The sequence below is a fragment of the Chaetodon trifascialis genome, chromosome 9, assembly GCF_039877785.1.
Source record: "Chaetodon trifascialis isolate fChaTrf1 chromosome 9, fChaTrf1.hap1, whole genome shotgun sequence".
In the NCBI taxonomy this organism is placed as follows: Eukaryota; Metazoa; Chordata; class Actinopteri; order Chaetodontiformes; family Chaetodontidae; genus Chaetodon; species Chaetodon trifascialis.
The window spans coordinates 23414508-23658300 of NC_092064.1; the positions used below are offsets into that span (position 1 = coordinate 23414508).

The 243793-nt window shown below is 44.3% G+C and overlaps 1 protein-coding gene across 3 annotated transcripts; it reads left to right on the forward strand.

Annotated features, from left to right (window-relative positions):
• Positions 1–17175: 17175 nt before the first annotated feature.
• robo1 (roundabout, axon guidance receptor, homolog 1 (Drosophila)) lies at positions 17176–235558 on the forward strand. 3 transcript variants are annotated; one of them, XM_070971046.1, is made up of 31 exons: positions 17176–17409; positions 39357–39481; positions 94514–94603; positions 126713–127039; positions 193581–193738; positions 198097–198217; positions 199397–199535; positions 199708–199835; positions 205032–205156; positions 205366–205537; positions 207189–207394; positions 209250–209331; positions 209507–209675; positions 209772–209938; positions 210051–210172; positions 211886–212117; positions 212998–213119; positions 214694–214865; positions 216859–217059; positions 219822–219848; positions 221311–221353; positions 223123–223277; positions 225209–225595; positions 226267–226383; positions 227535–227679; positions 227967–228197; positions 228883–229385; positions 229482–229643; positions 232884–233159; positions 233261–233454; positions 234324–235558. In XM_070971046.1, the coding sequence occupies exons 2-31, from the start codon at positions 39361–39363 to the stop codon at positions 234336–234338; spliced, it is 5109 nt and encodes a 1702-aa protein (XP_070827147.1). In that variant the 5' UTR covers positions 17176–17409; positions 39357–39360; the 3' UTR covers positions 234339–235558. The 3 variants fall into 3 exon arrangements, with proteins under 3 accessions (XP_070827147.1, XP_070827148.1, XP_070827149.1); XM_070971047.1 differs by lacking the exons at positions 17176–17409; positions 39357–39481; positions 94514–94603 and adding an exon at positions 75052–75207; XM_070971048.1 differs by lacking the exons at positions 17176–17409; positions 39357–39481; positions 94514–94603 and adding an exon at positions 108651–109488.
• The last annotated feature ends 8235 nt before the right edge of the window (positions 235559–243793 follow it).

Consider the following 243793-nt stretch of genomic DNA (forward strand, 5'->3'; position numbering starts at 1 on the left):
GACCTCAGGCTTGAACTGCGTGTTTTTCCTCCCAGTATGCAACGAGGTAGAGCGAACCTATCATCCCCTCAACAACAATGCCCTTCCCCACAGCCACTAACAAACACCCTCTCTCAAATTCTAAAAAGATCAAGATGAGAGGAGATGAAGGTCTTGAGCAAATGTCGGTCTGCTGCAGTCCTGCCTGTGTCTTTTCTCTCTCATGGTAAGCTCATGATCCTCCGTCCAGAGGAGATATTGGAAAAATACAAATGCAAATCCTCCTCCTCCCAACGATTCCACCTGGGAGAGTCTCGAGCTGTCAGTTAATGAATGGTGGAGAGAAAGCGGGAGTGTGTGTGTGTGTATGTGAGAGAGAGAAAACAAAGAAACAGTGAGACAGAGAAAATGTATGTGTGTGCAGGGGCTTTTAGTTGGTATGTGTGAGCCATGAGGACATGGGGTTTGATTGACCATAACCTTTGTGAGGTTTGTGTGTGTGTTCCCAGCACAAGATCCTGCCTGGCTGCCATCGTGAGCTCAGGTGTTCTATGCATGTGATTTATTTCCAAACGGGGAGATCCAAATGAAGATGAGGCAGGGAGCACTGCGACTGTCTGGAGAGATGGAGACAGAGAGAGAGAGAGGGAGGGAAAACGTAGTAAATAGTAAAGGAAGCCGATCTGTGTTTGCTTGAGTGGAAAACAAACTCATTGTGCTTCTTGGTAGCAAGCGCTCAGCAAATGATGCAGATCTATGTGTGTGAAATGAGCAGAAGATTTTTGCTTCCCCTGATGGCATAAACGAAGATAAATGGCAGCATTTTTAAAGAGAACATTTCTGAATTCTTAAAATGTTTGCTTTCCAGGCTTGATTCTCTACTTTCTATCATATCCTATTACGTATAATATGTATCATAATATATAGCATGCAGTGTATACATGTATATTCCTGAGGGGAAGATACCAGTACCAAGTACCAAGACCTCCCCCATACATGTCAGTTTCAGCAGCACTGTGAGCTCAGTGCGCAATATCAGAATTTGCAAATAACTCCCCAAACCAACATATTGGACCACTGGAGGGTACCAACAGCAGGCGTACCGGACAAACATGTGAAATTGGCTAGGTTTAGGAAAATCTAATGGTTTGGGTTGACATGAGTATGCTACTTGTTACTAATCTTTTGTTACTAATAGAGAGTGAGTTACAGACTCTCTCTCTCTCTCGCTCTCTCTCCTTTCCAACACCAATAACCTCCAGTTTCCACAGGGAATCAGGCTGGGTTGAGTTGGAGAATGAGAAAGATAAGAGCAGGGATACAGCGGCGTGTGAGACACAGGCGTGTGTGTGTGTGTGTGTGTGTGTGTGTGTGTGTGTGTGTGTGTGTGTGTGTGTGTGTGTGTGTGTGTGTGTGTGTGTGTGTGTGTGTGTGTGTGTGTGTGTGTGTGTGTGTGTGTGTGTGTGCGTGTTTGTGTGTGTGTGGCTGGAATGTGAATGAGCGTGACAGCGGGTGTGAGAAATGAGAACGCTTCACACAATGATTACAGCTGTGCCCATTCATGATTGCTCCACGTCTTCCTTTGCTAAATGAGCGCTGTTCGTGCCGACCTGTTGCCCTGATGCCCTCTCAGGTTTCACATCTGTGGGCTTCTCGGCACAGATGTGTCTGCAGTGCGATCAATGGGCTCCTCAGTCTGCACAACCTGACCTGTCAAACATGCTGACGTTAAGGTGGCGTGAGTGCATGTTCAAGTGGCCAGGCAGCGCGGACTGTACGCCACATTTTATCTGTGAAAGCTGCTGTTTAGTTGCAAAACCTAGCAGTAGCTCCCTGCAGGCACTGGGTTTACACCTGACCTTTAAACATAAACACCTCCAAGCTGCTGAATTTACACTTCACTCGCCTCTGTCACATGTAATTATATTGCTGTAATAAGGTGATTAATGGTTTATTGCTCAACAACAGTAATGGAAAATAAAGTATGTGAGAGTTTTATGATTAATTTGAATATACATAGCAAGTTCATATGCACTAGATGGCCATTTAATTAAATGCCAGACTGTGTATATTCAGGCTCGGGTGAAAAGTCAAAAGTGTGAAATAGGCATTGGCCTGGTTTGAATCAGGATGAAAATTAATTCTGTCTGTTACTGTAAATGAGATGTACTCTATCACAGATATGGCAGAGGAATTATGGGGAATGAATTCCATGTCATCCTGATGATCCTCCTTTCATACAGTATAATGTGATCCAGGATGAAGAAGTTGAACTGTGTGAAATTCAGCCCTTCTCGCTCGCTCCCTCTCTGTCCTCTTCCCCCTCCTGTGCAGAACTATTGACCTTGGGACTGGCTGTGAAAGAGCTGACGGCAGGCACGACTTTTTCCCTCTCATTCATTCCTGTCAGACACTCAAGAGCATTTTTTTCTTGCTCCTAGAGTCCAGTGTTGTCAACCAAAACAAGAATTAGCTAAAGAAATGTGGCACCATGCAGCTCAGGTGGGGAGAAGAGTTTGACAGCTTTAATGGCAGTCTTCAAACTGCATCTATTTGAATATGTAAGGCTTAAAGTGGAGTGTTGCATTTGAAATAAGGTTTCTAAAAAGTTAAGTTTCCAAGTTTTAGTTCAGGTCAGTCTCTTTGAGTTATATAAAGCAAATGGAAATTGAATCAAGATATCTCAACTAAACAACTTGTGTTTACTGCTTTATTCAGCAAATTTGTTCTTGTTTTAGAAATGTAGATATTACAAATCATCACGGGGACGGCTGTGTATATATATTTATTTCACATATTAAAGTAAATATAATAACTTTACCTTTCAGGTCAGAATGCAAATACACAGATAAAAACAAAAAGTAAGATAAAATGGATAAAATGGGATTTTATTCAGGGGTAATTGGGAAGGTGTTTTCCTCTGTGTAGGCAAAGATAGCCCCCCGCATCTTTTTTAGATTTCTTGGAAGAGATTATCTCAGTTCTTTTCTGAGAAAATCAGAAAAGGTGTGAGAAGGTGGTGTTGGTGATTTTCATCTCATTAGTATCAGACATCCAGCCAATAATGCTACAGAAGCGACCAGATTCCCTCGAGGCCAAAGGCAACCGAGGGGTGCCAAACAGAGCAGAGCAGTGAAGGAATTTTTTTTTTTTAGGCAACACATTTGCCTAAAAGGAAGAAAGAGCAATTCTAAGAGCTGCTGAAAAGATGCAAACGTGAACTGTAACATAATAGTACTTCGTATCTGAGCTTTCTGAGACATTTATGAGTCTGATTGAAATATGTTGGATCAGTCCTTTGGCATTTTGTAACATGCTGCTGACGGATATAAAGCAATTTCTGCGGGTGGTTAAAAACATCAGGTCCCTATTAGGTTGGTTCACAGTAATGAAGTGCTGGGTGGGCAGGTCTGTGTCTCGCTGAGTTTAGATAAAGAGGCTGTGGAGCAGAGGATGTAATTAGCTATATTTACCGCCGCCAGCACAAGGCCTGAAGCACGGAAAGAGTGACTTTGTCACAACTCAGTAATTACACCTGCCCCCTCATTACGTTCATCTGACCACGAGCGAAGGTAAGAGTGAACACAGAACGCAGAAATGTGCAGAGCGTTCACTGCTGAAATTATTCCAGTCAATAGACTCAAGGTGCTGGAATCTCCTGCTGCCATTGTCGTGCTGCTTTATAGAACGGATTAGTGGGAGTAATGCAACACCTAAAAATTGCCTTTGGAGATTGAAAGGTGGATGAAGGATATGGTCAGTTTCATGGCTTTTCATCTTTCTGTCTCCTTGAAATCCTGGTTATATACTATAGTACTTATTTGTTTACCAAATTTGATAATACATGTAATTGCTGCCTTGATTATGTTCACCAGCAGCATTTTATTCCAATGAAGGACAAGCCGTACAGAAGTAGAATTAAACATCAAAACGTTAGTTTGTCCATGCCCTCCAGAAGTTTTCACATTTAAACAAATTACTATTAATGAAAACCTCCATGATAATGTGATAAATAATGCTTTAGCTGCTCTGTGCAGGTATTGTATTGCAAGCACAGATATTTCAGGGAAAACAAATGAAAGACGAACAATGTAAGTTCCAGATAAAGTTTAATTCAGGTGGCGTTATGTTTGCCTCATATGTATTTGCTGTTGCAAAGTATATAAACGTATTATCTTGGGGACGGGTTTGGATCTTGACTGGTTATGCGAGAATTGAGACAGAAGCAATGCATTTAGCCAAGAAATTTAGCAAAAACGGGACAGTTTGGAACATACTGAGCACGCAGATGGACAGCAGAGAAGTGGATTATGCTGCAGGAGTTGAAGTGTCTAATGATATTTTGATAGTTTATTTCACTGTGGACTCTAACGCTAACTGACGACAGCCTTTGTTTTCCGTGAAGAAGCAAACCGTAAACTTTTTTTTTTCTTCCTTTTTACAGCCACCTTTCAAGTCTACCCTCACAAATCTCTTTATGGTGAGGCGCTTATAGCTCCCTTTGGACTTTGTTTGTGGTGTGCTGCAGATTTATTCATCTGTACAAAAAAGGGGAGATGCTGGAAGGTGATCAGAGATGGGAGAAAGCATCCAGTGAATTTTCGAGCTGTGACTCCACTGCAGTATGTCAGCACATTACATGGCAAACGCCTCATTCTGGACTTCAGTATAAACGAGATTGAGGATTGTGCCAAAGTCAAAAAGTCCCCTCATTATGTGGCCCTGTGTTTAAGTGCTTCTCTAAATGTACCCAGCGATGGTATTCCTTCTGACATTTTAACTTGTCTGACAGATAATATCCATCTATCTATCTTTCTGCCTCTAAATAAGGGATTGCTTGGTAAAGATATGCTAATTATCCACCCAAGACAAAGGACTTACAGCGCTACAATGATGAATGGCTTTGTTGGAGCAGGTGGGCTTGCTCTTTTAAAGATAACCCTTTGTACTGTATGTAGAGGAGAATGTGTTATCCATTCAAATAGCCTTATCGAGATACACAGGAGGTGTTCACAGCTCTGTACTGTTGTAATGAGGAGACAGAGAAAGATGAAATAATAAAATGAGACATGCAGCCCTTCATTACCATATAGATAACCAATACAGTACAAGTGAGTTTGCGATCAATACGTGGGTGTGTTTACTCGCATTTGAGAATAAGTGAGAAAATGCAGAGAGAGAGAGTTGTTTGGCTTGTTTGGGGGAAAACAGAAAAGTGTAAGGCGACAAAGGAATAACGCTCGGGAATATTTTCAGGCAGAAGCTCCCTCAGCTGTCCTCCATGGATGCGTTTTGCATTGCCACAGTATGACCGCGCTGCATCGGCCGAAGCATTCGCTCACATTGAGAGATGCTTTCAAAAAAGGTGATTGGATAACCTTTCCAATGCACGCCTTGGGCTAAATTGTAGTGCATGTTTATAGGAGCAAATCAGCTGCTCGGACCAGGCCCCATAAAACACATAATCCTTTATACTGAAGCATCCGGTTGCAGAGAGCTTGTCAAACGCTTCTCCAATCCATAAAATGTGCTCAGAGGGGTTTTTTTATGCCGGAGTCAGCATGGTTGTATGACTACTATTTACAGTATTCTGACCTCCCAGAGAAACAGCACAAAAGCATTGTTGTAAAGCAACATCCTGTGATACAGATACTTCTTTTTCTGCCTTAAAATGATCCTTCATAATGAGCATTAGTGGAGAAAAATGCAACAGCAAAGAGATTGTGTTTATCCCAGTATGTAAGAAATATGATGTCGGGGCTCCACAGTATTTCTGCCATGCTGCCTTTGTTCAAATGGCACATGTACTATTAATTCACTGGAAAGGTCATGTGGTCCTTTTTACTTTACATCCTTTTCATACATATTCCAATTATCTGTGACGGGAGGCACCTCCTGCCAAGTGAAAAAGCTTTGTTGCTTTATTGGGGGTGATACTGTGATTGATTTGACTTCTTCGTTTCTCGCTCTTAGATGAAGTCACAATTGGCAATCACCTAGTTACACAAGGGGAGATGATTTTCAGGGACAAGGTGATAACATAATCTGGACCACTGCCTTTTCTTTTCCTTTTTGTTTTTGCTCAATCATTCTGCGGCGGCTGAGAAGTATCGAATCATTCGAGGTTAACTGCATTCAGGCTTTACACAGAGTGTTAACGATTTATCATGATGAATCTATTTTGTAGATACATGAAATATATCAAAGAAATTATTATTTATTTCTAAACAGATGGAGAGTGATTTAAAGTACGCCATTAAAGTTTTATGGTCACAGGATGCAGCATGATTATTTGGTGACTAGCAAATTGCTCAACCCAGAGCTCAATAAAGCACTGCTGAAACAGAAGCTGCCCAACCTGAGTCAGACAAAACAAATAGACTTCTCTTGAAATGTAAACATTTTAAAACACAGAGACCTTCCAAGTGAGCTTCTTGCTCCACTCAATCCACTGTGTTGATTAGTAGACAATGGGATGCAGCTCAATTTACTTCTAATTAGGTTTCTAATGTGTGTTATTAAATACATCGCCATGTCCCAATTAGAAAACACTGGGGCCATACATCATTTTAATTGATATCCACCTCGAGCCACATGGGCTCACCATATTCCATCAGCGTTCCCAAAATGATCTTTGCTTGTAGAGAGGGGAAGTGAGAGCGGAGTCTTTTTATTGGCGTGCACTCATTGACTTTATGGTGTGTGTGTGTGTGTGTGTGTGTACACTCTGCTTGATTGTATATATCTGGATTTGTGCATTTTGTGTGCTATGGGATGTTTGAGAACAGCATTGTGGCTGCTCATTATAAACCACACATCTCCCATGATACCAGTGCTTTCTGTTTATTGAATGGTAATGTGTTAGAGGATGCAAATGCAATCCGCCTCATGCATTTTGTTCAAGCAATCACACTTAATAAGCTATAGTTGAGTGCAGTCAGGCAGTATGGATGTTTTTGATTCAGGTTTGATCAGTGAAGCTAAAGTAAAGTAAATTCCTGCAACAGAAAATGTGTTTGAGTGCGCCGGATTCCACAAGACGTTCAGGCTGCCGCAATAAAAGAGCAACCATGGAAAGTGGTTCATGTAAAATATTAAAGTGGCTATAATCAATATTTTTGTAGGAATAATGGATTTTACTGTATCACTGCTTCTATCTGAGAGGTGTTTCTCATAGTGATGAGTCCACAGACGGTGATCACCTCACTTCCCTTTTACTGTTTTGGTTCACTCTCATCACTCATCTTCAGCAAAAAGGCTTTAAAAACCCACTGTTCACTACCTGCTCAGCATCAAACAGCACACAGAGAAAGCTAGAGACTAGCTGGTGAACATAGTGGAGCTTTTAGCAGCTAAAAAGACACCACTAATTGACATAAAACTGTCACGTTTTAGCTGTAAAGGCAAAACAATGAATCGAAATGTGCTAACTACAAGCCACCCCTTATGCATTTTTTCTATTAATATAAAAATATTGACAAGGGGAGCATTTCAGCAACGTCTTGCAATAAACGTTTTTTAATTTTCAAGTGAACTGCAAGACAAGAAGAGGCATGAGGCGGAATGCCTCTGATGCAAGATAACAAAATTGAGATCATTTAAACTGTACAAATGAGAATAAAGCACTCTGAAAACCCATCAGCACCTTTGCACCTTTCTGGACCAAGTTAGATTGCATTGTCTGGTCATCGGGGTTGAAGCAGATAAAGCGACCACCGATCAATAACCATTTCTTATCCGTACCCTTCATCTTCTCTCTATCAAAGGGCAAAAGCTCCTTTCACAAGTGATTCTGCCACAGATAACCACCTGTTCAAGCCTCGACTGGTTCAATCTTCTCCTCCCCTCAGTATTACTGCTAACCTCCTCTCACTGTACATTATGTCTGCTGGCCTACCACTCGAGCAGGAGGAGGGCGCAGGGTTTATGTTCATTATGTACTCTCTGCTTCAGTCTTCTCTTCCTGCCTCGGCTTCTCGCTTGCAACTGTACATATCTTTATGAAGCTCAAAGTCTGTGCAGGGTTCTTGGATCATATTAGAGCGATGTGAGAATGCAAATGTGGTTGGGCTTAGCTGGCAACGTTATTTACATGGAAGATCACAGTGAGGCAGAGCAAACATGTCACTTTTGTTTAAAGAAGAGGGGACGAGCGCCGAGAAATGCCAAATAAATCATGTTTAGAATAACAAGAGAGTTAAATTTCACCTCCTCCTCGCGTGGCTGAGGACTGCTGATGAATTTGTCTGAAAACTTTTACCAAACAGACTAATTAGGCTGACAAAAATATTTAACCTCTCCAAGGGCAGAGAAGGAGTCGGATCAAGCCTCCGTGGCCATGAGGAAATCTCCTGTTTCCACGTTCATTATGTTGTATTTACTTAACAAGCTGTGCTTTGTTCATCATAATAAAAAGGCCTACATTGACCTTTCCCCCGCCCCTTCAAAGTGCTGTTCCAATGAGAGCCTCTTTCAGCATTCATGTGGCTCTCCATACCTGCCCTTTTGCTTTTTAGTGAAAAATACAGATAGTGGGGTGGTGGTGGTGGGGGGGGCTCACTAACCTGCACAACACTAACCTGCAGTTGCTGCGCGACAAGGAAGTCATGGTTGGATTTTTCCTCATGAAATCACTCATAAAAAGAGTATTTGGGGATACTTCTCTGCAAAGGAAAACTCAGCTATCAAGATAATGTAAGACTTCAAATGGTGGCTCAGACCACATGCAGGAGAAACAGGGATGTATTTAACCCTGTGTTTTGTTGATACTGGCAAAGTCAACCAATTGCTTTTCTTTCTTTTTTCTTCTGAAAATACCCAGTATGAAGTTTACAGTATTTCCTTGACACCAAATAAGGGAATATTTCATGTTTTAAATGCTCCGCGGGCTATGCATGAACAAACACATAATTAGCAGATGAAGAAATGAACTGTATGTTCTCCTACATGGTGAACTTACTTGTATTTAAGCTAATTTTGGCCCCAGATGAACAAACTGTTCTATAGCTCCAATAACATAAACAAACTTACCCCATTCAACATCATGTTTACTGTACATACTGTTCTCATTACATTGTTTTATCAGCTTAACACAGACTTTTCCTCATTTTAAATTGTTTTGAGCTGTTGCACAGACTGCAGGCAGGCTCTCCAGACACAGCATTAGAGTTAAATATCTGGGTTATTTGTCAACTGTTGTCAAAATATTGGGTACATAATCAATATAATGAGGCAGCAGTCAGCAGCCAGAGTGAGCAACACATGCATATTTTATTAATTGCACAAAATGAGGAGCCTGTAAACACGTGTGTAAACTATCACATTCAAGTGACTTGGTTATGAGACCCCGGGACTCTTCGTCCATTGACTATCAGTTAAACACTTATTCCCCCAATTTCAACCTGCTAGATCAATAGCTGGTGTCTGAGGAGTGTGTTCTCCCAGAGGAGCAGACAGGGAATAGTGTCTCCCACTGAACTATGGCGTAAAGCCCTGCTATCAATCTATCATTTGTCATGTCGCTCCGTCACATGAGCTTTAACTCAATACTGGAAGATTGGAAAAAGCACACAGAACATTTTCACTCGTATCAGGATTATTTGCTTAGCAATATCAAACTGGGTATCAGGCTCAATTTATCTCTATATCCCATGGCAACATCATACATGGTAATTTTCCTCTCTTGGTGATGAGAAACCAAATTGTAATTGAAAGTGAGAATAAATGTTTTAACAGGTAAATCCCCAGTGAGATGTGTTTGATAATATTTCTGCTCCGGCTTGTGGGACAGGGATGAGAGCTGCTCTCTATAGATCCACATTCAGGTGGCACATTAATCTATCCCTCTGCAGTGTTGTACCTCTCTCCCCCATGTGCCTCCACAGCAGCGGCCTCTGAAATGGGAATTGGAGTTGCGGGGGCAGTGGGCGTATTACTTGGGAGCTGGGGCCCCCCGAGCTAAGAGGAGAGAGGGCTCATGCGTTAGATAGCTAATGCTCTCAACCTGTCAAAAAAACATGAAAAAAGTGCACCTGCTTGCAGCTTGACGTTAATTTGTTTGGACATGGTTCATAATTTAATTCCATGGCAGAATTAACTTCCAATACAAGAAGCTATTTGCTGGGGAGATGGCGATTGGTAGGATATCCCTCTGTGATGCTGTGGCCGTTCCCAGCTGAATGGTAAAACTTTGATGCTCGCCTATGAAATACCCAATGCCTATGGATTTTGTGCACTGCGGAAACCATAATAAAAATCCAATCTAGAGTTTTGAGGGGAAACTATCGCAATAGCATTGACTACAATCCCCTCCTGCATTGTGCTTTATTGCGTTTGCAGCTAATGGTATGAAGACTGCAAACAGCTTTATGGTGAGAATCGACTGAGTTGCTTTGGCTAAAAACAATGCTGTCTATGAACCAAATAAATCATTTCCGCAGCAGACATTGTGACTTGTCGTAGAGGAAGCACAGGTGTAACGTTAATGATGGCTCACTTCCAGTGCGATGGCGCATGGACAATACCAGGGCCCTGGCGCTGGCACAACTAAATGGAATGCAGCCATTATTAATGTTCTTTGCTGCACCTGTGTTTGCCAAGACAAGATATCTGCCAGGAAAAAGGTCTGTGGTCAGAAATTATTGAGGCAAGCAGTCTCTTTTAGTGTAACATCCAAGGTAGTTTTCTCAACAAGTTTATCAAAGCCTTTCTGTGTATGTGTGTATTTGTACCTTATAGTATTACGAACTACAGCAACACTATTCTATAAAGAATTACTTTATGGTCAGTTTTTCCCTTGTCTTTCCGCAATGGAGGCGCTGTCCCTGAAATCCATACTCTGCTTCTATAGTATTTGTGCACGTGTCCTCTGAGTATGTTTCATCTTGAATGCATGCGTGAAGAGGCCCGTCATGTAATTCCAGGGATCAGGAATACAAACAATCCTCCCAGAATTTAAATTCCAGCAGTCATAGCAGAAGTACACTGGAGCAAATATCTACAAAACGAATGCATTCCTACCAACCTCGGCTTTCATGCCACTCAGCAAATGTTAGATATTGTACAGTCAATATTATACCTGCTAAACACCAGCATGTTAGTATTTTCATTATGAGCATGTTGGCATGATAGCATTTAGCTCAAAGCACTCCCACTGTCTCTGCGGCTAATTTCTAAGGAGCTTGTTTATTAGATTATCTTGAATTTACAGTGAGGGAGAAACTCTCCTGCTTTGCCTGTTTATTACATATATGCTAATGCAATATTTTTATTTTTTTGGACTTTATAAAGTTGGATGTTTGTTAACTGTGGCCTACAGCATACATTTCATAAAACCACAAAACTAACAAGGCAGCTTCTACTTCAGGGCTGTAGACTTCCACAGGCGGGAGGAAGTGGGAATAACACATAAACACAATGCTGTCAACTCTGTGATCAATTCGTGACAACTGTTTTTGCTCTTTTGTGAATGTGGCACTTGGATAGACGACCGGGGTCTTTTATTTGGAGTAGGGGGGAAAAGAAACAGTTTTGCCATGCTGTGTCAGACGCCGGCTCGCTGGGAGCTGTCGTGAGGTGAGATGACAGCGTCGCAGTCATAAGTGGGCCAAGCAATTAGGACCGCAGGAAGAAGCAAGGGAGTCTGAAATCAGCTCAGAGGCCTCTTTGTGACGGAAGATCATGCGGGACTTTAGACGAGGCCAGAGCAAGACTTTCTCTTCTCCATCCACCCCAGTCAGATAGGAGAGACCACCCCGGGACAGAATTCAAAACACAGCTACACAGCATTCAAAAAAAGAGAGGATGACAGATGAAAACCTCTGACACATACTGCATTTCATGTCTTTTTCCCACTGAGCACCAAGCCAGCAGGCCTTCAAACAGCTCTGCTTTTATCTGAGCTGTGTCCTTTTTACAGCTCAGGGACGCAGTGAAGAGCAGAGAGAAATTTGGTGTAGTGATCGCTCTTCCTGCAATGCGTGTGTCATAGAAAGAATGAGCAAACCAAGAGTCTTTAACAAAGGTGCCATAGAATAATGTTACCGCCAACCAGACGATGCTTGTCTCGCTTTCATGTTAAAGCACACGGACAAGGATCCACTCAGCCCTTCAAATGCAGCACAATGACTGTAGTTTTGTTGCTTAAATTTGCAAACAATAATAAACTTCCATCATTTTGATACTTACAACATATTAATGGCGGGCAAATTGAAACTGTATTTTGTCGTATTATATGAAAGTACATAAGCAGTACCGATAAAATCAATGAAAGTTTGCAGGGACGTTGGTATAAATGCACATAGTTTCTACATGGAAGCACTGGGAAATACAGTCATTTTTGACACTCACTCAGTCGCTCTGTTACAAGAGTGCGTTTCTCTTTTATACGGCACAGTCATTAGATTTGGCTTCATCCAGCACTCCACCCACTGTCGCCATGTAGGCTGGGTATTGCAATGTGTTACTGGCACAAGTATCTCGATACGTTGTGATGCGTTATTGAGGCTGAAGCATTTCTTTCCTTTTCCTGCAGAATTTAGAATTCTCTTCTGTTTTTCGCTTTATTGCAGTTCAGCTTTTTTGCCAGATCGTGGCTGTTTGACTCTGAAATGACTCCAGCACGTTGGTACTCACTGTTAAATCTGAGCTGTCCACAAAACTCTGGAACTGAAGCTCTTCATAATGCAGTGAATAAAGTTAGATGGATGGATGTACTTTATCGATCCCAAATTGGGAAATCCCTGTATATACACTGTAGGGTTAAATCCTGCTTTTTCCAGGGGTACTTCTTCATTAGTTACAAAAATATAATGCACTACACTGAAGAAAATCCTCTTACAATATATTCTGTATTGTGCAATCGTTTGTATTGCAATGACAGCATCGTCATAGGTAAAAAGTTGTAATAATATCATGTTGTTGCGAGTTACCTGGTGACTTCTTTTTCTACAACTGCCATTTGGCCCATGCGCACAGTTTTTCTCACCACAACTGGAAAAAAAAAACTTTTAAGTACTGCCAGATTTGTCCAGAACATCACACCTTGGACATGTCCTAACAAGGAGTGGGGTCACCCCCCTGTTGTTAGCTGAGGCGGTGAACAAAAGTGAGTCCAACTATATCTAATTGGTACTTTTCGACTGAGTGCGCCAGCTTTGGCCCCTTACTCCTCAGGGAGGTTACATTTCACATATTTAGAGTCTGTTTCCGCCTCCAAAGTCTGCCCCGTCTGACAACCCTCTCTCACTGACCTTTGACCAGCTGGTAGAGCAATTGTTACTGTTCACTTGCAGTTGTGCTTTTTTCTGGCTAACCCATCTTATACGATAAATCACTATGCATGCTGTAAAAGCAGATATTGAAGCACTGTTTCTCAGACTTGCCCACAGTGTAATGATGAGGCACCTCTGGCCAGTGCTCTCATTATTCACCGTGTGTGTGTGTGTGTGTGTGTGTGTGTGTGTGTGTGTGTGTGTGTGTGTGTGTGTGTGTGTGTGTGTGTGTGTGTGTGTGTGTGTGTGTGTGTGTGTGTGTGTGTGTGTGTGTGTGTGTGTGTGTGTGTGCGCGGATGGTGTTTTTGCATCAGAATAGCAGCATGATATTTCTGGCTGGTTAGGCTGAACATGTGGCAGTCTTCCTGGAAAGCTGACCTGTGTCGGTCTGTCTACAAGTTAATGTTCAAGTCAAGCAATGCCCATCTGCAACTGCTTCTGCTTCTTTTCTCTCCATCTGTCATCCTGCCACACACACACACACATGCACACACTCATACACACACTCATTTCTTCAGAAGTATTGCTGCAAGGTAGCTGAACTGAAAAGCATAAAATTCTTCATTCATCATTTCATCAAGTACCTGTGAAATTTAGACCTTAGTGTGCTGGCGGCAGTTATGGTTGATGGTGCATCATCTTCAAAGAACATAAAAGAATAGATGCCACGATCAGATCTCTGCTAAAAGTCCCGTTAGAATCAGTGAAAAGTTTAATCTCACGCTCTCCCACCTACCACCTGCCACACCATCAGCTCAACACCGTGTACGAGACAGTGGTTTGCATACGTTATCGCACTAACTATCAGCAGCTCTCCTCAATCCCATCAACAGATATTTCAAACACAGTATAGCATTTCATATCTATACATGAGATACCTGCATCGTGCATAGCTTTTCTCCGCAGCAGCACCTGTGTGCTTGAACAAAAAATGAATAAAAGATGGAGTATTATTCCCCTATTTAAGATTTATGCTTGACCTCATTGTGTGTCATTGCTTTATGGTTTTATATGATTAACAAGTTGCAGATGTAGGCGCTTGTCCTGCATATCAAGCACAGTTTCAGCAGCTGACTCCTCAGTTTTTCTTCTCCATGCAGGCACACACAGTGAATTTAAATGGATTTGAACTTTAGCTGCCTCTCGAAATCACATTCTGACATGTAGCAGGACCTACGCTGGCATGTCAGTGACAAAAGGATTGTTGCATGGGTCCAAAATTTTTATTATTATTTTTATAAAACAACAACGACATGGCAGAAAATCTTAAGAGATGCAATTATAACCTATAATCTTTCCTCCCACTTACTTCATTACTGAACAAACTTAGAGTTATCACCTGAGTCTGTTTTATCTTCTTTTAGTTAATTGTTTTGGTTTTCCTCATCAACCATGTCTCCAGATGCAGCAGGCAGTAGTTGTTTTAGTGAGAAGTTTTGATAATGCTGCTAAACCCCAACAACTAGCTGGTGAATATAATGGAGCATTTAGCAGCAAAAGATATTTCCCTCAGGAGTTCGTGCAGACCGAAAACACAGCCGAACTGAGAGCGAATACTGGATTCATCAGGTCTATAATTACATGATGAGGTGATAACGTCGTATCAGGCTGTGTTTTTCTTCAGGAATGGCTGAGTGGATTAATTAGTCACTAATGTTTCTCAATTAGTTGGCCAAGTTACGCCTGTAAACTACCACCACCACACCATTTTTTAACATGAGTGTTCACTGATCCAGGATCTGGTGAAAACTCCAGTATTTGCAGGATTTCAGCTCAGGTTTACAGGACATTTTGTGGAGCTGGGATGTGTATTAAGTTGTCTTTTTTGAACAAATGAATATAAGAAAAAGCCTAAATGACTTTGCAGAAAAGCTACATTTTGTTTATCATAAACGAATATGACTCAGGTGATCCACTGCAGTGTTCACACCTGTGCTGCTCATCGGTGAGATGCTGGAAAAAACCCACTTTATTCCAGCAGTGCGCAGTTGTCCAGTTCAATATTGACAGCCATTTGTCATGTTCACCTCCGTACAAGGACCTTGAAACTAATTACCCTAAAATATAATGAAGCATAATTGTTATTAAACAAGTGAACAGACACCGCTTCTTATCGCTTTGATGCATTTAAATCAATTTAGACATGAAAGACTAACCCAGTTGGCACTCTTGCTGAACAGACACCATATGCAACTCGCAGATGATGAGGTTACTAAAGGTCTGTGTGTGGGATTATGAGTTCGTGGTTAGAATTAGGACTGATTGGCGTCCACCATTCCCTCTGGGCATGACCTCTCTCCGTTTTCAGCCACACCAGACAGGCCTGTTAAGATGCAGGGAGAGACGAGGAGCAACCTGAATGTCTGCTCAATCCATTTCAAAAAGCCAGCCCCAGCAGTGATTGACAGGGGGAGAGGTTACATCCGTATTTACCCTCATAGAAATACATGAGATTGTAAAAAAAGAAAAAAAAAAAAAAGAATACTGGAGTGCAAAATGGCTTGGCATTGAATAGGCAAACAGGGAGAAAGAGAAATGAAAAGTATAATGCATGAATTGATGGACTGATCCAAGAGGATGATGGAATACATAAATGCATCAATACTGAAATTCAATTTTGGAGCCAAATAGAATCTTTTGTCCTATCAAGATTTTCCTTAGACAGAGGCAAAAAAAGAAACTTCCTCTTAGATTGTGAGAGATAACCAGCAGATATGCATTAAGTGTGGAGCTTTCTGGATGCCATTAATGTGTCGTCTGTGCTGTATTTCTAAAGCAGTTGCATCTTCTGAGTGATGAAAACACCTTAAGCCAAACAGACACTCAGAAATGAACTTTCTGCATCACATCGGGCGTCTATTTCCATCAGCCAAATGAGACACACATTGACAGCTTAATGGGTTACTGCATCAATTTCTGCATATTTTACATTATGTATCTGAACTAATCAAAATGTATGAATAGGTCACTCTTCTTCTTCAGACAACAATGATGAAGAATCTGGGCTCAGCTTTCAATTTGGTGAGGGGAGGAGACATCAATTAATCGCCACGCCTTCCCATTTAAATTCTACTTTATCTGAAGGTCTTAGGGTTGGGGTTAGGGGTTAGGGTTAGGGGCGCATATGAGGGAAGCATGGTCACAATCAAATGTCCTGTTTAAGGGATGCGATTCTTCTGCTGATTTGAAAAAATGTTTCACAAAAACAAGGCTTACGTGTTTGAAGTTTCACACATCTGGCAGGAAGGGAGGCTGGTATTTTATTTTCAGGTGGAAAAACTCATCAGTTGCTCTGCTGGTGGGTGAGATTGATCCAAATCCTGAGACAAAGCATCAAGGTGAGGCTGCGCCGACTGCCAGGCCTCCAAACTGACCTGCAGCCACACAGTAGCTGTTGAGAAGGTGGTTGATGGCCCGCCTGATTATTGAAGCGGGCAGCTTCTCCAGAGCTTAGCTTGTTTTCCTGCACTTCATGATGAATTAGTTATTGATCCGGAAGTTTGTTCTGAAAGCGTCAAATAAATTCACTGCAAAAGATTCACCTTAGCCAGTCAAAGGTTCGTACAGCAGCAGGTCTAAAAATGGCTCAAATAGATCATTCTGTGAGAAAACAACACTGTTGAAAAATGTCTTGAATTACATTTTGAATGAGTATTTGGGACACAGTAAAGAACTGAACGCATCTCTCACTGCTGTCATTTGAGAACCAGTGATTTTCAGAGGCTGGCAGGCTCCAGTCTGACAGGAACTGACGGCGATGCCGTTGTCATTAGTTTAGCGCAGCTTTAGGACCCAGGGAGGCTGACGCGGATGCTCCCTGCAGGAGAAGCATGGACAGATTTGTATGCGCTGGCTCTCCACCGCTGCACTAACTGCACTGTACATAACGGCACGGGATTTTCTTTTTCCACCCTGAAGGATTAGCTTTATCAGAGGACACTGCTTTGGTTCGAGTTTCCGATGCTTTGTTCCTAAAAAAGAGAAGGATAACCAGCGTCCGCACAAGTCGCCCGGTTCGGAGTTGTAGGCTGCACATTTCCACGGTTTTCCTTCTCTACAACGAGCGCAGCGAATAAAAGTTTCACGGACTTGCCGGTATGGATCACTTCTGCTGTTAAGGGACAACCACGTGCGGCAGCCCTTGCATCGTTTTGGAGAGGTAAGTTGGATTTCACGTGTGTCTGGAAAGAATGCTGCAAGTGCTCCGACGAGCGCAGCAGTTTGGTTAAAAAATGTTGCGTGTTGGTCTTTCTTCCAGTGTGGAGGCTGGCTGTGCGGTGTTTTCTGCATGATTCATACAGGCTCGGCTGCAGTTGTACTGCTTATAGATACAGCGTAGACGCACCAGCTCGCATTAGGCTATGCGTAAAGGTGCCTTTACGCAAATCCGGAGCAGACAGACTTCTGTCCCCACAGTGCGCAAGACAAAATACTCAAACAGCAAATCTTGTATGTGATCTGATCTATCTTAGGGCATATCATGGTGTCCCGCGAAAAAAACAGTCGCTCTTTCCACAGCTTGTGTCGTGTCTTGTTGTGATTTGACAGGTGTGTCTGTTACCTGTCAAGGCAGCCTGTTGACAGACTGACTGACAGGACGCTCGTGCTGCTCTGGCGGAGCTGTCCCCTGTCTGCGGTGCTGAAAGTTTCCCAACTGGCGAAGGTCGACAGGAATAAAGCGCACGCAGATATGTTTCTGAGAAGAATTCTGATTTAACGCTACCAGGCTATTTATCTATCAGCCTGCAGGGAATGAATGATCCACGGTTTGGGGGGGAGGGAGGGGGGTGCACGTAACTCAGCCTTGCCGCACTGAAAGCAGCATCTCAGCAAGGATTGCACCGGACAGTGAGGGACAATGAATCAAACAGAAGCAGTTCTAAAAGCTCGCGTCCCTTCAGTGAAAGCCAGTGAGAAGCTGTATCTCTCTTTAATTTACTCCAGCAGTCACATTTTGGGTATCAGGAGGCTACTTATTCTAGAATTAGATATTATGTTCGAATGTATGTAACAGTGTGATGCTGAAGCCAGTTTTTTCATGGACCCCTGCTTTGCTGTAGTGTTCCACTTATCATGAACTTGTAGCGCATACTTTGCACACAATAGTGAAACATTCTGCACCTCAGTGTATTTTATATTGTCCATAACTTTCTCTTTACCAGCCAAAGTAAAGAGGAAGACGAGTGTATTTTTCATGTGTTGTCAGAAGAAGCTCAGGTGTAAAGGGTCCCTGTCACCCACCGTGAGGAGCCTCCTCTCTGTGACTGCTACTGTCACTAATCCAACGCTCTGCACTTCTCTGAGATTTACAACATGGCTGTGAAGATTCCTGTGGACAGATGTGGAGTGCCGTCCACGCTGCTGCTGCTGCTGCTGCTGCTGCTGCTGCTGCTGCTGCTGCTGCTGCTGCTGCTGCTGCTGCTGCTGCTGCTGCTGCTGTGGCACTGCTTCATATTTTCCTCCTCCTGTTCATGCTTCAGGCTGTGTTGTAGTCATCCCTGTGTGGTATTGTGTGCTTCTTACCGGTCTCTGGCAGCGTTTGCCACTGTGGTTCGGATTGATTCACTTTCCCAGAGAAGCGAAGAGCCTTTCTTTTAATCTTTTTGCTATCTTCGTCAGTTGCAGTGATGGGAGAGATGGCTTTTAACACATCCCCAATTTCTGCCTATTTTGCAGAAAAAACATCAAGCTTCACTTGAGACTTTTTCTTTTTCATGTCAACCATACATTATTATTGACAATAAGAATATTCCTGATGCAAGGCCTCTCGGTTTTAAGGTGATTTTATCTGGCTGAGACTCTCTCTGCAGTATTATCATGATTCCATTAAGTTATCAATTATTCTTTTGTGATTGTTTTCCATTTATTACATGACAATGAAAAAATGCTTTTCAATAACATTTTTGCTTCTTTGGTGCAGTGTTATCTTTTTCCTTTTCACTGCACATCTGGTCTGCACATCAGTACGTTGTAATTTTCTTTGTCGTGGCCTCATCCTGAATATGACATATCACGCGGGATCGAGATGGCACTAATTAAGTCCAAAAACCGAGATCAGATACATAATAGAAATGAATGAGAAATTAGGCACATATTCAAGGAGAATAATAGCAGAAATGGAAATTGCTTTATTTGCAGCGTATTCTTGCTTTTGTTTGTGGGACGGGTGACTTTGCCCAATGTGAACTGCTGGTCACACATGTCTGGCTGCCTGGGTAAATCTCTCTAATCCAGAGAGGCGGACCAGATATGCCTTCATGGCAAATTTGGGGCTTATGGGCAGACTTGGAATTTTGTGTGTGGCAGCCAAAGCAGAACATTAATAGATTTCATCTAACAGGATTAGTGATATTTGGAAATAAGACAGGAGGCAGAAAATGAATAAGACATTAATACCCAGTGAGCAAAACCAGCAACACTAACTAATGTGTGAATAAAGATTCTTTGAAAGGCACACAGACGTTTCTTTCATAAATCCCCCAGAAGTGTGCTGCAGAATTATGACAGTGTTTGCGGTCACATTTCATGTTTGTAGAAAGACTCTTTCTCATTTATTCACTGGTATACAAGACTGAAATATATCTAAAGAATGCTACAAACCTGCACTCAAAAGCAGAAATATTTATAACCCACAAAACATGTCTGTTACAGAAAGAACACAATAATAACCATTTGTTTGGTGAAAATGAAAGAGGAAGTTTACCATCACTCTCCTTCATCTTCCCTCCACCCTCAAGATGTTTGAGCGCCCTGAGGCTGCTGACGATTGAGTTCTGTTTTATTGTTTTTATTTTTCATTTCAATGCCGTTCCGAATGAAGTCACTGTCCTGCAAGGTTGCTTGATTGAAAAGCTCCAGTTCCCCGTCGTCTGTGGCTCATCCCCGCAGACCCCCGAGGCTGTGGGTCCAACAACAGGGAGATCCTGTTCCCTCTGACACCCGACCTCACATGCAAAAGGTCGAGCGCTGCTAGCTGTCGGCAGGTCTCATCATTCCCTCATGACACGGCCATTATGGTGCCCTCCGGATGGCATGTCATTCACCCATGGTGGCAAGTCAATTAGTCATGTCTAGAGGGAGTTGGGGCATGTTTGCTGGTCGGATTTTGACATTCATCAGCAGGTGGGGACATACTGGAAGCGGATTACAATTTCTAATTACTTTTTCTATACTTACTGTATGCCATGAGGCAATGGTGTATAATAACCAGCTCTGAATTTTTATTTAATTCAACAATTATTCCTCATGCAAATAATTTAATTATTTTTTACAGCCTAATTATGGGAACGGTTTCCTCTTTCAATCGTGATTTCCTTTTTTTTATGTTGATTTGTCATGCTGCAAAAAGAATCCTCGAATGCACCGAGGACATCAGTAGAATAATATGCTGTGAATAAAGAATAACTGAGCAGCAACAACAACAGGGCAAGAAGAGGAGGGTGGATGCAGTGGAGTCGAAGAGAGGGGGAGATGGGATGGAGGAGACGGTGATCAAAGGCGTGGATTAAGATATCTTCTGTTGGCTCTCAAGGAGATTCAGTGTTGTGTAAATCAAACAGACAATCTGCAGCACATGGAGATTAATACTGTTAAGTACCTGCAAGATTGCTCTACAAAAACTCATAAGTTACTCTGCCTGTATGTGCACAGCTAGTTAGCCGATAGCTCATGCATCAGTAATTTTCAAGCACTTACTCAGACTTTTGCCAGTTCCAGTTAGGGCAGAACACATCTCAAGCTATGGGGATGCTGATATGGCTGTGGTTTTATGCATGAGGGCTATCACTGATTTTCTGCTGTCAGTTATCCCTGTTTGCTGAGCCAGTTTGGCCTCTATTTACCGTGTATGAACATACAGTCATGGAAGAGGAATTTGCTCCATTCCCACATCTGTAATGTCATACCGATGTACAACTCCATAAAGTGTGAAATAAAAAAGATAGAAAATGTGGCTGATGCTGTACTCTATGATTTCTCAGGATAACTGTGCATTTACTGCTCCACAAGTCACAGTAATGCAACCCATGTAAAGTATGATCTTCATCAGTAGTAGTCGGCACTAAGACGCTCAGTCCCGCGCCTCACTGTAACAAATATTTCTAAAAAATGGCTGCCAGTCCTGAGCTGCTTGCCACTTAGCATTAAAGGAAATATATTGGGAGTAAGCCTTTGTGATAGATTGCTGTCCTATCCAGGGGCTTGTGTTGTACACCTGCTGTAAGCTGCTTCATGCCCCTGCACTGGGCGATAAGCTCCTGGCCTGTGAGCCACCTCAGCATGAACAAGGCTTACGTATATTGAAAAGCTTACAGATACATGTAAATGTTCAGAAAAGCATTTTGTGGATTCAAAAAGCTTTTGTTGTTCGCTGTCAACCTCGAGATGCTGGGCACCACAGAGGAGATTTTTAGTTTGGGTTATGCCGAAGGTTAAAGTCAAGATTTAAGTTAAATGAATATTTGGATTTGGTTAAAATTGTAATCACCAAAACGATCTAATCTTTGGTCAGTCCTTTGGCATCTGATTGTAACAAGACAAACCCCTCCTTTCTGTAGCATGGAGGAACTGCAGACTCTGCAGGTGTTGAAATAATGTCCATGAAAAGTAAGTGGCTTCCTATGCAGACGTTAGTAAGGAAGCCGAGAACGGCGTCGCTTGGAAATATTTTTTGAATGCCGTTATCTTGAGATCACTAGTTAATTATTTTGTTATCTCAAGATAACAAAGCCTGTTTCACACTGTAACGGGTTCATCTATCTTGCTATCTCGAGAAAACAAAAGGCAGATTTCTGGAGGTCATGGGATAATTATGGAGACCTTAAAAATGTGCGTTTGGTTTAGAGTTAGATCACTGGAGCAGATAATCTCATTTCATAGGAGCCATCGATGAGGGGTTGACCAACACATTCTGCTTCAGCCAGCAACTGCTCAAATACAGCCTATTAAGATGTTATTAAGGGCATCTCCCCAAGCCTACAACACCTGTTGACTGAGACCCTGGACTTTTATTAACTTTATTTGTAGCCACATAAACATTTTCAGCTTAGACACGATCAAGACACGATCTGTGCATGCCGGCATGGCACCGCTGATCTCTGCTAAACATAAGCAATGGGAGGAAAGACGTTTTGTTTTCTCGTGATAACTGCTCGATTATCTCAATTAGATAACAAAGCTCACCTGCTCGAGATGACGACACAGAATTGAAAAAGACAATAACTGCAAGCACGGCTGTTCTCGGCTTCTGTTCGTTAGCAAGCTAAGCTATGTAGTCTCCACTCATTTCTTTATTTCTTCAGCCTAATTAGCCTAGCTCACCAGCTTTTCTGAGTGGAATAGAACCCTAAGAGTCCAAACCTCGACTTTAATATGAATAGTTGTAGTATCAAAAAAGAGTGAATTTCAGTGGCCGCTTCATCCCATGTATTTAATATGATGTTTTCTACCATGCTGTGATGATAACTCTATATTACAGTCTGTGCATCCCCTACATCTGTAGGTAGGGACCCACACTACCCAGAGTTTGGTGGGATATCTCTGGTCTATTATTTTGTGTTTCTTCCTGCTGTAAGGTGCTGCATTATTTAGCAGGTTTTAAAGTCATAAAACAGCTTGGATCTCAGTGGGAGGCGCTGAGCTGTACTTGGGGTGTTTTTCATTCCTGAGGTTTTTAAAGTGTCTTTTGATTTGGGACCGTCCTGTACTCGGACACAGTCTGAAATATGGAATGAGGCAGCAAATGTCTAATGAGGAACGAGTTTAGCAGAGTAGTGTCCTCCCCTTTATTCTTTTTCTGCCTCTGCCTCCTCCTCCAGCTCTACTTTATGCCTTTCCAGTTCTTCTGATATCACTGATCACCAGCTAACCACTGTAGTTATTTTGCTTTGGATGAGAGTCCCTCAACTGCCAGTCTTGACGTGTGCTATGTGTTACCTGTAACATACATAATATTACAAATAATGTGCCTTTTATGCCGCACCGCAATGACAAGACTGGATAAGTAATCCATCAAGAGCACAAAAACACAAGGTCATTGCCGCAGTGTGTCCATGTGTGTGGATTCAGGATGCAGGCTATTATTTGCATGCTCTTGTTTGTCTTATGCAGTATCTTTAAACATGGTGGCAAAGATTGTGCATGCTCAGCAGCGGCACAGTGTTTGATGTCAATACCCAATTCCAAATGGGATGAGGAAGAGTACACAGTTGGCTGGTGAGTGTTGTCTGCCTGTGTCTCAGATGTCTGCTCTGCTCTAATTTTGTAACAAATTCATATGTACGGTGTTTGCGTGTGCCTGCGCATTCATTTGTATGATGTAAAAACCCACCCGCATACATGAACGTGAATAATCTGAGCGGTGAGAATGCATGAACATCTGCTTTTGTGTGTTTCTGCGAGTCTCTCTAGTGTGTGTGCAGAATCAGTGGTAACCCACAGCAGAGGCCAAGTTATCAGGAAGGAGCACAGCGTCTTGTCCAGGCTCCCGGCACAGACAAAGGCAGCAGACGCCCCATTTAAGGCAGCTGAGAACAAAGCAGAAAATGTGCAGCGTTGCATTGAGCCAGGTAGATAAAAAGATACATGGGTTAATCTGTGTAATAGATATAGTGAAATGTACTCTCTCCCTCTGTCCTCTCCTTCTCTCTCCTCAAAATCAATGGCCATTATTTTCCCTGGACTGATGTGTGAAGAGCCTATTTCTCCTCATGTGTATACACATGCCCGGTGCAATAGTTGCTTTGCTTAATGATGGGCTGGCGTGGCCCCATGAACATCGTTTGTCCCCTTTAATTACCTGGAGGTAGAGATTGTTATTCATGGTAAGGGACAGGGGAATAGCCCTCTGTGTGCCCCCCTTCCCTGAGGCCTACTGCTCTTAGCATTGATGTGGGAGGATGTGCAGAAAACAGATGCTACCCCATGATTTCTGAGTGTTTGTACTAATGATGAGCTCCACTAGGCCATCTTTCAACCCTTTTAATGGAGGTTCAGCCTGATTTAAAGTCAGATTTTATGGATGGAGTAGTGGTTTCCAATCCCGCTCATCACCGAGGGCCAGACTGAAGCTCTTCTATACAGCGAGACTGTATTTCTCTACGCTGCAGTCTTTATGTGAAGTCTGCCTCACTGTCTTAGGTCAGGTCTGGCACTATTTTGCTTTAGAAGCAAATCAGGAGTTTAACCCCATTCACTACGAATTGTGTATACTTCACACAAGATCATCTTCCAACACACATTTTCAACACAGATTGATCTCCTTCATGCCAGGCAGCCATTGATCATCAATAATTAACTTGCGCTTGGAAATGTTTCGAGATCATTCAATCACATTTTTTGCCTGTATGGATTTCCTTATTCTTAAGTTGGATTTAGAGCACTGTGAACACTCCTTGTCAATGCATTCAAGCATGCTTGGAAATTGGAGATTTTAGAGTTGACTGACATTGTACTGGCGAGCCATGCTGTCCTAAAATCACACGCAGGGGACAATGAGCGAATATCCAATTATTGAGAGGGCTCATGAGTATTTTGTTTTTTTCCTGGAAGCTGCTTCTTCAAGTTTATGTTTTGAAAATGCACTGAAAGTGTTTACCAAGAAAGTCCTTTGTCACCAGCAACACTGTCACTAAGGTCATTTTCCAGAAAAGGAAAATAAAAGCTGCATCATCCTTTAAGACCTCCTAAAACTATCTTAACCTGTTTATTTAATTTACAAGTGCAATGACTTCTTGAAACTTGGTCGCCTTCACTTCCAGCTTCTCAGCAATATCGCCAAGGACGTCACGCATATTGAGGGTTCTTTGCATGGATATTGATATCACTGATGAGACTGGTATGTTATTGCTCCCCCTTGTCCTGTGTGTGTGTCTATCCTGCCAGTATTTAAGTGGAGGACGGGATGTGTCCCGGAGGCTGGCTCCAATTCCCAGTGGTGTCCATCAGACCCCTGTCCCTCGAAGCTCTGACAGAAGGAGCTATTATTTTCTCATCGCCCTGGTGGCCCGGGTCCCCTGGGCGAGGCCTCACCACGTGACTGACAGCTCCGTAAACACAGCCAGCCCCGGGGTGACTGAGTGAGAGCTCACTGCAGCGACGCCCTTGTCCCGCCTTTTCTCCCCCCTTCCTCCCCAGACTCTCTCATCACTGTATGTCTCTCTGTCGTGACCTGGTCCACCCTCAACCTCCCCATATTACGTTCACCTGCCGCCCAGGGTCAGAAGTCACCTGTGTTGAAGCGAGGTTATTTCTAACCTTGCTGCACCCTTGCCAGCAGCTGACCAAGAAACAACAACCCCCAACACCCTAATGCTTTTGTCATCCATTATATTCAGCCAAACCTCTTTTTCTCCTTGTGATATTTTCAATATTTTTAGATGCACTCTATTAGTTCCTTTAATGCAGTATCATAACAACATAGCAGCGATTGCAGGGGCTGGCCCGCTTCCTCTGTCTGTGTGTCAGTAGGTCTAACTCCTGTGTAACTAAGACAGATGACTGTGTCAAGGTTGTTTCCCCACAGGGCTGGGAGAGTAGTTCTCCTCCCAAGCTGCTCTGTTCCCTCCTCTTTGCGGGCTTCGTTGGGCCACGCTGCTTATCGTAATGACCTAATGTAGATTCAGGATCAGCAGCCAGGGGCATCCATCTACATCAGGGTGGAGGAGACAGGAATACCCTCTGAGTCTGTCTGCGAGGTTGTGTGTCTGTGTTTGTCTGTGTGCACATGTGCTCCTTCATTTCGGTGAGTGTACAGGAACATGTGTACGTATCATTGGATTATTTTGTGTTTTTTTCTCGTTTTTTAAGGTATTCAGTCTTGTAAATGTATTTTTTCATTGATCCAGTTTTTCAATAGTTTCCTTTTGCTTCAACTGTTGATTTAAAGAAGAAGTCTTCACATCTATTGAAGCCATAGAAACTAAGCAGAACAAAGAAAATCTTTAAAGCAATAAATCCAACTTGACAATAGTATGACAGTGTCTGAGAAGCAAACATGGATACCTTACACATGCAAGGTAAAATCTAATTCATGCAAACCACTGTCCACCAACACGACAGTATATCATGCAGGAGCTTGACACTAACTTCAATCAGTGTGTTAATTGAGTGTATTATTAGTAGCATGCTATCTTTAGTTGTTGTCTGATTGAAAATCATCATCATGGGTGTCTTTTCCATTGTTCCATCCCTGATGATGATGAATATGGCTCAACGTGCTGTCATCTTCGGAAAATAGTCACTTTGTCTCTCCAAGTCTTGCAGAGTTGTCACTGTCAGTTAAGTTGATATCTTTGTGCCTTAGAGGAGTGCCGTTTTGCTTCAGTGCAAGTATGGCAAAGCCCCAGGTTTTACTGAGTCGCTGATATAATGCATAATTGCCTCTTAAATTTAGCAAAGAGTAACTTTGTTTAGGAAGTGCACCTGTTTTCACACAGCTTTTGCATCTTTTAGCATGCAAGGGCTTTAGCAAGTCTTTTGAGCCGTTTGCCTGCTGTAACTCTGTTTATCATAAAACTTACACTGAGTTCTGTCTTTACTGTCTCACTCACATCATCTTGCCTTTTCCTTAACGTCCAACAAAGTGATCCTGAATGAATTAATGCTTCACCTAACTCAAATCATCTTTTGATCTCTTAATTTTTCTTCAATGCAAGATGAGATTGACTGAATTTACTGGCAATTTACTGACAACCTAGCAAGCTAACTCTGTGCTAATAATGATGCTTTTTATGCCAACAAAGCGACAACATGACAAAAAATACTTTAGTTATTTATGTACATTTGGATATAATTATATACTATGACAGATATTGTGTATGTTTTCCCCTTTTACCCGTTGGATCATGCTAGCCTTCCATAGACATATGAATTTTGTACCTTTAATGCTACGCTATCAATAGAAACACCTGCAGTCCTCAGCTTGTCTTATTGCCATGGATGGCTCTTTCTCATCTACACTGTTTAATCGACTTAAGTGATGATATTTATATATTTTTTATTATCTTTCGTGTCCTTGAAGTTCGAAAACAAATCAGCAAACGTTTAATAGAAGAGCATCTCTGACTCGAGCATTGCCATGGTGTTATGAGCATTTAACGGCATTAAAAGATAAAGACCTTGTGACAGTAAATGACGATTCACTGCAGTATATTTCAGGTTTGTCAAACACCAGGTGCTTTAAGTGTATTTTAAGAAGTCATTTAAGAGGATTTAATCAATATCCATAACTGTTGGCAGCATTATTCTGTAATATAAGCTTTTACAGCATTACACACTTTTTTTTTCAGCTTGGGAAATTAGAGGCTAGGCTTAAAAAAGATATGGCAACATGACAAACATGCCCGCCTGCCCTGATTGTTCCATATATTTCCTACTGTGCATAACTCTGGTTTAGCTTTTCATCTTTTATGTAGCTGCTATGTGTTTTTCTGTCACGATTTTGCATGTTTGTTTTGTTATTATGATGGACAATTTAACATCTAGCTGAGGGACAGCGTTTAAGAATTATCCACTTGGCTAACAATGGCACGTTTACACAGTGCTGATCAATGTGCATTGTTCCTGTAGAAGAAAAAAAAAGCACAAAATCAGTAGTCAAGCCATAAAATTGAAAGATTGGACCTCTCTAGCCCCTTGTCTCTATTTCTTCAACTCGGCGCATATTCAAAACTGGTTGGCCTCCTTCCTGAGACACTCTCTAGGCCAGAGAAATATGAAATGATACATACACTTGTCCTGATGTTATAAATACACAGTCATTGCCTCTTAAAGGATTAGTATATTGTTAGTATAGTCTATAGAGTTCATATAATGTTTGAATTTTTTGGGAAATATGTTTATCTGCTTTCTTGGTGAGAGTTGGATGAGATGATTGGCACCACTCTCACATCTGTCCATTTAATCTAAAGCTACAGCTGGCAGACAGTTAGCTTAGCTTAGCATAAAGACTGGAGGCAGGGGGAAACAGCTAGCCTGGCTCTGTCTGAAGGTAACAGATTCTTCCGACCTACTGTTTCTTGGCAGGGAGTTTCCTAAAGTCTTGTTGTCTCTGTGAGGTTACCCCTTAACGTGTTAATTAGCTTTAGAGAAGCTATGAGGTAGATTTTGTTAGAACAGAACCAGGTTAGCCGTTTCCCTCTTGTTTCCAGCCTGTATGCTAAGCTAACCAGCTGCTGCAGATATATATTATATGGATGTGAGAGTGGTCTCAATCTTCTCATCTAACTCTCAACAAGAAAGAGAATAAGGGCATTTCCCAAAATGTCAAACTGTTGTTTCAGGTGTGCAAATTTTGCAATCAAATGTTTTGTCTGCACCGTACTCCTCTCCGGATATCTTATTAATGGATGTGGAGATACAGTGTGATTTTATTCCTTTGATCCCTCTGTCCTCATATGCTCTGAAATTATAAAACAGTGGAGATTTCAGTGTGTGTGCAGGCATGTGTGTCTCCGTTTTAGTGCAGTGTGGGCGTTACCCGTTCTTGAGAGGAAGAGATTCACAGTAATAAGGGCAACATCTCAGGAGGCAGTATTCTGCTCTTTCTGATTTATACCCAGATCCTGACAACAAATTAACGTGGGCGCTTTCTTTTCAGATGCACGCCCCCCCTCCCCCATTAATAACGAAGCTGGCCCGGTAGCCACGCAATACTGTAATGATCCACTTTATGTTAATGCAGCCTCGCAGAGCATGTGAGTGCAAAGTTAATTCCACGAAGTGTGAAAGTCCTCTGCCGTACAATGAATATTCAGTTCAGTGTTCTCCGTGTTCGCCTGCCACAGTCAAGATAAATACAGAGGGAGGAATCTGAAAATGCCCTTTTTGTAAGCTTTTTGTAAACAAACACTAAGGCGGAGCTGTGCGGATGACAGGCTCTGTAATTGCCAATTTGACTTGGCTGGTAGTATCATTTCAAGCAACAAAGACGGGAAGGACTGAAGGATGTTCTGGCAGAAGAACAAGTGTTCAGGAGTAGGAAGAATGTTACCTTGAGCGCATTCATGTATGAAGATGCTTGTAGAAAAATCTCAGAAAAACGCAGAGGAAAGAAAGTTTTCGCCCACTTTGACCCTCACTTTTAATTGGCTGAGGGAGAGGGAGGCTGGGATCCCTGCCTGTCAATGTGTGAATGCTCTAATTAACTAGAACCTTGGAGCATTGTAATCTCTGGATTTTGGGGTATCATAATGTATTAACTTTAATTAAGCTTGTGAGCTATGCGAGCTAATTAGATGAATGTGCTTATTTGTAATCTGGATAATATGAATACATTTTACACAAGCTCAAATCAGTCAGTCTTGCTAATTACAGTGTGTGTGATGGCTCTAATTGGTGATTGTGTGTCTGCCTGTGGTTGATACACTATAGCTGCTGCCGCGCCTATCTGTGCGCCTGGCTTAGGCTAATGTGATGAAATCCTCATGGAGAGATGATGTGCTCTGCTGAAGGCTGACAGTCCCGAGGAGAAGGGCTCACCATGTCAGAGGCTTGTTGAACCACGTACATGTTCAGGACCAGTGCTCCTGTCTGTCAGCGCAGAGGCAGTTCAAACCCACTGTGTTCTCATTATCTACCTGATTTTTTTTCCTTTCTTTCCTGCTCTGTGGCGATCTTTGCAGCTGCAGATGTTTATCCCTGTATAGTTTTCATGTCTCATATCACACATTTGATCTTTGTCTACTGCTTGCTGGAGCGTAAAAGTCTTTCCGCTACGGGTTGGCAAGGCCACTAGTCTGAATGTTGCAAGGGAAAGGAGGAACTGTACCAATTTCACAGCTTTGATTTAAACTAGTTCATCTCCTGAGATATACAGTATGACTTGAAGGGTTTTTTGACACCAGGGGCCAGTTTTTGGCTGAAAGTTCTGGACTTGTAGTGAAAGATAAAAGTAAAAATCCTTCACTTCTACACTTACACGTCATTATATAAGATATAGGAAATCTATCAAGTTCCATTTGACTTCAACTTCACAATTACAGAGCTTCACAGATCTCTTAAGTAGGTTAAAGGTGCTTTCCAGCAGATTAGTGTTGCACTACATTTCATTTCATTATCACACATGCACAAACTTGGCCTACTCACGAGACAGACTGGTCAAACTCAAAGCAGCAAAGGCAGAGACATCATGACTTACCCATAATGTAACAAAACAGCAACTTTATTTAACAAGTCTTCCAAATTATTAAACATGCCCTCTCAAACGACTCACAGGAGCGCTCTCTGATCTTGCATCCCTATTAGCAAGATCTGTCGGTGCTTTCTCAAACTGTTGATGCTCCAACTTCGCTAGTTTTAGGGTAAGATTATGGTTGAGGCTGAAAAAAGTACTTTCAAGGACCTTCATCATCATGGAAATGGTAATAAACACCTGTTTAATGTTAGAGAACCGGTTGTGGTCATGCTTTAAAAATAAATTAAATCGACTTGAAGCAACTCTCCAGTGTTAACGCCCACTGCTTTGTGGACCTTCTTCCTACACAGACTACGTCTTGTCACCTGACTGCAAACATTTATCATTTACGGCCACTTCCTGACAAGACTGATGCTGCTGATCTTTCATTAGATCCTCCACCCCCAATGTTTGGAACTCTAAGTCTCCAAGCCCAGATCTACATAACCCAAAAAATACGGCATGAAAAAGCCTGATGATGTCATCAGAGCTGCCAACAATAAGAATTCATGATGGCATTGATTTAGCTTCTATCCATCTTTGTTGCTCGGTGTGAAATTCTCTTTATCATGAAATAAGTTCTTACCCGTTTCATTTCCACCTAGATTCTGTTTCAGCCTTTTTTCCATCCCTTCTGATATATTTAGAGAAAATAAATGTATTAGGTTTGTATGTTAACTGCTACTGGAGATATTAAAATTTCACACAAATCAAACACCTCTAAGTGTAATCACACATTTTTCAGAAGATATGACTGAGTAAAATGTAGGGATGTTTTTTTTTAAGCATGAACCAACAACCTCTGATTGGCCGTTCCTGCTCTCAGCACACATGTGATCAATAATGTCTGATGGGTGCTGTAAGTCGGAATAAATCACTTAATAAATGTGTTTTATTCTTCACTTTTAGCTGTTTCTTGAGAGTACTGTTAAATAAATACAGACTCAGAGTACTGATGCCATAATAGCTGATAGCCTGTGTTTTATAGTATAACAGTGAGTGAGGCATCTGTATTGTCTGTCTCTCTTTGCAGAATTAGCTGTCTTACACTATAATGCCCTGATGACAATCAGGTTTACTTTACCTGCAAAGATAAACGATGCAATAGAACTCACTCCACAGGCAATAAGAGGTATGTCAGATTATTAACGAGCAGCAGAACGTGTACTTTGGAAGAAACGTTTGGAGGAAAATGTGCCTGTGGCCCAATTTGAAACAGACGCCTGCAGTCATGTTGTCATCACTCTGTCTGTGTGTTTCTGTATTCTGTTTATTCTGCTTGAGGCCCTCTGTGACAGCTGTGCTGAAATGAGCTCCTCAAAGTAAGAAATGGGCTCATGTGAAATAAACAGCCTTACACAACCATCATTGTGACGCGTCTTACAATGCACAACACGAGGGAACTGCCAGCTGCAATCAGACATCGCATTGAATAGATGAATAAGCAAAACAAGCTGTTACTATGATCTGTACAGAGACTGTAAATGCAGTGGATGCTCCAACGTTACAGTCTGTCACAAAGGCCCCTGTGGAAGCCTTACCTATTTATAAGTTATTACAGAGAGCAGGTTGAAATTCATAAGGGCATATGGGAGGCAGAGGGAGATTGCCAGCCACTGTCACTTACAGTGAATGAAACCTCTGCTACTCCTGTCCTCCAGAAAGTGCATCTGAAACACACTATTAACTTTCCCATTGCTGATGTCACTTTTTATTGCTCTGTGGTTTCAGATCTTTTCGAGTTGGCAGGCCCTGCTGCACTGCTTTCCAAAGCCAGATAGATGCTTGTGTCAGAGCACAGAAATACAGCAATGATGGAGATATTATTCTGACGATTTAATTTGCCAGAGTGGGGCTGGTAAAGTGCACCTTTATGGTGATTAATGCAAAAAAGGCTGCCGTTGCTGTGCTTGGGGAAAATCATCCCGTGTCTAGCTTCTGTTTAGAGAATCTTTGAGTGAACTCACATCTTTCAGCTCTGTATTGCGACAAAATGCAAATGTCAACGCCTTTGCTGCTTTTGCGTGTTGAAAAATTCAGCACTGAAAGTGGGTTACAATCTATGCTCATTAGCCTTGAAGTAAAATGTGAGGTTAGTACAATGGTTGGCCTGCCTAAGTCAAGTTTTGATCAGTTTTAATTGTAGATTTTTAAAATCATATCCCCACAATGTGTTTCTGGTTCCTTTTACGGTGGCTGTGACCAGGTCAGTGAAGTATCTATATACAGGAACAAGGCAAGTGTTTTTGTCTAAAGTCCCGAACATGCTGTACCTACAAGGTCAGCCTCCTACAGCTGATAATATAGATGAGATTGAGTAATGAGATACACCAGTTTATGGGATGAGGTTCATCAATTAGAGCTATGAGCACAGACATATTGGATCATGTCAGATAATCAAGTAAAGTGTGATTCATTACAACTATTATCAATGAAATATCATTAACGACAAGAAGGTATGTAACTGTACCGTGAGGGTTTAAACCAGCCATCAAAGGATGTAGCGTTGCTTTACATATGGCAGAGGGTAAAACCCGCGCTGCTTTTGTGCAGGGCACAATGGTGACTGGCATTTGAACATGTGCCTGCTGCATTGTGCACGAGCAATTAACATTGCATAATCCACCTGCTTACAAAGCAACTTTTGTAATTAGAGTTATGATTGCGGCAGGATAATGACAGCCATTCAACAGCAGATAATGATTGCTGTGCTCTCAGCAGTTGCTGCATTGTTTGTGCTGCAGACTTCTGACATATGAGGCACAAAAAGACACAACAGCCAGACTGACCGCCTTTGTTCCCACTCGGGCAGAGCCAATCACTGCAGACAAATTGCACTGTAGGCCGTCCAAATGATGCCGACCCAGGCAAAGTGGTGAGGACACATGAGAGTGGGACAATAATGTAAAAACCTCAGCTTCGTGGAAGCTCATGGACTGTGCACCTGAGCTCGGCCACAGAACCTACAGCTGCCTGCTGCTCCCTGACTGCAGTAATACCCTTTTATAGGGGGGCATGTCAGCCTGTCTGTTGCACCCGTCATGCTGCTCTTGGTGCATATCATGTTACAGCTAAGAAATTCAACACAAAACATGAGAAACATTCTGCTTTCAATCATGAAGTTTACCGTCCATAAGCTCTTGTTGCTCAAGTGGAATACAGTTGGGTTGGTATTTAATAAATCCCAGTTTTCTTGACAGCAGAAAATCTATCATTGTTTGTGGGAATAGTTAACTCTTGTCCAGCTTTTGAAAATATGTCTATATAGTGTATTGGTGCTAAATAGGGTTGGATGCTTGTATGGTAATATTACTTTAGAAAAAAATCAAAGAACCATCCATCTGTCTCATGAACAAATGGAAGTGTCCTTTAAAGAGATGCCGGAGCATTTATTCAAATAAATTAAGAGTTGTCATATATGGCATCTTGGTGGGAGGCACTTAGGCCTGTGGCGTCCACGGCTGTGCAGTCAGTGGGGACAGGTCCGTAGTGCAGACTGTGGACTAATCCATCACCGCCAGCGAGGGGGCTGGGGGCCAAGCGCTTGGCTTCTCCCTCCAAGAAATAATCAGCTTTTAATTTATCACAGATCACATTCATGAGACGACGGATCGCTGTGGGGAGGCCTCGTGTGACCGGGCCCATCTCCTCAGTCACGCTGGAGTGCTTTCGGCACTTTCTAATTTATTCTAATTTGACTTTTTTCTCATATCTCCATCATTTCGCCAGTTTTGGATAAAGAGACCCTTTCCCCCTATTAAATTATAGAAATTTTAACTTCGATCCCAGAATATAAAACTTCCATCTAGGCCACACCAAAATAATTTCCAGCATTAAAAACAATTCTAGTGACGAGGCTACACCACATGACAGATAGAAGTGTTGAAGAGAAAGTGGGACAGTGAAGCAGGTCTTTCCCTGTGGAATGGATGGAGCATATGCTATTATGTAAGTCAACTGCAGGGCGTCCTAATGGCTTCAGATTTGTCTCTGGTCCCTGTGTGCTGCCACAGTCTGTACCATGGCCCCCACAGGAGCGCCCATGATTAGCAGCTCAACTTGGAGGAGCACAAGAGATGCGAGCCACGTTAAAGGGGAAGGACAGTTCAGCCACATCTCGTCTACCTTCCCCACCCATCACTTTGCAGATCCCAGGCAGGTTAATCCTTTTATTGTAATGAAGTGAGGGGCCATAATGTACTGTGAATGTGAGATGCTTAATCCAGCGTTGGCATTTTTATGAGGAAGGAGTAGCCATGCTGACATAGAGAACACAGTGCTTGAGAGGCACAGGAACTATCCATCAAAACATGACGCTGACATAGCACAACAACGCACACTTAAGGAGATTCGCATGTGGGACTGTGCTTCAAGAAAAACTCCCCTCATTTCTACTGCTCTCTCATCCATGTTATTGTGTGACTTTGGACAAGCGCTCTAGATTGGTTGCACCAGTTTGTTGATTTAAATCTGGAATCATTAGAAAGTTAAAAGTGGAGATTTGATCATCTCTGATTAAAAATAGGTAGCACCACACAAATGACATCTTTCATAAGGATTAGTTGTTTTTAGACCAGTCATCTGGACCAACTGGACTCGCAGCAGACTGTTACAATATAAGAGTTAAAGGCTGTTTACATCATCATTATTTCTAGTCACATTTTGACTACACAGGCTTTGAATGGTAACGAAACTGGAAAGATTTAGTTAAGCACCATGGAATTATCTTCCATGAGATAATGCAATATGCCTGAAATTACTAGTAAGCAAGTAAGGTTAAATGAAACAACCAGATCAGGATATGAGATGTCTCTCTTGCTCTTAGCTGCATGAAGAAATACATATTTACATCTCTCCATGTGCAGTATGCATATAATAAAGCAAAGTCATACATAGACATGTAAAGGGTGTGAAGGGTTGTTGTCTTAATGGTGCAACCCAATTTAGTAATTGTTTGTTCAGTAAAATAGAGAGGACTACACAAAAACCTAGAAATAGATTTATAAATAGCACAACCCAGTCCTAGTCCCATAGAAATAATAATGCATCCAGGTCCTCAAAAGAGTTGTTTAAATGAGTATGTTTTTGCTCCCACAGTGAACTGCAGCCAATGATTCATCAGACGGTGTGCAGTCCCTGTGCCCTCTCTTTTTTCAGCCCTCCGGTGCTGTACCTGCAACTGCGTTTTACAAGACTCTTATAGAGCTATAGAGGCATACGTTAATGCTGAACTCTGGGGTCTAAAACTTCGAAGTTAATACTGAACTTGAATTTCACAAAACTTGTCTTGTGAGTGGGTGAGTACTAGCAGTGCAGGAAAATGCAACATTGGTTGTAAAGAACCTGTAAAGACGTGACTTTCGTTCTTGTTCGGCAAAGCAAAGTACTGCACAAATGCTCAACAAATCCCACTTTATAATAGTGATGCAGGCAATCCAATTCCAGGTGTCCCCAGCTATGTTGAATAAAGGCAGAATAGCAGTACAGATGCAGAACGCAGACCTGTTCTGCTTATACTTCTGGATTGTAACTGTCATTAAGTGATTCCTTTTTAACGCGACAAGATTTAATTTTAATTAATTTAAGGACAATGTCTGCAGCCCGCGTTCCGTGCAAACATGCATTCCCAGTTGTTTCAGCAAAGCTAGTACCCAACAGCATGAGTCGACAAAATCAAGTGGGCATCTTTGTCCTGCTGGTCGTGTGTAGGTTTATTGCTGGTGTGTCCTGAATACAAATCTGCATTTGACTAACAGGATGTATCCCTGCACTGCAGAAGAAAGAAACACCAGTGGGACTTTTGTACTAAAAATACAGAATTTTGGACAGTACCCAGTTGATTTGGCCATGTGACACTGCTGAAGTGTTATGTAATTTTTGACTAATATATTTACATAAATTGAAACTATTTTTCAGATGGTTGTTTTTGCAAAACAATATACAATCCAACAACAGCTCTGTCAAATATTCTACCTTCACAAAGTTGATATTGTTGGAAATGTATTAATTTGATTGTATAATTATTTTATTGAGGTAATAGTTAACCGAGAGTTACATTATGAATGTAATCATATAGTGTACAACACCATCACTATCACCTCAATGCTAAAAACGTACAATTTTTTTAACAACTGTTGCAGAGCAGTATGATTGGATTGCATTAGACTTCACAGGTGTGCCTAATATAATGGCCACTTTGTAGAATGCTCTTCAGTATGTTTGTACTTGCAATATTTGCGCTCCTGCCCTCTTTGTTTCATCTCCATACTTTTGCTTCCTACTCTGCCGTGCTTCTGGTTTGACAGTGTAAGAATGTGCAGTGTGCTTCAGAAGCACAAAGGCAGAAGATGAAAGGGAAACAGATTAAGCAGAGAGGAGTAGAGGTCCCAGTCAGAGGTAACATGAAGCTCAATCATATTCTCAGAGGCCTCCAACTAGCTTGCCCTTAAGTTGCCTGCAAATCCTCCTTTTAAACATTTCATCTGAGCTTTGTCGGGGTTCAAGGATGCTGCATATGAGCACCACATCTCAGTAAGGAACTTCAGGCGTTTGGAAGATAAATGGGAAAAGTTGTGTGTGTGTTCATCCGCGGTAACAATGATACCTTGTCCACACTTGTCTCTTGTCTCATCTCTGTTGAGTTCAGCTGCTTGGGTCGTGTGGAGGAGTCACAATGAGAAACCGCAGGTTTTGAATGACATCGCCTTGGTTTAGTAGGCATCTGAAAATCAATTTGTGGGCAATGACTGTTCTGCTGTTGGTTCCTGTCTTTTGTGGGAGTTGGTCACTGAGCCAGCAGTAATGCTTCTTGTCACTGCCAGATTAATTGGCTTCAATCCATTCAGCAGTCATTGAGTCAGATAAAGGGAGACAATAAGGGCCTTTCATTCCTCTCGTACTGAATTTGTAGTGAAGGCAGAGGAGGCCACTGAAACAAGTCTTGTAAAACATGCTCATTTCTTTGATGGAGGTGGGCTTGATAATGAGTACAGGGGAATAAGCATTGATTGGACTGTGATGCATCTTCACATACATGTTTGTGGTTTCTAGAGGGGAGGGCTCAAATAAATCTTTCTTTATCTCTAATCTGCCAATTCATTAATCAATTGGAACAGGGTGATGAGTTGCATCAGAAACCCAGCTCTGCACCACTTGCTTCTGGGTCAAGGAGGCCATCTCAACGTATCCCACATTCCCAACCCAAAGACCCTTGGTGGCCACTTGTCACAGCCATCCGCTGACTGGTAATTGCGTATTTATCAGATTGCCTGCGAGAGGATGATGCAGTGAGTTTATCTGACACAATTATCGCGAAAAATGGAGGAACCTAGCCTGCTGCTCCTCCAGGATATCGGCGTGCTGCTGGTTCAGGTGGCCAGGCAAAGTGAAAGCACGGGAATCTTTCAGTCTAACCGCAGGAACCTCTTTATCGCACATTTAGCTGGGAATACGCTTGTCATCATCACATGCAAATGGAGCAATTGTGCAAATAGAACATATAATTCTTTGGCTCTGCAGTGACACAGGAGGAATGAGAGGTGATGATAACACCCCCTGCAACAATGAGCTCCCCATGGTTGAGATCTGACAGACAGCCCTTTCAGGCTCTTCTAATTCAGAGAACAAGAAATGCATACAAAGGAGTGCAAGAGTGTCCACTGAGTAACCGAAGATAAGAGAAAAAAAGAGCTATAAGAGCAAATTGGTATGCTTGTGCCTTCTTTCTCCTGCAGAGGAGAGCAAGAGAGACAGAAAGAAAAAGGATGGCATGAAGAGAAGAAGCTGCTAGTAATATGCTGTAAATAGTGGTTTCATTTGGTGTTACGTGCATTAAAACACATGGACATTTTTAAAGAATTAAAGGCACATTTAACACATGATTGCGAGGAGAACAAAAATGTGGTGTAGTGTCCATTGCAAAGTGAGCATTTTCCCCACTTTCATTATCGCATGCATTCACCTTTTTACCGTGGAGAGTCGATGTTAACGCTCTTCATCGTCTCAAAAGATGCAAGGCTTGACAAGACTCAGTCACTGCTGTAGAGCCTTGGAATTTACGATAAAGCCAGGTCCATCATATTTTAGCTGAAGCATATCCAATTCAAGGGGTATGTCATGCCTGGGAAAAGGGGCTGCGAAGAGAAAATCATAGTGCATAACAGTGCAGAGGGGGAAGCATGAAAGAGAGGGAGAGGGATACGGTGAAAGACCAGGAGACGGAGCAGCCGAGGCTGCCCGGCCTGCTGGATGTAATCAAACAAGGGTGAACAGGTTGTTCCACAGATGGCTGATCCAGAGAATCCTCAGATTTATTTCCATGCTACAGACGGTTCCTGTCACTGTGTGCAGGTGATGTCAGCAAGGCGGCATCGTCTCACACACACCACTAAACTCTGACGCTTTTGTCTCACCTGTCTGAAATCTATTTGACACAGAGGCATTTGTTTGTGTGTGTGTGTGTGTGTGTGTGTGTGTGTGTGTGTGTGTGTGTGTGTGTGTGTGTGTGTGTGTGTGTGTGTGTGTGTGTGTGTGTGTGTGTGTGTGTGTGTGTGTGTGAGAGAGAGAGAGAGAATAAACAAAAGGAGATAGTTGGTAAGAGAAACAGCAGAGATTGAGACTGAACTCTCATAGGATTATGAATTATGGATTCAACTAGCATACCATTACAACGTAAAGGGACTCCACAGAGAATTGTTAGTCATTTCTCATGAAAGCTGCTTTGTATTCACTAATTCTAAATGCCATTAGAAATTAGATGTTTTATGTATTGTGGTCATGCTGTTGCAGTAATTGTTTTCTCCTGCACTCTGGCATTTCATTGTAATTTGCACAATAAATTGAATATCCATTTTCCTTTGTTCTTCTTGCCATCCAGTGAACAGAGGGGTATCCAACACACAACCGCTCTTTAAATGTTTTATGTTTTTCTCCCACAGATTGATGCCAAGTGATGCCAGGACAGTGAGCATCGTAATGCATGGCATGTGGTCAGGGGCCACGCCCCTCCTCATAATGGTTCTGCTCAGACTGGCCCAAGGCCAAGAGGTTCCTTTAGTCCCAGGTAAGACGTGTCATATTTCTCTGCACTGGCATGTCTTCTCATCAGTGCCAAAGACTTCATGGTCTGGCTCCATCATCATAGTTTGTCATTGTGTGTCTGTCCGTCTGTGAGATTGTCTGACTATTACGTCTTGACACCTTTTCACTATGATCTATTTTTCTTATGTACCTGCAAGAGTTTGGCACCAGAATGGCAGCGCTGATCTTAGAACATATCAGCATTTATTCTCATGTAGTCTACAGTTTTACAGGCTTCAACAAAAGATTTTCTTGGAGAGCTCACTTGTCTCAGGAAACATGTAAGCATTTGTGTAGCTGTACCATTATACACTACACCGAGTTGCACAGCTTGCAACTGTGAAAGTCACAAATTTTACAACTGTTTTTGATTGGCTAGAAGATACAGCACTTATCCAGGGTGTACACTGCCTGCAGAGAAAGACCGCAGGGTGCCCTGCTAAGCATGTATACAAATTGAATGGATGGAGGATGTTTGGGACATTTGTTACTTATTAAAAATCCAATTTCAGTTCAATTCAGTTTTATTTATATAGAGCCAAATCACAAAAGAAAATGTCTCAGGACACTTTCAATACAGAGCTGGTTCAAATCGTACTCTTTATTGACAGAGACCCAACAATTCCCTCGTGAGCAAGCACTTGGCGACAGTGGCGAGGAAAAACTTCCTTTTAACAGGCAGAAACCTCAGGCAGAACCAGGCGTCTGGGTGGGCGGCCATCTGCCTCGACCGGTTGGGTTAGAGACAGAGACAGAGACAGAAATGCAATCACAATAACAGTGACAGCCTTAACAATAGACTCTTAACTATATGTAGTATATATGCTACCTTTGGGTAGCACGGTGGCACAAGTGGTAACACTGTCGCCTCACAGCTAGTGCAGTGGATGTCAGGTACGGCCATGGCAGAAGACGCAGCTATAATCCACAATCCAGATTCAAACACTATCCATGAGAACCTGCAAGATCACAAAGCAGAAAGACTCCGGGGAAGAAGCTAAGTCAGTAGCATGCCTTGGTAGAGCATGAAATCGTACAGGTGGAAAGAGAAAAAAGAACAGAGGAGCTCGGTGTATCATTGGAAGTCCCTTGACAGTCCAATCCTATAGCATCATAAGTCAGGACTCGTCCAAGGCAAGCTTGAGCCAGCTCTAACTATAAGCTTTATCCAAAAGCAAAGTTTTAAGCCTACTGGTAAATGTAGTGTCTGCCTCCCGCACAAAGACTGGGAAAAGACAAGTGGTGCTATGAAGCTCTGACTGAACATCTACTCTGCTTCTTAATTATGTACTCTTAATAAATTGGAAGAGGCCAAAATTATCCTTCATGCTGGTCAGTTGTATTGAGTGCTCTGCGTTTGCAGTGCTGCATGCGTTGGATTAAACTGAGCAGTGTTGAATGAATGTGGTACCGGGTGGTGAACTGTTTTGGGCCTTGTTTGCATTTAGCCTGAAATGTATTTTTGAGGCACTCTGCCTCCTCTGTCAAAAAGTTACAAGTTCACAAGGTGAACAATGAGTTTCAGATCTTCCCAACATGTCAAGTTAGGAAATAGGAAACCTTGTTAGAGAGTTAGACGTAAAATGAAAAAAAGTAATTCCTGACTCCACTTTTGCAAAGCAATATGTCATTGTGTTCTGCCACTGAGGTGGAAGAGATGTGTACTTTTTCTTTCATAAAAGTTTTTACCAGCCAAAGATGCTTTTCCTCGAAATATCGCTCAGCTTTTCCTTGATTAGTCTACACTTTCTAGGCCATGTTCTCAGATTTTTTTTCAAGTTTCACATATGCATGTTTTTGCATGGCTCTGTTAGACCTTTGAAAAACTTTGTTTCCAGATGTTTTATTTAAGGCTCGTGTTATTGAAAAGTCTCCCTGCTGCGGATAAGAGAATCACCTATGGGTCGCTGTCACCATGACTGACAGTCTCAGTCACACCATGTTGACTTCTCTGCTCTCCCACCCAGCTCTCAGCAGACAGAACAACAGGTCCACGCAGCCCTTCACAGCCGAGCATTTCACACTCGCTGCTTCCAGCTTTCACCTTACGTTGACTGATTTGCGTCATTCTCTTGCCTTCTCATTCAGTTTCTTTAACCGTGTTCATGCCACCACCTTCTTTCTCTCCATATTGTCTTTTGTTAACACGATCTAGGAAGCAATTTACTTGTCAAGCAGAGAGCACCTAGTGGCTCCCTGTACTCTGACTTAATGGTGTATGTGTGAGCATGTGTGTGCACGGGTGAGGGATCACTACCTTGGCAAAAATGCTTTCAATCACAGCCTTGGAGCAGGATCTCTGACTGGCAGCAGTTAGAGCTATAGTAGGATTGAATTCAGCTCGTGGTGAATTGACAGTTGCTTTACACTCCGATGGCATCAGAGTGTAATAACCAAGGGCTTTTCTTATCTCTATCGCGTGCGACTCATATTCTGCTCTAGTTACAGCTAAAAAGATTCAAGGTGATACCCACAAGAATTGTAAGCACGGAATGACGTATCTGTGAGTGTTTTGGAGTTGGGAACAAAGATTTGAAAATAGATATTCTTTCTTATGTAAGGCACTTGATGCCTCAAGCAAGGTGTTCAGCTTCTGTGACAATTCACCCAAACCAGAGAGGGATGTCAGATTTAAGTCATGAATTGTACTTTTCTGCAAATGTGTCAGCATAGTAAAGAAACTGTCACAAATATCGAGATGCAGAAAAGTCAAATTCCGCCAGGGCCGCGTGTCTTCCTTCCACTGTGTCTCAGTCAGAGAGAAATGTCAAAGCATCACTTTGATTTTATTCCTTTGCATACTTGCCGACTGACAGCTCTTTTAATTTCCTTGCCTTAAAGTAAATGCTGGCAGCTCCCAAATGCAATGACTCCCTGTTCCCTTTTTATAAAAGGTGTTTTCATCCTCTGGGTTGCCTGAGCGACTTTATTAACTTTCTCTGGTTCGTGAGTAATGAGCCACTATCCTGTGCACACTGACTGTCTAAAATTTAGATAATGGGAGGATATATGCTGAGAATTTTATTTCTATTATGCACTTTATAATTTACATCCAGTGCTAACTTTCAGTGCTAATACAGGAAGTGGTGTGCCCTGTCTGTAGCTATGTAGGGAAGTCAGGGTGATGGACAGGTGTGTAGTATATCTGATTTTTGGGCAGGAGACCAAGTAACTTAGACCTTAACCAACTGATCTGGTTGCATTGCCCTAACTCCACCTTAACCATAGCCGCAGTTGCCATGTGCATATTGTGAAAAGCAAGAATCTGAAAAACACTCTCATTAAACATAATCATGGGTTATGCAGAATCATCCTACAGTGACGCTATACTTTTGTCTGCAACCTTTCTGTATATGATTGCCCAATCAGAGGGAGACATACAGGTGAAGCGGCTGCTGTTAATTTCTACACACGAGCACATTCATTCATCTTTTCTCTTCACTTGGCGCCGCGTTCCCGACCTGTTTCATCCGCTCAGCTAAGCATGCCATATGTGCAGTACACTGAGCCACATGCATGAGTCTTCTATTTAAAGATAATAAAGTGGCTCCCTGCACACTGTAATTTACCTGGCGATTGGTTTTCTTGGGAGAAGTATCATTCATTTCCCATAATGCTCTGCCAGCCTCAGTGTAACAGGTGCCTCATATTTTTCAAGTTGGGGGGGTGGGTGGATAGAGCCGTATAAAATGTGTTTTATAGTTCAGCTTCAAATATCTGCTTTGCTTCAAGGATTTCATGTTATTTCTCATGAATTGGGGGATTAATGGAATTATTTATCTCAATCATGCAGACGTTTGTCTTTTATGGGTAATTATAGTGTAGGAAAGGTGCAATATCTATGGCTCTGTGTGTGTCACGATGGGGAGACCGACAGTTTTTCATTGGTGAAGTTGTCCCAAACTCCATAACACAAGATATTTCATCCAGTGCTGTAACTGCTAAACTGAATCTACTCATCTTGCTTTATTTGTGCATACAAATTAAAATAAACTCCTTTCCACCGAACAGCCAGTTTTGTTTTAAACCATGCCGAAGATGAATTTCTTCCTGAAGACATTCAGTTTACCAGATTTTTTAAACTAACGTGGAAACACAGTCACGGCTAAACTGCTCCGCCTCCCACATACAGTGAGTCACATGTATCAGGTGAGAGCTGTGCTGCGGGTTCTGCCTCTTCCCTTTACATTCAGTATTCAGCTGGCACACCACCTCGAGGGTGATTAAATATGTGGTTAATACAGCACCATGAGAGTATTGAATTACACAAGAGCCATGCTGACCTTTTTAAATTACAGAACCAATTGTGCAAGACGGCAGAGAAAGTTTATAACAGGTACTGCCAAGACGGAGCCTGGAGGAGAATGGATCTGCTGCCGCTGTCCTGCTGACGTTTCCCTTATTAGTGTTCTGCACTATAAGCACCCTATTTGACACCCACACTTTGCCTCCATTCTCTCACTTTGGGTGCTATTTGACTGCAAATTCTTTGTCTCTTTGTCTCTCGATCTTGTGTACAAGCAGCCATTAGAGCATTCTTGCAGCCAAGCTGAAACGCACACGCCCTCACGCAAACTAATTTGACATTTCATTTCACCGTTGATGAGACACGTATCACTCTTGACACACAGCGTAGCCTCACTCCATAAATCTTGATCACTGGCCTTTTTCTCGGATGCATCCTAGTCAGCATATTGGCTACGCTGATATCTGAAGGTCGTTTCTGGTGTCTGATCTAATTTGAAGCTGAAGCCAGAAAAATGAAGCAGTCTACTTTGGCATCAGTCGCGTGACTCCATGGAGTCCCAGACATTTTTCAGGGATGACTGTACTCATCTTCATTCCCCATTGAGAGAATTCGAAACCCTGCTGGCAGCGATACAACAATCTCTGCTTTGGCAAAGGGCAGACGAAAGCTTTTTACCAATGAAAAAGTCAAAATAAAATATCCAGACTTTAAAAACTTGCCAACTTTCAAGAGTGATTCCTGATTGCTTTAAACAGCACTTTGCAAAATGCCCCGTGATTGTATTTAGGTGGAAAAATCCTCATTTCACTGCTGTGCTTTATTCTTCTTTCTCAAGGGAGTTTGTGTCATTACTGAAGAAGGAAAAGGATTGAAAGCTTGGCATTTCATATAATGAAATTCTTCTGACGGACTGTTTTTTTTGGAGAATGATACAATTTACTGACACCATTCGTTCCATTAAGACATATTAAAAAGCTCTGTCAAGAAAAAAAAGCCTGAGACAAGAACCTTTCTCTGAACACTGTACGCACCAATTTCTCCTAGCAAACCAATCTTAGCCTTGTCAGTTGAAATTGTACATGTGCTTTTCCCAGTTGCCACTCGTGCATTATTTTCCTTTTCACTTTCTTTCCCGACACTATAGTTTCTTCAGTCATGCATTCAAGATTGTGTTGTTTCTTGGTGGTGGTTTAATCTCTTGCAACACCACTAAGTGTGATATATGGTAGTATTTGTGTTCAGGGAGCAACGTGTTTGCACTTGTGTCTAATGGAGTCAAAACAAGGCGCATGGATGCAGTTGTTTGCACTGGAACGAAACCCATTATTGTGGACATGACGTGAATCACATGTCTTGTGCTCCTGGTGACTGAATGTGGACTATGGCTGCACGGTAAACTGGTATGCACACTCAAGGCCTTAATTTCCGATAGAACTTGATTTCCATTTTCTCTCACTAAGATGGGAGTTACTTGGCTGTGGAACGGTCTGTCAGAGGAATTTTTGTGATTTCAAGCATGGCTCTGTGACGCTAAGGTTGTATTTTTTAAGTGAAACATCTGAACAGCTATTTGAATGGATTGACATTCATGTCCCGCTGAATGAATCGTGGTAACCTTGGTGATCCCTTAACTTCTCATCTAGTGTTGTCATTTGGTAAATTATTAAAATTCAAGACCAAATAGCTGCAAAACTTATGACATTCCCATCAGCTGGACTTCTTGTTGTGTGCCAATTGTACTGGAAATGTTAGCATATTAATAGAGTAAGATGGTGAACATGGTAACTATTAGAAAGGCTTAACAAGCATGTTAACACTCTCACTGAGGGTTGTTAGCATGTTAGCATTAGCATTTCACTCAAAGCACTGCTGTGCCAAAGTACAACCTCACAGATCTGCCAGCATGGCTGTAGACTATTACCTACCTGCAGTCATATGTGTGCCATGGCTGTGGCCACTGCTAAATATATTTGTGTTTTGATGTCACATTTCCACATGATTGTATTTATTGAACCTATAAATGCTTAAAAGATTAGAAAGTGGATCTTGGTTAGACCCTCCACTTATCATTGAAGGTATATAAAGTGGAGAAGCTCCAATCTAGGAAGCTCAGTTACCAGATACCAGTGTAATGGTATCCACGTTTGTCTGTTTCTAATGTGAAAAAGACAAATTTCCTGACATATCCTTCATCTTTTAAAGCACTCAGGCCAATGCACAGTTGTACGCTTCCTTACAGATTTTCATTTTTATGTTAACCACTTTAAATCTGCTTTATCTTGTGCGCCAATTTATCTGCAAAATGGCTTGTTTTATGGAGCATATTTCAAATAAACATTGCTTCTTTTTATTTGTGATGTTTTTCTCTGTGATGTGCTCTTATATGTGGATTTTGTTAATGTAAATATGCATCCTTTACGTTATAGGCTTTTCTTTCTTAGAGAGAGGCCGCAGTGATTCCATTAGAGAATGGTTGCAATCTGTCTTCCATCTTTGTTTTTGCAAAGCGACTTTTCTCACAGATAACAGTATTGTTTAAAGCATCTGACAATATTCCTCTGTCCTGGGGCACAGAGCCCAGTGCTTATCATCTCCCTGCCTCGTACTCCATCCGGCCACCATTTAATTACAGAGCAGGGCACAAGCCAGTGTTTCCTCATCATACTCCCTCTGCCCTCAGGCCATCATTTAATGATGAAAAATCTGCTCCGGGAGGTTTGGACATTTGTTTTTTTTTACTATTCTCCTCCTTTTATTTTCTGGGCATTTGTCTTTTTGTCATGGAGGTTTGTGTTTGTGTGTGTCACGGGGTGTCTTTGTACACAGCCAGCTTTTGGATTTTTTTTTCTTTCATATTTTGCTCGCAGGCTTGAAATTTGATGTCCCGAGCTTGAGTGCGCTGTTTCTTTATTCCACTCCTTCGGCTCCAGCTTCACACGTATCCACTGTGACTTTACCTTGAACCCCATCGCTACTGTTAAAGCTGGATCTACAAAGTTTGTCCAAGGGGAAGGTGAGATTTAGGGCAGGTCGCACTTCCTGTGAGGGACCGAAAGATGAATCGCCACTCCTAAAAAAGAAAAATAATAAAATAAAGAGACATCAAGGTTAACTCTAATTAGACACTTTAATAACAGCAGATGCTTTGAGCCCACAAGTGTGTGCAAGCCATTTCCAGCAGTTTAAGCAAGATCAACAGAAACAGCTGAAGTTGTAATGTCATCATAAAAAATGCTGACTAATTTAGTAGTCATTACCACCTACACATGCATCAACGACCTCTTACGCATTCTAACGAACAGTTTGGAAACCTTGTTTGAGGCGTTTCCTCATCTAAATCAGAAAATCCTTCAAGCAGCAGTATAAAGTTTTTATTGAATATTCATACTATATGACACAGTGAGTGGTTTTAATAAGGATTTTATTGATAAAAATGTGTTTGGACGCATTTGAATGTGACAAACAGAATGAAATCACTTCCCATCTTATATCATTGCTTTTAGATTGAATACAAGGCAATGTGGGAAGAGATAATAGTCAAAGAATCGCACATTTTTTCTGCATGCAGCTCTTTTATACCTCACCCTGTGCTTGTGTGTGTGTGTGTGTGTGTGTGTGTGTGTGTGTGTGTGTGTGTGTGTGTGTGTGTGTGTGTGTGTGTGTGTGTGTGTGTGTGTGTGTGTGTGTGTGTGTGTGTGTGTGTACTTGTATGCATGCGTGAAACGGTGTGCTGTGCATGCAGCACAGCAGAGTTTATTGATTTCCATAGAGACATGACACAGGCACCTCTGCATCTTTTCACCCCATTCCTCAATCTGCCCCTCCACCCCCCTTCCTACACACACATACCCCACCACACACACACATCAACCCCTCCCCGCCACCGCTCCCCATCCTCTGAGCCACAACATCCCTCTCACGAGGTTTGTGCTGTGGGGCTGCAGGAGAGCGTCATCTCGCAAATGAATTTCTCCTCACATCCCTCTCTCCATTAAAGAACCTGTTTGTGCTCCTACAGCAGCACACAGCACTCCCCTGCAGCTGTTTGTGCTCGCAGACACAAGTACTTGTTATTTATACCTGTGTTGTGTCTCTGGCTACCAGCATCTCATGCACTCAACAGTACGACTGATTCTTCCTTGCCATATTGACTGTTTTGGTGTACTTTTGTTCATGCATGTTAATGGATGATAAGTTTTGCTTTTTGCCCTGAGGACTTCTGCAAAATCACTGTGGATGCTGTCTCGCCTCCAGATTGCAGGTGCTGCTCTTCAGGCTACACAACCTGAGGGCCAAAGTATATTCAGTGGGCAAACCCAAACAGCAACAATAACTTTAAATCATAGTCTTCATTTCCTAGTTCTTTTACGCCGCTAATTGAACAGTAATAGTACCATGCACTCCACTACATCTTTGCCTTCAAGAAACATTCATGCAACTAAAACACTCCTCTACATATCTTTGTTTTTTTGTTTTTTTTCCGATGGGCAACACCCTTATTCAGGCACATCAGAACTGGAAATTCAAGATTGAAAGGAGAGTAGACTTTTAGACGTTAGACTAAGCACTACACATTTAGTCTCAGCAAGAAAACATTGTCAGTTCTCACACACATGGGAGCCATGACATTCTGGTTTCACGTGTGATGAGGCGCTCAACAGGCATCCGCCTCCACAAACTGTTGATTTGGATTCTGTACTCTGTACGCTGTGTAGATTGGGAATACTGAGGGACTAGCAGACAAATTGAGCAACATCCATGATTGGAAATCTATCGGTCTACGTGCTTGGCAGGACAATGAACATCTCTGCTTATCTCCCGCAGAAACCGCATGCAGAGATTTCCAGACATATTTGTTGATTTTTGTTTTATGAACGCGGCAATTTTGGCTAATCAGTGTATGTTTGTGTGCATCTCTCATTTATGTCCATCTGTGTATATACAGGGGAGTAGATTAGTTAGCACAGTAGGAAAAGTTTTTAAATTGAGGGGAAGGAACAGTTGGATGCAGATCCTCCCCAGAAAGTCGCTGCTTTATCTTAATGTTCCATTGAATTTGAGCTTTAAAGCCTCTGCATTACCGCTGGGTATTCTGTGCATGCAGCCTAAATGGCCTTTGTAAAAAACTGAATTGTGAGCTCAATTTCTCATGCACGCTCATCTTTTCCGTTTCCCATTTCAGACAAGATATTGGAGATGATCCCCCTATTCTGGCAAGTGGCTGTTTTTAATGGAAGCTATTTCAGCCCTTTTCATTTGTCAATCAGTCTGAAGTGTGAGTCTCCAATGGTGGCTCAATGCAAGGCTGTAATTGTCAGCGTCCCCTTCTGCCCAACGCACAGCCCGCCGTTTTGCATGTGAAAGGACCCTAAAAGAGGATGTGAGCGCTGAATTAATACCCAAACCGCCTTTTGTCTCCATCACTTTGGCTTTTGCTGCCATGAGACACTGAGGCACAGACATGCAGACAATCGATGAGGAAGAGGAGAAGAGGAAGGAGGGGTCTGCTCTTTTTTTTTTCTTTTTTTTTTTTTTTAAGCTGCCGTCTAAGTGAAAATGGCAACATCCAGCTCAGGGGGTTGGATCCACCTGTGGCTGCCTTGTTCACTATCCATCTATGGTTTAGGTAAAATTACTCCAATATGTAAAGATTACACCTCACCCAATAACAGCCTTTTGGAGGTGCTTGAGCTCAGATTCAATGTATACTGATACAAGAAGTAGTTAAAAATAAATTTCCATCCAAATACAGCAGCTGGCTCTGACAAATAAATCCATGTGATTGCTTGTTTCAGTACACTGCTGCTACCATTATTTCTATCACACATACACATACTTTAACACTTGAGATGCAACAGGATCAAAAGTCAGTTTAACAGCATGGTGATGCAGCCCACTGTTACTATTTAAAGACACGAAAGATGAAAGAGTTCAACTTCATGCAAATGTCCTCTGCACACAAGTGACAACCCAGCACCAACCAGTTAGGTTTGATTCCCTCGTGAAACAGAAGTACATAGTTTTCTATTCTGCTACGTCAAAGTACTTCCGAAAAAATGGAAGAACAGCTGACTCTCGCTGCAGCGGCCGGCCAGATCTTTATATAACTTTATATAACTTTAATGAGCCATTGGGAAATGAGCTACTTCCTTCCACGCTGTACAGTAGCAATGTGAGAAAATGACTGCCCAATCGGGACTGAGCATGTGAGTAACGGGCTCAAAGCTTGTGAAAGACAACAGACTGCTTGCGTCTTTATATAGTGTCTTTAAAAGTAGTGGAGGTTTGTTTTATTGCTCATGTAGCTAATTATGTGAAAAGGGGGTGAACACAGTACTTTTGAAAACTAGTATTTTTATTTTATATAATTCATTGAGCTTATTTTGTAGAGATCTCAATCTTTTGCATTGCTTAATGTAAAAAAAAGACACATTAAATCCCCTTTTGATTCAAATCGTAAAACATGAAAACTTTCAGGGAGCATAAATGCGCCTTAAAGACGCTGTTTTCTGTTTGTGTGAATGCACTGTAAAACACTGAGGAGGAAGCCATGCTGTATGCTGTGCTGTAGAGACTTCCCAACACTGAAGTGTGTTTGTGTATCTGTGTTGGTGACATGAAATATTAATGTGCATTGTGCTTCCAAAGCAGAAGGTCAGGTGCATGGAGAGAATATGGATGCAGTCTGAAAGAAGCTTAAAAGTGAAGAACAGAATGTGGTAACTTCACTTCCATATACCGTGCTCATCCCACATTCGAGGCTTGATTGGACTGAATTGCTCGCTAATTCAGTGACAGCGACATTTTAGCTCTCACTGGAAAAGTTCGCCTGCATATCAGCATCAACATTCCTGCCACAGCTGCCTTTTGTCCCTGTCTACCTTTCCATTTACAGAAACGATAACCAGGCTATGATTCTACAGTCCCGCTGATAGTAGTCTGTCAGGCAGCCCTGGCATCCCTTGTGTTTTTAGGAAATGAAGCGTTGCTATTTTATGAGTTTCCCTTATCTCCTCTTAATGTTGTTGTCCCACCTGCACCCTCATAATCTCCACAGGCACTCGTAGCCCAGTCCCAACGTACCGCTGTCTACTGCACACGTAACGATTTGGATAAGAAATGTTAGGGGATGCTGGGAGATAGCGGTACTGTCTAGACTTAAGGCATTTTCCTGTTTTGATATAATGGTCGGTAAGCAGATAGATTAAAAAAGAAAACAGGTCTGTCTCAGCTCCAACGTGAGCTGTGGCCAGACGCTGCCAAAATTTTTCACTCAGTGTATGACTGCTATCTCTCCCTGAACTCTCATGTGGACATGGACGACGTGCTCTAAGCAGCAGCAAAGCCTCGGTTTGATGGCCAGTAAGAGATTTCCCTGGACAAAGTCCCTGTACTGATGATCATGTCCAGGTATTAAGCCTGATGTACAGCCCCATTTCCCTAATGTTTACGGCAGCCACATGCAGCTTTAATTAACGAAAGAGGTGCTCCTGTTGCTCCAGAACAACCGCACCTGATCAATTATTTCCATTTAGAAACACACATATACACACACCTGACAATAAAATGGGAAATGACTTTAAAGCAGCAAATTTTGCTAATGAAGGTTGAAATCAGGAAGGCAACATGAGATTAGCTCGCTGTCAGCACTAAATGCCACCCAGGAAATGGTGTACACAAAGACTGCGGGAAATTAATTTGGAACAAAAAGCCAGTGGCAGCTTTTCTACCCTTATCTCTCCATGTGAACTTCACAAGGAGCAGAATGACATTGGTTTTATTACCGCGGAGCACTGATGACGAGCTGGATGAGCGAAAGTGCTGACGAGTGGGAACGAGCGAGTGATCAGTCACTGGCGGGGTGCCCATCACCGCCGTTCAAGGATGCTGAGAGGACGTTGGCCTCTGTCATGTGATTGCCTGGATGAGGAGACCTATGGCAGAGCCAAGTATGGGGGTTAAACACACACAGCTGGGCCACAACGTTCAAGAAAAAGGGAAAACCCCACACGCTCAGCCTGACACAGGCTGTGTAAACCCTCTCACACCTACACACACACCTTGTGCATTCAGCACACATTTGTTTGTATAGACAGCTGGATGGTGATGGCGATGATGATGACGCTGATGTCGGTAGAGCCCCAACTGCATTCGGGTGACTTATGTCAAGTGTCAGCCGCTCTCTCTGCTCCTTTTCTCCCTCCTCATATGATGCACTTCCCCCCCGCTCTCTCCCTCTCGCCCTCATATTAATGTCATGTCTCTGACAGTAAGGGCGAGGAAGAGAACGGAGCTGCCTCTGCCTTCTTGCCATTCTTTGCTGAGTTTTATTGCCTGTGTCTGTCACACCTTCAGGCTTTGGTGCACAAGTGCAGCTGTGTACTCAGCATTCACTTTTATCAGCTCTGTGGAGTTGACTGCACGAGGCGTAGCTTGAAGGTTACAGTGCCCCGTGAGCAGCAGCTATTCAAACTGATGTATTGATATATCCTTCACTCCCATTTTACTGGTATAACATTGATATTAGTCGCTGATTTTTATGCCTGAGTGGACTTGATGGATAGTTAATTGCCACAGTTTGAGAATTTCTGTTTATTAGGTCTAACAGTTGCAGCTGGTGGTTGTTAAAAAGTCAGCTTTCAGGCAATTAGCGGTCCTGTGCAGACACAGATACAAGCTTCATTAGGCTCATGTGTTTAAATGTTGAATTGTCATCCCCAGATTTTTACAAACCTCTTAGAAGCTCTGAGATCTCTTCTAAAATGTAAAACTCATCAAGAGCTATCTCCAGATCTTAATTCAATAAAGTTTAAATTGATGTTAGACACCAAAGTTAGAATCTTTGTAGTGCAAAATTCCCTCTTTATGTTTTTTAGGACTGTGCACTTGTTGAGCTGCAGTGGAGAGACACAAAGAGGGAATACCATAACTTTTGAAGATAACCACTTTGAAGCAATTACAGCCACTGATAACTTTGTCAATGTACATATGGGCATGTGAGAATTGTTTTAAGGTTTAAAAACATGAGCCTACTCTTTAGAAACAAGCTTCATCTAAACAGGCTTTACAGCATGCATGCATTTACCTCAGAAGTGAGCTGAGGTGAGGGTGAAATGTACCAGTGTGGCAAAGAGATGGATTATATGAAAAGGGAATTTGAACTATTCATTTGGTTTACGGCGTCTAGACTTCGTCCCTTTTGCTTAAAGATTTATTTTCCTGAACCGCATCTAAAGAGGTTTAGATGTCGTCAGTGAAATCACTGTAATTTATGAAATAATAACACACATCGGGTTATAAATTTGGCCTGCTTGTGTGTTATCAATCAATAGGCTGTTGTGGCTCACAACATGCTGGTGCATAATAGCTGCGTGTAACGGCACAGAGGCTGCTGTGGCGGCCTTAAAGGGCGTCGCTGTGCCGGATGAACGACGAAACGAGTCTGTTTTGTGCGCAAACACGGTTAAAATGTGGGTGTGTCAGCATCCATCTGTGGCTGACTGTGGGAGTGGGCCTCCTGCACATGTGCATAATTTCACAATGATTGAGCTGCATGATGAGTGAGATATACCCTATAATGAGATGTATAACAATATGTATGCAGAGGATTACACACTTGGTGCAAACACTGCTTATGCATATGCTGCCTTTGTGCATAAACAGACTTTTACTGGCTTCTTCAACAGAGTTTTTTGCATCTGGCCCCAGAGATTTAGCAAGGCTGTGATACCCATACTTTCCTCTTTCATTTGCATACGTCCATGGGAAAACGGACAGTATGGGCGCTTATTAATGGTATATGACTTCTGTACTGTGACAGATTTGTGAGGATATAAAACTTGACAATGGCACCACGCAGCCTCTTCAGTGTCCGTGGCATCATTTCCATGCCATTCTGTATTCAGTATTTGGACTGAAATTAATTACCTCCAGTGCCCTTTATCACTATGACAATGCCGAGAGATGTGAAGTTGACAGTGTTGACTTCATTACTTCTCATTTCCATATGAACAACAGCGCTGAAGAGGCCTTCAACCTGCCCACTTACCTCTGCTCTGCTCATAAATTGCCCAACGCCAACGTACGCACACACATGCAGAGTTACTCACACGTTCCACTTCACCCGCCCATCCTAAAACCAGCACATTACCATAGATAACTGCCCTTCACAATCTCTGACAGGTCTTTTTTCTTCTTTCCGCCTCTGATACAGTATCAGATTATCTAGATGAAGTGCCAGCGGGGACGGGAGGGTGCGAGCGACACTGTCATTTGCCAGGGCCGCTCATTAATTGGCCACTGGAATCTACAAAACTTCGATTTATATGGATTGCGGCCAGGTGGCGGAGGGGGTCCAGAGTGTCTTATCAAAAGGCTGCGCTGCTCCAGGCCTTTGTGTGTTGGGTCATTAATCTTGCTGTCAGTGAACTGTCATTCGAAGTATCTTTTGCCTTGTTCTCACCCCTCTCTCTCTTCATCCTGACCTCCCGGGGTTATGAGCTCAGAGGAAAGGGTGGCCGGGCTCTCCGAGGCTTCCACCCATACACCACTCACCTAATCACTTGTGTTTGATGAGTGTGCTGAGTGGAGGTGGGCCTGAGAGACCCACGGGGTGGCTCATCTTTACCTGTTACTGATTGGAAATAGAACTACCAGAGAACCAAACTACAGAGCTCTGGTTTGTGTCTGACAAGATTTATCTTCTTACCAGGCAGTTTTTATGTTTGGAACTTCATTTGTTTCAAGCTTTGTAAGATATTATAACTTCTTACTGGGATTTTATTACTGGTTGCTAAGTTGCTAAAGTAACTTGATGCTTTAAACTAGAACTTCCATAATTTCCTTGTATCCAGACAAATGTACTTTTTAGTCTGCACTTTGGCTGCACTTCTTTTAGGATAATTGCAGGCTCTTTGAGACTAGATATTTTTTCCCTTGTACATGAAATGTTCTTGTTTTGAATGCAGATAATTTTGCTTATTTTTAGTAATATTTCCCCCATTTTATTGCTTTTCACATTCTTGAGAGCAGAGATTTAGCTGGGCTTTAATACTCTTGCACAGTGGACTTGTCGTCTCTCTAAAGGCTCTTTGTGCTTTGCAAAGTATAGTGTGAAATGATGTTCACTTTCTGCACAGCCACAGTGAAGCATGGTAAACATTTTTGCATGCTGAACAAGTGGACCATGGTGGAAACTGTCCTCAGAGTGTGCTGACATGGCTGTTCTGTGCATGTCTGAGGGAGAGGCCAGGGTGCTGAGCTCATGTTTCCTGACCCAGCAAGCAGCAACAGCAGTAAGCAAAGCATAGTGATGGGAAGCCGATCAGTCAACGGTGCTGAACTCCATCTAACGATGAAGTCACAGTTTGGGCAATGCCCTTTAATCTTCCATTCATGTTTTTTGCTAACTTGGCTGCTTCGAGGAAAGAGTCTTGTGTTTATCTTTCCAGAGAGATGAGTTAGTGAATTGGAAGAGAAAGTTGTTCATGAGCTGTGATGAAATGTGATTTACCTTCAGAGGGAAATTAATTAAAGTGGTTTTCTTGCCTTTTTGCTCAAGCTGCTGGGATCTCCTTAAAGGGCACATTGGCACCTGTGGAATGAATAAGTCCAAAATTTCAATCTTTCATCCATCTTCTTTTGTCACTTTCAGTTAAACAACTGAAGAAACTTCACGGGTCCAGATTTTTGTCCCGCATCACGCGTTTTCTCAGAGCTCAAACGAGGTTTGTTTAAAGAAGCTTGTAGATGTCACAGTGCTCCTCTCAGATACCCTGTGACAGTAACAATAATGAATGGCAGGACGCTCTCTTTTTAACAGCACCAAATGTATCCAGCTTAGCAATTACAGACTTTAATGAGGCCTTTAATGACAGATTTAACACTTGTCTTATAATTTTATAGTAGCAATATAAATCGATGGAGAAATTTCCCTGCCATTTTGAAAAAAAGCTTCCAACTGAAGCCAGTGAAAGACACTGGCACTCTGTCTATTTAAAAGCACATGGATAGTCATTAGGGACGTGAGTGTGTCAGTGTGAAAGAGCTTTACAGCACTGGCCGCCGCTGATTGCTCTGGGAGGGAGCTGCAGGGTTATGTCAAGGTGACTATGTCATTGTGTCATTCCTGGGCGCCCTCATGCAGAACATTGCTTATTTATACATCTGATTTCTCCATTCGATTAGTTTTGCTGCTCCCGCAACAACGAATCCAGCCTAATTCCCCAAAGAAGCCTGACAATCAATAGTGAGGAAGCTGACGCAGCGCTCTGGGACGGGGTTTGGAGCTGACAGGGCTCACATCACTCCAGCATGACATGTCCTCAGCACATCTGACATGTGCCGTCAAACACCCTCACTGCTATTCCACATCAGCGCTCCAGACGTCTGCAGTAAAGATTTACACTGGTTTCAATCTATTTCATTACTTTCTTTGTTGGGCTTGTGGCATGTTAGCCGAGTCAGCTCTTTACAATCAACGACACCTTTTTTTTCTGTGTGCTGTATTTGTACCTGTCAATTGGCTGGTGTATGCTTTCAGAAGTCTTGACATTTCCAGATGTTTCTGCTCTCCTGCCATATGTTCAATGAGAACTGGGCTGCTTAGCATTGATTTGCCATCAGTCATGTGGTTATGCTGGGTCGAGCGCTGAGGAATTCTCCCCATGTCTGGAAACAGAAAGTGTAATGATGAGGAAACAGACTGTGCTGTCCTAATGTGTGTCAAAATAGCATCAAAATTATGTTTATCTGTGCAATTCGCATTTTCCAAAGCTGGTCTCTGCTGTTTATCTCTTAGCTTTATATATCTGAACAGCTCTCCTCTCTTTGTGTTTTTTTACCCATGCATCATCATGGCTCAAGGGATGGTAATGTCATCCTGTCGGTCAGTCCAGACTGAAATAACTCAACAACTGTTTGACGGATTGTCAGGAAATTATGCACAGGCGTTCATGTCCCTGTTAGGGTGAATTGCACAAGTACAGAGCTGCTGGCATGGCTGGGGCTCTTAGTTTTGTTACCAAATTCATTGAGTTGATCCTTGTTTACATGATTCATGACCCGTTCTTGTTCATATTCGGCGTTTACATGGAAAATAACAAACCTGTTCATGTCCCTGTTTACGTGATTTGCAGGTTTCTGATTGTGGATGCTTGTCTTTTGGGTTTTGTGTCTGTAATTTATTATTTAAATTCAGAAACAGTGAAATTAGTCTCTGGTGCACAGGTGTCCACATAACAGTTTCGCACATTTCATAGCCAGGTGCATTCTTGATTTCTCAGTATCTGAAAGCCAGTCTTCCTTTCCTTTGTACATTTGCAGATGAACTGAGTTTATTTAATTTACCACAACATTTATTGCTCTGCTTGATTTATTCTCTTCAGCTGATCAGCAGTAATGGAAGTCAGGAGCAACATTTCAATTTGTTCTCCACATTACAGCTGTAAAACTTTCCCTTTTATTCAGTATGGAGTTTAGATAGTTTATTCTTTTGCTTTCCTGACTATTAAAATAGCGTGAAATGAGGAAGCATCTGCCCACATGATGCAATGATCAGAAACCTTGATAAGCCGTTTACATGTCACAGTAGAGTACAGCTCATCCAGGTTCTCAAAACTGAGATAAGGGCTTATCCAGGTTCCTGGAGCCAGGATAAGATATATATCCCAAAAACTGCTCCAACCGCTCTACTGATGGACACCGAAGGCTCTGGCAGTAATGCTTCACTTGTGCTTCAGTGTAACCGTATGTTCTGGAGAGTGTATCATTCCCATGTATCTATGAGTCTGTGTGCTTTTTGGCTGGGCTCAGTTTTTATCACACACCTAAAGCTAACTTCTCCAGCTGTATTTACCTGCCATGGCTGACAGCTCCTCCCTGACCTACAGTGCGGCACTAGAGCTGTCAAACACACTAATTTAGTAGTGACAATCCATCACCTAGAAAAGGCCCCATGGCTTTTAGTGTATTAACGCACATTAACACTTTCCTCCATGCTGTGCCATCCCCCCACCGCATTCCACCTGGCGGCCCCTCTCTGACCACTGATGAGGCGATGGTGAAAAAGACGTTTATTGTTCAATAGTATTGACCTGCAGATTCAGAGTGATTTATCCACCTTTTTATTGGGATTGTTTTTTTCTGTGTGTGTGTGTGTGTGTGTGTGTGTGGAGGCTTTATGTTCAGTAGTACCCCTGGAAATGCCCCAGTGCTGTTACACATCCAGTGGCTTCTGACTTGATTTATCTGTTTAAAGAAGGAATTGTGGAAAGCGGGAGAGTGGTGACATTCTAGTCCATCCATCAATGTAAAGGCCAGTTTCCCCTTGAAACAGGGGTAATTCCAACAGACCCCTAAGTGCACCACCGTGGTCATCAGGAAAAACTGAAAACGGCTCATCTAAGAGTAATGTCCTGTACACTTCAAGAATACAAAGACTCAGGCGCCGTCCTTCCCTTCCAGGCAAAGCAAGCCTTAACCCACACGCCAAATCTAAAGCCTTTACTTAAACATATCATACCCTAAGGTGGAGAGCACAGGGAGGGCTACATCTCTTTATACCCAATTAAGCTTGCCACAGGAGGTAGATAGTCCCGGCTGAAACCTCTTCTCCCTCTGTGCCCCATTAGAGCACTGAGAAGCCTGCAGAAGTCCGTGTCCCTGGTGGACAAAACCCCTGACCTAGAGCCAAGGAGAAGCACTCCAGCTCCGCTCACCTATAAATACAGACGTGCCTACAGAATAAGAAGTTGCCTGCGGTTCAGCAGCGATAGAGGAGGCTGTATTATATGTGTGTGCTAGCATGGTTTTGTGTGTGTGCCAAGACAGGTGAGAGGCCATTCTTTGTTTATTTTTAGAGAATGCCGAATGTCTGACACAGACCTGGAAAACAAGGAAAAGACTAAGACATAACAAGCACACCTGGAGATTGAAAAAGCTTAAACACAGTTTGAAATGCTCTCTCAGTAGACTTCCTTTGTCCTCCACACTTGATGTGCGCATCTCCATGAGCATGTAGGGAAATCAAGCTTGGAGTCACGGTGGATATGTATTTATTTGTTTATTTTTCTATCACTTTGTCAGTGCCGCCATGCACTGAAAAGCTATTCCCAAAGCCGCACACCTACTCAAATCATGACAAATGCTCCAGCATGCTTACCCAGTGGCTTTGCATCACTCATAATTCAATGTCCCCTGTCCTCCCACCCATCTGGGATCAGCTGGCCCCAGAAGCAGAGGCAGAGTTGGAGCTGCCGGTGTGCTCCAGCAGCACCGACCCATCTGTCCCTGCCTGCAGGCTATTGTGCCGATCCTCAACTGTCTCGCGATCAATGACCGTGCAGACGAAAAGGGGAGAAATGCCCCTCCGACAGGCACTTCTATCCACCTCCAACTCTGACAAGTCTGCAGGTGTGGGGCTCTTTCTGTCTAGCAGGCTGTCTTTGTATCCTTCTGTTTGTTGTCTGTTGCTCCAGCAGCCCACACCCACCACCACCACCACTAAACCCCCATCCCCCATCACACACACCTTGTGGCAGACAAGCAGCAGTCAGACTATCTGTCTTGTGTTTGCACTTGTGATTTTTATCACAACAGCAAACAGTACGGGTTCATCATGAACATTACCAGCTGCACCCTTTACCCCAGCTACAAACTTTTGCTACAGTTTAATTTCATATCTGTGATCCCTGATAGTATTTGCTTCCTCTTGGTCTCACCTGAGCAGCCCCATCTCCAAAACAACTGTTTTAGTATCAACCATGCAGCAAAGGGCAGAGTTTTAGAAACTTTTAATTTCTTCGAGTGACATTTTCAAGCAGAAAATGAAGTGCTGGGTGCTAAATGTCAACCAGGAAGACATATCACAAGTCATACTTTGCATTCTTGTCTCAATTCATTTTGCTCCCTGGGTGAACTTGTGAGTGATGGACGATAGGGAAGGAGGCTTAGTTATCAAAATAGGTGTGTGATCTTTTTAATTTCATCAGGAGCTGGTAATTTATTGCGGCTCACACACTTAACCGTGCTAGCACGCACTGAAACGGTTGTTAGGGGACATTTATCTAATTACAGAGGATTGGATTTCATCACGTGGGATACCATTAAGACGTTAAATGTGCCCACCAATGGTTTACCACACAGTGGCAGGAGAGGTGGAGGGATATGCTCTTGCTAAGCCAGTCCAAGTTGTCAAAATGAGGCTGACATAACTGTACTCAGAACCCCTGCCCGCTGGTTTTAACTCAACCTACTTTCTGTCAAGTATACAGTGAATCAAAGGATAAATGGGGAGGGGGAGAAATCTTTCCATGTATAGATCCAAACCTCCGCATGCAGATCACCCATGATGAATGGATATTCTCTGCATAGCCTTCCAGGGTTGGAGGCTCTCACACATGACGACAGGAGCTTCTCAAGGCCAGAGACGTTCTCACAGCCTGAAGAATTAGGCGTAATTGGAAATCAGGCCTGCTGTTTGTGAGGCTGCTCAGTTAACTACCTAAATAAATAGCATGGCCAGAGACTGGCGCTACTGACTGCAAATAGGCCTGTTAGGAGGGGGAGACAAACAGAGAGATAAATGGAGGGAATGAGCATCAGAAAGACGGGACAGAAGAAGGGACTTTGGACACCTGTAATGCTTTTATGGCAATTAAGATGTAGCTCATTCAAGAAAATCTTATTAAACCAAGGTGTTGTGTTATTCTCCACTTTATTGCCTATCTTGATGTGTGTGCGAGAGCGAGAGAGAGCGCGAGAGAGAGGCAAAACAAAGAGGGCAGGCTGCGTGGATGAGAGTGAATTTGAAGCTTTATTACCAGCCTATATTGCAGCCTAAATTACAAATTTTGGAGCAGTTATTCCTGCCTCGAGATGTTACTTCAACCCCACATTTGAGGCAAATCATCCTGTAATGATATTGCTTATTGCAAATGAGGGAAGTGATGGAAGGTAATGAATGAGGCGGGGGTACAATCCGATAAGGTGGCACCTAACTAAGTGGGTCTCTCCTTCTCAACCTTCAGCCAGCCGACCCCGCTGCATAGACCATTATTCAAACCGTAACAAGCCGATTCATTTAGGCTGTCGGCAAGCAGAATTAGATTCCCGCTTGAGCGACCATTGAGCAAAACATAAAGATGTTTTCTGCACCAAACATGCCGCATTTACATAATTCCAGCTCAGGTTTGGGCAGTAATAATAAGTTATGATAAAACTGTCATTAGGGGCTGGGATGTGGAGGGAAAAGGAGACGCACAGTTCAAGATTAATATGGGAGCTCTCCGCGGTGCTGAAATGTCAGGGGACACAGAATAATGAGACTGCTTTTGTAGGGATAACATACCTGTATGGGCATATACTTTCCCATGTGAGTGTGTGTGTGTGTGTGTGTGTGTGTGTGTGTGTGTGTGTGTGTGTGTGTGTGTGTGTGTGTGTGTGTGTGTGTGTGTGTGTGTGTGTCTGCATATTTCAATACTGATACATCTGTGAGCCTATGTGTACTAATCTGAAGGTCAAAATGTGTGGCCTTTAATGTGCACCTAGCATGTTGCCCTAGCACATTGCTTACTGCTTTTACAAGAAGATTACAAGCCATGACAGCTGCAGCTGCAGTCAATATTAATTCATACTTTATTTTACAAACACAAGAGATGTAAACAACACTTTCAGAGTGCTTAGCTTTAGTCTGAGGACCTGTCAATCAGTGTGGGATGGACACACAACTATGTGAAAACACAAACATTGCACAAATATGTGATAATTGAAAATCTCATGTTCACTGTGTCTGCATATCCACATTTTTTGAATGTGATTCATTACTTTTTACTTTCTAATGTTGACCATTTTGCTATTTTATTAAATATCCATTGCTAGCTTGGCAATAATCAAAGTATATGTTTGAAAAAAAAAAATGAAATGCTCTGAAAAGCTCTTTGATTAATCAAACAAACGTGTCTAATAGGTGCCACGATGCCGGAACAGCTTCACAAGGACATGGCATCCAGGATAATGTACAATTTGTCACAAGCAATGGCTTTAAACGGTGCATTAGATGGAGATCAGCCTGGATTTATTCATCTCCAGACAAAGACAGGACCGGCAGTGAATGGGATGTTTTGCAATTATGGATGCTTCAGAGAGCGTTTGTTGTGCGGCCACTGTCACAACTCATGGACGTGCTCTTCCTTTAAGAGGAATCAGTAAAAGATGTTCTAACCCCAGGATATAGTTTTTAAATGAAGGTGCTTATTTAACAGCCGCTCCATTGGTTTATGGGTTATTGGCTTTTGTTCTAACACGGAAGGAATATAGTGTTTTGACGTATACTGTTATTTTGCCAGAGGGCCTGTTTCATTTATGTCCATAAAATGTTATTTATTTTAAAATATATACATTATGCTTTGAGAAACTCTGTGGATGTTTCCCTTTAATAATCCAACTGTTCCTACTCTCCTGCCTCAGCAGTTAACCAGGTTTTTCCTGATTATGCTTTTTTTTTTGTTCTTCCTTTTTCTTTTGTGGAGAACTTTGTGATGTCTGTTCTTGAAAGGTTCTCTATAAATAAACTTATTATTAGTATTATTATGCTGAAGGCCTGTAGTTGAGCTGCAGTAACTGAGGAGTGTGTGGGAAACAGAGACATCGTGTCACCATCACTGGGGATTGGGGTAGTGCCATAGCACAATTTAACAAAGATTAATCTCCTCCACTTACTGGGCCTTGTATGTTTATTTTTGGAGCAAGTCTTTAGAGGGGGGGGTCACTTACCATGACTATTAATATCATAACCTTTTTGTCATTAATCGCATGCACACATGGACATATGGGCAGAGGGTATTAATAATCTCAATAAAAACGTCCTTTTTAAGACAACATTCCCCTCCTCCTCCTCGCTGGTTTTCTGTCATCCATGCGCTCTCTCTTGCTGCTGGTCTTGACATGCTTTAACCTGAGCGCTGCTCTGGCATTGATGTGCTGCCTCTGAAGCAAATCAAACGTGCAGACTCTGGCTGTGTCAGGCCGATCTCTCTCTTGACACAGGGCTTTATTGAAAAAGCTATAGCCCTTTATAGAGAGAGTGTCAATTTCAAGACAAAGTCAAGATGGCAGTCGCACAGAATCCATATTTAATAGTGGCAAACGGAGCAAACACAATTGAGGAAAATCAATACTGCTTTCACGTTTGATCATACATCACCTTCCTCTGAACTACTGCTTACCTGTGTCCTTTTGTCTCCCTGAAAGAGGCTGCGAATGTCCAACAATGAATCATAAACAAACAGATAATAGTTCCTCTTCTCTTTATGGTTTGTGTGCAAAGAGCTACCTACAGTTACCAACAAACGCAAGAAATGGTTGGAAAAACACGGCGTTAAATCTGTCAATGGTAACGACAGAAGGAGACTTTCAATGTCACACTCTCATCTTACATTTTGTTACCACAACAAAGTTAGTGATGTCCCCATGCATATGTGCAGATTTAGTCCAGAAGTAAATTAAATAAACCTCCAAAGGTAGTTTATCAAACTGCTGCATAAGAAAATATATGTATACTTGCTTTGAATCAAGATTCGTCCATTTAAGAGCCCGTACAAGAGGGAGGCTGAAGAAACGTGCAACCGCTGCAAATGCAGTATTAAACATTTGAAACGGCACATTTTTGACAACATTGGCCTTGTTAAGCTTAGGCGTGAGGTTAGAAATGATTACATGCATGCAAATGATGCAGTAATCTCAATTATATCCTCCACCAGTATTGAGTAGCATTGCATTTGGAGCAGTTGAGGTCAGGCTCTATAGTCTGGGTGCCTTCAACCCTGTTCATCAGCAGGCAGCTTGTTCACCAGATGGGCCTTGGGCGCTGACAGAGCAAGGGTGAAGGATGGCTGGGAAAGGACGGTGGGAGGGCACACACATGATGACCTGTCAAGTTCTGTCACCTGTCTTTGTGTCCCTTTCTTTTCTCCATGACCCACCCCCTCCCCTGCTCCCGCTCTGCTTCAGAGCACCACAGGTTGCATGCAGTGTTTGGTGATGAAAGGCCTCAGTAATGGATCCTTTCTATATCCAAACCCAACTAAACTGGTGTGACAGCTCTTCCCTCTCCACAGACCAGCCTTTATATTGTCTCTGTCTGGGAGTGAATACATTTTGAGTGAATGAATTTCATTACAGACCCTGTTTTTTTGTCTGTGTGTGTGTGTGTGCGCTCTCCCCACAAGACATGGATTAGGTTACATGTTCGGCCAGTTCCCAGGTGGGCTGCAGAATATGTGCATGCAGTATATCTGTCAACACTGACCCCAAAAGAGTCGTACGTGGTGATAGCAAACCCATGTTGAACAAAACAGAAGAGGCAAAGCTGTGTCAGAATTTACTTCACAGACAATGCACCGTAACAACCTCTGCACTGCTTTTCTTCAAGTATTTGCTGATAGAAGCGACTTGTCCTGACGGCATTTGTGTCTATTTTCTTGGACCGTATGTTGAGATTCAAGCAGGAGAAAGCCATTCCAGTGCCAGCAGGGAGATGATTGACATGGGAGCCTTCCAAGTAATGTATAAAAATGTGCCTCTGATCGCTGCTCACTCATGCAGTGGAGCATGCTGGAAAATACCAAGCCCGCCGCGAGCTCCAGGTCCCCCGTCGCCGGGCAATGTGTCCCCCCACCAACCCCAACGCTCAATCTGGTGTACAAGTGCCCATCCCTCCCTCCCCCATCTATCTTCTACCCCCTCCTCCTACTCCTGCTCTCGCCTTGGCACACACACACTCTGGTATGCACTGAAATTCAATCAGATGCTTAATTACATCTTAACATGGGTTCCTACCAGCTGGCTTTATTCCCCTGTTTCTGATTAAAGGGATTAGAAAAATGAAATTTAACAGTGGATTTGCATACGGCTCTAAAAGGGACACTGGCATGTCTCTGTGGCTGTCTGGCCAGTGTTTGCCGCTCTTGAGCCCTGCAGTCCATCAAACAAGGAAGGAAATATACAAGCATGTTCCTGCCTCCAATTCTGCACAGCAGGTAGAACCAATTATGAGAGATAGGAGCTTGGCCATGTCTCCTCTTCCCGTCTCAGTCTGAATACTGGAGACATGATAGCCTCTGATACCGGCATTCAGATGCATAGATCATATCAAAAAGCATCATAAAAGGGAAATAGGAATGTGTTTCTGTATATTCCATAGTGCATATTTCATGGATGTGTGAGAATAAACCTTTTCTGTTGCTCGTATCTGCCTGATGAATGGCATACAGAGAAACCGGGTGGCTTTAGGCTTTTTCCTAATGGGGCCAAGTAGGCCCACTATCCAAGCTGTGCAAAGAAAATGGGCCCATTAATCACAGAGCCGCCACCATCATCTCCATATGATTATTCTCCTCATGTGTTGGCTAACTCCTATCTGCACAGGAATTACTGTGACATCCTGTGCTTTTCGCCGCTCTCTTCCATCCTTTTTTCCCTCAAAATAACTTGCAGGCTTACTTTTCAACTTAATCCGCTGTCGGTAACCGAGCTAAATCTATCCTGAGAGGAGATCTGGTTACGCATTCACTGTTTATTTTATGCAATTAAAAAGCGATTCTGTTGGAAGTTTGTATTAAAGGGATTAAAGGCTTATTGGTCTGTCAATTCAGAGAGAGAGAAAGAGGAAATAGTGTAAAAGAGTGGGAAAATCAAGCAGATAGGGGGTCTGGAGGGACAGGAGGAGACAGAGACTTGAGTATTTAATGTGAACGTTATGTCAGCAGGTATGCATGTGTGTTTACTTTGACCAATTTGCAAACTCTTGCCCAATGCAGCCATTTTGGCATCAATTTGGGAACAAACTAGATCAATCATTAACATTTTCCTGTTCATGAAGGACACTGTAATTAGTCCCAATGAAACAGCAGAAGGGGGACAGACTAGCATGAGCAGTCAGAGCTGAGAGGAAGCTGAGGCGGTCTCACAACATGAGACTCTACTGCCCTCTTTTGGAAGTGAAAGCAACGCCACTTTTTAACAATGTACGCTGGAACTGAAGCGCTTCAGATTTTTCATGGAATAATGAACATATACAGAATTAAACCTCAAAATTATTAATGATAAGTGAGGTAATATGCATCCTGTAGCCTGACATCCATACCAAGACAGGGGCTTTAGTTAAAGATACATGAATAAAATACTCTGTGACCATTTTGAATAAGGAATTAATCCAACTGTGACATCTTCTTTTCTCCTTATCTTCTCTTTCATCACTGCTGTCCACGTAAAAAGTGGTGAGCTGACTGGCTTCTCCTGCTCCTCTCTTATAAACTGAAAGGTTTAAATAATTCAGTTTGAACTTCAGTGAACAATAGGCACTGAATGAGGCCGGAAACATGCGCACCAGGTGAATCAGCGAGTACCAGATCTCAGTTAAAGATATGGAGTCATTTGCTGGCAGAGAGTGCCACCTCCTGGCCAAAAGGTGTATTTCATATATCCTTCCCATTATCTTCTGCCTCACACAGCAGCAGGTATTACAGCAGGGTTTGATTTACAAATAAATTTAGCTTCAATATTTTTATGTGTGAGTGGATTCCCATACAATTTTATGATGTAAATGTTTTATGTGGATAACTTTTGCAGCCCTTTGGAGATTATTTTGTAGCGTGTGCAATATTGTAGCTGCGGCACAAAAGACAATGAGATGCAGTTTTGTTGGAAGTGTCCCTCTGTGCAGCACAAAATTTAATAGGAGACACACACACACACACACACTCATGAGAAGTGCGTGTATACATGTTTGTATACATATACACACACGAGGACATCTGCTGAGGTTTTCAAAGTCGAGATGGACATAGTCCTAAAAGTGAAGCCACTGTCCTCGTCTCTCTCTGCCTGCATGTCCACAGCTCTCCAGAAGCAATAGAGTTTAAGTTTTACTCAATTTCTGGAGCTGACTCATGTTTCATACTTCATGTTTTTCAGTGTAACGGAAGAAAAACCAGAGAAATATATTGTTGTTCTCTGCTTTGTGCATTGTGACCTTCCTACAACCAATCAGATGGCCGCCCTGTCCATGACAGCACCATCCAGTGTAACTGTGTGTCTCACGTGCTCCTCTCCTCTGACTGATCGACTCAAGAAAGTGCTCGTCCTTGAAGCTCTTAGAGGACAGATGGTTGTGTACGTTCACGATCTGTGAATAATTTATTCCAATCAATCCGTGGTGTAAGTGATCTTGTAGATAGAGAGCGGCTGATTTACAGTCTAATCTGAAAGCGTCTAAATCCGGATCCAGCTGCCAGGTGTCACTTCAGCACCTGAACCCTGATCTCCTGGAGTGCCCCTTGTCTCCCTGAGGTGGAACGAGTGGCTGAGGTGGCACGTATTAATATTGACTGAACCCAACACTGCCTCCTGCTGGGTGATAGTCATATTACAGCAGTTGACCTCAACAAGCACCCTCCTTACATCTGCTGTTTGGCAGCTCTCTTGAAACTTGTACGGCTGAGCTCTTAATGCTCTAACACCTTTTTATATGACACCAGATGTTTCACCTGGTTCTCATCACACACTCCAGTGAGCACAAACTGCAGCAGGAGGCTCTTTAGAGACACATTGAATCAGAGGTACAGAGCATTAAAAGATGCAGATCCACAGTTATGACACTCTCATAATCATGAATGAGGGACATTTACACTGAGGGTTTTGTGATTATCACCTGTGCACTTGGGGGAAAGCCAGCACCCATGTGTCTGCGTTCAGATGGTGTGTTCCCATGGATTTTGTGTGGACTCTGCGAAAGACTGCGCAGGTGTCTAGTGCAACCTCACTCAAGGGACCCCTGCGGTGATAACAGTGTGGACTTTTTTAAGTTCATTCAAACATGATTTGCAACTGAACTGCCCCTGGCAGCTCTTTTTGTGTGAAGTTTTTAAAGGAGATGAACATATTTGCCCTTGCTGTGAGCGTTAACTCACCCTTCTGTGTGAGTATGTTTTTACTAGAGAGGGACAGAAAGAGAGAGCTTAAATTGTCCAAGACATTACACAAACTTAGTATTCTTTAACATATTTTTATTCAATATTTGAAGCATGTATAGCTGTTACAGTACAAATGAGTGAAGGTGAAATTTTGTTTTAAGTGTACAGAGCAAGTACTGAGAGTAAAAGAGAGTAAGAGAGGAATGGAGAGTCTAATGCTGAGTGTTCAGGAGTGGTTATGGTCCAGATGGCCCTGCAGCAGCAGCAGCTGTAAATCACAGTGTGTTGTGCGATCTGGCCGATAGTGCTGCAGGGTAGAATCTCGCTGCAAGGTGAGACCGCTGACGACAGCCATTACAGGGAATGAAACCAGGACTTTGGGGGTGGAGGGTGTAGAGGCGAATGGCATTAGCCCTGTTTGTCTCTATAAAAGAGCAGATGCTAGTGCAAGTGCAGCAGTTTGTTGTCATAAATTCTTATGATACAAACACCAGCCTGCTGTATTCAGTCATTCTCCTGAATGTCAATGTTAGGATAAATCTTAACACCTCAGAACCTGCAGACTGTAGATTTCATGAAAGATTGGTATTTTATCAGACCAATATAGTGAATACTTGTTCCCATCAGCATGCTTCAGTTTGCTCTTTGACTTGCAATTCGAGAAACCGACGCATTTTTTTCCAAAGCTGCTGCAATAACAGCTAACCTCCATACAACCTCATACCAAACTACAGCCACACAAATGGAGCAACCCCTTCCGGTGCACATTTACTGTATTATTTCTCAGGGAACATGGGAAGTGTGCGAGTGTACGTGAAGAAATAACACATTTCAGGCTGCTTTCTTAGAAAAGACTCAAAATGTGTAGCTGCAGTGAATGTGTGCGAGTTTTTTTATCCGTCCATGTCTCTGCAGGCGATCACGTGTGTTTTCCCTCCACACATTAACCTTCAGCCAGGTTCCTCCTGTGACCTCTCATTGATTGGTGAGTGGCGGGGTGTGTGTGTGTGTGTGTGTGTGTGTGTGTGTGTGTGTGTGTGTGTGTGTGTGTGTGTGTGTGTGTGTGTGTGTGTGTGTGTGTGTGTGTGTGTGTGTGTGTGTGTGTGTGTGTGTGTGTGTGTGTTGGAAAAGACAGATAGGGGGCGGGGGGTGTGGGCGGTACAGTGGTGTTGATTGAGCGGGGAAACGTAACCTGGCCGTGCAAGGAATCCTGGGTGTGGTCCTGTTCATCATCCACCGTACATGCTGAACATAAGTCACTCAGAAACAGCAGGGCCTCTGCAGCAGATGCATTAATACGCATTTCCAAGCACAGCACAGTGTTACTGCTCGCACACACAGAAGCACCAGCGCAGATCCTCTGCTGAACTGTATTTACAACCTGTAGATTAGATGTCACAGAGCTGCGTGTCATGCAGTAATTCTTAGCCCAGGTTGACACCCCGGCTCTATAAATGTGGATGGATCCTGATTTCTCTCTGCATTCTTGAGGCTGAGACAGCAATGAAATATGAGCCGCTCGGGTCTGTGGTATGTAGGTTGGAAAAAAAATCTGTCATCACACAGTGTCACTGTTCAACCAGAGTCCTGATGGCTAATTTATGCTCCATCTGCCTTCCCCCAGAGCACTATAATTAAAATTCTAATCAAATGCACTGAAAAAGACATCTTGTGCGCTATTGTGTTCTAAAGTTACAAAAGCACATATTTAGACTGGCACCGCTGTGGGTGCTTCTAACTTAAAGAACTAGTCAGACGTGTTGGGAAAGACTTTTTTCTTGCAGAGAGTTGGATGAGAAGACAGATAGTCTCAGACACTCTCACATCTTTCTGTTAAATATGAAGCGACAGACAGCAGCTGCTTATCTTATCTCAGTCACTGGAAACCAGGGGAAGCAGCGCTCCTGGCTCTGCCTAAATGTAACAAAATCCTCTACCAGCACTTCTAAGGCTCACTAATTAACACATTATATCTTGATTGTTTAAATTATATGAAAAGGAGGTGACTTCTCTGCCTGTTTTATGTCTTTGTGCTCAGCTAAGATAAGTGACTGCTGGCTGTAGCTTCATACTTTCTGTACAGATATGAGAGTGGTATCAGTTTTATCTAACTTTCAGACAGCAAATAAGTGTATTTTCCAAAATGTCAAATGTTTCTTTTAACTACCAGAGTTGGACCATGCACTCTTGGTGGCATGATAAAGAAATAATATATATGTATGTAATGATATTAGAGATCAGATTAATTTCACATCAAGGATAAGATGTCGCCTCCTGTGGGTGCCACCGACTTGAGTATCTGTGCCGCATGCTCATTGTTCACCATTCTGCCTTTGTGTCAAGTCCAGCAACAGAAAGTTAAGTGCTGATATTGAAATTTCTGACTCAACTGTAGCTTGTCTTCCCATGGGCCAGCTCTGATTTTTCCTGCATGTGTGAGTGTCACCAATTGGGTGCCAGTCCCCCCCCCGAATGTCTTGCTGTGCTCCAAGCTGTGTGCTAATGTCCAGTCGTCCGCCTGTTCATCCCTGCTGGGTGTCTCTGCGCCGCCCATCAACCCTGCTGTCACATCACAGAAGTACGAGGGGCCAGAATGCGAGCTTCGCAAACACCATACTGACACGAGAGAGAGAGGAAGAGAATACAAAGGGGATCTCATTTTCAAGGCTGTGTGGCGCCTGAGCTGCGAGAGATGCATGCTCTGAAACACGGCCATGCAATAATCTTCAATTACGTTTTCTCTGTGTCAGCTTTCTGCTTGACAGAAATTACATATTAACCTCGAGAGAGTAATATTGTTAAATATGAAGCTTACAAAGAAAATAAGATAATTACAAGTAAGATAAGGAAAATATAATAATTCCTCCACCACTTTGACGGGGCATGTTACACTTGGAACTGGGTGTCATCATTTTCAGCCATAATGCCACAGATAAAATCTCATGGCTTCTAGAAGTGATATGTGTGTGTGCTATTCAGCACCATCAGGCAGCAACTTCCAGCCAGAGCACGTGCGTTGCTGTTGCTCCACTTCAGCATGAGCACAGGGATATAATACTAATACTAAGCATTTTAATACTTTTTTAAGCATAAGCATTTTATCATGCTTAGTGCTGGAGGTAGTCATTTGATGGGAGGTTTGGAGGATTTCATGAGTGAGCAGTTTCAAGGAGGGTGCAGCAAGTCTGTAGCTGCACTGAACAGTCAGCTGAAGGAGACGGGGAGCCAGCTGGGACAAAAAGGGTTTGATAGTGTTTTCACTATCTGTTTAGCAGCATTGTGCTGAATATAACTCCTGATGAGGCCCCTCTGCAGCTGAGATCAAGGTGGAATTGAGCCTGGAGATCTCAAGGAGGAAGGTCTTGGAAGGTTTTTGAAGCTGTTCTCAAGGTTTAATTGAGCATCAAACCTTACACCAAGACTTGGAGAAGCAATGTTCTTTTCGAAAAAGGAGAAGTATTCTTGGCCAGTGTTGGACCAGCTGAGGAAAACTATGCCTCACCCATGCTTTCATCCCTTCAAGGCAGTCTTTGAGATACAATTTGGTTGAGGGTCAGTGCGGGGCTGAAAGATAAGGCGTGCCTTATTGTTGACACAAACACCTGGGAGCGTGTAGAGGATGACAAGATAAGGCAGAGGTTTGACCCTGTAGGGCACTGCAGCTGCCAGGATGTGTGCAGGACCTGTGATCTCCAAAGAGACAAAGAGGATTCTGACAGATGCAGCACATAAATGGAGATAAACAAGTCCAAGGATGTGCCAGAGATCAGCCAACAGTGTTAATGGAGTTATGGAGGCTGTTCTGTTCACTATTTAGTTCAAGATCAGGAGGAGCAGTGTCACCCGAATCAGAGTCCAAATGACAACATCTTTCTTAGGTTTATTGCACTCACTGTACCCTTTGGACCGGGTGGTTACACTGACCTCAAGATGAGTTTAGAAAACACAAGTGAAAGCTACATGTAGCCCGGCAGCACTTTCATGGTAGCCAGCTGTGACATTACCCATAATTTTAATGTTAATTAGAAAAACTGCTGGAGTTAGTCACCATGTGTGATTATGTGAGTGACTTTATACAGTATGTATGTGACTTATTTGTGCAGTGTTTTTAATTTTTCAGTGAAGTGCCCACACAGCTGTGCAGCTTTTCTGCCAGCTGAACACACACACATGTACACATACATAATACAGCAGTCATGTCAGGCCATTAAATTCAATTTGGAATAATATATTGTTCGGTGCATGTTAGAATGACATGTATAACCCTCTGATTAATATACAGTGACCTATCTGAATAGATAAATAACACAGTAGATACGGCATTTGCTGAGAAAGGATTAAATGGGAGCAATTTGAATTGTAAAGCAGTAAGAAATGGAAAATGCACGACCGCAAGTGTCTCACATGTGTGCAGCTCAGCTGGGATCCAATAAAATATGAGTTTCACATGTTGATGCTTGCCTCTCTTTGACGCACAAAACCAAAGAACCCAGCTTAAGTCTATAATAACGGCTGAGAGCTGATGTAATCATCTTTTATCAATGTATCTATTCTCTGAAACCTGACAAAGAAAGTTGTTGGTGTTTTTTCGCCATCCGCCTTTTGGCTCTGAGTAAACACGAGGCAAATCTCTCTCTCTCAGGCTGCATATTACAAGATACAAGAGATACGCTGCACCTTAAAAACATACACATTCGGCTACATGTGGACAGTTTGTAAATGCTGCCTCTGCTCTAGCTTGCCACGCCATTTATTCTCCCTGCATAGAATTTGCATTGCATCGTCCGACTCTCAAAGCAATTGGCATTAGTGGTGACATTTAGCAGGTAGTAGGAGAGTTAGATTGGCGTCCTGAGGGGTTGAAGTGCCCCGTCCTCACTGCAGTGGTAATTATTCCAGAGACCTAATCATTAGAGAGCTGTTTCAATCAGACTTCCATCAGTGGCTAATGTAACGCAATTAATTACATCTCCAGGAGCATGGTCCTTAAGGGCCACTACATCAGGATTACATGACTGACGAACAGGGACACTTTTGTAGGGCACTGTCCACATTATTCAACAAACTAAGAACATCAGGAGATAAGGCTTAATGTGAGAACAGTATTAGTAAGTAAAGGGACACTCACACACTGTTTTTTCTAGCTGCTTGTGACAAAAGTCACCTCACAGATTTGTGTTTTCGTCTTAATGACTGAAAAATTCCCATTTACTCAGATTATATCATGTTTGTTTAGGAGCAGTTTACGCTCCGTGATGGCATTTTGCACCAATGAGTAATGAAGGGCAAATGAGAGAGACACGGTGGAGGGCAGAGGTGGGGGGTTGCTGCTGACACCTCCAGTTTCCCACGTTAACCTGCTCTCACCTGCCTCCTGACAGCCCGGACAGGCGGAGGAAATGAGCGGTGTAACTCTAAACCCAGACCTGCTGAGCTGGGTTTTTTTGTTGTTTTTTTTTTAGTTTCTTTTTTTTTTTTGTACAAAAATAGATTTGTGGTGTGTGTGCTTGCATACACGGTGTGTTTCTGTATCTATATACTGTATATATCAATGCATTGTACCCATTTTAAACACAGGGTTTTGCAATTGTAAGACACACTTTCTACCACAAAATTACGTCTTTCTCACATCATTCACTTTCTTCCTTTTGTTCATGAATGAAGTCTTGCAGGTGCAAATGACTGTGTGAATACACTTCCTGTCTTGTTTTACAGATTAAGCTACAATGTGATTCATTTATTTCATATAGAGCTTTAACACATTCCCTTTAAGTCTACCTAAATCAGCCTAAAGCTGTTTAAACTTACTGTTTTAGTCTAAGTTACTGGCATATTGTCACTAAAAAGAAGCCGGTGCAAGATATCACACTCATCACATACCCACAGTACAGTGCCTGCAAAGTAAATACTCAGGTTTCACTCTTCAGATTTTGACTTCATGATGGGAAATTTTTCCTGTTGATGAGCAGATGAAACCGTCTCAGCTCTACATTTTTAATAAGCTATTTTAGCTCACGTATGCACATTGAATCATAGTGTAACTGTTTTGTAAAGCCAATAAGTCTTTTCTAAACTGTGGTGCAGGTATCAATTTGCCGCAATTACAGATTAACTGTCACACACACATTATCTCCCAGTCAAACTGGTCTGCGTACTTGTCTATACAGGTGCATGCTGGGCAGGTCTGTGGGTTGGGAATGCAGGTACAACAGTGTTTTTTTTTTTCTTTGTTATTGTTTTGTTTTAAAGCTGGGAACGTGTTCGATGACTGCTTCAGTAGCACACACACACACACACACACACACACACACACACACACACACACACACGCACACGCACACACACACACACACACAGACATTCGTGCGCAGGTTCCAACCGTCGCGCTCAGTCATGCTGTGAGGGTTTCCACGATCAAAACACTCATGAGCGAGCATCATGAGCGTGCAAAAGCGCAAGAGCCATTGCACTTGAGAAATTGTTATTCACACCCCCCACGCTTGTCTCACTCAGTCTCTCTCCTCTGTATCTCCCTCCCTCCCTCCCTCCCTCCCTCCCTCCCTCCCTCCCTCCTTTGCTGGATGTACTCTCTCTCTCTCTCAGACGCTCTGTTGACAAAGTCAAGGCTGCTCTGTACTGAACTGATCTCTGTGATTTATTCCTTATTTTCATATCAACACTGCCTCATGTGATCTGAGACGAGTGGTAGGTGGATGAAGAGAGCGGGGGAGGACACACATGCATTTACACACACTCCTGGACACACTCACTCATTCAGGCACTGCCTGGTGCAGGTGACAAGGGTTGGCTGCTGCTGGATCAGTGTGTGTCACCGTCGGTGTCAGCGGTTCACACTGTGACCTGAACAACTCCTGCTCTGCAAGAGGGGGAAACCGTTTGTTTCCTCCTGTGCAGTCTCTGCTCATGGGAGGTGTTACTACTGAACTCAGTTTGAGGCTTTGACCAGGACTCCCTGTCTCACTGAAAAAGAGGAAGAGGACGAGTGCGGGGAGAGAAAAAAAGACCAGATCAATATTTCCGAGTGGAGATCCAGAAATTCAGGCTTGCTTTGCCTGTATACCAATGCTGGAATTACAGTCGGTCTGTGAAGTTATTGCCCTCAGAAGGATCATTGCACAGCATCAGGAGGAGGAGGAGGGTGTCTGCAGTGGGTGTGTGACCCCTTTGAGGCTTCAGTGTCTTGGGCCAGGGCTGACGCTCCAGGGGAAGCCGAGCGGGAGGAGGAGGTGGTGTTGTTTTGGATCTCTCCACAGAGCTGTGTGAGATATGACCGAGTGTGGGACAGTACTCCCCATGGCCCTCGTCTCTCTGCTGTAGCCCCGATACGAGCTTCGGAGGCAGGCATGTCCAGCGGGCGGATGCCCCTGCTGCTGCTGCTGGTGCTGGTGGGGGTGCTGAGTGGAGTCTGTGTGCCAGGAGACGGCTCGGGGAAGCACAAGGGAAGCTGGAGGTGGAAAGGTGACAGGAGCCGTGAGTAACTCCTCCTCCCTCTGCTACACTTTCCTTCTCCTTTGCGTTCTTTCCTTCTCTTCTTCTTGAATTTTTTTTTTTTTTTTTTTTTAGTTTTCGAAAAGACAAACAGGGTCAACACCTTTTCCGCCTTTTGCTTTGTTTTACTGTTCCTCTTCATTCCCTGAACTCTTGAAATAAGATCCAGGAAGCACTAAACATTGTGTGCCACTTTGATTACTCTGGTTGCTGCTTGAGTCTCAGCTCATTTCTCTGTGGCACCTGGATATGAGAGAGAAATAAATCGTCTATATGAGGCCAGCGACCTTGGCCCGTGTTGCCAGCTTTAAGAGGTATCAATATGGACGTGATTGCGAAAGTGCCTCTCTGCTGTTGGATTTGCTGTGAGTTGCAATTCATAGTTTATTATCCTTCTCCCCACGCTCCTCTTCTCTCAGCATCACTCTAATATTCCTGTATGAATATCTCTCAGGGTCTCATTCGTAGTCATTAATTGATCAGTGTTGAGTTGTAAAAAGCTACTCAGAGTGATGTGGCTGCCTATTTCCTCCGAGTAAAAGCTGGGTGCAGCTCTGAGTGTGTTCATTATACATGCTGACACATGAGTGCATGGATGTTGGGAGGAGAGAGGTTGTTCAAATGAGCAGAGAGCTGCGGTTGATTCAGGACATACGTGGCTGCTGTCCCTGAGCTTTTGGCTTTGGGCTAATGGGATTGTTTGGCATGCCACCATTGCCTGACGCTGAGTGATGAAGTGGCCAGTGTGTCCCTTTGTGTCCGTCCCCTCTGTGGAGGTTAAAGGGAGATCGCTATCTTGATACTGTTCCAAGATTAAATGACTGGAATGGGATGGAAGAGGCACTAAGTCAACGTAGAGCAGGTCACTTGCCTTCCCAAGGAGACATGAGCTGGTGTGAGGGTGGCATGAAAAGCAATATCTTTTACAGGTTTAGATGGCAATGACACTGTGAGTCTTGAGTTTGCTGTTATATTTAGCTACTTGAAGATATACTTGCTAACTCTGCAAAAGTACAATAGTGGTCTCAAATCCCACAGTTCTTCTCAGCTTACTGTGAATAATGTTTAACTCAACACAGCTGAAAGATGAGTTTCAGATGACAGTGAACTGTGAGGAAAAGTCGGTATCTTCAATTGCTATGACTCGTTTTCATATTTGAAAATAGTCTCTCTGGATTTCTATACAGCAGCGAATAAGGTGGAATTGATATGTGAGCTATATACTTTTACAAAAACCTGCACCATTTCTAAACTCTGTGCAGCAGGATGTAATGTGCAACGTAAAGCTTTGATTTGTAGCTGCTGATGAAATAAAAAGGGAAGGACTATTTTTCGACTTACAGCTTGAGTTGTTTTGTACCCTAACCTCTTCTCTTGCACCACAGACGCTGCTCATGCAGTGCTTAACACACACGCTGGTATACACTGTCCCTGTCAGTCAATTTCATTGATCACACGCGCCTTTTTACAGCAGGAGTAGTAAATTCAAGGCGTTGTTAAAAGTCTGTGCTGTCGTTTACCAGAACCTCTCGGTGAACCTGGAGAGTCACTCTAATGAACTCTAAAATGCAGGTACAAGTTACACTGAGTCAACATTGGCTGGAAATGCAGGTGTGCAGTGCTGCTTTGGATTCTAGGTCTGAATCCAGGATCACATTTCAAACATAAGACGGTTTTCTGACAAATGCAACTTTAGCTACTCTGTTTTCGGCTTTGTTAGTGGATCAGAGGACTACGGATGTGGATGAAGGAGTTTAGTTTTACAGCCGTCATCCTCACCGTTCTGGTTTTCTCCCACCACTCTCATCAGCGTCGTTTCCAGATGCAGCAGACAGCAGTAAAGACAGTGAAGCATTTAGCTGCTAAAAAGCCAGATATTTCCCTCAAGAGTTGTTGGAGTGCAAACCAATACAACGCCGGATGAAGTCAGAGGCATTCTAACATCGTTAAAATGTTTCTTATTAATGTTTGTTTTTGTTTTTTTTACCGTCACATCCCAGCCGACGTCATGATATAATCACCGTAACCTTTTTCTTGAGTGTCATGTTAGTGTTTTCTAATCGTTTCACCATCCAGCCAATAGAAAAACTGCTTTATCTTTAACGGCCACTAAAATGTGAAAATGTTGCCTATAAAAATGTGCATGGGTTTATCTCACTCATCTCCTGGATACTGGATGTGGCAGGCTGCAGTCTGCACACAACAGTTCCATTTGGCAGCCCACAAAGGAGACGGTGATATGCATGAGGACAGCCTGCTGATATAAATGATAATGTCACCTGCTGTTATTTGCTACCTGAGACTAAATCTCTTCTAAGGCAGTGCTTCTCCCTCTCACAGAGCAAGATTTTGCACTTTTGTAGGCACACAGTCTCCATCTCCTTGACATCTCTCACACACACACCGGCCAGTGCATGAACCCACAGTAGGACTAATACATTAAGCAGGATTTGAATGTGTGTATGCGTGAGCGTGTGTTTCTGCGTGAGTGTGCGTACATGCTAAATAAAATATCCCGTTTTCTATTTTTAGTGACAAGTTGTCTCCTCGAGTCCACAAAGCTTAGATATGTCCCTCTGTGCAATCCTTTTCCTCAACGGCTGAAACTTTACTCTCTGCTTTTCACATCCTCTCCCTCCGAGTTCTCACAGCAATTTGCTGGACAAGACAAACGATGACTCAGGAGTGGGCTAGCTGTCTTGCTGCAAGTAGATGGACCGACCCTCTTTCAAAATGTCATAATCATCCATAATTGATACAGAATATTTACAGTATTCGTGCATGACTACGAGCTTTGGTCAAGTTTGTACTTGTAAGTGTGCAGAGCAGACCACCAGCTGAGGTTTTGGTTCTGCTCCCTGACATGGCCTCATCCTTATGATGGATGAGGAAGATTATAGGATTCATGGCTGATTTACTCTGCTCGGGAATGCTAATAGAAGCCACAGAAATATGACTGGCTGCCTCTCAGAATTCAATCAGTGTGCAACACACTTATTTATTTCAGATATACCAGTGTTTTTTCATGGAAACAATTTAAAATTTGGATAGCATTGCTGCTTATTACTGCAAGAAAAGTAAAGAAAGATGTAGACAGATTGTCTTTTATTACATTTGTGGTTTGTGTGACAAAAATAGTCTGGAAGGCTGTCATGACAAATGAGCCATGTGTCGTTGAAAGTACGGTTTGTCTGCATATAGTAGGTTTCAGCCTAGATAAGTCTGTGGTTTCATATGCGTGAACTGATGAGACCTCCTTGTGAGCAAGTTTCTGCTTTGTATTTGCATCTGCACCAACACTGACATTATAAAGAACAGTTTTAACTGCAGCTCACATGAATTACTTTCCATGGGAGCTGCATATGTAGTGATATGAACTCTTGTATCCGATAGATGGCAACAGTGACATGCAGCCCGGTGGAGCTGTAGGGAATGAACGACTGCTAATGGGCTGTGGACTGAATCCTGTGGTTTGGGTCAGAGGCCAGATGGAGTCCAGACAGTCGTAACCACAGACATGCTGTCATCAGAAACACAGTTCAAACCAGTAGACCTTCACAGTCGTGTAAAACATTAATTGCGCATGCATGTATAAGGAATTTGTGATACCTCGGGTGGATCCCTTTAGCAAAGTCCAAATCTTTCTTTCTTTTTTCCTCCTTGTCTGTCTCCAAGGTTGTTCCATATATGATATTTGAGAACATCCAATCTTATCTAATTTTAAAAGCTCCTTCTCATCATTCATACTCGCCCTCTAATTCACTATTAGAGGTGTTAACGAGCACCAGAGCCAGATGTTTTCTTTTCTTTTTTGTTTTTTTCAGTCTGTTCTTTCCCTCTTTCACCTTTCCCCTTTTGCTCTCTCCAAGACTCCAGGAGGTTCAGGCATTTTTTAATTAAGTGAGTTGAGAATATGTTAGTGTGTGTGTCTCACACTCACAGTCACAAACGAGGCTGTGGAAGGTCAGTTGGTGGTGTGGTGGGCTGGTTAATGGGAGAAGGAAGGTGGAGATGGAATCAGGTAAAGCCGTGGGTCAGCATCTGAGCGTTCATCAGCTGTGCATGAAATGACTGATTATCTCAGCATATGTAAAAACTGAGCTACAGGAAATCTCTGTGTTTCACTTCCACAGAGGGCAGCATCTAAAAATGCATCTAAGCCTGTTTTGTGGTTCCTTAATGATGCACAGGAAGTCACTGTATGAAATTTTTATGGGTATTGTGCTAAGACTGCAGGTCCTTGGATGTTTTCTGATGTCACTAAAAGAAAGAGAACCTTGGATTTTGTGAATTTTAGGAGGAATTTTAACTTTTTAGCAGAGAGAAGTGAAACAGCAGGTGGACACTGATCGGACATGGTCCATAAATATGGAGCTCTGTCAGGCGTGGGCCGGAGTGAAAGCGCAGGGATCTGCGATTCTGAGGATATGTCGGGTCAAGGGTCATTAAGAGCTGAGGCAGGTCTTTAAAGGTTAAAAATCAAATGCTGCCACTCCTTGATGTTTTATTTCTCCTTTTTCACGCCACTTTCACTTCGAGATTTTTACAGGCAAATGTTTGCACATACGGACGCCCTGGTTTCCACATCTGGATGTGAGACATATAAAATGACAAATAAAAGGGGCAGAAAAAGCACATGCTTTTACTTCTCATTTGTATACTCTTTCAGACCCGACAACCGTTGCTTTGATGCTTTTTATTTTGTAAACCTTCAACCATTCTGGGCCCTCCTGTCAGCTTTCCTGCTGACAAGCTGTATTGCATTTACAATCACATTTGCATAACAGTGTGAGTCCACATTCACTCACAACTAAAAGTATGGATAGTGGAGATTATATAAAGTGGATGGTATTTTATTTATGTATTTATTTGTCCAGATTGCTTGTGGCATGGCAGACCAAACATAATCCATCCATCCATTATCTATACCGCTTATCCCTTTCGGGGTTGCGGGGGGCTGGAGCCTATCCCAGCTACAATGGGCGAGAGGCGGGGTACACCCTGAACCGGTCGCCAGCCGATTGCAGGGCCACATACAAGGACAAACAAACATTCACACTCACACTCACACCTACGGACAATTTAGAGTCATCAATTAACCTAATGAGCATGTTTTTGGTCTGTGGGAGGAAGCCGGAGTACCCGGAGAGAACCCACGCATGCACGGGAAGAACATGCAAACTTCACACAGAAAGGCCCCGTCTGACCCGGGGATCGAACCAGCAACCTTCTTGCTGTGAGGCACGCACACTACCTGCTGCGCCACCGTGCAGCCCACCAAACATAATGACTTCCACAAATTGGTTGGTTGTAAAGAATAATGCATTATGGTAACGTATGGTAACAGTACTGGGTAGGTCTATAATTTTATATATATCAAAAATTAGCAGCAGATGCAGCCACATTTGATGGACAAATGCACTGAATACTGAAGCAACAGAAACAAAGGCATCATCCAGTGTTCACATACACCGGGTTATCCACTACCTGCAGTTTGGTGATGTAATCCATGTGAAACAGTTGGCACTGTTTGTGAAAAGGAAGCCAGTGTGGGATCATGGCTTGGTCAAAGAGGTGTATCTGGACAGGATGATGTGAACCTTTGGACATGTTATGCCTTCATGGTGAAGCTTCTGTTGTAAAGTGATGAAAAACTGCCAATACCGTGTGCATCAGGAGAAAAACATGGTCGCCTGCACCCTCACCAGGCCAACGGTGCCGTGAGCAGTGACAAGAAGTGCAGTACAAGAGAACTGGCCATACCAAAGTGAGTGCAAAAAATATAAAATAAACAGTAAATGCAAAGAATGATGAGCGTACATGTTAAAAACTGTGGATGATAAATGGCCATTCATGGATGTTTTGGTGTCAGAGGGTTAGTCACACTGTATGACTGCTAACTGTTCATCAGGGTGACGGCTTGTGGGAAGAAACTGTTTTTGTGTCTGGTTGGTTTGGCGTTCAGTGATCTGTAGCACCTACCAGAGGGGAGAGGCTGGAACAGGTTGTGTCCAGGATGAGAGGGGTCTGCAGTGTTGCTCCCTGCCTAATTCCTCAGTCTGGAAGTGTGTCGGTCCTGAATGGAGGGCAGGTTGGCACCAGTGATTTTCTCAGCTGTCCTGTTTTTACTTATATATACTGTATATATGTGTATATTTAGGTTTCTTTAGCTTTATGCTTCTTGCCAAATAAAGAGATTCTGCACATTTACATTCAAATTTTCATGTTTGACAGAACGACTGCAGCTGTATCAGTCTGCCAGCTCTTTCATTACCATTTTAACTGATGAGATAGCCTCTCTTTTGGGTTCCAGAAATACATACAGTTTAAACATAAATGCATATAGGGCAGGCAGTCTGTCTGGTTGACAGCAGTGAAGTCTACCATCCAACCACAGCAAAGACAGGCCAAGCTGTTTACCATCCCAGACAAAAATGTTCTGGGGCCTCTGTTTTCCTTTTACTTCACTGATGAAGTGGTAATTACAGGAGAGGACTCGCACCTCCAGAGAGCAGAACATCTTTAAGCCCAAGGCACTCTGTTGTTATGTCTGTCTCCGGCGCATTTGGTCACGCCATTGACCAGAGGCATCATGGCTGAGAGTTGCGCAAGTGGAGGTTTATGAGCTGTGCAAGCAGAAATGGCCAGATTGGAGATGAGGGATTACTGTTTTGTAACTGTTGAGTTTTGGCCAACGTGATGTGATCCCAGATGGCAGTTCTTTACAATTTTAATGGAAGACCTCATCTCACTGTGAAGACAAATCTTGAGAGTAACTGCAACTTTCATTTAGTTTGAAGGTGTTTATGGTTGCTTTTCCTTTACATCTTTACAACCCTTGAGCTTGTAGAACCTTTCCATGCAACACTGAATAAACAAAAGCATATTTTCTCCCACTCAATGTTTTTGGAACGCAGCTTAATAACTTTTCAAATTCTGCCTGTCTGCACAGCTGCCTGCTGCGGCAAATCCACGTCAGTGTAAGCGCAATCCAGCTGTGTCAGTGGTTGGTCTCCCATGGTGGGAAGCGAGACGGTCTTCGCATCAGCATCCCTCCGTCGCTGACGCAGCATTTGCACACATCATTTCCTCACAACAATCCCCGGCTCTGTCTACCGGCATCAGCACGGTCATGATGGAAATACATTGCTCACAAAACACTGGTGGGCTTGTGTTTTGCATCTGCGAGGAGATATTCGAGCCATCTGTTTCCACAACACAGACAGAAGGGAGATTTTCTTTGGGTTTGAAGTCGACGTCAATTGGCATCATCGGAGGAGATGCGCAATCCAAGGTTGAGTGTAGATTACATTTGTAATGCTAAATTGAGCTTCATTGTCACCATATGTGGCAGTCTCACATTTAACTGCAGAAAATTACACCTCAAGGTATTCACTCTCAAACAGGCCCATGTGAATTTTTTGCCTCACCATTTCTAAAGTAGCAGGAAATACAATTAGATGGTATTATCTCTCTCGCTGAAACATCACTCACCTCTGTAATGCCAAGATAGCAATACATTGCTGGCTTTTATGAGTGCAGCGTTAATAGAACAATAGAGGAATCACCCACAGCTTATGACTCAGTGAGAGGCCAGTCATGGCGGTGGCACTAATCAGAACTAATGAAGACTGGCAGAGGAGCCTCACACCATAAAACCTAAAATGAACCCCTCTAATTAATTTGCTGATTGGAAATCTGGAAGACAAGGTCAGTGTTATTATACCGAGCCGTCTCCTCGTGTCTTCATTTTGAAATTACTGTGGGTAAAACAACGACCGGTGATTATCCAGAGTGGCATACATTTGATCATTTGGAGAACTGTGTCACCACATTGTTGTATGCGCGTACTTAATTTTGCAAACATTTTGGAAACAGTCTATTCAGCATTGAGACTTCTGCACTGTTGCAGGAGAAAAGAGAAGCAGCACAGAAATAGTCCCACACCACATGAAGGCAGTATTGGACATATTACCACCAGATGTCTGACACCGTGGCATTCGTTTCCCCCTCTGCAGCCCTCTTGAATACATGAATGTAACAAAATGTTGTTAGTGTCTTGTATGATTTACAATGCTGTGGATTTGCTGCAATAAAGCAGGAACAGTTCTATTCTGCTTTGTACTCCACTGCAACCACGTATTACATTCTCAGCTTTCAAGGACAGAATGACGAGTTTCTTTGGAATATAAGTGCGCTTGATTTTTTTTTTTTTTTTTTTATGTGTCCAAGCTTAACGCAAACAGATGGTAATGTAATACCCTGCACTGTAGCACATCAGTCCATAACCTAGCTGCAATCCAGAAAGTCACCTGCCACTAATAAATCTGGCTGATTTTGTGTGGGTGAAGGGGTGACAGAAGGGAGGGCTGTATGAGGCCTTGACAGGAGGTGTGGAGAGTTGCACTTTGTCTTTTGTTGCATTTCTTGCCTTTTCGGGATTTACGATCCGCCTCTCACGGCCCCTGGCTTCGGCATTCCGGTGTGTCATGTGACACCACTGCTTTGTTGCGAGCAAAAATCATCATGTCCACGAAGCCTGTTGCAAGGTTTGTTGGACAGTCATAGCTCTCCAAAAAATAAATAATATTCTATTATTTTTTTGCTAATATGAGCAGCTGCATCTATATTTCAGGGCTTACTGATTTAAGAGGAAACATCAAAGGAAATGTTTAATTTCCCATGAAGATGATCAAGACAGCTGTGTGACACAGTGAGAGAATAATAGAAACGGCAGCTGATGCAACTGCATTTTGAATAATTGTGGCAGTCGGGAGCATGCTAAGATAACAAACAAGACATTATATGGTCCCATATGAGGCTCCTCTAGATGTCATTTCCATATGAATTATGGGCATGGAGATCACAGCTGGTATGCAGCCATTTCCATATACAAGTGCATATGACTCATTCTGCAGTCTATGTGGGGTACACAGAATACTCTTCATAAAAGTAGACTCATTTATCTTACATTGATAATTATCATAATATAAGATATATACAGTGGAAGGTCAATAGATATGTTGAAATGTATATGACAAGATTTTGTACTGACATGAATTAGAGCAAATGCGTAATGAAATATTCAGAATTGTTTTATAACCCATAATTATGTCGTCACCTGAACGCCCCCGGCAGGATATTAGGTGGAAACAAGCTTTGATTTAGTGAAGTGACAGTTGGAAGGATTGCATGGAAAGACTTTGTTTGAGAGGTGTATTTGAGGTCACGTTGTCTGCAGCCGTGCCCAGTGTTGTTCATAAAAGACTTTTCTTACCTTTGAGAGGTGGTTGGATTGATATCTTTTTCTAAAATCCGCTGGACATTTAAAAAAAAAAAAAGACACTTGACTGCTTTACAAGTGTTTCTATGAATACCACAGGGGAAAAAAATGTAATGCTGAAGCTGTCAGAGAAAGCAGACGGTGAGTTCTCACATTGTAAATCTTGATCCAGCCTTCATCCTGAAGAATTTTGAATCAGATCTTGCCTTAGGTGATGCAGCCTACATGTCCTTCATCCTGAGCCTCCTTTTCACTCGCCAGCCTAATGAATTTCTTTTCTGTATATGTTAACACATCATTTATCTTTCTTTTAACACAACTATCTTGCCAATGCCAAAGGCGTTCTTTTAACAACAGACAAGACCATGAATGGGTCTAATCTCAGCTGGCTTCCCAACAACTTCTCTTACATTCCTCTGCAGTGACTCAGTGGATATTTGAAACACTGATCTCTGAGTTTTCTGGACTAAAAATGCTATCACAAATTGTGCATGACTGTTTGGCACATTTGAGAAGTGTCAGAGTGTACCAAATGTCACATAGACCTCAATCAAAGGCATGCCACCGGCTTGCTGACATTTCATCCTTGTTCCCAGCTGTAAACTAATGTAACTCAGAGCAACAGAAGAGGAGGGACGTTTGTCATGTTAGCCTGCAGATTTGGACTGTCTTCATGGTCCCCGTGCGGTCTCACAAACTACTTTGCACATCTGTGGACATGTAGCAAAGAGCACTGAGATCCTGGCTCTGTCTCTGCTACCTAAGCCGCCAGTATTGATCTGGCTGTCTGCTGAGATTGTTAGCTTTCTCTTCAGGAGTGCGCAGAAACTGGCTGCATGCCTGCAATGTTCTCACCACACATCTTCTCAGGGCCTCATTTCCATCTCCTCTAATCAGAACTAGACATATTGAGAGCATAAGTTGGTTTATCTGCACTCTCTCATTGGACTGTGAATAGTTGGTGTGCACTCCAGTAAATTAGCATACACATGTTCCTCCCTGACAAGCACCAGTCCGTGGTGGAATGAGAGTGTGTGTGTCTGTGTGTCTGTGTGTGTGTCGGCACAGGGAGAGAGAGGCTGGGAAAGGGAGATAGCGCCTGCTGTTTGTTCAATTTGCTTGACTTCAGATCAGATGGTGACTGAACTGTGACACAGGCAATCACAGAAAAATGAACATAATCATTCCCTTGAAGTCGTGACTGAACTGCTGTGTGCAGAGTGCCCGGTGTGCATGTTTCTAAACAACAACCAGAGAAGAGCTGTGGAGCAAGTATGTATTAGTTTTCACAGTTTGATCCCTAGTTTCAGGCTCCTCCAACAGAAGTACTCTATGAATCTGACAAGAAACCTGTCATATGTTAGCTCTATATTTTTGGCTCTTTGGATGGCAATGTCTATTAGAAACAACTCTGAAACTCTGTAGGATCACAGAGAATAAATCCTTCTGACTTTGATGAACACCCGACTTTTCATCTAGCACCACCGCGAGTGAAGAACATCTATAACGACTGGATGTCATGAAATTTGGTACAGGCATTGACGTTGCTCTCAGGATGAATTGTAGTAACTTTGGTGGCTTTTCAACTGTCATTTTGTTTAATATTTTGATTTATGACTATATAACTGCAGCACTAATGACTTTCCCATGAGCCTCTGCTTTGCTTTGTGTTTAAATGCCAGCCTGCTAACACAGTAAAAACAGTATACCTGTTAGCATTTTCATTTTGAGCATGTTAGTAAGTGCAGCCTCACACAGCAGCCGGCATGCTGTAGATTTGTTGTCTTTTCTGAATGTCATGTTGATTCATGATTAAAGATGCATTTTGTGAGACTGGAGGACAAGAAGAATGAAGTGACATCTAATGTGTGCTGAATTTAGAGCTGAGTCCATGTGATTTAAAGCCTTCAATGTCCAGAAATTGCTTTTGTCATCCACATTACTTTTAGACACTTTTTCTTCTATCAAAGTTCTATTATTGGTATTTTTAGATTTTTAAAGTTTTTGTAGTATTTCTGTGGCTGTGTTTTATGTAAAAAAAATGGACAAGGCATAATGAATATATTTTCTAATATAAATAGTGTATGTTTTGCACATTTAATATTAGAACCATATAGAGAGATGGTCTCCCTTAAAAAATAAGAGCCTAGAAATAAAGAAAATGTGCAAATAAATATATGGACCTTCTCAGCAGAAGCTTCATTGTCTACTGTGTGTGTGTGTTTTTAAAGAACAGGTTAGGAAGAAGCCATAATATGCAGCAGTAATTGCTTGCTTGTGTGAGGCAATAATTTCCAAACCAAGGTGCATTTAGTGTTCGCTCATTTGTTTTGACCATAACACAGCTAGAGAGAAGAAAGAGATTAATAGGTGTGCTTTGTGTGAACTGAAAGCTGGGTGTCATCACATCAAAGGCTGAAGGCTATGCATCACTGGTGGATCTTCTCCCTCTCTGGATGTCTAATTAAAAACTTGCAGAATTCCCCTTGGCTCACGTTAATGGCACAAACAGCCTCGAGGCATCTGCCAGGCATTTTGTCAGTCACTGAGGGCACAGGTGAACAAAATATGTTTTCCTAGGATGGCGAAGTCAAGTCACGTTTTCATCCAATCATAGCGGACAAACGTTTTTGATGTCGAACCCTTTAACGACCGTCATAACCCTAACCTCCCTTGGGTTTGATGTCAAGAGCGTTTGCTCGCTTTGATTGGATGGGCAACGTTTTACACTTTATGGCTTGACTTCAAAATCCTGGAAAAAAAAAAAAAAACCCAGGCAAGCTGAGGATGATAAACAACTATATTTACGTCTTAACCAGGACAGTTAGATTTTTAAAAACATCAAAACAATGTCACAAACAAGTCTCAGAGTCACGAGTCAAGCGGTTATGGTGACATTTTGTGGCTGAAAACAGTTACCACTACTTTGGAATACATCTCATTTAAATATAAAAGCTCAAGTGAAGTTCGCCTTGTGCATGGAAAGTCAGACTTTGTCAATGGAGCAGCTCCAGAAAATGTCGCTGGGAGGGATGGCAGATTAGAGGCTCGGGTTTGGTCTCTAGGTTTGGGAAAGAATTGTTCACATTAACATATTGATGGAATTTTCAAAGATTATACAAAAAACATATGTGAATTCAGTTTGAGGGCTGTTTCCCTTTCCTTTGAATTTATGTGCGTGCGTGCGTGCGTGCGTGCGTGCGTGCGTGCGTGCGTGCGTGCGTGCGTGCGTGCGTGCGTGCGTGTCTGTGTGTGTGTGTTTAGGGCACATGTGCCTTATTAAGCGAATCAAAGAGCAGGGAAAGGTAGCATCATTGTAGTTTGTCACTGATGTGCCACAGCCTTGAAATGAGGTCTGAATTATCTGCTCCACAGCCCTTTAAACTCATTTGCCATAGTCATAATCTTCCCGTTTCTCTTATGTCTCATACATAGCTTTTTTCCCTCCTTTTATCTCTTGTCTTCTTTCTAATTGGGGTACAGAAGAATGATGGTGATATTTATTCAAATGAAGGACAAGATAAATGTTGAGAAAACAAGTATAAACTGTCATTACTCAGTCAAATCAGCCCCAAATGTAAAGAAGATTATTTGAGTGGAGTGCCGGGTGCAGTACTTTCAAAAAGCAGGTTTCACAGTGAGAGGTCGTAGAAGGTCACTTGTCTGTCGGCTGTGGTGGTGTGACTCATGAGCTGCAGACGCCAGATCAGACTGATCCACAACAAGCATTCAGAAGTTGTTCACCTTGGCTATAGCACTTTCAATCCTCGAGAGACCTAATTTTTCTCACCTAAGAGAAGCCTCTTGTGCTCTCTCTCCGTTCCTCTTCCTTGAATCCGTCTCTCTCTCTGGCCAGAAAAAAGTATCCCACCATCATAAAGATGGACATCTGGGCTTTTGGCAGCTTGGAGGATGCTTGCCTCAGCTCCACCAGGATGTCAGAGCAAGTTCAGACTCCTTGCAGGCTTTGAACTTATTTGACATCAGTGTTGTCAAACAAAGCCGAGAAGGAAAGTTTCAAGAAGGAATAAGAATTCATGTTACGTAATGTTGAGGTGTGGGAACGAGATATCCGTGGAAGGCGATCCACAAAAGCCCTTCTTTGAATTAAACACACTCACTCACCAGGGATTAAACAATCCTAACAGCAGCTGTGGCCCTTTCAGTGTGAGCTGCTAACTCACTGAACCTCTGTTTAATTGTTCAGTTCCAAGCAGTGACCATGCAATATTTAGCACCTCTCAATTCAATCAGCACTATTTATCCTGGAACTGATCTCTCTGTTTTCCTTTTTGTGGTTGGTAGCTGATGCCCTCCAAGCAAATCTATCAGTCGGTGAATTAGCACATATTTCTTCCTCGACTTTTGCACTTTTATTTCACCACAATCAACCAATCGTGCGTGCAGAGATGAGTCACATTCCAGCTTTGAGGATTGGCATGCGTGCATTTACCGCGGGGTTTGTAACCAGCGAAACCGTGTTTGGGAAGAGACACAGTGCACACAGTGTCGTGTGACTGTCAGCAGCACAATCCTGCGTGCAGGCATTCATTCATAAACTGGCTCCAGAATGGTTATCTGCTTGTCACTGCACTGATGCTTCCTCCAGCTGGTGCAATGAGCAGGGAAACTACGGCTGTCGGGACATCAGAGGGTTTTGTAGAAAATATCTGCAAAATCACTTAACCTTTGCTAAAATTTACACTGCAGTTCACACAAGGGAACTCATATACAGTAGTCCTCATTATTGCAGTTTGGCGCTATCATGGCTAGAATCTGAAATAGCTGTTGAAAACATTATGACAGCGTGTAAAGTTAATGTAAAGTTAAACTGGCGCTGGGACATAATCACATCTCTCCCCCTCTCGCTTTCTTTTCCATTCGCTCTTTCAGTAACACGTAAAAAAAAAACATAAAATGTGTCTAGAATTTTCCAGCATGAAAACCACACTCTCTCTTACAACATACCAATAATCAATCTTCATGTTTTAAATGGTTGATAAATTGTATATTAATCCTTTACAGCCAAGTATAACGAGCACATGAAAAGAGCTAATGTAAGAGAGTCGGGCTTGGCAGTGTAACCTAAATACAGTAATGATACATATCATGGTATATAAAGTTTTCCCTCTGAAGTGATCTAGAATATGGTACACAACTTTGCCACAGTAATTATTTCTTGCCTGCAGTTAAAGGTATCAATTAACTATTAATATTCTTAACAGTGGCTGTGGAGGCAGAGTTTCATACATATTGAAAGTTAACAGTCAATCTGTATGTAGTGCTGAAGTGTGTGAGAGTGTGTGTCATTTGCTCCACGACAGCTGCAGCACAACTTAGTGATTTTTTATTCTTGCCTTCAATGAAAAGTTTGGGAACTACTTCACTCTCTTGCCAGATGAGAAGATCTATACAACTCTCATGCCTATATAGTAAAAGTGAAGTTATGCTGGATAGCTTAGCTTAGCATAAAGACTGGAATCAGGGGGAAACAGTTAGCCTGGTTCTCTCTAAAGGTGACAAAATCAGCACCTGTAAAGCTCACCAGTCAACATGTTTTATCTCATTTGTTGAATATTTATAAAAGCCAAAGTGTGAAAAAAAGACTATGGTCAACAAAGGGGGGGTTATGTGCCAGCAGCACTAACTTCCTGGGGTCTTATTGTTGCTGTGAGCTGAGATTCCAGCTGCTAATAATCCTTAAGTAAGCGAATATGTGTATTTCCCATCTGTCTCAACAGTCTGGTTGGACACCACGTCTTCACTTAGATGTGGTGTGTGTATTGTCTAGGGAGGTAATGTATATATTATAGTTTCTTTTTAAAGCGATGCAGAGATTGTAAGTTGATGTTTGAGTTGTTCTTTGCTTGCTGGTAGACCATCTCCTTATTCACACAGCATGTTATTCATCTCTGGAGTTGAATCTCAAGGGCCTTGCGGTTAAATGTTTCCTGTAAAGTTTTTTTTTTGTTTGAGAGAGAGCCTTAGTTTTTTTAAGAGTTATAGACAAAAAAAAAAAAAAACGCTCCTCCGCTTTGACTTTGTCCTTTTCGTCCTCTCTGCAGCGGTGTGCGCTCACTGTGTGTATGTATTATCTCAAGGCCAGATTAAAACTCCATTAGTCATGCAGAAAACAAAGGAAGTGTAATCAAAATGGAAATTAGTGTAATGGTGCTGTGGAAACAGATGAAGCGGGCAGAATAGCTTCTGCTGAAAAACACTTCTTTTGAAAGACTTTTGTCCATTTGTCTTCTTTTGTCTGTCTTCGGTAAAGGTGAAGACGATTGCATCCAGGTCCAAAATGATGAAGACACGATGGTGCAATGGGTCATATGTTCAGGAGCAGGGACCTCGTTTAAATGTTCAACTTGCACAATGAAGGCTACAAATAAAAGACAGGAAATCTGCGCCGCAATGAGCATTCTTGTTGGCTGTTCATATGTTCGCTCTGTCATCAGACAAAAAGTAAACAGATGTTAGGGGAGAGCGTTTTCCAAGAAACCAATTTAATCACTGAAATTGCTTGAGGTCATGTTGCAGAAACATGCCACCTCTCTAAACGGGGCGTGTGAAGGAACTTACAACTACAGCAAACAATCAGTCAGTCCTGTTAACAAGCCCCAGAGTCAGACACCCCACACTCATCATTTTAAGCCCATCCATCATTTATATAGGCTGCCAGGGCTGGAGTGCCGCTGCCAATACATGACAAGATAACAATGAGACAACAGCTAGCTTCTCCAGCTTCTACATTCACATCTATTAAGAGCTCCCAGCATTTGTCAAACTAAACAGCCTCGGCTACGGGGGCAATAAGTTAGACATCAGGTTTATTGTCATGTCAGGTTGTGCAGGGCCTCAAGTGCTGATTGGGTCCACATCACCCCAGTGTTGCAGCAGCTCAAGTCAAATCTAGTTCCAATAGACCTCGTAATTTATGACCACAGTACAGAAACAGAGCCAAAAGCCTGCATGGCACCCTGTGGATTCATCCATGAAGAAAAGCCTGCGACCCAGAAAAGAGGACATGTTTGAGGAGGGCTCGGGGCCAGGACCTAAATAGTCCTTTTCCATACACATGTGCTGGCTTGGCTTGACTTGGTTTGACTCGGTGTGTCAGCCCAGCCTGGCAGCTTGCATCTCTGTTACAACAGAGCCACCCACCTCCAGGTGCATCTGTAACTGATGCGCTTGTCCTGAGTCGATGATGTTTAAAAGCAACGCTCTCTTTAGCGCTCGTAACTATTGCACTGCACAGCGGTTGTTGGCAGCCAGCAACTCATCAACATGGATTTTCAGGCTGTTGTTACGATTACTTGGCATCAACTGCTGATTGCTTGAAAAACGGAGATGGGATGATTTAAACTGATGAAGAATCTGTTATGTCTGGCAACAGCAGCAAGGCTATTGAAGCATGTCACTGGATCGTTCCTGCCTGATGATGAAGCCCATCTGACGTCACTGCAACCCACATGGAGGCCGTTGGGAGTGCTTTGACCCAACTCGGCTCGCTTTTAAACTGTTAATGGAAACGCAAATCCAAGTGGCATGGTTTGGCCAAAAGTGCCAATGGAAAAGCCCCAATAGTCTGGGACCCAGGAGGAATGACTGAAGGGGTGGGGGGCCTTTGTCAATTATCTGCACATGTGCCCCATTAATTAGTCGACTGGGGAGCGAGGGCTGGATGCATTATTGAGGGTAAAAGAGACGCAGTGAGGTCTTGACTTTCTGTCCTGATCCCCCAGGGGTAGCTGGGTACACCACCTGTTAATGACCTCTGAAGTGGCCTCTAATTAGACCTCTGACTGTGGACCACCCAGGGATCAGACAGAGGTCCACATGAAGACATGAAGAGAATATACAATACACAAAGCTTGAGGGCAAATACATCAAATACACTTTGTCTGGAATTGTATCTTCATAGTTATATAAACTAAATTGTTCTATTAGTTTGAGGGAATGATCTTAACTCAAAGTCCACTTCCTGGCTCTGTCAGGAACATCTTGTTGATGTAGACAATGAAGACTGTCTCTATGTCAACTGATGAAAACAGCTCAGAAGATGTGGAGAACACGCCAGTAAGCTGTCCAGTGGAAACCATGCATTTCAAAATTTGGCAATTTTGAATTTTTCAGATGAACTGAAGGATTAAGTGTAAATCTTGGGCTAAATTACCATTTAAATACTCAGTTTGGGTGGCTCAAAATTTAATGACACAAAGCTGCAAACAAGGCTGTTTTTCTTACCTCATGAAAAGCTAATTATCAGAAGAAGAACTTTCCTTCTCCATTCATAAGCTTAATATTTATTTAGTGTTTCTATGAGACTATTATGTCCAGTCGATCGGTGTGTCCAACTATTGTTTAAACACTGGACAACATCAGCCAGCTTTTGTGTTTGAGTTGGATTGTACATGCTTGTCAGTGGTAGCATATAAAAGACTCCTTGTTTTTGAACGTGTGTATTTTGATCCTTGCTCCAGCCTTTAATTGTTGTCAGTGCCAAACTGTTTTTTGCAGATGTTGCATTTGGGTTTAATTTGTCTGCTTTAAACAGACTGAAAACACATATCTGACCGGTGCATCAGACTGCTTGACATCTGTGTTTCTTCATGTCCGGCATGTTCTCATCTCCTGTGTTACGTGTTTCATCGCATTCGTTCATGTGCATGAGTAACCTGTGTGGGTGCTTGCTACTTGCGTGACTCAGAGACTCTGCTTTCCTGTAGTGTTGTCAGTCAGATGCTGCTGTTTGGATAAACAGACAAGCACAGTAGTGCCAGATAATAGACTGTGCCCAGCATGAGGCCGTTTAACTGTCACATTAAGTGCAACACTACAGGAGCAGTAGGGGGGCGTGATCACTGAATTTTGAATGTCTTTTTTATGTTTTTCTTATAAATAAGCCTTAAAACTGTTGTAAAGTGGGGCTTTGGGGTTTGAAAAGTCTCCGTAGATGTGCGCTGTCAGTTCTCTAATGGTGGGAGGTGCAAATGAAATGACCGGTCACCCTCGTCTTCACACTCTGGTGATCTAAAGTACTCTCCAGTGAACGATTCTGTCTGCCCGTCTGCTATTTATCAGAAGTGATGCCAGATCTCATTGAGGAAGCAGATACTTCCGACAGACTGCCACTCAGTTAGCTAAAGGGGTTGGATGCTCTTTGATTAAGATTCCTCTCACCCCTCACCCCGACCACCCGGCCCAAATTAACCCCTTGTCAGTGGGCCACAAAGAGAATGGGCATGGCTGAGTCTGATTTATTTCACACAGAGCCATCATAAGGGCACAGTTGGGCTCCCGTCTCCCCCGTAAGCCATATACACCCCGGCCCTCTTGGCCTCTCTTTTACTCGCCTCCCCCCACTGTCCCGCCCACACACCTCCTGTCGCACACGCTCAACCTGTCACTCCAAAGAAGGCACAGGCACAAAGACAGGCCCGAATCAAAAGGAGCTGATTAGCAATTAATGGTGCATCATTGTATTTGCATCAGGAGTGTGTGCACGGTGTGTGTGCATGCAGAGTGGCGTTGTCAATCATGCAGAGTGTGCCCTGGCCCTCCCTCCTCTGTCCTGCCCATGTGCTCCCTTAGGGGTGCAGCCACTTATGGCTATTGATACGGGAGATGACTCTGTTTTACACCCACAGACTTACACTCAAGCCCAGCACAGGACAACAGAGCAACCTCCCGCTGAGCCTGCATCAACACATCGCTCTGATGGATCTATAACAAACAGCTGATTGACTATCATTTTGTTTCCCTTAGACACACTTGGATTACTCACAACTGTTGTGATTGTGGATGTTTGATCGTTTACTGCAATGTGGGTGTTTGGATTCTGCAGACGGAGGCAGAGTTTACAAGGATGGAGGGCGACACTTCTTTGTGTGTTCGCTCTCTGCTTGTGTCAAGGATGTAGCGGGCTGGAGGTTTGGACCGTGGGTGGGGAAAGTTGGCAGAATGCGTCTGGGTTCTCAGTCCCTGTGGTGTTATTGTTGACAGAGACGGGAGTCGCTCAGGAAGGGGCCAGCGAAGGGGCAACACCAGCTCCCACCACCGAACAGGAGGATGACAACTCTTTGGGCTACACAGGTACTGCTGCTGCTTTCCCATCATTCTTAATGTGTCCTTGCATACGTACATGCATACATACATAACACCTGGGAAATGTCAAGTTGCTCCTAGAGGAAGAAATGATTTTGGGTTACATTAAAGCAAACTTCTTGCACTGAAACAAGACATGGATAAACTTTGTTAACTGATCATGAGAAACTTAATTTCACATGTAATCAGGAAGCATGTGTTTTCCATCACACTAGATATACAAACCTGTTACTGGGTATACACACTATATATATGTCTATATGTAGATTATATACTTTATCAAGAATCGTAATCAAAAGGATTACAGAAAGCACTTGGGGGAGCCCTTTTTCAAACAGAAATTCTCCCGCAGTTGAAAAGTCTCTGGACAGAGTAAATAAGCTTTCCACATGTTTCCATGGCAAATACATTCAAACATGTTCTTCATGTTGTGGCTGCTGCGAAGAGTCTCTTAGTTTTGAGTGCTGAAAGAGGAGAAAGAGGAGAAAGGAGGCACACAGCATCACCTCATGTGCACCAGTTCATGTAGTTGGCATCACCCCAGACCACAGGGCTCTGTAGAGAAATGAAGACCCATAAACGGGGTCTTCACCTGAGGGACAGACTTGCGCACACAAAGGATTCAAGTCTGGAGAAAATTAGTGATGACGCACGTGTTTTGGTTGGGTTTTCTGAGGGGCTCGTCCCCCAGAGTGAAGGTAAAAGTGTTCTCAGTGTGCTGTCCCAGCGAGGACCTCCCTCGCTGATTTACTGGACCTCACACAGCTTCAGGAAGAAGGACGTCCAAATGAACTGTCACGACTGTATTGTTGTTCATCACTGTGTGCAGTAGCTCGCCAGCTCTAGATTTTATTTTGCTTGAAATTCAGACAACAACCAATAAAACCAGGCAATTATCATCAGTGGCACGCTGTGCCTTTTATCAGTGATGCCAAGACCTTTCAAAAGTTTGAGCCCAAACAACATTAGTACAGGAATCTTTTCATTTAGAGTTTAGCATGCGGTCCAAGTTCCCAGTTTTCAACAGACTCGTCCTGCTTTTGAGGGTTTAAGGAGGAAAATCATGTCATACCTGCCTCGCTGCATTTGGGTTCATCTTTAGAATGATAAATCCGTCCGGTGGACACTGCCAGGAGTTCATCTTTAATCTGGCCATTTAATCCCATCTGTGCATGAAAATGAAGGAAATTGATCTGGCCCAGCCAGTGAATTGGAAATGAGACTAATGTGCCCTAATACCTCAGTCTGCCGCTGATAGAACAAAGTGGGCGACTGCCAAAGACTCCATTTTCAGGGAGCGTGACCGGATGGAACGTGAGGATAATCTTGACAGCTGCCAGTTTGGAGTGCACTCTGAAGCGTTACAGTGAAGAATCTTTCAGGTGTTTAATGGCCCTGTGATCTCAGTGAACAGAAACTGCTTCATTGATTTATACGTAAACTTGTTCAACCCGTCTCACTCCTTCACGTGACCTTGAGGAAGAAGGGCAGCATGTCCTTGTCATTTGTCCACCATGACCTCTTGTTGTGCTTATTTTACTCTGGAATAATGAGTGCATCAGTGCATGCATCAGTGTGACGAATACTGTAACCTGACCCATTTTTTCCCTCATATAAAACTAAAAACAGCTGGCACAGTGCTAGGCAATGACACGGTAATGTCTTGTATGGTAGCCACCTGGGATTAATACAGCCTACTGTGAATTTTATAAGGAACCACATGCTGATCTGAAGTTCGCAATACATTAAAAGTGTTTTTTATTGGTCCCCCAAGACATTGACTCTCAGCCAGCTCTAAATTGTTTCCCGATATCAAAGAGCTTTGCACAGAACTTCACATTCATAATAAATGAGGCTGACCTGTGTGAAGGCAGTGGATTAGAGAGGCATACTAAAACTCTCACATTTACACTTTGCTAGCCGCCGCTTGGCAGGCCGACACACACGGAGGAGACAGGTCTTTGGTTCTTCTGCCTCGACATGAAAGGCTGAGCGTGACTTCAGAGAGCACATCAGCGCTCATATCCTCCCCCTCTGCTGACAGCTACCCCTGCGTTTGTCACAGATCACAAAGGATGGCAACTTCAGAGAGCTGCTCTATTTGTCAGGTTATGGAAATAAAGATAGGAAGGAAGTGAGGGATTCGAAGGTTGCCACACTGTCAACACCTGATTGACTGCAGAATAGAGGGGTCCAGGATACTGTAATACCCTATTGTCATCTTATCTCAAAGCGCTATCCCTGAATGTGGACAAAAACTGTTCACTGTATCGATGGAGGAGCAGATGGGTCACGTTAGGGCAAAGTCAATTATAAGTGAGAGCTGTGAAGTCAAGGTTAATATTGCAGAACAATCACAGAGGTGGCTCAGTAGCTTAGGAATATCCATCAACACACAGTAAGATGCAAGCTGTTATTCCACATTTCTTTCCTGAAAAAGTGAACGCTGATAACGATGAAGACAGTTTATGTATGATTTTGGTAAGCTGCGCACACGGGACTCAGAGCACTTGAAGCTAATTTATACTTCAGCGAAAAAGTGCTTGTCAACATGTTGCAGGACATAAATGATGCAACACTGTATCTCAAAGGCAGTTTTGATGTTGTTCACTTTTTTGTAATATCACATACTGCTTTTTTGGAAAGCCCTGTGAAAGTACTGAGCATAACAGCAAGTACCAAAAACATCCACCAGACTAGTGCAAGTACCAACAGTCAGCATGCTCCTTGGGGTTTATACCCATATCGCAACAGTTCTGTTAAAGATGGGGATCCTTCTTCATCCACTTTTCAAAATATCCAACATTTAAGCATGCTGGCAGTTCTCAAACGATATAAACAATCCTCAGTTGAGCTTGACCTCTGGCTGCCATAGTAAGAACACATGTCCTCACTGAGCTATGAATTCAAAGTGTTGTGTGACACGGCTCTGTCAGCTGACACTTTGTCACATGACACATTTTCACTCAAGTATACAGCCTTATTTATGCTTCAGTAAGAATGTGTCATCCAATATGCCACAAAATTCAATATACAAAACCAGTTGTGAGTGTTACTTTTTGTAAGGTCGCGGCTGCGGTTAAATGTGGCATTCTTTATGGAGAAAAGCTTGGCGAGAATAGAGGGATGGCGCCAAAGCATCCTGCAGAAAAGAACAAATACTGAAGCGGTATGTAAACAGATGGATTTGCAGACACTTTTTCATGAACTCTGTGAGTAATTAAAAATGCTTCTAGATTTACTCAACATGTTTTGCATTGGAAATATTGCAGAAGCACTGTGGTAGTGGGTGGAGACCAGGTGCCTGTTTTCCTCTTATTGATGCAGAGGTGGAGCGGTCTGTGTCTGAATACATGCCACTGACAGCTTTACCATGAGAGAGATCGAGAGCTCTACTCTGTATTCGTCCTTTGCTCTCATTACTGGGCTGTAGCACCGGCCTTGAGTCCACACCCTGAAAACCAATTTCCTTGACAGTGTCACCCTCACATATATTACCCCAGAGTCACCACAGCATCAGCGTGTCACGTCTATGACATTCACCTGCGTTCATCAGCCTTAGTGCCATGGTAATCATGATACAGGAAGCAAAGAGAGCGCTACACACTCAGCTAGCTGTACTCTCGTACATTATTCCCAGTACAGCAGCAGTACTCATTTCCTACCAATGCAACAATAGAGAAAGATCCCTGGCCACGCATGGAAGAGCAATTCACTTGAGGTATAATTGGTTATAACCATGCACTAATGTCCTACACGCAGCTTCCCAACAGCCTCTGTGCTGCTGAGGCCAGTAAAGGTTTTTTGTTCCCCATCCAATATCTTTTCATCTCCCTCATCCGCACTGCTTAGTGTAGCAATGTCCCTGGAAATGAGTCTATTAGCCGTTCTTCTCAGGATAGAAAGAGGAGTAATGTGGTCAAGAGGCACTGGAGTGGGGGTAAGATTTGAGATGGGAGTTAGCACAAGTGCGCAGGGGTCGAAAGCACAAAGACTATGAGGTGAGAATCAAATTAGAATATTCAGATTCACGTTTCTAGTGTCCTCATGATAATTGCGAAGAAGATTGGATAGGGTTTTGCTAAGCGCTAATAATCAGCGGCTCCTGCCCCGTCAAACACACTTAATTTCTCAGTGAAAGGATAATAAGTGTTTTCTTAGGATATAAATGGGTCACATTCTTCACCATCTCAAAGGGGAGGAGGAAATGCTGTGGCTCCTCTGACTTGACAGGAGTTGGTGGTTCAAAAGGTACTATAACACTGACAAGTCCAAGGATAGGAAACACCTACAGTATGCTGTTGGTAGCACATTTAAGAAATAATGATTTGGAGTTGCATAGATCGCTTGTTTTCAAAAATAGATTATGATGATCTGCTCGCATTTCAAAGCACTTTGTTGTACCTGTCATGAAGTGCTCAAGAGTAACTACATTCCATAAAGCAACAACAGAGTCAATACCAGGCCCTCGGGAACAGTGTGTCCAGTTCTTCTTACACGTCTATGGTCACAAACTAGTGTGTTCCATATCGTCTTAGCTTAACAGCATTATTTTCCAAGAGAAGTCACAACTGCTCTGTGATATACAGCGAGGGGGAACAGTAAAACACCAGCTGAGACCGATATAATGTTAGCCGTATGTAGCAGCTGTGGCTTCATGCTGGGGGATGAAGGGAGCTTGTACAAGGCGTGCTTCATGAAGTCCAAATCACTGTCAGATTTTAGCCACAACATCATCAGAGTCATTTTTGCGGAGGAGAGTCAGGAGTGTTAAGTGCATGATCGAATCACTTCAAGTGTGAAGTGCTCCAAATTCTCGCTCTGTTTCCCAGTCCTGTATTTTCAAAGTATGCGTGGACACAGGGCTGCACTCCACCGGTCTTAGAGGTAAATCCATCGCAGATTGTATTTGACGGATTTGAGTGTATACTGTTGATACAGTCCTGATCATTTACATGTTGCATTGTTTACAGTACTTTTAAACACACATCCATGGATATAATTGTGCTGGTAATATACAGTACTTTGACAGCTACTGTACATCCCTCGTAAAGCTTTTTCAAACGACCCGCCCTAAGCAGCATCTCAGCCTTGTTGTTCAGCCATCTTTATGAGCAAACACATAAGGAGTGCTTCTCCACCTCACTAACAGCTCCGTGAAGTCCTCCCTGCAGAAATGACTCCAATAACTGTCTGCCGTGACTGGCAGCTTGATGGTCTGTTAAATCATTGCTGGTTTTATTAGTGGAGATATGATTCATGCATAGTCATGTTGCACATGAAGTATTAAGCTTGTGTCTTGGAGGCTCTGCGGAGACTCAGCAGTGTGACTGCGTCTCAGCAGGGCTCAGCGTCTGTGTGAGGGAGCAGAATATCACGAGATGGGGGGTGCAGCAGGCTGTAAATCTGAGCAGCACCTGCTCCCTGGACTCTGGCGCGTGGTGTGAGGTCAGCAGCGCCAAATATCCCATCGATCATATTTATTACATTCATCACAGTGCTAGTTTGTTTTGGCAGCTGATAGCACCAGAGGAGAGTGAAAGAAAGAATAGGCTTTTTATTTGAGGGACGGGGAATTCTTGGAGCATGAGCAGTGTCTTTGCATTTTTCTCTGCTCGGGGTCTTCAGAGAGAGATCAGTCACTGCTGTTGGCTCTAAGTCCCCATTGAACCACAACTTCTGCAGAATGATATTTTAAGTACAGTTCTGGAAAGTTTCTGAGAGAAATAACTTTGAGAAAAAAAATATTAATGTCCCATCAGTTCTCAGCTCTGTGGGACTTTGGGTTTGCAGTTGAGGTTTGTTAGAATATTGAAAGAACAACTTGTGTTTTTATTATTTGATTCATTTCTTTTCAGGAATATGAAATAAAACATGTAGGAAACCAAATCATTTGAATTTGAAATGTTTATCTAACCCATAAAACCTTCAGAAAGTATTTCAAATTGGACGCTAACTGACTTCTTAGCCACAGAGGCAGTGTGGCTCCTGAGATGGCAATATCGGTCAGTCGGTCCACCAGTTTGGCCCACACTGAAATATCTCAACAGCTACTGGAAGGATTGCCATGAAATAGTGTGTAGACATTCATGGATCCCAGAGAATGAAGCCTACTGACTTCTGTGGTCTTCTGACTTTTCCTCCACAATGAATGGAATGAACTGCTTTTCTAAAGCGCTTTTCTAGTCTTACTGACCACTCAAAGCGCTTTACAACACGAGCCAGCATTCACCCATTCACACACACATTCATACAGTGGTGGCAAGCTGCCACCTGCTCATCACGAATAAAATAACCATTCACAGATGTGGATGACCGCTCCACCTCCTGAGCCACAGCAGGTTGCAGGTAGACTTTCAGATTTTGAGCGAAATGTCCCAACAACTGCATGTGTCAAGAAATTGGTGAACACATGAATTCCCCCCAGGATGAATTTTAAATTGGTCAGTGATCCTTTAACTTTTAATCTTTTGCCATTTTGCCAGGTCAAATTTTGAATTTATGCCCTTTGGTTTATGACCGAATACCTTGAAAACTAATGACATCTCAATCAGCCTCAGCTGTTAGCGTTGTCTTTGTGAGCATGTTAGCATGATGATGCTAGCATTTAGCTCAAAGCACCATAAACGGAGCCTCGTAGAGGTGCTGGTGTGGCAGTAGACTCTGAGCCTTATTAATAATGTGCTGTGGTCTTAATGTGCAAAACGTGTTTTCTGTGAAAGGCGAATCGGCTTTGGACAAACTGATCTGAACACACACAAACATGACAATTTAACTCTTCCTCCTTTAGTCTGGAGTCTGAGAACTTGACATTTTTACTAGTTTGCCACATTAAAGAGTCAATTGTATAGTTTCACACTGGTGACAGTGTCCTGAATGTGTAAGTGGTTCTCCTTAATGGGACACTAAAATGGCCGTTTCGTCTGTCACTGAACGAGGAGCCTTTTCAAATCTTATATGCATACAGCATATAATGCAGCTGCTATGTATGAAATAATTAAGAGATTTGAGCAGGAACTGATGGTGTTTTCAGTTAAATAATGGTCAGCACGTTGCTGTGCTCTTGGTCAGGATCTTGTCTTGTATCCTGCTGCCGTGTGATTGGCTGAGGTCCAGCAGTGATAAGAACAAAGGAATCTCTTGGCTCAGTTACCCCGAGCCCCACTGTCGCTTATTAAAGCTCTCCTGTCTCTAAACCAATTAAGTCAATTAAGCATGAAACACAATGCGGCTTGTTTCTGCCTTTATGCATTTCTATGAGGGAAGGAGTGAGACGCAGGTCACCCAACAAATGAGGGGAACAGCAATTCAAGGACAGCCAAAGATGCTTTAATATTGTCTAATTGTGATTAAATCTTCTTGTTATGCTTGCGCAGCCACACATGGAAATGCACAAGTTGAATACTTTTGCGCTGAAGTGCTGCAAAGTAATCTTAGTGTTGAATACTTGTTACGAGCATAATAAACTTTAGATCCATCCTTTCCATATGGACCATCATCTCACAGGAGGAGAGTCTGAGCACAGGCAACTCATAAACGTTTTTTCTGACAACTGAAGTGTAGAATATTCAACTTCCTGAACGTCTGCTGCTGCAAATATCCCAGCGTCTGACTGTATTTTGATGTTGCTGCCAGTATGTTATGTGATAGCTGGGTTATTTTAATCAGCCTCCACAGGCCATGTCGAGGCTGACGCTAAACAGATGCTAATGTGAGGCCCATTAAAAGACACAGGGAAAGAGGGATTCAGTGTGCGCAGGCAAGCGGAAAAGCAACAGCCTGTTTATCGCCTCATTCTGCTTTGTGCTGCAAACCTCGTCGCGGCATCCTGTGAAGCTTCCCCCTCTTTCTTTCTCCTCGGTGTCTGCCCCCCCTCCTCGCCTCACATTTCTTGCAGCAGCGTCATGCATGGGGGCATTCCTTGAACAGAAACAGATTTGTTTAGTTCTCCGTCATTTTCTTTCACTGGACCCCTGTCTTTTTTTATCAGGTCTGAAAGCTGAACAGAGAGGCTATAGTGAGAAGAAGAATGTTCTCACTCTTCTGTTTATGTTTTGTTTCTTCTTCTTTGCATCCTACTTGCTGTGTGTCGCCTATCCCTTTCTCCACTCCCTGGCAAACTCTCAATATAATGGTGACAAGAGACATTTTTAGTGTTGTCCAGATTTTGAAAGACTTTTTGGCTTGTTTCTGAGGTTCATCTCAGTGGGCTAATTGTATTTATTCTGGGATTGAGCCCAGAATTATACATTCTTGGCCTTTTGTGGAGAGCTGAAGGGCCAGAATATTGTCCACAGTGGACAGGCAGGGGAAATGGCCTGACAATCACTGAGATTTCTGTCGTAGATGTTCCAGAAATATGACAAGGCTGCACTTAGTGCTTCACTTTCAGTCTGTGCTGATATGTGTCAAGGCCTATGGTTGGTTTTATTCTGACAGGCCAGCTGTGATTCGAATTTAACTCCTCTGCCTTTTAACTAGATTGAAGACAAGTGTCAAATACTGATGGCATGTTCATTACCCTTAAACTCATATTCATTAACCTCAACTATGTTCTTCATACTTTTCAAGTCAAACATAGATTTCTTATGATGGCAGGAGCTCATGCAGTTAGCGGTGGCACGGTTTGTGCTTCTGAAGCCTCGCCACTCGCTCTGCAGCCAATCAGGAATGATTTGTTGCCTCTTTTAGCAGTGACACAGTAACACCAATATGATCTAACTTCCTCAGGAGTTCAGGTCATCTCTCCTCTCCTCCTTCACATCACATCTCGTCTCTCACCCCTTCCTTTCGGACGTTGTTGGTCCCATGCTACCCATCTGTCATGCCACCTGAAAATCATCTCATTCTCAAGAGCACCATGACAGAGCAGGAGGACTTCTCCTCCTCGCATGCCCACTGCATGACAAAGCAGCCTCCATTTAACATGATATATCCTGCAGATTCCCGCGACCACACATATCCATCATGCAACAATTACTTCTTGCAGGAAGTTTTGAAAATAAGAGATTTCCATATGTTGCGAGAGGCTGGATAAATGTTGGCTCTGTGTTGTAAATGCAATTCCATGTGTCTACACTCCACTATTTTAAGCCTTTGGTCCTCCATCGAGGTTCGTGAGGAGAAGAGGACTCGGCTTTAAAATGAAAAAGCCAGAGTTTTGTACAGATTTCTATTCCACACAGCTTCAGATCTGGTCATGAGCATAAAACAGCCCTGAGAGTCTTGCCCTTTCTTGTCAGAGGACATCGCTCTCCTGACTGGTTCACTCATCCTAGATACTGCTTCTGATTTGTGATGGGCTACTTGTTTAACTGGATCACAGCCCAAAACCTGAAACAGGACAGAGTTACCCTGCAGCGGTTTACTGATTGTCTTGGAAAACGTTAAAGGAGCTCAATCAAAGGCAGTCCTTTTACTTCATGTTATTTGTGTTTATCTTTTCAAAACACCTTGGAGACGTGCTGCCCACTGCCAACTCACAGAGACTACAAATATGAATTGCTGTCTTATAAAAAGAAAAGCAGCACAATGAATAAATAAAAGGATGGCTCCTCAAGGACAAGACACGAATGATAAAAGGCTGAAGTGAATGTGAGGCAAGTGAAGTATGGTAACCATCCAGCTAAAGTGCCTGTGAAGGGAGCTCAAACATACTGTACCTGACTGCCACATTCTGTCCAAGGTGACTCTGCTGCAACTTTGACAAGTTTCTGTTTACTTCCTAACATATTCAGGAGGTAGAACTTAAGCCTGTGGAGTGTGAAATTCCAAAATGCGTCATTTTTTTCTGAGGATAGAGAAGTGTTCTTACTTTTCTGTCTATTGGGAAAGAGTGTTTTGTTTGCCTCTCAACAGGGAGCATCTTTTCAAAGAGGAAAGGTTTTGTTTTATGCCATCTTGTTTGGTACGCTGGTGAGATGGGAATGAAAGCCATTAAATAGTCTTAGTTAGGGAAAAGGGAATGCGGGCTCCTTCACTTTACCCCGCCCGTGTGTCACCCCGTCACCTCTGTGCTGAGGGGGCCTAGGTTTTGTGAGGAGTCCAGCACAGCTGAAAGGGGACACAGCATGCAGCCTACAGGGACCCCCGTCCTGCTGCATGCATAGAAACATCATAAGAAAAGACGGAACGTCCACAAACTCCTTTTGAATATTAAAAGGAGAATTATCAGAGATCAAAACGCCGGGAAGATGAGAGACAGTCTCGCCATTGAGCGATTAGATGGCGAGATGGAGAGGGGAGTGAACTTCACCATGCACATTGTATACAGAGCTGCCCTCATTAAGATCCCATCGTACTCTGGGGGGAAACATTGTCACTGGATTTAGGAGACTGGCCAAGACTGCAGGGGTTTATGTATTTGGCAGATCTCAAGAGAAGCAGCATGAAGGGCTCATGGTGGGAAGTGCAGCGATGTTTGCAGTTTGTTTCTGTTTTTGAACATTTTTACGAGGATCTTTGGACTGATATTTTATTATTTAGCACTTTTCAAGGAATACAAATCTGCAGCCACTGAACTAGAAAGCTTGTATGTTAGTTATATGCACATCTGCTGGCCCTGGGTCGTCCACACACGTCACCATGCAGATTGCGTGTTTGCTGGTGCTGCTGTTTGCCATGCTGGTCATGCTGGGAGTTCCTAAAGACCATAAGGGTCCTCACAGGACCCATCGCCTCTCTGGGTTACCGAAGTCTCACTGGTGCAAACGGCTGCCGAATAATTTTGGACCTCACCAAAACCATCAGACTTTGAGGCACTCCCACAGCAAACCACACAAATGTAACCACGTCTCACACAGTAAGTACAAAAAGTGCTATATTGCGTAAGTGTCATCCAAAAAATAATGACTCATCAAGTCTTTGACATGCAATGTTGTTTTGGTTCTCTTGAGTGGTTATTAAAGCGTATTAAAGCCTTGGAGCACTTTGCAGTCCAGGGAGGTTTTTTCCATCCTTTTGTACCTTGTGTATTCTTGGCTGTGGTGTTAAAAGCTCACGCCATCTCCGATGCCATCACGGCTCTGACAATATGTCATTTTTCCTGCCTCTGCTGGTCTGATCAAGGTTGCAAGGGAGGGGGGGAAAGAGGACAGAGAAGCGTGTTCATGGAGCTCAGTCGTCCTAACTTGCACATTCTGTGGGATTTTTTTCCTTTTTAGTCAACCATAGAGGGAGGATGAAACCGAAGCTGAATACAAAATGGTTTGATGCAACATTAAACTGGAAAAATGTGGTGACACAGGTGGGCCATGTGCAGAGTTCAAAGAGTAGCTCGAGCATGTGTATCCTTTTTAGGGTGGGATGTTCTTTGAAATTGAACAGTGGAACATCAGAACAATTTCCTGATATCTGTCTCTTTTTATTTTTTCCACATTCTTTTCCTACTGTTCTATTATTTGCACATAATGTGGAAAAACAGATGAGAGCTCTGCAAGTGATCTGTGGTAACAGTGACTGTTTAGTGCGACACTGTTTCATTCCTGCTTTTTTTCTTTGCTGTGCTACATCAAAAATTTGAAATCCTCACATCCTCTTGTAACAATTAGCCTTCCCAGACTACCTCCTCTCCCGGTGGGTCTAAATGAGGACTTTGCTGATAATTGCTTCTATGTTACAGTTCCCCCGCTGCTGGCTAGAGGAAATTTTACTGTTCAATTCATGTTATTCAGCTGAACAGCCACTTTACAGATCCGGGGCTGTAAAAGCTTTCAGGAAAACAGGGCACATGAGGGCTGAGTGGGAGTGGAGTGTGTAAAACTGTAATATAATGCACACATGGATGAATGAGAAATAAAAACATGCTCAGAGGTGAGAGACAGACTTTTGTCTGAATATGTCAGCCGAGTAGCTGTCAGCATCATGAAAGGTCATCATGGAGTGACCTTTGCACAGAGACGTGCAAAGGTCACTGAAGAGGTAGGAAAATGAATTCAGATGGCTTAAAATAGATTTAAGCATATTTTTTGGAGCAAACAGCAGGGTGTCTTTTTTTCTATTTGTAAGATTATTAATGTTGGCGGCACGGTGGTGCAGCAGGTAGTGCATGTGTCTCACAGCAAGAAGGTCGCCAGTTTGATCCCCGGGTCGGGCAGGGCCTTTCTGTGTGAAGTTTGCATGTTCTTCCCATGCATGCATGGGTTCCTTCCACAGCCCAAAAAAACATGCTCAGTGGGTTAATTGGTGACACTAAATTGTCCTCAGGTGTGTGTGTGAGTGTGAATGTCTGTCTGTATGTGTTGCCCTGCGATTGACTGGCAGCTGGTTCAGGGTGTACCCCGCCTCTCGCCCGTTGACAGCTGGGATAGGCTCCAGCCCCAACACAACCCCGAAAAGGGACAGTCGGGTATAGAAGATGGATGGATGGATGGATGGATGGATGGATGGATGGATGGATGGATGTTTATTAATGTCGATCTTTTCATTTGTAGAATAACTTCCTTCCTTCCTTCCTTATTTGTTAAAGACTGTATTCAAAATTTGTATGTTCACTGTCCAGTGTGCTACATGGAGTGTTGCTGCACTCCTGTTGAAAAAGATGTGCTCATGATGGCTGTTTAGACAGTTTATTTCACTGTGATGAAGATGCATACTATATTGAAACATTAGTCCTTGCACCCAATGGAAATTAATTTAACAAACCACGTGCTCAAGTTAGAGAAAGTGGATTGGAATGAATTCAGCACGGATTAGTTCAACTCCTTCTTTCAGTCGGTGTAAATTAGTGCTGCGGCAGAATAAATATGATGATTCTCCACTGTTCAGCCGACAACACTGAACCATCACTAAAGTATTTTGACACACTTTAAAAACCTCTGGGCTTGAAGGCTAATGTGTCACTAACACTCCGTAGCTGTCAAACCTTATGCAGTTCCCCCTGATGGAAACAGGTCCTCTCAGTTCAGACAACCTTCACTGGAGGGCGCTGTTGGGTAACAAATGCTCAGTCAGACGCTTTGAGCGGAGCTGAACTGTGGAAATGTAAAAGTCTTTCAGCTGTTCTTTTTAGTCATCCAAGTTTCCCCCAAACTTTCAGCTCTTTTAATGCAAGGTAACTTGCATACTTATAAATTATACTCCTCAGATCTAAAAAAGGTGCTCTGTGTCTAAAGTTGGTTGTGATCAGAGGTTCAAAGAAATGGCAGGAGGCTATAGGATGAATTTATCACACCACTGCAGAGAAAGCCGGGCTCATTGAAGTCAGAACTGGGGAAAAAAGAGATGAGAAACACATTTTTATGTGGGTAAGTCCCAAGTTTATGTCACATCGGGGAAAATGTTAAATTAGGAACATGGATCAGCAGATAAATTGTCAAACCAGATTTGACTTAACCATATGTAGTCACAGAGCACTGACTGCATAACTCGATGTTGTTTTCTTTGGATTTATATTTGCATATAATACATTATATATATTATATTATAGACCTATAAGAGGTTTGCTGTTTTTTGCTGTTATGAATTCTCAGTCTAATGTGGGCTATGAAGAGCTGCATGTAATCTGGAGGAAGAGGGTTTACATGTAACACAAAGTGTGTGGAATGAAAATGGTACACCTTTACAATACCTCATGTTTGTATAGTTTGATGATTTTTGTCCTGTAATACATTTCAGTGATAAAAATATGACTTAATAGCACATCTAGTTTGTAATACTGAAATATTAATGGAGTATGAAACCACAGCAGACAAAATAAAACCTTCAATAGCCTATTTTTAACCATTATATAATAACTACTGAGTTCCGAAAACATAGTGTAAGTCCCTGCAGGAATATCACTGGAATAGGCTGTTACATTTGTTTTTAGCCATGAACCGCACAAAGAATAAAACCAACATGTCTGAATAGTTTTAGAAGGTTTCTCTTATTATTGGCCACAGTTAGAGAAAATCCAGCACAGGCTGCCAGTGCGCGCTGTGGAGCTGCGCCGCGCGGTGGGATCCAGGCGGGAAGAGGTTAAATTTCTTCTCTGGGAAACATTGTCGGGTCTATGGAGGGGGTAGGAACTCGCATACCAATTGACGAGGCGCTGCGCTTTCCTTGAATGAAATGCTGGGAATATGAGCTCGTATTTGCCCCCTCTCGCCTGAGGTTCGGGGTCTGCGCGGATCAGTCGGAGCACCGGCGGAAAAGTGATGGAAAAGTTGCGCTGATCTTGCGTCTGGATCCGGCGGATGAGGGAGGACAGGACTAAGTCGCAAAGTTTCCGATCTCAAGTGACAGATTCAAAACTGGACTGAAATAATGTGACTGCTGGGACAGAGCCTCTCAGCGTGGACCACAACGAGCTCTCGCGTTATTTTTCCTCACTTTTCTCCCAACTTTCAGTCACAGTGGATTTGTTATTTTGTCCCTTTTTTGCACAAAGGAGCTGAATGATTTGAATGAGATCGGCTGGCTGGTGTGAGCGCACGGCAGCAACGGGATGAACGCAAGGAAGGGATAGAGCTCATCCACTTCTCTGCCCAGTTAGAACACATGCGACCATCCAGTTCAGCTGAACTGCTGGAACAGAGCATGTGTTGAAATTGCGTGCTGTTTGGAACTGTTTTATTTTATTATTTTTTTCCGTCTTTTGAACGCTTCTTCTCATCCATTACAAGAAGCCAAAGCAAGCTCTTGATAAACTGCTCTTGGACTGTTATGACATTTTGGGTTTTAGTGACTCACAAACCAAAATCTGGGTGTTACATTTTCAAACTCTGGATTCTAAGATTTTGTTTTTGCAGTTTGACATGAAGGAGCGGATGCCTAGATTGCTTTCTGAATAATTTGGATTACTCAAGAACATTTCTCATAAGAGAGACGTTGAATTATGTCTCCAACTTCTATTGGATTTGTACTTCTGTTAGGAATTCTCCATGTGTGCTCAGGTAAGTCCGTTATTCAGCAGTCATCTGTGAGCCTTGACCTTTTATTTGAGCTGCAGAAGTTGAATTTGGAAAGAAAGAAAGTCAGAGAAGAAAATTTCCAATTTATCTCTTTAATTATTTGTGAAGCTACAGGGCTTATGCAGTTACTCAGTTGGATTGCAGTGCATTTGAAATCATATCAAAATGTAGATGCTTTCTCAGTGAAAAATGGTTGCTGCAAGGCAAATGCAGACCCAAACTTTCCCAGCTTTAAAAAAAGACTTTCTGAACATTGAGCCAGTGTGTTTTAGGCCTTGGTCTGATCTGTGTCAGAGGCTCCTCTCTGCTGCATTTCGCTTTAAAATCAAGAACATTCAACACAACAGTGAAATGTTCCTCTCTTGACCAAAACCTCTCAGGGTTTTCTAACTTTTAAGAGCCGAGCACACACAAAGTGCTGAATCCATGTGGGATGAGTGTAGAGAGAGAGCAGTTATCATCCCTCATGCGGACAGCAGGAGCCCCCATGGACACCATGTTTCCATGTATGTCGAGGTTCTGCTCATGGACGACTCTTATTGCTGACTGCAACATTTTTGTTCATGTTTTTGAAATGAAAATCTGCAGCACCTCTAATGGCCTCCTCCATGTTGTTTTTCACTGTTAGTCTTGTTTTAATTGAGCTTTTCAGCCATCTCTGCATTTATGTGGAGCTAAAACAGCTTGTTTTCAGTCGTCTCTGTCTTCTTGTGTTCTTCTTTATTGTCTTATCCTTTATTCCTCCTCACCCATCTCGTGGATATCTCTGTAGAGCCCCTGCACCATTATAGCAGGGGTTTTCCAGGTCAGTGGCTTCTGAGTTATGAGGAAGCAAATGCCTGCCATCCTATTATGAGACATTAGGAAAAGTGCATCTTGAAGGGAAGCTAGTGGAGCATTTTACACAAAATCTGTCTAAATTAAAGAAATGTTTGAGACCAACATTTACAAGGTAGAACATTTACTTTAAATATAATCCTAACAAACCTACTGCACCAGAGTAAAAGCAGGCCCTCTTCTGCTCCAACACACCTCTAATTACCTCAGTAACAGTGTCATCATTTTCAAGTTTAAAGCTGAAAAGCCATCAAGGCCTGCCTGTCTAAACTCTTGGACCGGTCCAAAATCTGTTTTCAGATGTCCCTCAAAGCAAAGTCTTTCTGCAGGAGTGTAAATGCTAGGGATCTCAATCATGCTCAGACTGAAAGGTCTTAATTCTGTGTCTGGTGGCCGCGTTCATCCCGTCCTGAGTCGATGTCTTTGTGCAGAGTTTCATCATCCACATTCAAATGTTAATCGTGCTTCCTGATTGGTTTCCTGAATTGGGCCTTTGTTTTCTGTGGCTGAAGCAGAGGTGCGGTGATGGGAAAAGCCTGTGACACCACAGCCGTTTTGAGGAAACGCTGTAGCACCTAAACAGGAAGTAGGGTCAGAGGTGAGCGTTTAGAGCTGGGTGGTGGCTCCATCTGCTCCACCCTCGGCCAGATCCCGAGCCTGGGCTGAGCCGCTAATGGTCCTGTCCTGTGAGAAAGACTGGTAGACACAAGGGTTTCCAATTACGCCTAGCTGTGGGGATGTTTTCTGGGGAGAGGCGTGAGAATAGGGCCTACTAATAAGAGATGGACTGGACAGCAGATACTCAAAGGATTGGTCTCGGATTAGACACTAGTGTCAGGAAAATTGGATTACACGCCACTTGCCAGGAAAAGATTTCATATTTGCTGCTAATTGGAGGGCTAACAACTTCATTCCAGTGTAGGGAAGGTATCAGATCTCTGAAGTTAACTCTTGATGGTATTTAGTAACATCTCTGAGGATAATATCAAGGTTATTTTGGCATGGTTGTAACAAAGTTTTTTTTATATTACTTGTACGTGTGAAACAGACAGACAGAGATGAGATGACCTTTGCCCTTGTCAAACTTGTGATGACTTGCGTATTGCTGCCCTGCCCCGTCTGAAGGTTGTAAATTGATACCTTCATCTATCATGTGTAGCCCTGTTATCAGGCGATCTGTCCTCCTGCTGCTCACTAAATGGTTGTTATCTCTCCTCCAAGTGCTCGTCAGACCTTATACTCACCTCAGAGGTACCATTTCGATGAGGGCAAGAGGTGACTATACTTCTCACACTCAAAATGACACTCTGGCTTACTCTGAGGCGATAAGGGCTGTTAGAATGATATACAGTAGAGCCGGGACAATATGCTTAACCCAAATTGGTACTAATATGACACTTGGCTGCAGATTGGATGTGTATTGCAATTCTTCAAGTTTGCCATTCTACGAGTATTACAATTCAATATTCATGTTTCAAGTTTATTAAGATTTATTGTTTATATCATGAATCATATTTCCAAAAACAATGCACATCACATGTCATTCAGTCTGTTTTATCTCAGTTTTATCTCAGCAGCATCATTGCTTTACTACTAATAACAGCGGTTAAAAAAAAAAAAACTCTTTGAAGTGAACGGCTACATTTAGCTGTTTCTTCTCATCAAGCTAGTGCCACAAGAAAATAATAAATCAGACCATGGGCCAAAATAAATGTTGCCACAGCACAAATGTGACACACTTTCCATCTTTAAATTAATGTCTTTCAAATGTTAAATAAACTCTGTAATTAACTTTTCTCAAACTTTGGACATATTGGGCATATAAATGTGGTAAATATAAATGATGTTGGCTGTGTTTTTAATCCATTGGTAAGTTTAAATTGTGACTTTTTGGGTTTGTTCGAGTTTTGACCCTTTGAGGCTGCTGTAGCTTGGTCAGTGTGGAGCGTAAAAGCTGCAGAGTGGCAAATTAAGTTAGCAATGTGAAGTCAGCAGCTATTTCCACAGAGCATATGAAGTATATGCCAGGAACTAAGTAAGTATGAGCCCACATGTTTTATGTTAAGCAAGTGAAGTAAAATGGAACGTTTGTTAAGATAATATCGCGATGCTAATTCCCGTTAGCATGTTAATGGAAATTCCCATTATATGTTAGCATCGAGCTAACGTACGGAGCGCTAGTTATTTATATATTTAAAAGAAACGATTCAGGAATTAATTTTTTTAAGCACTTCTGATATATAGCATCAGGATCAAGTTTATCAGACTCCTGTATTAAGATTGTACTTCCACTTTGTTGCTAGCTCTCTGGTCATTATATTCAGGCTTTGCAGTGTGCAGAAGTGTGAGTATGTAAGGGTGCTGATAAAAATATGGGCAGTGGGAGTGCTGCCCTGCTAATCAGCCCCAGCCTCAGCAGCACCTTGCTGTTGAGGTCTTGACAAATTGACTCGTAAGTGCTGATAAATTGCAGAGCCTTTCACCTCCTACATCATGATGATCTGACAGGACACAGCAGGCTCCAGGGCCAATTAATGACCAGAGACCGCAGGTGAGACCTATCTCTGTCTGCTGTCTTCTCACGATTACCTTTCACACAGCCTGAAAACATACTCATTAAAGCCAGCCTCTTCTCCTCGCCGTCTCTCACAGTTACCCACTTCTTTTTCATCAGTTTCGTGAAATTGTGTTCTGGTGTTGCAAATAGCCCTAAAATAATGTTGTTTGACCCTCTGAACTGATGCTGTGTGAGGGCAGTAGGTGTCTGGAGAAACATAATGGGAAAGAGTCCTCTGTGTCGCCTCTTTCCCGAAGGTGAAAAAAAACCCCACACCTGTTTGAGGTGACGATCCCCAGAAAGCTATATCTCTATAACTTCCACTAATACACATTAATCTGATCCTAATCCAAATCAAGCAGGGTTTTACACCCTAAGATCCAGGATTAGGCAGACTTTGGCTTAGTGAAACCACATGGAGGAATGTGGGAGGGCAGCCCGTGTCCTCTTCCTGTTCCTGAGAACTGGGACTAAGTCATTAATGACTGACTGTATAAACATTTCAAAGCAGTTTGTTTGACGGCAGATAATTAGGCAGTGACTCTTAATGATCTGCTTTCCCCAAACTGCTCTTCCTTTAATGACCTAAAAGCACTGCTTAATTGGATTAATTAACAAATCCATCTGACGTCAATAGTTTGTAATTTGCCGTGCCTGCAGCTTGGCTGATACGCATGTCTGCATGGAGAATCTGAGGATTTAGACAATTTCATTCAACTGGAGATAGATCCCAGTGCCCAGTGTGTCAACCTCTTGGTATTTCAAACTCCTCAGGCATTAACTGATGTCTCACCAGCCTTCAGTTCAGACAGGCAGAACTTCTCCTCACAGCTTGCTGATAATGTTGGAATGGCTTATTTAGCAAGCATCACTTTGTCTGTCAAATTGTCCGTCAGTGTAAGCTCTAAAAACGTATAGCCAGACAGAGTTAAGCCGCCTACACTAAGAATACTGTGGAACATAACTTCATATAAGCTTTTTAGTCTGGAGCTGGCTGATACTAGAAAGCAGCAGGCGTGTCCAGGATATTGGACTCATGGGTCATTCAGTGTAGTAAAAGCATTTGCTCTGACGGTTGATGTGGAGGACAAACATTCCCCGTTGAGACTCTGTGCTGAAGTTATAAATGCTTTCTCCTTATAGGATGAAAGGTGTTGTCTGGTTTCTGTCTCGCTTCGGAAATGGCGCCTCTAGAATTCCCACAGCTTTGCTTCCTGTTATGGAGGATGCAAAAAGTTTGTATCGCAGATGCAGTAACGCATGAGCAACCTCCGTAAAGCGAATCCACGTGTGATTCTGCATCGAATGTGCATGTTTACTCGATCTAGCGTCGCCGTGGATTAGCCTCCCCGTGACTCCACTAATAAAGATGTGAGCGCGAAGGGAAGACGGAGAGGTGGGAGTGTGTTTGTGTATGTGTGGGGTGGCGAAAGGGGGCTTAAGGAATCTCTTCATCCTCTTACCCATCCCCCGCACTTTTTTTGTTTTGGCCCAATTTTTTAAGACTTGCCTTTTTTTGTGGCCGGTCAGTGCAGAGCCTTTCTTAAATAAAGCAGGCCGACACGCAGAAAAAAGCCTGTGGGGATGGGGAGGCTGCATTGTGTCGCCTTAACGGGGCGATTGTAAGGCATGGAGGAGGGGAAGAGAATGGTTCACGAGGGATTGAGGGTGTGTGAGGAGTGTGTGAGGGGGGTGCGGCTGCACAAAGGCTACCCCGGGGTGTGTAGGGGGGATGGAGGGGGAAGAGCGGAGGACGGAGGGGAGGACAGAGCAGTCAAACATGCCATGATACACCAGCTTTGGGAATACTCTTGATCTGTGCTCACATTGCATATTCTTACTGGTCCCTCATGGCAGAGAATGTGCTGATTAGGGTGATAGTGGTGGAAAAGTGTGAGGCAAGGACGCTGGTGGTTTTTTTTTTTCCTTTTTGAAGGTGGACATCTGGGGAGAGGTGAGGTTGAGTTTTAGAAGTGCTGAGTAAATAAACACTCCTGGTGCAAAGCTTCAGTGTGGCATTGAGGGTTTGGCTCGGTGTACAACGGCCAGCATCCCTCATGTGTCTGAATTGTGCGTACTCAGGAGCTCCCAGTGGCCTTGCCCTGGGCCTGGCGTTTGCTGTGGTGGGGAAGCCATGCTACCGTGGGGTGCTCTGCCTTGTGCATTTTAAAAAGGCTCAGACCTCCCCTCCCTTTCATTTTCTCCACTGGGGAGACTGAGAGGTGGCATTGAGGGCAGCCTTTCCCCAGTATCCTTCTTTTCTTTCTCGCCCCCTGAGCTCAGGCCTCCTCCCAGCCTCTGTGACCATTCTATTACCCTCTCACTGCAAGGCCTGGATACACTTTTGAAATGCTAAACCTCTCTTTCGTTATAACTGACAGGGGAAAATACCATTAAAGAGGCTGAGAGGAATAGATTAAATTAGCAGTTAAAAGAGAGACTGCTAATTAGTTGATTAATGTCTTTGGTTCCTCCCCCTCTTTGCTATACTGTCGTATTTAAGATTCCCTCTGGTGACAAGCCCCCTCCAATCAAACATTAATTCCTGTTTATTTTAAATTTGAAACTTTTTTTTAATCCACACAGTGCAATTGATGCATTAGGAGATTTATGTTCAAAAGCCGCTCTCATCCTGATGCTTCATCAGCAACTTTCTGGGAGTTCCTGGGGGCTAATTCTGTCACACAAAGGCTGATAAAAGTAGGAGGGGTGCGCTCTATTTAAGAGGAAGTGCTGGAAAACATAATTAATGAGAAGGTGACCTTGAAATTCAGTATTATAGGACCGCTTTTGGAGCCGCTCCCACCTTTCAGCTGTAACCATGGTGAGGGGGATTCAAACAACTGGGTGAATTTCCAACATGTAAATACACAAACGCTCTGAGTTGGGAGATTAACTCTAATCCTGATCTATTATCAGGCTTACCCACTTTCTGCAAATTGGTGACATTTTCCTTAACTCTGATGTCACCGTTGAAGTGAACACAATAATCCCAAACAGTTTTTTTGCTGTAGATAACGTGCATGGTGCTGCTTCCTCGTGGGAAGAAGCGCAAACACCCCTGAACCCTTTGAACAGGAGTGACTTCCGCTCAAAGCCTTGGGATTTTAAACTGCTTTTCAATTTTTGAAAAACTCTGGTTATTTCGGTCTCCTTTCACGGTACAATCCTCCCTCTCTTGCAGTCACTCGCTCTCCCTCCCACGTCCCCTGCTCTCTGCTTATACAATGGAAGCTCTAATTGAATAACAATCGTAGTCACCGGGTGTGAGACAGGTTCTTCAGGCTTTAAGCACAAGATTGCTTTTGCATTTGGCTGCACGTCTGTCACCAAGTCCTAATCGGAAAGCTTCGTAGTTCAAACTATTAGAAGTGCACTTAAGGTTTTAGAGCCTCACATCTATTTCCCTACATGCACTCGGCTTCAGTAATCTCAACTTTTTTTTGGCTCAGTCATTGTTGCAAAATGTCTGAAAGAGCTCTGTGATAAATGCCGTCCTACTTGACTGTTGTGGTTCTTTCTGACGCTCAGTGCTGACAGCCGGTGTTTATCCTTCACTCATTATGTCCCCTATTCAGAGCGTGCTATTCAGTTTTGTCTGCACCTCTGCTCATGGCTTTAATGATAATGACGGGGAACCGTTCGACATCTTGAAGTGTATTTGGCTCCATCGTTCTGGGTAACCAAAACAAGAATTACTCAAATTGTTTTCTTTAGCCTTTGACTTTGATGGAGCTGCCACTTTTCTTTCCGTTTGCTTTTAATTCAGACATCCACTGCGTACATGGGCTTTGCATTGGCACTCACGTTGTATTTGTCTCTCTTAGTGTGACAGGGCAGACTACAGCCTTCATTAGAGGTACCAATAAAGCATAAATGATGGATATGATGGGTTATCTATAAACCCTGGCTCTGTATTGGCTGCCTCACCGTTGATCACTTTTTGAGATGTTGGAAAGATCGATGTAATTCAGTATCAGCGGAAAGAAGAAGAGATATCCTCCGGGTGGTTATTTCCACTTACGACACAGTTTGAAAGGCTGTTGGCGATAGGGATATTTTGTCTCTTGCATTTGTCATCACAGCTGTCTTGCGCAGATCTGATTTCCCCCTCCCCCTCCGTCTCCAACTCCGGAGGAAGACAGCTCTTCTTTTTTTCAGATGTCTGACAGTATTTCTGCAGTCAGGTGGAGGAAACTGACAGATGGGAATTATGGAACTGGGATACATTCATGATCAAGTCATTTTCAGCTATTGCGTAAAAAAAACAGTACTTGGTTAGATACACTGTGTACCTGGACAGTTGGTGTGTGTTTGGAGCAGAGGACGTGGTAAGTGGGTGCTGGAAAGCAGACAGGCCAGTGAGCAGTTGTCTGCAGAAGGAAATTTAATTTTAATGCCAGACTGGGCACAGTCTCCCCTCTGTGGACGTCTAGAAAAAGGCTTCCTGGCAGACTTCGCCCCTTCATTAATTTTGACCAAATATTTACTGTGCATCACATGGCATGCCTTACATCCCACTCTCATTTTTCCAGGCCAGGTTTTGAACAGTTTGGGGCGATTTGTGTTCCATTTGGCTGGACTCGGGCCATGCCCCACTCAGCAGGCCCATGCTGGTGTCTCTGGGATCTTGCCACATGAGAAACTGGCTCCACTGAGTCTTAACCTACGCTATGCCTCTGGGAGCCACGTTTCACTTTAATAATACCTTGTATCCACAGCTACACTCTATGAACCGCCATCACATATACAGTATGCATGCACATGCACAAGCTTTCACACATTGACAGCCCGCTGCTATGTGCTCCGTGCTTACCCTTTTAACCTAAAGGGTACCAAATGGAAATGTGCCAAGTTTCTGCACTCAGACATTACCGTTGTACCCTCGCCTGAATGCTGTAACTGAAATTCCCTTTCAACACCCAGCTGTCTGAGATTTGCTTCAGAATGCGTTTGGCCGAACATTTAGAATAGCCTACATAAGGTCATCAGCTCCGCTCGCGGGGACTGTAATATAACACCGGTCCAACAGTAGGCCAGTATCAGCCGCTGCCATCAACTAAATAACATTTAAAAAGCATTAGGTGCTTTTTGGCCGTGCCTGCCTCGATTCACTTTGGCATCTCTTCAGAGCTGTTCTTTTTCTTGGCAGCGAGCCCAAATGCCATACTCCCTGTGGCTGGGCCGTGCCAGCTGAGTGTGCTGGGCCGTCTTCGCCCTCGCTGCTCGGCGCCCCCCCCCAACTCTCCGCCACCTATCCCAGTCCTCTCATGGCTGGTCACAGAGCGGAAATACTGCAGCCGGTCCAGAGAGTGACCTTGGGAAGAGCAGACCACCACACCATATTGTTAATGGACACAAAACTGAGCAGACAGCAGATTTTAAATTAAATTAAGCATGTTGTTTTGTTTACATTAACCCTGGAGTGGTGTTCCCACTCCACTGCATGGTAATGTGCGCCATAGAGCCATACCTGTCTGCTCGTGTTGAAAGCATGCTTATAATCCCTGCTTTTAACTGTACATTTGTTTTTTAAAATACTTAACAAATTGTTCCGCTGAAATCTAATTTATTAATCTCTTGAGGATTCAAGTCAGGCAGTGAGACACCCGATGTCCCCCTGTTAGGAAATAAATGTAGCAGCATATTCAATTACCGCTGCTTCTCCCATCCTGCTGTTGCACGTTGCTTTGATGTATCACTGAGAGCGCACTGGTCAAACCTCATTAAAAACAGGCAATGCTGGAAAACAAAAACAAGAGTAATTGCCCACTCGCACTCCCTTGTGCTCCTTTTTTTGCGTAATCCCCCCTCCTCTTGCTCCAAACCTCGACTTTACCGTCTGCGGAAGCGTCCAAATTGCAGGTCTAAGCCTGGCACGTTTTAATTCCACCTCTTTTCCTGGGATCTGTGCTCCGCTGATGAAATGACAACCTGAACACCAGTGTTTCTTTCATGAGAAGTGCGGCTCAGATTTTCGTCTTAGGTCATCACTGTGAATATGCAGGGTCAACCCGAGGAGTCTGCGAGTCTGCTCGCAGTCGCACACAGACATGCACCGTGTGGACGGATTGATAGATGGATACCAGACAGACTGACATGCACACATAAAGGCTGCTTGCATCCTCCCTGCTCTGTTCAGCCCATCTGCCTGCATGCTCTCCAGAGCCAATTTGACAGGCAGCTTCCTAACAAGCATTCCAGTCATTTCCACCACAGGTTTCCTCCTTGTGTCAGTGAATGGATATAATAAAGCAGAGGAACTGCGTTTATCCTGCAGGAATGAATTCTGCCCTCATGACCTTCTGCAGAGTTTGACAGCTTTTATTTGTGTCTAATGACGCTCACTGGAGCAGCTTGGCATCAGGAGGAGCTACAACTCATCCACAATTGTGTCCCCTGGGTTTAGTATATTTTCCGCTTGTCGTGCCTTCTCACAGTTACTCCCTGTTGTTATGTTGCTGGCAATTTATGTGAAACTACTATGGATATTTAAATTGTGAGGGGAAAGCTTTGTATTATTAATGAACAAACCGTCCTTCTTTATGGAGTTTCCATTCATAACTTTGATCCATGAGCTTCCATAAAAAACAAAGAGCTTTTAAAGACAGAAGAAACAAAGATATCCTTGTTGTCGTTGGTTGATTTAAGAGGTGTTTGGTGAGCATCAACACTCCTTTATCATACTTGCGCTCATGCCTGGTGTTTTCCAAATGTGACACGCCCATTTGGGACAAGCCTGGAGCAGAAGGGGAAATACTGCTCCTATTGTCATAACTCCAGATGGGGGCCCCAGAGCAGGATGGACCCCAGCCTCCCAAAGGAGCGCTCTGCTGGGGCTGTCTCACCCCGGGCCTGGCCTGCATTACCAGGGGAGAGCCAGGGATGTGTTTCCCAGCTGACACAACCAGGACTGGGGCTGGTGCTCCAGGCCTTGGGGGGCCTTTGTTGGATCCCATCCTGATCATCCTGTGATTATACCACAACCTGTGGCCCAAAGCAAAGGAGGGAGTGCAGCTTGTTTTTGTTATCGTCAGCAGATTTGTCAGTCCTTTATTGTATTTGGCAAATGAGCATCAAAGGCAACAAAAGTGATTATGACGTGACACTCACACATCTTAATAGTTTATTATTCCTCATTTGCAAAACAGTTGAAAACTGGAGCAGGTTTTGTGGTTTTAAGTCATTGATCTTATGTTAACCAATGGTACATTTCCTGTCTATCAGACATTCGCATTTTGTTTGACATGAATGACCATTAAATAAACCATGCTGGGATTACCACAGTCTGTGGACTGTTTGTGATTACTTCCTTAACCTTGTTCAATGTCTTGGCCTCCGTAATAACAAAGGAGCTTTGTGTCATGTTTGCATTACAGTCTGCAGAAGCCATATTACACTCAGATATCAATAGGAGCATTGTAATCATCTGTGAGCGTGTAGACGTAGCTTCTATGACAGCACATACCGCCAAACAATCAAATAGTGTAGTGTTGGGTTGCAGTGTTGTGTATAAACTCTTTGATAGTGTGTTTCAGCTTTGCTTTGATTGAAAAAGCACAAAATTGGATGATGGCATTATTTTTTTGGAAAGCGATCTGTTCTCAAGTGCTGCTGCAGTATCAGCGAGGTAACCGTACCCCGTTCTGTTTGGTAAACGGAGACAAAGAGATGAGGAAAGAAAGAGGCCATAAAGATATCCATCATCCCCCTCCTTCGCCCCACCTCTGGGTCCCCACACACACTCGCACACAGGGCTCTAATCCTGCCTCTTAGGAGTGTAAGCGATAGCCTTGTGTAACATTAAAAACAGGTCTGATCTGATGCAACTGGCAAAGTCATTCATGCGCCGCATTCCAGGGTGGGATCCTGACGTGGAAACGGGAAAAGATTCAGTTTCACTTCGCTGTTAATGTCATCTGATCAGCAGGAGCGCGGTACCTTGCCTTTTCTCCGGGTTTCCGTCTCTCCCTCTGTTTCTCCCTCTTATCTCTGCCCTCTCTCTCCGTTATCTTCTCTAATTCAACAGAAAAGGGTGCCTTTTCTTCTGCTCTCAGTCATTTGCTGGCCGGCACCGTCCCGAGCAGGCGTGGCTCCAGTCTCCGCCTGGCTACCCCAAGGGACACACCCTCTGCTCTTATCTCTGCCATAAATCCCTCTTAAGTCCCCTAATCACAGATTAATGGCACTGTAGATAGGGAGTGCCCTGCTGTGCTCGGTCTTCCTTATCACGGGCAAATATTCCATATCTCTCTCTTTGCTCAGCTGGACAGCTGATATGGCATAATGATATGGCTCAGGCTGCTGCAACACCTCTCAATTCTCGCATCTGTCTTTATGAGATTCTGCGACCTTGAGCATCTTTGTGGAGGAAATTGAAGTTTACCACAATATTGCTTATTTAATCACATGCAATGCAATCCAGGCTGGGATCGTTTGTTTTATCATTCAGGGAAGTAGACACATCATCCTGTGTCCCTATGTCAGGGGGGCCTCTGCAGGTCTAAATCACCTCACTGTCCCTCTCCCCTGTGGGATCTCTGGGGTAAAGGGCAGGTGCCTGGCTCCTTTCCTCCACCTCACATGGGAGCCATAGAAAGGAGGCGTCAGAGATGGAGGCATATTTGCTTGTTAAGTGAGGAAAATCACTGGACCTGAGCTTATTACCTCAGCCAGGTGATTGTTTTGTCGGTTTTTGCGTCTGCATGTCAGCTTCTGTACATCTTTATGCAAAGTGATTAGTAATAAAAATGTAGCACACTTGATGTTGCCTGTGGGGCTACATGTGCTTTTAATTGCAAAGGGCAAACGTGCTGTGTTTAAGGAATGACCCTGCCTCTGATAGAGTTGACCCTGTCTGGGGTTTTCTCGTCCTGAGGCTGCTCAGAGTCTAGGTTGCAGTTCCAGGGTCATCTTCTGTGCTTTCAGTCAGAGTAGTTGGATCGATCGCTTCCTCCCGGACACATGAGCTTTGTAGCGCCACAAACAAGATTTTATTGCATTTTGTTGCAGTTGGCGTCGCGGCCATTTACACTAAATGTCCTCAGTAATTGTTCCATTAGTAACTCTGGGAATTATTATGTAAGTATGCACAATTGATAGTGAAGCTCTTGTCGTATCAGTAGTCTGGATAGGGAGTAATGGTGCCAAAGCGGGGTATTGGATACATGTGAGGATTTACTCTTTTATCCATTCATGTCATAGTGCATTATGCTATTTCTTGCAGTGGATTTGCAGCGAGAGAGGGAGAGAAGGAGCATGCATATGTGCAGAGGTGGAGATGTGAGACCAGAATTTCCTTTGATGGTGAAGCCTTATGTAGCTCTGTATAATTCTCAGGTTCATCAGTGAAGTGAGTGAACGATGCTGCAGATGGGTGACAGATGAGTCTCAGCTCAGCTTTCATATACAAGTGGTTGAACGCTCAGTATGCAGGTTATAAGCTGTTTAAAATGGCTGTTTTCTCACTGTGCCGCATTTCTGTTGCCGCGGCTGCTATGAAAAACGGTGTATTGGCGGTCAAGTTCGCTGTCTGCAAAATATTCGAAATTTGTTGTTAATAACCGTTAGATATAAATCAGCCTGGCCATTTCAATTAATACGAAAACCATCAGTGTCACCCAATATTTAGTATGATATGAGTTTCTCTCAGCACCCCCAAATCTGATTGACTTCTAATGAAGTCCAAGAGAGCGTGAGTGGCCTGCTCAATAGGTGACATTATATTCTTGTGTATTTGCATGGTCGGGAGCAGCCTGTCTCTTATGCATATTATTTTATTTTTTTATCAGATTGAGGAAGCAGGCTTATCTCATCAAATATGGATTCACAGTTCATCAACTCATGTTGCAGGGCGAAAATCAAGTTTCGCCTGAAGACACTGATGAATCAATGTGAAGCTGGGAGCCAAAATTAATATACAGTGTATGCCTATTGGACAGCCGAATGACCTTGGATTCTCGAGAACCGTCTCATGATCATGCCCAGTCTTTTAATGGAATACCGGAGAGGGCAAATTACCGAAGAGGTCTTCATGAATGCGAGCACATGGGTCAGTGTCTGGGTCTGGACCCTTGTGGTGGCTGCGTGGATGAATCTGAGGCTGCTCAGCTCAGCGTGCTCGGTGCTGTTGGCCTCTCATGGTTTGTTGTTTATTACTGAGATTGCTTTTGGCAGTGAGAGAAAAGTCACAGAATTGTAGGTTTTCTTAATTACCTCCACAGCAAGCGAAGGTTCCCTTGAGCAGAGTTTAACTTTGTGTGTGAGTAAATGAGAAAAAAGAAACTCAGAGCTCTCCAGCAAGTGAGAGGGTAAAGGGAGAAGGAGAATCTTGCCTCAGGCTCCAATCGATCAGATCCTTGCAGTAGAAGTCCCAGCTTCCCTTTGGTGAGGCGGTGTATTGCGTTGGCTCATCTCACATTTTCTGTCTGGGAGCAAAAAAGGGGGGACGAGGGGGATAGAAAATAGGAGAGAGGGCGGTTGAAAGCAGCAGAGGAGAAGGAAGGGCAGCGCTTTGAAATAAAGGGAGGGTTAGACGACTCAAAGCGAAGCGAGAAAGAGACTCTGAACAGCTTGGTTCGGTGGTGAAGTGCGAACTCCGCTCCTCTCTTGTTTCTGTCACAGATTTGGTTTTCAGTGCGTGCTGAAGGGAAGGACTGAAGTCAGCTCGCTGGCCTCCTTCTAAAAGCATCCACCTGTAGAGCGAGGCACGGCAGCGTTTGTGCCATGACAGAGTCATCCTTTACGCCGCCTCTGTCTTTTTCCCCTGGTGAGGGGTAATGGAGCTGAAGTAACCTGGGTCATTCAGAGTGGCTGAGGGGATCAGACACACACACACACACACACACACACACACACACACACACACACACACACACACACACACACACACACACACACACACACACACACACACACATACATGCACATAGAGAATCCTATCAGGGATAAGGAAAGCATAACATCACTGTGTAGGTGATACATGCTCGTACCCACTCGCTGCTCAAAACACACACACACCCGGGAATCACACAGTACTTATTAGTCTTCTCTATGACCTGCTGAATATTTATTTACCAGCTTCCATGTAACAGGATACTGTAACCTACTGTATATATTGTGCTCTCAGCCTCCATCTTAATCATGCAGATCTGGTGCAATCATCTACAGTAAACAGCCGCTGATCAAACACAGCACCGCCGGCTGCACAGCTCTCCTCACAGTGGGCCGCATCTAAATAGTTAATGGTTCCCCTATAAAACCCCGAACTTCAGACCATTTCAAATTAGAGAGGAGCTATCTAAATCAGGAAGGGAACAGGCAGAGCAGATAGCGGCGCAGCTCTTCAAAGTCCTCTTTAATAAAACATATTAGCCTGCCTTGTCTGGTGAAGGGCGGTGGTAGCCGTGCAGTTGCTGTGGTGGTAATGGGCCTGCATATGCTAGCATCGTGAGGAGCGTTAGCTCAGCTCTGTGTCCCAGTATGCTGCCTGACCAAAGGGCTGCTCCTCGTTAGCATACGGTCTGTAGGTTCAAAAACTTGTGACGGGAGCAGGTTACAAATGGGGGTTAATTAGCCTCGGAGTGGTTCAGGCAGCTCCAATCACCAGGAAGCACAGATATGTATTTTTTTTAGAAACATTATTCAGCATCAGATAACAGACTAGTTCATTCTTGCTAAAGGCTTTATATGCCACTCTCTGTAATTCTCCATCTGTTTCTGTCTGTCTTTCAGAAATGCTTTAATCTCCACAGATATGTTTTCATACCCACAGAGTGAATGACACACAGGAGCGAAGCAGTTTCAGAATTACAGGGATTTCTGTCTGAGACTTTTTCTTATTTGTCTTGTTGCCACTAAATGGCTATTCACCAACTGATTGGCTTTCGTCTGTTCGCTGCAAATAGAGCGGTTGTTAGTCAACTGGCAGATTTTGAATACGGTGGTCTCTGGCATAAAATCCACAGCGCTGAATCTGTCATATTGCACCATTTTAAGCGCAGGGTCTTATTTAATTATTCTCACCAATAGGCTGAAAAAGTCTGAAAGTAAGTCTTTGTATGACAGAATAACCAGAAGCCTTTCTCATTGTTGCTTACCAAGTAGCTTTATTTTGCAGCCATACATGGCTGCACATGTGCAGCTTCTAAACATGAAACTATATCCCAAAAGAGGAGCTTACACCAATTCTCAAAGGCAAACACTGTGTTTGCTTCAGTCATGTGAGAACAACAGGTGTAGAGGATGCAAAGTCAAGAAGTTTGCCCTGTCATAAATGTCTAGTAATGACTTGAATAGACTTACGATCATGATGTCCTTCATTGGGGTACTGGATTAATTATATTTAATTCACCGTACTACACATTTGCGCTGAAGTGATTAATCTTTCCAGAGAGCTGTCAGCGATTATGCTGACTTTACCTAAAAGATACGGCCACCGTAAGAAGTTGCCTTCTCAGCACCAGATTTCTAGGGTAATGGGGGGGTGGGGGGGGTGGAGGGCAGAGAAATGAAGCAGTGTGACGAGTTCACGGGATGCTGGGTAAATTAATTGCAGGCCTCTGCCTCCAATTAGACCCGACTCTCTTTAATTGGTGCTGAATGGGATCCAAAGGCCCTATGCTGGGAGATATGATGAGCAAAGGAAAACTCTCTCTCTTTCTCTACAAAGACACACACATGCATGCACAGTGTGTGCAGGCACACAATGCATCCACAGCCACCAAGTCCCATCCTTCAGGAATTAACAACAGGAAGCTCATTTGTATGTAAAGCAGGTTCGATAGCCACAGCTGACTGGTCAGAAAGAGCAATAGTAATGGCCTGAGATAGCGCTGGGGTGTGAACCCCCTTGGCACTGCTGTTGGCTGCTGTCTCCCTTCAGCAGTGCAATCTTTGCTCCTTCTTTGTTGCTAAGCTGTGCAGTACATCTGTATCTTATCTGCTATCTCTTAATTTCCTTTTACCTTTAAGTCATACTCTTGTTTACTGTTGCCTCCTTTTCCTCCTTTTTTGCTCTTTGATCTGGGAAATGACAGAGTTGCAGAGCTGGAGCAGTGCTAAGCTTTACAAAAGGAGCTGTTACTGTAATTAAAGGGTGACTTTACTCACAGGTTGGTCGTTTATTTGGTCGTCACTGCTTGCAGGAGTACCTGTTATTGTGCCTTAAAAAAATATGTCTCTTGACTTCCAAATTATATTGTCTGTATGTGAATGTGACACATGTATATGAGTATTTCTTGGTGGGGTGAAGATGCATACTCCAGCACCAATATGCATAAGTTGAGTATTGCGAAAAGCACGAAAGGGTACAATAGGTTGACATTCAAAGAACAGAATTAGACAGAGACGATAAAATGGCCTGAATTTCTCTGATTGTCCTGTAACATGCTGTTTTTATACCATTCAAGATAATGTGCAGCTCACTCCATGTCCCTGACCTTGCAGTCTTCACTGTGTATAAAACACTGACATCTCCTGTTTTTGGGCCTCATTTGCTCCGCTCATTAATTTGACTGCACTGTGAGTCCATCTGCAAAGGCTGAATTAAACAGAAAGACCAGACTCTACTTTGTGCTCTGTTCAACAGATCGCCACCACAGTTGAATGGAATGCTTATTTCTGCTAGGTATTTCAAAGATGCCTGTTATCGGTTGCTAATCAGAGATATTCAGAGTAAGGTATAGTTGTCAAGACACTCCATGACATCTAGCACATTTTAGTTGGTTAAATACGGACTTTAAAGCCCACTGAAAAGGTATAAATCCTTTAAAATTCCTGTCAACTTAAATTTTTTTTGTCATTTCTTCTCAGGATCCCGTCTACGCCAAGAGGACACCCCACCCCGGATTGTGGAGCACCCGTCTGACCTGATTGTTTCCAAAGGGGAGCCCGCCACTCTCAACTGCAAAGCAGAGGGGCGGCCAACCCCAACAGTGGAGTGGTACAAGGATGGAGAGCGGGTGGAAACAGACAGGGACAATCCCCGTTCGCAGCGCATGCTGCTGCCCAGTGGCTCCCTCTTCTTTCTACGCATCGTCCACGGACGACGGAGCAAGCCGGACGAGGGTTCCTACGTCTGCGTCGCCCGCAACTACCTGGGAGAGGCAGTGAGCCACAACGCCTCCCTGGAAGTAGCCAGTAAGTGCAGCATGTCTTCCTATTTCGTCTTCCCCTCTAGTGTGGGTGTGAATGGAGGAGTGTGGGTTGAGATGCAGCTGAATAGCAGGCTCCAGTTTCCTCCAGTGTTTCTGTGCTCAATGTGTTCATTGAGTTGGATAATCTCTTAGGAGATGGGCAGGATGTGTTTGGCCCAGTGGTCTCCGTAGACCTGCGGAGCCTTGGGGGGAGAAGTGGCCTGATCATTCCAGGGTGAGTGCCTCTCTAAAGGGCCCTCGGTAGGTGGTCAGGAGCTACAATGGGAACAAAGCCCTTTCTGTTTTGGCCCCGCTTCTGCTTTTTGTCAGAGGGATAGATATGAGGTTTTATATGGAAAGGAATGCAATCATTGCATCTGTTTAGTCATCTTTTAATGAAGAGCTTTCCCACTCATTTAAATGAAGCATCACAGATTCTTCTTATTGTCTGCTACACTCATGCAACCACAGTCTAGCTTTGATGTTAAGTGGATTTAAGCGTCTTCAGGGTCAACAAGCAGGATTGCAACCATGTTATCAAGGAGTGCATTTGGAGTCAGGAGATATGCAACGCAGGAAGAGAAAATTGTCTTTCTGAACCGTTTAGTCTTTTTTGTGAGGGGTGACCTGTGTTGACAAATTTGTTCCCATGATTATTTAAAGGCTGCTTTCGTTGGTGAGGTCAGCTCTTCAGATATATTATCTCTTTGCTCTCTTGACTCGCTGAGAGTGAAGGCTGAGGAGGAGGAGGGCTCAGATATCAACCGCTCTTCTAGCATGCCCAGAGGCTGTCACCAAGCCGCTCACTGTAATCTAATCAAGATGGGGAAAGAAAGAGTTGTGTGGATGTGTACGTGTGTGAGTGGATGGGGAGTGTGGACGGTTGCAGGGCTGGGCATGAGCTCTCTGAGGGTAATGGTCTTCAGCATGAGGTGTCCCTGCTTGCCGTGTGTTTTCAGATTTAAGCTGTATTAGTGGCGTCTCTGGAGTATACAGATGCGACAACCTGCTCTGCTCTTCAACATTTCCTGTTTTCGGTGTCAGCTAAGTGAAATATAAAGTAAAAAGCATCAGACGAGAGACCTTTACGGGCCTCTTGTTCATACACTGGATTTTTATGGCGTGCTCCATGAGCCCTGCTGTGAAGGTGAGGGTAGAGGTTTCTTTTCAGATGATCAGAGAGGAGATGAGCTGCCGTAATGCAGTGCAGACTACAGGGTGGTGGTCCAGCTGGTGTGCTGTCCTCACGTACCCTGTAGCATTTAATGCTAGCCAAGCCTGTCGACGTTAAAATTACAACTCTGCACAATTCAAATGTAATTATCTAAACTACTTTAGAGGCAAAGTAATTTTATAAAATATGAATATAAAAAAATACAAGAGAGCTCAAGTGTTTGGCACATGCTACAAGTTTCCACAGATCAGAATGCTAAAAATATTCCCCCTAGTAGTAAATGATATACAGTGTTTATTTCAGAGGTGGGTTTTCAAGTAGAAAAACAAGACACTTGGCGGGACTCGCAAGGACCAGAGTACAGAGTAGCGTTGGCTCAGTCTCAACTTTGGGCTGCTTATTCTGTATAAGGTTCAAACAGACCCATAATGACAAGCCACTGCGCTCCAGCCCTCTCTCTCCTCTCGCTCAGCCGGTGTCTCTCGCTCCCCTCTCTGCTGCTCTTGCTTAACTACGTATAATTATGTTGTCGGAGCAACCGGGATGGAACCCTGCCGAAGGAAAAAGGCCGTAGAGAAAGAAAAGGCCCAGACGCACTGAAATTTCTTTACGAGGCTGCGTTTAAACTCCAGAGCGGAGAAACTACAAGCCATAAATCTGACTCATGAGGGCACAGAAGAAGGTTTTAGAGCGTTTTGCATCCCATGTTGTCATTTAAGATGCTTGTCATACCTTAACTGCTGTGAGTCGAGCCTTGTCGACGGGGCGTTTTACTCAGATTCGGAGCAAAGTCGAGGGAACAACCAGGCGTTTAATTTCCAGTCGAACTCCAATGCAGGAAGTGGTGGTTTTAATTGTGTTTACTTTGCCAAGCTCTCCTCCTCTAATGTTTTCACGTTAAAAGCTAAAAACACAACATTTTTTGGAGATGTTATTCTAAGAGCCTGGCTTTTACAGTTTCCCTTACTCACCAGCGATTGTTAACATAATCCAAGTTTCAACAAGTCCTGTTTTGTCAGGCTAGGAGAGCTAACCCAGTTTGTTTGGTTTATCATTAACCACATGTACAGCACAGCCCGCAATCTTTCTATCTGAGATTCTTAACCCAGAGCGTGGGCTAATGCATTTACCATGAATCCTGTTTGCCTTGTGTATTCCAACAAGCTCAAGATAGGATTATTTTCCTATCATGTTATTATTTTCTTTGTATTATGGATGTTTGACGTCAAATAATGAACTTCCTTTGTGCTCAACGGCTGCCAGCCGATAAGGAATCAAGAGGAAGGCCACGTTGACTTTAGTCCTCCGTTGTTACTGAAACTGTGTTTGAAACATTGCGGCCATGTTTTCACCAGACAATCCAAAATCACTAAGAGAGTTACATGGGAACAATGTGTGTGCAGTATGCTGTATATTCTGTGATATGTCACAGTAATTTCCTTTCCCCAGTGCTCTGCGTGAGGCCCTGAGAGGCTCTATGAATAGCTTGTTTCTCTTTTCCTGGATGCGGAGATAGCAAAGTGAGGTAATGGACGGCACACTGCTCCACTTGAGCAGGCGATAACCTCAGGGCCTGCTGTCTAGTGGCCTGGCTGACTGCGCAGTGCTGACCGCACAGGGTTGGCTGTAGGCCTCATATCCACACACACACTCCTCTCTCCAGAGGCAGGGTTTACTTTTTACAGCCACTAACAACAGAAGCAAAGTGATGTTTACTTGAATTTGGTCCACTGCATATAACTCTTTTCAGCCAAGTTTATCGCACAATCGCATTGATCTGGATGCTTCTGTGAAATCTCTGTCACCGCGTGCTGCCAGCTGGTCTCGCTTACTCTCTGATTCGTGGGGGAAGGTTGGGGCTTCGGATGTGTGGAAGGAGGCAGAGTTCATCCTGACAGATTTGGGGCCACGCCTGAGGGTCATCTGCAGAGCGGAGGACAGTTGGCTGGCATGCGCCAGTCTAAAGGCAGCATGGCCACCTCCCACTGATCTGAGGACTTGCCTGTCTCTCATGCAGGAAATCCCATGTAGGACATCTGTTGGCTCTCAAAGACTCTGGGTCTTTACGCTGCCCCCTTCAGCACAACCCCTCCTCTTGACACATAACAACTGAGTTTAGTCCATCTCACATTTCTGCCATCCCCGTCCTGCTCTTTACTCTGCATTATTTCTCCACTGTTGAGAACAAGCCCTATGATTGAAAACAGGGCGTTAAAGGTGGAGGAACAGTAATTATTTATTTTTCAGGGTGTTTGCCTTTCGTTAAATTATTACAAGTGTGCCATTCTAGTGCAGCAGCTCTCTGTTTTCACTGACTCGCTCACACCTCTCCCTCCATTTCTGTTATTTTAACCCCCTTTTTCTGCTCGGCGAATACGAAGGAGTCCTAAACATTAAACGAGTGTATGAGGTGACGGGGAAGAAAAAGGCAGTGAGGTAGAGAGAAAAGAAAACCCAGCACAGAATGAGAGAGCGAGAGCTGAAGGAGAAAAAAAAATCAGGACAGCTAACCCCAGCAGAAGCAGCATTGAGTGTGCTGGCGAGCTGCCAGGGGACTGGAGGCTGAGTGTGTTTCAGCTCTGTGGCAGTTATTTGTCTCAGAGAGGTTCAGAGCAAATTGGTGCAAACGGCACAGCCAGGGTCTGCTTCATGAGTCAACATGCAGCTGAGGCGTGGGCTCCACACCACAGACTCGCCTTGGCCTCCACTCCAATCTGTTTTATGCTGGAATGCAGACCCTTCCGCACTCTCAAAGCCTGGTGGTGTGCGTGTGCGTGGCTGTCAAAACTGACCTCTTTCTCACTAAGAAAACCTTCATGCAGTGTAAAAAGTTCTGCATTGACTTCGAAACAAACGTTTATTGATTAAACAGATTCTTTCAGTTTATCGTGCTCTGAAGAGTTGCTGTGTGTGTGTGTTCAAGGCTACCTCAATCCAGTGCTGTTACTCTTGAAATTACAGTACATGAGAAACAACTGGCTACTATCTAATTAACCCAACCCCCCAAGCACATAGCTGTCAGCGCCATCTTTGTGAAACCTCCGCAGTCTTGAGACGTATTCCATGCATGCATTCCAATTAGTCTTCTATTAATCCATATATGCAGATAGTGATTTTTATCATGCGTGCTGCGTGTGGTCTGTTGAACTTAGCGTATTTAGCACTTCAGGGTGTTTGCATAAATCAATGCAATCCATGTAATTAGACCAGCAGCATCTATTTGCTGCATTTGGTCGATACCTAAATGCTTTTTTCAACGGAGAATTTCTGCGATAGCAACAAGACCTGCATTTCAAAAATGTGCGGCGTGTCTCGTAGCATGCCGTGCTCATTAGTGAACTGGATACATACCTCGAAACTTTAACCACGTTCACTAAAGATGCCTGAGACACACGCTGAAAGATATTGGCTGACATAATTGACCCAAAATGCAGATGTCACTCCCTGCAGTGACAGCTGCCTGGAGTGAAGAGAAAAAAGATACTCTCCCTCAGTCATGTGAAAATGTGTCAAATGTCATAGTGATTTTGGGATTTTTAGAGCATGGTTGTTCACAAACACAAAAGCGTAGCCTCGCCCACACACAGCCCTCCCCCGCCACAACGAATACTGCCGGCTAGATGCGAGGCCAAGTGCTGAAAATGCTCACCACGGGAAAGAGAGCAGCGTAGCAGCGGATAAGAGCCAGAGCCAGGAAGCAGGGCAGCTTTTTAACAGAGTTTTAGGTGCTTTGTGTGGTTTTAAAGCGAACACTGGCACCAAGCCTAAAGAGAATCTCACACCCTGCAGAGTGAGAGAAAGTCGTATGAATGGATTGGTTCATATACAGAATGAAACCATGGAAATCACAAGATCGGGTGAGGCAAGACTTCCTGCATTTGGGGAGTGTGTGAGTGTGTCCCTGTGTGTGTGTGTTTGATTCAATCAATCTGCCAGTGTGTCCACACTGGTCTAGTGAGCAGTGACTAGCAGAGTGTTGTATGAAGGAGGGTGTACATGAGCTAAAGGGGCAGGTGTACAGACATGGGTAAAGGAGCCTGCTCAAAGTCCCATCAATCACTCCATGCTCCACCCGTCTCTGACAGCCCACTGGGCTGGGGAAGACAGGGCAGACACGGCCTCCAAAAGCACCCCAAAACCCCCTTCATCCCTCCTGCTGTTCCTGTTCCTCTTACAGAAAGCAGAGGGCGAAGACAAAGCGGAGCACAGTCCTGCTCTGTATCATCTGCATTATCAGATTGTCACGGTGGAATTTTGGAGGAAATTGAACCATAAATACAGAGCCGTGCTGAATGCTGTACTTTTTAACGGCGACATAAAATACTTCTTCAGACGGCGTAAGCTCGAGTCGGTCCCTTTAGTGTGATAGATATTTGAGTATTAAATATAGAATTGATCTCTCTCTAAAGATAGAGAATGATCCGCTTTGTTTTCGCTGTTCTGATCTCCGCTCAGTGTGTGTTCACGTTGGAAATGGCTGGTCTCTGTTAACAAGGGAGGGAATGCTGACATATGGAGACCACTTTAAGCACTTTCCTCTGTTTCTGCGAAGGCTTTCGCCGTCCATCCATTTCCACACAGTGACGGTGCACAGATACCTCGGGATGTCTTTGAAAAAGCAGAGCTGCTGCACCGCCTTCTGTTTGGGTGCCTGGACACCTCCCTAAACTCCTGTACGTCAGACCTTTTTTTCCCCTCTCTGTCGTCACAGTGACTGCGTATTCATCTCTATGTAATCCTTGCCTCTGGCTGTAGTACAGAACGGGATCATGGGAAAGATGGGAGCAGGGTCCCAGGACACTGAAGTATGATATTAACATTATGAAGTGCTAGACTAAAGCAGATAAGATAGAATGTGTGAGCTCTTGAGTCCAGTGGTCCTGCACCACCACTCAGGAGGACTGCTGATAGCAGAAAACCTTCACTTCCTCCCCTCTTAAAGACAGCTTTATTGTTCGAGTGTGTGCATCTTTTATCAACATGTTTCCATATTTTGTTTGAGGCGTGCTCTTGGCTCTGCTCCACATGTGATAAATGCTCTTGGTGGTAAGCTGTGTGTCAGTGCTTGTGAGAAGCAGATCCTACAGAAAGCAGAGTCAGAGCATGTATGCTGCTGACTCTAATCTCCACTTCTTCTGCGGAGACCTGGGTATTACTCGTGTTGTGAGGCGTAATCTCCTCTTGGTCTGAGCCTCTCCTGTGGCCAGAGAGGCTGTGCGTATGAGTGTTCATGTGTCTGTGAGGTTCGTGCATGCGTTCGTGTGTGCTTGCATTCTGGTGTCTGGTCATATGACGAGGTGTTCTGCTCTGCGGACATGCTCTGGTTATTAAACCTGGGTTAAGCCCTCACTTGAAACCTTCTATCATGCTCCTTGATCCGAGACGATGGAGTTAGGGAGGATTAAGGGGTTTGGAGACGGGAACTTCAGGGATTTTCAGCTAACATTTTGGCAAAGTTAGAAAAATGTGCTCAAGGGCCACAGTCTGTCCACCTTGGGCGAGCCTGCATGGACCTTGTGATGGCCCGTTTTCTTTTCTTGTCTTCACTCTTTACTCCCAAAAGACAGAATACCAATTCGTCACCTATTGATAGTTTTTTAGCAGGCCTCTAGTGCAGACATCTAGCTTAGTTAAAGTACAGCAAGGGGACAAAACAAGAGCAGAGAAATGCCAGACACATACTTGAGAAGCATGCAAAATAAAAAGTCAAGATACGATTTTGAAACACAGAAAACAACGTTCAGTGTATCTGCACATTAGCTCATAACAATGACGTACTAGATTATGGATATTCACATTTATAATGACCTGTGGCGTTATGGATGTACGAATATGACACACATTAGTTTTATCCCTGAAATGGATGGTAGCTGTAAGTTGTTGATGAGTGGGGTTTGTGGAGGTGTTGAGAGGAGGTGTTTTGGTTGAACAACAGTGGCCATAGGAAGACGAACTGGTTCTGCTCAGGTTCAGTGGGCTGATAACACAGGAAACGGTGTCTGGGCCATGACTGTGCTATACCAGCCTTCATCTGATCTATGTTCCCTTTCGAACATGCTATCCTCTCTTCCCCTCTCCTCTCTATTTCTGTTTCTCCCTCCGCCTTTTCCCCACCGTGTTGCCTTCTCTCTCTCAGTCTCCTGTGAATTGATAGACAGAAAACAACGAGATAGACAGGGTTTATTTCCAAGGCCCTTGCGAAAGAGATGGGATGGGTAAAAAGACATCTGAAATTTTAGCAGAGTTGTAGCATGTTGCTGAGCCTGGAGCAAGACAGACAGGAAGAGCTGATGAGCTAAGCAGTGGACCCAAACACTGATAACGATCTGCCTTGTGCTATCCGACTACAAATGAAAGGAAAGTCTGCTTGCTGCTGACTACGGATAGTCTCAGCCGCGCCATCCGTCAATGACAAATGCAAACGGGGCATACATGATGGAATTCAGTTGTCATCTAATTGTCCTTGGTTGCCGTGGGAGCTAATCTGATCATTAAAGCAACAATTGAGGGAAAATGAGTTTGTCCTTGTCGTGTCACGGACACAAGGGTGCGTCCAAAAATACGAGTGCGAGTCGTGGCTCATTGTCACGGCGTAGATCTTATGCGAGCTTTCTGTTATCCTGAGCTTTCTGTAATGCTAGCAGGCCATTTCTAAGCCCAAGATATTCAGCACACTAAGTCTCACGTTACAAATGAAGGGATTGACTCCATTACCACAGTAATGACGCACTAATGACAAAAGACATAAAAAGAAAGGGATGAACCATCAACCAGTAGTGAACACAACTGAAAGTATGCAGCTCATATCTTTTGTTCTCACTTGTTTAAGCATCTGTTTCATCATATTAACTTCAAGAATGTTGTTTATGCACCTCAGGCTTAACTACATGTGCGGGTACATAATCGTCCTCAGTGGAGTGTATGTAAACATGTACAATAGTCTAATTAGGCCCATAAAGAGGAGGGCGGCTCGGCTGAGCGATGAATAGAACAGATACACTCTCACCTCTTCTTTGTGCCTGCGTGACCTTTCTAAACAGGGTGTGGCAAGGACACAAAAGGATCTCCATGTAACCATATCCTGCAAAGAGTCGCATAAAAGACAGACAGGGGGACGTCATGTGTAAAAGGAGAAAAATGGAGAGGATCCATTCAGGATTCAAACAGTAGTCCGTTGCTGTGGGTAAGTTTGAAATAGCTGACATCTGACTCAGTGAGGCCCGGTATTGTATGACCACGGTGCTGCTGTTAGGCTCGGGGGTGACATTTCTATTCTCCCTTCCAGACCTCTCTCCCTCTCTGTCGTGCACTGGTATCAGATTCTAATCTGTCAGTGGTGCCTCAGCTCCATTTGGCCGATTGGCTCCCATCTGATGGATGGGATAGAAAGCCCTTCAGTGACCAGGTGGGACATGGCAAGTCATTTTCCCAGAGTTCTTCACTTCCCTCAAAATAGCTTACTCACCTATGCCACTTTAGTCTTGTACAACCATGACTCCAAAAGAGTTTATGTAAAACATAAATTATACAGAAATTGATCATTTGCTAAATCTTTTTGACAGATACATCAACTTCATCCGTTGTGTAAATATCTGCTGATTCTGAGTTTGATTCCAGCAACACGCTTCAAACAAGTTGGGACAGGAGCAACAAAGGGTTGGCAAAGATGTGGAACGCTCCAAAAACACCTGTTTGGAACATTCCACAGGTAAACAGGTTGATTGGTAACAGGTGATAGCATCGTGATTGGGTGTAAAAGGGGCATCCTGGAAAGGCTCAGTCGTTCACAAGCGAGGGTGGAGCGAGGTTCACCACTTGGTGAACACATGATTGTACAAAGGATTTTACTAGATGAGCTCAGGAACACTTCAGGAAGCTGTTGTCAGTAAACACAGTCTGTTTTCAAATGACGGCATTCTGTTTTTTTTTCCGAGAGTCCCACCTTTTTTGGAATCGGGTTGTCCTTCTAGGGCAGCAGTACTCGCTGATAAGGTCAGACATTACTCGCCACTTCCCCTCCAGCCTTATAACGTAACCTCTAGAGCCTCTGGACTCAGTGAGCATCATGCCGGCAATCACGATGTGGTAGCAGATGATCTCGGGACCTGGCCTTTGCATCCAGTCTCGTTTTTCCCTGCCAATGGGATTAGTGGAGAGTGCCGACTCTGCAGGTGGAGCTGTAAGTTAATTTGCCCCACTGTTTGGAGCTATAATAGCTTATTGATTGCCTGACAGAGATGCAAGAAGCAGCATGGAAGGGCACAGAGAGGGTAGAGAATAAGTTAATCATCGCTCAGTGTGTTGCCAGGATTTAATCACATTACCCAAGGTTCACCACTGCCATGTAAATTCATTTTCAACCTTCAGAGTTGAAGCGACTGCTCTGAGAAAGAGGGGACCCTGCTGATTTCCTGAAACCTTCCCTCAGCTGCGGTCTGGTCTCCGTCGGCCTGGTGCTCCCTGCCCGGCTCCCGCCTCAATCCTGTGGGATGCAGGCTCCCTGCCCAGGGGCCCAGCTTAATTCATGCTAAGCTGTCGGGGTAATTTTAACTATACTACCCAGTGGTGACCTCCATCTGCTGTAGTGCTGCTCCAGTTGTCTGAAAAACACCAGCCTGGCCTCCATGATTCAGACCATAACTCCCAGACAGCTGTTTGGACCATCGTTCATTTCTTCCACTACTCTTTCCCAAGCTAAAGTGCTCCTGTGCAGTGTGTGTGTGTGTGTGTGTGTGTGCGGTATGAGCAGGAAGGTGTGTGTGTGTGTGTGTGTGTGTGTGTGTGTGTGTGTGTGTGTGTGTGTGTGTGTGTGTGTGTGTGTGTGTGTGTACGGTATGAGCAGGAAGGTGTGTGTGTGTGTGTGTGTGTGTGTGTGTGTGTGTGTGTGTGTGTGTGTGTGTGTACGGTATGAGCAGGAAGGTGTGTGTGTGTGTGTGTGTGTGTGTGTGTGTGTGTGTGTGTGTGTGTGTGTGTGTGTGTGTGTGTGTGTGTGTGTGTGCGCGTTTCTCAGAGGAACTCTGGCCCATTAGCGCTGCCATCATATACACATTCTCACTACGGCTGGTTACCTGGAAACTGCACATACTGCTTTTATTTGACGGGTGGCCCTCTAGCTGCCAGCACAGATTGAGAGAACTCTCCCCGACTTTAACAGCTTCAAGCAAAGCCGCCATTAGCACTGCTCAACATCACGGCTGGACTGTAGCAGAGCTGAGTCAGTTTTAACCCTGCCAGCCGGGACTGATTGTGCTATCATTTAGGCACAAAACATGCTGCTTCCATGCTTAGTCTCAAGGTTCTGTGCGGGTATCGCATTGGCTTGTGTTTACACAGAAATCAGCAGAACCAGGTTCAGCAGTGGTCGGAGTTTGCCCATGCTTCAGCCTGCCTTCTGTCAATCTGTCTGCACCCGAACGCTCAGCTAACCAAAAGCAAAACAATGGCACGGAGAGGAGAGAGGTGAAAGAGTGAGATAGTGTAAACACAGAGGAAGAGAAATGTTGACCTTGCACCCCGTCACATACACCCACTGTCACTGACCCGATGGCCGAATTCCTCTCTGGCAACAACAGCAGCAACATCTGGCACCAGTGTCCACCTTAACCCAGATCTAAACCTCATCAGGTCTCCTCACCAGCGGGACTACAGGTACAACACGTAGATTACTCTCTCGTCAGAAAAGCCTTGATGTGGTTTAAAATAATTGCGAGGAGTCTGGTGCTCGGAGATCAAACGCGCAGAAGGAGCGATGGGAAGCAACAACAAAGACAGGGATAAATTGTTGAATAGAAAATAGCGGACGAGCTGCAATTAAGCTTGGTATGAGAGAGTAGATGGAGGTGGCTCCAGTTGGACGGAGAGCCTCTCTTGGCTCGACGGAGGAAGATAAGGGGACAGGTGGTGTTCTGTTCTCTCAAAGATCTCCGACAGCTGGCAACTCTCTTGCTATACGCGTGCTGCCACAGAATGTATGCGTGCGTGTCCCTGAGAGTGTGATATGCCTGTTTGTGTGACATTTGTTTGTGAGTGCGTGTGTGTTTATAGCTACATGTGCCTGCATTTGGTGGTTGTTTGAGCACTTGCCAGCTGAGATATCTCCCTAAAGTCAGCCTCAACTCTCATACCTAGGCTCTTTTTTGTAGCTTCCTTGTTCTTTTTTTTTTCCCCTGCTCGCTGGCAGCTCTGTGGCATCGGGCCATTTTATACCAGTCTGATCCACTTGAATATTTTTCTTCCTCTGTGTTATGGCCTCAGTGTGTAGCAATAATCTGTGAATGCCTAGCAGGTTGATTCCTGTTCTGACCCAGTTCAGACTTAAGGAGTGGTCTTTTCATGTCACTCAGTCTGATGTTTGCGTTGTCTGTTGCTTGCTTACCTGCCTCCCAGCCTTTTTCTGTGACTTTGGATTTCACCTCTGCCACGATACTAAAGACTAATGTTAATATTTCTGTCATGACTGCAGATCTTGCATATTATATCGACTATCAAATTGCTCTAAAACTGACAAATAGCACACTTAGCATTTCCTATTCTGGTCTAAAAGTTCTGGGTATTTGATTGTGTTAAGTTTGCTTTTCTCATAAAACTTGATTTCATGACCAATGAACACTTTTCCATGCAAAGCAGATGCCGGGATAACAAATGAGCCAAAACAGAAGGGACTTAAAATTCCTCTGTGTTGGTCTGGCAGGATGTAGCGTTCATGTACTCTGGTTAGTTCAGAGTCCTTTACTGTGTTGGCTTTGGGCTCGTTCCACATCCAGCTTTGTGTTTGATCGGGGCGGTGGAGTGGTAGCCACTGAGAAGAGCTCGTGTCATCTCAGTGGCCGACTGCTTTTGTTTGCAGAAAAGAAAAGAGATGGTACTAAATGGGCCAGAGGCGGTTATTTGCTGCTGGCAAACAGACACTGTCCTCGGTGGTGAAGCACTCAGTTGCCACTGTGGGCTGACAGCTGGCTTTCACCCCTTGGCTCAGCGGAGTTTGCTCACAATGCAAGTTGCTCTTAAATGTAATTCGTGCTCTTAAACTCTGCGTGGCCATCGCGCTCTGGTGGACGCTCAGAATAGAGATTTCCCTCCAGCGCCGCTTTCGGTCAGCAGAATTGGAATCCATTTCTTAGACCATTATTGATTGATGTCAACTGTTATAAGTGCTCTCTTTTTTCTCCGTGTTGTACCAGCGGTTTCTTTGAAGTTGCCATGATTCCTTTCAGCTTCCCACCTTCAATGGACCAGTTGGCCTGCACCTGATCCATTGATGTTTCACGGCCCAGAGGTCACCTTTACGGCGGGGGAACTTTTTCATATGCAAAAATAAATGACGCTGTTTTAAGATGAAAGAGCTCCGTTCGCCAGCACCATCTGTATTCACTCTCCACCTTTCTCTGTATATGTTATTCCCCACCTGTCTTGGTTACAAGTTATAGCCTCCACCTCATATAAATCACAGTGATGGGAATGTATTCCTGATCTAATCAGCTGTTAAAGTAGTCCCGTAATGACATTGAATATCCCTTCAAGACCATAATTACACTTACCTTCAGCCCATCGGCCACACATAAGTCATCATTTATGCACATTGACTCTTTCAACAGTCTTGTCAGCTTATTCCCTCTGAAATGTGCACCTCATCAGGTGTGAAGCTCTTGTAATTACCAGTTGTTGAGACAATTCTGCAAATCAATAATTTCTAATTGCTTGGGGTGGTTCACACACACACCCCCACCACTTCATGCAAATTGTTTTGGGGGCTTTTTTGGATGTAGTGAAGAAACAGTTACGCTTGTGTAGTTTAATTATTCACGCACCGGTTAGCACCGAGATTCACTGTTCAGTGTCTCCTCCCGTGCTGGAGGCATGTGTTCGTTATCCGTCCTTCCTACGAGTGGCAACGCTATTTTCTGGAAAATAGCTGAGGAAAAAAAGCAGCGCTGCAAGAACAAGTCCTTTGCAATGACTAGATCACACACTGCTTCCACTCTTTTTTGATTCACTTTGCCACAAAAAGAATTTCTGCTGCAGTACTTTCAAGCTTGAATTGTATCAGAAAATATGGTTTCCTTTCATCCCGCATAAGATTCCAGCTATTTCCCCTCAGGCGAAGCCACATAAAGCCAGCTCTGTCCTCCAGACACACGGACGTTATTATAGCTGTCCTCATATGACTATAAATATATTCATTTTGAACATCAACTGTTATTCATCTTGACCATAAAGTTGTAAAGAGTCCTGTAAAATTCACTTTGGCATGTACTCCAGGACTCAAGGGAAATGTCAGCAATGACTTTTTGTGATACAGAACTGCACATTTAAGTCTGTGCACACGAATTACGACAGTGTACATGTCACAATGTGTCAGTCATATGGTGGTGTCACAGTTTTTGCAGAAATCCAGTTTCCCTCCTGCAAATGAGTGTAACCATGGGCAGCGTGTCATTTCAGTGTTTTTGTACATTTATGTGTGAATTTGATTCCAAAGGTTCAAATGCCAGATTGTTGTTTCCAGACTTGGTAAAAACAGCAAGTCTGTCCAATTGCAAGACAGGCACACGTTAGAGGGTGCCAGGATATTCCCAAGAGAGGTGAAAAATCAGAGAGGCTGGTCAGAGGGAGAGAAAATCTCAGCCAAGTTCTCAGCAGACAGCTTTTTTGTCTCACGTTGTCTGGAAACTGTCACAGGAGAAGGGATCAAGGTGACCATTTCATCCATTCCAAACAAGCCTGGAGCCCGTGGCCATTGGCCGCTCCTTCCTGAAGGCAGGCGGAGCGGAGCATAAACCCTTAATGCAGGTTTTAAACAAACAGTCTGGCGAGGACACTGTGTGTGGCTTTTCTGTTCAGATGCCCCTGTCTTCCTCCCTGTGACTCTCTGAGCAGCGCCGTATCCGTCTGATTTATCTGTGCAAGGTGAGATAAGACTCTCCCTCTGCTCGTCTGTTAATCCTCTCAGCCACAGATGCAGAACGAGCATCTGTCCGGCTTTTAGGCAAGGTTTGCTGGGTGGAAATGATAGACTGGACATTAAATGCACACCTGTATTACCTCGAGAATCTGGCTTTTTGTGAGGAATTCGGTTTTATCTTAACAGGCTTGCCATTGGTCACTGGGTTTTGGAAGGTCTTTGAGCAGACAGGCAACGTCGGCGGATTTAATACATTTCAAGTCGAGGATTATCACTCTATTTTCCAAATGTGGAATTTTAATAGAATTGTTTTTCCAACTTAAGATGGTCGTTTGCAGATGATTCTTCTCTTCAGCGAACCCAGATGTTGCACAATGAGACTGTTTTTCACTTTAGAGCTGCAACCTCTGCAAAACAGGACAGAATACAGTTTGGGGGTCACAAAAATTCTTCATCATAGTTATGAAAACTCATGGAATATTAAATCTGAGCCATGACGAGAACCCTGTCACAAGGTGCACAACACAATGCCTCATCGTCTGCGTCTTCCATGCAGAAATCATCGTTCCTCTCCTCCTATATCTCCACGTGATCTGCAGCGAGTGCTTATAGTCGCTAAGTACTGCAGGGACCATATTCATCAGTCAGCTTTGATGTTAAGTTAAAAGACTGTTCTGGTGCTCTCCTGTAGAACTAAGTTAAACAGATGCTCACTTTGGGGTTTTTTTTGCCAATGATCACAAGTGAGTTTGTGGAACAAAGTGAGACGAATGAGACCCGAGGGAACATCTTTCAGCAGGGGTGTGTGTGTGTGTGTGTGTGTGTGTGTGTGAGAGAGAGAGAGAGAGTGTGAGTGCCCCAAGTGTGTGTGCGCGCTCTGGATGTATGGACAGACACCAGATGAAACCGATTTATATCCTCGACACGTCTGTATTCATCAGGGAGCTTCAGCATCACTCTGTCCTGCTGACAGCATTGGCTTGTAATTGGCTGACTGACTGAGTGCCTCCTCTATTGGTCCACGCCAAAAACGTTTAACTCCGATATGGACAATGCCACAGTCTGGCCCTTGGGTCAGCAACAGCGAGACATGGACAGCAATCGGTAGTCAACTTAGAAAGAGAATAAAAATGACTCATATTTCATGGACTGCTCTTCACCCACCATGCACGCTGCATCGCTGAACTACAGCAGTTGCCCTCAGCTGGCCGTTTTTAACAAATATTATTTCTTTGTTCCTGATCCAAAGAAGTGTCATCACCACATTTGCCAAAATTACAGGGATTGGCGTTGGGATAATGAAATTTTGTTGTGCTGCGCGTATCGCTCAGGCTGGAATTACACTTTGGGTGATGAGTGAAGGTAGATGGACGCAGTGCGTTAATAGTGTACAGCTGGAGAGCATAAAACTAGCTGTATGTCATCAAGGTAATCAAATGAACTGAGCTATCAAGCAGAGTTTTAATGAAATACTCTGAGTGATCCCCAGTTCACAAATACAGCGCCGCTTTCCAAGATGCTTCATTTATTTACGGGAGCCAAGCGCGTGCTGAGAGCGACTTCGTGATTAGAAAGCATCGCAAACGTGACACAACCAGGTGCAGGTCCGTTCGTTCTCACAAACCCGCGCACCTGCGCGTGGACAGCATCGGGGACGAAGCGAGGAAGTTTCATAGACAAAGTACATACTGTTCAGTAGTGGAAATGGAGGCTCTTCAGCAGCATCTCTTTGATGTAGTAGACAAAAAGCAGGGATAGTGTCCCTGAAGAGCACTTATGTTCAGGATACATCCCTCCCTCTCTGAGCCTCAGCTGCTATCATTTTAAAAGCTGGGTTTTTACTGTACAGTAACAACCATTTATATGATAATGCTCCAGGGGTATATAAACCACTAACGCTACCATGTATTCCACTCTTTCCACTCTTTCTCCCTCAGTGTGGTGCCTATCATTATACTGTGCATACTGGCACAGAACTGAATGCTAAGCGAGTGATAAGAATAAATGGAGTGGGTTTCAGTTTCCAGACATTACTGGTCTTGCCGTCCTCTGTGTTTTTTTCTGCAGCAGTGTGGTCTCGGTGATCAGCCTCCGCTTGGCGCTTGCTGGTGACTGGTATCTGTCAGCGAGAGAGTTGGAGGTCCTCAGCCTCCCTTCTCTTTGACCTCCCTCCTTGCACCTTTAATCCCGTCTGTCTCTGTTTATAAACTTTATACATTTGGACAGCCGGTGTGGGGAGGTTTGGGGGCAAAGGGACTTTTTTTCTTTTATCGTCCTGAGCCCCACTTCCCCACTTCCCAGCCAGCGGGGAGAGACACTCCAAGGGCTTAAAAATAATCACTCACTGTTTTCAGTGAGGGGCTTTCTAATTGAGCCCGGACTGACCCCTGAATGTGACCGTGCTCTCTGGTTTCCATCCCAGCACTTGATTGAAATGGGAAAAGTAGACAGAGATTCAGCTCATTCTTATTTATTTATGTTTGGTCGTCCCCTGTTTTGCATGGCCCAGCGGTGGATTAGCACTCTATAGATGGATCCGCAGTGGAGGGGCCCCACTTCCCTGACACACTCAGGGGGGCTGGAATGTGCAACACACCGCCAGGACTAATGGTGTTTGAGAGGGGGGCGGTATGAGCTGTCTACCTCGATACACCACTTTACTGTGCGGGGAGCTGTGCACGCTGCATTTCTCCAGTTGCCGGCCTCACAATGTGTTGTACCTCTGGCTCTGAAGTACACAGGTTTGAAATTTGGCCCTGAAGAGCAGCAGCATTATAGAAATCACAGCAGGCAACGTGCAATCTGACTTTTGACACCGGCCAGAAAACGGACACTTTCAGGCCTGTGAAAAAGACCTCTCGTAAACAATGTTGACAGCATGCTTGTGTACGAGGAAGTGCGAGCAGGATGCAGGATCTTTGTAGGTTAAACACATGTCATGGCCACAACAGTGTGTCCATTTATTCTAGTTTTACACGCTGCATGCTGTCAAACTCTGACCGACAGCTAAATCTGCTGGCTTATATTAGAACTAAGCCACTGTGTAATTGAATATTAGTTAAATCCTCGCCATACTACTGAGATTTGACCTAAAAAACAAACAAACCTGTAATTGGAGTACAGTGCCCCCCCTCAGGCATCACAGTTGGCCTTCTGCAATTGTATTTATCTTAATTTAATTAGGCTATTTTTCTCATTCTGTGGAGGTTTTTCTCAAGGACAGACTATTGTGCTTAGATTTTTAGTGCATTTAGAAGGTGGTTGCATTGTTTTTAATGTCAATTTGACAGCACCTTTTAAGTTGGTATGAATCTAAAATTGTGCAGAAATCATGTGGCATCATTAGCTCCTTGCCTTTGAAAATCTCCGCGCACAGCGTACAGCTGTGTATAAATAAAATATCAGGACAGGCTTTGTTCATCTTCATTTCGTATTGGTTCGGCCGGCTGTTGTGCTACTTTAAAAAAAGCTCTTCGCTGTAATAAGGACAAAGTAAGAAGTACTGTTATTAGAGCTGAAGTTAAGTGAGGAAACAGGAGAGAATTGGTGCCATGTTTTAGAATCTGTGGAGAGTTATGCTGACATCCTCTATGCATAATGTACTTTACAGTGAGCCCCCTGATTAATGCAGAGGAGTATTTAAGTGGCGCCAGGAGGACATAAGCTGAGACGGTGGAGTTGTTTGATAAAACATCTCTAATTAAAATCTGTGTTTTCTCTCCGTTGTTCTTTGTATATATTATCTGTATTTTACTGAGCTCTCTCGGGATCAAGATAAATTGCATTAATTAAGTTCGGCTCCAAATGAGCCATTTTTCTGTGTTTAGTAATATTTGTTGCTGTGGATTGCCGCGCGTGCTAATTGAATGGCTTGTTAACTAGGTAACAGCCAGGAGACTTCAAAAAGCCCATCTGCATCCCTCAGTTGCGTCTCCACATCACATTTGCCATGCAGATGTCTGCTGCAACTGTTCAGCTTTGTCCTCTGTTGATCTGTGGAGATGTTTGTCCTTCAGGGGTGCACTGGGAGCTGTGCAGCAAAAACACAGGTCAGCGGTCTGACCGTCCCTCTGGAAGCAGCCACAGTATACAGGAGACAGCGAAGGAGAGGCAATGCTATTATCTACCCCCATGATGGTAGCAAGGCTTTTTTTAATCGTCTTTCATTGTGTGCCCTGGAGCTCAGTGTGTTTTCCCTGTAGATGCTTCTCCCATTGCAGCCTCACAGTCACCCTCTCACTCTATTCTCCAAACCACTCTGCAGTAAAATTAGATTTTATGATTTTTGGGTCATTGCAGCTTCCTGAGTACTGTATACCAGGGATGCATAAAAAGTTCTGGATACTTTGTTCGAAACCACCACAATGTGTGAGCAGTAAGTTTAGAAATGACAGCATGAAGTACTGTAGTTCTGCTCTTTTTATTTTTGCTCTGTTTTTCAGAGGCGCAATTTACCACATCCATGTTTTTAATTTTTAATGCCACAGCATTTGGAAAATGTGAAAGATGGATAGAGTTTAAATGACAAAGTGCATTTTTAAGAAATAATTAAAGAAGCTGACAAACAAACAGCAACTGAAATGTCTGGCACTGACCCCTTGATAGTAATTTCTAGGCGGGAGAGGAGAGAACGGACATGATGGATGTATGGGCAGACTCATCTTAGCGCTCTCAGCAGGGGTGCCACTTAAAGCAGGCCACTTAGTAACTTACACAGGAAGGAAGGACATGACTATTTTTTTCTCCACACAGCCTGTTGTTTACAAAATCTGAATGCCAGATCTCCATCTGTTCAAGCCAAATTACAGCAGTGCTGTGCATAATTCCCCTGCGTTCAGAGAGATTTTCATTCTGTATATCATCATTGGATAGATCGTAGTGAATATAGAATACGCATAAATATGCAACACACAGTAGACGTGAAAGTCTGGTTAGTAATTGTCAAAAATCAGCCTAAAGAATGGGAAAACAGCATTTTTTCTGCGTGTAATTGTGGGCTGTTTTCTCTCTGTCTTCATTTTCTCTCTCTGGCTCAGCATCTCTCAGGACTCTCTCTGCCCGGGCAGTGGTAGAGTTGACATTTACCCCTCCTGTAGACAAAGAGCGCTGGCAGACTGAATGGGGAATGGAGGGAGTAGCCGGCAACTCCGGGGCACAGGCCAGATGGATTAACTTGAAAGGCATGGCATTGTAAACCAAATTCAAATTAATCCCTTTTTTGTGTCCCTTGATGGAACAATGGTTCTTTCCTGGGCCTCAGAGAGACATTGACGCTGAAGGGAGAGTCAGGCCTTCACCATATCCGACAGTCTATTCACATCACTGCTCTCAATTACCTGCCACAGGAATAAGGCACTTTCTCAACACTGGAAAAATTACCTCTCTTGTAATGCAATTCAAGGCAGGACCCATGAACTGAATATATTTGAATATTAATTTACAAATCACGTCATGTAGTAAATATGCACCTCTGGAAACCAGCTTCATTATCTGCCCTTTTTTTTTTTTTGTCCTGGTGTGACTTGCGTTTTCATTGCAAACGCGCTGTCAGGATTTCCATATAAAACAGTTCTCAGACCGTTTGGCCCTGTCCAGTTTTTTCGGAGCACGTCTGTTTCCTCTGCAGTGCTGACACAGCCCAACAAATAAGAGTGAACTCTGAAGCCCCTCTCTGCAGGACCAAACCCCTGAACCCTCCTGACCCCAGCCCCACGTCACCCAAAGTTCTGCGTTCTACCGCTATTTGACCAATATTTATCTTCAAACGGCGTGTGGCCTCACCATCGTTATTGTAAGAATGTCCCTGTCTGCCAGCGTCTTCTCTGTTTTCATTGTGTTTCTCAATGACCCGTGCTGTTCCATGTTCTGTTTCCTGAAGACATTTTTATGAGAAAGCGTGTTGGTAAATCACTATTAAATTCCTTTTGGAGCCGCTTCTTAATTCTTCCTCCTCCCTCTTGTTTGTGTGTAATACGCAGCAGAAGTAGGACAAGAGGTCCCACTGTTCCAGCTTGTATTATTTGACGCAGCCATTCATTAATTATCTTCCCTGCACAGTCGTCCTTATCGCTCATTGTTTCCCTTTTTTTGGTTTTCGCTTCAAGCACCTTGTTCCACACCATTCTAATCCCAGCTCTTTGTTAAATCATTTGCCTATCCAATATCCTTGGGACTCTGTGAAAGAATGGAAAGAGCACATTACATGTAGCTACACATGGAGCATGTGGATCTCACACATGCTGCGTTTTTTGCCATGTGGCTTCCAGGAAACCGGAGAAAGTGGAGGCTGAAAGTTCAGAGTCTTTAGTGAGATAAACGCCCATCATCCTCGCCATGAGGAGGGACACGGCGAGCAGAGAATAGATTGCCGGCTGTCACTCTTTGCCTTTTTTTTGTTGCACATCTGTCCCTGAGGCTGTTTGCTGCTGACTGGCTTGGAGACTGGATTTATGTTGTGTTTAAGTCAAGAAATGTTTGGATTTATCACCAGAACCTTTGGAGGAGTTTGTTCACTTGGGGTATGAACACACACACTCACACACACACACACACCTCCAACTCCTGAATGTCACACACGCTTTAGCTCTGCCGCCCGGCTCTGTTGATGGTGGACTAAATGATCCATGGCGGTGTATATGGACTGCACCTCCTCTCATTGGTCACAGCCACTTGCTCTTTATTGAATCGCCAGGTTAGTCCATACAAATGTTGACTCATATGTTATCATCATTGTCTATCAGCGCAGTGCAATTTACGGCAGTGTCATTCGAAGTGATGACTTTTGTCCTCCAGCCTGTCCTGAAAACATGTTTTCCATTTTTTCGTATGAGGCTGTTAACCCTCAGCTGCTGCACCCCTCCACTCTGGAGCCATTTTCCGAGGTTCTGTCCCAGAGGTGACCCCTCTGGAATCCGCCGCCATGGCCCATGTGGCATCACGCTAAACCTCAAATTGTTTACCCACTGAGCTATTAATAAAAAAACTTCATGACAAGCACATCAGTGACAGACGGGGAGCATGCCGGACAGTCACTTATAGACAGTAAGGCACATGGGGGAGAATTATAGACATTGGGGGACTGAAAGTATGCTTAAATCTGTTTGTGGAACAGGGCGTGTGGGGGAAACGATATTTGTGCCCCTGCTGAGCTCTGGGTGCTGTGATGAATGGCGCTGTATAGCGTTTTACTGCCCTGTGCATTCCTGTGTCTGGGCTGTTTACTGTTACCACACCTCGCTCCTCTGTGTGCAGCGGTAACCAGCCGGGTAACACATGGCGCTGTCTATGCCAAGAACATTGCCCCAGCGTAGTCCTTCTGACCCCGTTTCAAACCTAATTCACTCCGCCGCCCAGAGTAGTCGCATACCAGTGGCATAGCTTCATGGCATAAAGCTCAAGAGATCTGAAGGTTGGGGAACAAAACAGTGCTGCAGCTGTAGACGGGAATCAATGGACACAATTGTGAACATGACAGAGGGGATTTAATGTTCAGCGGCATTTTAAACCATTAGCTACCGTCTCTTGTCTTGTTATCCAAACTGGCCATGTTGCACAGCTGTATGTTTTCTTTCCCTTTCTGTCAGATAGATTGCATGGCTCGTTAAGACAGGATTTAGCGTCAGATCCACATTAGCTGCAGGAAAGACAGTAGCCGCTCAAACTGTAATTAGACAGAGAGTCAGCTCCGGCGCAGTCCCTTGAAGACCGGCCAGAGACACGACTCCCATCATAATGTGTGGACAGTAGATGATCGCTTTGGGACAGGTGGGGATGTCATCATGACCTTCAGTTCGCCTGTGCATGTGAGGGTGTGACGCGGGTCCCCGGCTTCACAGAGGGTCTCTTGTCTCGTTAGAGAAACGTTGATGGTTGGAACATTAAGTGAAGGACATTAGCTGACGTGGCCACTCCTCACGCAGCAGCCTCAGTCTGGATGCTTTCACCTGCTAAATGACGCCGTCGGCCAAGTGTTTTAACTCACTGTTGTGGAGAACGCTAACAACCGTGAGGGGAAACGGTTCCAGTTTAAGAGGCAATCCCCCAGCCGGTTCACAATCTCGGCGCCATCTTGGCATGTCCCCTAGTTAACGTTTGTGGAAAGAAAGAGGAAATTCAGCGTTCAGTGACAACTGTGAAATCATCTGAGATAGCGCTGAAGTGGAGGATTAGGCTGGGATGGAGCCAGAGGAGAGCACAGCGACTGAGGGAGGGAGATGGAGGAGGAACTGTTCCCAGCAAAATGCACTGAATAGATTTTTAGAGCCTCTGTAATTGTCTTTCTCTTTGTCTGCTGTCCTGGAAAACCACCCACTCCTCCTCCTCGCCTTGTCTTTTTCCCTCCCACTGAAGTTCTCTGAGCTTTGTAGAGCGTTTGCTGAAATCCTAAAGGTGATAACCAGTAATACAGTCATTAATGCCTTTTTGTTGCGACGCAGACATTTCGCTGATGCCGATCTAAATCTAAAAAAAAAAGCGACTCTCTTGGGCAGCTTAACTTTAATTTGTTGTTATCTTTGTCATCTCCCTGCTGTCGCGTTGAACTATTTCTGGCTGCTTTTTTAGCGTGTCTTCTGGAGTTGTTTATCTCCCTGCCGGCCTTTTCACAGATACCACGGTATGTGCAGCAATGTGTTGTGACACACAGCACACTTTCAAGCTCTGCTCTCTTCTCCTCTCTCACCTGTCTGTTCCCATTTCTTCACAACATCCCTTTTTCTCAGCCTGTACCCAGGTTGTTTCCCTCGCAGTTTATTCCAGCTTCCTGTCTGTGGCAGAAACAGAAAGGGGGTTTCTTTGGAGCTTTTATCTCACCAATTTAGTTTGGTTGCTTTCATTCTCCCCTCACCTTCTTTCTCCCTTTCTCCAACCCTCTGTCCATCATCTGTCCAACCTCCCTTTTAGGGTTTCCTCCGCCCTAGAGTTCCTCTTCTGCCTCTTTACGTAGCGTTTCTTGATTCCTGTTGGCATCAAGCAGTGGTACCGTTTCTTCCTTTCCTTCCAGCTCGACTCCGCTGGATGACTGGAGGCCTTGTTGAGGTGTTGTGGTGGTTGTTGGCCCAGCCTGTTTCTCAAGGGGCTCCTTCAGCTTGTCTCTTTTCCCTGAAGTGTCCCTGGCCCCTGGCCCCCAACTCCCACCCCCCCCTCACAAAGCTGCTGTCAGTTCGCAGGCCACATGTGTCAGGCCTCAAGCCCTTATTTAAGACCCAGGTCCTGCCCAGGCGTCACTGTTCCAGCAACAGTGAGGACACCATGAAAGAGAGGGTGTAGGCAGCTATTCAGGAGCCCGGAAAGACACAGGGGAAGGCTGGACAAGAAAAAGTGATGGAAATAAAGCAAAAGCACTCTCACTGGAACAATTGCTCTCAGCACAGCTGACACTGTGAACTCTAAAAAAAAGTACTGTGTGTGTGAAGAGGTAGAGTGACTATTCACCCACACAGAGTGGCCCCAGTTCATAAGGCTTTATAACAAAGTGTGAATATGGTAGTTTGGCTGGAGGGGACAGTGGAGCTCAGCCAGAGCCATGCACAACAGCCTCTCTGTTAGGCTTTCTCTCTCTCAGCAGCGTCGGAGCCTAGACACATTAACAAATACAAGCCCCCAATAAAACACCACCGCTGGACAATGTTCCTCCACCTCTGCCAGCCCTCTGATAGGCTGTATATGAGGCACTGAAAAGCCATGCCATTCATTCCATTTGAGTGTGTTCTGGGGTCTGTTTTTCTTTATTAGGCTTTGGTTAAATAGTGATGACTCATTCAATATCAGAGAGTGCCAGTGATTTTATTTTTTTAACACATACTGCGTGCGGCCATTATGCCCTGGCTTTGTGCATTACTATTTATTGGTTGCCTGCTAACATTGTTTCTGTGGCCGTTTGTCTCAGCAGCTCTGGAGACAATCAGCAGTTCGGGGATGTTTTGAGGTGACGTGGTCTTTAAATAGCACGGTGACTAACCAGGTAGAGACGACTGAGCCTGTCAACAGCTCCTTAAAGTCTCTGTGCGCTGGGGGGGTCACAGGAGACAGAAGCTCTAATTGACAATCAGTGATGAGTGTCTAAACAGACTGTTATTACAGGGCTCCCAGGGCCTTGATCAGCCAGTGTGGAGAGACAGACAGACCGGAGGGGGCAGGGGGAGGAGAAAGGGACGGTCAGGACATAAACATAACTGTCCTCTGGTTTCATGGGAAGACTGGCACTTAATCCTTAAGACTGATGTAGCCTCACACAGCAGAAAGGCAAGAGCTTATGGTTGCTCCTGACTGTTGGATGTGTGTATGGACTGGGCTCCGTCTCTCAGAGGAGTGCTGCAGTGTGGGTGGTGGGCAGGATAATGATGGTTTCCACAGTCGTAATGCAAAGGAGGAGGAAAGAATGTCCATCTCTGTCAAGGAAGCAGAACCAGCAGCAGTTTGTGGACAGAAACAAGCTCAGACACAGACAGAGTAAAAGGGGGGGACAGGGCAAATTAACGGGTTTGCCAAGACCCAATTTTACTAGATGTTTAAGTTTCCTCCCTGTGGTCAGGAGGCAGTATTGGGCATGCAAGGTTTGAATTAAAATGTCCAACATGACTGCTGGTAGATGTTTGCGGATAATACCTATAATGGTGGGCATATTCGGTGGCATATTAGTGTTTTTTGTGATTTCACATTTCATTACTTCCCAAACCTATAATAATAAATGGTAAGCTGAGGTTTGAGTCTTGGTCTACAATGCCAACCACTCTTTTTTTCCTCATGTTTTTACTTTTATTTTGTTGTCTCTCCCGCCAGCACACCAACTCCATACTACACTGTCATACAGTGTAGATGCATAGCATTGCTCTCACAAAAATCTTCATGCGGGATGCTTGTGGTGGATCGTTTTTGCTGGCAGGTATTTCCGCTCAGTGCCTCCCTTGTTGCTTTCCATTATCCTCTTTTAATTAATGTATCTCCCAGGGCACATAGTGTGCAGTAATTAAGGGCTAATTGTACCCAAGGTCAGTGGATTTATTCATTTATCCGTTCATTTATTTAGTGATCAACCTTTTGGAAAGTAATTTTATCTGTCGCTCTTTGGCATTTGAGTTTGGCCGTAGCTCACCTCTCCTCACCTCCTCTGCCACAGAACACTAGTTCAGCCTCGTGAGTTGAGCAGAGGTGGTGATGGCCGTAAGGAGGAAGCCAGTGACACATAAAGGTGTCGCTACATTGGCGGGAAGGCCTGAAGGCCCTTGTGCTCCTTGTGGAGTGGTGTAAAAGGGTTGGCTGCCTCAGGACATGCAGTATCAAGAGGTGGTTGGGTGTGCTGATTGCGTGTTTGGTGTAAATAGTGGTGTGCTCCCATTGCTGGCTGGGGTCACTGCCTAACAGAGCTGCTAACATTTTCCTGCTTTGTTCAAGGGATTGTCCCTTTTTTCCTCATTTTAATCTTTTCAAGGCGAACAGGTTTGTTTTGCCTCCTGTTTTTCCTTTAATCAAGCTGCTCTTTTGTCTGTGCCAGATGAGGAGAGAGCCCCTCTGATCCCCACTGTTCCCTGTGCCGAGTGCTCAATTGTAGCTTGCTTCATGTTCCTTTATTAGCACATCATCCTCACACAAATGCGCACTTGCATCCTCGCACACACAGGTACACACAGAGGTACACAGTCTCATGCATAAAGGAATGGCCAAACAGGCAACCCGCATGCCCTTGCACGTCGGCAGTCAGTGGGGTTTCTGCTCAGCATGTGTGCAGTAGCCCACCTTGCCTCTGTCATGTTTTCCATATTAAAGTGCTGGTGTGGTGGGCTCCTGCTGGTGGCATGTTAGGGGCCCTGTCCCAGGGCTGTGCATGTGGGCCTAATCCCCTCATTAACTCAGCCAGTGCTGGTGCAGATGGCAGGTTGGCACTGACACAGGGTGCACCCCCACCCCCCGTCTCTCTGCCGCTGTCAGACCCTGAGATCGCTCTGACTAGTATATGCTCATTACTGTTAATGGATCACTGTTGGTCTGTCTTGACTGCACTCATGTGTGTTGGGAGTGCACACAAGGGTGTGTGTGCATGTTTTCTCTTCCTGTTGTTTCATCAAGGGTGTTGACTCTGCTCAGTTCAGTTGTGTATTTAATGAAGACTGATGAAAGATGGGATTGTTCAGGGCAGTTGCTTCAGCTGTCACTTAAAACGCTTTTTCAGACACCCGTCTGCACAGTAAATACTGCAGCAGCTTGTCTTATATTCATGATGTGATAGGAAAAATGGAAACTTATGAAACATGACAGGATGCTTCCTGATACAGCCTGAAGAGTGAGGGTGGTTACACCCATGTACACACACCAATTACTTTACTCCTCTCCCTCTGTCTTTCCATGATAGATTCTTGGAAACAGCTACTTTCATGTACTCCACTCTCTGAAGTGCCTGTAGTCCCCCTGATTATCAGAGGTCCTAAAAGACATTTACAAGGCTCTTAGCAAAACTGACTCTGCCAGCCCATGAAATAACAAACTGTTAAAAACGTTCTTGTAAATTTTCCGCCAACAGTCTGGGGGGAAAATATGAGCAAACTGACAATCTAGACATAGCACTTGAAGTGCTAGGAGCTATTGCAGTGACAAAAACCAGAAACCCTTCCATCCTCTGAGAGCACGCATTTGTCAGCACTGTGCTACGGGGTATGTGGGCTGGCACTGCAGTTAAATATAGCATGTGTTTACAAAATGTTCAATAGCACTTTTTTTCATTTACATATTTTGAACAGTGCACTGACAGAATTTATTTTACTTATTCCTTTTTCCTGTAATAATAGCCTGGAATGGCGCAGAAGACCGAATGTTATCTTTTATTATCAGAGAGTGGAGCAGATATATACTGCTGGACTCGGGCCAACCGTGGACAGATGAAAGACTGGTGTATGTGTGGGTGTGTGTAATTCTGAGTGTGTCTGACTCTTTGAGAGTGTGTGTGTGGAGGTCATTCTGGGCTTCCTGTTGACAGCTGCAGGCTGTGGGCAGATTTACTCCATGGCAGATGCTGCGGAGGGACATGACTCTGTCTTAAGTTTATGTTGTACCATTTGGCCGCATCTATTTATGGACCAGGACTATACAATGTGAATAGGTAGACTAAGCAAAGCTGCTTTCAGTAATAAAAGCGTCTTGACAATGTTGCTTTGCATGTGTTTGGCTTTGTGTGTGGCTTTGTGAGTGTGTGTGTTGGTCTGTTTGGGTGGTAGTTGTTAGCTTGGTTGGACACCCTCATTACCAGACATGCACAGGAAGGCACGGTTGATTTCCCTCTACAATAGGGCACGTTGGGTCTTGAAAAAATCCACAATAGACTCACTGTGACATCCTGGTGCCTCCTTTCATCTTCTCCTTCCTCCTGTCCATGCCTCCTTCCATGCTGCTGTTCTGCTCAATGTCTTTACAATGTGATGTCACATGTAATTTGTATCCCTGCCTGAGATTTTGTGAAAGAGGATAAATCTGGATATTCTCAGTGGGCGAGTGAACGCGGCCAGAGCGCCGAATCTGGTCAAGTATGTCAAAGACTGGTACCAAATCATTGTCCCTTGAGATAGGAGGAATGGTCTGGCTTTCTTCATGTAAATATCAAAGTCCATTCATCTTTGGAGGGCCATCATCCAAATCCAGGGGACCTTTAGATAGTTTTGACAAACAGAGAAAGTAGTCATTATGTGTCCTGTGCCTCCATCATCTCAGCTTTTTTTTTTTTTCTTCACTTGGACTAAAGAAACATTTTCTGCCTTGGGTCCTTCAGTGAGCCAGCTGAGTGAGTTATGGATATGTGCTGCATGTGTTGGCAGTCTGAGACCAAATCCAAACAGAGCACATGACCTTAACCAAAAAGTCAAACATAGGCTTGTCACCAGAGGAGCAAATGTCGAAAATACTGCGGGTTCATCTGGTTAGCAAAGGCAAATGCATGCAACAAGCTCGGGCTAAATATTATCAAAATCGTAATATTACGTTATGAATGAAGCATTGTGGTGCTGCAGAGGTGCCTGGGCCTTTTGGAACAGACCCCAGTAAAAATCACATCATCATCACTTTCAGGGTTTTTTTCAGTGCAAATGCAAAAATGACCATTACCACTAAAATCGGGACTGATGCGCTCACAATCGCAATATCTGTCAAATTATTTTTTTGCATATCGTTTGCTCCTCTGACAGAATGAGAGGGCAAGATGATTGAAATAGTTTAAACTGATAACAGCTAGGTATTTGGTAAAGCACTGAAAATGCTTTTTTGGACGTTCTTTTACTTTCCTCTCCCAAGACACATGAAGAGCCTGCCAAAGAACGGAGCAGGTTAGGCCTCGCTCTGAGCAGTGAGCAGGGATTCAGTTTCATTGCTCCAACATTTACCATTTTGTTTGCTATGTATCAGCCTGCAGTTTGACAAAGGCAGACATTGTACCAGAGGGACATTTTTTGGCCTTTCTTTTCCTTCTCAGCGCTTCAGCGCTGCGTACTGGAGGGGAGCTACACGACAGATAAGTTTCACTTCATGCCCACAACAATCACAGCTCTATTGTTCGAACGAGGCAGTTTTGTTTGCAGGCCCTTGTCAGGAAAAAAGGATGAAAAGGAGAAAATAAGTTGATTGCATGTTACTCTAAACCAACAAGACACATGCCAATGTTTGCTGCGTTTTCTTCTGCTACTGTCTCAGTTAATTTTAATTTCTTGGCTCGTTCAGCATTTCCTTTTTTTCTTTTTTTTTGACTTTAGGCTATGCTAGCCAACTCACACATTGGTGCCTTCAAATAGCAGTGAGTGAAATCTGGAAAATGGAAACATATATTCCTACAAATATTGCCAGCAAAATGTCAGTGACCTGCAGATAGCATGCTTATGCTCAACAACCCAGCCGGTCTGTGGTGCTTTACTGGATCAGGATCTGGTGAGTGTAGCTCTTTTTGGATGGAGTGCTCGAGGCTTCTGTCTAGAGACTGTTCACACATGAATTTTACTCTGATAAACAGACTAGATTTACTGGCTCTTCGTTGGAATGAGAGACTCTAACTGTCATTACAGTTAAACTCGCACAATGGTGCAGCTTTAAGCAGAGTTTCCGTTGAAGCAGGTGGTATTCCAGTGAAATGATTTGCATGACCTTTGTACACAGTGTAAACATGCATGTATTATTCAGTGTCTCCGTGGAGACCACTTTAGTTTCATCTTATGGACATGTATGTTGATATGAACATCGGTTCAGTAATGTTACAGTTGAAATCAACACGCCCTTGACCTAATGACCTATAAAATGTGGAGTGAAAACTCGCAGCATGTCAGTAAATCTCTGTTCTGAAAGTCTCTTTTTAAGTGTTTTTAAGTGTACTGCGGTTCTAACTGGAGAGACAGGGACAGGCTAAATGAGAGCCAGACTGTTTTCTGTGAGCCCTGTGGGGTTAGTCGCGTTGACGAACAATATCCTGGCCCCCTTGGTCCATGACTCCTAAGTGCCCCTCAGCTACATGTCCTCCTTTTCTCTCAGCATCACTCTGTCATCACAGTACTTATGCCGGTCCCCCACTATGACAGCTGTCCTTTCATCAAACGTGGCCCTTTCAGATAGATGAAGCCTGAATCACGGTGACACGGTCTTGTTGACAAGAGTCAGAATGAATGCTGCCACTTTGGAGATCTAGGTTGTGTGAGGTAGGGCCCTTTTGTGGTCCTCTTTATATTTTATCAAACAGGAGCTTTCAGCCTGAGTCGAATCTGTCCAACCTCTTACATCCAGGACTCTGAACCTAGCCAGATGGATAATCACAAACAGGATGTGCGGTCATCTTCTCTATGAATCAGGCTGACTGGAAAATACCACACCGTCAACTCTTCAGCGCCTCTGTCCTCTCTTTATCTCTCCCATTGGTTCCTTATCAGTAGAGTGACTGTATTGACCTTGTGGGAGAGGCTTGCGGCCTTGCCCTCAACACAGAGCTCGCAGTGATTGTTGGCCATTGTTTGCCATTCTTTACTGATCTGAAGGAATCGATTAGGCCATTTGCTGACTGTGTGGGCAGAGGTTAAGTGTCCTAATGCCGGCTTGACTAATGCAGTCTCTCATAATGATGGTGGTAACAGAGATGCCCTTTGAACACATGACTAACAAGTGGGATTACCATCTAGACTTTGGCAGACATGGGTGATACTGCTACTTGATGTATTTTGCCTCCAGCTCGAAATGCAGAATGTCGTCTTCAGTTGGAGAAAGAGCTCTTCTTTCCTGTTTTCCCGAGATGTCTCCAAAGAGGTGACAGGGCACTTGTCAGGGGACGCTGTCTTTTACCGTCATCCCCCAGGAGTCCAGCTTCTCTGTGTTTCATCACGATCAGGACTTTACATTTGGCACATACTGACAACTCAGACACAAGGATTCGGTGCGTACGGAGACAGCCTTGCAAGAAATGCCGACGTGAGGAAACAAAAGAAAATGGAGAGTGTGTGTATTTAATGAAATGAATAAATCCCTCATGGGAGAACATTGTATATGGATGTGTTTGAAGAAGCACCCCATGGCTCTTTCAGTCATATTGGTTTTGGTGTATTTTTGCGCCTCTAGATATATCAAGCACTATAACCTTCTCACAATAATAAGTTTGGAGTAGCTTTTTGCTGCAAAACTAAGGAAAGTTGTCTCCCACAGTGGGTATAAGATCAGGTTCTTTGTCCTCCAAAGATTGTTTGCAATATCCGTCTCTAGATATCTTTTTTTTTTTGAGTGTTTCTGCGACTGGAGTGCTGTGGACCATTCCTTAAAGCAGAAGGGAGGAAAGGGAAATTTGGACCAGGTCACACCAGAGAAAGGATTCACTTGGCCAGCTCATTGATTCCCCCCCTTCCCTACCTCCTCCCCCTCCTCCCTATCCATCCATCCCTCTTTCCCTCTCCAATAGACTGCTGATGAGCCTGCTCCCCACAGACCCGCCGCCAGCCACAGTCAGTCAGGGTTCTCTCCGTCCATCTCTGGCCCTGCTAGGCAGAAGACTTCTCCCGAGGCCAAGGGGAACAAGGCATATTCTGTTACAGCCAGCGCAGGAGGAAGAAAAACGTACTGTTACCAGATATGAGTGAAATCAAATCTGTTTGACTTGCCCGGCAGCTATGACCATTTTCCATGCGGGTAGAGAATGTCAGGATTGAGTGAATGGAATGCAGTTACTCACTGCACACCTGACAGATTTGTAGGACTGTCAGTATTTAAAGTAGATCTGATAAAGATTATTTTATTTCCATGTGGAGCAGGTTAGGAAGTGAGTGGTGGAAACGCGTACCACTCCAAGGTCTTCAATATATTTTAGTGCTTCATTTTTTAAAAGTGCGCTGGCTTTTTTTCTCCCCGTCAGACTGCTCTTGTTGTACCTTCATATCTGCGGTCCAATTGGGCAGCAAGCGGTGGAGTGTTTTCCATCCTTTCCTATTACTCTTGAGTGTCCTATATCTTGCCAAATGTGTGCAATAAATGGGTGCAGAGCAGACAGAGGGGAGAGCGTGCTCGCTCTGAAGCTGCTCTCAGATGTCTAAACTAACATTCAGTCTGCACTTCAAAGGCCTGTGGGCGTTGACACACTGCCCTCCTTTGTGTTAGCGTGTATCTGAGTAAATTGAAATTGAGGAGAGAAAGACAGGGCAGAGAAAACAATGGGCTATAAACAAACCTTGAGTCAGGCTCCGTAACAGCTGGTGGTGTCTTGTGAGGCTACAGTGTTTGCTCCAGCAGTGTGACAGATGTACTGTAAGCCCCTTCGCCGCTTTTATTGTCTGTGTGTTTTGCGTTTGTGTGTGTGTGTGTCTGAGTGGTTGAACGAGTAAGGTAAGGAGGAAGAGGAGGGGAACATTCCAGAGGAAGAGCTTGACAGATCAAGCCATTATGTGCACTTCACTGACCGTCTCAGGCTGTATCAAATAAAAACAAATGACGTCTCGCTCTTTCTTTCTTTCTTTCTTTCTTTCTTTCTTTCTTTCTTTCTTTCTTTCTTTCTTTCTTTCTTTCTTTCTTTCTTTCTCTATGACTTTCCATCTCACACACTTGAACAGTCCGCATGCTGCTGCTGCCCAACGAAGGACCTTTTCCTGATGAAAGCATGTAGCACTATTGCAGCTTCTTTGCTCAGTGGCTCGGGTTCGACGGAGTCCCACTCAGGCAGCCTTTCTTTTTTCCACCCTCCAACGTGATGCTGGATGGCTGGCAGCCCCACTAATTGGATGGTACTGTGTGTGCGTGGAGCTCAGCGTCCCTCCATGGCCCTTCATCTGGGCAGATGCTGCGGATATGGTGGATGTTAATGTGAGATGCCACAAGCTTCATCATCTGGTATCAGTCACTCTGTAATTGGAACAGCCCTTGGTGGTTCGTTGTAGCCTTCCCAGGCCCTGTTATAACCCCACCCACACTCTAATGGTGGATGGGGCTCTCCTTTCCCGACCATGTGTGGAGCGAGATTCTTGGAGGAGGAGAAGAAGGGAAAAGGGAGGGAATGAAAAGGAGCCAGAGGAGGAGGAGTGTGATCTCTTGCTTCCTATCCCGGTCTTGATGGTACCCGTCTGGTTACCAGGCTGCTCGTCCCTCCAGTGCCTCCCCCAATCCACTGCTGCAGCCCCCCTCTTTTTTCCTACCGCTAAATTGATGATGGATTGATCTCACCCAGCGGAAATGACTTTTTAACGCCCACATTTTTGGTTATACATAGATGGGGGCTGGGGTTTAATCCGAGGTGTTTGTTGTCTGTTGTTCGTGTGTTTTTGGCGCATACTGTGGCAAAAATAGCAAAAATATGTATCCATTCAAACTTCCCCAAAAGCGAAAGTTCGTATTTTCCTAGATGTGTCTTTGCATTTGCTTGTGGGCACGTTTATGAACACATGTGCATCATACCATGTGTGTGCGGGTGCATTTCTGTGTGTGTGCTCTTTATAAAAGGCAGCTTGTGGTGCTAATTAAAAGGCCTTGTGTAGGACAGAACCATTCATCTTAGTGATGGGCCCAAGCTGTCACTTATCCCACAGTCCTGTGGGGGAATGAACTGCAGTCGCAGGAGTAAAGAACACAACACGCACTCTCTCTTTCTCGCCATCTAAAACATCCGCACGTTAAGGTTAGATATAAATTTGACTCGTAATATGTTAAAATATTCAAATGAGGAGCATTTTTCTACTCATCTCTCCTCTCACACTTGTCCATGATGGAAAGAAATTCCCTCCTCCGATCAGCCTTCCCCCACCAAAGGTGACAAGAACAGTTAGTGCTGCCTTTGACGCAGGGATTAAGATATGCAGAACTCTCCCCTTAGATTTTCTGTGCTCAGCAGGGTCTTTGGATCACAGAGCTATTCTATTAGCTGTGATGGGACCGACAAAGAATGCTGGCAATAGAATTTGTAATTGATGCCTTTTTAGCATGCACCTCCGGCCTGCATATCCTTTGGCCTCCCTCGCCTGCCCCCTGCCCCCTGCTCCACGGGTGAACCCAGGCTGCCTGTCCCCTTGCCCTCTCATTACCACCGCAGGCCCAGGGGTGCTGCCAGGGCACTGGGAGGTGAAGCAGCTGGGCCAGGCACAATGCCGTCTCTGCTTGCAGTGACACAAAGTATATGGTTAAAAATCACACATTATTTTTTCATGGATGAGAAAATTTAATGCTGTCCGTTATTGATTATGGATGATGAACATTGATGAGCTTCTCTGCCCTGCATAGCATTATCTGTGTGTATGCACAGGGTAACTGCATTCATGTGCAGCTGTAGCATAATGGAGCGCACCCCTATTTCAAGACTGGTTGGTCATGACCGGCTGTAAGATACACACATTTATCAGTTCATCAGGGGCAGTCGCAGTCTGCTCCCTCGGGGGAATGACAAAGATACAAATAGTTGCTGAGTTGGGTTTTTCTGAACTCTTTTTTTACTGCACTACTTGGTTGAAAAGGCAAGAAAACCAGGATATATTTGCAGGGGTGATGGATGGGAGGTAAATGGGAATACACGCATGACCTGGACAGTCACACTGTGAAATATCCTTCAACACATGTGTTAGGAGACAAGCGCAGCAGTGAAATGTTTGGTGATTTAAAGTCAGTCTGGCATTTTGACTGATAGTGCTCTCTATGCATCACAGGGTCATCCCAGGTCTGCCTGCCCCTTGCCCTGAAAAGCCCTCCCACCAAGCAACAATACTAGTTTTTCTTCTGTTGTTGCGCCATTCAAGATCAAATTACAATAATTATGTCCTCTGAAAGGTTTTGGCTCATCGGGTGCTGTCTAAATCCTCCAAATCCACTTGTGAACAATAGGGTACGGACCGTACCTGCCATTTGAATCAACAGCCTGGGGTAAGAAAGGATATTTTTCAACCACACTCAGCATAGTTATTGTCAAACGAGATCTACCGCCTTTCCAGCTTGAAAAACATGTGGAGTAAGAGCACCGAGAGCTCGTATCTGTTTTTGTTCCTGGAAAAGGAACAATGCCCGCACCATCACCCTGGTCTGTCTCTTGCCCTTTGTCAGTGCTCTTAGTGTGTTTGTGTGCATGTGCTGGGAATTTGTATGCTTGACAGTGTGTTGCAACACCTGCAGAGCACATAAAAGCAATGTGTGTGTGTGTGTTGTTCGTAGGGGAAAGAGGTCAATCCCTGAGGGGGTCTGTTGCACTGAGACGCATAGGGAGCAAGGGGTCACTGGAAAGAGAGGGGAGGCAGGAGCCCTCACCTCCGCATGAACCTTACGCTAGTGAGAGACAAGCGAACAGCGAGATCGGGGGGTCGAGACTTGAGCTTGAACATACGTCTGCAGGGCCTCAGACAAATGATAGGGATTTCCTCTGCCTTACTGACCACGTCTGCCTGTCTAAGCCCTTATCTTTTATCTGTCTGTCTGGTGTCTTGAGGAATGGAAGGGCCATCTAACTAGCCAGCTTGATACCCACATTTGAGAAATATAATAAACAGAGCTGGAGAAGTCGAGGAGATCAGAGGGAACATTGGCAGTGATACTGCTCGTCAAAAGATAGAGAAATTTCTGGTTAATATTGGAAAGTATGTTTCCACAGTCAAAGCATGTTCCAGGATTTTATTTATTTATTTTTTATCGTGGCACACATTCACTATTCCAACTCTCTTAACAAGCAGGTGGGAAGCCATTAAATCTTCAAGTTTACAGTTTGCTGTCAATTTGCAAGCACTTTTCCTCTGAAAATGAAGAAATCACACGAGCCTGTTCAAACATGGGAGCGCCGTCAGATTGTTAGATTGCTCGTGGTGTGAACTGTGTGTGTGAGCTGGAGCTGCTAATGGAGTGAAGCAGCATGGATCCCTCCACAGGGTAGGGCTCATGTCGACAATGCAGAGATATGGTCTTCGCTGGTGTGTGTGTCTGTGTCTGTGTGTGTGTGCGCACGCGCTGCTGGGTGATGGATGGACAGGTCCGGGGTTAAATCGGGGTCACCCTGTTTGTCTTGTGTTTTGGTGGAGATGGGCCGAGGAGAGCCTCAAAGCTTTGCTCTGTGTTAATAAGGTCTGTTTGCCTCACTTCATCACCATACCTCAAAGTCTGATGGGATGTGTGCGCAATCTCTCTCTCCTCCCTGTATACCACCCTCCCCCCTCCCCAAACACACACACACACACACACACACACACACACACACACACACACACACACACACACACACACACACACACACACTCTCCGAGCTAAGATGGGGAGTGCTGAAAGATACTTAATCACTATCCTCAGGTAAGTGTGAATGATTGTAGTCCCTAATAACTAATTGCTCCCCGTTGGTTGCAGTTAGCTGCGTATCAGCAGTGCTCCACAGCAGCTGACGGTCTCTTCATCCATCAGCAGAAGATCCTTGAGTTTCCCTGCCTGTAGTCATGCTATTATTCCTGACTGTAATGTCTTACCTTCAGTGAAATCACTAAGTGTCCCTGGGACAGGAAAACAACCCACTGATGGCTGACTCCACTGATGGAAGCGAATACGAGCTTGTGGACTCGGAGGAATAACCTTTTATCCCTGTGTATCATCTGTTTCATCACTAAGCTGTTTTTACTGATGTGTGTATATATATGGCAGTGAAATTGGTCGCCAAGGTTGGCCTTGTGACCTGAGCTATCTTTACTATAGCAATATATGAGGATCCATTATCCATAATAGGTTGTAATTCACGCTTGCTACAGAAGATGACCTGCTGTACACTTTCAGTCACGTAAGTTATGTGCATTGTCAGGATTTGCTACCAGAGCATAGGAGGGAATTGCTAACCTATCATCATCAGAATGAGGATGCGTCTCTGGCTCACTTTTATCAAGGTTGATCTCCTCAATCTTCCTTTTTTCTTCGCAGGAAAAAGGACTATTTTGTCTCTCTAAGCATGCCAGTTTCATTTTTTGTTTCCGCTACACTGCTGCCTTCGTGCTCTTTGCTTTTTCGACAGCCGCTGTTGAGATGTGCTTAACTTCAGCTGCACTGGTGGAGCTGGTCAGCGGCCAATAGTCGCAGACTGTTGTCAGGTCCCAGGTGTGAATGTGAAACACTGCATCGCTCAACATGAGCATGTGTGTTTATCAGCCTTCCCCAGATAAACAAAGGTTCCTGGGTTGTTAAATTATTCTGAAACATTATATTGAAGACTCAAGTGCCGTTCTCTGCCCGTCACTTCTGTGAGAACGCTCCCGATCTTTGCTGTGGCCCCCGTGTGCAGGGACGTCAGCTGCTGCTGTAATGAATGTAATAGCCAAAGCCCTCACCTGGAACAAGGAAGATCACCGGGCCATATCCTCACTTTCACGCCAGACTGTCCCCAAATAAACTCCATATATGTTAGCAGTGATCCCCTGCAAACCCTGTCACATTTATCTTCTCAGCCTGACTTGGCTTATCTGGGTTCCAGCACGTCAACCATGGCGAATTATCATATAAAGGGATTCCGTGTCGCGTGGAGCTGAGAGTAGAGCTATGTGGCCGGACAGGTGTGTCAGGCGTGTGTTTGGCTTTTTCTGTATGTCGTGTTAACACGCGTTTGGTCTATCTGTACATGTTTGCATGATTTCTTTAGAATGAGATTTCGATAAATAAGTGGACTCATGCTAGATGAATCTGTGGCTCTGCTGTTCCCCAGCCTGAATTTACCTTTCTATCAGATAAATGGACATAGATACAATTAATTTGTCTATGTCCATTTTGTACACAAAGCGCCTGTAATCAGCGCTGTCCCGCATCCAGGTGGTGGTCAGACACCCAGATGATTTCTCTCTTTATAACAGATGACCTCCCTCTTAACCTCTCAGAAATGCTGGGAGGGAGAGCGTGAGAGATGAGGCGGGCAGAGATAATCACACAAGATAATAGTGTTGCTGGTAATGAGCCCTGTGCCATCATCAGATGTAATGACTTTCACAGAAATAAGGCTTTTATTTATGTCTTCCTTCACAGTTTTTACACCTGTAAACAGTCACCTCTTGGTGATCAGAAGCGTCTCAGCTCCGCCGCCTCTTCAGGGGTTGAACCTCTCTGTGTGTTCAAGGCAGCAGTGTTATGGTAAACTTCTCACAGAGAGAGACTGTTTTCTGAGGGATGAAAGCATTCTCATCATACGTTTCTCCTGGGATGTGGTTGCTCTCAAAGCCGCTCTCCTGCCGACGGAGATTTGGGAGATTCCAGAAGACCTTAAAATCTCACCAAACATGGGGGAGGGCAATGAAAATACTACATGGGGAGAGACGTCCATAAATGTGTTCTCATCAAAGTGAATATTTCCTCTGGTCTCTGCTCTTGTAATCTTTTATGTATTTTCTCTGACAAAACTCTTCTTTGAGGCCTCTTTCTCTGACAGATATGTTAGTGATAATTAGGTTTACAATAAAAGAGCGCCAGGCATTTGAGGATATCCTCCCTCTTTTGAACATTTCTTTTCAAGGGGAACTTCGGGTAACTTTTCCTTTATATGAGGAAAAAAAAAGGCACAAAGGCAATTCACAGCTACATATCTGTCTGTGAGTTCTTCCTTCCTCCTCTCTGCCTATTTAAGTCACTTGTCTTTCCACATGTTTCTCCGCACCTACTCATTTTGAAGCTCTGCTCTGTCATTACCTGGGACGGAGGTGGATTCACGGTGCGTTCTGCTCTCTGTAGTTTCCCTTCCTTCCTCCTCTATTTGGCCTGCATGCAAATAACCGTCATGCTGGAGGAGCGCATACCGCTCCGGGTTATCTGCTCCCTGGTCTTGTGTTGGCGTTCTCTTTTCTCTCCATTGCTCCTTCAGTGAGGCGAGCAGACACAGCTGGGAGTGGATGGTATTTACACTCATCTTTGCGCTGTTCGCCATGAGCGGCGGCATTGCATAGCTTCATTACATGAAAAGGAGCCAATGCTCCGTAGACTGGAAGGGCATTCTCTCGCTCACTTAGACATGGTCCACATATGATACAGAGAGTTTAGCCCGCTTACCGATCAGTCACATGTGATTACGGCCTGATTAATGACTGGTTTCTTTACCTGCAAGTCAAGACCTTTGCTGTTAAACTCGGTTAGCGTTTGGTTTTGTTCAAAGTTTGACGTGTCCTTGTCTAAAGGTGAGAGTTCATGACTCAAAATAGTCAGGTCAGTGTAGGGGGGGGTTCTTTTCCATACTTTGACGCTACAGCTCCTCTTAAATAGCTGCTTCAGAAACGTGCTTGCCTTTGAAGGTAGGTCAGCATGCATGTGTGTTAAACATATGCACAAGCTGGATGAGCTTTTCTATTTTAAAATTCTCCCAAGGATGAAAGCAAGGTCAGTGGCGTTACGCTCGAGCATAAACAGCCATTTGGATGTTGTGCCGTGTTTAGACAGGTGTTAGAAGGGAGTTAAATGCGTCTAAGTGGTGTTTACACACATATTCCAGTGAACCCACCGTATTCCGTGGGCTATATTCCCTTGGTAAATCATCAACAGCATCTTTCCTATGGTGCTTTCCACACAGTTTATTATGCTAATTGCAGTGTGTTCATGGTGGTGTTAGGTGAGCGTGCACAGCGCGCGCACGCTCGGCGCATATGTGCTGCAGTGTGTACATGCGTTTGTGTACAGTGTTTAGAATTTCAGCAAGATTTAAGACTTTGCTTACACAATTTTCCATGAGCTGCTGCTTTGGCTTTTCATTACTGCGTTTCAATGACACACATCTGATCTATGTTATCTTTATGCACTGCACACTCAAACTTAAGTGGGATAGAGAAAATTGTTTGAGTACACAAAAACTAAGTCAGGCTGAGAGTAGAGGGGATAGCAGCGGGCTGGCCTAGAAGTGAGAGCTTTGGTAGACATAATCTCTTTTATGCCTTTAATTTGGGAGGATTAGTAACCTACATTCTCTCCTCTCATCTCTTTGAGGCCAGCCTTTTATGGACGGACACTGCTCCCTTCGTTTGCTCCTCGCCTTCTTATTTGACTCCAGATAATCATCCCGGTTGTCCTTCTGCACTCAGCAAAACTTAAAATGCTTGGAACTCTTTTTAAAACACGAAGCACATGAAGATAAAGTAGAACAAAATATTTGATTAGTCACATTTTAAACCAGTTTCTATTTCTAAAAACAGATTACCGTGCGTGCGTGCGTGCGTGCGTGCGTGCGTGCGTGCGTGCGTGCGTGCGTGCGTGCGTGCGTGTGTATGTGTGTATGCTCATCCTTGATTATAGATGCAGCTCCTGGGGTGTAATTGGTGAGAGGGACAATTGCCAATCATCCTTCTTGTCTTCTAGTCAGTCAGATGAGTGGCAGTGGGTGGGCTGTTGTGTTCTGATGCATTGTGATTATGTAACCCACACACACACACACACACACACACTCACACTCACACGAACCCGCACACCCAAAACCACTCCAGCATGATAAATTCCTATCACCTACCGTTGTCCTCCATTGATCTGGCAAACAGAGGCCTTCATTGATTGCGGTCACCCGCAGATTACAATCAGAAAGATGCACAGTCCGAGGTCTTCTTCAAGACCGAGGACGCAAAAGACAGATGCTGGGCTGATCCCGCATCTTAATCTGTCCAGATGCCACCCTCCAACCCCCCCCTCCCATTCCGAATACTGTGCTAATACATCTTGTTTTATCTGTCTCAAGTTTTTAGTGTCCTCTGAGTGCTGGGGAAGGGGCTGGAATTATTAGAGCTGTTTGGTTCTGCATATATCACAGCATTTGATGATGAATGACTTTTAGTGAATGCTCATGCAGCTTTGTAATTGCTGACAAAGAAATAGCTGTTTTGCCACCGTGTAGAAATAGATTGATTTATTTAAAGCATAGTTCATAATGTGCTTTCAGACTTTGTACTCATTTTTATTGATGTCTTCGTTTGATATCCACATCAGCACATCGAACAAACTGCTGCTCCTCTGATGATTTACACTGGGCCCATCTGTGTGCCTGCAGTAATTCAGCTCTTTATTTGTGTGACCTGAAATGAAAAGGGCCCGCTATGTGCACTTTTTATTGCAGCATTTCCTCTATTGTAAGCAAATACATCTCATGCTATAAGATTTAATTTGTTCAATATAATACATGCGATGTAACGTGAGAGATGGATTAGAGGAAGCAGAAGGCCAGCGGACAGAGCAAAGGTTTGACCAAATGCACTCTTTCTCAGCACCGTCCTTAAATGCTTTCTTCTTTCATACATTATGTGGAAAGACTGACAGCATGCTTCATTTCAGCTCATTCTCTGCATGATTTCTATTTAACACAATTACACAGGAGCCGTGGAAATGACTATGCAAGAAGGAGGAGTGGGCCTGAGGGCTAAAAGACTGATGATCCTGTCCTTTTCCCATTTGCTACTAATCTCTGTTCTGATGTGAAGTAAATTGTGTAACTTTGCACATCGGCAAGCAGCCCCCTGCCACCCCTCTCTTTGCTGGCCCTCCTTCAAGAGGCTTGTTAAAGACTGACCACTGATCAAGCGCCAAGGGCCTTCCCAGGTCAGGCCACAGCGCCCTCTTGACCTTTGTCTGCTTAACTCCAAATTATGATGTATTAAGGCACAAAGGACGACTAATGGCTTTGCATGTATTAAACATCTGTGCTGCTCCTTGATCAAAGAGGCATTTACAACAGGACCCTAAATACGCTCACAGGAAGTAGTGGTGAGTAAAAAAGATCAGGGGTCAAGGCAGGCGTGTGAAGTGGACCTGTGACTAATTATTGGCTTGCGACAGCCTTTGTACTGGCTGCCAGCTGTAAGACGAGAGGGCTGAGGTCTTTAATATCCTGGTTGCAGCACCTCAATGTTTCTGTGCATCAGAGAGGAGCATTACTGAGGGACTAGAATGGAGGCTGCTGCTTTGATGATGATGATGGGGCATGTCCTCCAGTCTTGGGAGCAGATGATAATCTGCAATGCACGTGCCTAGAAAGAGACTGCCACACTTGATTGCGGTGAAGACCATTTCCAGCTACCACAGCGTATGATAGCAGAACGGCAGGACAGGCTTCAGGACAGCAGTGCTCCTCTCTCAAAGTGAGTGAGCATTGTCTCAGTTTAGAGTTGCGGCTTCATTCCTGCGGTGTCAGAAATTATACAGTTGCTCTGAAACGACAAAATCCGCTGTTTGGACTTGACTTGGCCACGGAGTGCAGGGCTGTTTAGCTCAAAACCCCTCAATTTGCTTAGACTTAAATGAGACATTGAGAAGGCACCAGACATTCCTGAAGTGAGTGAGGAATCACTCTTTATTGTCAGGGCATAGAAATGATGAAAGTGATCAAATAATTGAGGAATGGTGAAGGTAGGCCGCAGGTTTATGGCTTACCACAAATATTGATAGTGTTTGCTGGAATACGAGGTTTTCCTAGAACTGAGGTATTGTAAGTGTCGGGGGGTTTAGGTGACTTCAGGCGTGCTTGTTGTGGGTGAATGACTAAGTTAGTGGAGCTTATACTTTACTGCATTTTTCTTGCCTGTGCTTGAGCGCAATAAATGAGTAATCATCAGTGCATATCTTCAAAAACAGCTTTTAATCTTCACAATCCAGCATGTGCTTTTATCAAATCTCCAATCATTGAATCTGAAACAAGAAACAAATTCCCTTATAATGGACTTTCAAGGAGTTTAAGTACTGTTCACCTGAGCAATTAGTTATGTTCTGAAAGTCAATAAGTCGTTGACCCCCTTAATTAGAAAGTGAGAATGGATGATTCTTAATTGTTCGATTTATCTTTGCTCCAGATGCGCTGAAGGACTCTCATTAAAACAGCATCTTTCCACTTGACAGCGAATGAAATATCCAGAGACGGACAGGACTGCGTTGTGTTAGTAAAAGCAGACTTTGTCCTCCTCTTTGTTTACCCCTGGATTTAATCCCAAGTCACTTTGACAAGTTTCTTTTAAGAGAGAGTGTAATTATAGTCAACCTCTGTCTAAATTATAGTAAACCTCGCTGGCAGTGGCACAGAGAGCTTTTGTAGAGGAGGATACATGACATTATTTATTAAGTAATAACCCTATTAAGTGTTATTCAATCAAGTATTTGGCTGGCTGCAGTTTCTCTAAGGTTATAATCATCATTTTTTTCTTGAGCTGACTGTCATCAGATAGTGTGCTGAATAGTAATTATATTCCAGTGTTCCTTCACCACACAGTATACTCCTTTACCAGCAGAAAGCCGCATAGCAAAGTCCTGAAATGACGCCAGGGAATTAAAAACAGGTGAAATGGATGATTTTACTCCGGTTCACTCATGCAAAAATAAGGATGTTTTTCAGCAGAACTGGTCATGAATCTTTCATAATGAAGTATTCAGTAATGTATAAACTCATGTGCAAGAAGCAGCACTTCTCCCCTACATGCACAGAAAAACACCTCTCCATCTTTGGCTTCACCTTTCAACATGGTATTAGAGGAACATATTGTGTCTTTTCTCTGTCTTGACCTTTTTTCAGTTTCTCTTCATTCTTGTCTCTATAGGTTTCTGTCTGGTTGCCTGTCTCTCTCCCTCTCTCTCTCTCTCTCTCTGTGTGGGGGTATATGCTAGGTCTGTGGCAGGGGTTTCTCCCCTTTTCCTCTAATTGGCCAGCTCCCTTCTCTCCTTGCCTGCTAGATAATTGGGCATGCAATCCCAACCCTCGCATCCCAATCATTGGCTCTCCCCAGCCCCCCTCTGCATTCGGCGCACTTCTCATCCCAGTGTGAGTCTCTCTGTGGACCCGTCTTTGACCACTGGATCAAAGGGAATCTACAATCCTGCACTGTCCAAATACATCGCAGCTCTGGCTTTTCTCCTCTCGCTCACAATACCAAATATCAGTATGAGATGGATTTTTGTGTTCAGTATATTGCATCCAACATTTGCCTCCACTACCTGAACCCCTGGAGACAAAGGGGAGTATCTCCCTCTGCAGTACATGGAGAACAAGGTAATTCATTTTGGGGTAGCCCTGCTGGAATTATTCATAAGGGGTTCGATATCAAAATATTCCACTCTGGCCCTTAATAATTCATGCTTAGCATCCGTCTTCATCGGTATGGGGAGCAGAGGAGTCATCCGTCTCTGTAGGGAGCCTTGGTTTAACTAGTACCCAGGGCTAGTGTTGGTTGTCAGGGTTTACAGAGGTAGGGCAGGAGGTAGGGAACAAAAGAAGGAGGCGTGTGGCTTTGTCACACTGACGAGTGGGCCCCCCCATCTCTGGGAAGGAGGTAGCTCGAAGGAGGGAGAAGGCTGAGCTGTTGACCTTTGGGAAAGGACCACTGGCTTCAGATTGAGTGATGGTGTCAGCCGCTGGTGTAAAACACCTCTATTAGGAATGCCTGGCATGCTTGGGCGCTTCTAATTATGAAGAATGCAAAACAACAGTCAGGAGAGACAGGAGAGGTCGCCTTGCAGTCAGCCGTACGCCAGGCTTACTCAACAGCTACTGCGCTGTGGGACCCACCACCGCGTGACTACTTGTCTTACCTCACACACACATCCACATTCCCTGCCTTGCCTTTGTTTTGCAGTCATTTTTCCCCAGTATATGCCTACCACAGGCTGCCATTCCTGGGAGTTTTTGTCCCAACAGTACTTTGTTTTCCTAGCTGCAGTCTATCAGTACCTCCACTGCACAATGGAGACATTGCATTTCAGCTCGTTGAGTGGGAGATCAGACGGTCCCTGGAGTCCATCAAAGAAAAAAAAAGACTAAGATCAAGTCAAGAACCTGGACCCAGAGAAGAATAACTCAACATTTGTGCTTCCTTGGAAACAGCCAGTGATATAAGCCATCTGTGTGCAATTTGACTTGACTATGTTGTCATCCCCCTTCCCTGTAAGGTATCCCTGTTAGGGGAAAAGCCTTGTAACATTATCAGCAGATATGCATAGCTACCAGGCAGTCAGCGATGAGGGGAGGAATGGACAGGCGGAAGGATGGAGAGATGGAGAGCGGAGGGAGTCCCCAGAGGTTTTCACACTGTGAGACGGAGGTCAACAGCAGAACATAAATAGGCTTTTTCTTCCAGGAGCTGTGAGGGAGTGAGACAACAGTCCCTTCTCCACCCCCATCTCCCTGCCTGATCAGTCCCTGAGAACTGAGATCTCATTATAAGACATCACAGTGAAGCACAGTAAAAGTGCACGAATCAAAGGCAGGCACAGGATGGGGGTCTAGCAGGGACATTGAAATACCATCACTGGCTTCCTGCAGGCTGCCTGTATATTCTCTATATCCTTGATGCTGAATTTGGGCCATATAACCACTGGGTTCTTTCAACCATTCCCGATCTGTCAATGAATAAAAATCCGGATGCAGTGGTATATTTTGAAAGATGATTAACTGTTGTAAAACCTCTCAGTATTCATCTGTACTTCAGCAATAAAACGCATTTCCCCTGTGTGTATTCCGAAGAGCCCAACTGGCAGATTTGTCATCTCATACAGTTTTACTGTCACCAGCACCCATAAAACATCTCTGTTTATTTAGTGGCAGCCAAGCGTTGCTATTTCTCTCAAAGGAATGCCCTTGTGCCCGCCCCAGTAACCTTGAGCCTAATGGAGGAGGTCAATCTGAAGCGGAGGTTGGGGGGGGGGGTCTTGTAAAGAAGGAGTACAGAATAGAATGAGGGAATAAAAGACTCAGGGTTGCTAATGATAGCAGGAAGGGCTGCGCTGGAAGCCAGGTGATTATTCATTATCTGGAAATTCATCTCCTGCCCTCTCTTCCTTCCTTCTCTGGCTTTCTCTATCGCTCTCCCTCGCCCTCTCTTTGTCTCAGATGGGTCTGAAAACGCTATTGTTGGGTTTTCTCACATCTCAGCAAAAAGTAATTCTCTTTGCATTTGTGTGCATTGTTGCCTCGGTTTCTAGGATTTAACATTCCATTACTTTACATGTATGCGTCTTTAAAGCATTTGTTTTCTGTTGGTTGGAACTGAACAGGGCCCAGCAGAGAGTCAGTGATAGGGGAGGGCAGGAAAAGCAGAGTCACAAATGAGGTCCAGGTGTGCGGGTAATCAATTTCATGGAGTTTGGTTTTGCAAGACTGCATGCTGAAGGAGACTGTCATAATTGGGCCACCATTTCAGAGAGGTAATGGCTTTACGGCATTCATTCTTTTTAGGGTATACACACAGAGACACACTCATTCCGGCACGGACCCATAGAAATCACAGGCCGTTGAACACAATTGAGACAGATAGGTCTGTGGCATTGCCTAGTAACCCCCATGTTTCAAGGTCTTTTACCGGCTTGTTCTTTTATCATAAGGGACGGGCTGGTTGGCGGAGCTTTTCTCTGACTGTGCTCAGATTTATCACAGAGCAAAACTCCTGTTTGGCTTGTTAACATTAGCTAGATGAGGTGCCCAGAGCTGCAGGTGCCGCAAAGTTAAAGGGACTTTTATTGAGGCTAAACTGCAAATGGATTCACATGACTAAGCTGCTGCACACAGGTGACCAGTCTACCCATGCATCATCCTAGTTGCTCTTATTTGTGCACTTTTTCCTCTGCCAGGTAGCAGAAAACAGTGTGTTCCTGCAGTAGCACATGTATGATTGTCCTCATCGACAGCCTGAGCGGGTCGTGACACAGCAGCTAATCATACAGAAGAATAAATTATTGGAGATTAGCATCATTAATAATGATGATTACATCTTCAGCTTCCTATTAAGTAGAATTGACTGTGTAAAAACAAGGTTATGGATTCATTTTTTTAATAAGAAATAACAAAAAGCCCTCTAACATGGTCATTATTACTGCAGGAACATTCATGTGACTGACAGAGCTGCGTTCAAGTGTCTGCTCGGTGCTGCTCTTGTCAGGAATTGGCTTTAAATTGCCTTGCAGTAAAGAATACTAAATTAAGAAACTTTATCTGAAATGGTCCCAATTAACCATTGTTCTGCTCATGCAGCTGTACTGGCATTTACACAGACATCTACTTTCACACACACGCAAACCCTGCACACAAAGAACATGCATCTTGCAGTCTCTCACGTTTTTTTCCCTGCCTTAATAGATCCAATTACTCTTTCAAAGACTGCCAACACTGTACCTTATGGTGAGCCAATTGAGATGGAAATTCAGTTGTTTTTAATGGGCACACTTTCAATAATAAACCTGTGGGGGGAAAGATTTTCCAGACAAATTGCATCTCACGTGGTCAATGTACATTATGCTAATGTAGGGTGCAGAGAGGTTGTCATGTTTCATGAGGTAGGGGGTGTCATATATTCCCCTTTTATAATGGAGGAACCCTTCGTGTAATTGCCCCTAGTTTTGAACATTAATGGGAAGCGAGGGATTTGCTGGTAGTGCTGAAGTATGTCACAGTGTGTTAAAATAGCATAGAAATGGACTATTTCATGTGCATATCTCCTGCCGAGGTGCGGTATGGCATGTTTGAGCAATCTGCATTGTTTATTAGCCATGGTTTGGATCCTGACTATACGCTCCCGCTTTGTTCGAGGGGGTCAAACGATGACAGCACAACAGATGGCTCTGAAAATTCGGTCCAAAATGTTGTGGCACAGTTCACATAAATTCACTGCAAAACATTCCTGCTGGTCCATTCACTCAGATCCTGTGTCATCTCTATGCGGTGCCCAACAGGCTCATGTTCTTGGCTTGTCTCCTGACCAGCCATCGAGTTACCTCCCCCTCCCCGCACAGGTTCTTGATCTCTGACACTTAGCAGACAGGAGCCTGGGATGGAGACCACCGGACACAGAGGAGGTCACTGTATCCCGTTTCACCAGAGAGGATGAATAGATCTGGGACAGCCAAACACACACTGCCCCCAGACTGCCTAGGGCACCACGGTCCGGAGAAAAGAGAGAGGGAGAATAAGAAAGAGTGACTGAAGTGCATTCCTGAAAGGAGGGGAGATGGGATTGAATGACAAGGGAGGACGGGGGGCCACTGGTGACACTGGCAGCCAGTGGGATCGGGTTTTCTCTCTGAAAAGCAGGCTCAGAAAAACAATGACTCGGGCATCTGTCTGGAAGGGAGAAACAGAGACTGGGATCCTGTGCTGTGGAGTGCTGAGGGTTCACGGGAATGCCTTTAATGTAACCCAGGCCGGGCTCTCATCGGATACTTCACGGTCCTCCTTGGAGAATGTAACATGAATCAAACTCTATCGCCGCGTCAATTAAAGCGGCACACTCACCGACTCTGAAGCTCCCCCTTGTAGCTGAAAACACTGTGAAGGAGAAGATTACAGTGAATAACAGAGGTTTGTGTGCCAAGATGACTTGTCTTGTCCTCAGGCCATATCCTACATTAGATAAGGATCAGCATTCCTCCACTCTACAGATGTAGGTCATGTAGCCACAGTGGCGCAAGCAGCATTTGAGTCTTGCTTCATTTGTTTTATTACCCATCACTGTATTCTGTGAATTCTTCTGCCTTTGCACCTCATAGATCACATTGAGCGTCTTGCTCTGCATTGTCTCTTCGCTGCACCCGTGGAGCTTCGATAAAATCAAATCAACTTCGCTCTCGGGGCCATACACACATTATTCGAAGCGGGGGTGGCAAATGAATTTACCGATTCATTATCAAAAAAAGAAAGAAAAACACAAAAGTGTATCACTCGAACAGCTATCAATCTAACATATTATAGAATTTGTTACAGTGCTTTCCATGATGATGGTACAATAATGGTCTAACAAATGTATTGGAAATATGTTATTTCCAATATTATTAATACACCGACCCTGTTGAACCACACACAGTTCGACTGAAAGAGGCATATAATTAACACCTTGTATTTGCATTGTTTAATAAAACGTTCCCTGTCCTTTCCTGCTTTATCTTTAGTCACTGCTCAGCTCTCGCATGTTTTTAATTTCACAGTCGACTATGAATTTCACACTGCAGACTAGAATTCAAACTTCAGATATAAGATCATTTTCCCAAAAAATATGTGCAAGACTTGCCAGAGTGTTTTAGGAAGTCAAACTGAAAACACAGAAAGTTGAAGAACAAAAATATTTTTATATTCTTATATAAAATATATTAATATTCTTAAAGTGAGGGGGAGATCCAGTTTTTCCCCCCCAGTGTAAGTTATGCCCTCAGTCACACACACACGCAAACGCACACAGAGGAAGTATTACAGCATCATGCCGGAAAGAAATCTAGAAAATGATCCATGGGGAGCTGGGGGCAGGTCGCGGGGTAACCCCTCTGGTGAAGTATGGTCGTTTGACTGAGACTTTATGGTGGGAACTGCCAGCGACAGAGATATCTATCAGCCCAGCCTGCAGCACGCAGGCAAACACAGGTCAGGTCATCGTCTGTACCCAGCAGCCCAGCCAGGGGCTCCCCCCACCCTGCAGATACAGATAGAGTCCAGCTATCACACTCCCCACTGCTCATTACTGCTTATTTGTTGGTGGTATTCTGTGAATTGGACCATGGAATATTCCCCCAGTGTCCGTTCTGCTGTAGGACAGGAAGAGGCTAAATAGAAGCCAATTAGCTTTGATTTCAGGTCAATTAGTGTCTTTCTTCTTCTACATTAGAGTGTATATTATCTTTGGGGAAAGGAAATCATGGGAGGGCTGTCAGGGACTCCTTGGTAGTGTGTTGAGCTCATGTTGCCTGTCCAAAACAAGTGCTCAAACGAAACTCAGAGGAGCAAATAAATAGACTGACAGTGTTGTAGAACAAAGGCTGACTGAGATCCCGGGATAGGTGGTTTTTGTATTTTTGTGAACAAGCAAAGCTTGTTCCTTCTATTTTGAACTTGAATGGCAAATTTAATTGAATGTAGTTTTAAGATTGCCTCTTGGAACGGAGATATTTTTGGCACATTGTACTGTGAACTAGGAGGTGGTTGACATGGAAGGCGGGAATGCTCGGGCTTTGCTGAAAAGGAAATTGAAAAGAAACGGAATACCAGGAGTCAGATTTCATGAAATAATAGCTGTGACAGAAATGGGGAAAGGCGAGGCAGAACAGAAACCAAGAATGATTTTCTTTTTGGCCCAAAGAAAAAAGAGACTGAAGAAGACAAATATATCAGGGCCAAAACAAATGGGCCATTGTGTAGACAATTTAACTCACACACAGTGTGGATAGAAGCAAATGTTGCTTCTGTGAAACTATTATTGTGAGCTGAGGTTTGCCTGTCAGAGCGGAAATCTGATTTGGATTTCTTTGAGTACAGTGCAGCACACTGCTGAACTGTTCCTCGGTTCCACGGTTCCCTTTCTTCCAGGATTTTCTGGAGGGAAATTATTTTTTTCCTCTTTGTCAAGAGAGAGTTCAAACCAAGCGTGGCATCCTGGATCAGATCCATGTGCCTGTGGCTTGTGTGTTTCATGGTGACCTGCCAAGGATTCTGTGCCAGAGGGAGGAACTTACTGCAAACCAGCACTGCCGTCTTATACCAGGCCTTCAGGCCACAGGTCAAAGGGCTGCTGGCCGGTGCTGTCCACTCTGCTCTGCTTCTTAGAGCAAACACACACACAGACACACGATATACATGCACGAGTGGTCAAGCTCACATTCGCGTATGCACTAACACATCAGCACAATGAGCACTCTCTCGAATGCTCATGCCTGGACTGGAGTGGGGAGTTGTCCGTTTTGGATTTAATTGTGTTGTTCCTATGCATTAGTGCAGGGCTCATTATTGGCTTATACACGGTGTGGGTGGATGGGGATGCATGCATGAAGCAGTGGCAGAGGGCTTTTAGTGGACAGATGAGAAGGTGGAGGGCCTCATCAGCCGGGGCATTGCTCTTCTGTTTCACGTGGAGTGGCCGTAGATTGCTCTTACTACACCATTCAGGTTGATCACTGCCAGTCCTTACTTCAGCCATTCTAAACAATGGCTTTTGTTAGTGGTGGTGACTCGTTTGAAGCACATAATTTGGAGTACATTAGTGAGAGGCTCAGCAGTGTTTTTGCAGCAGTACACCCGCTGTCCTGCTTATGTCTGTGTGGCACTGGTAATACAGTATGTGCATGCTTACACGTGAAGGCCTGAGTGAAACAGATAGGGAATCAGAGCACGTGGCCTAGTTGGTGAATAGCTGCCATGCTTCATGTATTCCTAGAAGTTATTTCATTTTCTTTCTCATTACTGGAGTTATTACAGAAAAGAAGAAAAAATGTGTTTTGCGTCAGGAAATGAAGTTTTCATGGATTGTGTCCTCCTCTGTGGCTGGCCCTGTGCCTGTGTGTATTGGACTGGCACACCACGATTATGTTTTTGAGACTCAGAGAAAACACAGTGAAGATAAAGGAGAGGACAATGACTCGCAGAGTCTTGTCCTCACATGTACTCCTCAGCTTAAATCAGTGATACCCAACATCTGGCCCAGTAATCACTGACACCACATGAGGGAGTAGACGGTGAAAACTTGGGAGCACAAATGTTTTATAAACACGTATAACACACATTTCCTTGGCGACCTGAAGTGCAGGCCAAAATGTTTAACTGGAAGTGGTCCAAGTAAATATTCACAGATTTCTGTCCGGAGTTCAAGCTGATACGCAGGCTTTGTCTGAATGTCCACTCGCTTAGAATGAATTCTCTGTATGGAGGCTCCTGCCAAAAAAAAAACTTTATTTGTGCTGTCAGCTCCATGTAAGATGTTTGTCTGAGGCATTTAAAACACGTATTGAGAGTGGATTAAAAACCCCAGCCTGGATCTGCCTAACATTATGAGCTGACACTGTTTCTCAACTGTGTTGCTTGCAAAGTAAACAGAACACCAACCGTTGAGAACAGATGCAGTAATACAGTAATGTAGCTGTAATGTCTAAATTTGGGCAGCAGCCGGTCTGAAAAGGGACCCTTGATCCCAAACATCTTAAACATTTTAAGGTGCTGTTGCATGGTTTTTAAAGTACTGACATCAATAGCAGACCATGCAGTTGAACTGTCTGCTTTTGTTCCTGTATGCACCGCTGTGCGACTCGAAAGCAGGATGTACAGTGAAATGTATGTGTGTCTGTATGAGATGCAGCAACGCAGACCCCCAGAGAGATCGTTACTCATCACTATGCAGAGGCATACTGTATGGCCCTGTCTGTCACCACTCGGGGAACATGCACTCCTGTGACTGGCTCATTCCCCAATGGCTCCAACGGTGTCACGCTTAGGCAAGCAAAGTAAAGCACTGTGATGTGCAGGAAAAGAGCTATTATTCTAAGGCCGTGTGTTGATGGTGTGTAGTTAAGAAGGTATAGTCAAATAGATGGTGACAGATAAAGGGTCAGACGGTGGGATCGTAAGGACAACACTGCCGGGATTTTAGCCACATGATGACAGTGTTGACACCAGACCAGCGTCTGGCATGCTTGGGATGTCTCTGTTTACCAGTCAAGGTTTCCACTCACTTGACTTTGTTGTAGCCCTGTCAAGAGGTGAGGCATCCACTTTAACACCAGTCAGTCACAGTGTTACACTCCCATGTTTCCCAGACTCTGCTTCTCTTTTTCCCCTTCGTCCAGATTTTCCCTCAGCAGTATTGCTACACATCCCACAGGATTGAAAAAGGACACAAATGGAGAGAGAAAAAGCTGTGAGACAAGGATGGAAGCAGAAAGATGGAGAGAAAAATATCACCATCAGTCACCGCTGAATAATTCATAGCCGCCTCATAATCGAAAAACCCACTGCTTTTTATGATGTCATATTTCACAGCTAGTTTATGCTTAGGAGGCCTGTTAGACAATGGGCTGACACCACAGACTGACAGAAGAGATATTAGATGTGGCTGTGATACTCTGGTGTGGAATGTAAAGTTCTGTCCGTGTGGTGTTTTCCCTCCCCAGCCCAAACATACTGAAGCTCTCGGGTCATCTTCCATGATTTGTGTCCCCCTCACATGTATATTTTCCCTGTCTCTGTTTTGATACCTGACCCCGTGCCAATTAACTGTGCTATGAAAATTTGGCAGATCAGACTGCAGAGGGTGAGCACCGAAGCATGTACCGCCGTCAGACATCCTCTTAATTTTTGCTTTGTGTGCCTCTCATGCGAGCACCTTGTCTGATGTGGAATGGCTGGTCAACCGAACACTTGAACGTCCTTAAAAGCGCCGGTTGTCTCATCTCAAAGCTGTCTCTCATCACAAAGGCTGCGTGCTGAAACCACAGAGCCTGAGGTATTGAGCTCGCATCCATCGCCACTTCAAAGACCAGCACAATCTATAGGAGCCATTGCTATTGTCTGGCATGCAGGTGTGCTGCCTTCCACGGGCTCTGACGGTCTCAGAAAGCCACAGATCTCCACAGAGAGGGCTTGCTGCGATGCTATCTCTCCCAGATACAGACAACATGGTTGGGACTCAGACAATAGAAGGCATGTGGACTCTGGTACTGCGGGGGGGGGTGTGTTTGGAATCAGTGCTAAACTCTGTGGGCAGATCGAGTTGGTTGCAGGGGAAGTTAAAATATGTGCAGAGTTTTCCTTCCAACATAATGCAACCCTGGTGTGCCAGTTTCATCCCACATACCAAAACAATGCAAATCAGGTGGAATGAAGTAGAAGTATCATGTAATACACCCCGCATACTGCTTTACTGCTGCTGCATACCGCCACTGCTGATTTACAGTCCTGCAGACTGTAACACTATGCTCAGCTGAAATGGTGGATGGACTATATTGATGTCACCCATATGGCCCGTGCTCCCAGGCAGGTTTCACCCACATGATGTAAAATGCTGTTTTATTTTGCCGTTCTCCACAACAAACTGAACGCCCTCATCTGCTGCTCCAGAGGGCAACAAGCCTCATCACATCCTCACCCTGACTTGCTTGTTTCCCCTTTGTTGAGCACAATGTAGCTTTTTAGCTGCACGCACTCTTATCACGGCTGCGTTGGCATATTTGGGCTTGGCAGAAACCAAACATGGATTTATTTGATGATTTGCTCACAGGGGAGGCGGTGGCAGCATTGCGGTAAGCTGTCTCCCCGTGTGAGGCACGATAGGCATGTCTTATCTCAGGGGAGCTGGGGAAAACGGAGGAAGGGTTTATCTGTTCGCCGAGTCCTGACCTCTCTGTGCTGATGATGTTCAGTTTGTTAAAGAGATACTGACGGGAGAGCATGATGGTTGTGGGGGCTTCTTCCCCTGCTTGTTGATCTCACACTCGCTCTCTCTCTCTCTCTCTGCCAGGGGACAGTTTGTTTGCTGGCACAGAGGAGTGCTTCATGTTTGCTTTCACGCTTGCTTGCTATACGCCCCAGCTCTGCTGCTCTGTGAGTGCGGTGAACCGGTTGGGTCAGCAGGTTCTAATGAGATGTACCACTGACCACACAACCCAGCAGCTCTTAACACGTTGGTGTATGTGTACACATGGCCGCTGACCTCAAACACACACTGAACTTGTCACTCCTTCAAATGTGTGTGGAACCTGGAGGCACACACACACACATACACACACACACACACACACACACACACACACACACACACACACACACACACACACAGTGCAATCTCAGCCAAGCATCCAGCAGCCAGTATGGAATTATGTGTCATACTGATCGAGCTCTAATTTGATATTTCACTTGTAATCGAGTGTTTTTCTCTTGAACAGTCTGGACTGACGAGGATCAGCTTGTCCTTCACATGGGCTCTTATTTTACCTTGTCTCGCCGCTTTCATAGACTGATTTATGCAGCACACCCAAGTCGGCGCAGTTCAGATCTCTGACGCATCCATGCATCCCCCTTTGGCAGAAAAACTCAAACATCTGCCTCCATCCCACCTCCCCAATACTTCTCGGCCTTTCTGTGGTGCATTCCCTTATCCTCCAAATCATCCAACCACTTCTTTCTCCTCCATTTCTTAAATTTCCTCTTCCCCTCGCTCCTCGCCCCTCCTGCTCCAGATGGGCTCCTCTTTTCCTTTGAGTAATCTGTCTACGTTGCACCGGGCCTTTGGGCTGACCACATGCCTCTAGATGTTGAGAATGGCATCCGTGTTGAGTGGGCTTTTATTTTCAAGAAGGGGTGAACTAGAGGTTGCTGCTTCCGATGGTCGTCCCTGTAGACACCTGCTCAGCAAAACAGTGCAGAGGAGGAGGAGGAGTGGGGGAAGACTTAAGACTTGCGGGTCAGGGTTTAAAGCTTCCTCATTGCAGATCTATGCATGAAATTTAAAAACAAATCACTCCTACTTAAAGCCACAACAGACTGAGCAACACTGAAAAGGAGTAAATAAAATGGAAATGAGAACCAGGAGGATAAGTTGCCTTTATGAAAAGAAAATTGAAACGTACCAATGGCTGATCTTTAATAAGTTCATTGTGTTGTACATGTGATAGGTTTCATACCATCCTTGTCAGGGTTTCTCTCCAGAGGAATCTTCTTCAATGTGATGATTAGGTGTTTATTTATATATTTTTCTTTTTTTTAGACCCATCACCAACTGCATTACATAGAGAGCCGGCTGGGGATGGGATTGAAATGATATGAGACCTGTATTTAATATTCCCTTTAATGTCACCCAGTGAAACCAGCGGTTGTCCATCATCCCTTAGCAATATTTCAATCTTATGTCGTTTTACGTTACGACCATCAGAACATTGCAGTATGAATGTAAACAGATGTGATTTTAATGGACAGCTGTAGGAGTTAGCTGCTTTTCACTAGAGAGAAATTTCTCCACTTGAGAGTTGGATTGAAAAAAAAAAGTAAAGGTGGAGTTTCCTCTCATGGCGAGCTTCAGGAAAAAAGAAAAGAGGACAGACTTTAATGGACGGGCCGAGTCAGTGCTGAAGCCCAAATACAGATTACGAAACCAAAATCACCACGCAAAATATTTTTAGACACAGTGCACCTTGACGCTCCTCTATATTCATCAGGCTAGTCTCAAGCTGCCAAGCTTTATAGTAGCAAGAGGAGCGCAGTACCTCAGAGGAGAAAAAGATTTCTCTCCCACTTCAATAAATCTAGCAGATATTTTAGAGTCCTCTCTGAGTAGAGCTGGTGCAGTAGCCTTAAATTTCCCCTGCTGCTGGGCTTGGCTTTGTACCCTGGGGAGAGGGATCATAAATCAGCTCACCAGGATGTTTCAGCCATGTTAACAGTAGCAAAGTATACCATAAAACAAAGGAGGGGAAAAAAAAAAAACTACGAAGGCACTTTTCTTGTGTCTGTGCCTCTTTTAATGAAAATGTAAAGATGGAAAATCCAGGGCTTAACGTAAGTCTTGAAACCTTACACAGTGTCAATTTCACAGGGATCAGGGTCATTTCTGCCACACTTAAAAAACCTCCTCCTTGGCATCAGCCGCGCTTGATATGACATGATGGACAACTTGACAAATGCAGTGAAAAGCTATAGCATCAGTGTTGCAATGATGGCGCAGGTGTGCACGCTCACGTGGTGCGCAAGTGCTAAAGATGAAATTTCAACTCTCTTATTTCTTTCTGGCACACTATCTCTGACGGCATTCCCTCACTCCGTTCCTTTTGGTATCTCTTCCCACTGTAACAGATCCCCTCTCAGATAGGGATATGGACATCTTTTCATCTTCCCAGGGTCCATCTGGGAGAGTTTAGGGTCCATGTGGAAACCATTGGAAAGGGGACGGCATCTGATCAGAGAAAGATGTGCCCCTCTGGAGCTGCAGCACATGTTTGGATCCCAGCGCCGTTATTTGCTTTGTTTCACCCTCTTTAACATTCCTGTGCCCTATATCTCTGGAGGACCCCCCCACTTCCACTCTTTTACTTAACCTATACAACCTTTTCCTCTCCCTGGCCCTCTTCCTCCTTCCTTCCCTGTCTCCCCTGTGCCTGGTAAAGTGATTGGAGAGGGATCAGCATGGTGGAAATGAAAGTGGCCATGACGAAAGGCTGAGGGATCTGCTGTAACATTACATTGGATCCCCTAGTGTTTTTTCCTTCCCCGTTTTCCTCTGTGCCTGCCTGTTTCCCTCCACACAGCCGCTCTCATATTACTCTTCCTCAGTCACCTCCGCAACAGCCGCTGATGTAATCCTAGTTTATGGTCCTGTCCCGACCGAGACACACTGTTCTCCGCAACAATCGCTCACTCCTACTGTTTCCTAAACCTCTATTAAATTAGGCCTTCATTGGAAACTAAGTGTGTTAGGCTAAAATTTCCATTACACCAATTTAAGATGAAAGTGAGACTTCTAACTTCTCTGCTTTGAATTAGTTTATTTGACATATTTTGCAGAGAGAACATCCGCGTACCGCATGTCCGCTGGATCTCATTAAATGTGCATTAATAAGGTGTAGCCCAAACAAACTGGCAGCATAATCACTTGGGAGAACTAAAACACAAGCAAACACACCTGCTTGCACATGAGTGCTCACACAGACGTGCTACGCACAGCCAAACTGTGCCGTAGCAGTGGCAGTTGTTGCATGCTAGCCGCTGGAAGGTCCGAATGAGCTGAGGAGAGCGGGAGCTGCATGATGTTTGTGATCTCCGTTATCTGTGACACAAAGCTAAGCCAGACCTGCAGTCATTGTAGAGGGTCTCATCTCCACACCGGGATCTCATTCCCCCCTGCCCGGGTCCTGTTTGCACAGCACCACTATAGAATAACACTGTATCGTTCTCCGCTGTTTGTCGATAATATATCTTTGTTTTGGGAAGATAAGCGAGAGACTGGGGAGCGCCTTGTAATCTGGCCGTGAGATCTCAGGCTAATAGAGAAGTGAAAAGATCTGCTGCAGATGTTCCAAAATGCTCAGATGAGAGTAAGCGGCAGGTCAAATGGCACTCTGCAGGAAAGCCGGCTGTGTTTATGGATGTAATTTCTCTGATGGTGTGAGTTAGCTGGCTGACAGGCTCCTCTTACAGTACTCCTTCCCGCCCGGGAGCACGAGCTATCCACCCTGTGCAAATGAGCCCATATCATTGTATGTCACATCAAATTAGTGTTTAGTGCCGCCAGGTGCTAACTCATTTATTCCTGCATCGTCCCTGCTCTCTCTCTCCCTCGTCCTCACACACACAGATGAACACACAAACAAACACACACGCAAAAACGGACAACCGCACAGATTTCGGTTCCTCTGAGAGAAAAACAAGTTGCCTCACATCCCCCTCGCAGGCCAGTCATATTCAAGGGTCCCGTGGCTGCTCTGGGCCATACACAGCTTCTTTGTCAATGTATAGCTGAGGAGGGGGTCAGATCTGGAGGAGGTCTACAGGGAGGACTGGTGGGGCTCCAGGGGCCAGGAATGTTAATTGGGAAGATTGTTTTAATAAGGCCCTCATCTTTGCAGATGCTGGGAGAGGGTTCGCCGGTGGGGCCACACAGACAGGAGGGAAGCTCACAGTGAGATATTGTCAGCAAACATAACTGACACAATGTGAACTGAGCTGTGTAAAACACGTAGCGGGGTTTAGGCACAAGTGGATAAAGATATTCCATGGCTCTCGCCTGCTTTTCTGGAGGTAAAGGGATTTACTATAATGAGCATTCTGTGGTGACAAATGTGCAATCTGCATATACTCACCAGTTGTGTGCTGTGTAAAATCCTATTACAGTGTGAAGACTCAGACTAGCACAGCCGAGTAAAGCTGAACGCAGGCACAGACGAGAGAGCGGCGGTGAGAAAAGAGGGAAAGATTCAGAGGCAAAGATAGAGGGTCATACAGGGTCAATTCACCCAAATTACAAAAACACATTTTCTCACTTACCTCAGGGAGCATCTCGCCATGCAGATAGCTGCTTTTAGAAGGCCAGGTTTTCAGATATCTGCGAGAGGTCTGCCTCTACTCCAATACAAAGGATTTTGTTCATGGTGTTCGCAGCGTTGAAGAATTACATTTAAAAAATTCAACAGCAACAGAATCGATGTCCCCATTACTCCGGATGATCCACAGAACAACGCTGTCAGCGAATTCATAGGAAGCGTTCCTTCAGTACGAAGCAGTTCCAGTGGAAACATTTACGGCGAGGTCAATGAGGAAATACACTTATTAGGAAAATACTCAGCCCGAGGTGTATCAATCATTGTCATAATAACAGACACATGGTGTGCAAGAAAGTCGACACGCAGACGCACTCTGTAAGACAAACTCTGAGACATTTTGAATTGTCCATTAAGATGAAATGTTGCTCAGAATGTGGAGATTCGTCATATGCTGGCTGCAAATTGCATTGAATACATTACTCTTCACCTGCCTTTAAGATCTGCCTGGATGCCACAACCGTATTTCATTTTGTGCACGAACGCGTACGCAGGAAGCAGGCTGCGCTCCTGACACAGTTCACGGAGGGCAGGCCACAGCCCCATGGCCTCAGTCCTTGTTGTGTGTGAGAGGCAGAAAGAGACAGAGAATGAGGGAACATACTGTACAGGTGTACATGTGTGTGTGAACTATAGTGTTACATCTGCTCTTTTGTACCTCCATGCAGAGGCCTCCAGGCTTAAGACTTCACAGTGAGTGATGAGAGTGAGCTGGGTTACTGGGGTTTTCAATTCCCCCTTGTCCTCAGGGAGGACGCAGGAGAGCTCCACCTATAAATGAGGACACTTCATAGACATGCGTCTCTAAAGGACCAGTGTGTAGGATTTAGTGGCCTCTAGTGAAAACCCCTTACCCTCCCGAACCTACAGTGGCCATGAAACTCACAAATAACACCAAATAGCCAGCGAGCCCGTCTTTAGAGCCAGTGTTTGGTTTGTCCGTTCTGGGCTACTGTAGGAACATGGCAGACTCCACTCCCTCTGTAGATATGAGGAGCTCATTCTAACATCCCAAAAACAACGATTCTCATTTTTAGGTGATTATACACTCATGAGAACATGCACAGGAATATTTTATCCCATTTCTGCTGTATTCTGCCAATAGATCCCCCTAAATCTTACACACTGGTCCTTTAAGTACTGGCTGCTTAAGTGTTGGCTGCTGCAAAATGAAGAATTCTGTACTTGTAAAATACGTCGATTTACCTGCTTCTCCCTCCTTTATCTCCCTCATTATTATTTTATTGCCTTGTGAAACTGCTAAAACACTGTTTGATAATGGAAACAGTGAATTCAATTGGCATGAGCTCTGTGCTGTGCAAACAGAATATTTAATTTCGCTTGGCCAGCCCCTGATGAGAAAACTATACATGACTCTGTGCATTTAGCAACAATGCTGCCTGATGCTGTGTTTCCACCACAGGTAACAGACTCTCCTTCAGAATAACAACAGCCTTGAAATTGCTTTCATATGTGGAGCGTACGAGCCGATCTGTCAGAAGCTGACAAATCCACAAATGGCTCGTCTGTGTCTTTCAATAATTACTTTTAAATGTGATAATCCCATACAGATGTTTATCACGCAGTTTGCATTATGGCGGCGGTTGTTCCTATCAGGATTTTATGGGATTTGTATTTCTGCTTTTTATAACATTTCTGTTCACAGAGAGTCGTTCTCGAGCCGTGGGGGTTTTTTTTTTCTCTGACATTCCTGCCTGTTCAGCCCCGGCACTTGAAACACTCTTTATTTTAGTCAAACTCCTGCTCACCCAGCACTCCAATCAAACCGGCACTGTTTATTGAACTATGAGGTGCCAAGTCACTCACTCACTCAGTCACTCGCATAAACCTGCCCTCCCTCCTGCCCTCTGTGCCTTTCCCCGTGTTCGCCAAACGCCACCTCTCTCTCCAAGCCTGACGAGAAGACTTATGACCATTTAAACAAACACAGGCACTCAATGGCCTCTCTGTCTGCGCGGCTGTGGGGTGAAGTTCTCTTTATGTGGTGTGAGTGTGTGCGCGCCTGTGTGTGCAGATGTTTGTGTTTCTTTATGTACAGACATAATTGCTATTGGATACTAATGCACATGAGGTCTGCATGTGTTTGCTGTAGTGTGTAACGTGGAGGATGAAGCGCTGAGGCTGAACCTTCTGCACTCAGCTCTCCGCGGCCTCGCCGGGCCACAGCGAGTGACTGTAGATCACCTGGTCTGGACCGGGCACCTAGACTGTAATCACCTGGCACGGCACAGTGGAAATGCCTTTCAACCTTACCCCAGCTTCAGTCCACACACCAGCCTGATTCATTTCCCTACATGGCGCCGTTTACATTTGCATCTGTATATCTCTACAGCTTGTAGCACATGTGCTGCTCATTGTGTGGATGCTGATGAAAGCACAGTCACGGTCTCATCTGATCTGCAAATGTCGAGATGTCTTCAGTGATTTTCAAGCTTCAGTGAAGCCCAATCTTTATACCATAGCAAGTAAGACAAGTTGGGGGAACATGCTGACAGGCACATGTACGCCTGTGTTTTGTTTATTTACTAATGAACTCACATGGTTTATTGTTCCGGCTCTGAATGTTTATAAGAGCTAATAGGGGCATCCTGTCTCGGTTCAGTGACATGACATCACATCTGAGTCTGGAGGATGACCTCACGGCATTCAGGGTGTGCAGGTGCAAACCCTAAAGGCCAGGCGGGTAATAGTCTGTCTCCTCTTGTTGACATATTTACGGGTGTCCACAAGGTGTCTTTCGGTCAACCAGGCACTTAGCCTGTCAAGTATTTTTAACCAATGTGACTCTGCAGATGTGACCTGATATTGAATGTCACGGTTGTCTAGAGAGGTTCTATTGTTTTCTACATGATTTATCAATGCGGCATTTGGAAATAAATGTGAAGCTATAAATTTAATTCTAAAAGAACAAAACATTTCACCGTCAAAAGTGTGCAGTGGCTTTATTGTCATGTCCATTATTATCTACAACTTCCTTTCATGTCAGTTTTATCTCTGTATTTGTGTATGTGTACGTAGCTGTGAAGTTTATATCTGTAATCATCCATCCCTGACAGTGTTATGGGCATGCTCAGTGCAGCTTGCATGCTGCAGGACAGGACGGAGTGTCTGCAGGGTGGGAAAGAGGGCATGAGCTCAGAGCAGAAGAACGAGAGCCAGATTGAGAAAGAGAGGGGAGTCTGCCGTGTCCAATCTCATCTCTGTGGTGGTGGGGTCAAGGGGGAACAAGGGAATGAGTGGGAGGAGGGAGAGCAGGGAGGCAGTGATTCTCCAGAGTACAGCAGGAGTCCTGTTATATCTTCACACCCACTAGCAAAACTACAGATTTATGCAGCGCAAAAACATACACACACTGTACGCACGCCGTTGGCGAATCATCCACCTGCAGCAGCCTTTGCAATAGTGTGGCCCGGGTTAACACACCATCGCTACGAGCCTGTCTTTGATGTAAGCTGCTCAGTGTGTGTGTGAGCTGACAGAGAGGTAAGATAAGGGGGTCAAATGCTGAGAGGGGAGAGAGAAATTTAGAGACAATGTGGGAGATTCGTGGAGGGGGAGAATGAGAGGTGTTTGTCCCACAGGACAGAGCTGGGGGCAAGGTGAAGAGCATCGATATGGAAGGGTTTAGCACACAGCACAGCTGCACTGTGAGTAAGGCAGATTTTTGCTTATGGCACAAACAACAGTCATGAGGGGGCAGAGGAATTATGTTGTACAGCAAGTAGAAATGGACTGGAGGGGAGCTCAGGCAATATAAGCCCTGTTTTAATACTCCTAAATTTGTCATTTGACCAGAATTTTAATGTGCTGCAGCTGCTGTGAATATGGGTCTGCTTTCTTTACATGCATAATATCAGTGAAACATCCATGCTTTGACCTTTTCTTTTTTTTAGATTTTGTTGTTACTGACTTGGCTCATTGCTGCCTCATAGAGACAGTAAATAGGGACAGCGGTTCTGCTGAAGATGAACATCTGGAGCTGCTTAGCCTTGTGATATTTTCTCAGTGTTTGTTACACTGTCCATTCACCCCCACTTTATGTCCTCAGGTAATATTTGATGACATTTGACCCCTGAGAGTCTGAAATTGAGGCGGCTTTTGAAGCAAACAGCAAATTTGTTGCGTTTAAAAGAGGCAGAACCACTTTCAAACCAGGAGGAGAGACCACAGAGAAGACAAATGGATTATCTCTTACTGCCTCTTGCTTCATCTGTTCCTCTCCCTCCCTCTTTAGTACCGTTTCCCTGCTGTTATCGTTCATGTCTGTTTCCCTTCAGGGACTAGCCATGTCCATTTTGTTTGAAGGAAAAATCCGAAGCCAAAGGCAAGACCCATGCTGTGCTCTGTGTCTCTGCAGGATTGACTCTGGGTGCCTTATGATAAATCTTTAATTCCCTGGTGGGTCTGTTTTTGTATCCTTCCAAAGATTTGCGGGGAAGCTTGTTGTACTTGGTTTAATTTCCTCAGAACAAAGCTCATCTGATCTTCCCACCCAGACTTGTGTGTGGCATTAAGTCTTCATTTTCATTAATGTTGGAGGGCCAGCACGGGAATCTCATTTTAATTTGACATTTAAACATCTGTTTTCAATTTCCTGAGGAAAAGAGTGTGTGTGTGTCTGTGTGCACGCATGTGTGTGTCTGTGTATGTGTGGGTGGACAGGGGATCGTTTGTGGGGGTGATGAACCTGGGAGCTTTCAGAGCTGAGTGCAGCCATCTCAGCTGACCTTTAAAGGAGGGTTTGGGTGTAAGAAATGATGGCAGCTAATTGCGTTAGCTTCAGCATAGCTGCAATTTGCTACTGTGGACCTGGGGAGCGATTTATCACACAGTACAGTAGAGTGTGGTTAGACTGGGCTCGGCAGGGCCCAACAGATTCTTGCCACTGCAAACTAAACTTCTGCCTGGATAGATATGGTTGTTTTATGCACAGTCAGCTGTTTGTCTTGCAGCGAGGCATGTCAGCCAGATGAGATAGGATGTGTGTTGTTCTTAGCGCACTGAAAAGAGGAAACGCAATGCAAAATAGATCCCTTTACCTTGACAAAGCGTATTGATATCTGTCCAGGTCCGGATATTCACTCCGTTTCATCCTGTCATCAGCATATTTGAGCAAATCCAGGACGGACAAAGAGGCGTCTTCATGCTGGGACCTGTGACTTTGGCCCATTTCCACATATTAAGCTACAAACTGAAAATCTCTCTCTGTACACACACAAACACACACACTCTCACACACACATTGAGGTTGGCCTCCCTGTTAATAGCGCAGGAAATATTATCTGCTAGGGGACAGCTGCAGGCTCACTAGAGAGACAGAATGGTAGAGCAGGCTCATTATCCCAAACACAGACATAGACCACACCACACACACACTCACTTTAAGGACAGCACACAGCGTGAGAGCCTCCCTCTCCCATTCTTTCACCCAATTCTGGGTCCTAGAACAGGAACAGGCAGGGAGGCAGGCGAGCAGGGCCTTATGCAGTATGTATACAGGAAGGAGGGACGCTGGATGTCTTATTTAAACCAGGGGGGCCAGAGGCAACCGATTCCACCACAGCTCCGGATCTGACAGGGCTTTTGGCGGAAGAGTTGGGGCTTTGTACCCCATCCAGATCTGAGTCTCTCTGTCTGTCTGTCTGTCTGACAGACTGTCTGGCGGCCTCTGTCTCATTCTTGCTCATTCTGCTTCCATCCCAGAGGATTTTGTTTTTCACCACGCAGATGTTCGGGGCTGTCTGCTGCGCTGCACTCAGCTGTGTTTATAACAAAGAGGTGTTGGTTTGGAGGAGGAGAGAGGGCAGCGAGGTGGGGGAGTGAGTGCTGTTAAGGAGGGGTGGAGGTCACCGCGCTGTTGGTGTAAACACTGGATGATGCCAGCTCTCCCTCAGGCCTCCAGCTAGTCGGTGCAGCATCCCTATTTTTCCTCTTTTCCCCACCAAACATCCCTTTTTATTTTCCGGAGGGACAAATGCATCTGCATGTTAGCTGAAAGAGTTACAGTGAGGCCAGCAGGGGGGGTAGAGACCCACTGAGAGGAGACGATGTGCACTTAATGTCAGAGTTAAAGTTGCTCACCCGGGCATTTATTGCAGGCTCTGCATTAGCTGTGCAGGAAAAGCATGAATTCTCTCACACACTCTTAATTCTTAAACATACACGCTCATGATCAACACAGTGTTTCTCAGCAACTGTCACCAGCTCATGTCTCCACTTTTATACTCATTTATCAAAAAACACAAAGAAAGAAAAATCACTTCTGAATGTGGCCACAGCATCTCCAATGCTGCACTCACCTTGAAACTCAAGGCTGACTTCTACAATAGCGCTCCTCAGATCAAGGTGACCCTGCTGATACAAACCGAGACAGTGTTTCTTCAGATGCAGCTGGTGCTCTAATGGATCGGATGTTTAGTGTTTACATTTGCATTCCTGGATGGCTGTATCTGCTTTTGACTGCGCCAAATGAGCTCACTCGCCGTGCAGCTGCACTGCTGAGTTTGACTTGGATCAGAGCGAGTGTAGAAAATTTAGGGGGTCACACACATAATGGTTATCCGTCTGTGCAGAGCGCGCTGTGCATTTATCTGTGGAGGTGTGCCTCCTACTCACAGGCGGGAGCAGCATACTGTATGAGGCGCAGAGTATCTGAGGAACCCTTTTGCTTTGTTTCTGATAAATACTCTTCCTATGCTTAAGAATTGAGACGAGGCAATGCAACATTTATACTCAGAGCGATGTGGGTGTGATTACGCAGCGAAGGACTGGGGAAGCTATTACCACCCATCTTACACCAAAGCCAGGTTCCTACTGTTGGACTGGATTCCCACTCCTCGCTACAAGAGGCAGAGAGCAGTATCTGGGCTCAGCAATGACCAATTAAGTGCTTAAAGGGTTTAGTGAGGAATTTGTTGGCTGTCAGTAGGTGAGGGGTCCTGTGGTGAGCTTGACTTTGATCTGTGACTGAGGTGACTTTCGAGCAAGCTGAGGAGCGTGAGACAATAGACGGCAAAAGCTTGTTTTTTCCCCCAGAACACAGACACAAGCCCTCATTCACATTACTTTTCCATACATGAACAAGGTTAGCGATTCACATGCACACACTGCGCTGACCTTGTGGGCTTTGTGTGTGGCCTGAATTTCAGCCTGAAATTTACAAGCACTATTTTCATATGTTTTTATACGTATATACAGCAAAGCTGGGAAAATGATTACTGGCACAGTGTGTGCAGAAGGGAGCTTGTTGCTTTTTCATTACTTTCTCCCCTCTCAATAAACCTCCAGTTTATCTTTAATGCTGGAGATATGGATTCCAGAGATACATGGTTCTGCTGCTCCTCAGAAAATAGATACGCATTGATCTGCTTTGTGGAGCTACTGGTTAGCAATGATATTGATGTGATATTCTGATAAGGCAGGCAGGCAAAGACTAATGAATTTAGGTGAGGCAGGTTTTGTAATTTTGCATTCAGTCCCAAATGAAAATCAGAATTGCTCCGTTCATCTCTTGAAACCCCCACATCTATTCAGTATCAAATTAGACCTATGAGAAGCTGCGGGCCTCTCATGTCCCAATAATGAAAATCCATTGCTGTGTCATCTTTTCCACAGACCTCTACCAGGGAAAATCAATGCAAATAGGAATCTTATCCAACCAAAGTCCTTAGCAAGGCTCCAATGTTGGATTGGATCTAATGTGGATTTTCATCAATGTTAAGCCAGCACGCTTGTATGAGCGCAGGGGATGTAAACATGGAGTGTCAGGGAGAGATGAAGAAGTGATGACGGAGAGGCGATGATCAGGGTGTCGTGAAGTGTGTGCGTATTTGTGTGCATGATTAGATGTAGGTCTGTGTGCTTCGGTCAACAAAGAGGAAGGTCATCACTATTCAGGATGTTGATGGGCACAGCCTATCCCCGCTGTTGTGAAGCTTATTGATAATGTGGTTATATAGAAGGAAGCAGGGCATTGAAAACAGCACCTATATAAGGGTAGACCATACACACCTGTTTTTATTTAGTTATTATTATATGCTGTGAGGAGATTTTAGTGGGGTTGTCAGTTTTCATGGTAGGCTATGTGCAGAAAATCCGTAGTGATGTGTGCCTTGCGTTTTGTCATCTGTGCAGAATTAATTGTGTTTCAAAACACCTTGACTGCTGTTTTACTAGCTGCCGTTGGCTTTATAAATGCGGCAGGTAACAGCTGTAAGTGTTGTGATTTTGTTGACATTTTGTTCATTTTTTTCTTCTCTCCCTCTCTCTGCTTTCCTGCAGTTCTGCGTGATGACTTCAGACAAAACCCCGCAGATGTAATCGTGGCAGCAGGCGAGCCAGCAGTCCTGGAGTGTCAGCCTCCGCGTGGACATCCTGAACCCACCATATCATGGAAAAAAGATGGGATAAACATTGACGACCGAGATGAGAGGATCACTGTAAGACTTTTTTTTCTGGAAACTTCAGTCACTGCAGTGTTGTTATTGCTGACACGTAGGCTAATCTACTGATGCCTGATATATATAAGGTTGATGTGTTGACATGTATGAGATAGAGTGACCCAGTGATGCAGGTCAAGTCATTACCAGCACATCAGTGTTTGTTGAAAGATTGATTTATTTGGCTCATTATTCACGTATAGCAATTACCAAACCCAAAGCAGCCCATTTTGGTGGCTACAACCTTTAATGACTGAGGTAGATAGAATAAGTCTTGCTCCATCAGTCAGCAGCAGGGCATTGATTTGGGATGACCTGCTGATGAAATCAACCAGGAGAAGCGCAGATCAGGGGGGAGAAATGAGCTGACTAGAATCGAAGAGGAGAAAGTTGTGCTCAGCAGCAGCAGCGCCTGCAGAATCCAAACAACTCCCTACATTTGTCTCGCAACCAAACCACCAATTATTCAGCTTTAATTAAAACAACAGCACAGCCAGTGCTGCCCCGTCAATCAGCTCTGCACGCTCGCTCGAATAACCTTAGCTCATACTGTTTCAACCAAACACGACTTGGTGTCCATAGTGGTTTTCCTTGAGCAGGAAGAGACTTTTAATTGTGTTTGATTATACTGATTGGATACGTGCTTAAGGGAAATACAAGACTCTGACTCAGCACGCAAGCAGCTAGTGAGGGGGAAGTAGTTAGCTATGGGGCTGGATCCCATTTTCACAATCTGACTGGTGGGGTGTTACGGTTCTGCACGTTGTGCAGTTGTTGAGCAGTCAAATAGTTTGGCCTCCAAGTGCTGACGATGACTAACTTCACAGTACAGTCATGGAAAATCAAATCTTCCCCAGATAATAAATGCAACATAGAGTAATAAAGATGTTCCACTCTGTATGCCCGTAGCGTAGCGCTGAAATCCAGCCCGGGCTAGTTGTGCTCAATGCATTTTCATTACTCTGTGAGTTAAAACAGTGATTTATTGCTGCTGGCTGTCTTCAGCGATGGACTTTACATGACTAAACACAGTTTTGCTCAGTGAGGGCCAGTTGAGGTTGCGCACGTGGATCGCAGTTCAAACTCCCAAACAGTGTGCAAGTGTTCTTTCAGTCTTTTCTAAGCTGCACAGGCAGAAGATCGAGAGTCTGCGTCTGACCGCTGAGCAGCATAATTGAACGAAACAGGCCCATAATCTAGTTTCAAGTGAATCAAATCGCATCTGTCCGTCGCTTAAGACAGTAGTTACAGATAAGCACAAACCCTCTATGCCACACAGGGAACTTGTGTGGCCTTTGAATTGTCTGTCTTGTGATTTCTACACATTAGATCGTATATGTATTGTGTTTTTACTATGTCGACACCTTACCACCCATTTGCTTCCACCGTCATACTGTAAATAATATTTTAGGAAAAATACATCCCATTTTTCCTAAACCGGCATTAAAGACAGTCGTGTTGGCAGTTTGACCTTGCCCTTCTGTACAGTTATTTCTGTTGTTTATACATCATTTCTGCAGTAACTCCTACATGGTGGACGTGAGGACTTGTTCTTGCTGCTGTATATGTGACTTTGTGCACTGATGGGTGAAATCCTTCGAGTGAACATTGTGAACACTGTTGCTGTGATGCAGGCTGTGTCCTTGTAGCCTGCAGCTGCGTAGGGCCTTGCATGGACCTGAAAACAGCCTCTGCTGCGTGGACCAGCTGGTGTAGCTCACTGTAAACTTCCTGTCAAACACAAAACCTCACAGACTGGGCCCTCCCGAAAGACCACTTTTAAAGTAGCACTAAGTATGTATAATCAACGGTGGTGACAGACGCCGTCCTGTGCACGCCCATGTTAGCAGGTCACGTTGTATTAGAACCAGGACGTCATGGGGCGCTGTCCTGAGTTTGTTTATGGTATAGTAAATTTGGTATGAGTGAATATTGGGCTTTAAAGAGAGCAGCAGAGGGTGGAATCTGTATAATGTGATGAACAGCTGAGCTTGTCTGGCCCCCATGCAACATGCTGGAACGTGCAGTCTCCTTGGTGATCACTGTTGATCAGAGCGAGGTCCCAAACCACCTGCAGCGGGGTTTTTTTTATCCCTGCACCGCACTTCACTGGGATGGGTCGGCTTGTCTTTGGTTGCCGCAGCATAAAGGGGCGGGAGCGAACTTCAGAGGGAGGCAGACACATCAGAAGGAACCCTTCTGTTTTTCTATCTATTTTAGTCAGCTGTATGTAAACACCAACGACATGCTGTGTGCCATCTCACATATATTCATGACTTCATGTGGGGCGGTTGTGAAATGTTTCCCACTGAGCCATGAAAAGTGAGGTAGGTCTATTACCCTGTCAGCAGCTGGCCGCTCTCCTCTCAACTTCATCAAACAGGTCTTTCAGGAACAACGAGTAAACGATAAATAAACATAAGCGGGAAAAATGCCCGTTTTTAAGCTGCTGTCTGCTTAAAGCAAGAGTCTGTCAGCAACATCATAAATGGCCAAAATGCAGCACATTGTCCTCCTCCTTCTGTGCAATAGTTGTGGCTAATTATCAGCCTGGAAAATGAACTGCTGTGTGAATCCCAACAGAGTGCATGCTGAATAGGGGCTTTTTCATTATCAGCATTGCCAAATGACATGAGACAAAAGGCAACAGGATAGAGCCATCTCCCTGTAATGCCGGGATAATGGTCAGATTGTTGGGGCTTTCAGCTGCCTGTGTGCTTCGCTGTGTTGTGTGGAGAGGATATGCATGCAGAGAAAAAGAGGGCCGCCGTCGCTGCATTCATTTACTTTAGCCAGCTCTCAGAGTCCCTGCTGCTCTGGCACTCCAAATATGCCTGTGGAGAATGGGAAACTGCCACAGACACACAGAGGTAAGAATATGGATAGAGCGGACGGGGCCTTAAGTGGATCCTCATGTCAAAGCTCTGCGGACCCAACAGTACACCCCCCTCTTTCTCTGCTGTATGGTCTGCCCTGACCTTGTGCTTTGTGAGTGTCACAGTGTTTTAGCTGTTAAGCCTTTCCTCAAACAAACAGTAACATAATGATACTTCAAACCCCTCCTGCACCGCGGGGTTCCCTAAATAAGCCAGGCTTCCGCAGCCTCTTCAAGTCCCTCTGCCTCCTGCTTTTCCATGAATATTAAACAGGGGTGAAGGGCTGAGGAATGCGTCAGAACCAGAGGAATGTGTCCGGTTGTAACGTTGTCCCTGATGAATTTCAGACTTACCCTGGTTACTTTAGAAAAACTTGCCACGCACGCCGTTTTAAGTTTGTCTCTCATGTCCAGGTGATGAAAACTTGACTGTATTTAAAGTACAGCGGTGTAGATTCTTCTGAGATATATCTAAGCTTGCAAGTGAAAACACATGCAGCGGAGCTTGAGTTTAACATGACAGTCGCAGGGAAAGCAGATTTTTGCAATATTGCATGTCAAGTTCTCTGTCACCGTGTCTCTAATGAGGGTATCGATTACCTGCTTGCAGGTGGCGGTCCTGATCTTGCAGGCTGATGTGCGCATTTAAAACCTTAAGCCCTATCAAGGCACAGAGATCACTGGTGCACCATGCTATTGTCTGTCTCGGCGCTGACTGGCATGGTTGTGAGCTGAGAGAAGGGCTGAGGGGCCTGCGCTGGGGCCGGGGCTGCCTTTCTGACTGCCTGAGAACAAAGCACCTCCTCTGGCCTGTAATCAAAGCCCTGGGAAATAACAGACATGACATTCACCTGGACAAACACACACTGACTGCTGGGTGTGTGTGCTTGAACGTATGTTCACTTGCTCTCACTTGTAGCTGTATGCACACACACACAAAAAAATTTCCAAGAAACCTTTTCTTTCAAACATTCCCGGTTATGATAGACAGAAGTGTCCTGAAGCTCTTTGTGGTGACTGGAAAAGCGCTTGCCGTCCTGCAGTGCCTCAGGTGTTCCCTCAGGGACCTGCGGTTGTGTTGGATTGAGAAAGTGTTCTTTGGCTCAGCTTACCCTGAGGAGGAAGAGGCCGACCGATAGTGATTTAGACTTCGAGTGGAAGCTGAGTGGGAACAGCTAGAACTGGTGAGAGTTAGTCTCTATCTCTGTAAGCGCAGAGCAAAAACCCAATAAAAAAACGCTCTTCAGCACCAGGCGATTATGTGTTTGTGAGTACATTTCATCGTGGTGTTGTAATGGCTTTTTGGTAAGTTAATGCTCATAGGCATTCTTACATGCAATCAGGAAATGTTTTGTAATGGTTCAGCTATGCTGTTTTCTGTTTTCCGTGTCAACTGCTTTCCCCAAGTGTCTCTCACACTCTAATATTGCTGTTTTTTCTCTCCATGTTTCGCCTCTCACCTCTTCCTCTTCTGTTCCCTCAGATACGTGGAGGGAAGCTGATGATCACAAATGCCCGGAAGAGTGATGCTGGGAAGTACGTGTGCGTTGGCACAAACATGGTTGGCGAACGAGAAAGTGAAATTGCTGAACTCACAGTGCTCGGTAATTAATCGCTTCTCCATTGGAGTATCTCAATCTGTTGTCTGCTTCGCTGTCTGTGCACATCCAAGCCACAAACATGCACACACACATTTTTTTTTTCTGTTTGTCTGCAATGAGAAACACAATCCAGATGTTAAGCTTTGATTGTCTGTCTCTCAGGGAGCTAAATGGTGTCGCTGACCTTTATCAGATAGAGTGTGAGATGACCTCTAATCTCACACTTAGCTATGAATCCCACGCTGGCCCCAGCAGCTTCTCTCCTGTGACCAGCAGCACCTTATTTCACCATGAGTGACCTCTGACCCCGATACTCTGCTGTGTCCAAGCAGAGAACATGCCCAGACTCCTGATTTTATTGGCAGCTTTTTCACTTCCTCCACCTCTCCTCCTCAGAGACCTCTTATAATCTGTCAGACGGAACGGCGACAAAGCCGGTTTTGTAAAGATGAATAATTGCTCGGAAATAATACTGTCAGGGCTTAAACCAGGCCAGCTCCGAGCTTTTGTGTTTGTCCATCAGAGTATTGTAACCCAGAAACTGAGGTTAATAATAAACCACCCTGGTTAGTTTTTGGGCCCAAGTCTGATGTGTTCAGAGCAACTTTCTTGCGATATAAAGATGAACATGGGAAGTGCTGTGGTGACCCTGCACTGTTGGAGAATCAGAGCTGGATTTGAGGGTGATGGGGTCAACAAGGTGACAGGAGACAGACTCTCTGTGTCTTCGATTAATCCACTGCCTTGTCTTGTGTAATTAAAACCATATACTGTACCACTAAGTAGTAACAGTTCCCTGTCCTTGTGACTTATGTCTACTGTCTAGACTATATTTCTTCTTATTTAGCGTGCGTTATTACCATAAATTGCTTATAACTTTGTCCCATCGAGGCTCTGTAGACAAACTCAAGTCAATTATTTCCTCGTTTTCATTCCAGGACACCTCACGGGACCTAAATCTAAATGATTTACACTAAGAATATTTTCAAGATGGCTTTTTCCGCTGGGTTTCATTCAGTTTTCAATTGAATTTCATACTTGGCTCTAAAGCCTGACTGTAAAGAGCAAAACCGAGATTTATCGAGGAAATGAAAGCAACAGATTTAATGACTCTACCTTAATCAAATCATTAGTCCAGTACTGCTGTGATCGCTCATTCGCGTGCTGTTTTTATCTTCACAGAGCGCCCCAGCTTTGTGCGACGCCCCGGCAGCCAGGTGGTGCTGGTGGACCAGAGTGTAGAGTTCAGGTGTGAGGCCCGTGGCGACCCAGTTCCCACCGTGCGCTGGAGGAAAGACGATGGTGACCTGCCCAAAGGAAGGTATGACTCACCACTGGTCTTCTTTCATAACACAATGCCTCCCTCCCTCACCCGCTCCCTGTCTGTTTTGTTCCTCTGCTCGCTTTTGTTTGACGTCAGCTGACGCATGTCGCATTCAGTCTGCAAAGTTTCTGTGTGTTTGACGACATTTGTTAAACCTGTTTCAATCCAGATATGAGATTCGCGAGGACCACACCCTGAAGATCCGCCGTCTGACCTCAGCTGATGTCGGCTCCTACACCTGCGTGGCCGAGAACATGGTGGGCAAGGCGGAGGCGTCGGCCACGCTCACCGTCCACGGTAATGCAGAATACCGATTCTGTTTGCCCAAATTGTTCATTTACAGCCCCTTGGACAGCTGTTGTGAATTCATTTCCGCTTTGGGTTACTGTGCAGCTTGATTCAAATGCAATTTAGCCCAGCCGCATTGCGATAATAGCCCTCAGCTTTAGCACTACACGGTCATCACTTTCAACTATTCTCTCTCAATTAGCCGATTGATTTCTAATAAAATGAAACGCAAAAATCCATAACAGCCGTAGAGTTGTGCACACGGGAGCTCAACAGCAATCGATTTCATTTGCCCTATACAAGTGGCATTTCTCCGGAGGCCTGCCTTCCTTCATGTTTTAGGACATACAGTACTATTTTTGATCCAATGGAATATCCTTGTGTCTCCTGTGGCCCTTTCCATTGGACATCTTATTAACACAGTTGGAATATAAAGCAGCTGGTCACACAGTGTGAACATTCAGAAAGACACCATTCAGAGGAACTGGGGGGCTGGGATCACCCCCATACCCTCCTGAGAATCAGAGGAACACAGGGGCCATTTAACGGCAAACTAATGGGAATGTTAGGAGTCGCGTGAGAGGAGAATGGAGGGAAGGAGGCGGAGGCTTAGCGCACGGAGATGAGGATTGGATGGAAGGACAGTGAGTATGTTGGTCTCGGTGGCGGCTCACCACTGAGGCAGAACGGGTTGGGAACTGGGGCTGGGGGGGCGATTGTGGTGAAGAGGATGGGGGGGGGGGTTCTGTGGTGAGTTCAATCATATTAATGTCACTCCCAGCCATCAGCACAGCAGAGATATAAAGAGACAAGGCAATTTTATTCCTCTGCCAGCCCCCCCCACACACAGATACTTCATCTTCACATGGCCACCCTTTGCAATTATTTCTTGATTTTCTCCACAAGACAACAATCTTTAGATTGGTTTGAACAGCAACATTAGGCACTCCTGTCAATACACCCGTCAATATATCCACTTCTCTTATTGCCTTTTTTCACTCTTTCCCTCTCCCAGATGAAAGCTTAGTTAATGAAAGGGAACAGCATTGATGCGCTGGTTCAATAAGCTCTTCTTCAGGCTTAGAAACATATTTGAAATGCTAAAACCTCCCTTGTCCTCTGTGGAAATGACACGTCTTAACCTCAGGCCAATTCCCTGCTGCCTGCATGCAGAAGCGAAGCACTGACCCTTTCTTCATACGTTATGCCTTTCAACCACCCCTCCATGTTATAATAAGAGTTAGAAAGGCATGAAAACAGAAGTAAAAGCGCTTAAACTGATTTTACTTCAGCAAAGAAGAACCCCTGCCATAGATTTAGGGGGACAAATGTCTTTCTTGGAGTGTAAGATCAGGTGAGCGGCGTAGCATAAATCACTGGAATCCTCGTTGCTCTCTCATGGTTAAATCTGACTGATGCCTGAACCTCCGAGTTTTCAGCGTTCCTAGAACCATTTCCCTCTAGTCTCCAGATCTCTGAGCTTCAGAACCAGACCAGGACATGAGGAGGCCAGGGAGGCTGTGGGCACTGAGTAGTCCAGCTAATTAAAGACAAGCAGGCCACAGTCCCACGCCCGGAAATGACATGCTTCTAATTACAGATGCGGGCATAAGAAAGGAAAGAAAAGCCGGGTAATTGTAGGTCTTAACAGGCTGAAGTAGGAGAAACGATGTATAGGTAGCAAGATGTCGCTGTAGTAGTGAAGACAACAGTAATGTGGGGGGCAGGAGTTTGGTCTGTGTGTTTAGTGGGCAATGCTGTCGCCCTACATTAAACTATGGCAAGCCTGCCGAGCCACTGCATAAGAATAACTGAGCAGCTGAATTATATAATTTCAGCGGTAGTGAGCTTATGGCAGAGAGAACTACACCACAAATGGGTAATCCGATATTGAAGGCTGAAGTGGAATTAATGTAAATACTCTTTGAACTCGGCTTTCTCTGCTAAATCTGCTGTGTAAATGGACTATAAAACCAGTGGAATTAAAATAGGACTTCTGAAAAGGCTGGTTAAATATAGACGCCTTCCCCTGCAGCGTTATTATGCACTTTGTTTATCGCTGAAATATGGTATGTGCAAATTGTATTAAACCTACAGCAGCACACTTAATATTTCAGATATTGTCCTACAAGGCAAATCCCTTTTAATGGTTTCTGAGTAGAATCCAGCTCTGTGTGGACAGAGGGGGATTTTCACACCTTCCATGCTCCGATTGTCAGCGAACAATGTCGACATTGTGGAAGCGGTGCCTCGGGCTGTTTTCCTTTCAGTGTGCTCTGCCCTCGTTACTAACTTAATCAGTGAATTATTGTCTTACGCGCGTGTTTGTCAGTCTACTACACCTCCTTTGGACTCGTAAATATGTCAAGTGAAATATTTCATTGATTGATGGAAGACAGTCACAATTGGCCGAGTCACCAGCCGCTTTTATAGTTTCATCGTAAAATCATTAATCTAAGCCACATGAGAATGTCTCAGTGAGATGGGCTGTTCAGCTATTCTGAGGGTGCGTGAACATGCGAGAGTGTGTGTTTTCAGAGATGTAAGAACACAAAGGCATTTTGATCTGGCTCTGCTGTGGTTGGATGATGTTTATACTGTATTTCTTAATTAAGCCTCACCAGTGGACTTCAACCATAGGAATGTAAATATTTCAGACCGTATTGGACAGAATTCAGAAAATCAACGAGTCTTTTATTTTTTTTCCCGGCTGGTTAAGTTTGCCGTGAGCATTGATTTATGTGTAGAAAGGTCTTGAATGGAATAGTAGTCCCCAGAGCGGCGTTGCTAATAACCCATGTAAAGTGTCTGGAGGACACTTGGAGCTGCTGCCAGAAGAGCGAATGAGAGGAACTTTCCTGTCTGCAGCCTCACCTTCAGATAGATCCTCGCTGTGTTGTGAGCACCACACTTCAGCTGACGGTCAGTACGCAAAATCTGAGAGAGGGACAGAACATCTAAAACATGCTACAGACTTCCCAATGGGAGCTGTTATTAATCATGCTAAATCCTCCGCATGCAGTCGTGCTCTCGTGTTGATGTCAGGCCACCGAACAGCAGCGCTGCTCAAATCCCCATTAATATCTCTGCTGTGCTCTTTGGTACACAGCCTGCCTCCTATTGGGCTGGAGGCCACAGTGCTCAGTGTGTTTTCCTCAGCCGCTCTGATTAGCTTATTGATAGAGGACCCCCCCCCCCCCCCCCGCCTCTCTTGTGCTGTAAGCTAGCGGAAAGCCCACAACAAAGTAGCCCGGTCAGATTTAAGGCTCACCTCTCCCTCCAGGTCCACAACTGTGATCACAGCAGCATGGGAGAGGTAGGGTTACCTAATTAAAGGCTCAGACACACATGAATGGATGTGTGTCTGTGTTTTAGGGGGCTTGAGCATCTGTGGGCGTGTCTGTTCTCATGATTGTGTGCATCTAGAGCCTCTCGCGCATGGATAGCGGTGAGCGTCTTCTTCTGGGAGTGTTTGATGTAAGTCTTATCTGCATTTTAAAGGCCAGCAGGGGGGAGGAGGGAGGGGTGGGTCATTACTCTGACTGACAGCATTTATGTTTCCGTGGGAGCCGTTGAAGCAGACAGATTAGATAAGGTGAGTGATTGGCCGAGGGAGATTTATGGCCAAAGAGTGACGGTTAACATTCACCTTGGTTTTATGAATCAGGCTCATATTTGCGAGGCCGTGTTTGAAGGACTGTGATCTCGCTGCTCCTCGGGGTGCTCTAAACCTCGTTAAGGGTACAGGGGAGATTCACCTTCACACAGCAGCTGGAAAGAGAGGAGGAAAGCAAACAAAGCATGATGTTGCTAAGCATAAAACATCTGTCTTGTGTGTTTCATGGTATTGTCTGTGTGCCTCTTTTTTTTTTTTTTTTTTTTTGACCTTTTACTTAATCCGACATTTTTCTTGTCCTTGAACATAGACTGGGAAGGAATGTTGAATTCTTCAGTTTTGTCCTGTGTGTGTGATTTTAATGCATTCCTGATCACTCATGGTAATTATCCTCTGCTGTGTGTATCATGTCTCCTGGGCCTTGAGCCGAGGGTGAAATATGACATATCTTTTATTCATAGAATAATAAGAACATGTTTATTTGAACCCATGGACATCACATTGTTATTTTCCTTATCTCTCCTCTTAATGTCATGCTGTTTATTGTTTATTTATTCATCTTCGGGTTTTTTGTTGTTGTGCTTTTGTTTCCTTTTTAGTCGTGTCTGGTAAGTTGAAATGTCACCCGTCACCTATTCACCGCCCTGACAGAGACAGGAAGCTGTCACAACCCCCCCTCCATCCTCCTCCCATCACTTCTCCACCCTCCAATCAGCACTCATGTTTCTGTTGTCATGGGCAACAGTGACAAAAGGACATTAATGGGTAAAAATATGCTCAGCTTGGGCCTCCAAGGTAAAGCTGCATCATTTCATTCTATTATTTCTCCTTTTATGCATTACCAAACACCCCGTCGCATTCATGGACAGATTATGTCTGTATTTCAAATGACAGCTTTCAGATTGCTTTATTTGACACAGGTGCTCTATAGAAATAATTAAAATGTTAGCTGATTTATGATATTTGAGGATGTATCCACAGTCCTTTTTAAAGTACAGTGTAGATGTAAGCTGGCCTGCCCCTGGACCTCTACATTCAGGGTGTGTCTTCTCACATAAATGGCCTATTAGACCATCAAGGCCTGCATGGATGACATTGGGCTACGACACCACACTTAGTCTGAGATGGAATTCGTCATTAAGATGCATGGATACTGCATCCTGGTTGAGGCCTGAGCTATTGGAGGGCGTCAGCATGGACAGATGGCTCAAATTTATTTCCCATTTCCATGTAAATTTTAATGGTCCATGCCCTTGCCCATGCAAATGAGGGGGCATGGGAGTAACCCTTTTTTTTTTCTTTTTTGTTTCTTGTTTGTTTCTATTCATTACATCTATAATATGCCTGCATTTTGAAGCTGATCAGCGTACTGTTTAATCTGCTGTGCACACACGGTCCAAAGTTTTGAAAGAGAGCCTGATTTGTTCCAACAGATTTGAATACAGGCACCATAGCTGCAGTCAAATTTCTTTTGTCTTTCATTCAAATAAGCCAGACCACATGTAACTGTAATATTATGATAACTATAATAATATACTATGGTATGTTTGTCTATTCAATGGCTAACCATTCTCATGGCTGTCCTCCAGTGCCCCCGGCATTTGTGGTGAGACCAAGGAACCAGGTGGTTGGGGTTGGCAGAACCGTCACCTTCCAGTGCGAAGCCACTGGAAACCCACAGCCAGCCATTTTCTGGCAGCAGGAAGGCAGTCAGGTAAACAAAATAAACTAGAATAAAGGTTTTCATTTCAAAATGGATCTTTGTCCAGTTAGAGAATATGCTAGCATCCTCATTCAGAGCTTTGGAAAGAACTGTTAGCTGATATGGTAAGACAGATGCATGCATGCGTATAGCTGGCTAATTAGCTTATTCAAGCTGTGAATAAGAGTCTGACTTCATGTGATCCGTGTTATCCCCCACAGAACCTGCTCTTCTCCTACCAGCCTCCTCAACCCTTCAGTCGATTTTCTGTATCTCAGACTGGGGACCTGACCATCACTGATGCTGAACGCTCAGACATGGGGTACTACATCTGCCAGGCCCTCAACATTGCTGGCAGTGTAATTACCAAGGCTCTGCTAGAGGTAACTGATGGTAAGCAACCTTTCTTTCTTTCAACGCAGTTTCTGCACACAGCAAAGCCTCAGAGGGAAGAGGAACACTGAAAGAAGACTTGAGTGGATAAATGTTGGTATTTCAGATAATCTTTGGCTCATGAGGATAATGCCGTTCATCTGAAATGCTGTGGTAGTGCTGCAGAGCATATTAATATCCAAATTGAGGTTTGTGAGGTTTGGTCTGGCCTGTTCAGTGTGTTCCTGTCAGAGGTAGAGACTCTCTGGTGCCTGTGCACCCAGACCGTGGCTCAGTATTTGGCTTCACAGGCTTCACACTGGCTAATGTCTCCTTTGGTATTCCATGGCTGGCTTGCTGCTGTCTACCGTTGGAAGACTGTGGCTGTGTGGTGAGGTCTGGATTGGGTCCTCTAATTACTCCACTAGCCAATCCCTGTCAGCCTGGTGGACTAGCCTTGGCTTCATTTCCACCATTCCCACAGAGATCTGGGCAGCTACTATTTTTTTCTACGACACACCTAGATTCATCTCTTCATTTACCAAATGTCCTTCGTCGTGTCAGCCCTACAATGGCATGCTCTATATCTCTCTCCCCTCTTCTCTCTCTCATTCTGTCATGCTCTCTGGATAATAATAACAGTTATTAAAGTGAGCAGGCCGCTCTGAGGCCACCACTTCTCCGTAGGCAGATCTGGTAATTACAGGTCGTGCTGACAATGTTTTAGTAATTGCACCAGCCCCGACACAAAAGCAAATACAAAGCGGCCCAGAGATTACTCCGCAGCACAGTTCTGAAGATCTATGCATGGATGCATGCATCATTATGTGCTGCCTTTACACTGCGTTAGATATTTATTAAATTGCTCTGCACTGAATGTAACTTGCTAGTAAATCAGTGGGGCTGACAGTAATGCTCATCAGTAGTGCTATGAGTGATAGTAATAATCAGAGCGAGGCAAACACCCAGGAACGAGGATGAAACACACGCAGCAGAGACTAAATAAAATGAAAAAGAAAAGCATAGGGTGCATGTAATTATAAAGTCTCTTTGACATCTTCTCCCTTCGCCTCCCGTCTCTTCTCCACATTACAGCCTTCCTGTTTCCGTCAAATACGCTCTTTCTCTCTTTGACTTTGTCGTTTGTGTCGACTGGTTGAGCACCAAAGGTTCACAGGCTGGGAGGCAGGGGGGCGGAGTTTAGACGTCCCCATGCTAATGCACATTGTCTGTTCTGGCTGGATGTTTTTGTAAGCGTTTTCTCCCTCGTTTTGTGTTTTATGCCTGGGGGGATGGGCAAGGGGATTGTTGGCCGCGAGCGTTCATGTGGGTAGTGCCAGGCGTCTGCAAGAGCTGCAGCGAGAAACCTGAAGTATCTGACGCTGTTTCATTTTAATTATGCTGCTTTTATTTGGCTAAGTTCGACTCTGCTGCTGAATGATTAGAAAATTGTTTCCAGTTTTTGAAATTGGATTTAATCCCTCTCCCCCTCCCCTTGCCGTTTTCGCCTGCTTACATTGCTGCACATTGTTTGTCAGATGCTCGCCATTCTCTGCCTTTTGTGTGTTTTCCTACAAAAGCTGGCTGTAATCTCTGCCACAACATGCAAACACCTTCACAGTTTTTCCTCTCCAACCTCTCCACATAATTGCCCCTTCTCCTCCTCCCACAGTCGTGTCCGACCGCCCGCCGCCAGTTATCAAACAGGGCCCGACCAATCAGACAGTCGCTGTGGACGGCACCGTGATGCTCACCTGTGTGGCATCAGGAAACCCCGCCCCCACCATCCTGTGGAGGAAGGATGGTGTTTTGGTGTCCACACACGACTCCAGGGTCAAACAGCTGGACACAGGCGCATTGCAGATACGCTATGCAAAGGTAAGACACCTGCACACATGCAGACATGCTCAGATCCCTTTTGAGCAAATATACAGCACAGCAGCCATTACTCTGCAGTGACATTTGGAGTTTGTAATTCGACTGTGAATGTCTAACCTTGCCTGGCATTTCTATATATATTTATATAGAAATATAATTATGTTTTAAATCTTTTTTTTTAATTTGGCTGCCTTGAATGTCTAAATCCATTCAAATAAACTTCAAAGTTGTCCATATCGCATCCATAATGTGCTGGGCAAACCCCTGCTGGTTGGTAAATAAGGCATGTGTTCCCTGCCAGCAGCCAGCCCTCAGTGGGCTGTCAGTTAGTTGTCGTGGGTTTGAAACAGAGTCTGTGAAGTCGAACGGTCTAGTTCCTGTCAGTCAGTGAACACAGTGGGTTTTGTGTGTAATTCTACGTGTGAGCATATGTGTGTGTGTGTAATGGCGAGCTGTGTGATGCTGAACACACTCTTACAGAGAGACGAGTAGGGGGTGCTGACGTGTCTTCCAGATGGAGGCGTCACGGGGTCAGAGTTCGCGTCAGTTTGCAGCGTTCTGATGAATGCTGGCATGTCTTGTGGTGACAAGATTGCAGTGTGATTGGGCCGCCAGTGCGAGGCAGGCAGGAGGCGATGCATCTGAACCGCTCTCCTGCCGGAGCCGAGCAAACTCCGCAGGCGCTTTACATTAATGAATTTGTCATTTCTCCCTGACACCTTTTTAATGAAGATGTTTTTGATGCGTGAGGTAATTTATTAATGTGGTCGCGTGAGTGTTCAGTGTCGTCATTTTGAATTTTAATTCTTTTTTTTTTTTTTTTTTTTTTACCTGCCAGACAAATAAATACACACCTCGAGGGTCATGTTTATACTCAGTTGTTCAGACAGATTACCTCTTTCTGTTCAGCACAGTAGCCCTTTGCATGCTTTTGCATCACCCGCAAACCACAAAAGAATTTTTTGTCGTACCCACAGATTTTGACTGCAGCTGACAGAGCAGACATCTTTAGAAATGCAGTATGGTGACAATATGCCATATACCTTTGCCAACAGGGTTATGGTTTGTGTTATGTTTATTATCCTGTTGGCAAGAAGAATATCTGATAAAAACCTGTCAACCGATTTCAATGAAATTCGGTGGAAATGCAGGCCATGAGCCAAGCAACAAATGGTTTGTGTTGGCTCTGGATCCAAAATCCAGGTGTCAATCCAAGAATTTTCCAAGAGAAAGCACTTTTTTCAGCTTTCTTTCACTGTCTGGCACATGTACCACATGATGCAGATTCAGATCTAATGCAGATTTTCCATTTTTAAAATAACAAACGTCAGCCTTGAGAGAGAGGTACGAGCTCTTAAGCATTTTCTGGTGTTGTAGCTTTTGAACTGAAATGAAACTAAGCTACAAAATTACTACACCGTAGGTCAATGATGCACACTGGCCCTCTAAAGTTTCAGTGATCCTCACTTGCAGAAATCGAGGTTGGACCATATATCTTCAGCACAGATAGTCACCACATCTGTTACACAGAGCTGCCATGTTTGGTACTCAGGGGATTGTAGAAAGAGAAAAGGTCTCCAATTAGTCTATGATCCTGTGAAAATCTTTTCCATTTAACTAGGAATGGTCTGCCACTTGGCCTTTCCAGCTGTTTTCCCCCAGTTTCTGCTATGAAAGAGATAATATTGTGATTATCAGGCAATGACAGCTGCCTGCTGCAGACTCCACCAGAATGCATAAGCAGAGCAGTGGTTGTGGGCAATAGGTGGAAAGAGACAGCTTCCACTTCAGGCAACTGTGGCACACATTTGAATAATTTCCATGTAACCACATTTCCTCCCCTTTCCTCCTCCAGCTTGGTGACACTGGCACCTACACCTGCATCGCCTCCACGCCCAGTGGAGAGGCGTCTTGGAAAGCCTTCTTAGAAGTCCACGGTAAGCCGAAGCCCAATAGCGACGTTAAGTTTCCAATGACATTTTTTGAATTGCTTGATGGGTTCTACTATATTCTTATTGCACTTTCCCTTGGTGATGTTTTGCATGCCTTTGCTTGGAAATAGCAATAAACTACATTCTTCCTCGTTTTTCCTTCTGTCTGTTCTGCATTAAGAGTTTGGAGTCCCAGTCCAGCCAAACAGACCCACTGACCCGAACCTGATCCCCAGTGCCCCTTCCAAACCTGAGGTCACCGACGTCACCCGCACCTCCGTCGCCCTTTCCTGGAAACCTAATCTCAATGCTGGAGCCACACCCACCTCCTATGTAATAGAGGCCTTCAGGTAAAATTAATCAGCTTGACCATCAATAAACCAGAATAACTGCGTGGCCTCAGCAATACCTTTTAAACCTTAATTCTCTGTGTTGCGTGTCCATAGTCATGCATCAGGGAGCAGCTGGCAGACCTTGGCAGAGCATGTGAAAACTGAGTCATTTGTACTGAAGGGCTTGAAGCCCAGCGCAGTCTACCTCTTCTTGGTACGGGCAGCCAATGCCTACGGGCTGAGTGATCCCAGTCCTATCACTGATGCTGTGAAAACACAAGGTGAGAACTGCCTTCTTACTGATCTGAACTGGATATACAGTGCTGCAGCATTTTGGATTTTCTCGTTTAAGACAACAGCATGAATTTTTGATGGCTGCTCTTCTGCATACAGATATCCCCCCAACCAGCCAGGGTGTGGACCATCGTCAGATCCAAAGGGAGTTGGGAGAAGTGGTCATCCACCTGCACAATCCCACCATTCTCTCCTCCTCATCTGTCAGGGTCCAGTGGACAGTGAGTATAATTTTCTCCATGAATGCGCCATTGTCACATCTTTTTCTTAAGACAGCTGCAGCCAGCTACAGATTGCCAGATGGATCATTGGTATAGCTGGTCACCAAAGCTCCAAGGTTAGTTTAGTGATATGCCTACGGTCAATTTGTCAGGCCACTCAGCCGAGCGAAGGCTCCAACGTCCTCGCGCCCTACAGAGGAAGGACACTGCAGAGAGGAGCCTGGAACACAGTCCAAGTGTTCTTAGTATCCATCTGGCATGAGCTGGAGCCGGTGGACTGGCCAGAGACCAAAATCCTGCAGCTTTGCCCACAGTGGACCCCTCATCTGCCCAAAAGCCAGAGTACAGAGCACATCCTTCTGTTGGCCATGTAGTACCATATAGCAGTGTGTGGCGTGCCAGTCTGTGCCCTCTCAGATTGAAAACACTTGACGGCTGTTAAAATAATACAAGTGAGAAGGAAGAGGTGGCCAACTCATGCTCTTAAGTGGAAATGGCTTACAGATGTTAAAACCGATAGATGGGAGAGGAAGAAGTAGAAGTGGAAGCTTATGGTGCTGTTTCTTCCTATGGTGCTGTTACAGGCTGAATATGAAGTACTAACGTTCACCTGTTAACGTATCTTATTATTATTATACATTATTATACACTATGGCTGTCCACCTTACGTAGTAGATTTTAGTCTGTGGGATGGCTCTCTGAAGGTAAGACAGTCTCTGTTTTGCCTTTTGACGGAAGGCCTGCTTTCTCAGGTATTATGGAGTGCCGTAGTGAGTGATGAATGGGACTGAGCAAACGTGAAAAGGATACTGACATGTCAAGACTGATTTAAAACATTACTGCCCAGTTACCCTGTCTCCTTGGAATGTTCCAGAAAAACACATGACATGACAGAGACTGACATTATAGTTCAGCGCCACGGTTTCCTTGTTTTGTGGGCTAAATCTATTCCCAATGTGGAGTTTCTTGGTTTTACGTTTTCCTTTGTGCTGTGGTAAATGGTTGCGCAGTTTTCAGGCTAATGAAGACCACCTGAGCCGGCAGCATATTTTACAGGGGATAAAGAAATCACTAAAATCTTTACAAGCCAGTGCTGCTCGCCTTCCACAGGGACTCGTAGGGATATTAGCATACTGGTTAGCCGCTATTCTTTTCTCCAACCATGTGGGATCACAAAGCAACATTTATCAACAGTTATCCTTAAACTTAACTAACAGACAAATCCTTTCCAATTACATTTATTCTCTTTATTTAGCTGATACCATATAACTTGTTGTCTTGTCATCTTCTGGTGCTCTGTGTAGAGATCCACTTTCCCCCCTCTTCCTTAGCTTCAGCAGCCAGTCGGTACACTGGAGAGCAGGACAGGATGAGACAGGCTGTTCTGGGAGCCGGGGCCCTATTTAACCAGCTCCAGACTTAGAGGAACCTCTGGCCAATGACCTCATACTGTGGTTTGCACAATTCGTTGCTGCTCCAAATGGCGCATAGACAGACAGTCAAAAAGAGATGTAGATGTGGATGGATAAACTGAGGGGTGATGTGATGAGTTAGCACCCCATTTCATGCAGCGCCTGGTGTATCAGTTCACTGATCCATCACTGCCCAGTGATTCTACAATCTATTACATGACTGTATCACTTTCTACTGCGAACTGTGAAGCAGATAATCAAGTCAAGCTGACACCGTCTGTGTTCCCGTGCCATTCACTAGGTGGAGCAGCAGTCACAGTACATCCAGGGCTACAAGGTGATGTACAGGCCTTCACCGGAGGGGCTGCAGAGGAGCGAGTGGGCCGTGTTCGAGGTGCGCACCCCCGGGGAGGACAGCGCTGTTGTGACACAGCTTCGGAAAGGAGTCACATATGAGTTCAAAGTCCGCCCCTTCTTCAATGAATTCCAGGGAACAGACAGTGATGTTAAAATTGGCAAGACGCTGGAGGAAGGTGGGGGGATGTGTATGCGTACGTCTGTGTGAGAGTTTGCTTTAGTGCTTGCGTGTGTGCATGCATGTTTTCATGTTTACACAATTTTATATGCACAGCTTGCATGTGTGAGAGCGCACAGCAGCTGTTCACAGCAGGCAGCGAGGGCAGGATTATGTTATGTTCAAATGGGGTGTATTCAAGCATGCTAGGGTGCATGTTCAGCTCTTTGAAAGCCTATGGAAACCTATACACAACACTCCAGTGCAAGTGTTACACTAATTTGTCATAGGGTGTGGTTGTGGCAGTCTCGTGAGGTTTGGTTGAAACCCAACTGCAAATTTTATTCTGCAGCGCGCAGTTCAGAGAAAAGTGTGTTTAGTGTAGAGATTTTTGTGTGTGTTGCATGTGTGGGAGTGTTTTGATCTTTTTCTGCTAGATTCTCCTTTGTTCTCAATTTCGTTGATAATTGTTTTTGTAGCTCTTAACATAATGTTTGTTCCCCATAAAGTGAAAAAAAAAAACGCCTTTTTGGCAACATTCAGACAGTGATTACGTCTTTCATGTTGCATTCATAATTATTTCAGTTTAATTACGGGTGGACCACAGGTTGGCGTTCACACACCACCGTACACGCCACCATAATAACTCCCTGTCTGTTCTGAGTAAACAGTTATTTGCTTATGTTTAGCCACAAAAGCACTTGTGTGAAAGACACTCAGATAAAAGCTTCATAATTTTGATTATTAGTCCTTTGTTCTCACCTCAGCTTCACACTCACGCAGAGATAAAAAGGACAAATTCTGGCAGCGAAGCGGGATGAGGCAGAGAGAGACTGTATGCAGTTATCAGCGAAAATGCATCTCATATATGGTGTGGGTCTTTTGTCTGCTCCCCTCAGCCCCCAGCGCCCCACCTCGTGAGGTTACAGTGACGGAGAGCGGGGACAATGGGACCGCCATCGTGGTCTCCTGGCAACCACCTCAGGAAGAGGAGCAGAATGGGGTAGTCCAGGAGTACAAGGTAATTAAAAAAAAAAAAACAGCTAGCAGATACCTCAGGTCTGAGCAAGTGGGACTCATATTGAGGAGACACAAAGGAGACGCGAGCAGAGTGGATAGCAGATAGAGACAATGCACGTGGAAAGGTAATGAATTCCTGTTTGAGGCACACCTTTGTACACTCCTCACTGCTCTTCCTCTGTGGGAAGAGTCTCAGACGGGAGAGTAAAGAAGTCGAAATCAGGGGGACTGGTGAGAACTGTTGTGAAACAGTGCCATCTGGTGGTGATGGTCGACTCACACATCTTCTGAACAGTAGTAAGGAGAATATTCTGTGGTAATTATTGAGAGGTATCCTTTTTTCCCCTCTAATGATCATAGTGTGTTTAGTGGAGACAAAACGTTTGGTCTTTATTTTACAGATGGTGTGTTTTAACTTGTATTGATACAAATTGAAATAAAAAGAATTCAACATTTAAAAAGTGAACAGCTACATAATCCTTAACTGTAGTGTATTATTTAGCAGTGGCAGGTAATGGAGTGTAGAGGACAACAAGCCATAAGAATGACCAAGGACATGACAATGAAGACACGGACAACCATTAATATTCCGGTCATTTCTTTGGTCTGGGACTCTGCTAATGCATCCTTCAACCTATAGCACCACTCTCTGAGTCCCGCTGTTCTCCTCCATCCCTGATAATGTATGCTCTTTTTGTAATGGCCACACTTTGGACAGTGCTGTCCTCTCATACATTATGCTGTGGGAGTCCTGCATTTTAATTGAAAAGCCTTTCTGTGTCACAGGAAATGTAGGTTAGTGGAGGAAGGGGAGATGAGGCAGAGCCGGTAAAAAGTTAAGCCACTGTTAATTTTCCAGGTAAATGTTTTCTGGTGATAGGCTTTAGAGTAATTTCATGGTTTTTAAGTTCAGCTCGAGAGCGCTCCCTGCTCATTACCGAGCCCGGTCCCTAGCGGCTCTTCCGCTCACCGCAATTTTTAAGATACACAGGAAATTTCAGGGCTTTGTAGTTCCATCACAGAAGTGCAAACACGCACAAGCACACACATGTTGCGCACACCCAAGGAAATGTGGACGTTAACCTAGTTAACTGGTGGGAGGCGGTGGGGGGTAAAGAAAGCAGAATGTCAGGGCTTCAGGACATGGAGGTCTCCAGGTCTCATGCTGAGGCGAATGTGTACCTCTCTTTGTGACCTTGGTTTGAGTCAGCCTGCGAGACTGCTCTCCTTCCTGGGAGTGACAGCACTTAGCTTCTGCTGAAATTGGGTTATGGGGGTGATTACTGATCCCCATTTGTTTTCATGGGCTTAAGGCTACACCGAGACGTGTTATGGCTACCTCAGCTAATACTGACCCTGTGTTGAGCACAGCCTGTAAAACATAAAGCCAAGCTGTGAAATGTTTTCCTACCTCAGAGATGTAACGCAATACCCACAGTGCACCAAAATGCTGCAATAGCAGCGCTAACCAATTATAAGGACACAGGTTGGTGGCGGCTACCAAGCTGAACGTTGTCAGGAAACCCTCGTAACACGGCCTCAATCTCCACTGTCTCTTTATCTCTGTTATGGCAGATTTGGTGCTTGGGGAATGAGAGTAGGTACCACATCAACCGCACAGTTGACGGCTCAACCTTATCCGTGCTGATTCCCAGCCTGGCCCCAGGGATCCGCTACAGCGTGGAGGTAGCAGCCAGCACCGGGGCGGGTCCCGGAGTCAAGAGCGACATCACCTTCTTCCAGCTTGGTGGGTTGAAACAACCTTTATTTCTCTCTCAGTGGAGGTCATACAATTATTTTGTTTTTCCCTCTAGTGGATGCATTTGCTGTGTCTCCATGTGTTTGTCCTCTGGCAATCCTCACTCACAGAATGGGACCAAATCATCTGACAAAAAATTATGGCATTAATCCAGTCATCTCAAATTAAGAGCTTTTCAGTAATATGACTTTCTGCCAAGTGCTCAGACAATTATGTAATTCCTTTCTTTGTAGTGACGGACATGATTCAAGCCTCTGCCTGCTTTCCCTTTCATTATAAAGAGTGACGCTTAAAAACTGTAATCAAGGTGATTACTGTTATACAAACATCATCACACTTGCCACGGAAGAGTATGATGAGTTTGAATGACAGAGCTTTGGCAGTTTTTGTGAAGCGTCTTCGCTGCAATAGCTGGCATTGTGATCAACACCAGCACATTAAATTCCTGTGTGGCAGAGCTGTTGAGCTGGCTGCCACACCCTGCTCCACTACACAGTCAAGGATGCAATGTTTTCTGCCTCCGCTTCGCCTCAAACAACAAAGGCAAAACTGAGTCCTGCACTCCGGGCTCAGACATGACATGCTGTTAATGCTAAGAAACAAAGTGCAGACTGCTTTGTGGCTAGTTGTTCTAATTTATTTCTTGCCTTTTGTCCTTTTAGTCTAGACGGACAGACATGTTGAGATGTTTTGTCAGTTTTTATTCCCTAAAGCTCTGAGCCGGCCTACACGGGAGAGCGATGGAAAACACATGAATAGCAGGATGAGGCAGAGCGAGGGAGAAGTCCATCTGGTTTTTAATGTGTGATTGAGTGGGCTGGGATGGGCATGAAGAAGCACTGGCTGTGACTGATACAATTTCTCTCCCTTGAAGAGCTCCTGTGGTGATTGTTGCCATGTTCCAACACTGGAGTGGAACAATGTGCCTTGGGGACCAGCGCTTCACCCAAATGCATTTGTCACACTCTGAGCTTGTATGCGTCATCACAGCCCGGATACCTGTACAGTCCCTTGTGGGCTGCTTAGTCACATTGGCATGCTCCGTTCACTCGGCCAGACAGAGCCACAAATTGAGAAGACAGGCAGTGGAATGGAGACATGGACTGAGCGGCTGAGACAAAGACAGAAGCATGTGGAGGGGTAAAGGCAAGGAGCTGGTTGCATTGGGGGGAGTGTTTTTGCCTCTGGCTTAGAGAGTTAGTAGAGGCTAGAGCATGAAAGACTTGAGAAAAAGAGATGAGGACAAAGCAACACAAACATGAAGAAATTTCAGAATGGCAGGGGGTGGGGCAACCCAGAGAAGTCTTTCATGTATCACGCATGAGGGAGAAGCACAGAGAGAATAGACAGATGAGAAAAACAGACCGAGAGCTGGTTGTTGTGAGCCGCGGTGCAGACGGTGCCTTTCCAGTGCGTTTCACAGTAGAAACAGCTTAAAGGCATTCACACCTCAGCTTTCCACAGATGTGCCTCAGTTTGCTAATTACCCTGGTGTCTGTATTTGAGGGATGATCTCATTGGATTTATTTATATGATTACGAAACCGCCATCGCTCGCTGTAAATGATGCCTCTCTGTGTTTTCCTATGCGGTTCCATCAGGCTTGTGTGGCACACAGGCTGTGTTTGAATGTCTTTGGTTGCTTTCGTCTGTTCACCTGCCACCGTTGAGTGGGATTTGCCATGAAAGCCTTTTGAATAATAGAGAGAAACGTCTCCATTTCCGAAACTCTGGCTTCGTAGGCACCCACTGAGATGAAGAATTGTTTTGTGCGAATGCTCGTATTTATGTACCGTGCACACTTCATTTATTTGAAACAGATTTTCACTATTTCAGGTTTTTCCACTCAGTATTTTTCCTCTTCTCCCCCCTGTTGCCACACTCCTAACTGCCTTAATTTCACGTGATATCCAAAATTGCCAAATGTACCTTTATCCTTTCTAATCTGCGCTCACATCTCCGCCGATCCTTCCCCTCCTCAGATGCATCAGGGCGGATGACGGAGTCTGTGAGCCAGGAGAACCCCCTGTCCCAGCAGATCTCAGATGTGGTCAAGCAGCCGGCCTTCATAGCGGGCATAGGAGCTGCCTGCTGGATCATCCTCATGGTCTTCAGCATCTGGTTGTACAGACACCGAAAGAAGAGGAACGGCCTCTCCAGCAGCTATGCAGGCATACGCAAAGGTCAGTACATGAACGCTGGCAGGAATATCCGCTCGAGTCTCTGATTTGCAGCGCTGTTTTCAGGTTAGAGGTTTCTCGTTTGCAAAATTTGGTGAGAAAATGCAGAGCAGAATTTCTTAGTGCGGCACTGTGTTTATTGCTGTTTCAAGGCAGTCCCCTCCACCTTCTTCATCCCCAACGCTGCCAACCCACCTCACATCCCGCCTGTCACTCTCAGAGAGATGTCTTTGTAGAGCGCTCTAGGTGAAGTCTAACTGAAAGTACTCTCCAGTAGAGTACTTTAAGATGTGATGTGAGCTCCCGCTGAGTGTGCTGCATGAAGACATCTTTTATTTCTTTTTTGTACCTCTGTCACGCTGATTCTGCAAGGCTGTGTGAAGAGTGTTTCCAGAAAAGAACATTTTGAGGTCCAACAACTCCCCTTTTAGCAACTCCCTCCTGACTGTGCAGGGAGAGGGAGAATATCTTGCAGTAATCCCTCGTTATCAAGGACAGGCCGACATTTTCTCATGCTGGAAGTGCTCTTGCTGTCCTTTCAGAGAGGGCCGGTTAGATATGGACGAGTTGAGCATTGAGCAATCCTGTTAAAAGTGTCTACTTACCATATGTTTTAAGAAATCAGAGAATATGTGCTTGGGCTGCCTTTCAACCCTCTTAAAGTAGCCACAGCGTAACCCGGTGGGTTTTTACCTGAGTCAGAGTGACAGGGTTCATGACATGCCCAACCTCTGCCCACAATAGTTGGAGTATAAAGAGAGCTATTAGCCTTTCTTTCTGAGTCTCACTTATGTGTGGGCTGGCTTAATGTGTGGCCTTGGGCTGTGCAGCTGCTGCCTGTGAGCTCTACCTGCACTGTCCCCACTCCGGGGCTCAGGTTTACCGCTGACGCTCGGGTTAGAGGAGATCCACGCTTCAGCCTTGAGCCACACACAGACAATAGACTGACTTAGCTGTAGCTAATCTGTGCCTGTCATGTAGGAAATGCGGGCGATCCGTGCTCTGAACCCACTGCAGCCGTGCTAATAGTGGGAATTTTAAGTCAGCAAAGCTTTTCTGTAAGATCAATGGTCTTGTGAAGCTTTCAGACATTCCCTGTCCTGTGTGGTCTATAATGGTCAGAACATTTGAAATGATGTCTTCATTTAACTGTAAGTGTTAATGTACAGTAAGTTAGTTTTGCGATGGAAACAATGCACAGTCTGAGAAATCTTCATCCAAACAAAGAGTCTCATAGAAAATCAAACAGTGCTGTGTTGTTTTGATCAAAGTAACTTACAAACAGGTAATTCAAAGGGATGAAGAACATCGGAGACTTCATGAGTGCAGTAATGACCTGTGGCCAGGCGGTAGAGCTGACTGTGTAGACTGAGGATACCCTCCTGCTTTCTGTGGTTCTATATGTTGATGGTTGCTCACATAAACTCACAGATCTCTTGAGGGGCACAGTAGGCAGACATGCTCCCCCTCCTCGCCCTCTTCCTCCTCCTCCTCCTCCTCGTGCACCCAGACCACAAGAGGCCATGGTCTTTGTTGGAACTGGTAACTAAGAATGTTTTGAAAAGAGTATAATTGCAACCACATGAAGCAACAGCCTGCACTCAGGGTGAAATAGGTTGAAATGGGACTTGCTGCAGTGTGAGCTTGTGCTGCTTCGAACAGACTGCATATTTAAATGTGTAAACTCAGAAAACGCTGCTTCTTATTTCCCTGCCAGTGAATGCAACCACGCAAACCTTATGGCAGTCTTGTGTTGATCAAAGCTAATGCAAATTTCAACATTGTGCAATATAAATTTTATTATGCCGTGCTGCAGAAGTCCTGTAAAATATCTCATAACTGAAATAATCCAAACAAATCAGCTAAAAGCCTGAGATTGCAGCATCAAAATAATCACTCAGAGTCGTAGCCCAGTTACAGCTTCATCTAACTGCGGATTAAACATATGTGGCGCTCTTGTGCGAGAACAGAAACCTGTTACTCAGTCTCCTCTTCAAAGGCAGCCATAAAAGAGATAAAAGCCACCCAACTGCTCACATCTTCAGACTTGTTTGAGCGTCAAGAGGAGAACATGATAAGATGATTGTGGCATTTAGAGGACATTTGTTGGCACAGGTTCTGTATGAATGAATTGTTTGAGGAAACGAAAATATGACAACGGCAGCATCTTTCTTCTCAGACGTCCCTCTCAGATGCTGGGGGTTGCAGGCGGGCAGCATAATTTCTAAAATGCACATAGTTAAGACAGTGCAGTGGCTGGCCGTCAGGATGGTGCAATGTTGCATCAACTGCAGTGAATACTGGAGCATTCCTCACTTCTTCAAAGAGGACAACAGCAAACAAAGCATGTTTTATAGAAGGTACCCACAGTTCACAACAGCCAGGCTCTAAGTCTGCCTGCAGTAGGCTGAAGCTCTGCACGAGGGCCCCTTCCATGCAAAAGTGTGAGTAATTGAGCTGGCTGGGTGATGATGTGAGGGTTAGAGATAGCAACAGATATCTCCCTAGTGTGTGACCCCCGCCCAGCAGGCCTCTGACAGTCTGGGCAAGGATTTGAACCAGCAGCTGGCTCAACACTCACTTTCCCTCAGTTGGGGTCCGGAGATGTCTGCCAGGATCAAAGACTGGGGGGCAGCGAGTAGCGTGTGAATGCAGGCTAAACTACTTTTTGTGGATTTATGTACTTTAACAGAAACAATGTGGTGATGAAGCATAGAAATAATGTCGCAGGAACTAATTCTTCCTTTACTTTTCTGTCCCTACAGTGCCATCCTTTACTTTCACACCAACAGGTAAGCACAGATCTATTTTCACTCTGTACAGTCAGTTTCTGCTCATTCACAAAACAGTACACGAGCGCCAGCCTTGTCATGACATTTGTGAAACACTTCCTTTAATATCTGCAACAGCCACAGTCCTAATAGATGGGAGCAATTAACTGTAAGTCAAAGGGGCTCGTCGTTGGCACGGTTTAAAGATCTACCAAGAAATAAACGTTCCACCAAATGTTTGCGTCGTGTCAGAACGTCACGCGTAGAGCAGCAGGCCACACCACAGAGGAGTTGTTAAAACTAGTGGTAACTTGATCAAAGAGCTGCGAGCAACCTCAGCGGGATTTAAGAGAATGACACACCAGCAGCACTCCAACACACCAATTAGGTAAGCAAGCGGCAGCAGAGCTAAAGAGGTTATCTGTGAATTGAAGTGACACAGCGTAAAACAGATAAAAGAAAAGCTCTGTGCCTCGCTATCTTTTCCCCCCTGCGAGTCTGTTTGTACAGTCCTCTCCTCCTTTTCTCTTTCACTCGTGGACTTTCACCCCCCTGAAGTTGTTTGTTCCCTAAAGGTGCGTCAGGGGTGTTGGCAGTGCGATGGAATGGGCGAGAGGAAGTAAAAGTGAGAGCAGGAGGAGAAGAGCGAGAGAGACAATGCAGTACAGTTTGTGTTTGTGGTAATGCTGGCTGATCCTGTCTGCGCAGAGGTCGTATCTAAACAGTAGCACCGTTGTTTCTGCCTGCCTCGAGGCTTGCAATCAGTCTAGAACAACTTTTGCAATAACAAGCTTGTTTCATGATCAGTTGGAAATCTCTCAGGTGAAACACACTCCTCGCTTGTGTGGTTAGGTTTCTGTCTCTTTAAGAAGAAAATCTCTGCCCTGTTGCCCCGTGTAAAACCAGGACGTTACAGTGCATTATGCTGATTTGAATCTAAAACCAGATTGTGATGCTTTGGTTTGCATTAGAGAGAGCTAATCTTTGAGCTCCTCTGGCTGCATGCAAAGACCAAAAACCGCACTTCCTGTTTTGAAAAAGAGACGGGGAATCGACACAGCTGAGGCCCTACCTACCCCTCTTCCACCTTCTCTCCTCTCAGGGAAGAGATTGTAATTAAAGTTGGAAGTTTATCTCTCCTTCACACACCGGCAGCTTAGAGCTCCTTGAAAGAGTCCAACTTCCAGCATGCGGAGCTTCAAACACACTGAACCCCGAGCCAGAAAACCAAAGAGCTCTGCATCTCTGTTCCTCATAAGCCTCTTACATATCCTCCTCCTGCTCCTGTTGCTGTGTGTGCGTGACTCACCTGAAATGATACAACACACATTCATTCATAACCTCATTTTAACTGATACAATAGCACACGTACAATGAGCGATGTCATGTTGACCTTATGTGACAATGGCAAAGATGGCGATGTGATGACATTTGTAATAATTGTGAAATCATGTTGGGAACTCATTATTTCCTCTCTTTTCAGTGGCATATCAGAGAGGTGGAGAAGGTGTAAGCAGCGCTGGAAGGTAAGAGCTCATTTACTGTTTTTAGGAAGAGTGCGTATGATAACGTTTCAAACATTAAAACACCTTTTGGGAAACTGAATGATTAGAATCTAATAACAAATACATCAGGATGCTAAACCTGCCTGAATAGATGAGTGGGGTTGGGCAAGTGTACTTTTCCTCAACAAACACTAGGGGGAGTGCTGTGACTTTCATAGGCAGCAGATAGCTGAGGAGGGGTAAGGAGGTGCAATAAGTATGTTATGCTAACAGGAACAAAGCCCCATGGAGTGTGCCAGGAGCCCATCCTCATCCTATATGGTGGAGAGCCACATCCAACCACAAGGCTGTGCCATAGCTTCACCCTAAAACATAAATGTAGATCCGTGCACACATCGCAGTAGAGCCACACCTCTTCGTGCTGAGGAATGGTGCACTGTGCACAAACAGCGAGACTGTGCAGAATTAGGGATGGTAAACACTGCATCTGCTTGCTAATACACATTTGTATATCCACTGGATGGCATTTGGCATGTCTTCATACAGCTGGGTAATAGTTAAAATTGAGTATGCAATAGAAAAAAAGAGGAAATATTTTTCATGTGTTGCCCCCTTTTTCTACAGAATGTACACAATACTGACTTGTAAGTGTACATCTGTGTGTATTGTTAATGAACAGTTAGCTTGGAGCCATCAGCAGTAAATCCATATTCATTATATTATCCAGTTCTATGATTGAATCCCATATGCAGCACGGCTGTGTCAGCTCCGCACAAAGACAATGGCTATTCAATATCAACATACGACTGCCAGCGTGATTGAGGAGCTATTGTGAGGTCGTATTTGGCTGTACAAGACAAATGTGTTCATTACCAAAAATGAATCCAAGAAATGAGTCATTTGAGGGGGAATCAGGAAACGTAATTCAGTGCTAATTCAGTGTTGGGATATGCAAACTGGGAGTCGTTCTGTGGCGATTTGAATACTGTGACAATGTATGGCCCGGGTAGAGTAGCCTGCATTCACTTTGTATGCTAGATTGATTCATTTCATGAGCAATAGGAAGCTATTTATTCCCTGCTCTTTTAACACTCAGTGGTTGGCCCAAGGTCAGGGTGTACAGTAGAATCCTGTTAAACAAGTGATCTTGTATTGTGTTGGGATTAAAGCCCAGGAAATCGGAGTAAGACACAGAAACAATGGAGATGGATGGCCAGAGGAAGATGTAAGGGACCGGTCTGCATAGCTTCTTTTCTTTCCTTCTGTACAGCTAGAAAAGCTTTTGAAACAACAGAGATGTTGCACGACATCGTGGAATGTAGTCAGGGAGCATTTGTGGTTCAGTGGCTGATCAGGACGCGCATTTCGCAACACTGGGAGTGAATTTTATCTGGCTGTCTAATCCAGGCGAATCGCTAATGTTCACGAGGGCTCAGGGAAAGTGTCATCGGCTGTGGGCAAGTCAAGCACACACAATTTATTTAGCTGGGCTTTTTTCAAATGTGCTCCCTGGGCGTGTGTGTGTGTGTGTGTGTGTGTGTGTGTGTGTGTGTGTGTGTGTGTGTGTGTGTGTGTGTGTGTGTGTGTGGCCAAAAGGCAAAAAGCACTAAAGCCGGATTTCTATTTTTCTTATTCTCAGCTGCTGGATAAATAAACTCAACATAATCTTCTATTTCAAATATTATGTTACTGTGGGTGTCTGAGTTCATTCACATAAATGTCATTGTGGTGTTGGCTTAGTCTCTTACTATTGTTAACCATTCGGTCCCTTTTTTTTTCCTTTTTTGCAGGCCTGGTTTGCTAAACATTGGGGAATCTGCCACTCAGCCCTGGCTGGCTGACACATGGCCCAACTCCTGCTCCAACCACAATGACTGCAGCATCAACTGCTGCACTGCAGGCAATGGCAACAGCGACAGCAACTTGGCAACATACAGCCGCCCAGGTACGTAGTGTCGGCGCTACCGTGCACGGGCAACAACCAGAATAAACACTTCCCTCAGACGCAACGATGCAGTCCTTGACAAAATAGCTGTGGAGATAAGAAATGGAGGAGCTGGGGGAATCTGCAGTGCAAAAGGAAGTAAAATCTGATATCTGGGTTAGCTCCCTGGAGAGCTGTACTGTGTAGCTCTCCTTTCTGTAGGTCTCCACACGAAAAACCTGAAGAAATATTAGGATTAAGAGTGGCTGTGTGCTTGTGTGTTTGATTTATCTGAGGTTAAAGTAGAGCTGTTTTAGGAAGGAAATAAAAGGAGCGCACTGAGAGGGGCTTATGGCTCTACTCTGTTGCTAATCGAATTGCTCTGCTGATTTCCATACTGTTGTTATAGCCGGTAATGTAATTTCCCCTAAGTGCTCAGTTATTTAAGAAATGTGCAGCGGGCGAAGAGGTCAAGGCTGGACTGCAGACGGTGGCCATAAGCAGAGGAAGAGACGATGATAGAGGGGAAAAAGGTGCACCTGGAAGACCAGATGGAGGAGGGGGAGAGAAGAATAAGTATATGCACAAGCATACAGTGAAATGTATGCGTGGAGGTACAGAGCGTGAATGAGATGAAGCAAAGCAGAGTAGGTGGAGAGGAAAAAAGGGAAGGAGACGACCAGGTGGCCTTTTAGTTTATTCAGCACTTGCACAGTTGTCAACAAAAGGGAACAAATCTGGCTTCAAGATCTTATACTCTGCTACGCACACACGCGCTGTTACCTCAGCAGATACACTTGCAGCCAAAAACTTCAGCTCAGATGACAGAACTTAATGTTATTAATTTTCAGCTGTGACCCAAGTCTTCAACGACTCAAGCCTCGGAAACTTGGACCGCAATGAAATGCTTTATGTCCTAAATTATGCACTTTGGGACTGTGCCTTTAAGGGCAGCCCGTAATTCCTATCCAGCTGTTCAGCCTAATATCCGTCCAGCCATGCAATAGTTTCTTCTTACATCAAAACCTTTGCCAGTGAGGATTAATAATTCATTTTGTACACTTTATAGTCATCAAGTTCAGTTTTTTCTTCGTGCTAATCACCCTTCTGAGGTTGGAGTGTTTAACCCTACCTTAACACAGTGCGGGATGTTTAACAGGGAATAACAGGCTAAAGGCAGCCCTCACTCTTCGCATGACGCCCCGCTGTATGACACTAAGGAGCTTGCCAGACGCATGCTTTGTGTGTGTGCCAAACCTAAACTCTGTGAACATTAAGAGGATCAGTGACTAGGTGACAGAGCAAAGAAATAGGAGTTAATGTCCCTTTATCTCAGCCATAGGGGCGCTTTCACACGTCAACCTTTGAAGTGTCGAGCTGTTCCATGCTGCTGAAATGTGAGGCGCATGGCACGAGCAGCATGCACCTATGGCCGTCCTTGGTATTTACTGCAAGGCTGGCTCTCAGATCTGCTGGAGGATTTGAATATTTTATGAGCCAGGGAAAATTGGATCTGTCAGTGGAGCTGTGCTTTTACTGCGCGCCTCATTCCAGGTCTTTGATACAGACATGTCTCTCTGTCCCGCTCAATGAGCAAAGACGCTCCCACTGTCAGATGGAAAAGAACAGAGATGACACCCACACTGAGTCACGGGTGAGACTGAGAAGGTGTAATACCACCTGTGTCACTCACCTAAAGTAGATCATCATTTGGCAAACAAAACCGAGACTTTAAACCGAAATAGAAATATCTCTCTGGTGGGCACAGCGATCTCTCAAAAGCTTGAAATTAATATGTAAATGTATTTCACTTTCCTCAAATAACTGCTTTCAGCTCTGCAGTAGATCAGATGATGCCCTATTGTTTCAAAGCTTTTACCGAACTGGCATACTGCTGCTAAGCTGATCAGCAGTAGACGAGATTGACTAAATACCCTCCTCATGTTCTCCAGCCGACTGCATCGCCAATTATAACAACCAGATGGAAAACAAGCAGACCAACCTCATTGTGCCAGAGTCAGGAGTCTATGGAGATGTAGACTTGTCCAACAAGATCAATGAGATGAAGACCTTCAACAGCCCAAACCTGAAAGAAGGCCGCTTTGTGGGTCCGGGTGGCCAGCCGACACCGTACGCCACCACCCAGCTCATCCAGTCCTCCATCATGGGCAATAACATGAACACAGACCGAGGAACCGGAGGGAGCGGAGGCGGACTCGGGGTTGGAGGGGAGGTGAATGAAAAACACTGCTGGAAGCCCACCTCAGTCCAACAGCAGAAACAGGAAATGGGCTCCCAGCTGCAATACAACATCATGGAGCAAAACAAGCTGAACAAGGGTGAGTGTGTGGAATACCCGGCAGCCATGGTTTAAGAGGTCAACTCCGAGCCCTGATCTTCCTCCCGCTTGATTTTTCCCTCTGTTCTCTCCTCTCCGGGCTCTTTCAGCCTCACTGTGGAAGCCTGGAGAAGAGTTTCATGCGTATATTTTCCTTGGTTCTGTCTCGCTCCTTTTCAGTCAACATAGGCGTCATCACTCTTTCTTTCTGCCTGTCTGTATGGCATTCATGTAACCCCTCATCACCCTCCATGCAATCATCTGTAATCTTTTTGGGCCAGGGCTGAATTGCTGTCGTCAAACGGTATCTGGGTTGTCCTTCTGTAATGAAAGCAGGTGTGAGGGTTTATCTTTGGTGTTAGATTTCTAAAGGAAGGACAGACAACTCCTGGATCTTTAGACGCTTTGAACAAAGCTATCATCACCATGTTGTACCTGCAGAGAGGAACCACATCTGGGGTGATAGTTTTGAGATTTTTGTGCAGAAGTTGCATGTGTTCACATACTCACCTGAAACGATGAAGCATGAGCTGCATGCCTCTTGTCATGTGTAACACTGTACTGTGATCATTTCCATTGAGAGGTGGTTTTCCACAACTGATGAAGTTCCTGGTTGATTTGTTTAAAAGTTTCTTTCGCACAAACAATACACTCCCTTCTCCTCACCCTCAGACCGCTACAGAGGAGGCGACAGCCCAATGCCAGCAACCATCCCCTACAACCAGACCCATGACAGCCACACTGGAGGCTCCTACAACAGCTCCGACCGAGGCAGCAGTAGCACCTCCGGTAAGAGGGTGGGGGCATTAGGGAGAAGGGCATTCAGAGGTTATAAAATCAACACATCCACAGGCTCTTTCTCTCTCCTGAGGTTGTTTAGAGTTTTACTTTTTGTGCTCTTTTTAATTTAACTGCCAAAGTGTTTTCCCAGCGTATTATTGTTGTGAACCATATAATCACATACACACCCCCCCAAGCTCCATTTGAAAATCCCATTTTTGCTCAAAAGCAATAAATCACTTTGAGACGCTAATATGCATGCTTTAAAATGGTAATTTGATTAATTTCCATGTCAGCCTATCTTGAAGAGGAATTGAAAGGGAGATGCCTTCAGAAAGTGGAAAATTGCTGAATATAGAGAGAAGAGGAAACTGACAACAATGCCTCAAAACAAAGGCGTGCCCGCCGTTTGCTTGTGTCTTTTGTTCTCTGGGTGCAATGTCATCCGAGGGATGTTGAAAGCAAATTCGATAGAAGGCTGTTTTGGTACTGTTTTGTTTTGTGCTTCCTATTTCGTTTCTCTGTTTGTCCTTGCATAGTTTCCATTGCTTTCATTAATTGGCTTTACTTTAATTCCAGTATGGAGCAGCCTAATTTCATCAGGGCCTCAATGTCTGTCTGTGGACAAGGACAAATGATAACACATTGCAGACGGCATGCAACACTGCCACCTTAATGCCATGTATCCATTCTGATATTGCGTTTGAAGTTCAAGCCATTAAGGAGAAGCCTTTAATGCTCACTGCACCTCACAGCTCATTGGTTCACAATTCTAATAGTTTGGTATTAATTGGCCCCTTTTCTGCCTTTTTCTTCCTACCTTTTCTCTTGGTGCTGGTTAATACCGCTGTAGGAAAATGACTGCCTTTTATAGTATTTCCCATCGTTTAATAACCGAGAGGCATGTGAGCACACTTGCATAAAGTGGAGGGTTGCATTAGCCTTTGCACTCTCACATGTAAAATGATCTTTTCTTTGTCAGCCGGTCTTGTTAATGCATTTTATCTGCTGTCAATTCCTTACTCATTACCTTGCGATTTCTTCGACATTAATAATTGATGTGTTTGTCTGAGACAGAGCGAATGTAAGTCCGTGTTTCTGTAGGTGTCTGGTGACTGATGGAGTGCTCCCCCCCCCCCCCCCCCCCCACTTTTGAGCAGGGAGTCAGGGTCAGAAGAAAGGAGTGCGCACCCCCAAACTACCCAAACAGAGCACAATGAATTGGGCTGACCTTCTGCCCCCTCCCCCTGCAAACCCACCCCCGAGTCGGAGCACAGAGGAGTACTCTCTATCGATGGAAGAAAGGTGGGCCATGTCTGCACAGACACAAAGACACAGACTATCTGACAGGCATGCACACACTGTATTTAAATACTTGTTCATTCTTCCTGCCTTTTCTCCTGGTTGTTGTGTTCATTGCAAGCATGCGCCCCAAGGGTTTTCTATCTATTAGTGCTAGACTCATGTCAAACCTTGATAGAAGGGTGGCATGAATATTTAGTGCATGTTTTCCTGGCTTCAGTATATGAAAACATTCATGTTTTTCTGTGAGGGATATGAAGGTAATGAGGCTTGTTTCTCTCTGTTGGCAGCTGTGACCCAGACATGCAGTGCCCCATGCCCCCCTCTCACATGTACCTGCAGCCTGATGAGCTGGAGGAGGAAGAGGAGATGGAGAGAGGACCCACTCCTCCCATCCGAGGGGCAGCCTCTTCCCCTGCCGCTGTATCTTACAGTCACCAGTCCACAGCCACCCTCACCCCCTCACCCCAGGAGGAGATGCAGCCGATGCTCCAGGATGCACATGACAGCCATGAACGCAGGTACGGGAAGTGTAACAAGTAGCAAAAGAAGAAGTGGTGGCCTTTGTAGAGATGTTCATGAAATACATCTCTTCTCTAAAGCCACATTGAGAAATCTCCCAAGTATTTGAAATTCACAAGTGTTTTCCATGTTTTAGCCCATTAACTCCAAATTCTGTATATTATACAGCACTGTAGGCCATTTTTCAAAAGCGTATCTTAGCTTTTAGATTGATTTCTTACCGTCCAGGGAGCCATTTGTTTCAGTTCATTTCAGAACAGCATAAAAATCAACTACCAGCGATCTGAAAGTTGTTTGTAATATATCACAGTTAAAATGCAGTCCATTTTATTTTTGGTCCAAGTGATATTATCATTGTGTGGTAATCCAGCTGTGAGCAGGAACAGAAACCACATCATCATAAATTCAGGACTGAACTGCTCAACGTGAGCCATTTTACAAAAGGAGCCTATCAAATTCACATTATTGTTGAAATTTATGTTTTCTTATTTCTGGATCTGACGTCTGGACAACATAATCAATTCTGAATTTAATGTAAAGTACATGTGATTTGTAGTTAATTGGCTAAAACATGCAAAAAAGAAAAAGACTGGTGTATTTTACAAACTTTTTTTTTGCATAATTCAACCAAAATATTTAACATTTGATGGAATTCTCACATCGTGTGTTTGTCACCTCTTTCAGGCGTCATGCTGTGAGCCCCCCACCCCCTCCAAGGCCCCTGTCTCCTTCACACACATATGGGTATATCACCAGCCCGTTGGCCTTGGACACTGATGGTATGGAGGAGGAGGAGGAGGACATACTGGAGGAAGAGGAGGAGGAAGGTGACGAGACAGATGCAGAGGTGGCCAAGATGCACTACCACCACACCCACCCCCACACACACCCTCACCACCCCCAGATGCATCCGCGAAGGTTGCTGCTGCGAGGGCTGGAGCAGACGCCCGCGTCCAGCATGGGCGACCTGGAGAGCTCGGTGACCGGCTCCATGATCAACGGATGGGGGTCGGCTTCTGAGGAGGATAATGTCTCCTCGGGGAGGTCCAGCGCCGTCAGCTCGTCAGACGGATCCTTCTTCACTGATGCTGACTTTGCTCAAGCGGTTGCTGCAGCTGCAGAGTATTCAGGCCTCCGGGTGGCCAAATATCCCAACACACAGGGCCACGAAGTCGGAGGAGCCTCAGGTAGGTTTCACATGGTCGGCCACATTCATGAGAAGTGTTACCGCAAGAAATTTGAGGAATGGTAAAAGCAAATCGTTCCTCTGTTTCTTTTCTCAGCACGAAAATACCAAATAAACCCGTCAGGCCACCGTCCTGGCAGCCCCGTGTCTACAGACAGTAACATGAGTATGGCAGCTGTACACAGGAGGCCTCCTAAGAAGCAGAAACAGCATCCTGCGGCTCATCCAGGGAACCAGCGACGTGAAGCCTATAATGAAGGTACACATATGATTACATTACAGCATTATAAAAAGACAGTAATCCAAAAAATTTCAAAACATTTTCAAAATGCAAGAAATTGAGTAAAAATCATGCATTATTTCTTGTAGATCAATACAAGATGCTAAGAGCTACGGTTACTCACAAAAACCAACTGTTAGATTTTATCTAATAAGATATATTTTATTGATCCCACAGGGGGGAAATACAGATGTTACAGACAGCATTAATAGCAAGAATAAAAGGAGATGCAGAAAAAGAACAACTGGAAAATAAAAAGGGATACGTAGGCACAGTAGAAAAAAGAATATATAAGCACAGTAAAAAGATATGTAATATTGCACAGCAGATATTTACACGGATGCAATTTATATTAGCAAATGTTAAACATAGATAACACAGTAGAAACTACACACTGTAACTAACTACTGTAACTAGACACTGAAGCTAGATGCTGTACAGTAACAAGGTTTGTGATTATGCTGGTACAAACATGTCTTGGTCAATACTCTGCAGTGGATGCTGAATTCAGGCCTGGAGTTCAATTTAAAGACAATTCATGAGTTAAATCTTAATATCCTGAATATTGTCAACTGTAAATTAAGTTTGCTGTTTGCATGAGTATCTGTAAAAGGAACGAGGGACGTAATAGAGCCAACAGACTGTGAGAGAGTCATACATGTGGTAGCACGTTAGCTGTATCCCACAAGTCCACAGATGGCCGGTCTGTGTCAGTGGTTCCCCCTCGATTCCCGCCACTGATATCGAAGGGAAAAGTGCAGCTTAGTGTGATGTAGTGTCCGCAAACAACTGAGTATGGGTGTGCTTCGAGCCAAAGTTTTAATCATCTTCTCTCATGTGCATACATGGCATCACTCCTGATCTGTGACGGCGCTGAACAGATCGGGCGAGTGGCGGTGGAGGGGGCGGTCTCAGGGGAGCTCTGCCCAGCTTGGCTGTGCTGACACTGGGATGTCTCTCCACTCTAGCCACTAATGAAATTGATCCAGGTGCTCTGGCTCCCACTGAAGTGCCACCTTTTACTGAGCGGGGCCCGAACATAAACCAAACAGGGGCTAAATACCAGAGCAGCTGTACACAGAAGGAAAAGCTTTAACCTTGTTAAGTAAAAGAGCGATTGACTTTTTACAGCGCCATTCTTCACAACACACAGCTTACCAGCAGAAAGCCGCTTTTTCTGGCTCTTTGGTCTCTGCTTTGATGTTGTGGACAGATCTTTTTTTTTTTTGTTAAACGTATCTGTATGTGAGTGTGCACATGCTCACTCGGCTGTGTACTCTATGTGCTGTCCCAGAGCTGGCTCTCCTCTTAGTGTCAGGTGTCCTTGAGTGTTGGAAGCACTTGGCAGGGAGATTTAATATCTAGCTCACTGGGAGCCAGACCAGCTATATCACTGCAGAAAATCCAGCCCCCCTCCCCTCCCCTCCTGCCATCATCCTTATATCCTGGCTTCTTCCCCATCCGCTGCCCCTCCCTCTGGAGTGAGCTCTCCATCCCTCTCCTCTTCTTCCGTGCTCCCCTCTCCTCAGTCTTTGTTTGAGCAGCGAGGGGGCGGACTGACAGCTCTGCAGCTCTGTCTGTCCATCAGCCCTCCTGCTGATTGCATTTGATCTGAATGGATTGTTTTTCATTTGGAGGTTATTGCCTCCCCCCCCCCTCCTTTGTCTCCACTTCAGCCCCCATCCTACATATCACGTCTGGTCTGGAAGACTAGCGCTGAGGTGATAGGTGAGGGAAGGTGATTTCATAAAATTTAAAGAAGGAAGAAAACACTCGCCATGCCTGCTACGTCCACTCACAATACGCTGGAATGTGTGTTTCTATAATGTGTTTCATGTCTCACACCTCTCTGGCTGGGACCACTGTGCAGGCAGCGTCACCATAAATGCACATAAATACCATCAGTTAAGGCGGCAATAAAAAAGCCAGAAAAACAAGTCAACAAATAAGGGAAGCAGCCCACCATCACGCCCCTCTTACACCTCTTTGACCTACTCATTTCACTCTTGTTTGCACAGTGGATGTGGAAACACCCAAGTTATAACCCCCCCCCCCCCCCCCCACCATGATTCATATTGTGTTTGACTCTCGTGCCTTTGTCTGTCTCCTCTCTGAACTTAACCCTTCCCTGTCTCTTTTGATCTGTCTCAGCCTTGTCTGCCTAATTAACCGCCGGGCCCTCTGATGCACCCTCCTTGGGAAGCCCAGAGACACTTTTCAGACCTGAGCTCTGTCATCACCGATATTTCCTCATAAATCTAACAGGCGCTCCGCTCCTCCTGTGTACTGAGCTATATCTCACAGACTGTGGCATTGATCGGACTCGGGCTGAGGCAGGACTCAGGAGGCAAGAGAGATATTAAAAAACTGCAGACGCCTCTCTGCTCTATGGTATTGACGGCCCCCCTTTTGTATTCAGGAGGAGTGGACGGAGGTGGAGGATAATCAGGAGAGTGTATTGAAGCTGCCTTGTTCTGCCAAGAAGACGCAGCAAAGACATCACCTGCCCCATTAGCCTTTCATAAAATAATAAAAAACAAAAGCTTTGATTCTTCACAGAGTTTCACAGTCTTAAGAGTGCTCGGTAGGCTTCGAGATCTGTGAGCAAGGTGTTGGAGTTGGCGCTTTCATACGTTTATTAACTTTATAATCCGATGTGGATTACGGGTCTGGCCTCCGATAAAGCCATCCTTCAGGTCGGAAGCTGATTAGAAGATGAAAAGCCATCGATCTTGGGCAGACAAGGCTTTTCTCTCGCCGTTTTGTTTAGATGGCTGTGTGATGTGTGAGAGGCTAGGCGGCCCGCTGGCTGGCCTCATATGAATAATGGCTCAAGGACACGCAGCATTGATTCATCGACAGGGGAAGTCGAGCGGGTCAGGGAGCCAGCTGCTGACCGTCACGCTCTCCTCTTCCTCGCACAAATCTCATAACTCTCTGGCCAGATCGGGCATCTCTAATGTCATCTGTTCTGTTTACTGTCTGCACGGAGGAGTTTCCGTTCGGCATAGCCATGTGTACAGATCTGAGTCTATGTACACACACTGCAGCTGTGTTTGTGCATCACCTTGCAGGTGTGAGACAACTGAGTGACAGATGATACACACTGAAGTTTCAAGAGTACACAGATTCTCGTTCCTCAGTCTTGTGCAATTATCTAAACCCTGGTTATTGATGTTGGCGGTTAATGTGTTCTTGCTTCCTGTGTTTATCCTTCAGATCTCCCACCTCCACCCATCCCACCTCCAGCAGTGCTTAAGTCGCCTACACACCCCTCCAAGGCAGCACTGGAGGGCCGGGGAGTGATTTCCCCCAAAGCAGGTGAGGGTCGAGACAAGCGAGGAGGAACGGGGAGCTGTCGGCCCCGAGAGGGCTCGGACCCCAGAACCAGCTCGTCTGAACGCAAAGATGCGCAGGAGAGACAAAAGACTGCTTATGGAGGGAAAGGGAATAAAAATGAGGGTAGCACCGGCAGCAGGGCACGCCAACAAGCAGGTACAACAACAAATACAATGCAAGGGAATCCCTCAATGCCACGTGCAGCATTTCTCATTACGCAGGTCTCAGTTCCTCCCATCGCTGTCCTTTGCCCACAGGTTCAGAGGACATTCTGCCCTACAGCCGACCACAGTTCCCCACAGTCAACAGCCCCCGAGACCCAAGCTCCTCCAGCTCCATGTCCTCCAGGGGCTCGGGGGGCCGGCGGAGAGGAGAAGGAGGCCGCAGGAACCCTGCAGACATGGGCCTCAACACCACGGGGGCCTTCCAAGCAGGAGATGAAGAGCTAGAGGTACAAACTGTCATCTGTCGCACTAACCTTCAACACAGCTGAGAGACGAGCGCAGCCCCAACACAGGCTGATAGTAACCATAAGTGTGACCGAGATGTATACAGAGAATAAGCAGAAGATTTTACAGTAACGATCAACTCAGTGACTGTTTCTGAATTATGACTCCAATAAAGTTGGGACACTGTTTAACGCGTAAATAAAAACAGAATGCAACCATTTGCAAACCTTTTGACTGATATTTAATTGAATACAGTTTAAAGACTGTTATTATTTATATAGACTATTGTTTTCTGTAAATATACACTCATTCTGAATTCAAAGCAGCAACATGTTTCAAACACTTGTTGGCACAGGATCAACTAAAGACTGGGAAAGATGTGGAACGCTCCAAAAACACCTGTTTGGAACGTTCCACAGGTAAACAGGTTGATTGGTAACAGGTGATAGCATCATGATTGGCTATGATAGGGGCATCCTGGAAAGGCTCAGTCGATAACAAGCGAGGACGGAGCGAGGTTCCTCCTGTTCAGAACACTTTGACTTCCCAGTCCCAACTTTATTGGTACATGTTGCAGACCTCTAATTCAGGATGAGAGTATATTTACAAAAAAACAAAATATATAAGTTTCCGTTGTACTATTGGACTGTACTGCTGGATTCAATTGGATGTAGGTTGAAAATTCTGTTTTTATGTTTTCAACAGCAACTTTTAGGGCACCTGGGTTGAAGGAGTTTCTCTACTGCAACTCCTCTGACATACTGATACCAGGATATCTGCATGAAGCTGATCAGCTGTTGCATCAGTGGGCTCTAGTAATTAAAGATGGACGCTAACCAACATGTTTGTTTTCATTGTTGTTTTTCCCCAGATGGTAGAAAGCTGAAGAACAGAAGAGGAAATCGAGGGACTGTCCTGATTTTTCAAAGTGGAGCACCATTGTTTCTCTTACAATTTTAAATATCTCAGTATTTCATGTTGGCTGCCATCATACTGTCCATCAGTAGTGTTTCTTTACATCTGAAAAACAGACCAATGGGTTTTTTTCTAACTTATCATTTTCTATGTCCATTAAAAAAAGGAAAGAGTGTCTGAAGATAAAAGAATGGTGCATTCAAAACAAAATACGCAGTAGTATATTTATGTTTAATTCCAATGCAATATGGAGTGAAATCCTACTCCAGACATTGACATGACTCAGCTTGCCTTGACAAGAACTGGGAGCCCCCACAGTCACAAGTTACTGTAATAAAATAGCTGCAAGCAGAGAGGGGTGGACTGTCTGTAAATATACTTGTATACATGATGTCCTCTTGTTTTACCCATTGTGGTACCTCAAATTTGTCTTCCTTGTTTATTTTGCGAATTCTAATTTTATTATGCCAGTAAATATAATTATTATTTTATCATTTCCATCCATGTTGTAAATTGCTATATTATTTAGCTGCCCCAAGAAAGTGCCACTTTGGGATTTCTTTTTTCTTTTATTTGGTTTTTTGTAATGCACTGTTTCGTTTCGTGTTGTCGTCAATGTTTGTTATTTGTTTTACTTTGGTTTTAAAAGCACAATCACTAAACTTTATTTTAAACCATTCTATCTATTAACCTTTTTGTCTTACTGGAGGAAAACAGGTATGACAAAAGAGTCTAGTTAATCCTGATGATGATGATGATGATGATGTAGGTAAAGGTTGCTGTTTACGAAGGCTGTGCTTGAAAGGAGACTCCTTGCGTTGTGATTGTCTCCCTCTCCGGTTCTGGTGCGAGCTCAAGTGATGAAAAAGACAGTTAATGTGATTCATAGCTGCAATGTAAATATCTTTTCGCATTGACCATAAACTCAGCTATTGCACATTAATCGAAATGGTTTTGTTGTCTACTAATGCACTTAAACGAATGTCAAATACAGGAAGTAAGAGTCACTTTGGGAACCTGGAGAGGTTATAATTGGACAAGAAGAGTCTCTTTTCTTGATAAGGCGGGGGTGACGGACCCCTGTTTTTTAAGGAGAAAGGGTGCTGTTGTTTATTCATAGGACATCTGCAAACATTTGTTTCGTAAAGCAAAAAAAGGAAAAAGAACTAAAAAAAAGATGAATAAAAAAGTTCAAACTATACATGTGATGTTTGTCATTTGTCTCTGAAAGGAAAAGATCAGACTTTTCCAAGTCTCTTAATCTCAACAAATCCCACAAAGAAAAGAGCAAAACCGACAAAGCGTCACACAATATTTAACCATTTTCAGAAAGTCATTTTTCGCATTTGTTGGGGATCAAAACACACTGGTGGTGACTCACGTTTACAGCATAAGCGTTTAGTCTGACTAAAAATCTCATTCATACACACTTTTTCTAATCATAAAGCTGTTTGCATGCATAGGAAACTGTGCACACGCACAAGCCTCCATTTCCATTCACACACACAGTTAGCCACACCATAAAAGGATGCACACACATCCTCAATCACCTCTTTGCATATCAATACTTGTTCCTGCTCCAGGCTTTAGACCTGTCCATGAAAAACAGCAAAGTAGAGGTGCAATTTCACTGATTGTGCCGAGTCCTGAGGCAGCTTATCTGCAACTATTACACACAGATGTGAGCCCACATCACTATTTCATCACATGCACCTGCACCAGTGATCTCAGTCACTATTGTTGATCATCTTGAATAAGTAATGATCTAGTTTATGTCACTCAGATCGAAACTGCAGCAGCATTGAAAACTGCAGCAGCATATTGGTGGCTGCATGTGCATTATTGACCTTCAACATGGGAGTGACTCAAAACAAACAAACAGTGCCCATGTTCATGTAGGAAGGAACATGCTGCCCAATGCAACAGTGTGGCTCATTCCCGGAGCAATGGAGGATCAATTCATTGCTGGTTTTAGGATTTTCATGAGATTTGTTCATATAAAACTATCACAGCCCGACACTTGCGGTTATTAACTATAAGTGCAAAGTCCACTAACATTTGTGCTGATATGAGACTCTATTCATAAAACTCATAAATGTGTTTTATTGACACATTTATCGTAGCTCTAATTGAAAAGCATCATAATAAAGCTCAGCGCAGCTATTGCATCCTAATTTGAGATCATGTGGCCTCACACGGACGGACACCATGTACTTCAACGTCACAGTCAAGGAGGGACCATCGATATCCTCTCCTCTGAGGCTAAACTGCTATGACTGTTCTGTACAGTAGCTATTCAAATGTATTACCTAATGCCAAGTCCATTAGTGTCCTCCATTACTAACAATATCAGCATCCCATGTCATTCAGTGAGGCATTTGAAGCCATAGAGGGAAGCGAAAACCAACGATGAAGGGATTATATTCAATTTGACAGGCCTAGATTGCTGCCAATTAGGCGGAAGAAGGCTTCAATGAGGTTACATAAGACAGCAAATACTGGACTCATCTTATTTCTCATCGCTCAGCGGTCGGTGGGGTGGCTGCTGACGCAGCTAAACAAAATATCCATAAAAACAGAAGATGACAGTGCCGCCACAGATCGACTCCAGACAGCGACTTATCCTAATTGGAGACCGAAATACATTTGTTCCAGTTTATTACATCTAACCTGCCCACTGCTTGTTCTCACACAGGCAATAACCTGGCCTATGGGAGTCTTTAATGTCAACTGCTGTCTGTCTGGCTTATTCAAACATCAGTGATGAAGAAAGAGAGATGGTTCCTCCCTTTTATACTCCCTACCGAGCCTCAAAGAGTGGGAATGGAAGTCCTGTTTTTACAAGCTAATGACTGGTGCTGCCCACCTCAACATCCTGGAGCCTCGAGAGACCGACCGCTGAAAGCCATCAGAGCGATGAGAGACTCCACGACTACGAGACTCATTCACTGCTACAATTAGTGGACTTTTTGCTGTTTGAGGACATTTAATTTGGTGGGGGGTTTTTTTAAGTAAAATTCAGGAATTAATCAAAAATAACAGCATTTTTACATGGATTACAAAAACACATTGTTGTTCTCTTTAGCGATAAAATATAATTTGCTCTGACTTTTGACATTTACAACAAATTAACTATTAGAGACCTATCAGTATAATTCAGTAATGTTTGTATAATGGTTTAGCTGCGATATCTGTGGGGTCTGAAGCCCCACTGTCCTCCTCCTCAGCTCTCTTGGCTCTCTCAGCTTTTGGATCTCCCTTCCCCCCCTTCGTTCCCCCAGGTGTTCTCTAATAAGCACCTTTCTAAACAAGTACAAATTTGGAACAGGGGAGAGCATCCCCTTATGCCTCCATCCATCATTTTAATGAGTGGAGGTGTGTCCAGGCCGCACAATGAGATGCAGGTGATTAAGGACATTAAGCGGATCCACTGGCTGCCAGGGTTATTCGCCCCATAATGCCATGAATATGCACGATGAGGCTGGATGGTCTCTGGTCTGGTCCTTACAGAAACGCTACCTGTGTGCTCGGGGGAAGGCTCGCAGCTGTAGTGGCATGTCAACAACATTAAAACTGGGGGAAGGGGAATATATTTTTTCTCCCCGACGAAGAATACGAGCTGGTGGCTCTGGGAAGTAATGATGGACATTTTTAACTATTCTGTTAACTGATTAATTAATCAGACAATCATGTTAGTTGCAGCACTAATTAGCCTGTTTTGGTACAGCTTGTGGCACATCTAACACATTATTAAGATGCAGAAATACGGCTTAAATGTATAACTACTGTACATTGTGAAGAAACACCTTTAAGACCTAATCTTTTGTTTAGCTGCAGCAAAAAAATGTCTGTCACATGGTAGATTAAGCCACTAAACGGAAAGAGATCGCAGACAATAGTCAGGGTTAAAATATAAATGATCTTTGTAAACTTAAAAACAACAAACAATCCCCAGTGGATCACTTAAAAAAAAAAAAAAAAAAAAGTACAGGACTGAGAAATAGCACCTGCACCAATGAGGTTCACCGTCTTCCCAGCCTACAAATTCAAGTTTAGAGTGAATGAATGAGTCTAATTTCTCAGAAGGAAGTCCATTTAAAGACAAAGATTCATCCGATTCAATATGCCAATGTCAGTATGACGCCTAATTACTCTCTATAGAAATATGCTAAACACGTACAAATGTGTAAAGCACACTAACCTCTCCTCCTCTTCCAGCTTCCTCTTTCTTTATGCCTTCAGTGTTTCAGTTGTTTTGCAATCAATAATTTAAACTGCTGCTGCTTTCAACTCTGTCCCAGCAGCCAGAAACTAATTTCTTTTGTGCACATTCAGGCTGTCTCATTTCTGATCGCCAAACTGCTTCATTAACCTCCTTCCCAAACTAGGAGGTAATTAAGTGAACAGCTGTGCACTGTCTGACAACTCATCCTACTGTCGCTTCCCTGTGCGAGAACGCCGGCGAGGAACCCGTCATCACAGGTGCACAGTGTTTAGACAGCTTACCAGCACCTCTCCACAGCCATTTACACTACAGCTGCAGGTCAAACGCCACCTCTTCAGACGATCAATCAAAACTCATTTACGTTTAATGATCTCACCAAGCAACTCATCACAATTTCACATCATTACGAAAAGTTGTTTTTAATCAATGTTAAACACTTAGGCTTGTTTCGACTTGTGAAAACTGAACTGAGATGAGTTATTGTAAAAGATAGCCGTCAGTGGAGAGACTGCCAGACGTAATGAGAGAGGCAGCGTGGAAGCCGGCCAAATCCCAGTTTTTTTTAATAACTGGGAAGTAATCTGGGTGATTTGTACATCCATTTGTCACTTAGCCAGTCATTCTAACCATCCTTATTTAGTGCCGATGGGGTCCGCACAATTAACCCAGAGGAATATAGCCTCCTCGCGCCGTCCCCTGGAATCTTCCTCCCTCAGCTTTTTCTCCGCTGTCCTCTTCACATCCATGAGCTGATCTCACCGTCTCACATTCAATATCACCACTGAGTAATGCTCTTTATCAGAGTGCTTATGATAATTATGAATACTGTTATAAGCTTTTTGATTAGTGGATTAATTTACCAGATGCACTGCACTAATTATGTACACGGCATGGAGAAGGCACCTAACAGGAAGAGGCCGGATCGCAAATAGAAAAAAGACGGGAAAAAAGGCTGAATTATTCAGTGTGTTCACGGGAACGCTTTCATCCATCAACATGTACAAAATATATTCAAAACACAGTCACAGTGCAAAGACAAAGAGTCAAAAACAAAGTATCTGATGAGCACAGCCCAAAACACAGGACACACCTTTCAGGGGTGGACGAAAAGAAATAAAACTGATTCACATCAGTATCGCGATTCGTATCGTCTCAGTACTTCATGAGCTAAAGATTGACCAAACTGCAAGGAGACAGACAAAGTCCAGCAATCACACACTGGTTATTCCAGAGCCAGAATCCAGAACTAACATTGGGAGAGTGAAGCACCGAACTGCAGCGCTAACAAACGACAAACACACTGCAACGCTTCACAAAACAGACTCTAGAAATGAGAATCGAATCCCGACACAAAGAGTCCCACCTTCGAAGATGTGTCTGCAACGGTGACTTCAGAGTCACAGGGATTCAATCTGTAATTAAGGTGATTACACCGAATTACACCACACAATGTACAATTACACATAAATTATATGCATCATTTAAATCATGCAGGACTGCAGTTAAACTTTGTCTCTCAATTGTTCAAAAGTTCACGATGAACAAGTTCAAAACCCAAATATATTGAGTTTACACTGACACAGAACGGAGAAAACAATCCTCATATTTAGAAACAGGAGCCAGCGAATATTTCTGCCTCATAAATAAATAAAAGCATTGATTATCAAGATCATCTGTCAATAAACTAATCAAACACCTGACTAAGCACTGACGGCAGGAACATCTACATGTTCTGGAAATTTAACTGAGAAAAAACACAGATGGGAATGTCTGTTTTGGGGCTAATGCAGTAAATTAAATACCTAACGAGGTATTTCACATTCATGCAAACATTCTGTTAATCCTGCACTGCCATAAAACAGTGCAGCTCATTGCTTTGCAACATCTGCAAAGGCCTAATAAGTAACACAACAGCAACATCTCCATCTATTACCCAAGAGTCCTTTTTCCATCAAGTGTTCATGTTATTTTGTCTACTCCCTGTGGATTCTCACTCAGGCTCCTGTCCAATACAAAATTTACGCCGTCATAAATATGATTGATTTCTGCTAAATTACAAAAGAGAATACAAATTAAATTCCCCCCACACAGAAATATGGTGTACGTGTGTGAACCTGCCCCCCCCCCACTCATTTCCATGTGAAGCCTAGCAAACCAATTAGACGGCTCTTGTCTTAGTCAAGCTGTTAGGTTCACCTGTAATGACAGCGCTGAACTCAGGTGACTCCACCCCGAGGTTAGGAATGCAAACACACAATCGCACCATGTTTTCATAACAAAAACAGTGAAGCGACCAATCATAGAGGCTAAATGATGACAGACAAAAGGCCCGGCGGTGCCTGATGTTCAGCGGGGGCACATAATGGGGACGAATTAGGCTGTTTTCTTAGTGAAATGACCTGGGGGGTGCTGGTGATTTGAATGGCTGGTGTTCTGCAGGCATTGATGGATGGAAGGTGAGGACATGGGTGAGCAGGCAGCGGAGGTGTTACAGGGAAGGGAGGATGGTGGAGTTTTAAGGGTGTGGGCACCATCCTGCCTCGATTCCACCTTCTCTTTCTATCTTTGCATTGCTGACAGGCCGCTGACTGACTGAGCGGGGGAGATGAGACATGGGTTCATCTCGCTTTGTGTGGCCTTGGGCTTTTTTCTCCTCACGTTAAGACGGCTGACGTGCTCGTGTCGCCATCTGAAGCTGTTGTTTTACAGCCCGGCAATTTTTCTCTTTTATGACCTATTGGAGAGCAACAGCTACACCCTTTCACCTCCATTTATCTCTCCGTTTGATATGTTTGTATTTTAACCAGCGGATGTAAAAGCGAGCACTTGCTAAAGACAGGAGGGCGTCATATGACTGGCTTGAGGTTGTATGTTATTTGACTGCAGCATATTTCTAGATCGTGTCCAGCGCTTGTTCTATCGATTATTATTTTTCTCCCCCTCAAAAAAAGACTAATGAGCCCAGAGAATTCCACAAGAAAGGTTAATACAATATTGAAATGTCAGGAGATTAATGATATTGTTCTTTCTTCCTATGGTCCTGTAGGAGAGGGTGACAAATGTCTTGCCCTTTTCACTCTGTTCCTCCCCATTTGTGATCTTTCTCTCGCTCTCTCTCATTCTCTTTGTTTCTCTTTTATTCTCCATCTCCCGTTTCTTCCTCCCCTGTCTTTGTCTCTTCCTGGTTCTCCTCCGCTGACCGTGGTCTCCAGATGTTGAAGAGTTATTCCCACCGCTGCACGTAAATGCTGTAGCTATACGCAGTGACACAACACAGGAGATGGGCTGTGCCGCACGCTGTATGTGGTTGTCAGCAAATGAATAGCATTGATCCATCTTCATTAGGAGGCGGTGAGATTTCAACAGGAGGAGTTTGCCTCCTGTCAAGAGCAGAAACTCGCCCTTATGCGGCAGACCATCAAACTGTATATTGTTTCCTTTCAGCTTAGTCGTAGTGTGAGAAATACTCTGGTCTTCCTGGTGCAGATGTTAACTGGTCTGATGTGTTCAGCGCTTCTACGCCGCACATCTCGCCTCCTCCCGTGCTCCTGCAGCACCCTGGCATGGGGTCCAAGTTTTAATCAACTCCGCATAATTGGAGTGATTCCCTGTCTTGCTGTATATTTCAATCCATCTGTATAATTACGGTGAATTAAAGCCTTTGTCAGAAGGAATGGGGAGGGAGAGGTCTCACACAGACCCCCAACCCCCTCACTGTACCTCACACAATTACACACCATCTTGAGAGAAAGAGGAAATTACCTCTTTTGTCATCTCATTTTTCACCGGTGGGGGCTAAACACGGATGAACGTCAACAATAATTAATGCATCACCACAACCTGCGCGCAGAGCATCTCCTATATCCATTTCAATGTTACAGATTAACCAATTAGCTTCATACTTGAACACCAAGTCACTGTTGTTCTTGGAGGTGTTTTCTGCTGTAGGACCGGCGGTAAGAGGAACAACAGGGAATTGTGATCTTCCGCCTTGCTGTGGGGGCTTTTGTCCAGCCATGCCTCAGTGCAGTAATTGCATCGATGAGAAGAAAAGCAGTGCCTCGCAGGCGAGCATGGGTCATCATTACTCTGTGCGAAGCTACCAGCCCTAAGGTAGGCCATTACTGCAGTGTGTCAATAGCTGATGCTGGTCTATGATAGAGGCCAAACATTAGACCTCCCAGGGTAAAATGACCACTTCCTGCCTCCAGGTTAAAGGTTCAGGCAATTACGGGGATACCAATTTATCTTCTGTCTATACTAGGTGATCCTCTGAATTGCTCGGATAAGATCAACCGCTGCCAGCAACTGGAGCAGAAATGGAGATGCGACCGTCGCGTCTTTCCTCTACTCGCCATTCTAGGCATTGCTCCTTTAATACCGTCATTGGCATCCTAGTCATAGGCCGGTCCCTGGTCTATGTCTCTCTCATTTCCTCATCTCATCCATCCTGCTGCAGACAGCTACTATCTCTTCCTCGATATGGCAGACATCTGCAGAGTATGGCCAAATCACTTTAGTATCCCGCAGGGGGAACAGTCCTCCAATAACTTCCACCTCCATCCAGGAAGTCCTGCATTAACCATGAAGCCAGTTTGCCAAGTCATAAGGTTTCATTCATTTTATCAGACCTGCCAGATCCTTTGAATAATTGCTATTCTACAGCGTGGCTCTTTCCTTTATTGTTCTGAGTGCAAGCCAGTCATTGTTCAGCACCGAGGTTGCTGTAGTGTTTATGATGTAGTTCACGGGAGATATGCAGTACAAGTGAAGCATATAAGGCACTAAAAAGAAAAACACGGTCATTATGAAAATGGTAATGACCGTAGTTGTAGCTTTAATAACCATTTGTTGTTGACTGTGCTGTAAGATTTATTCCAGAATATAAATCTGATGCTGTGTGGCTTTCTCTGTGCATAACTGAATCTAAGCCGCCTTCATCTTCATCTGTTCTGCCTCTGAGGGTCTTTTGTTCTCTCCCAATCTCCAGCCCTCAATGAGACGTTTAACACTGACCTTGGCCTCCTCCAAATTTTCACCTCACTACCTCTTCCCTTTTGACCCTCGCCCCATCTTTTCCTCCTCTTCATCTCTCCATCATTGCCACTCTAACATCCGAGCTTTTCCTTGCACAAAGTTTCCGGCAGCCAATTTATCCAGAGGCAGGACGCATCCATCTCCTGGAAGTCTGCTGTCTCTAC

Coding starts and splice junctions, on each gene's coding strand:
- robo1 (XM_070971046.1), top strand. CDS start 39,361: ATGCCAAGTGATGCCAGGACAGTGAGCATCGTAATGCATGGCATGTGG. Junction 205,538..207,188: donor TCTGCTAGAGGTAACTGATG/GTAAGCAACCTT, acceptor CTCCTCCCACAG/TCGTGTCCGACCGCCCGCCG. Junction 229,386..229,481: donor CGAAGTCGGAGGAGCCTCAG/GTAGGTTTCACA, acceptor TTCTTTTCTCAG/CACGAAAATACCAAATAAAC.